The following is a 280,613-nucleotide window of genomic DNA, read 5'->3' as shown; positions in this document are numbered from 1 at the left end:
CTCGCTTTTGACACCATCTTCAAGTTCAAGGGTTTCCAAGACCACGCTCAGGTTCAATAACTCGCTAGAAGGATACATAGAACTCAGAAACCCATCACACTCCTGTTGATGGTTCATTACGGTGAGAAGATGCTGATTAAAATCAGCCAAGGGGAGAGGGAGGTGTCCAGGGAAGAATCCAGGGGAGGCCCAGGAGCGAGCTTCTGGTTGTCCTTTCCCAGCGAGGTCGCGCCAACAGTGCTCCCTCCTCCTGGCAACGACGGGTGACCACGTGCAGTCACACGCCACTTAACGACGGGCAAGTTCTGAGAAATTGCATCGTTAGGCGATTTCGTTGCTGTGTGAACATCACAGAGTGCATTTGCACCAACCTAGATGGTGCTGTGCACTGCACACCTAGGCTGCTGGTACAGCCTGCTGCTCCCAGGTGACAAGCCTGTACAGCGTGTTTCTGTACAAAACAGCACGAGATTAAATCAAGCACAAGAGAAAATGATGCCATCAAGAGACGCGTCGGGGGGAGGGGACACGAGACGTCTGAGGCTGCTGCTGTAACCCAACATGCGATTTTACAGCAAACTTTTTTTAATAAGTAGAAAGAGTACGCCTCTAAAATAATACCAAAATAGTATAGGATAGTAAATACACAAACCAGTAACGACGTCATTTATTTTTGTTATCAAGCGTTATGTACGGTACCTAATTGTATGAGCTTTACAGGCAGCTCTGAAGGTTTGTTTAACCAGCAGCAGCACAAACACCCGGGGAACGTGTTGCACCGTGATGTTATGATGGCTTTGACGTCACTAGGTGACAGGAATTTTTCAGCTCCGTTGTAATCCGATGGGATCACCCGAGGGTGTGCGTCCGTTTTGTTGACCCAAACGTTGCTATGCGGTGCCACAGGGAAGTTGCCCGTCAGGGAAGCTCACAGGAGCCTTGGTGTCCAGGGTTTTTACTGGGGGTCCGTCACAGAGGCATGGCTGACCGTCTGCTTGTCTGGCCTTTAGTCTCCAGCCCCTCCAGCGGTGGAGGTAATGCCACTGAGTTCAAGGCCACAAATCACATTGTTAGCACGGACTGCCTGGTGTGGCCCAAGGCCCCCAGGTAAACAGAGACACTGACCACGTGAAATATTCCAAGGGCTCAGAATTTACCTTCCAGGAGCAGGGGACAAAGGTCCAAATCTTTTTACAGGTGAGGTTAACCCTTTAACACACATGTGCCTGTTTTTCGGAAGACAAAATGGCATCTTGCGGTGGTTGAATGACTTGTCCAGTCGCAGAGCGACACCCAGGACCCCTCAGTCCCAGTCTGGGGCCCCACGCCTCTGTGCCCTTCCTGGTGGCTGTAATGCCTCTGTTGAGAGAGAAACTAACCCAGGAGATGAGCTTTCCCATCTCTCCATTTCTCCAGTTGTCCAATAAGTCGTGTCTAGAGTGTGTTTAATGTGAGATCTCAGTGGGCTCTAAGCCCGTAGGGAGGCCTGGGCTGGGCTCTGTCCGGGGAACTGTGTCCTATTCAACAAGATTCTATGACTGTGGCCACTTGTTGTTCCCGTGTGATTCCAGAAAACTCCAGTGTACTTGAAATAAAAGCATACTTGATACACATTTATCAGGTGTCTGTGGATACCAGGCCCGGGCAAGGTGCTGGGGTGCTGTGTGAGTAAGTTAGACACAGTGTATACCTTCTGTGGAGCTTATTACTTGTGTGTTAGGGGAGAAGGGAAATAGGCACGTCAGCAGGTCCTTACTACTTCCATCGCGCCCCACTCCTGGGCATGCTGGGATCCAGCCGTGGCCACTTACTGGACAAATGTTTACTGACAGCTACCGTGTGTCCGGTGCAGGTCAACGGAAGGGCCTTGAGAGTAGAGTCTGAGCAAGACAGACACAGCCCCTGCCCTTCCTGAGCTCATTTTCACTTGAGTGGGGCACAAACGGACGAGCGCTTATCTTTGCCCACATGGAGAAATGTGCAGGCACCTCGTGAACCACTAGAAATCATGATTTCCCACTGTGACGTGAGCCAGGAAGGAAATGAACACAGGGCCAGGGAAGAGAATAGGTGGGGGTGGCCCGGGGACCCCCAGAGGGGGTGACACTGAAGCTGAAGACCTGCTGGATGAAGAGGAGCCTGCCACGTGAAGAATGGGGAACAGTGTTTCAGGCGGGGGGAACAGTGTTTCAGGCGGAGGGAACAGAGGGGAGAAAAGACCAGCTTGGCTGGAGTGGGGTAATGGAAGAGGACAGAGAGGTAGGCAGGGCTGTGTGGGCTGTGGAAATACGTGTATTTTGTTCCAAAGGCAGCAGGAAGCCATTGAAGGTTCTGAGCTGGGACTGACATGATCTTCTTTACTAATTTTTTACCCACACCCGAGGATATGTTCACCGATTTTAGAGAGAGAGGAAGGGAGGCAGCGGGAGAGAGAGAGAAACATCGATGTGAGAGACAAACATTGATCTGTTGCCTACTGTATACGCCCCAACTGGGAATCAAACCCACAGCCTGGGTATGTGCTCTGACCAGGAATTGAACCAGCGACATTTTGGTGCATGGGGGCAACGCTCCAATCCACTGAGCCACCCAGCTGGGGCTTGTTTACTTTTCAGGATTCTTCTCGGCTGCTGTCTGGAGACTGGATTAGAGGTAGGGTCAGCAGGGGTGGGGTGGGTGTCACAGGACACTGCGTACTGCCTCCTACCTCTGGCCTGTGCTTAGGTTGTGTTCTCTGCCAGGAGTCTTCAGCTGAGCCACAAGCTCCGAGGACGCCCTGGCATGCCTCTGCTCCACTTTCATGCGTCAAGGGACTTGTAAACAAGTTTCTACCCAGGGCCTGTTCATATTTTTTTAAAACATTTTCTTTCTTTATTTTTTTAGAGAGAGTGGAAGGGAGGGAGAAAGAGAGGGAGAGAAACATCAATGTGAGGTTGCCTCTCATGTGGCCCTCACTGGGGACCTGGCCTGCAACTCAGGCATGTGCCCTGACTGGGAATCGAACTGGCGACCCGTTTATTTGAAGCTTATGCTCAATCCACTGAGCCACGCCAGCTAGGGTCCAATTCATATTTTTTAAAATGCCCTTGGCTGTCATGCATCTCTGCTCTGCAGATTCAGCCCAGAGCCCTCATTTTCTCCACTGACTCTCCTAGACAATGGACACTGTGTCCACAATGATGACCCTGAGTCCTGCCAGGGGTCAGGTGTCCCTGTTTTAGCAGCAGAAGAACATGGCATTGGGTTCAGTATTGATTCAGGGTCATGTGCATTCGAACATTTATTCGATTTCTCTGACACTCTAATTAGTTTGACATTGTGAAGAGCTGAAAAATAATGGTGGGGATCTTTAGGCGTCTGATCCTGGGCCCTGCGATCATACACAAGTCTTTTCATTTTCGGGTGACAGTAATTATCATCATAATAAGAACTGTCATCTTCAGGCACAGTCTTGGTGAAGAGCACACCGTACAGAGCAGTGTGTACATTAGCTCATTCACGTCTTACAACCACCCAGAGGGGTCTTTCCCATCACCACCACCACCACCATCATCAACCTACTACCAGCACCACCACCACCACCACCATCACCACCACCACCCTCACCACCACCACCACTACCACCACCACCACTCTCACCACCACCCTCACCATCACCATCACCACCACCACCCTCATCAACCTACCACCATCATCACCATCACCACCACCATCATTATCACTGCCATCATAAATCAATTCACAGAAAGAAACTGAAACTAAGCAACAGGTTCCCCCCCCCCCCGACAAAACAGGGGTGGGATTCAAACCCAGGCGCTCTGACTCACTCTTACCAGTAAGTCACTGCACTCCCTGTCTCCACCTGTAAAACACAGTAGTTGGATTTAAAGACATTTAAGACCCGGCTGCTCAAAATGTGGTCCCTGGACCAGCAGCCCCGGCACCACCTTGGAGCTGGTTAGAATTGCTGAATCTTGGACCTACAGCATCAGAATCTGTATTTTAAAAGGCTCCTGGAGGATCTGCAGGCCCACGAAGTTTGAGAAGCCATGCACTAGGACACTTCCCCCTGACATTCTGTGCACCGTGACCTCCGCATGGAGTGAAGGGTCCCTCTCAGTTGTGACAATAGGGCTCCTACGTGCCCCTCTTTACCATCCCACTGAAACAGGACTGGGAGGAGAAGCCCTTCGTTCCTTCTCAGGAGTATCTTGTTGGACAGACGAGGCCTAGTGCTTCTCAGACCACATGGCCCCTTGGGTCCCCGGGAGTCACATGGAGGGTTTGAGGCAGTTTCTGAGCAGAGTCCTGTGATTGCCAGGTAAGGGACAGCTGTTGGCTGGGCAGGGTCCCCCCCTGAGGAGAGATGCCCATGTGTGTACCTCACCGCAGGGCCTTTGCACTGTCTTTCCCTGCCTGGAAAGCTCCTCCCCCTTTTCTCACCGCTGGTTCCTTCCTGTCACTCAGATCTTTGCTCAAAGGCTCCCTCTCTGAGAAGTCGTCCTGACTCTGTCTCAGGTAGTCCCAAGCCACCCTGTCACGTCTTGTCTGTTTGCTTCTCACCCTTCATCACTCCTTGAAATGATCTTCCACGGCTGTTCACCTGCTTGTCGTCTGTGCTCCCTGCAGAAAGTAGCTCTGTGAAGATGAGGCCCAGCCGTTTCTGGTTTATTGCTCTCTCCCCAGAACCAAGAACACTGCCTGACACATAGTAGACACTCAACCAGTATTTGTTGAATGAACAAACAGCTTGAAACCCTAGAAGATGTGACTCTCTGGTGCTGGTATGCTCCAAAACCTAAACCACCCAGGAAAACATGGATGTGGGGTTAAAGGGGTGATTTTTACACATGTGAAGTGGGGGGGTCATCTCATGCTTGGTGGGGGAATTGCACACCTAAAACAGCAAAGAACAAACATACACACACAAATAAAAAACTAGGGAATAGTATCAGAATAGTATCACAGGGAACTTTCAGCCCTGGGCTTGCCAACAGAAAAAATGGGAAGGGGCGGGGTACTACCAGGTGATTACCTGGAACCTTCCAGAGGGAACAGGAGTAGAGAGATGTGCAAATTGCCTGCTTCTCTCTGTTTTCCATCCCAGGGAGGAGAACAGGTCCTTACGATTCCTCTTCTCTTTTGCACAGAAAGAGAGAAATTGAGGAGAGGGTCTTTCCGATTTCTCTCCGAGACTGGGAAAGTCTCCCGGAGTTGCTGGTCATTCTGGAAATCCACAAAGCACCTCCAGGGACTGGTGGGGCCTAAATCTGTCCTGCGAGAGTCAGCTGCCCGATGGCCAGCCAGCAGGTGACGTCCTGGGAGCAGCATTTATGTGTTAAAAGGCGGCTTTTCGAGGAGAAATGCTGCGGATACATTAAGCTGTCGCCTGTTCTTTGGAGAGCCGTTATTAATGGAAAACAATAGATTAATAGTTTTAAAACGCTTGTTCAATAAGTAATTTTTATGGCTCTGGATAGAGCCCATTAAACATTTCTGTGTGTTATTATAAAGAAGTTTTAAGCGTAAAATCATAAAGTCAATAATCAGAGAATTAGTCACAGCGGCCAGCCACAGGCCATTAGTTTTAGGCACTGTCAGCGACACCTGTGGCTTTCGCGGGCGAGTTTTCATTTCAGGCGGCAGCGCAGCAGCGCCAGGTGGGGACGGAGAAACGGCGGTGCCCGCTGCCTTCCATAAACTTGAGGGGACAGCAAGCAGGTGTGAGCAGCGGGACGCCAGGCAAATATTTACAAAGTGCAAACGTGAACGCAAAACTAAAACGATCCAGGTCAATTCGCACTGCAGGCGAAGACGCTTTATTTCCCCAGCGACCGCCTACCTTTCAGAGCGTCCCTGGGCCACAGGCCGGGCCTTGATCTCTTGCTAAAGATAGAGGAGGACGCGGCGCGTGTGTAGAAGGAAAGCGGACGCCAGGGACTGCCCCACCGAAAGGCTTCCAGAGCGGCTTTCTGAAAAGTGGCGTTTTCATCTCCCATCAACTCCGCAATGGAGTCAAAGATTTGCAAGTGAAACTGTGAGCTTTTAAAAATCACTTCTTATAAAGACTATACTCTCAGGGATCATTGCTATAGTCCGTTAAAAATCACTTCTATAAAATCGTGACAAGAGCAAGGCAACGAATACCAAATAATATTGACTATAAACTGTAATTTAAAATTTTTTAAAAATGAAATAAAAAGCAATACAAGATAATTATGGAAACTAGACAAAGTCCAAAGAAGATAATAAAAATTACCCATAATCTCTCTACCCAGACATGTTCCTTTTTCTATTTTACTCATTCAGAAAATGCCTACTGAGGCTGTTTCATGTCCGACACTGGACATGAAACAGTGCTGCTTTAGGCACTAGGGAGGCAGTGATGAACCAAACAGATGCTCCTGGCCCCAGGGGGCTGACATGTAGGTGGACAGACGCAGCAACAAATATAATAAGTAAATTAGAAAGCAGGTTAGAATGTAGTTAAGTGCTACAGCAGGCAGGGGATAGGACAAAGGAGGCAAGAGGGTGGGTCTCATTGAGAAGATGCCATTTGCATAAAGACTTGAAGGAGTTAGGAGAGTGAACCATGCAGGTATCTAAGGGAAGGGAGCTCTAAGCAGGGGGGCACAGCAGTTCAAAGGCCCTGGGGCAGGAGTGTGCCTGGCAGGCTTGAGAAATAGCCGTGGAGCTGGAGTACGGGGAAAGGGGTGAGGGAATGGAAGAGCAAAGGCTAAGGCAGGGAAGGGAGGGGAGGGAGGGTCCAAGTCAGTGGGGCTTGCAGGATTTTGGCTTCTAGGAGTGAAAAATGGAGAGGTTTGGGCAGAGGAGGAACGTGATCTGACCTAGCTTTGAAAAGGATTCCGCAGGCTGCTGTGTGGTGTGAGGGCAGGAACCAGGAGATGAGAGGAGGCAGCTGCAGAAACCCAGGCCAGGGACCAGAGTGGGGACAAGGGGTGGGACTCTAGGTCTATTCTGAAGGTGGAACTAAAGGGATTTCCTGCAAGTATAGACTTTTCCAGGTCTTTTCCAATTATTGCTCTTGTTACCTTCTCCAGGGAAGGTGCTTCTAGGCCCAGCAGCCTCAGTGATGTGTGGGTGTCTGAGGTTTCTGACCTCACAGAGAAGTGGCCTCAGCAGGTTCAGCTCACATTTCTGTCCTTCCTCTTTATGGGGGCCCCGAGGGCCCCTGACCACCTGGATGATGATTCTCCTCCTCCTCCTCCTTTTCCTTCTCCTTCTTCCTCTTCTTCCTCCTCCTCCTCCCCTCCTCCTCCTTCTTCTTCTCATTCTTCCTTCTTCCTTCTTCACTTCCTCTCCTTCTCCTTCTCTCTCCCAAATGTGACTACTTCTGCATTCTGACCCGGGTGATCATTGCATTTTCCAAACCTGACACTTGGCCTGCTTTGTGCAGAAGGAGGTAGGTTTGGGAAATAGTTCCTATAGGGACACTTATAATGTCTCTTGGGAAGCTTCCATCCTGGGAGACAAAAGGAGCTAAGCCTAAGCACAGATGTCAAGAAAGGAGACACTGCACCCTTATCCCTCTGCAGAAATGGAGCTGAGAGAGGCAAAGGGAGGGGTGAGACCCAGGATCTACCCTTTCAGAGTTACAGGGCATAGATCTCAAAAGACCACTAGGCATGTTAGTCCAGCTCGGATGCTGCCTCCTCCTCCAGGCAGTCTTCCTGAGAGCTGGTCTTCCTCCTCTGTGCACTGTACCTGCCTCTATCATTGCACCTGCCACCCTGATGCATAACATGTCTGCACACACAGCCATCTCCTGCTAGGTCTGGGAGCATGTGTGTTGGGGGGGCACATGCACAGTGTTTGCCTTAGGGCCTGGCACACAGTAGGTGCTTCATGAAGTGATTAAATGGTGCTGCCAGATTCCCAGAGGCTAACTGACTTTGGAGCTGATGGAGCATGAACTTCAGGGCCCCTCACTGGCACTCTGGCTCCTAATGGGGTCACAAGAACATAGGACTGTAAAATTAGCAAAAGTGAGATATTGTGTATGTGTGGGTTTTTTTTGTTGTTGTTGTTGTTGTTGTTTTTGAAGAGGCTATTCCCCCAAATTGCACGAGCTTCCGGTCCTACGCAACCGGGGAAGGCTCAGAGCCAGGGTTCGAGGGGTGGGATTATGTCCATCAGAGTGGGAGGTGATGCTTCTTTGGGGGCCGGGAGCACAGGGAACTGCCCTGATTTAGGCAGCGGCTCGTGGCCTGGGTCGGGGGGTCAGAGGGTTGTCATTCCCTGGGCACTCTTAAATTTCACTGCCCGGCTCCCGAGAGCGTGCAGGCTGCCCCACCGACACCTGGTATGTCCCCTTTTTCTGCCCTTTTCCTCCTCACCTGCATTTCCTCCTTCCTTCATTTCTTGGCTCCCTTCCCCAGCCAAGCCCAAGGCTCCCCTCGAGGGGGTTCTGTTCCACAGTGGGGGGAGAAATTTCAGGACTGTCCTGTCCCTTCTCTTTCTCCTCCTTTCTGCGGTCGCCCTCCTCCATGACACCCCACCCCCGCTGCGTCCATGCTTTGGCTTCGTCATCTACCAACCCTACCCCGAGTCTCAACTGTCTCATCTGTAAAATGGGGGTAAGAAAGCCTTCCTTATGAGACACCCGTGAGGGCCAAAGGAGACAAGGTGGTCGCATGCTTGCCAGCTATTGAGGGATGTTCGGGCACAAGCTCGTGTTCTGTCTGACCAGGGCTGACCTTCCTGAAATCCACAAATGTCCCCCAGCTTGGAGGGCTTCCCTGGTGGGGCGGAACCGCCGGATCCCAGAGGCCAGACCCAGGTTCCGAGTCCCAGACACCTCCGTGTTACCTCTCAGCCCTCTCCCAAGAGAGCTAACTGCTGGCTTCCCGTCAGTGGTGTTAACCATATTTGCTGTGAACAGTCACTGACCTCTAATTGTGGCTTATTAACTGCGTTTTCCCCTTTCATCTGCACACGTGAATTTTGCCCTGCTTCCAGAAAGCAAATTACAGGTTCAAAATCAGAATATTTCAAAGCGGGGTGAAGAGGTTGGAGAAGAATGACCGCTGCGTAACCAAGTGCCTGGTGTTAACGTCTAGGCTGGGCCAAGAGAGCATTCGCTGCTGACCCACGTTCACGCAGGTACAGGACTCGGGGCCTGGGGTGGGGCGGGGGGACACCCCAGGTCAGGCTTCTCTCCAGCAGCCATGGCTCCTGAGCCTCAAGGCGTGGCCGGGCAGAGCGGTGGCAGCTGGGGGTGTAGTGTGGCATCGTCCTCCTGCAGACAGTTGTCAGCACTGGCTGGGTGTCCGGTTCCCTTGGGCTTTTATCTGAGTGAGTTGGGAGGAGATGGGATTGGCGGGGAGTGGAGAGCTGATGGTCCGTGAACTGATATTCTCGACTTCCCATGGTGGTTGGCCCAGGGGATGGTGGGAGGTCAGGGACTGGCACCAAAGCTGCAAAATTGTACCCTTGTATTCTTTCCCTCTGGGTTGAAAAAAGTTTTTCATTTGCCCCGGGTAATGGGAAAAAATTATAGACTTTTGGCCATAAAAAAGACCTCAGATACAATGAGGTATAGTATCTGTATTCGAAAGGAAACAGAGGTTTCTCCCCAAATCCAGTGGTGAGCTCCTTCACAGCCCTGTGGGCTCCTTGAAGTCAGATTTCTCTCCAGCTCAGGGGGAGCCTCTGGGAGCTAAACAAGTCTTGGGTGGTAGTGGTGGTGGGTGGGGTAGGGGGGAGGTTACAAACTCGGTTGTGCACAGGGGCCAAACCCACAGCAGAAGTGACTGTGCCAGACTAAGGAAGCAGTCGAGAATTTTATCCACATCTTCATTTAGCAAATATCTTTATGCCACTTGCTCCCTTCCGAGCACTATTGTAACCGCTTTGTAAATATCACATATCAAAATGCAGTGGGTGCTAATATAATCCCCACTCTACGGACGAAAGAACTAAGCAGAGAGAGATTAGGCGACGTGCCCAAGGTCCCTCAGCGGTAAGTGGCAGAGCCGGGCTGTGAACCAGGCAGAACATGGGGCTGAGGAGCCAGCCCTGGACCCTGACCCCTGCAGAGGGGCGGTCTCCACTCCACGCCAGCCCCCTCTAGCCAGAGTTCCCAACTTTTCAAGAGAAACTAGAAATCCATAATTGTCTGTAAAATCTCCTGATTTTAAAAAGTTGGCTTTAATATTGTAAACACGGTGTGGCTCCAAGGACATGCTGAATTTGGCCAGGGCAGCCCCTGCTCGTACAAGGAAGATGGACCATGGACCAAGGAGAGGAAGAGGGAGCGGGAAGGGACAGAAGAGGAGAGGAGGAATGAAAGGAGTTTGGAGCAAAAAGCCTGTCTGTAACATCACTACTCATTCAACAAGCATTTATTAAATACCTACTGTATGCCAGGTGCCGATGCTAAGGGAACAGGTGGACCCTCGCCCCAGGAGGAGATTACAGCTGTGTTCTTTTCACCTGGTCTGAATTTTAAAACAAGTGTGCGGTTGCAGGAAGTATCTCCAGGACACGGCTCAGAGACCTGAGCCCCTCTAGCCCTGAGCCACGCTCGCTGCCATCTCTGTCAGATGGGGGACCCTCTGCTATTCCTTCACTCCCAGACCTTAAGGAGCAGGGGCTTAGTGGGCAGGGCCTTCTATACCCACTTGCCTTTTTAGTGGCACAAGTGACAGCTGCCAAGCCTGGTGTTGGTACTTCTAAGAATTGCAGGGCCCTGCTCGCCAGATCCCCAAGCTCAACACCAGGTTCTTGGACATTCAGTTGCTGGTCACCTCTCCCTCTGTCCTGGGCCTGTAATTCTGGGAGCTGCCGCCAGGGGGCCAGTGTTGCCGGTGTCACGCGACACCAGGCCGAGTTGCTGAGAAAGGCAGGATCCGCTCCAGCCCAGGCGCCTGCTTTGTCTCCAATGACCTGCCTCGGAGCATCCTTCCCCAAGGGAGGCGTGGGAGCCTGTAGTGTCCAACGTCCCTGAACACAGACGCAGCAGGGGTGGGCAGCATGCACGCGACGGAAGATAGGTCTTCGCCCCCCCAGCTCCCCTCCCCGCCACCCTCTTCCCCCACCTGAGAACCTCATCGAATTGGCTGATTCATTCCTGGTGACTTCTGCAGCCGCTGCTTCCGTATCTGCACCTTGAACTTGCATTAAGTTTTAATTAAAGCCGTTTCACTGGCCTTGCCCTTGGCTAAATGCGGCCGTGGGCACAGGGCACATAGATATTTAATAGTCTGCCTCTCCTCGCTGAAGGCGCAGGGTGCCCAAGGGTGTACCCGAGCCATGCCCGCTCGCAGCGATCTGCGCGCTCGCTTAAGTGTGCCCACAGGCCCCGAGCGGGGAGCCGTGCAATAACTATTCATTGCCCTGGGTTAAGTGTGCCCAGGGGCACCCATAAACTCAATGCAGTGATTAGCGATTGCTCCCAGTGAAGGCTGCCCGAGGTCCTGCAGAATGTCCTCCGCCCTAAATATAGCCTCCACGTGGGGCCTTAAAGGGCACGGCGTTTTTGCTGCACACTTGATAGCGTCTTCTTTTCCTTCTTTAAGCAGAATTGTTTCCCTCCTACTCAAAGCTCAGCCTCCAGGGGCTTCCCTGCCTCCCACCAGGGTGCAGCGGACTGACGGGAAGGGTGTGGGAACAGTGGGACGGCTTTGGTGGTGACAAGGGGAAATGCCGAATTCTCTCCGTCTTCTCACCAAACCGCAGGCATCCTCCGCATTCCTTCCTCTTGGCTCCCCAAGGTGCTGATTGCTTCCGTCCCCTCGCCAGCTGTGCCTAGGACCCCAGCTGCCCGCTTGGTAGGCGAGGGCAGCAGCTGAGGCAACGACATTTCCCTGGATCTGTTGACACTCGAGTCCCAGAACATAAATGATTTTCTTGTCTTAATGAGCAAACAACCCTGCCGCTCGGCTCTCTAGCCGGCCTCCTGCTGGGGTAATTGCCGGCGCTTATGTGCTCTGGCAGTAGTGTTTACTCACTCACCTTTGCTTACCACTTGCGGGGAGAGGTTGTTTCCTCTTTGTCCTGCAGGTCCCCCGTCCCTGCCCTGGGAAGCGCCAGTGGACAGGTGGGGCAGGAGCAACATTCTGGAAAATTCTGCCAGCAGGTGTTTGGGAACACTCAGAGGCAGGACTTTTATGACCCTTTGGGGAGTGTTGGTGGATGGTGCCAGCGCTCTTGGGCCCTTGTCTTAGCAGCCAGGGCTGGAAGCGTCCCCTCGTGCCCTCCAGCCAGAGGCCCCATCTGAGAGGAAACCCGAGGGCCTCTGCTTTGGGTGGGAAACTGGGCAGTGTGCCTCCGAGGCCCTTCCAGTGACGGGGACCTCATTCCTTTGCAAGGCCTGGCACAGCTCTTTCCCCAAACACTGCTTCTGCTGCTCCTGGTGGGTTCTCGGCAGCCTCCTGGAGAGAGGGGGTCCTTTGTCCATTTCACATCCCTCTGATTGTGTGAAGTCAGCTTTGCCCTCCCTGAGTCTTCTCTGGAATTCCTCCTTCCGGTCCTCCTAGAATAGGGCCTGGGGACCTCTTCCTGCCCCGCTCCCACCATCCAGACACCCCCCTTTATTCAAGGCCCCAATTGCCAATGTCCCGCTAAGCTGTGACAAGTGGAACCGAGGACTCTAGTTGTGCCTGGTCTGGGTGGCACGGCCAGTAGGGGTGACCATGCATTCATCCTTTCTGTCCCATAGGGCACCTACTATGTGCTGGGCCCTCCTACAAGGGGTCTGCTCCCTAATGGGTAAGGAGCCCCAGTGTTCTGTTTCCTTCCTCCCCAGTGGCCTGCTGCCCTGCCTCCTTGTCCCGCCATCCTCCCCTGGGCCCTGTCCCCTTCCTGAGTGTCCCCTCAAGTGTGCCTTCTCCTCAAGCCCCTGGTGACTGTCTCTTCTTGGCCAGACTGTTTGTGAGTATGTCCTGTGTCTCCAGAGCCCACGGCGGCTGTCCCTGCAGTGGGAGCTGCTTGCATCTCCAGAAGATGCCAGCCTCATGGGGTTGGATATCACCGTCAACACCACCATGATGGCCACTGTCAGAAGCAACACTTCCAGAGGCAGATCAGGGGTGGACGGCAGCCCTGCCAGGGGTTCCCCCGGAGGGCCTCCGGGCGTAGCACCCTCAAACTGGTGTCGAGAGCCACTATCAGGCCCTGAAGAGTAGTTTGCCGCCCCTACAGTGCTGGTTCAAATGTCCACCTGTGAGACCGGACAGATTTAGGCAGGCAGCTTTGAAAATTGGGCCCCATTAGCGTCGAGTGCTCGGTGCGGCAGATGAGGGGCTCCTGCAATCATGCACTCGGCGTCCTGATCGCCCCGATCCCTGATCGCGGTGGCAGGAGCGTAATTACCGTCTCTTTAAATAGCCCAAAGTTGCAGTGTGAGAGAAGACGGCTCACATGACATTTGCTCCCTGCTCGCTTCCTGCTAAAAATATCCCGGCTAAATAATATTTCCTGGTGGCACCGGAGCAACAGCTCCTGCCCTGGGCTCTGGAACACTTGGGGGTTTAGTCCAGAGGCTGGTCTGGAGGTGGGAGGGGGGCCTCTATGGAGGGACTCTGCTTTTGGAAGGAGCAGTTTCAGAGGCCACGGGGAGACATTCCTGCCTCGCCAGGTGCTGAACACCTCCCTGGAGCTCCTGCTGCTCCACTGGGAGGTGGGGACACCGCCTGCCCACCGCGGAAGACCCCGGAGAGCCCCTGATGCCCACCCTTCCCAGCATTGTTGCTCTCTCAGTCCCCTCTGTGGTCCTCTGTCTCCTGGGCACCTTATCCCCACGGGCGCACCCCAGCCCACCCCTACTCTTCTTAACCCCAGCCAGAGCCATGCATTTCTGAATGGCTTAGGACAAAGAGACCTTTGCCATCCCTGGCGGGCACGTGTGTTTGTGAAATATGGGTGGGGCGTGGGGTATTGGTGGAAAGTGCAATCATCTATTGAAGACCTCTAAACCGGGGTCTTCAAACTCCCGGGAGGTCCCAAGATGAACGCCAGGGGCTTGAGAACAGAGATGGGAGAGGGTCTGCAGCCCTCAGGCTCTGTGCTGTGGCAGTGGCTGGGACCCCTGATCTAGACCCCGGATGCGTGAACCCTTTGCTTCAGCATGGGGGGTAACACAGAGAGGCCTGGGATCTGGAAGACCACTTCCTACCTCCAGGGAATTTAAATTCTAAGGAACTCCGTATGCAAAGTTAGGTGGATCAAAGGCTTCAGCCTGTGTGGGTAGATCAGAGATGACTAAGACTTTACCTTATATAGAATTCATCATGGGCCAAATTTTTTGATCGGGGTTCTGGTGAGTTTAGGGCACTGGGGATGGTCTTGTCGAGCCCCCAGACCTCCTTTTCCTTGCTCAAGATGCTTGAAATCCCTTTATTTGGAGACAGATGCTTTCATTTAGCAACTGCAGAGCTGGCTTAAAACACCCCCATGAGAGGGCTGACACAGTGAAATTCTTGCTAAAGTGTAAACAACTGATACGAGCTTTATTTCTTAAGAGCAGCTTTGGTAATGGAAGGGCACTGGTCTGGGTCACCAAAGATAAAGACAGTCTTGGCAGAAGCATCCCTTCAGCATCTCAGGGGCAGCCCTGCCCCTGGCACCTGCATCCTTATGGGCCATCACACGTGGCAGGGTCCCCTGGGCGGCTGGGGTGGCCTTCGTCTCCTCTTCGTTCGTGCAGCCAGGTTCCAGCGCAGGCAGTGATGCCAAACACCAGGTACTGTCCTGCCACCAGCTTGGAAAGTGGGCCCTGGCTAAGGTGCTGCCATCACCCTTTTGTCCACACACCTGCGCAGCCTGCGTTTTTCTGTCACGGGTCCTTCTCCATTCCAGTGTCACCCCAGCCAGAGTCAGAGGTCTTGGCTCATAATCCTAAACAGAGACAAAAGAGGTTTCTGGTCAAAAGAGTTTTCTGCATCAAGGAAAACTTGAGCCTGAAATTCCCCGAGGCTTCCAGTCCAGAACCTTCACAGAGAAGGAAAACAAGAACTTTGGGGTGGTCAGCATCCTGGTGGCTGGGGTGCTCTGGGCCCAGGTCAGGGTCCCAACTTCAGCATCGGCTGGCCTGCCCCTTCTGGAGGCCCCTTCTCTTTTGGGCCACTGATACCACGGGGAGCCAGAGACCTGGAGAGCAGATCCATCGGTCTGGCTGAAATGGGACCTTTGCCATGTGTGTCCCTGAGGCCAGGGCACTCCGTGGGAGGATGGTCGCCGGGCACAGGGTGCACCTGCCACATGTGACCAAGTCTGCGTTGACCCGATGCCATGCCGGGTGGCCCAGGGAGCCCCAGGAAAGCAAGTTTCAATAGGATAGCCCTGAGCCTGGAATTTGCTGAGACAGTTGCCCCCATCCTTTGGACAGGAGAGAGCTTCTTTCAGTGGTTGGGTGGGTGGATCACCATGGGGTTGTGCCAGCTGGAAACAAGCATACCACACATGAGCCCTCTTTCCTGGCCTGTGGTTCTTTCTCCTGTGGCCTCCCTTCCAGGGCCTGACGGGTCCTGCATGCAGCCAGGTAGGTGATGGAGTCGGGTACAAGGGCTGGAACTGGCACGGGATCTAACTGGTGTTAACGTAAATATAAAAAGCCAAAGTGGGGGCAACAGGCATGTATCTCAGATAAAAAGAATTGCAATCGGGGGCATAGACGCAGAGACCCAAGTCACGTCCCGATTATTGGAGTGAAGGCAAGGGGTCTGATGAGAAAGGAAAGGGGAGGAGTCACACAAATAGAAGGAAGGCATCCCTTAGTGCCACCAGGCTACGTCATTCTTTAGCTACCCAGGGCTGTTTAATGAGTCTACAGAATTGTCCTCGATTATCGATTCCCGTGGGCAGGAGGTCTCCCCGTTGGCTTTCCAAATGGTTATTTGGAAGACAGTGTTGCTTTGGCCCAGTTCAACGCTTATTGTCCCCAGCCCTAACTCTCCATGATTTCAAGGAGCAGGACTCGTGAGGCCTTTCCTCTGGGATGGCGGCTCCGACTCTGTTTTGAAATGGTTCCCTTCACATCATTTTTCTCAGTGGTGACGTCACTAGCGTGGGAGTCAAACTGCCAGGGAGGGGGGAGTGGGGGGCACATCCGCTTGCCCAATAGCTGCAGGACCTGGGTGAGTCACTTGACCTCTGTGACCCTCAGTTTTCCATCTGCGAGGTGGGAACACAGGCACCTGTTGTGAGGACCAGAGATGATGGGGTGTAGAAACTTGGCTGAGTTCCCGGTACGAGGCCGAGGACGAGTCACTGTCACTCGGGCCCACCCAGCTCTCTGCGTGGGCTCCAGTTCCTCAGGTCACTTCCTGGACGCATCAGCTCCTTGGCAAAGGGGACTGTGCAACGCAACGTATTTTTTAACCCGAGACAAACCCTCTTCTCGATGCAGTGTGTGTCCTGAGTGCCCGGACGCTGGGCTTCGCGTCTGAAAAAGGGCCTGTCAGTGAAAGCCCGGCTACCAGACAACCTGCTATTCGCAAAACCACCAGGAGCAAAACCATTGAAATACAGCGCAAGGAAATACGCATAATTCACAAATGATGTCGATGACTTTCATCTTCGACTTCCTAACTGTCCTCAATAGAAGACAGACGCGGAGGAGATTTAACTCAGATGTTAACAGTGCAAGAATGCCCCGTTACCAGGATATGATGTTTCGGTGCTGCATAAAAATGTAATTATATTCAGAACTATATTTAAAGATTAAAAGGGGGACTGCCTACCACATCTAGCCCCAAATTCAGAATTAGAAACAAGGCAAAAGGCAGTGGCGGGGGGCAGGGGTGAGTTCTAACAGCCTGCTAAAAATGGAAATGTTTCTTGAAAGTTTTTACACATTTCGGCTGTTTTTATTTGAACAGTTTCCCGATTTTGAAAAGGGAGGGTTAGAATTTTATCCAGCGAATCCTCACTGAGCACTTGCTGTGTGCGGGGCCCCATACGAGGCTCGGGAGGGGACTGAGGCCACCGGATTCTTGTTCTCTCCTGGGGCCCATTCTGGAGCGGGGTAGAAGCGATGTCCAGAGATTTAAAAGGGAGAATGGGGGGCTGGGGGCAAGGGGAAACACCCAGGAGCAGGTGACCTTTGTCCTGGGCTTTGGAGAGAGGGTTGGTTCTTGACAGTAAATAAAATACCAAAATAATTCGGGCATAGCAATAAGAACAGTTTTGGGGAGACTTTTGGCCTCTCTGGAAAGATTGACATGGGGAAAGAATGTTCTCTTCCTCATTTAATTAATTCGATATTAGCAGCCAGAAGGAATCCCTCCCCTCTCTGGTTCCCAGCGCACCTTCCCTGTACGTCCCTGCAGCTTCTAGCTCTTTCTAGTCCTATTACAGTTATCGGTGCACGGTCCTGTCTCTCCCTCTGGTCTGTGAAGGGCTTGCAGTCGGGGGCTGCGTCTCATTTAGCATTTTACTCTTCATGGGCCTTATCAAGCTGCCTTGCCTTTGGTAAGCACTTAATACACGCTTGCTGCCCTGCGATCACACTAAGAATTCTTTCAAAACGTCTTAGGCAAAGAGCATTTCTCTGTGTAAATATGTGACTAATATGCTGGAATATTAATGCACCCGGATTGCCTAAGCGCTCAGTGGTTACAGATGTTTTCTCTTTTAATCTTCTTCTCCGCACCCTCCCCCCCCCAAAGTGGTTAGAACCTATAGGAGAAATTCTAATTATTTAAGATCAAAGATGTCAGGACCAGTGGAGGCAACGCACTGCCCAGCCTGGATAAGAGAAACCAAGAGGGCGTTTTAGCTGTAGCGGCTGCTCATTTTAGAGCAGGGGTGACTGACAAAACTGCCTCTAGGGGTCAGGCGGGAAGTCTGAATGAGGAGTGAGGGCGAGAAAACCCACTGCCCAAGTGTAGGAGGGTCAGGGCTGAAAAGCCTTGTGGGAGACAGTAGGGAGTGGTGGGGTCTTCGGTGAATTGGCAGCCACCAGACCTTCCCTTAGCCGGAGCAGATTCCTGTAGGGAGACAGGCCAGTGTGGCCAAATTGTCTGATTTTGCAGGAGGAGCTGGTTATAAAATTTTGTCTGCTAGTTAAAAAAATATTTAAAGCCTGGCCCTGGCTGGTGTAGCTCAGTGGATTGAGCACAGGCCTGCAAACCAAAGGATTGTCAGTTCAATTCCCAGTCAGGGCACATGTCTGGGTTGCTGGCCAGGTTCCCTCCCAATAGGGGATGCATGAGAGGTAACCACACATTGATGTTCCTCTCCCTCTCTCCCTCCCTTCCCTTCTCTCTAAAAATAAATAAATAAAATCATTTAAAAATATATTTAAAATCCTCTGCAGGGCAAACCAAACATGTGTAGGGGCTGCATTTGACCCGAGAGCCAGAATTTGCCAGCTCTGAGCTAGTGTTTCTCGACTGGAGGTGTGTTTTTGCCCCCTAGGGGACATTTAGCAATGGGAGACGTTATTGATTGTCACAACTCAGGGGATGCTACAGTGTCTGGTGGGCAAGCTCCCACCTCCTTTTTTCCCTGGGAAAAGCGGGGTCACCCGGACACGCCTACCTTCAGCTACACTGTTGTCAGGTCCATAGGACCTCCTCCTCCGCCACCTCTCTGGGGTCTGAACAATCTGAAGTGTCCCCGGTCTCAAGGCCATCTGTTATCTTCATTTATGGCCTAAGAGCTCTAAGGCCTGAGCAGGACCCAGCCCAGCCACCAGGATGTCCCCTTCTGCTGGGAGGGTTGTCACAGGGGGATGTGGCTGCAACTGAGCCCATGCAGAGGGGCCTGGCCAGGCCAGCAAGGAGATCTGGCCATTGAAGAGGTGTTGGGTTCCTTCAGAGAGCCCAGGAAGTACCCTCCATAATGGAGGCCATTGGGCCACACGGGAAAGGCTCCAGACGGTACCTGGACCTGCCATCCATCCCCAGAACCAAGTAAGGACATGGAGGGGCCAGGACTCACCCTCCTGCTGGGGATAGTCACTCCCCTAACAGTGACTACTTCCAAGGTGTGGTGGCAGCAGCCAGGCCCTAGTGCCGACCTGAGGGCCCCAGGACCTTGGCAGAGAGCCCAGCTGCCCTTGGGAGGGCCCAGCTGCCAGCCCAACCAGCCCCCTGGCACTCTTCAGGAGACCCCTCTAGCCTCCCCCTCCCAGAAGCCTCTAGCCTCATCTGTGGGAGGGTCTGAGAGAACCCGAGGCCTGGAGTCCACCTGCAGCCGGCTGGTGAAGAAGGCTGAGTGGGGGCCATACACACATCCAGCCAACTTGGAGCCTGTGGGCTCCCAGGTTCACTTCCCGGCCAGCCTGGCTGGGCCTGGAGACCCTTTCCCTGCTGGCCAGAGTACACCCAGTGTGAGCCGACAGAGCCCACGCTGGTGACCAGCCCTGAAAGTCACAGGCCCCCCTGAGCTTTTGCACATCTTGGAGGGGCTTCTGAGAGGCCCCTTGCCAGAGTGAGCGTGGAAGTGCCCCAAGGGACCCCAAGTTCAAAGGAGAGGGGTGGGCAGGGTTCAGGCATGTTCTCCACCTAGAGAGCGCATGCTGGCCCGTTCGCTGTTACGTGTGTGTGTGTGTGGGGGGGTGCGTGGGGCAGGGGAAAGGCCACAGGCTCTGCAGCCAGACGGGTTCAAGTCTCGGTCCTTTGCTCTTTAGCTGTGGGGCCTTGGGCAGGGCACGAATCTCTGTGCCTCAGTTTCCAGATCAGTCAAGTGGGGGATACTAATAGCCCCTCTCCAATGGGGTTGTTGAGGGGTAAGTGAGGGAATGGGGCAGTGCCAGCCCCACACACAGCGTGCACGCAGAACCCGTGAGCCCTTCTCCTGGTTATTGCTGCCGCCCAGAGTGGTTGAGCCATGGGCTCCTGGGCCCAGCAGAGGGCCCATTCATTCATTCCAGGAGAGCATGGAAAGCCTTTAGCCATAGCTCAGACCTCTCTGGGGAGAGGGGGTGGTGACAAGACCCTACGGTGTGAGGTGCCCCTCCCCTGGGCCTCTGGGGGCCCTGACCCCAGGTCTCTGAAGGACCCCATGGGAGGAGAATGGGAGTGTCCCCGCTGTGTTTCCCTGACTCGCCACCCCTTTGCTCCGGTTCCCATGGCAGCAGCTGGTACCCGATTGGCTTGGACAGCTCCAGGGACCCCATTGACCCCTGGGGGGATGCCAGCACTCTCAGATTCCCTGGCCCAGGAGCCTAGCGGGCCTGAGCCAGAGTGGCCCTGGAGTGCTTCCCTGGGAGGGTGGCACCCCCGCCCCCTCTGGGTCTGCGCATCGCTGGAAGTGGGACTTGAATCGCAGCCAAGGAGAGAGGCCTTCAGCAACGCCCGGACTGCGAAACAAATAAATAAATAAATAATCAGGGTTGTCTTGGCTGATAAACGGTCTATACCTCCAGGACGGCGGCTCCCCCTGCCAGCCCCCTCCCTCCCCTTCTCCAGGCAGATCCATCCCAGCAAAAGCTTAATAGCCCCATTTAAGGCTTTTCCTTTTCAGCACGGAATTGAGCAGCTCCTGCCATTACGAGGTTTTCAGCTTCTCCCTGAAATCAAATTACTGACTCCATTTAATTTTTTAAAAGCTCGGATGATTTCCCTTCTTGAGTCAGAGCCGTGACTCCAAGGCCAGCCCTCCCCCCTAGTCCCCTCCCCTGCCCCCCCCCAGCCCCAGCTAGGTAGGACCCTATGGGTGGCCGCTGCCCAGGGACAGCAGCCACCATGCCAGGGCAAGCCTGACACCTAGAGGGGAAGCCAGCAGGAGGCTCAAACCTGTGGCCGCTGCCCTGGACACCTGGCTGGTGGCCTGGGCTGGGGCAGAGAAGGCCTTGACCTTGACGCACACGCGGATGACTGCAGATGATGAACGCCTAGTGCTGTGGAAAGACCAGGCCCACAACTTGGGTGGGGGGTGTGGGCTGCTTTGGGGGTGCTGGTCAGGGTGCCCGTCTGAGGAGGTAAACCTGGAAACAGCTGGGGGGGGGTGCATCTAGGCATTGGGACAGCATGTGTGGGAGGGCTGGAGTGACAGAAGGCCCTTGGAGGTGGTGGCAGGGCCGAGCGGGCCTGCAGGGCCCGAAGGCCAAGGCAGGCGCCCAGATTTCATCTTGACTTTAAAATCCGTCTGGAAAGTGGATGTCAGAGGGACAAGAGCAGCAGCAAGGGGATGGGGTGGGTGTGTGGGGTGTGGTTCCTGAGTGAGACAGGCTGCCCCGCCCAGCCCCTCTGGAAGGAACGGCGACTCAAAGGGCCTGTCTCTGAGGGTTGGAGCCCCTCCTGTCCCTGCGTGCAGAAGGCCCGGTGGAGGTGGCTGCCAGTGATGTTCGAGAAGCATCCATCTTCCATCCGACAGTACGGGCCTGCGTCTCTGCCTGCCTGTCTCTCTCCTGCCCCTTTCCCTCTCCTCCCCTTTTCCAGCAGAGCCGCCCAGCTGTGCCACCTCCTAGACCAGGGCGCGCACACGGAGAAAGTACTGTAAACCAGGGCCGACCCTTTACCAAGTCATCCTCACGGTTAACCACCCCACGTTCTTGGAGATGAGACCGAGGGGACGGAGTTAATGAAATTGCCAGGCTTTACCTGGCATAAAAGGCTCTTCACCACCCCCCTACCCCCCACCAAGGCGGGCGGCGATTTGCAAGGCTGAGAGGGTCGGGCATTAACTGTTCTGGGCACTCTTCCCAGCTCCGCACGGCTGGAACAAACCACTTCTCTGCCTTTCCTCGATCCGCACCGACTCCAAACCAGGACAGCGTGTTTAATTAGAAGGTGCTTGCACTCCTTCTGTCCCTCCTCAAGATGGGACAGGGCTGTGACCACGGCTCCAGCTCCACCAGGGCCTGGGTGGCACCTGGGCCTGATCCTGGGGCTGCGTGTGCACCTGCGCCAGTGTTTCCCCTGCCTCGGGACCTGCAGCCAGGGCTTGCAGGGTTTTGTTCGTGGCTGACGGCTGAGTGTCTGCGATGAGATGTCCTCACAGGGAGTGGCTCTTCCCCTCCTGGTCAGCGCCCTGCTGGGCAGGCCTCAGACAACCTGGAATGGAGGGTGCTTAGACATCCATGGCTCCCCATCCTCAGCAGCTTGGATCCTCATCTCCCACCTCCCCCCCTGCCCCTGCCCGTGACTCTGGGTGTGAAGTCCTGGGTCTGCAATACGTTTACCATCTCTCCCACCCTTTACCCGCACCCGGAAGAGCCAGTGGGCCATTTCCCTTTTGGGTTTTCCCCCTTGAGCTCTGACCCATCCAGGCTCATGATTTTTCCCTTGTTGAAGTTCTTGAATTCCCAAATTTTAGATGCTGCCCACGGCGGATTTCTTCCATCACGACATGTTCTTTCTGCCTTCGCTGCAAGTCTCCAATGGGTATTTGAATATTACTTAAACTGAAATCAGAGCCGTCAATTTAGCAATCCTCCAAATTATCACATAAGCAGGGGGGCCATAGTGGGAAGAGCTTTCTTCTGGGTGTCCTGCCCAAGCTGTGTGACCTTGAGTAAGCCAGTTCGCTTCTCTGAGCCCCTCTTTCTGCACGGGGCAGTTTGGAAATGTCCAGGCCACCTCTGCTCTAGGATAACGTGGGGGTCCATCCTATGAAGATGGTAAATTGAGAGTCCCCAGTGTTGTGAGAACCCCTCACCCCTGGAGCGTCTATGGTCCCCAGCTCCGCCCACCTCCTGACACCTCTGCAGCTCTAGTCCCTGGGGGTGCGGGCTGCCTACGACATCAGGCCAAGCCACGGGGGCCAGGTGGGAAGATATGGACAGATGCTCGTTGCCATGGAGCCAGCTGGAGCCCACCCCAACCTGGCTCCACAGGTGACCGCCCACTAGCTCTCCTTCCTCTGCCAAAGTCCAGGATGGGCGCTCCCACACCCCCGATCTCAAAGCCCCAGAACAGTGGTTCTCAAAGGGGGGGCCCCAGACCAGCAGCGTAGGCATCACCTCCCAGGCTAGAAATGCAAATTCTTGAGCTGACCCTAGGCCTCCTAATCCAAAAACTCAGGGGGTGGGGCCCCACGATCTGGGCTGTAACAAGCCCTCCAGGTGAAAGTTGAAATTCTTGGAGACTCTGTGCCAGGGACAGCCCCACCCCTACCCCCACCCCACCCCCACCCCCCGTCTGAGAATTCCTCTGTCCCCATGACACTGGCAACACTTGACATCTTCCGAACACATTAAAAAATTTTATTTATGTATTTATTTTTTAGAGAGAAGGGAGGGGAGGGAGAAAGAGAGGGAGAGAGACATCAGTCAGTGGCCTTCCGCACGCTGCATGCGACCAACCCGGGCATGTGGCCTAATCAGGAACCGAACTGTCCTCGATTCGCTTAGCTTCGCAGGAGGATGCCCAACCGACGGAGCCACATGGGTCAGGGCACAGCCTCCAAGCACTCTCTACCTCCACTGCCCCCTGTGGCTAGTGCTATCCCCGAGGAAGAGAAGGATAGTTCTTCCCAATGTACAGACGAGGAAACTGAGGCGCAGGGCCTTGCCCAAGGTCGCACAGCGAAGATGGCAGAACCAGGCCTCGAGCGCTGGTCTCCTCATTCTAAGGCAGGGCTCTCTCCTGCCTACCTTGGGTGTCCCGGGCTCTTTAAACCAAAAGGACAAACACGCCTCCCTCAGCCAGAGAGGAAATTCCCCTTCCAGCTCTCTCTCCCCAATTTCCAGTTGCCATCCCGGGAGAGAGCATCCAGGAAACATAAATTCTGCCTGGTGGCTGAGTAAGAGCTCTGAAAGGAGTTACACGTCAGGGAGATGGGACTTTATTTCTCAATGAAATAGCCTTTTTATGGTTGGAATAAAAGTGCCAGCGGGAGCCTAATGCCAGGAAGTAGAGAGCACATTTGATAAACATCTTCAGCCAGGGGTGGGGCTGCCTTGGAGGGGGCGGCGGGAGAGCGGGCCCCACGTTTCCACACGCGTGTTTCTCTCCAGGTTAGACCCTGGAAGCTCCTGGGGTCCTGCTCATGGACCGCGCAGCGGAAGGAAGGCTGAACAAGGACCACAGGGCGCCTTCGCGGGGCCACCCGGCCCCAGGAGCAGGACTGCAGTGCGGAGAGTGGGCAGCAGGGGGCAGCATAATCCACCGTTCCTGCCCAGCCAGTGGGCGCTGCAGAGGGGCGTAGGGAAGGGGGGTGTTCTGGGGGCCTGGCAGAGGGGCTCTGAGACTCAGCCCTCAGACGGGACCAGCAGTAACCCACTCCCCAGGACCTTCTCCTCCGCCCTTGAGCCCTTCCCACCCCCAGCTGCTTCTCAGCAAAGCCAGTCTGTCATCCTCACTCTGGCTGCAGCCTCTGTGGGTCCAAATCTTAATGGGGGGGGGGGAGGAGTAGTGGAGAGGGGGCACTTCTCCATCTCCTTGCCTGCCTTCCGGCCAGTTTCTCCATCCAGGAACTCCTCTGGGCTTGGCTTCGGACCTACTGACCCTTGGCTTCCTTCCGAAGGGCCCCTCGAGGGGGCTGGGTGTATATGTGTGGGCGGTGGCTTTTATGGGTGGGGGGCCACAGCCTTCATGGTCACTGGGGGCAGGAGAAAGTCCTGAAGGACAAAGAGAAAGCGAGGAAAGCTCCTCATTTGAGAGTGTGGGTGATTGGCAGGTTTACGGCCTCGGGAAGGTGCGTGGTATTCTGCACAATCAAGTCATTTTTAAAAATAATCTCCCTGCTTAAGTCGTACACGCTGCTAATTGCATTTTAATAAGTCTCTTAAAATCTTGCCATATTTTTTAATATCCTAATATTAGGTAAGTGATTTCGGGGGACACTGGAGGGCACGGGGAGTCTATGTAAAGGGGGAAGGGCTGTGATGAAGCTGGGGATGGCGGTGGCCCCCGACCGGCCGGGGAGGTGTGTGGGTCTGTGGCTATGTGATGTGTGTGTTGGGGGTGGTGAGTGTGTATGATGTGTGTGCATGTGCATGCACGAGAGGCTGTAGGCTGGGCTTCCCCTCTGACCCAGCTCATCCTATGCTCTCTGTCCAAGGATGAGCCCAGAGAAGGGCTGTAACTGGCCCAAGGCCACACAGCAGGAGGGAGACCAATGGGGGACTCCAATCCCCGTCTTGTGACAGCAGGGGAAGAACGACCTTTGCACCGTCTGGGGCACAGTCTCCTTGCACACGCAGTGACCTGAGGAGGGAAACGGTGGGGAGCTTCCAATGTAGCCCCTCAGGGGTCCCACAGTGAGTAAGTGGCAGAGCTGGGATTTGAACCGCAGTCGGCTCCCGTGCCTGGGGAGGCTCTTAACTACAATGGACAGGAGGCTGAGCTGGGGTCCAAGCACTTCCCGAATCTCCAAGGGTCCAGAGCCAGTGAGGGCCCTGTCAGCAGCAGCAGGGGCGACTGGCAGAGGCCAGGAAGTAGAATGGTGGGTGGCTGTGGTCTCTTTTGTGCCCAGCCCCTCTGTGACTACATGGCAGGTCCCAAGGCCAAGGGCAACATGCCACCTTCTCCTCAGAGTCCTCGGAGGTCAGAGGTCTGGGAGGGCCACGGCTGAGGTTGTCCAGCCTTGGACCTTAGCGAGCTCTGGACTTCTGGAAGCCCCCTGAGGCCCCCACTGGCCATGGCCTCCCTCCCTCTGCCCCCTTCTCCTTGCTCCAAGCCACTAGCCCGGGTGGGAGGCACATGGTGAGCGAACTTCTGAACAGGAAGTCAGCATCCAGGTCGTCCCCAGCCCCTTTTCATGTGGTTTCTTTAATCCCCGGGGCTGGGTTTCAGAAGCATTTTACAGTTTCAGTTTTACAAAGCTACGCTCCCTTTAATGTTGGCGTTTTTCATGAGGTTGGGGGGAGCGGCTTCAGTCAAAACATGTGTGTTTTACATCAGCCAGCTGTGGACTGCGCAGCCAGGGAGGGGAGGTGGCAATGTGGCCTCCAGGCTCGGTGGGCTCCGGTGGATGCAGACGCCGGCCGGGTGAGCCCTTGAACTCCGCTTGCCTCTCTCCCTCTTCCCCAAGTCCCTGCCTGCTTCCCTCTCTCCTCTCCAGGCCTTGGCGGGATCTGCCTCAGCCAGTGGAGCCAGGGCACCCTGCTTCCAGGCCCCCGACCACCTGGGGCCCCTTCTAGTTGCTGTCACTCATGCTTCCCGGATGGATGTGGGCATGCTGGTGTGTCGTAGCCTCCAGCCACCTGTGTTGGACTTAATACGGTGCTTTTCCCTAAGCAAAAATACTTAGGAAATTGTGAGTTTGGTGTGCTGGTTACATCTATCCGTTCGGCTACACAAGAAAACCAACTAAACTGCTCAAATAGAAAGAAAAGGCTGTGTACCACCTAAGCTCACCCCGCAGAGTTCAGGACCCCCACATTCTGTGACCCCTTCCCTGGAAGAGAAGATGAAGGTCTGGAGGCGAGGTGACCTGCCCGAGGTCACAGTGTGGGTGGGATTCGGGCCCTGAGGCCTGTGCTCGAGGCCAGTGGCTGGAGCATCAGGCTCCAGGGCAGACTTCTTGGCCCTGGAGTTTCGTGCTCTGGAGGAGCCACCTGTGGCTGCTCTGAGCTCACCAAGGAGAGGGCTATGCTCCTGGGCAGTGTGGTCGAGCGGAAAGAACACAAACTTTGGAAGCAGTCACTCAGGCCTGTGTCCAAATTCCTCCCTCCTAGGAGTGTCAGTGGGAGAGCCTCGGTCTCCCCGTCTATGAAATGGGCCGACCCCAAGCGCGGGTCACACCTGGGACATACGTCTGCTCCTCTGCAAACCCAGGGGCCATCTGCAAGCACTTGGACCTGGTTCTTGCCCACTTGGCTCCCGTCCCCAGCCCTGACTCCTCCACCTCTCCTCCCTGACCCAGGAGAGGCAGCAAGATGTCCACGAGAGAGGACCAGGGGTGAGGGGCACGCCCTCCCGCCCCACACACTGAGCAGTGTGAGGGCAGAACAAGCAATAACAAGCAATGTGTGCTCAAGGACGAAGGTGGCTCTCCCTTAGCAGCGGGGTGGCTGGGAGACTCCAAAGCTGTTTGGGTAAGGGTTAGGGCGGAGGATGCCCGGTCCATGCTACCCCGGCCAACTGGGGTCTGGACTGCCAAGGCCACGCCCCTGGTCCAGCGGATGCCCTGACCCCCACGGGCCCCAAAGCTGTTCTGCTGCCCCAGGGCCTACAGCTGCTTGAGCAGGGGCTGCAGGCTCTGCAGGCCCACGTCAGGGGAGGGGTCTGCCAGGGTCCCACTTGTGGCTTTGCCTCCATTGTGTCCAGGGGGTCCCCAGAGCTTGTTACCTCTGGTTTTGGCTGCCATTCATGGGCCACAAAGGTCAGCGGTTGAGGTCAGTGGCCCTGCCTCCCGCCAGGCCAGAGGCTGCTCCCAGAGGACCCAGGAGAGAGGAGGAGCACAAGTCTCGCCCTGGGGGTGGGTGGTGGCCGGGGACGCATCCAGCAGTTGTCTCTCTTCCCTGGGTGCTCGGGAGTGGTGAGAGACCCAGCAGGCCTCCTCAGCAATGCCACTGATGGCGGACATGTTCCGAGCACTTGGGATGTGCTGGACGCCGTGCTGAGCACATTACACGCCTCATTTCATTCCACCAGCTCTGGAAGATGTTCTGGGAGGACACCTATAACAGTGCCGGGCACACAGTAGGCCCTCAATAACCACTTGTTGAATGAAAGAGGCTTAGCGAGGTGCAATGACTCATCTGCCTCTCAATCACCACGCTCTTACACTGTGCTGATTGATCCCTAAGGACTGCTGATGGCGGATGCTCGGACAGGGCAGAAGAGAGACTAGGGCAGCAGGTTCTTCCAAGTCCTACACACCCCACCTACTCCCTTTTCTTGAGAGAAGCTGTCATGGCCCCTTTTGGGGGCGTGTGTGGGAGGGCAGGTCCCCCAGGACGGAAGGTGCTTCCTCAGCTGATCCCTCGAGCCACCCAGGGGAGAAACACCCTTGGCCTGGGGCTTCGTCTGCTCCCTCTGGGGCAGCAAAGGGCTGGGCCTGGCCGGGTTGCAGCTGCGTGGGGCCCAGGGAGGAGGGAATCAAAGGCAGCCATGTGGGCCCCGCTTTCATCTCCCGGCTTCAAAGAGGTGCAAACAAACCCTGTCCCCGTGCCAGGCGGCAGCTCCCTCCTCAAGGCCCCAGCCTGCTTTCCCCTCCTCCCTCTTGCTCCTTCCCCAAAAGTCAGCAGCGCCTTGTCTCATCTCGGGGCCCCCCAGAGGGGCCCTGACTCCTGGCCTCGCTGGGGAGAGCCGAGGCTCTGCCAGGCCGAGGGTAGGAAGGGGCTGGGACCCTCCTCACACCTGTGCATGTTCCCGCCGCAGGCCGGGCTGGCAGCTGGAGGTTGATACAGCCCTGCCACCCGATCTCTACAAAGCCTTCCAGCCCGGAGCCCGCTGTCCCGTCCGGTGGCCACATGTGGCTACCCCACACCAGATAGGTGGCTAGTTCGAAGGGAGGTGTGCCTGAGGGGTTTTCTCAGATCCGGTATGAACAAAAGCATGTAAAATATCCCATTCATCATTTTTACACTGATTACATGCTGAAATGATAATATTTTGGAGTTATTGGCTTAAGAAGTATAGTATGTTGTTGAAATTAATTTCACCTGTTACCTTTTACTCCTTTCAATGTGGCCACTAGGAGGTTTGAAATTGCAGAGGCGGCCCGCTTTCTTTCATTCGGTGCTCTGCTGCAGACCCTATTCCCACTCGCAGACGCGGGCTCTTGGACTCAGAGGGGTTTGGCCACCTGAGCCCAAGTGGTACTCAGTAAAAGCTCTATGGAATGAGTGAAGGAAGGAATGAGTGAGTGTCTTGTAGTGGCTGTGTGGAGCCACAGATGACCCCTGTCCTCCCAGAGCTCCCGATGCAGAGTCTAGTCTAGCCGGAGGGAGGGGGAGTGCTGGAATCAGAGACCCCAGCTCTCCGGGGAACCCTGGGACCTCCGAAGGGCGGGGAGCTGAAGAGGCTCCTGGGCCCGATCCTGGCTTCACCACTTACCAGTTGTGAGGCTGAACTGCCTCGGCTTTCCCTTCTGTAAAGTGGGGGTGGTGATGAGAGTGGTAAGAGCTGCAGGTCCCTCGCGGAGCTGCCTGAGGACTAAAGGGCTTAGCGTGCTTGGCTAACGGTGGTGCAGCGTGTCCGCAATCAGCGACGATGTAGGACGGACTCCACGGGGCGCGCATCACGGCAGGCCTCGCGCTGGAGAGAGCTGCCCTCCCAGCTGATCTGAGTCCCCACCGCGGGAGGTGGGGTGGAGGGGGTGCTCTGACTTTCCCTCCCCATCACCTCTCTGGGTCCGCAGGGCTGGGTGCCGGGAGTGCCTGCTCTCTGGGGTCAATTTCTTGCCTCTCCTCCTGTCCCATCATCCCTTTGTACCCTGACGCCCCATCCCACCCTCTCCCAGCTCTGTCCCTGAGGTCCGGTGGTCCCTGGAGGTGGCTTTAGGACCTTTTTCTTTGGAGAGAACCTTCCTCCGGGTAAACACACATTCTCTTGCCCACTCTTTGCAAGGACCTTCCAGGGAAGGCCGGAAGTGGTAGAGAGCTCCCCAGGAGGTGAGGGGGACCAGGCTGAGAGGACAGTGGGTTCCTAGAGGTCTGGGCCAGACCTGGAAGGATGTGGGTGGGTGCTACCAGAGCCTGGGGCACCCCAGGCAGGGGGACGGCCAGAGTAACGGCCTGGAGGCAGTGAGATGACCCGTCACGTTCACAGTGGGGGTCAAGGGGAGAGCCACAACACTGTTGGGGTTGCCACTATGCAGGACTTGCTGAAGGCTGGGCGGGGGGCGGGGCCGGGGGCTGTTTCTTCCCACAGATGGGGGTGGGGTGCCCAGAGATGGTAGCAGGAAGTGAGATGATTGGAACCATACAGGGCCAATGCAAACCAGATGTGATCAGGGTCAGGGGCTCTAGCAGGAGGAGGGGGAAGAGAAGGGAGCTAAGCAATCTGTTCCCACCTTCCCCCACAGCCCAGGCCCTCAGGCCAGTGTGGTTCTGCAGCCTGCTAGTCACCAAAAGGTAATGAGAGCCACACTCGGGAGGTGATGTTCGTAACTGCTCCCACATTGGCCTGCAGCTGTCTGTGGGGAGTGGGCTGGGCAGGAGCTCAGCCGCCAGTCCGAGGAGACTTGGGGATCCAGAGACTGCTGCTACTGCTCAGCCTCGTACACTCCACACTCCTGCTTCAGCCACTTCTTCCAGGAAGCCCTCCCTGGTTCTCTGGTTGGATCAAGCACCTGTTCTGGGTTCTCAGAGTTCTCACTGTTGAGTGGATTGTGACTGCTTCTTCTAGTGAGCTACTTAAAGATCTGCCACTCCCTGTGCGCACATCTTTGGCATCCCCAGGTCTCTCGGGACCCCAGCCTCTCCTCTAGGGTCCCTTGAACTTTATATACATGTATATTTAAATTGGTTTTTTAAAAAATTATGTGAGTCATTCAAGAATAAGTGCTCATCGCAAAGATAACAAAACTCACGGAATTGTAGAGAGTAAAATGTGAAGGAGCCCCTTTACCCACACTCCCCCCAGCCACGCCCCTCCCATGACGACCGCCCTTAGGTTGGGTGTAGGGTCTTCTAAATTGTGTGTGTGTGTGAGATAAAAAATACAGGACACAAAAGGTATTATTGTAACCATTTTAAGTGCACAGTTCAGTGGCATTGAGTCACCCACACTGTTGTGCAGCCATCACCACCGTTCACTTCCAGAACTTTCCTTCTCAAACTGAAACTCTGTCCCCATTCAATGACAACTCCCTGTCCTCTGCCCCCAGCCCCGGCACCCACCATCCCGCTGTCCATTTCTATGAGTGTAATTCCTCCAGGGACCTCAGGTAAGTGGGGTCACAGAGTATTTGTCAGGGTCTTGGGGTGGAGAGGCAAAGTTGGAATTAATTGAGAATTGGCAGTTTGGTTTAAGGAGGGTCTCTCAGTGCGGGGGTTTAATTACAGTTGGGCTGAGAACACAATAAAAGAGTCCAGAATCGGGGGGGAGACAGCAAGGTAAGGATTTCTGAGGCAAGGGAGTCCAAGAATCTTAGGGGGCAAAAGCACTGTGTGGGTGCTTTCCAGTGGAGAACTAGTGGGTCTTCTGGGAAGTTCCACAATGAATAATCAAGTCACGTGCCTGGGCAAGGGTCTCCTGGAATAGCATGAAGACAAGGGGATAGTAAAGTCTTAGTAATAGTAATGGTGATAGCACAGTTCACGTGGACTGTAACTCGTGTGGGGGGAGAGAGTTTCAGTCTTCAGCGTTTACGCTGAGTGACAGTAGGTGACTTCGGTCCTCACTCTTCACTGTCAAGGAAAATATCGAACAGTGTTCATGCTGGAACCACACTTGCCAATTGCACCCCCAGGTGAGCCACGCATCCGAGCCTGGCCATGCCAACGAAAGCATCCTCTGGAACATAGGGAACCCGCAGCTCTGGGAAATGTATAATTTTATTATCGATAAGTTGTGTGCCATAGACTCAGCAACGTTGCAGGGAACGAGACCAACACACAAAAATCGGTTGTGTTTCTATAAAAGCAAGGAACAAGCTGGAAAGGAAATAAAGAAAACAATTCCATTTAAAATAGCACCCGAAGAAAAAGAAAAAAAAATAGCACCCGAAAGATGAAGCCACTTAGGAAAAACATCAAGAAAAAAACGCAAGGAGGTGAAAGACTTGCCCAGTAAAAACTACGAAATATTGCTGAACGAAACGAAAGACTTGATTTAATGGGAAGACACCCCATGTGCACAGGCTGGGGGACTCAATTTTCCACTAAGCAGCTGCACCGTGCTTTGCTCATTCATTTGCTTGCCGAGGAACATTTGGGTTCTTTCCAATTTTTGACAACAAATAGAGCTGCTGCAAACATTCACATACGGGCTTTTACGAGGACCTACATCTCAGTTTCTCTTCGCCAAATATCTAGGACTGGGTTTGGTGGGTCACATGCTAAGTAAATGTTTAAATTTATAAGAAACTGCCTAACAGGATTCCGAGGTGGCTGCACCATTTTGGGTTCCCACCAACAACAAACGCGAGTTCTAGTTGCTCCGCATCCTTGCTGGCATTTGCCTCGGTCAGTTTTTAAAATCTGAACCATCCCATCAGGTGTGTACTGGTGTCTCATTGTGGTTTTCATTTTCATTGTTAATGACTAAGGAGGCTGAATATTTTCTCATGAGCTTATTTTCCATCCATATATCGTCTTTGGTGAAGTGTCGGTTCAAATCTTTAGCCCATATTTTTAATGGGTTGTTTCTTTTCTTATCTTTTATGTATATTTTATTGATAACAGTTGCCCCATTTCCCCCCCTTTATTCCCCTCTGCCCTGCACCCCCGCCCCCTTAGTTCATGTCCCTGGGTTGTACATATAAGTTCTTTGGCTTCTCCATTTCCTATACTATTCTTAAGCCTCCCCCTGTCTATTTTCTACCTACCAATTATGCTACTTATTCTCTGTACCTTTCCCCCCTCTCTCCCCCTCTTACTCCCCTGCTGATAACCCTCCATGTGATCTCCATTTATGTGATTCTGTTCCTATTCTAGTTGTTTGCTTATTTTTTGTTTTTGTTTTTTAGGTTCAGTTGTTGATAGTTGTGAGTTTGTTGTCATTTTACTGCTCATAGTTGTGATCTTCTTCTTTTTCTTAGATAAGTCCCTTTAACATTTCATATAATAAGGGCTTGGTGATGATGAACTCCTTTAACTTGACCTTATCTGGGAAGCACTTTATCTGCCCTTCCATTCTAAATGATAGCTTTGCTGAATAAGAGTAATCTTGGATGTAGGTCCTTGTCTTTCAAGACTTTGAAAGCTTCTTTCCAGCCCCTCCTAGCCTATAAAGTTTGTTTTGAGAAATCAGCTGATAATCTTATGGGAACTCCTTTGTAGGTAACTATCTCCTTTTCTCTTGCTGCTTTTAAGATTCTCTCCTTATCTTTCATCTTGGATAATTTAATTATGATATGACTTCATGTGTTTCTTCTTGGATCCAACTTCTTTGGGACTCTCTGAGCTTCCTGGACTTGCATGTCTAGGTCCTTCGCCAGATTGGGGAAGTCTTCCTTCATTATTTTTTCAAATAAGTTTTCAATTTCTTGGTCTTCCTCTTCTCCTTCTGGCACCCCTATGATTCGGATGTTGGAAGGTTTAAAGTTGTCCTGGAGGTTCCTAAGCCTCTCCTCATTTTTTTTTGAATTTTTGTTTCTTCTTTCTGTTCCGGTTGGATGTTTATTTCTTCTTTTTTTTCCAAATCATTGATCTGAGTCCCCGTTTCCTTCCCTTCACTTTTGGTTTCCTGTATATTTTTCTTTATTTCACTTTGCATAGCCTTCACTTCTTCCTCTATTTTTGTGACCATACTCAGTCATTTCTGTGAGCATCCTGATTACCAGTGTTTTAAACTCTGCATCTGATAGGTTGTCTATCTCCTCATCGCTTAGTTTTTTTCTGGAGTTTTGATCTGTTCTTTTATTTGGGCCATATTTCTTTGTCTCAGCACACCTGTTATGTATAAGGGGCGGGGCCTTAGGTATTCGCCAGGGTGGGGCAACCCACGTGGCTGCCTTGTGGTGCTATATGTGGGGGAGGGGTCAAAGAGGGAACAATGCTACTTGCTTGCTCAGCTCCCACCAGCTTTCAGTCACTTTCCCCACTACCCACAAGCAAATTGGGCCCTTCTGGTGCTGATTCCCAGGCAGGTTGGTTTGTATACATTCTAGGACCCTGTGGGTCCCTCCAATGAACTCTCCTGTGAGGCTGGGAGTTTCTCCCACTGAAACCCCACAGGTTTTTACAGTCAGAGGTTTTGAGGCTTTATTTCCCTGCGCTGGAACCCTGGGTTGTGCGGTCTGTCTCGTGCCTCAGTTGTTCCTCCTGGTTTATCCATACCCAAATGTGGGACTGCCTGGTCCTCCAATGTAGCCTTGCTGCGCGTCCTTTCCACCCGGCTGCCCATCTCCACCCCTCCTATGAGCCTAGATGGATGTATCTTCTCTAACTCCATGGTTGTCTGACTCCCATACAGTTTTTTGATTTTCTGGCAGTTCTGGTTGTTTTTTGTTTTTAAATTGGTTGTTGTCTTTCTTTTGGTTGTGCGAGGAAGTGAGGCGTATCTACCTACGCCTCCATTTTGGCCGGAAGTCTCTTTTCTTATTTTTGAGTTTTGAGAGTTCTCTGTATATCTGGTTACTGGTCCTTTAACAGATATATGTTTCACAGATATGTTCTCCCTGCCTTTGGCTTGTCCTCTCGTTTTCTTGACAGTGTCTTCAAAGAGCAAACGTTTTTACAATTTTTTTTCTTTTTTGGTCTGTGCTTTTGTTCTAAGAAATCTTTGCCTAACCCACGGTATTAAATAATTTCTCATATGTTTGTTTTTTCTAGGAGTTTTATAATTTTAGATTTTATAGTTAGGTGTTTGCCTAATACCTTTTCATAATATCTTTCTGCTTAAATCAGAGTGGGTTCTGTTGTCTGCAACTGAGAACACAGGCTGGTGTGGAAATTATGGTGTTGGTGGTTATAGTGACGATGTCATGGTCTGGCTGGTGGGTCAGGGGGTGGCAGCAGCCATGATTTGGTGATAGTGTTGTTGCTGGTGCTGATAATGGAAATGAGGGTGTTGTTGGCCATTTCCTAAGTGAAATGCTACCTCGGGGTAAAACCCATGGCACCCCTGTCCACCCTGGGCAGAGTTTGTCACCAGCTTGTCCCTTCTCTTTATGATCCATGCACATTGCAGACTCCAGCTTGTCAATCTCAGGATGCCATTCCCGGGAAGGTCCTGTGGACACGCTTACGGATGTACTCACAGGCACTCATATAATGCTGGCCATTGTATCATCGTCTATTGCAGGATAAAAATGGAAATGACTTAAATGTCCATCAATAAAATGGCTTAAAACTGGTATACCCAGACTATGGAATAGTATGCAGCCTTCACATAGAATAATCTAGATCTTTACAGACTTCCATGGAAGGTTGGCCGTGTAATATCGCTAAGCGCAAGAAGCAATTACAGCGACCTATGCAATCCCAGTTTTTAACAGTATATTCAGCTGTGGGTTTGCACAGGCAAAGAAAATGTCTGGGAGCACACACGAGGACCAGTTAACAGTGGTACCTCCAGAAGAGACTTTTCACTAACAGGCTTCTGATCTGTTTGAATTCATTGCCTTGAGCAGTTACCACTTTAATCTAAAAAATAAAACACACACATTCACACAACCAAGATGAGGCGGGGCAAGATTATTCTTTTTATTTTAGAAACACGGGCATGGAGGCGTGGGGTGGGGGTGGCGGTACTGTCCTGACTTGCTTGAGTGGGTGGCCTTGGGAGCCAGAGGGAGGAACTCGCTAGACAGGAGTCCTCCTGTCTGGCTTTCCAGCCTCCGCCCCGCCCCGCCTTGCGTGGAAGCCACGAGTCCTGCCTCCTGGCCTGTCCCCAGGTGAAGCTGTCCCCTGAGCACTGCTCAGCACAGGGATGGGGACAGAAGGCCATGGCCTTGACTTGGGTCTCCCTCTGTGGTCTTTCTCATCTCCCCACGTGGGGGTCCTGGTGCTCTAGGGAACACAGGGCAGGGTGGGGTCCTAGAGCGGGTCCAGCAGCCCCGTGAGTAGTCCCCTGCTGTCTGGCAGGGTGGGGGGCAATGTTGTTTAGAGAGGTTAGCTGAGCAGGGGCTGGGGATGAGGGAGACAGAGGCGTGTTCCTTGACATATGGCCTGAGGGCCGCCTGTGTCAGCATCCCCTGGTAAGTATTGTATTAAGAACACTGAACTGGGTCCTGGTTCCACTCCAGAGCTGATGAATCCGAGCCCCGAGGAAGAATATCAAGGCCTGCATTTGACAGAGTTTGGCTACAGCAGATACAGTGCGATGACATCCGAGTCTCTGGGCTGGGACCTGGGCCTCGGGATTTTCTCAGACTGCACAGATGACTCCACTGTGCAGACGAGCTCGAGCACCGCCGGGGCGGAGCCTCGCCTCTCAAAGCGTGGTCCTTGGCCGGGCAGCCGCAGCATCACGGGGAGCCTGATAGAAACATGGAGTCTCAGCTCCAACCCACCAAGACCTGCTATCGGTCGGGATCCCTGGGTGATTGGTGTGTGTAGGACGGTTGGAGAAGTTCCAGGGGGCGTGGCTGAGCAGGGTGAACGAAGGTGGCGGTCCCCAATGTTAGGGTAACTGGGGACCTAAAAACAACCCCACTGTTCCAGCAGCACCCAGGCCAGTGCACCGCTGGGCACGAGTGGTTTGAACGGTCCCTGATGGGTCCAGTGGGCAGGCCTGAGAACACCACGTGGAGGGTTGGCTGTGTGGGGGCACGGGGGGAGGACAGTGTTTGAGGAGGTGGTCCCCCCTCCCCGGCCCCCCAGTTAAGGGCTCCTCTGGGGTCAGCCCAGACTTCATTCCACTTCCCTGTCCTGGCACCTGCAGCAAGGTGCTTCCCTCTGAGCCACAGCTTCCTGGTCTGTCCAATGGGGACACACAATCGCCTTCCTCCCAGGGTTGTCGGGGTGGAGTGGGGTCAACCAGGAGGCCTGGTTTTCGTCAGTGCATCATGTCGGCCCTGGTTTTGTAACTATTTGGCAGAATCTGCAAGTGTACTCAGTGGGGCACAGGAGGTTAATTGCCCCGTCTGCAGGCAAACCTACCATGAGGTGTGGGCCTCTCACTTACCTTCCCTGAGCCTCGCTTCCACACGAGCAAAACGTGATAACACTAATAGTACTCACCTTGGGATGCGCCACCTCCCACAGGTGTCTGAGCTCTCATCCTGGCCCGCTGTACTTCCCAAGTACACATGATCCCATAACATGTACTAAGAGACAGACGGTGTTTTATCGAAGAGTTCTTAGGGATTTGAGGAAAAGGGATTGCTGCCATGCCCCCAGCCACAGAAACTTTTCCACACCGGCCTCTGGAATTCTCTGGTCTTTCGCTCCAGCTGCCTCTGCCCTGCCGGTGACCCCTCTCCCCCCATTCTCACACAGCTCTGGAAACCCCTCCTACAGAACAACTCTGCAAAGCTGCACCTTGTTCTGCTCCCCCGGCAGAACAAGAGCTACCTGCCAGGCCCTGTCAGAGGGCCTTATGAGGAGAGTCTTATCCAGAGAGATCCACCCAGAGGTGGATCTACTTTTATGCCCATTTTACAGGTGAGAAGTGGAGGCAGCATCTCGGTAGGTCATAGGGCTTGTAAGTGTGAAGGTGCGGTTCTAACCCGGGCTCTGAGCCTGTCCCCTTAACCTCTCAGGTGTCTCACACGTTGTTGCTCTGAGTGGGGAAGGGGTCTCGCTCGGGCCCCCAGGGGTACACTGAGATGTCATTAGAGCTTATTTCTCACATTGCAGGCAGTTCACAAATATTTATTGAGCACCTACCACGTGCCAGAAGCCAGGGACATGGGAGTAAGCAAACAAGACGTGATCCCTGCAGTCACAGAAACAGTCCATGAAATTGTTTGAAGGGAAAAGAAAAAAGCCCCCGCCCCAACCAAGAGGGACACAGGCATTGTTTCCAGACACTCGAAGCCTTGCCGGGGCTGCCTGGCCCAGGCCTCGCCTTACCCCACAGTTCGCCCACAGAGTCCCAGGGGAGGCAAGCTCCCTTCTCCTGCTGACCCTGGACGCATCGGGGTTGGTCTCTGGTGACAGAGGAGCAAAGTGGGGTCACCTCCCAGCAGGACCTTGGCCCACAGGTGAGCTGCAGCCCCAGCCCAAACCTCTGGCAACTTCTCAGCCAGGATCTGGGCGCCCCCCTGAGACTCCTCCCCTCCCTCTCCTCCCCTCCCCCGCCCCCCTGCTCAAATACTGGTAATTGGTAGACAAAGAAGTTTCAGACAGTTGGGGACCTGCATCCTTTGAGTCCCTGAAAACATGCTATTATTAATTAAAGACTTTGGCTCTGGTGGGGCCCGGGCCTGCCTTTTTCTGGCTGGGCCTCAGACTTACGTCTCTCCAGTAGTCTCTTCGTGCTAAATTTTTCAGTGTTTTTAACATCAGACTGATGTTACGTATAATTACCAACTTTGCACCCAAATTATATTTGACATGGCTTGTGTGGGAAATTAGACCATTTCAGCGCCTACAAATTCACCTGGGGAAGCCAAGGCAGGCACGAGGGCGTGCTGAGGGGAAGTAATTTAAATATTACATGTGCCCTTGTGAAAATGCCAAAAGTCTTTAAACTGCCAAGAAGAATGCTGTCTCCCCCTCCACTTGCCCCCCCCCCCCACCCCAGCTCACTGAGAGTGCTGAGGGTCCGGAAGCAGGGCCCTGCAGACAGGGAGGGGGCTGTCCTGGGGTCTGCTCTATGGGGGTGCTGCCCTGATTGGTGGGGGGCGGGGCTGCCACCCTGTGCGGAGGGCCCCTTGCAGGGGTGTCTGGCTATCTGCTCTCCCTCTCCCCCTCCTGCCTCTGGCCCATCTGTTCCTATGCTGAAGGAGAGGAGGCACCTCTCCCTCACCTCTGCTCCACATACAGTGGGGTTTGGGGGTGAGAAGATGGTGGCCTCAGCATCCAAAAACTGGGACACTGGGGCTCCAAGGGCCAGGCTAAGGAATGGCCTAGTATGGAAGTCCCCTTTGGACCAGACAGGCCCTCAAGCGCATTGCTTTGTCATTTCAAGTCAATAAACACTGCCCTGCCTGGTGTAGCTCAGTGGATTGAGCACTGGCCTGTGAACCAAAAGGTTGCTGGTTCGATTCCCAGTCAGGGCACATGCCTGGGCTGAGGACAGGTTCCCCAGTAGGGGGCACATGAGAGGCAACCATATATTGATGTGTTTCTCACTCTCTCCCTACCTCCCCCTCTCTAAAAATAAGTAAAGAAAACCTATTAAAAAGAAAAGAAAACCATTTTTTTTAAAAAAAGCCAACAAATCTGAACACCTTCCATGAGGGATCCAGAGAAGAATAAAACCCATCCATCCATCCATCCATCCTTCATTCATTCATTCAACAATTAGGTACTTACACACCCATTATGTACCAAGCACAGTGATGAAAAAGATTCATTCATTTGTCCATTCAGCACATACTATAACTGAGCACCTAAGATGTGCCAGGCCCTGCACTGGGTCACAGAGGTGAAGCGGGCCACGTGTCAACCTTCAATCACTCAGAGTGACACTGGGGCCCCAGACTTCCGGTCAGACAATGAGTTTCTGGGTTTATCGGGCTGGAAGGCCAGAGCTGGCCCCAGTTGCTCCCTTGCTGATGGAGGCTGCCCAAATGGAGGGAGGGAAACCCTGCTGGCTCCTGATACCATCACCTGGACCTGTGAGTCTGCTGCCTGTGGTCTGGAGGCAAAAGACGTGAGGCCCAGCCAGCCTGGCAGGGTCTAGAGGAGAAGGCTCTTGTCTCTTGCCTTCCCTGACCCCTGTCTTAGACTACTGGGAGGACAGGTGAGGGTTAGCACCTGCAGCGGTGTGAGAGCAAGAAGAAGGGAATCACAGATGCCTCAGCTGCTGCTGTCTTCTCTTACCTGTGCCCAGGAGGATGCGGTACCTGAGAGGAGGAAGCCAAGAGGATACCCCCTCCCAGGCCTCAGAGGCATCAAAGGTTGTGGAGGGACCCTGGAACCCCAGTCTTGCATGGGCACAAGCAGGAGGGCTGGGCAGTGCCCCTGGTGGGCCACCTGGGAATTCCCAGTCCAGAAAATCAGTTGCTGATCTTGACTGGTGGCAGGACCCCCGTTATTTTCCGCCTTCTGTTCTCTCTATTCCCTGGCCTCCTTTTCTTCTTGTACTGGGGGTAGTCAGCCCCGTTAGCCCTGGGGGATCTGGGGAGCATGGCAGGCTAGGCAGTGGGCCAGATGTGCCTGGGGCTCAGGTGCCCTCCAGCCCTGGCCCACGATGACAGCCCAGGGGCTGTGCTCTCCCTCCATCCTTCCATTGACAGGTGGTTGGTACCTGTACCAGGTGCTGGGGACACCCCAGTGAACAAGACCAGCAAGGTCCTTGCCTTCTTGGGCTTATGTTCTAGCTTGGGGGAAATAGGCAATAAACAAGTAAATGAAAAGCAGAGAAATAAGACAAAAAGTGAGGGAGGAGCTAGTTTATTTTATTATTTTTTTAAGATTTTACTTATTTATTTTTAGAGAGAGAAGAAGAGAGGAAAAAAGAGAGAGAGAGAAACACTGATGCGGGAGAGAAACACCAATAGGCCGCCTCTCACATGCGCCCCAGCTGGGGACTCGGACCGCAACCCAGGCACCTGGGATTGAACCGGCGACCTTTTGCTTTGTGGGACAACACCCAACAGAGCCATGCCAGCCAGGGTGAGGGAGGATCTAGTTTGGATTGGGTGACCCAGGAGGACTTCTCAGAGGTGGAGGTATGTAACATAAAGGGCCAGACACGATTTTCCCGGCGGAGGAGGCAACAGGATCCAGACTGTGAGGCAGGAATGCATCTAGTGGGTGCGCGGAACACGGTGCTGGTCAGCGGATATGGTGTGGGTGAGAAAGAGGCAGTGGGTGGATGGGGAGAAGACAAAGGAGGTTGGGGCCAGGTAGAGGAGGCCCCTGCTGGGGTGCAGGCTGTCCCCTTGGTGGGAAGGACCCCGTCTGGAGGGTGTTAGCACAGGAGAGACGTGACTTGATTTGCATTTTGGAAGAGTACCCTTGATGTTGGAGAATGGATTACAGTGGCCGGGGCTATGAGAGAGAGACCACCCCAAGGGCCCAGGGGTCCAGAAGACCAGGGGATTCTGGAAACTGTTAAGCACCTGGGCATTGAATGGGGACTCTGGGACTCTGCCCTGGATTCTAGTCCCAACCACATCACTCACTGGTTGTGTGACCTGGAGTCAAAAGCTGTCCCTCTCTGAGCCTCAATGTCTTTATCTGCAAAAGAGGGGCCAGAACAGCTGCCCAAGCTCCATCCCTGGGATGCAGAGCAGTCAGGGTTGGGCAGCACAGGCTAAAGGTGTGGCTGGAAGGTGGCAGGTCCCTGAGCCTGGGGCTACTTTGGGGGGCAGATTTTTCCTGCGGGGAGCCGATGAGGGGGTGACACCGTGGTTGAAATCACCACTGGGGGGTCAAGCCCCTGCTCCTGCTCCGGGCTCCCTAAGTCCCCCAGGGCCTGGGGTCCCAGCTCAACTCTGATTCCCAGAGGCTGTCCACACCCCTCCCCCACCCTCTGTCCCTCGGTCTTTTTTCCTTGCCTCTTCTTTTTAAAATAAAAATGCCGGCCGCTCGCGGATTGCTGATGTTTATGTCTCAGTAATACATTATGTATTATTTTGTTTTAAGCACAGCTTTTGCATCCTGACAGTAACAATAAAATGTGACTATGGGATTGCTAATACAGACAGACTAATGTTTCCATCGCCCGCCTCTTTTTTTTGCGTCCTAAGCACTTTTGAAAAGGCTCCTTTTATATTCCTAATAAAATTATAGAAAAATACATCGATTTACTGGAAAAGAGTTTAGGGTCGGGGTGGAGTTTTTTCTCCCCCTCCCCCTGTGTGGGCTTCTTCCCTCCCCATGGCTGATAAATATTCTGAATCAAAGCTTCTAAGTGCTGTTTGACCCTTGACCCCAGGTTGCATCCCCTGGCCAGCTGCTCACCTGGCCCCCAGCCAGCTTCCAGGCGGGGATGGGCATGTGCCGCGTACTTGGGTGTCGGTAAGTGGGGTGTCCCCGCATCACGGCGTCTGTATGTGGGGGGCCGTGTGTGGAGACGACCATGGTATGCGTGCCAGCATGTGTGCCGGGGAGCACCTGTCCACGTGTTTGCATGCGCGCTGAATGTTTGCGTGTGGGGGCTGGGGGTCAGGATGAGTGTGCCTGTGTGTCCGGCCTGGGGTGCCAAGCCATGGCGTGTTTGTGGGTATATAAATGTGGGGGGCAGGAGTCTATTTGGAGGACACGGGGGTCACCGGCAGTCAGGCTCAGGTTTGTGGGACAGTGTGGGGTGGCTGTCAGCTTAAGTTGGGGACACTACGGGTACTTGGTTCTTTTCCCTGTGGCGAATGGATGTTGCCTGTTTCCAAAAAAGTGACTCCTGTATCTCCAGGAGTCACTTTTCATCTGAAAAACGGGGTCTCACCCTAGGCGGCCTCTGATCCCTGAGCTGTGTGTGGGTGAGCACACGTACACAGGGCTCTGTGAGGCCTATATGTGAATGAGACACAGCAAGCTGGTTCCGTGTGCAGGGGGACCACCACGCGCTAATGAAGCTGTTCTGGCCTGGGGAGGGGCTGAGCCACCAGGCAGGCAGCAGGTCTCTGGAAGGGTTGGGAGGGGCAGCCTTCCAGCTGCACGGGACCTCCTGGGCAGGAGCAGCAGGGGGGCAGCAGGCAGGGAAGGGCCCCGGGCCACACGAAGGAGAAGCTGTGGATGGAGAGAAGGAAAGGGGCCTAGGGAAGGTGAGGACCTGCCTGCACACTCATCACCTTTGCAGACGTCCTAGCGTCAAAGGTCCAGGCCGCTGGGTCTGGTGGGCGGAGCCGGGGGAGGGGCCAAAACTTTTTGCCCTGGGTAAGAATCTGGTGGCAGGACCCAGAGTCTGTGGGCGGAGGGCAAAGGCTCTCTTTCTAGCAACTCATGCCTTGGTTTCTTGGGGCCAGACCCCAAAACTTTCACCCTGCCCCCCGAATCAAAAGTCTGGGAAATAGAGACCCTCAGTCACAACACCAGATCCCCTGGGACCGCCCCCCCTCCCCCGCCCCTGCAAGCTTCCCACCCCACCCCCCAGTCAGAGAGGCTGCTTTCTGGGCGTGGGGCTCAGGGGAGGGCCCCACGAAACCCCGATGCCCAGTCCCCCAGCCTAGGCTGAGCTGGAGGCCCTCTGCCGCCTGCCTCTCCAGCTGAGCCTGCCTCCCTCCCCCACCCTCCTCGCCAGCCCTCCCCGGCGTGTGTGGATTTGCACGATTCAGAAACAGGGGGATAAAAAAAAGGGGATTGGGTTTTGTATACTAAGCACTTTTGAGGGCAATCTGGGGCCCCCTAATCCAGAGGTTTATAACCTCCCCGGCTAATGCTCCCTGACACTGTGTTTTGATATCATTACTACATTATACTCACAATTTTTGAGTGAAAAAATACAGTACTTAGAAAGTCGAAATTCATAAATAAATTCATGTCAAACCGCACTTAATATTGATTTTGTTAGTGTTCAGATTCAATAATAAGGTACTGCGTGCATGAATATTTAAATATAATCATCATTTCTGCATCTCCTAATGGCCTCTGCTCCTCTACACTCAATTTAAACACAATTTAAAAACTATAATGTATTGAAAAATACTAGGATTTAGCAATAAATCATCATCGGGAGATTCCAGGCCTCTTATAGGGTGGCTCAATATGGGTTTCTCCGGGGACCGTACAATTAGATTCATGTTTTTAAACTTCTCAATTATCCATATACCATAATTTTATGTGAAAGTTTGTTTCGCTCCCCCCCAGCCCGCTGCCGCCCCCCACCCCTCGCCGGCCCCCCCACCCGGCCTCTCTCTGTAGGAAGCGGTAGAATATCACTTAAGTGTCCTCTTAGCCAGAGTGGAGTGGGGTCAAAGGTGGCTGTCCTCAAACTGAATTAGAGGCCAGGCCTGCCAGAGGCAGCCGGCGCTGAGTCACTTAATCATATTATTTGGGAAAAATATAGGGGGGAAAGAGATAAAATGACTTAAAATGAACTTGCCAAGGAGGAAGTGGAGTTTTTTAGATTTATTTAAAAAGCAATCCTTGGCCTGATGAAATAGACACAGGGCTGGGCAGGATGTGGTAAGAGCCCAGGGAGGCGGGGGGCCGTGCTGTGGGAGGAAAGGGGCTTCCAGCCTGGTTCCTAGGCCCCAGACCTTCGTGAGGAGCCCCTGGGGGTGCAGAAGGCCCTCGGGTGAAGATAACCCTTGGGACCTGGGGTTGGCTGTTGGAGCGCACTCATCTGGGAGCCTGCCGGCAGACCGGAGCAGTCTGCTGGGAGGACAGGGTGTGGCAGAGCCCCGGGAGGGGGCATGTGGAGCCTTGCAGGGTGCCCCGATGGCGGCAGGCGGCAGCTGGCGCTGACAGATGGCCATGCGAGTGGCACAGCAGCATTGATTGATGACAGGAGGGGATAGGACCCAGGGACCTGGAGGGAAGGTGCCCATTGGCTCAGAGCATGGAACTGCACACCCGGTCTGTAGAATGGATCATGTCACTCATCCCACTTACCAAGCGCCTACTGTGTGTCTGGGGCTTTCCGTCCAAGTCATGTGAGCCCCAGTACCACCGCCTGATGCAAGGCATGGTCACGCCTGTCTTATCCAGGAGGAAGCTGGAGTTCAGGATGGTAAAGCAATTTACCCAGGGTCCCACAGCTGGGACAGTGGCAGGATTTGAACCCAGAGCACTCTCTCAGAGTAGTGTCCTTTCTGGCTTGGTGCTTCTCCTGGAAGGTGCAGTTGGTGGGTGGTGACAATGTGGGCCCTGAGCTCTGGCCTCTGGCATGCTCCAGAGGTGTGGCACAGCTGTTCGCACCCCAGGGAGACAGACCAACGTCTGCTCACGTGGGAAAGAGGCACATCTGGACTCTGGAAACCTGTCTGGTCGCTGGACTCAGGGCCAGGGGAGGGTTGCTTGGGTGGATCCAGAGCTGGACACCTGGTAGTGTTGCCTAGGAAACCAAGGCAGTGGACTGACAGCAAGGGGTGCCCTAGGACAGCGATGTTCCCGAGGCCACCCTGGCCCAGGTGGTCAGGCCACTGGTGGGAACGGACACCTGACATTCTAGGTGAGGCTTTCCACACTGGACATGAATGCCGGGATGGGAACTTGACCTGGGAAAGGGAGCCACAACAGGGGGGCACTGTGTTGCTCCCTGCGCCCCGGAAAAATGGACTATTGCTAGGGTCCAAGCCACTGCCAGGGATATTGTCAGGTGCACAGGCTTCAGTCCCCACCCCCCACCTCCCGCCCCTGAGTCTTACTTCCTAGCTGTGGAAGTGGGAGGAAGGTAGCACCTGCCTCAGTGGGCTGGCACGGGGAGGCGGTACCCACTTTGGCATGGTGCCCAGCCACAGTAGCTGCAGTTATACTGGCATATCTGGGGCCAGGCTGGGACTCCAGCCCCCTGCAGATGCTTTCCCCCTCTTCTGGTCTACATTGCCCGTGTCCCTTTCTGACAGTTTGGTTGCCAAGGGACCTGGTCTCTGATTGGCTAAGAGCCAGGCTCCCACCCCCACCAGCTGGCTTGGCCATGGGAACACCCAGAGGGCTGTGTCAGATCTAGGGCACAGGGGACAGAGGGAGGTCAGGAGAGAGGATTATCAAGGGCCTGAGTTCCTGGCCTTGTGACTCAGTCTCTCCAGCAACTCAAAGCTTCCAGGGTCTCCTGCTGAGGCCATTGAATTATTCATTCACTCATTCATTCACTCAAGCTTTCAGCACATGCCTACTATATATAACCCAGTCACTGTTCTAGGGACGGGGACACATCAGTGAACAAAGCAGCATTCAGAGCCCACTCTTCCTGCAAACCTCAGTTTGCTCATCTGGCAAGTGGGGCTGCTCAAGCAGAGCCCCTCCGGCAGGGCTGTGGGGAGAACCCCGTGAGACAGGGCACACCAAGAGCTTCATGGCCCCCAATGGGTACGGGACCCCTGAGAGCCCCGAGGCTGCTGACAGACCCCTGAGGAGAGACTCTGGCCTTGCTTTGGTCCTCAGGCCAGCAAAGGGCTGGTACCTCCCTCAGCCCTGTCACTCTGCATCCAAGACTCATTTTTTTCTCGAAAACAAGCGACATTCATCATGAGTGACAGCCAGGCCCTAATGCAATCTCAGCTGGAGCCATGAATTGCAAATGCGCCACAGTGAAGAGGCTGCTCCATTAGGTCCCCAGGGAGGTCATACACCAGGGCCCCAGGGGCGCTGGTCAGCATGGGGACACCTCTGAAGACCCATGGATCCCGCAGGACCCGGGGCTTCCCACTGTCACACTGGGCCAGGATCCAGCCACCTCAGGTCCTTGGGTCCTCAGAACAAGGCTCCAGAGTGGGTGGAAGCAGGGGCCAGTTCCTGGTGACTCAGAACCTGCCTTTGTCCCTCTGTGCAATTCACAGGGCAAAATAAATCACCCAAGCAATTAACTGGAGCAAGTCAGGTGAGCAGGGTGGGGTTGGTGGGCGGGGCACCTGCCTGGCAATCCGCAGGACCTCACCAGGGCCAGGTGCAATCATGTGACTGGGGGCGTCCTGGTGGCTGTGCCCCAGGGGCCTGGGCTCTGCCCCTCACCTCAGACGACCCCGCCCTCTGTCTCTTCCCCATCTGGTCTCCTTCCAGCTGCCCACATGGGAGCCCCCATCCTCCAGGAGTGAGCTGAACTCCACTCCCTGCCATGGGGTGCCACCCCCACACGTGTGTGCCTAGCACTTCCAGCTCTGCACACCATCTGGTTGCAGTTCTCCACTTACGTGTGTGTGCGCTGGCCCACACGTGCGTGCCCAGTTCGCTGCCAGCCTGGCACTGAGTCAAGGCGCACTGGCCTGCCTCTGGCACCCAGTGTAGACAGGTGGGTTTTTTTCCCTTGTGTGTTTTGGGTTCAGGAAAAAAAGAATTCCCCAAATGAGCTCCCCTGGGGCACTTTTCCCTTCATTTTTTCTGCCCAGGTGTCTCTAAAGGGAACTTCATTGTCTGTTTCAAATTCATTTGCACTTAACTCATCTAGAAGTTTTGCAAGAGTTGTTTGATGTCCAAGAAGCTTCTGAGCACCCCCACCACCTCCCACCCTGTAATGAGCCCTTTAACCCTTGGAGACCCAGAGCCCCCTTGGGGCCTGAGTCAAAGGCAGGGGGGAAAGAGCTCAGGGAGTAGAGGTCTGAGTGCATGGCACGGGTTGGGGGAGGCTCTGTCCAGCTTGCCCCCCACCCTTGCCTGGGCATCTCTCAGCACCCCTTATCCAATGGCCCCAGCCCTGCTGGGTGCAGAGCCCAGCTGTTGGGTTTTTGAACCTCCCTCAGTAATTAATGGGTGCCTGTGAGGGCTGACCTAATCAGGCACCCAAATTAATCTCAATTACAGCGATTTGGTAACTGCAGCGCTAGCCAGCCTGACTGAGCTGGCATTTCATCACCCGAGAATGGGGAACCGGGATAGCTCAGCCCCGATATTATCAGCGGGGGTGGAGCTGGGGGGGTGCTGGGTGGGGCTCAGGGGCCCCAGGCAACCCAGCCTTTATCAGCACTATCAGATTAGTTCATACCAGCTAATATTCACATTAACATCCTGGCCTGTCCTCCACCCCCCCCCCCCCCATCCTGAGGACACGGAGGAGGCTCCTGGAGAATCTTGGGCTGCCCTACTCTGTCCCCACTTCAGCCCCCCCCACCCCCCCACAGTCCATCAACTTGAAGCCTGGAGGGTGGGCTGATGCGCCACATGGGGCTCAGACATGTGTGGCTCTGGAGCTCCAAGCTGGGCAAAGCTCCAGGTTGGAGAACTCAGGGCCCAGCTGGGTTGCCTCCCTCTGGGTGTGAAGGTGCTGGGAGGCAGAAGTGGGCTGAGGACCTCTACCTGCTGGCAGCTCCTTGAAGTTTCCAAAGCCCTTCCCCATCCGGTAGCTCTGGTTTGCTCCCTGCAGCTTCCCACCGGAAAGGGCAGGGCAGGGCAGGGCAGGGCAGGGATTATTCAGTCCATTTTACAGAGGGAGAAATAGAGGCCCAGGGAGGAGACAGGTCTTACTGAGTGAGCCAGGACTCTACCCAGACTGCAGGACTCCTGGGCCAGTGCTCTCCCCACCTCCTAAGAGATTGTCCTTCTCCCCCACGACTCCAGCGCCCCTCACCTCTCACCACACGTCTGAACACCCAGGCCTCTTTCCTGAGCCTCTAGTTTACTCATTTAGTCATTAGTTCTGAGCCTCGGTGTTCTCATCTGTAAAACAGGGGTGAAGATAGCAATGTGTGCCACCCTGTCAACCTTACCTGCTAAAGTTCCGTGCACATGGAAGGTGTTCCCTGTGGTCTTTCTCGGCAGGCACAGTGGGAGTGGGGGGTGCATCAGAGCTGGCAGCTGCTCATCTGTTCCCCAGCAATGGGACATTTCCCTGTGACAACAGAGGAGCAGGGGAGGGCACCCTCCCCAGGGGTGGGGAGATGGCTCTCTAATGAGGAATCCGGGCAGCAGAGGCCATCCCAGAAGGTGCCTGGGGCTTTTCATTATCACCCAGCCCACCTCACCCCCTCAGCCGAGACTCCTGTATGGTAACAGTCAGCTCCCCTCCCTGAGGGCTGAGAAGGCTCCCAGGTCACCTCCCAGTCTGCCAGGGGTAGGGAAGTCTCCTGAACCCATGAATGAATGAATCAGGCCTGACTTCCCACTCCAGAGACACTTAGCAATTATGCTCACCCTCCTCCTCACCTCCCCCTACTCTGGCCTAGGGGGTGGGGTTTCCACCCCCCACCCCCCACCCAGCTGTCTGCCACCCTTGGCCATGTCCTGGGGTAACTCCCACCCACTCCACCCCCTCAGTGCAGGGCCTGGTTTGGCCAGCAGGGGAGGGGGTCGGAGCTGAGGATGGGGGTCTGATTGGGAGCTGCGGCAGGCCCCCATCATAGCTCACATGCCCTGCTCCCCGCCCCTGTGGGACTGTCACCCTGCAAGGGAGCGGGCGCCCTGTGAGCCCTCCGGCCCACCCCCCACTTCCCGAAAACGCAGTGGCAGGATGATTGATTTTGCGGGAAGAGCAGCCACGAGGGGCGGGGTAAGCCAGGGCGCCAGGGGGTCCTCACTCCATTTGCTTGTGGCTGTGAGTCAAAGCTGGGTCCCTCTGGGTGGAGTGTGAAGTGTCCCCTGCTGCTCAACTTGGCCCTGGGGGCCAGGGAGGGCCCTTTGGGGCCTCCATAGCCAGTTCAGGGCCCTGCGGAGACACAACAATATTGGGGGGGCCTGTGACCCCTCGGGCTCCTGGTCGGCCCCTAGAGGATATGGCTGGCTTGGCTCAGGGACCCCTTAGCCCAGGGGATGTGAATGTGTAGGGAAGGGTGGCCTCCTCAGCCCTCTTTTGCTTGGTCTGAGTTTTGCAGTGTGTCCCTGGGCTGGGCGTGGAGGAATGGGAGAGTGAGGTTGTGCCATGCTCCTGAGCAGACCCAGCCTGGCTGGGACCCCAACCCTCAGGGCCAGGCCTAGAGCTCCACCGGAGCCACTTGAATGCAGGGGTACCTGTGCCCAAGGACACCCACAAATCCACACACAGCGCCCAGGTTCACACTCACAGGCATGGGGTGTGGGCACTGATGTTCACAAAGTCAGACGCTGGGCCCCCGCCATCCTGCATGTCTTCCTAACTGCGTGTTCGCCCCTTCTTGTATTCCGGGGCACGTGCACACGCGTGCACACATACCAGGATTCACGGGACAGAGTCAGGTCCTGAAGGCATCACACCCACAGAAACGAGCATTTCACACGGGTGCACACTGTCACAGGAATGCACCCAGACAGCCCGGGGGCCCCACGGAAACCCACAGCAGCAGCGATTGCCCCACTACAGGCCAGTCACCCAGGCAGGTCTTCCATCATTAGAAATGGGGTTTCCCCCCTGTTTCCACTGGGGAGATGGGCAAACCGAAACCTCAGAAAGGTGATGACTCAGACTCTGGTGAGTCAGCAGGCAGCAAACCCCAGGAAGCTACCTGGATTCGGGATGCTTCAGAACAGCAGGCCAGGCGCCTGCCTCTCCACGTGCCACCTCGGGGTCTGCACTTCTGAGCCTGGCGTGAGTGTGTGTGTGGGAGAAGCAGTTCTTCCTGCCGATGCCTGAGAAGGGGATGACCTCTCTCTGGACTGAGAATCATGGGGGGGGCTTCATGGAGGAGGAGATGCACAGGGGGTCTTCAGAAAGGAGAGGAGCAGGAATCGGGGGGAGGGCCCTGTGGGAGTTTAGGTTAGCTGGGTGTTTTGACGTGGGTGAGGAAATTGAGGCAGCCTCTGGGAGCTGAGGGCAGCAGGGAGGGGCCTTGGAGCAGCTTCCTGATAGGGTATCTGCAGGGCTCATAGGATGCTGTGTTAGGCTGGGGAGCCCTCGAAGCCAGCCTCACTTGCAGAGACCTTGGACGTTATCTGGGAGGACAGATCACTTCTGTCATCTAAACACAATCGTGAAGTCATGGGGGCATTGACCACCACCCCTAATCAGACAACTCAGTCAATGCCCCAGGAGCTCAGGGGAGTGGGGCAGCCTCGGGCTTCCATGGGGAGGACGGCCCCAGGGACTAGATGGGTTGGGGTCAGTGCAGAGGAAGGGCATCCCAGGTGGACAGAGGCCTGAGGAAGGGACACCCAAAGAGGCAGACCCAGGCCCAGGCTCCATATCCTGACTAGGGAAGCCATAGCAGGTAAGGGTGGCACCCAAGTGCCCCCAGCCCCACTTCATACTCAGGGATTCATGGTAGCTTCTGTGCAGTACGGGGCTCTCTCTTACTGGCAGAGAGCTGTCTGGTACCCCAGCAAAGGCTCTGAGAAGTCCTGCAGGGTGGGATTGCCTGTCCCCCCTCTACCCTGCCATTGACAAACTTGCCTGGCCCCATGGACTCGCTATTCCAGCGATCGCCTGTTACCCTGCAGTGGAACTAGCTTTTGGAAAGCTGACCTAAATCTTTCAGATCCCCCTTTTCCTGATTACTCAAGCATTTCAGTTTCCATGTTCATTGTAAGAAGTCTGGAAAATATGAGGAAGAGAAACGATGGTTTAGACCTTTCAATACCTCATCACCCGGAAAGAACCACTGCTAACATTTTTGTTTATCTCTTTCCAATCTTTTTGTTTTTCCTATGAATGTGTTAGGTGTGGGGAGTATGTAAAAAGCATGCGCATCTAAATTGGGATCATAGAGTTTTGCATCTTGCTTTTTTTCTGCATTTTTATAAATCACTTAATACATATAAAAGACTCTAGGTACAGCTTAAAGAACAATAATAAAACAAACCATCATATATTCAGGACTCAATTTAAGAATCATATTCTACTTTTTCACTTTTCCATGCCATTAAATATTTTTTGAGAACTTGAGTTTTAATGGCCGCCTGGTATTTCTTCCAAGAGTATACCATATTTTATTTAACAAATCCCATCGCCTTAGAAATTTAGATGGGTTCCGAAAAACAGACTCTCGGACTTCCGGCCAAGATGGAGGCATAGGTAGACACACTGTGCCTCCTCGCACAACCAAAAGAAGGACAGCAACAATTTAAAAACAAAAAATAAGCAGAACTGACAGAAAATCGAACTGTATGGAAGTCCGACAACCAAGGAAATAAAGAAGAAACACTCACCCAGACCAGTAGGAGGGGCGGAGACAGGCAGCCAGGGTGGAGAGGACACACGGCAAGGCCACGGAGGTCGGACCCAGCGAGGTGGCAGATTATGGAGTGGGGAGGGCAAAGCTGCAGCTGGCTGGCGAGGCAGCAGCTGGTGGACCGGGTGACAGACCACACAACCCAGAGTTCCAGGACAGGGAAATAAAGCCTCAAACCACTGACTGAAAACACCCGTGGGGGATGAGAAGGCAGCAGGAGAAACTCCCAGCCTCACAGGAGAGTTCATTGGAGAGACCCACAGGGGCCTAGAGGGTGCACAAGGCCACCCACTCGGGAATCAGCACTAGAGGGGCCCAATTTGATTGTGGGTAGTGGAGGGAGTGACTGAAATCCAGCAGAGAGTGGAGTGGGTGCCATTGCTCCTTATTGGACCCCTCCCCCACATACAGCATCACTGCGCAGCGACCAGCGTTACCCCACCCTGGTGAACACCCAAGGCTCCACCCCTTTACGTAAGAGGCGCACCAAGACAAAAAAAAATGGCCCAAATGAAAGAACAAATCAAAGCTCCAGAAATAATTCAACTAATCAACCAAGAGATAGCCAACCTATCAGATGCGCAATTCAAAACACTGGTAATCAGGAAGCTCACAGAATTGGTTAAATTTGGTCGCAAATTAGATGAAAAAATGAAGGCTACGCTAAGAGAAACAAAGGAAAATGTACAGGGAACCAATAGTGATGCGAAGGAACCTGGAACTCAAATCAACCGTGTGGACCAGAAGGAAGAAAGAAACATCCAACCAGAAAAGAATGAAGAAAAAAGAATTCAAAAAAATAAGGAGAAGCTTAGGAACCTCCAGGACATTTTCAAACATTCCAACATCTGAATCATAGGGGAGCCAGAAGGAGAAGAGGAAGAACAAAAAATTGAAAACTTATTTGAACAAATAATGAAGGAGAACTTCCCCAATCTGGCAAACAAAATAGACTGCCAGGAAGTCCAGGAAGCTCAGAGAGTCCAGGAAGCTCAGAGGGACCCAAGGAGGAACACACCAAGGCACATCATCATTACATTACCCAAGATTAAACAGGAGAGAATCTTAGAAGCAGCAAGAGAAAAGGACACAGTTACCTACAAAGGAGTTCCCATAAGACTGTCAGCTGATTTCTCAAAAGAGACCTTACAGGCAAGAAGGGGCTGGAAAGAAGTATTCCAAGTCATGAAAGGTTAGGACCTACATCCAAGATTGCTCTATCCAGCAAAGCTTTCATTTAGAATGGAAGGGCAGATAAAGTGCTTCTCAGATAAGGTCAAGTTAAAGGAGTTCATCATCACCAAGCCCTTATTGTATGAAATGTTAAAGGGATTTATCTAAGAAAAAGACGATCAAAAATATGAACAGTAAAATGACAGCAAACTCACAGTTATTAACAACCACTCCTAAAACAAAAACAAAAGCAAACTAAGCAAACAACTAGAACAGGAACAGAACCACAGAAATGGAGATCACATGGAGGGTTATCAACAGGGGAGTGGGAGGGGGAGAGAGGGGAAAAAGGTACAGAGAATAAGTAGCATAAATGGTAGGTAGAAAATAGACAGGGGGACAGTAAGAATAGTATAGGAAATGTAGAAGCCAAAGAACTTATATGTATGACCCATGGACATGACCTATAGAGGGGGAATGTGGGAGGGAGGGGGTGTGCAAGGAGGAGTGGAGTGAAGGGGGAAAATGGAACAACTATAATAGCATAATCAATAAAATATATTAAAAAAAAGAAATTTAGATGGTTTCCAACTTTTTACTGTTAAAAGAACACTGTAGCGAACACTATCACACGTAAATCCTCACCCTTAATCAGAACGCTCTCTGACTATTTAAGTGGATAGAAGCGGTATTATAGGGTCAGTGTTTTCAAATAGTAACAGCCAATACATATCAAGCATTGCTTTGCCAGGCATTGTACAGAAAGCTTTGTGTGCATGAGTGAGCTCACTGAAATTCACAGCTCCACGTGGTAGGTACTATTCTCATTCCCATTGTACAGACGAACAAACTGAGGGTGAGAGAAGCTAAGCAAATTGCCCCAAATTACATGATGGTAAGTGGCCAAGCTGGTCTTTGAACACCAACAGCCTGGATCCAGAGCCCGAGTTCTTAGCCACTCTGCTATACTTTGGTTTGTTCATTTGACAAGACTTACTGAGCACCTACTATGGACCAGGCACTATTACAGATGATAGGTATATGGCAGTTAACCAGACAGACAAAAATCTCCACCCTGCATTCTAGTTGGGGAGACAGATAGTAAGCACATTAAATGAACTCTTTCCATTGCTGGAAGGTGGTAGACTCCTGGCAAAAATGCCATAGAGAGGGAATACAGAGATGGGGTGCGATTTAAAATAGGGAGGTCAGAGCAGGACTTACTGAGGAGATAGTAGAGCAATGTTTTGAAGGAGGTGAGCAAGGAAGCTTTGCTGAGATCCGAGCAGAGAGCACTCGGGACAGAGGGACCTGCCAATGCAAAGGCCCTGAGGTCTTTGTGAGCTGACTGTCCCAGGGACCGCCCTGTCCCAGGGAGGCCAGTGGAGCTGGATGGAGTGAGAGGAGGTGAGGTCAGAGAGATGATGGAGGAGGTGCAGATCTTGGGACTTTGAGGGCCCCTGGAAGGACTTTGGCTTTTCCTGAAGGAGGTGGGAGCCGCGGAGGGCTTTGAGTAGAGCGGCAATGGGATCCAGCTTACATTTAACAGGATCCCTCGGGCCACTGGGTGGAGACTCTGTGCTGGGGGTGAGGATGGCAGTGAGGAGGCCCCTGCGACAGTTATGCTGAAGATGCTGGGGGCTCAGACCAGGCTGGTAGTGTGGGATGGACAGCAGTGCTTTCCTTCTGGACATACGAGGTCTGTCCGGAGAAAGTCCCGCCGTTGTTAATAAAACAGGAACAGTTTGCGCGACATCGATGTGACCTGGCAGCCAAGGAGAGTGGACTGGAATGCGCATGTGTGAACAATGACAACTTCACTGTGCTAGTCAGGGGGGGCGGTAGATGCTGCTGAGTGAGCGTGTGCACTGTGTGGCTGTTGCATTCAAAATGAGCGAGTAGAGCAATGAATCTGCACCAAATCTTGCGTTAAGCTTGAACATTCCTCCGAGGAAACTGTTGGGATGACTCAGAAGGCCGCAGCTCTGGGCAACTGGTGATTGGCAGCTTCACCACGACAACGCACCCGCTCACGCATCACGTCTTGTGCAGAGTTTCTTGGCAAAACGTCAAATCGCCCAGGTGACTCAGCCCCCCTACAGCCCAGGTTTGATGCCCTGCGACTTCTGGCTTTTCCCAAAACTAAAATCACCTTTGAAAGGGAAGAGATTTCAGACTGTCGATGAGATTCAGGAAAATACGACAGGGCAGCTGATGGTGATTGGGAGAACTGTGTGTGAGGTTCCAAGGTGCCTACTTTGAAGGGGACTGAGGCATTCTTGTCCTACGTACAATGTTTCTTGTATCTTGTATCTTCTTCAATAAATGTGTCTACTTTCCATATTACAGTGGCTGGATACTTTCTGGACAGACCTCGTGTTTTGAAAAAGGAATTAACGGGATTTACAAATCACTTGGCTATGGGACATTAGAGAGGAATCAGGATATCTCTGAAGTCTGGAGCGTGAGCTTGGGGGAGGGGAAGACACATTTAGCACAGCTGAGAAAACGGGGGAGGGCAGGGGAGGGGGGATGTGGTTTAGACGTGTTAGGGTTGGGGTGCTGAGCAGACATCGCTGCTAGCTGACACCCTGCTCTCTTTTGCTGGGGGTATAGGACCACCTTAAAATTAGCTGGGGCCCTGGACAGGCTCTGGCCAAAGAGCTGTGGGTGGAAGTGACAGCTGTAACTGCTGGGCAAGGGCATTTAATCACCCCCCACTCCGTGGGTCCTCACGGAGGCTCTCTCAGGGGCCATGCCAACGGGAGCCTCCTCCAGCCGGGTCTCTGGAGCAATGCACACAGGAGAGCCCTTTGCCCACCTGGCCTAGACACGCATTCCCAGAAAGAAACGTTTGTTGTTCTAAGACGCGGACATCATGCTGTTGTTGATTATCACGGCGTATTTTTTCCGGCCCTGAATAACCAGGACACCTATTAGTAGGACCGCCAGGCACAGCTGCATAGGTCGTGCGCTGCCCGAAGGCGGCGTGACCACGGTGTGTGGCTCGTTCTGATCGCAGACTTGTCTGACTCAGAGCTTTTCAACCTTTTCACCACACGCCGCACATAAACGAACTACTGAAGTTCTGCAGCACGCCAAAAAATATATAGTGTTTGCCCATCAGACAAAAAATACATATAATTGTGATCGATTTTCAAAAAATAATAATAGCAATTACCTACCCTTTTTTCTCCAAAGTGGCATCCATTTATTTATTTGAATATATTGGGGTGACATTGGTTAATAAAATTATATAGGTTTCAGGGGTACAATTCTATAACACATCGTCTGTACTGTGTGTTCACCATCGAAGTCAAGTCTCCTTCCATCGCCTTTTATCCCCCTTTGCCCTCTTCTACCTCCCCCACCCCCTTTCCCTCTGGTCATCACCATGCTGTTGCCTGTCTATGAGGCTTTTCGTTTTTAGTTTTTGCTTAACCTCTTCACCCTTTTCACCCAGCCCCCAACCCCCCCTCTGACAGCTGTCAGTCTGATCTCTGTATCTATGAGTCCGTTTCTACGAGTCTGTTTCTACTTTGTTAGTTTATTTTGTTCACATACAACTGAAATCATATGGTACAATATTTGTCGTGTTTTGTAAGACTTATTTCACTTAGCATAATACTCTCCAAGTCCATCCATGCTGTCACAAAAGTTAAGATTTCCTTTTTTTTTTTATCGCTGAGTAGTATTCCGTTGTGCAAATGGACCACAGCTTTTTTATCCGCTCGTCTACTGATGGGCCCTTGGGCTGCTTCCAAATCTCGGCGATTGTAAATAATGCTGCAGTGAACATAAGGTGCATATATTCTTTTATATTAGTGTTTGGATTTCTTCAGATATATTCCCAGAAGTGAAACCGTTGGGTCATAGGGCAGACCCATTTTTAATTTGTTGAGGAAATTCCACACTGCTTCCCACAGCTGCTGCACCACTCTGCACTCCCACCAACAGTGCAAGAGGGTTCCCCTTTCTCCACGTCCTCACCAGCACTTGTTAGTTTATTGACAACAGCCATTCTGACAGGTGTCAGGTGATATCTCATTGTGGTTTTCCAAAGTGACCTTTAAAAAAATCAGGTGCCTATACTTGCATATAAGGATTTCAGGTACCAAGAATTAACCAACCCAATGCAAACTTATTACGCGAGGTGGCCAATAAAATGCAACCCTATTATATGACCTATGTATTTATGGTTCAAGCCAGAGCATTCACACTGGGCGGCTGTTGTTGTGCTGGCTGTTGTCATCTTTTTTAATTTGGCGATCTAAGGGAAAAGGGGTCAGTGTCCCTGATTAAATAGTCAGGTGTTGCCTGTTTTAAACATTCTTGTGGTGCACCGGCTGAAAATCACTGGTCTAACTTGTAGCTTCTTCACACGTGTGACGTCAGGCTCTCGGAGAGATGGCTCCTCTTGTTTCTCAGAGGCCTGATTCCCACTCCCCACCCTGCACCCGTCTCTAAACCTGCCACAGTCACCTGGCTGGGTGGGGTGGTGGGAAGAGAGTTCAGAGCATGACTCTTGCCTGATCGCCTGGGCAGAGTGAGCAAGGGTGGATCTGTGAGTATGTGCCTAGCCAGGCTGCCAGTCCCGGGAAAGCACCGCCTTGGCCGATCCAGGCTGAGCTGAGGGGTGAGGGACGGGGCCCCCAGCCACAGCCCAGCAGCAGCACCCCTGCTGCCTAACAGGATGCATATGTTCCGGCTGCAGATCAACAAGAAGTCTGATTTATGGAACTGCCATTCAGATGAATTTAAGCTGGATGCTACTGACTGAATCCCAGAGCCAGGACTTCCTCCCCTGCCCCTCCCCTCCCTGCCCCCAGTGCTGCTTTACACAATGGCCGGTCTGGGATTGCCTAGCACAGCCTGGAGCAGGCAGGCGCATCCTGCTTTCCCCTGGCCAGCCTGCCTACAGCAGGAAAGAGTAATATGTAGTACATAGTTTTTTAAAAAGTACTTATATTTTTATGGAGTGCACCCTCTCCTAACTTGCAAGGGGTGTTGGAGTGGGAGGCAGCCCTGCCTGTCCTCCAAGTGAAGACATCAAGTAGACAGATGTATAGACAAGCCTGGAGCTCTGGGGAGAGGTGAGCTACAGAGACAGAAATTGGGGGATTGTCAGCATGTACTGGTGTTTGAAGAGCCACAGCACTGGGGGACCCCAGAGGGAGGAGAGTTGGAATTCCGAGCCTCTGGTGCTGCAGAGGAGATGGGAAGGAGCAGCAGCCAGGGAGAAGGAAGAGAGGCGGCCGAGTGAGGAAAGGCTCTGAGGAGGATGGAGACCACCTGCATCCCGTGTGCTGAGGGGCCCAGTGAAGCGACTGCGGAGAACTGACCACTGGGTTTAACTACGTGGCGGCATCGGTGTCCTGGACTAGAGCTGTTGTGCGCAGCAAGCTCAAGAGAGGATGCGGAGAGAGGCGCTGCTTTCAAGGAATCCTACTGGGCCAGAGAGCGGAGAAGGTCGTTGGTGGGGAAGAGAGGTCAAGGGAGAAGTGACAGGCAGGGCAAAGAGGAGGCTGGTGAAGAAGAGCGGGAAGACAGGGCAAGTCCCTGTGGCCTGAAGTAGAGCTGGAATGCTGTCCAGGGGAAGGTGAGGGGCATGGCATCTGGTACCCTGGGGGCAGATGGTAGCTTTAGGGGGAGGAGCCATGCTGCCAAGTTGCCCATCAGAAAGTTCCTTATCCCAGACCCCCACCCACAGCAGCATTCGAGGATGGCGTGCCCCACACCCCACTGGACCACTTCATGTCCTTTGCAGCCACCTCTTTTTATGGGATTTCCAGTGCCCTCTCCAGCTTGGGTACTGACCCATGGGGGTCTCCTGCACAGGCAGGAATTAGGATGCAGACCTCCCTGAAGCTGCAGAAGGGGAAACAGGGGCCCAGAGAGGTTAAATAACTTCCCCAAGGTCACACAGCTAGTAAGTGGCAGAACTAGAGTTTGCTCATAATTCTGCCCAACACTCTCCTCCAAAGCCAAGGATAAGAAGCAGGGTCAAGAGGTCCTTGTCAAAGGTCCCTGTGGGCTTCTGAGGCTTTGCCTCCTGACTCACTTTGGTGTTTATTACTTCATCATAGGTGTGTAGGTGCCCCCCAACTGCCCATACCAGGATCCCCAAAAAGATGTGATTCAGGGAGTAGACCATTAAGGACTCACAGTCCACCTGGGGAGATCAATCCATGGTCCCCGTTAGACTGAGTCAGCTTTCCTTGGAGCTGTTGGAGGGATATACCCAGGAAGCGCAAATGTGGGCACCCAGCTAGGTCTGGGGGTCAGAAGGCTTCCCAAGGAATCTCCTTCGGAGCTGAGAGCCGAAGGATGAGCGGGGCTAAGCTTGGTGAGAAGTGATGGGGAGACAGGTGTCCCTGCAGAGGGCACAGCACATGCAAAGCTTAGAGGCTGGAGAAACTTCAGGAAATAGGGGAAACCAGCAGTTTGGAGAGGGCCATCGGGTAGAGTTGGGGTTTCTGAGGGGCCGCAGTCTGGCCCATGGGGTCAGATCCTGTATCCCTCTTGGCCCACAGCCTGCCCGCCCGCCACAGGGGCCGCCTTGGCGGAGCCAGCCTCACCACGCCCGCGCGGTGGTCGCGAGGCCGGCGGGGCACCTAATGGGCTGCCCGGCCCAGTTCCGGGGAGTGGTCCGGGGCCGTGCTAATGTGCGGTCACCCCGCCCGCTGGCAGCTGGTGCCCCCGCGTCGACCCCAGGCGACGATCGATACGCATCAGGCGGCGGGCGGCCGGGAGCGCCCCCTCCCCCGGGTGCCTCTGACGGTCGTTCCGGGGCCTCCCGCGCTGCGAGGGTGGGGGCTGGCTGGATGCGGAAAGGGGCGCCCGGCAGGGGGACCTCCGGTCTCGCGCCCGTCTGGTTCCTCTCCTACTCTCCACGCTCGCCCCTGGCTCGCTTCAATCTCTCTCTGCCCTTCTAACTGCCTCCGAGTCCCCCTCCGACCCATCTCTCCGCGGTCACGGTCTAGGTCTCTGTCTCTTTCTACGCGGGTCTTGGGGCGACAGGAGGCTGTTGGAGGAGGCCGTGACCTTGCAGCTTCCTCCAGCCCCCAGACTCCTCTTTCCTGCCCCTCCAGCCCCTTGGAGCCTGGGAGTCCCAGGGGACTCCTTTGGGGACAAGGCCAAGGTCAAGGGGCCGGACCATCGTGGTGTGAATGAGGCAGTTCAGTGCAAAACTAAAGGAATGCTACCCCCAAACCCTCTGAAATCAAGATAAATACTACTTCAATGCAATATTTTTAAAAAACAAACTTAAAACATTCTGGGGTGAACAAAACATTTTGAAGACGAGATCAGTAACTGCTGAGCTGAGCCATACTGGAGCCTGCAGGAAAGGAAAAGTCAGGGCCACGCACCACCGTTTTATTTAAAATGTGGATACCTTGTCCGTCACGACTGTTCGCCGTGGTTTTAAAGGACACTGGTGCAGAGGGAGCACCCGGATTGTGGCAGAGATTCCCCAGCCAGGACTATGACTAGTGAGAAAGCACCACATGCAAGCATCTCAATTATCTTCTTTAAAAACAGCTTGACTGCGATATAATTGACATGTGATACTATCCACCTGTTTAACGTGTTCAATACAATGGGTTTTAGTGTGTTCAGAGTCACGGAACCATCGCCACCATCAATTTTGGAGCGTTTTCATTACCCCTGAAAGAATCCCTGTGCCCACCCAGAGCGGCTCTCCGTGCCCCTCAATTTCCCCGGCCCTTGGCCCCCGCCAGTCTGTCTGTCCCTGTGGATTTGCCACCCCTGGTATTTCATATGAATGGATCCATACCACGTGTGGTCTCTCGTGTATGGCTTCTTCACTCCAGTATAATGTAGTCAAGGTTCATCCTCTCTGTAGCAGGTAGGAAAACTTTTTTTTATTCCTTTACACTGCCTCATAATATTCCATTGTGTGGACATCCCATATTTCCCTCCTCTGTTCGCCAGTTGGTGGAGATTTGGGTTGCTTCTGCATCTGGGCTATAATGAATCATGCTTTTATAAACACTCACGTACAAGATTTTATGCGGATGCATGTTTTTGTGTCTCTTGGGTGTATGTAGGGTAGACTTTCTGGGGCACACGGTACCGCCACGTTCCACCCGTTGAAGAACTGCCAGCCTGGTTTCGAAAGGGGCTGTTAAAATCCCACCAGCAATGTGTGAAGGCTCCACTTTCTTCACATCTTCTCCAGCACTTGCTCCTGTCTGTCTTTTTGATTAAAGCTTCCCTGGTGTGGGTGAAGTGCTGTCCCATTGTGGTTTTGATGTGCATTTTCCTATTTTGATGGCTAATGAGGTTGAACATTTTTTTCACATGCTGTTTGGGGGAACATTTCTATACCTTCTCTGGAGAAATGTCTGTTCAAACCCTTTGCCCATTTGACAAATATCTTAATTATCTTTGAAATAAATGGCATCAGACCACAGAGCATATTGTTCTGACTTGCTTCTCTGCACTTGAGAGTGGGCTTTGGAAATCTTTCCCTGATCTTTGTAGATCTACCTGTTTTTCTGTTGTTAGGTAGCTGTTCCAGGTTTCATAGTGTGGCTATGCTCTGGTCTGTGATTGGTGGACGCTTCCGGTTTCTCCTACAAAACAAGGTAATGAGCATCCTCAACACATCCTTGTACACTTTGGGGAAAGAAAGCCCTAGACATAGAATTGATGGGTCAGACAATTTTAATTTCAATAGATATCAATAAATTGTTCTAGAACCACTTATCCTCACCAGCATTGTAGTCGAGTGCCTGTTTAATTGCATCTTCACCAACACTTGATGTTATCCCCTGGCCCCACAGCTCAGCTATTCCCGGGTTCGATTCCCGGTCAGGGCTCACAAAGAAGCAACCAATAAGAGCGTAAATGAGTGGGGCCACAAATCATTTTTTCTTTCTCTTCCTCTCTTCCTCCCCTTCTCTCCAATAAAAAAAACAACACTTGAATTACAACCTCCTTAATTTTTGTCAATTTGTCAGGAAAAAAGTTATCCCAATGTTGTTTGAAGTTTTGTTTGCCTAATTACTGAGTGTGAACTTAAAAAATATAATTGGCCATTTTCATTTCATCTTTTGTGAAACATTCGCTTGTCCATTTTCCTAATGCACTATGTGTATATATTCTGAATGTGGGTCATTTTTCTCCCAGCCTGTTGCTGGTCTTTGGTCACAGAGAAATGTTAAATTTTCATGTCGTTCAAAGAGTACAACCCTTTTCCTTCTTGGCTCCTGTGGTTTGTGTCTTGTTTTTCCTACCCCATGTTTGTGAAAATAGTTTCCTCTAATATTCTCATATTACAAAATAAATGGATGGAGAAATAGATCTTGGATGTGATGACAATATTGAAATAAAATAAATTCTTGTTTAATTAATAAATCAAATGCAGTCTCAATGAAGTTCTCAATGTCCATTTTTATCAAACATGAGAGTCTACTCGTAGAGCTCATATAAAAAAGAAAACGCAAAATAATATTGAAAAATTTTCTTCAAAGGTGAAGAGCCCCAACAGTTGGCAAATATACTGTGGAGTCATATTAGTTAAAACAGTGTAGTATTGGAACGAGATTTGGTAGATCGATGAAAAGGAACAGGTCCATTGTTATGTGAAAGTTTAGCTTTTGATAAAGGTGACATTTCAGATACACGGAATTCAATAAAATGGCCTAGGTTCAAATGGCTATCCATTTGGTGGTGAATGTGTATTTAGCCACCAAATATTCCTGCATGCCGAATAAATGCCAGGCACCACGCACGCGGACCCCGGGGTGGAGCAGAGAACGACACGGACAAAAGGGTGGGAATTCCTGGCTCTGTGGAGCCGACGTTCCGATGGCCAAGGTAGTCGGCGAGTCAGTAGGTAAATCATACCATATATTAGAAATAAAGGAGGGGTAGGGGGGTGAGGAGAGAAATGGCCATTGGAAGTAGAAATCTCAGTAAAGTCTTCATTAAAAAGGTGACTTTTCAGCAAAAACTTGAAGGGGATGAGGGCATTGGCCTTGTGATATGTATAGGAAGGGCCACCTGGGACAAGGGGACAGAAAGTGCAAAGGCCCTGGGGCAGGAACTCGTTTGTCTGTTTTGTTAGATGGACTTGAACTTCCACCCCGAGGGACTTGGGAAGGACTGAGGGATTGTGAGCAGAGGTGTGGCAGGAGCCGATTTAAGCTGGACCACTCTGAAATCTGAGTGGACACAGACGGTTGTGGCAAAGGCAAGAGTGGACCCTGGAAGACCAGGGAGCAGGCGACTGCAGCTGTCCAGGTGAGAGGCGTTGGGGGCTTGGACCAGGTGGCAGCAGGGGAAGAAGGGGGAGGTGGTAGGTTCTGGATGTGTTTTGAAGATAGAACAGATGGAATGTGCTGACAGATTCGATGGGGGTGGGGATGGGGGGAGGAGCCAAGGGAGACTTCATGGGTTTTGAGCTGAGCCCTGGAAGGCTGGAACTGCCACCGGAAGGCTGTGGGTAGGACAGGTCTGTGGGGAAGGTCAGGAACTCAGCTTTGGGTGTTTGGAGTTCGAGATGCCTATTAGATGTCTAAATGGAGTCGCTGAGTGAGGGGAGAGCTGGGTTTGGCGTGTGGGTAGGAAGAGAGACCTGCGCTGCCCCACACAGCGGCCTTGAGCCACGTGTGGCTGCTGAGCACGTAACATGCCGCTGGCCCGACTGAGGTGGGCCCCAGGTGTGAAGGACACACTAGCTCTCAAAGGCTCAGGATGAAAAAAAGTAAAACAGCTCATTAATGATTTTTATATCATTAAGTTGAAATGATATTTTGGATATGTTCAGATAGATAAAATACAGTATTTAAATGAATTTCATTTAAAAATGAGGCTACCAAGAAAAATGCGTAATTGCCTAAGAGGCTTGAGTGATATTTCTACTGGACAGCGCCCGTATGGATGGTCATTGAGGATGCGAGAGGGTGAGGTCACTGTGTGGTCGAGGAGAGACCCGAGGCCGGGCCATGGGCCCCCAAGGTGAAGAGGGTGAGGAGGACTCACAGGAAGCGGAGAAAGAGCAGCTGGGGAGGCTGGAGGAGAAGCAGGAGCCCAGGGGCTGCCGAGGCAGGCAACCGAGAGCCCGTTGCAGGGTGGAGAGGGTGTCTGGTGGAAACACAGCTGATGGGCTGAGGGAAGGCTGAGAATTAACCACTGCAATTAGCAACGTGGTCACCGGATGCTGAGAGCATCTCATTCACACAAGTTGCTGGAGGTACTACAACGAGCAAAGCGGGCTGGTCCCCGCCTGCGTGGGGTTTACAGTGTACTGGAGGGGGTTGGGGGCGGGCGGGGAGTGTCCCTGTCTCCTGGAGGGAAGGTGAAGGAGAACAGTGTAGGAACCAGGAAAGGTTTGGAGGCCGTGTCCTGAAGACCCTGGAGAAATTCCTGCCCACGATTCCTGGGTCCAAAGCTCCCCACCTCGACCCCCAGCGTAGGCCCTGGGCTACGATAACATGTAGGGCTTTTCCCGTGGTAGAGAGCCCTCATAGCATTCCCATAAGGGGGGCAGGATTTGAACCCAGGGCTCTCTGGCTTCAAAGACTGTGTCCTCCATTACCTGCTCACTGCCCTGTTGTCCATGGGGACATGGGCAGTTACAGCAGGCTCTTCTTTTTGACAGCGGGAAGCTCGTGGGCTGCAGAGTCCCCGTCCTGGCTTTGCAGCCAGCCCCCAGCATTGTGGCACTTATCCATCCAGTTACTTTAGGTGAGTCCCTTCAGCCTTAGTTTGCTCATCTCTATAATGGAACCAATGATATGGAGCAACAGCACATTAGCGACCAACAAAACTCCCTATTGGGGCAGAGTTAGGCTGAGAGGCTGAAGCCAGACCACACAACTGCCTGGTGCTTTGGGAACTCACTCCCAGGGAGGGTGGACAGAGGAGCCAGCTCCAAGCTCACCCTCAGGGAGGGAGGGCACTGGGGTGGGCACGGCCTTCGAGTCCTCCATGGCCTATGTCCTCAACAGCTCTGAGCCCTGTTCTGGTGCCCCTGAAGGTCAGGTTCCCCCTCTGTCCCCCCACCACCTCCTCCTGCCTCCAACTGTCCCCTCTACTCTGGATAAACAGCACCTCCGCCCGCCTGCCTCCTCAATCCCTCACGCTTCACCAGAATTAAATTCATCATTCATTTTTTATGGTTTATACATGGTGTAATTTATGTTTTCAAATATATTGAGGTCACACTTTAGCAGAAAAAAAGTATTTCACATTGAAATTGAAGGCATGTGTGTTCCATTAAATGGGGATGTTTGGGATAATTTTAAAAGACTAAAAGTAGTAGAAAGTAACATTAAAATAAAATTTGAGAGATGTAATTACCCCTAATCGCACCATAAAATAATCAATACCGCATTCCATTATTTCTGACTTCCCTAGTTATAGCTTTTTTTGTTAAGCTCTTGAATATTGATGAGGTGAAAGGGTCGTGTCTTCTGGCGGAGGTCTGATGGAGGTGGAATTAAGGTGGTGTCCTCTCCGATTATCCCGCGGAGGCCGTTGGCGTGGCTCCTTCTCCGCTTGGACCCCTGAGAGGAGCACCAGGCTCCCAGCCCTTCCCACACAGGGCCCGGGGACGGGGGGAGGCCGTGTGGGGAGGCCGTGTTCATTCCTTTGGGTTACATTTGTGTGGCACTGATTGTGTACCAAGCTCTCTGCAAGACACGGGGATCCAGCAACTCATTTAACTCTTAAGATGACCATCTGCAGGGGGTGTTGGTAAGACTCCCCACTTTACAGATGGGCACACTGAGGCTCAATGGGGTAAAGTAAGTGACCACCAGTGGAGCTGGGATTTGCACTCACGTCTGCGCTCTCTCCACTGTCCATGCCACGCCCCAAGAAGGCCAGCCTCTGGCCGAGAGGGGCTGAGAGACGGAGATACCAGCAGGAGGAGGGTGCTGGGGTGCTGAACCCTGGGGTGAGGATAACTCAGTGCCAACTGAAGGACAATTGCCACTGGCCACAGTGGCATGGGTTTAGCCAGAGAACCTCTGGTTCCCTTTAGGGACACTTCTGTCCCTTCCCTACATTTTAGGCCATGGGTTCACATCTCTGAGCCTTCCTGTTCCCATCTGCAAATGGGAACAACATTGGAACACCCATCGCAAAGCATGTGGTGGGAGGGACCTCATGCTGGGCACGTAGGAAGTGCTAGTCAGTGGTAGCCATGAAGGCATTGGTGATGCTAATGAAGAGGTCATGTCTCTTCCTTGGCCTCAGTTTCCCCATCTTTAAAATTCCCTGGGCCGGGCACTTGAACTGGACCCTCTCTGACATTCTATGTCCTGGGGTCTACGTGCTGAGAGATTCTGCCCCATGACAGAGAGACTTCTGCCCATGTAATAGCCCACAAGGGGCCCCAAGAGGGTCATCTCGCTGGCCCCAGCCTCCCACAGGGTCACGTATGTGTCTGAGGGCTGCTCCCCAGCCCTTCTTCCCCAACCTCAAGGAACCCGCACCCTTTCAGGCTGCAGACAGTTCCCTGGGCTCAGGGCTGGGCCCTGTGGGAGCCCGCCTACCTAATGAGAACACCGAGGAGGTCCTCGGGGCCCCTGAGTGGGGGCGTGAGTTCTGGACACTCTCACATCCAGCATATGTGGATATCCTTCCATCTGCTGTCGGGATATCTGCTCACCAGAATCGAGACATCTCTCTACTCAGAATCCAGACAACAGCTCAAAATCTGGACACCTAATGTGTGTTCTCAGCAGCTGAAAGGTGGCACCAACCCAGAGGCCCATCGAAGGGTGGACAGGTAAGCAAAATGTGGTGTATCCATGCAAGGGAATATTATTCTGCCCCAAAATGGAACACACTGCGCATGGATGGACCTGAAAAACATGATGCCGAGTGAAAGAAGCCAGACACAAAAGGCCAGATGGCGCAAGATTCCATCTACGCGAGGTGCCAAGAATGGACAGATTCATTCACACAGAAGTGGAGTCATGGTTCCCAGCGGCTGCGAGCAGCAGGAAATGGGGAGTTAGCGTTGGGCGGGCACAGAGCGGGCAAACCCAGAACAGGCATGCATATCCGCAGAGGCTGAAGGTGGGTTAGTGGTTGGCAGAGGGACGGGAGAATGGGGAGTGACCACTTAATGGGTATGAGGTTTCTTTTGGGGGCGATGGAAAAGTTCTGAAACTCGTTAGCTGAATAATATTGGAAATGTACTCCTGGCCACTGACTTGCACGCTTTCGGTTGCTAACAATAGTACATTTCATGTTGTGTGTGAGTCGCACCACAGTCAGAAGTGTTTTTGTGAGTCTGGACACCCCAGGGCCCGGCCCGCGCCCCGAGCCCAGCTCACGCCCTGTGCGAGGCTGCGGGTCCCGGCTGCCCAACCCCAGCACATTAGAAGCCCAGGACAATAGGGAGTTGATGAGCAGCTCGCTCCCTCTGTCATTACCATTAATAATAAACAACAATAGAGTGTATTTTTAAAACTTTCCCTAATGGAGATTCCCAAGCAGCAACCCAAACACTCAAATTACCCACTGGTCCCCTAAAGATACCGACACACAAAAGCCGCGTGGGCTGAGGTAATGCTTCCTGACATCTGGGCAGAGCTCCCCCACCCCTGAGCTTTTCCCAGAGGTGCCAGGGACAAAGGCAAGGGAGGGGCTCTTCTGCATCCTTGGCCCCTTGACTCAGTTTCCTCCGCAGGTGCCCTTCCTCTGCCTGTCTCTCCGGAGGCTGTCCTTACCGGTGGAAGGGAAAGGAGTTGTCAGAGTGGCGTGGGCACCCTGCTGTCTCAGACTGGCCTGCAGGGACCGTCCGTGTCCTCTGACATCCTTCAGAGGGGACCCAAGGCATTGATGGCACCATGGAGGCGACATGCTCCAGGTCTCCCAGCACAAAAGTGGCAGAGCAGAAAGCAGAGCTCTAGGCGGAGGGTCCGGAGGGTCCGCTGTTTGGGTTTACATTTCACGCTGCTCAGCAAAGGCAGAGCAGTTCCAGCTCAGACTCTGGGGGCAGGGAGACCTCCCCGCAGGGAACTCCAGGCCAGGCAACTCACTGACTTCCCCAAGCACCCATTTCCGCATCCGTAAAGGCGAGGGGCAAGGACAGCACCCCCCTTATCGGCTGGGCAGAATTAGAGATGATGGGTGCCGTGTGGCAGCACTCTGCTGAGAAGCTGGTGACCACTGTCTCAAAGATGAGACCAAGCCGAGACCTGTACGGCCTCACTGTCTCCTAACATTTCAAGTCAGCCTGGTTGCCCGGCCTAGGACCCACGGGGCTCTGGTGGGATGAGCCTCGTCCTGATATCAGACACAGGTTACTGAGCACCCACTCATGCTTTGCGTGATCCTACCAGCAGCTCCGGCAGAGAGAGACCACTGTTTCACTTTACAGATGCGGAGACTGAGTCCCAGAGAGACAGAGAACCTGCTGGTTGTGGGATTCAAAAGTGGTGCCTCTGATTCGAGAACTGTAGCTTTTCAACACTATGCAATGACTGAATCGCAGTGGGGGCATCACCCTGGTGCAGAGCGGGGTCCCTGCGGCACTGCAGTCTCTGTGCACATGTTTCTGAAATGACGGCGTGCGGCTTATCAGTTCTCAAGAGATCAGAGGCAGGCCTTGGCCTTGGGCAAGTCACTTCCTCCCCTGTGCCTCAGTGTGCCCATTTTTCAAACAAGGGTTTCTACTGGAAAGATCTCTAAGATCCCTCCAAGCGCTGGCATTCTTGGAGCCTCCCACAGGATTCTGGCCTCTCTCCACCTCCCCCACCCCTCACTCCCCATGCTAGTCCTGGCCTCCCTGACACCGCCTTGCCAACAGCTACAGGCCCAGGCCAGCGACCACATCACGGGTGAGAAGTAAGCCCCACCTTGACCAGGATATGCCAGGGTGAAGGCAGCTGACACCCAAGAGCTCAGGGCTGGGCCTACTCTGTCTCCTGCTCCCCAACATCCCCTCGTCCAATTCTGCTTTGTGGTCAAGAAGGGCCCCAGGCAGACCCCGTCCAGAGGTCCCAGAGCCCGTCAGTGACCCCTGAGCTGGCCACAGCCTACCCCCTGGTGAGATTTAATTGGTTTCCATCGACAACCATAACAAGAAGGCTCTTTAAGGAAACTTCGGAAATGGAAGGGAGGCCATTAGGAAATTTACATTTGTGAATATGATGTTTAATTAGCAATACCAATAAATTAATAGGAGAATCTTGCGGCAGTTCTGGGTTCATAAAACACCAGCCTCAGTCGGCAGAAGGAGAATGTGGCAGTCCAAAGCCGCCCGAGGGGAGAGGATGGGACCACCGGCTCATCACGGGTGCCCTGTGCCAGCCGCCCCTACTCTCCCTGTGCCCCCAGCCCATCCCTCGGAGTAGGGGGCAGAGTGACGGCAGCGAGGACCATGGAGCTGGGAGGCTCTGAGTTCCTATCCTGGCTCAGCCACTTGTTCCTTGGAGAAGTCCCCACTTCTGAGACTCCCGGACCTTATCTGTCTAATGGGGATAATGATGATTCCCACCTCACAGGGCTGCTGCGAAGATTAAAGGGACTGATGTGGGTAAAAGTGCATAGAACAGAAAGAAGCTGGCGCAAAATAAGTGTTAGTTATTACTGCTGCTGATGCTCCTACTATTATTGTTATTAATGGGATAACGAAGAGGAAGCACCTGGCGTGGAGGAAGGACTGGGTAAACACTAGGTGTTATTGGCTTTTAACTTTCCTGAGCCTAACCTGCTCTTCTGGGCTCCTGGGATGGTCCCCTGATGGCACTTTCACCTCCTGATCTGGGCCCCGTGGAGTCACTGTCACTGCAGGGGCAGAGGCCAGGTCTTGCTTCCTACCATGTCCCCAGCCAACAGCAGGCCGTCACACACACTTGTAAACAAATGCAGGACACTCAGCTCTGACAGGTGCCTCCCCAGCTTGCCGATGACCTACGTCTACGGCTCCTGATTGATTTCAGGATTCCACTCTTGTTTCCCTTCAGTACTGCCCCCACGGCCCTGGGACCCAGCCACCTCATGGCTCACCTCCGGGACCTAGGGCTCCAGGCTCCTCCCCTTCCCCCAGTCATGCCCAGTTCCTCCTGCCTGCCCTGGGCCCCTGCACATGCAGGGCTTATCTTGGGGAGCCCTTCTCTGCTCATAACTTTCTGCTCCTTTGCCAGGACCTAGCCTACTAAGCCCCCTCTGGCTCTGAGCGAGAATTAGAGTCAGCCTGGGGGGCTGGGAACTGAGGACTGAGCCACCAGACCTCCTCCTGGTTGCCACCCCAGTTCCCAGTACCTGGAACAGGGACTTGCCATTCTGTCCCTTCAAAGAAGCTAGTGCTTGGCCCCTGAGCCTGTCCTCTGGAGGCTCCGATTTTTCACCTTCCATGGGTCCTGGAAGACCTGTTCCATGCTTCGTCCCCAAGAATACCTTTCCACCTCTCCTGGTTCATACCTCCACCACCATCTTTCCATTGCATTGTAATAATTTGGTCACCAGCTGTCTCTCCCTCTAGGTCTTGGCTCAAAACTGGGCCTTTCATCTCTTGCCTCTCCAGGAACAGAGCCTGCTCTGCTTGAACACACGAATAAACAAGTGAATAAATCAGGGAGTGGATGTAAATGGTGCCTGCCTCCTCCAGGGAGTCCTCCCTGATCATCCTAGCTCTGTTTGTATTCATGGCATCTATTTGTCGTCTGCCTTCCCCACCAGATTGTCAGCTCTTCAAAGGCAAAGACCTTCTTGTTTTGCCTACCGTGGCTTTCCTGGCACCTCTCCTGGAGCCTACATGGCTATGCTAATAAATATTTGCTGGATAGGTGAGTGAATGAATGGGTAAATTAATATCTGAATGACTGAGTGAATGAATCACTGACCGGAGAATGAATGAACAAATGAGTGAAAGAATGAATGGATGTGATCATGAATGACAGGTGGAAAGAGTGCATCCCTGGCTGGGGGCAGAGCCCAGCTTCTCCCCAGCTCCTCCCCAGCCCCGACCTACACCACGGGTCTTGTTTCCCCAACTGTTTATTAAGTTATGTAAACTGCATAGAAAACGTGACAATAATTAGAGCAGACACAACAACAAGTAATTGATTGCATTCCCAAAATTTGATCCATGCATATGAATGAATGGGAGGTCACAGACTCAGTCACAGAGGAGCCCCCACAACCCCCCTCCCTGCCCCACGATCTCCAGGGAACAGAGGTGGGGGAGGTCTTGGCAGGGCAGAGCTCTAAGAGGTCAGGCGGACATCCCTGAGGAGGCTGTCTCCTCTTCCTCACTCCCTTGGCTTAGGCCTGGCTCCCCAGGTTGGAGGGGAGTGGGGAAGAGCGACCAATGGAAGCTCACAGTGGGAGGAGGGAAGTCTCTGGTGGCCAATCCCCAAGGTGGGAGGAGGTGACTACTAGCTCAGCAGGGCATGCATCCCCAGCTCCAACTGGCCATATGAGGAGGTTCTGGGGGGCTTGTCCAAAAATGCAGAAGCTCACATCTTGACCTGAATATTGAGTCAAGAGGCCTGAATGGGACCCGGGTCCCTATATAAAACAAGCACCCCAGGTATTCTGGGAGCTTTGGGAGCTTCTTGCCCACTGACTGAACTAGGGCAGTCCCTCTGGTCCGAGGCCCAGGGCAAGTCTAGGTGAGAGGATGGCTGTTCTGGGGGCAGGACGGTGGGGGTGGAGGGCACGGCTGCTGGCCTAGCCCAGCGGTTCCGCACTAGTCACCACAGCCAGAAGGAGCTCTGGAGAGCGGGGAGAGCAGGGGGTGAGGTCCCTAGCACAGAGAACTGAGCACGTGGCTCTTGCTTCTGCTAAGAAAATGACCCCTTCTCCATGAAGCCTTCTCAGCCTCTGGCTACACTCTCTGACTCTGTGCCCCTGAGAAGGCAAAGAGACTGTCTCCAACCACAGGAACAAGCTTGGCCCCCTGTGACTCTCAACCAATGACAGATAGTAGACAAATACCCCAGTTCTGCCTCCCCCCACCCCACCCACATGCCTCGGGGACCATCCTGCAGTGGGCGCTAGTCTCTGCAGGAAGCGTGAGTCCTGGTCACCCAAAATAGAAACCTTCACCTGTTCCGTCCCCAGTCCCTATGGTTCTGTTTAGGGACCCATCTCCAACGACACATATCCAGGTCCTGGGTCTGATTTGGGGGAAATCAACTTGCTAACAAGAATTATCCTGGGGGCCCTGGGTTGCCTACGCAGCCCTGCCCACCCCTCATTGTCCCTGGCCCGTGCAGCCTAGTAACATGGCTTCAGCTCTCTTCCCCGCTCACAGACAAGGAAAAAGAGGTTCAGAGAGGCCAGGCTTCTCGGCTGAGGTGACAGAGCCGAGCACATGTCTGCTGGGGGCTGGAGCCTGGGCCTCATTTGAAGGAGCAAGATCCCAGGGTGAGGGTTGCTCATAGGTTATCATCGCCCTGAACTAGTATTTTCTTCAGACCAAAACTATGGGGAGGTCATATAGCTCCCACGTGTGGTGTTGCCAGTCTGGCCCCCAGGGCACTTGAGTTTACAGTCCTTTTGGGGGGACCCAGACTTAGGGCTGCCCCAATGAGGGGAGCCTGTGGCCCCAGCTCAAGGCTCAAGTCAGACCTCCTGGGCGTGGGGTCCCGGATACAAGAGGACCATCTGGGTGAAAGGGTGGAATTCCTTGTCCCCTCTCCAGGCCTCTTGGTTCATCCCAGCCTCAAGCTCTGCAGAGGGGGACACTGAGTTCACATCCGACCTGTGTGACCTTGGGCCATGACTGCGCTCTTGGAGCCTCTGTTTCCTGTCTGTACCTCGGGCCTCACCGTCCTAGTTTGCAGGGTGTTTCTGGGACTAGAGATCCCAACACGTGCCAATCACTCAGCAGGTGCTCAACAGATGGGCTAGAGACGCTTCCCAGAGGCCCCAGGTCCCGGCCTCTGAGACAGTCGCCCTGTCCCTTCTGGCTCATTAAGATGGAGCAGTGGGTCAGGCGACAGCAGGAGTGACTGGAGGAGCAGGTTGGGGGGTGGAGAGGGGAAGCTGTAATAGCTTCTCTTCTAGGTGAGGAGAAGCGGGGGGGCGAGGCCCAGCTCCCCAGGGGCCTGCTAACACAGCCGCTCCAGCACAGCCGAGACCTCTGCTTCCCATCCATTACCTGCTTGTTAAGGGGAGGCAGTGGCCTGGAGAACAGGTGGTCATTGCATCCATCTTGGGGACACTGCAGGCCTGGTGGGGGCTCCCTCTGCATTATCAGCCTCGACCTGTGTCCTCTGCCACCTGGTATCTCCAGGTGGCGGGCAGCCAAGACGGTCCATTCCTCCTAGAAAGGACCCCTACTCTAAAATGACTGGCACCTACGTACACATAGTGAGCTGTGTACACACAGAGTGTATTTTACCGTTTTTTGAAAAAAGTGTCTCAGTGTTCCACAGAAACTTGGAAACACTTGTGAAATTGTTTGTGCTATTTTTTGATAGCATTGACTTAATCAGGTAATTACATATTTAGATATTTACCGTGAGCTATAGAGACAAAAATGTCACCAAGTAAGTGGCACTCATTTTTACAAATGAAATCAATCCCGTTCTCTGCTCTCCTGCCTTCCAGTTGGCCCTTCCCCGAGGGCGAGGGCGCGCTCCTGGTCCAGCCCCGCCTCCTGCTGCAGAAGCCCTGGGGTGAGAGGGAGTGGGCTTCCCTGTCCCACCCCGGATCCCAAGAGGACACGCAGGCCTGCTCGGCTCTGGGCAGCCTGTGCCACCTCCCAAACTGGGTCGTCATTTTTGGGTGGGTGGAGACCGCTCCCCAGACGTGGCGGGAGGGAGGGAGGCTCGGGTTGGGAGGGAGGACAGGGCCGGGAAGTTTCATCCTTCAGCGGCTTCTGGCGGAAAAGGACACCTGCCGCGTCCACCTGGCCTGGGCTGGGTCCGCGAGCAGCGGGGCCCGGTCCCCGCGGAGCCCTCGGTCGCCGGTAGGGGGCGCCTTGGTCATGCATTATTCATCGCCGAGTCGCCCGCCCGCCCGAGCCGCCGCCGCCTCCCTCGCTTTCCCCGCGCGAGCTGCGGGCTGCGCCGCGGAGCGGGAGCGAGGAGCCTTCACAATATTGTGGCAGCTCCGCGAGTGATGGCTCAGGGGAGGCGGGGGTGCGCAGCCTTGGCAGCAGCCGGCGGGCGCTGCGGCTGGGAGGGGTCGCGAGTGGGGGGCGATGCAGGGTCGCAAGGCCCAAAAGGGGCTCGGGCAGGGAGGGGGTGTGGTCTAGCTAAGGGCTTAGTGTTTAACATCCGTCTGTCCATCCCTCCATCCTTCTGCCTATCCATCCATCCTCCCTTCCTTCCACCAATCAGCCAACACCTAGGGAGCATGTGCCCGGTGCGAGCTGTAGGGGCTATAATGGCGAACAAGGTAGGCACGGTCCCTGTCCTTATAAAACTTAATCTCCAAGTGGGGGGAAGACAGATAAATAGCATGTAAATGCATAATTAAGATAATTCCAGATAGTGGCAAGTGCTCTGCATAAAACAGAACCCGCGCGTGTGGTAGGGAGTGCGTGTTGGGGGCTGTTTAGGTGGTCAGGAGGGCTTCGGCAACAAGGTAACATTTGTGCAGAGACCTGGAGATTGGCAAGCATGAGCCTGACCTTGACTAGTCCCTGGGTGTCTGGGGGTGTTGTAAAGGTCAACTCCCCCAACGCACACCCCAAGAAGCCAGGAGGAGGGTGAGGCCCTCATGTGGGCGGAGGGGATCCCCACCCAGCCCTCTTCGGGGCTGCAGGCACCACGGGAGGCCAAGGCAGGAGGGCAGGGAGCCAGCCAGGCCTGGAGTGTGGGCGCGGATGTTGAAGGGAGCAGTTTCCAGGTGCCCCCTCCCCACCCCTGCCCCACCCGGGGATGGGGAGCTTGGGGTCCAGAGCCTCAGCTTCTCAGCCCGCGGTGGGGGCCTTGTCACCCCCCTCCCTCCAGTGACTTCCCAGGTCTTTGCTCTGGGCCGGCAGGGGGCACAGAGGGCGTGGGCTTGGGTCGTCACCAGCATCAGATTTCCTTTCACTTGTGTGAAGACTCGTTGACGCCTGAACACATCAATATCCTTAATGACAGGGAGAGGAGCTGGGACTCCAGACAGCCCATGGCCCCCTCCTCCTCCCCTTACCCCTCTTCTCCTCACTCACTCTTCCTTTTTTCTTTCCTCCCTTACTCCTTGCCTCCTCCCTCCATCTCTCTCCTCTCTCCCTCATGCCTGTCAGTCTCCTCTCTCCTTTCCTCTTTCTTCCTTCTCTGTCTTGCTATCTTTCCTGGCTTTTCCTTTTCCTTTCTCTCCATTTTCTCTCCCCTCCCCTCTCCCCCTCTTTTCTTTCTCTCCCAGGACCCCACAGCTCTTGTGCATTCACAAACTTTCACCCCAAAGCTGGAGTGGGTGCGGCTGGGCCAGTCCCTCTGTCTGTCCATCCCCAGCTGGGCCCCGTTGCCCTTCCTAGGAGGCAGCAAACACCGGAGACAGGGCCCACACAGTGGGGCCCAGAGACAGGCGTCTGAGCCTGCAACCACCGCCCAGAGGCACCCACGCAAGCTTTGAGCTTTTGCCTTTTGCCCAAAGGCACACGAGCATTTGCCTCCCACTGCCCCGCACCACGCTGGGAAATTAAAAAGCCAAGTTTGGGTGTGGGGTGCGGTGGGAGAGGGGAGAGTTTTGGGGAGGATTTTCTGTTTTGTATTTTTTATGGCCATCTATAATTTCGCATTTCTCCCCTCAGCCCCTGCCTCCTTGGCTCCCAGATGTGCCCCACATTGAAGAATTATCTCTCCTCCCTAGAGTGAAATAAATGCAATCAATATGAGTATTGCTCTCAGGGCCTTGAAATATTACATTAATGTTCCATGTGGTGACATTTTAGCTGGAATTTTCAAATACATTATGATGGTTCAAATTAATATTTATCAGATCAGCTTTTATATTTTGCAAAAGAGAGAGAGAGAGAGAGGGAGAGAGGGAGAGAGAGAAAAGGAAAGACAGAGAGAGAGCATTATTAAAATACAAAATGCAGATCAAGTCTAAAATCGATGGTCCATTTTCCCAGCACTTTCCAAGGGCTGTCTTTTGCTTTCTGGGTTTGTTTTTGAATTTATTGGTGTTTCAGGCAAATCTATTGGGCTCCCTGGGCCCCCTGGTCGGCCTCCCCTCCTCTCTCCCTCTCGTAGGGCACAGGCCCTTCCTTTTCTGTCTTCTCTCTTTATTATCCTGAAATGTAAATTACGACATTAGCCTGGTCCTTATTTTTTTTTAAACTCTCTGATGATTAAATCTGCTACACGACATCCTTGTCCTTTCTATAAATTAAATCATCTTGGCTTTGCACCTCCAGCTCAGGGCAGCCGTCGCCCGGGTGTGGAGGCATCAGGCAGCTGCGGCTGCCGGCTGGGGTCCTTGTCCCCCTCTGGAGCGGACATTGGGGGCCTTTGTGGGGGCAAGGAGGCCGCCTCCCAGGCTCCCGTTTTTCTGTAAATAAGAAATGTGGATTGGAGGGAGGAGGGTAGCAAGCAATCATACAATCCACTTTATTTCCGTCACTTCCAAACTGATTACTCTGTGAAGTGGAAAATCCAGGCAGATTAATGGTTTAATTCTCTTTCTCTTTTCTTTTGCTTTGTTTTCCCCTCTTCTTTCTCCCTCTTCTTTTCCCTTTTCAGAGTCGTATTCATAAAAAGACTCAGCCGCTGTGGCGAGGTGCCCGAGGAGCTGCAGCGTGGACAGAGAGCTGGAGATATCCGCCCTCCCCCCCACCAGCCACCCCAGCTCTGCTGGGGAGCCGCCAGGGTTAACAACACCCACCCAGCCCTGAACTTTTTCTCTTTGATGATTCTCTGTTCCCCCCGCTTAAGTTCTGTGTGAGAGTCTGAACTAGAACGTGCGTTCATTGTCATGTGCACAAAGGTATGCACTCACGCCCGCACACACACACACACACCCCAACACCCCCACCCAATCGCAGGTCGCAAGCATGCACACACAGGCACGCTCGTCAACACCGCTACACAGACACTCGGGATCCGCATAAAGGGACCTGCCCTCCCGATTTCTCTCTGCTGCTGATCCGGCCAAAAGAACGACAGGAAACTTAAAAAAGAAAAGGAGGAGGGATCGATTATTCGACCTGTACTTGAACCCGACTGAAAGAGATAAAGCGGAATTTTCAATAGGTCCCCTGCCCTTTTCACCAGGAGGGAAAGAGGAGAAGAAAAACAAGAGATATTTATATGACAGCAGCTGCTGAAAATAGCATTTCAGAGCCATAAAAAAAAAAGGCAAAAAAAAATCCAATGGTAGAAAAGGCAAGAAACTCCTCGTCTGTTCCCCAAAAGGCAAAGCAAGCAGCGAGTGTGCCGGCTGGAAATGCATGCCTGCCTGCTATAGATCTGTTTGAAATTATACTTGTCATTGAGGGGGAATTTATGCTTCTATTGATCTGCAAAAGGAAAATATTAAATGGTTTGGTTTTGATCTTTCGGTGACCCCAAGGTCAAGGGTAGTAGCGGATTAGTATTCATAGAATTCATCACGGAACTGCAGCCTGCACCCACTTTATGCAAACACACTCGAAACATGCCTGGTGAAGCAGGCAGCACACGGCCAATGACAAGGAAAAAGCCACCAGCACCCCCTCCTACGTGCTGGGGCTCGCCCCCTTCCCACCCCTGGGGCAGAAGAAGGAAGGAAGAGCCCGGGAGTGAGGGACTGGATGGCTGCAGCACCGTGGGACCCTCAGGGGCTGGCACAGAAAGCGGGGTTTGCAGACTGGGGCAAGGACACGAGTTCAGATCGCCAGAAACGGGGGTTAAGTGTGGGGTGAGGGACCCCGGAACACTGAGCTGTGTGTGTGGTGGGGGGCAAATGGGAAGGGAGAGGCACCACACCCGGAGCAGGACGTCGTCGGAAGGACAACCAGACACACACGCACACACGCACACTCCGCCAGCGGAAGCCTGGTCTTTCCTGAAGGGAGGAACGCGGAGCTCCGGTCAGCGGGCTGAGAGGGACGCTTCTCTCCACAGCTGACCCTGTTTTTTGGTTCTGCCCTGAGGAACGTCCTCAATGTGAGCATGGGGTGGGGGTGGGGGAGGGTCCCAGCTGGGGAGGAGAGAAAGGCCAGGCACGTGTGCCCCCCTAACCCACCCAGACCCTCCTGCTCCCCCTCTGTCCAAATGCGCGTGCACAAGGAACACACGTGCAGCCCCTGGGGACAGGCCGCGAACACCCCTCCCTACCCTGCGTTCAGCACACAAGTGCCCTCTTAGCAGAGTCTGTCCCCGGTGGTGGGAACATTTGGTCAGTAACAGTCACTTGCCAATGAACTAAAAATAGCCCACCCAGCATATCCCTGCAATGGCAGGAATTCTGGCTGACTGGCTGAACAGGGGCCAGTGGGGGGCACAGCTCCCAATTCTCCTTGAAGGGCCGACAGAGCAGACCTCCCAGGGTGACATAGCAATGCTCCCTATCTTTTATGGGGTGCAGGCTGCTCTGCACTTGACCTGCATTATTATCTCACATAACACCTGCAACCGGACAGGACTGGGATCGTTAGCATCCCATTGTACAGATGAGAAAACTGAGGCTCGGGGGGCTGAAGTCCCATGTGCTCCAGGTCCAGGTACTGTCCTGATGTCCAAGTCCACTCTCCGAACCGCTGTGCTCTATGGCCTGCCGCAGTTTGGGCAAATTCCGGCATGGGCCCACAGTTCGGGTTTGGGATGAGGACAGGGTCTTGGAGGCCTTGAGGGGGGGCCTGGGGACTGTGGGGAAGGAGAGGCAGAGTGGCCCCAGCCCTGCCCCCTGGTCTCCCTGAAGGAGGACAGCGTTCTGCCTATTAATCATGTTTCATTTATATTAGCTCGACTCGATCTACTGTATATTTGAAATGGATTTAATTTTAGATCACGCACTATGGAAGGGGGCCAGTTTGGTGTAAGGAGCATTATGAATATTTTCCATAAGCTGGATATACATTATCCAGGGACAGATATATGAGCAGAGGCCCTGGGCTCTTGGTTGGGGGAAGGGGCTGCTCTCTCCTTCATCCCCCCACCCCTGCTGGCCTCAGCCCCCTGCAGCCCAGGGTCACAGGGGCTTTGGAGGACCCCTCTCAGCCCCGCGTCCTGTGGGCAGGGATGGGGTGTCTTAGCCCCATCTTTCCCCCTCCCATGAGCTCATCCCTCTGACCTTGAAGCTGCTGTTTTACTCCATGGCTCCGGCCAGAGTGTAAGCCTTGGAGGTGTGTGCAAGGAGGAAGGAAGCCTGGTGGGCATAGGACCCCAGAGCTGTGGGAGGCACGGGGCCCAGCCTGTGGGGCCCAGCCTGACGTACAGGGGAGGGGGTGGCAGTGGAAGGCAGAAGGCCTCAGGGCTTCCACCCTCAGGCCAAAGCTCTGACGGAAGAGAAAACTCGGCTTCAGGCTGGTCTTCGGGCTGGTCAGCGGGCTGGTCAGCGGGCTGGTCAGCGGGTGGGTGGAGCATTCCTGCTCAGCCACACATGGGAGCAAGTCAGATCTGACCTTCTCCAGAGCAGCCTCGATCCCAAGTTGAGGCACCCCTTTCCTGGGGTTGTTCTCTCCAGGGACATCAGAGCTGGGAGTCCCCTCTCAGGAGAACTAAAGCTCGTGGTGGTGAGGAACACGCCCGTGGACACACTGCAGGCACCAAGCTGAGTAACAGCCTCTCATCCTGCAGTGTGGTAGGTGCATGGGGTGGGGGTCCTGCCCATCGTCGCCCACCCCTCGGCTCCTTCTGTTAGCCCCACCTGGACAAGGGGCATGAGAACACCTTGCATCTTCATGGCCGTGTCTGCCTTCCTCATGCCGTGCCCCCACCCCCAGGGGTCCTGCACCCGTTAGCTCCGCTTCGGCTTCTGCCCGTTGGGCCAGGCATCGCATAGTGTTTTACAGAGTGAGGAAACTGAGGCTAGGGAGGACATGACATGTGTATCCAAACCTGAGCCTTTTCTCTCCCTCCACCCTCATGCCTGCCCCCGCCTCACTTCCCCATCTAGGCTCCCAAACCACAGGTGCCCCAAGTCTCACCACCGCCCCTTCTCTGCCTCCCACCATCAACCCCACGTTCTCCCAAGGTGGTCCACCTCTCTCCATCATTCCTACCCTTCCAGTCCAAGTTGCCACTATCTCTCCTGGGGCACAGCATGGGCCTCCTGAAGGGTCCCCCACCCCCTGCCAACTCCAGTCTGTTGTGGGCACTGTGGCTGGAGAGCACGGTCATGTTGTTCGTCCCCTGCGACCCCCCCTCCACCCGTCACTACCCGGGCATCAAATCCCAAATCCAGATGCCGGCCAAGGAGGCTCATCAGTGCGGGCTCCTGCTGACTTCCCCAGGGTCACCCCCTTCTCCAGCTCCATCTCCTGCCTCCCCAGCCTTTCAGGCTCTTCACCTGCCATGTGCCTGGTCCCTCCACCACAGGACCTTGGCACAGGCGGGTCCCTCTGCCTGCATCGCTTCCCATTTCACCTGCTAGCTCCTCTTGCACACTCAAGCTCTACTTCCATCCCCAAGGAGATCCCCGAGCACACCCTCCCTCCCTCGGTCCAGTCTAAATCAAGCCCCACTTCTGTCTCTGGAAAACCCTGCAGACATCAGGGGATACTTGGGGTGTGACTATCCACACCCAGCAGGTGAGACGCTCTGGGCATGCACCTGGCCTGGGCCACGGGCAGGAACCCGCCGAACTCGTCCCCTCCGCCACCCGCACATCCTTCAGGTCCTCCATTGACACGAAGCATAATACTGCCGTCACCCACCCCAGCCCAGGCTGGCAGCCTTTCACAAGTGGCATGCCACGCTTCCCTTATTCACTCTTAATTTAAGGTTTGGTGAATTGTAATACTCCCCTATCCCCCAAATCACTGGGGATGGGACCTCCGTGTCAGCCCGGGACCCTGAGAGCTGAAAGGTAATTGCACTGAACGTATGCTAATGGGCGCCTGGAGAAGACAATGGCAACTTGGTAACGGGGCGGGGCCTCCCTACCCAGGGCTGGGCAGGGGAGCTGGAGCGGGGCTGGGGTCTGGGAGCTGTCTGGGGGCATCTGGGGGCCTGTGGGGTCCCTGGGCCACAGCAGAGGAGATGATGAGAGGGGCTAGGGGCCCAGTCTTGAGGGCTTGACTGGGGACAGATGCCCTGGAAAGGGGGGGAGCGGGTGGAAGCCTCTTCTTCCTCCATCTCCTCCTGCTCCTCCAGGAAACAGGCTGCTCCACTCTTTCCCAGGACCAGAGAGGCTGCCAAGAAGGTGGAGGACCTGGGAGAAGACGGTCCGGGAGGAGGCAGGGAGTCTCACTGTTCCTGCTTCTGCCCCCACAAACTGTGTGACAGAAAACAAGCCGCTTGACCTCTCTGAGCCTCAGTTTTCTCGTATTTAAAAGTCTGATTTTCCTGGCGTTGACCTCTGGGTTGTTATAGGTATTCGAAGGGATGATACATACAGGGAGATGGTAGGGTGCTTGGCACCTGTAGGCCTTCAACCAGTTAACTTATTTCTGAAGATTTTTTAAACTATGAATCTGCATGGGTGCGCCCACAGTCTGTGATGAGGGCCAGAGTGGGACTTCTGGCTTCCGACCTGCAGGGGCAGTGAAGGGGGGTCTTGAAGCTCCCGTGGCCCCCCTCAGGGAGGCCTTCAGCCACCTCCCCTCCCAGAAGGCTCCCTGCTAATCCCCATGGCAGCATGTTTTCGCCTCCTTCACGGAGCGTATCTCAGCGGGTAACTAAATATTTGTTTTCTGGCTTATTGTCTGTTCCTCTCCAGACTGGGTGTATCAGGGCACCTGGAACAGTGCCTGGCACATAATAGGTGTTCCGTGAATATTTACTGAGTGATCTAATGCAGCTCACACAGGGCAGTGGGAGCTAAAGGGTCTGTGGATGGTGAGGGACTCAGGCGGGATGGGGGGCAGTATGCTGGACCCATCTCACCTTTGTCCCGGGCCTTAGGAGCAGCCCCTGTCCTGCTCAGATTCGTCCCCTTCTGTCACTGGAATGGGTGTTCCCACCTCTGTGTGGATTCTGGTAAGAGGGACTGATTCAGAACCGGGTGCCCTCTAAACCTGGAATGTGGTGAAGGGCCCTTTCCAGGCTGGGTGTCCTCAGTGTCCCCTTCCAGGTTCTTCCCTCTTGGCCTGCTCCAGGCCATGCAGGGTGTATGGCGTCCCTCACTTCCTGGCAGCCTTGTCCTCTTGGACCCTGGGGCGGAAGCTTCCCCAGAGCAGCTCAGCTGTCCCTCTGCAGGATGGAAACAGAGGCCCGACATCCCTTCCCTGGGAGGCTGTAGGGCCAGGCTTTTCAGTGGGTTTGTCAGGGTGCTGGGCACTCCTGGGGAGCTGTGAGAGTGGCCAAGGATGGCAATGAAGAAACACTGGTAGCACCCCTCCCGTGGCCACAGCCCCACTGCCGTGGTCCACTGGGTGCAGTGTTACCCAGGTCTCCCACCTGAGGCCAGCAGCCCCTTTCCAGCTCATGCCAAGAGGTGTCTGAGCCAGACCAGCTTGTGTCTGGGGTGGGAGATGCGTGGTCCTCCATGGGGCGGGCTCTCCATGGGCCCCGGGGACCCTAGAGACCTCACAGAGCTGCCCACAGCCCGCCACAGAGCCCTCAGCAACGGCCAGGCTCAAGTGTGGCTCCTCTCTGAAATTCTGACTAGTGAGGCAGAGGGAGAAAATAGGTCTCCAATGGCCGCCGCCACTGGAGGTTGGGGCCTCCAGCTTACAGAGGTTGTGGGCTGGGTGGGCAAGGGTTGTGTGACAGACAGAGACACAGCATGAGGGAGTGGGGACAGACAGAGAGCCAGACATGGGGACAGAGAGACAGAGGGAGGAGGGAGAGACACAGGAGGAGACGTTTATCTAGAGAAAGGGATGGAGAAGGAGAGAGACAGAGAGCAAAGAGTGAGAACGAGGGAAACAGAAACAGACTCTGAGAGATGGCAGAGGAAGGGGAGGCAGAAGGAGAGAAGAGAGGTTATGAGTCATTGGAGACAGAGCCGCCCGTGCCGAGGGTCCTGAGGCAGACCGCCAGAGGGACAGGCTGGCAGTGAGCCTGGCTGTGCGCAGCCCGCAGAGGGACAGCCAGTGTCGGCCCAGCCCCTCAGTGCGCCTCAGCAGCTCTAGCACAGTCTGGGCACAGCGCTCGGCGTGGCGTGCCACTTGCTGAATTCAGTGGAAAATCGGGAGGTGGTAGGGGCAGGTGTTTTTGGTCCAGAAGAATGCGTGTGCTCCCTGTGTCTGTGGTCACATGTGCTGTGTGTGTGTGTGTGTGTAAGCATGTGACGGTGCCCAGGAGGGCAGGGCTCAGTTTCCCCTCAGCTGTCCTCACCCGCCCCCTCAGCCAGGACTTAGTGCGCACGCAGATGGCCCCGGCTGGTGGGCTGCAGGGCCAGGGTGGGTGGGCAGCCTGAACCAGGCCCTCACACGGGGAGCTGGGGGGAGGCCAGGGAGCTGTCAGCAGCCAAGGGCCGGGCAGGCAGCGAAAGTGAGCCGTAAAAGGGCCACTTCTCCCCGTCGCTGATCACTTGACACTCTCTACCCCAGAAGCCACCTGTTCAGTCATCAGTCACCCAAGGAAAACACAGCTTTCCTGAAACCGGGAATTGAACAGACAGTCCGGGGGGTGGGGGTGAGCATGGGGGAAATGCGCGCCCTCTGCCTCTGCCAGGGGTCTGCCAGGCCCACTCCTGGGAAGGACATGGACAAGTTAGAGGCTTGCATCCGGCCTCTGAGAGCCATAACCACCCCCAAACCCCCAAACACTCCCACTTTGGCACCAACATGGCACATTTTGGGGACTCAAGGAGGGTGGGGGCTCAGAAGTGCCCACCTTGGGGTCGTGAAAGAACAGCCCTTTCCAGGGTGGCAGAGCAAGTGCTGTGCCCTGGAGGAGTGGCCACGTGGGCTGTGTCTCCCCCAGTGGGGACAAGGCAAGGACGGGTGTGGGGTGGGGATGGCACTAAAGCCAGGCTGGGCCTTGGGTGGCGGGCAGGGTGGCTGGGGCAGGAGAGGGACGCGGCTGGGAGGCAGACTTGGGGCTGTGCCCAGCGGTGGCGCCCCGGCCAGCAGAGGCCCTGCAGTGCCCCGCCATGCCCCGCCTCGGGCCGCTTGTTAATTTCATCGTTTAGCCCGTTTATGGTGTTCCCAGTTGCTGTTGCTTTTATAAACAAGCATTTTGGTGACCTTCCCCTCCGGACATCAGCTCCGCAAGAATCCCGAGCCCTGAACATTTATAAATAAGCCTTCTCTCAAGTTCCACAACAGGTGTGACCTCCCCCCCGCCCCCCTCCTCTGTCCTGTCCGAAAACTGAACAGTTTCAACAAGCAAAGGGAAGCCGCCTGGGCTGTCTTAAAGGGGTCGAGTGGAGGCCACGGTACGCGTGGCTGCAAGGGGGCTGGCCCTCCTCCTCCTCCACCTCCCCCAGGCTGTGCCGCCCGGAGGAGAGGGCCAGGCTGGTGGGCGGCTGGACCCCTGACCCCACTGCCCCAAACACCCAGGCCTGGAGGCTCCAGTCTGAGAGGGCTCCGCAGCTGACAGAGTGCATCTGAGTCAGGCTCCCCCACTCCAGGGAAGTTTGACCAACCCCCGCCCCCATTCTCCTCCACAGCCTGCTCCCCATTTTCCTCTCTCTTGGGCCCCACCCTGAGGCATATAGAACATTTCCCCCTCTTCCTTCCTGCCCAAAGCTCTCTGATTCATGATTTGCAACATTTCATACATTTATGTAACAAGCATTCATTTATTCAACAAATATTCTTGAGCTCCTACTCTGAGCTGGCCTCTGGGCCCAGGACAGAAAGCTGAAGGACTCGGCCCTGCCCTGAGGCGCTCACCGTCTGTCTACTGGGGCGGAAGGAAGAGCAGCGAGACAAGCCAGGGCGGAGCCAAGGCTCATCACCTGCCAGCGCACTACAGGGTCTGGAAGCGAGGAGAGGTCTCCCAGCCCACACCTGAGGCTGGAACAGTTCCTGGAGGGGCTGGTTCTGAGGGGATCACCCTAGAGGTGTCAAGGGGAAAAACAGTCCAGGCAGAGGGAGCAGACAGGGCAGGGCGCAGAGGCAAACCAGAGCACAGCTCATGGAGGAGCTTGATGAGTTTGGTCTGGCTGGAGCTCGGGGGTGTCAGCAGGAGTGGCAGGGAAGGCAGGACAACGACCACACAGTTGTCCCCAACAGCAGGTGTTAGATTAGAAACCCCAGCGAGCAGGGGTCGGGCCTGTGACCATTGGTCCCCAGGGGGAGCAATGGGCTTTAAAAGCCTCCTTGTTTTGGTAACGTAGGGTGACAAGGTGGAGGCAGTAATGTAGTCTAACGATGACAAAGGCGGTGAAGATGACTAAGAAAGATGAGGAAGAAGGGGAGGGTGACAATGATGGTGAAATGAAGCTGGTGTGGTAGTTGGTGGTGTGGATGTTGATAAGGATAATAATGGTGATGGTGGTGGTGGTGGGTGTGGTTGCCATGGTGATTGTGGTGGTGGTGGTGGTGGGCGTGGTTGGTGCCTGTGATATGACTAGAGATGGTGGTAATGGTGGTGGTGACAGTGGTGACCACAGCAATCAGGGGCAGTGGTCCTGATGGGGACTGTCATGGTGACAGCTGCATCCCACCAAGACCAGCATGTCCCGCAGTATGGCCCAGGGCAGGAAGGTGGCAGACCCTAATAGTGCCTGTAAAGAGCCACCAAGGTCACATTTGGTTTTACAATGTCAAGTGAGCATCAGGGAAAGGGGGCAGGAAACGATGGCCTTGAACCAGGGGGACTGAGCGCTGGATAAAGGCGGGACTTAGTGGCACAGGGCTCCGGTCCAAGCCCCTCAACAGGGCGCCTGGGTGAGCATTTTCTTTTGCCCGGTGCCCGGCACGCATCCAGGGTGGTCTCTGTGACCGAGGGGACTCCTGCAGGGCCTCGGCCCACTGGGTAGACCCAGCAGGAGCAGTGTGTGTCCTGAGACTAGCCGAGGGACAGAGAAGGCCAGGGGTCTGACGGAGACACCTGGGGGCCTCGGACCCCTCTCTCTGTTAAGCGCCTACATAATACCTCCTCACACATGGCCTGTGATTAACAGTTTAAAAAGAAATGTCCCCTCCCTTTCCTCTTGTAAGACGCACGGCAGTGCTTGGAGCTGGACCCTTCGTTCGCTGTGCAGGTGAGGACAGAGTTTCGCCTGGGCCCCTCTCTGCTCCTCACGCCTTCGGTGACTCAGCTTGTCCTCTGGCCAGCACAGTGGGGCACCCCCTCCAGAAGCTTCCCTGACCAGCCTCCGTGGGCTCTACCACCTCCCCTGCAGCAGCCTGGGCATCTGTCTCCATACACAGGTGGGCCGACTGTGAGCCTGCCGAGGGCAGTGGCCTGCTTCTTACCTGCAGCCCCAGGCCACCCAGCACAGGGCCTGGCTCGGAGGGTGCGAAGAAAATGCTGGATTTACTGACCTTGGTCCCAGGCCGACGCAAGGCCCCTGTGGCTCCAGGAGCTCCTCATAGTTGGCACCCCGCTCTGCTCTCACGTGGGCACCGCCTGAGCCTCGGGAGAGGGGACAGAACGTGGGCGGGCCTGGCTCAGCTGCCAGCCTGGGGCCTGTGAGGGAGGATTTGGGGCTGGGAATGTGACAGCCGTGCGGCTCCTGTGAGCTGAGCCCCTTTTCATGTTCAGACTGTCTGTCCCGAGGGGCTGGCTAATGGCTGACTGGGCACCGTGACTTTGACAGCATCAGACCCAAACCAGCCGTGTCTGCCCTTGACTTGTCCCTTTCCCCAGGGGCTGGGGGCTGCTGAGGGGCCTGCCTTGGAAGAGTCAGCCAAGCTCTGGGGGCCTTGGGCTGGGTTTTAGCCAGCAGACCCAGGAAGCAGGTGAGGGGGGCTCCCCGGGGCCCTGGGGGTGGCTGGGGCAGATACTGCCGGGCCACTGGCCATGAGCCCCTGGGTGAGTCACCCGACCTCTCCAGGTCCCGGACGAACAGATTAGTGTCCTCCCTGCTTCCTAGCCCAGAACCCCGTGTCAGCGAGGATGGATTTATACTGTTCTCTTTATACCCTTTGAAAGGAAGTCTATGAAAATACAAGTTCGTAATATCATTGTTATTGGTGATAACAATAAAATCAGGCCCCTCACCTTTTGCGCTGTGCTGTAGATTCACAGAGAAGGAAGACTTTCACGCGCATCGTCACAGCCGGGCCTCCGAGCAATCGCGATGGCAGCTGGGTGGTGGTGATGGTGACGGTGACAGCACTGGTGCCCCGGCTGCGGCCCTGCCTGAAGCCAGGTGCTGCCGAGGCTTCGTCCCGACACATCAGGTCCGGACTCAGTCCCCTTCTTCCCCTTGGCAGGCCACCTGCTTGGTGGCTCTGAGGAGGTCACCCTGCCACCTCCCAGCCTCAGCTCACTGGGGCTGGCTCCTGCGTCCTGCATGAGAAGGGAAGGAGGACCATCCACCCCTTGTCCTGATGTGGAAACTGAGGCTCAGAGGAGTAGTGCGCAGCAGGGGACAGGACAGGGGTTTAAGCTCTGCTGTGCCTCAAAGTCCCTGTGAGACCCTCAGGGAGCCCCTCCCCGATGTGGCCATAGGTCCTCCACGTGTGAATGGGGGAAGGTGGGGTGCTGGGTGGAGCGATTGCGTCCTCGGTGCTGGGGGCAACGTGATGAATGGACCAGAGCAAGCACAGCCTTCGCGGGGCCATGGTCTGGCGGGAAGACCAGAGGCAGCGAGGACAGGGAAAGGTGGGGATAAGCCCTGTGAGCAGACAAGGAGCAGGAGCAGTAACAGGGGCTGAGGGACTCCGTGGGGGTGGGGCCAGGACTCCCTGGGAGGTGATGGTAGCCTGAATGACAGGAGCAGAGGAAGGACCCCACCTGAGGTAGCATCAGTCTCCGATTCTGACCATCTGGGTCACGTCCCCTGGAAGTGGCCGTGGTAAGACTCGAACCTGGGTTTTCTGGCTCCCAGCCCCCTCCACAGGGGAGCTGGCTGGGCACTGACCAGCAAGCAGGTCAGCGTACTGCTGGAGACTGAGGCTTGGTTTAGAATCACGGCTCGACCGCATACTTGTCTTCCCTTCCTCGAGCTGCAGCCTGGACACCTTCCAGGCAGTCCGCTGGGGCAGCCGTGGGGCCCGCCCCACGTCTGTCTTCCTTCTCTTGAGGATCACTGTCCAGTCAAAGGCTGTGAGCTGCCTAGGGTTCCCAGGGAATCAGAGACGTAGCCAGGGCTAGAACTCGGGGCTCAGGACTTCTGGCACAGTGCTCCTTGCTCTCCCCACCTCCCTATGGCGAATGGCTGGGAGTCCCTGTGCTGTGGGCCCAGCTGTGGAGAGTCCAAGGCCTTGTGGGACAGAGGTGATAGACACAGGACAGGAAGCCCAGGTCTCCGGCTTCACAGGACAGAGCTTCTCTCTCTTGCTGATGAAATGGTGGCCTGTAACCGAGCATCAGGACAATCCAGGCACATTCATTCCATGTGTCATCGTGAGTAAACGCCCCAGGCACGTGGTAGGGTGTCCTTTACGGCGCGATGAGGAAACCAAGACTCAGAGAGGTGGAGAAGCTGCCCCGAGTTCCGCAGCGAGAAAGGGACAGACTGAGCTGGAATTCGAACCCAGCTCTGCCTGATGTCACCCGCCTAGGGATTCACTGGATCAGTCAGGTGAGACACACACACGCACGTGTATTTTTTTTTCCACTAAGCACCTGCTGTGTGACAGGCAGGGACACAGGCAGTCTCTGTCCTCGAGAAGCTCAGTCTGGTCAGGGCAGCAGATGTCAGACCAGTGGCAAACCAACCTCTCGCTTGCTGCAAATGCCAAGTAGCTCGCTCTCGCCCTTTCCTTACGTTGCGACACAAAAGTCACCTTCTCAGTGGGACTTAACCTGCACCTTGTGGCTAAGGTTTCACCTGCCCTCCGCCCATTTTGCTTTGTTGTTGTTGTTTCTTCTTGGCACTCATTAGTACCTAAAATGCCATTTACTTAACGTATTTACCTTGGTGGATTCCCACCTCCCCCCCAGGTCAGTGGTCAGCAAACCACAGACCTTCAAGCCTGGCCCGCCGCCTGCTCGTGTGCGGCTGATGGGCTAAGAAAGGTTCTTACATTTTTAAATGGTTTTTAAAATAATCAAAAGAATAGTATTTTGTGACACGTGAAAACGATGTGAAATCCAGATTTCAATATTCATAAATGAAGCTGTGTTGGAAGACAGCCACGCTCTGCCATTTCTGTGCTGTCTGCGGCCGCTCCCACGCCGCAGTGGTGCAGCCGAGCTGTCGCGGCCGAGACAGCATGCGGCGCTGTCCTTGCGGGCTGCTGGGCGTCCTTCCGAAGGCACTGCTGTGGTTGTAACTTGATTTTGCCTCTTGACCCACAAAACCTAAATAGTTACTATTTGGCCTTTTCCAGAAGTTTGCTGACCCCCCACATTAGAATCCAAGCTTCGGGGTCAGGGGCTTTTTGTCCATTTGCCTATTACTGTGTCCCTGGTGCCCAGACACAGATTGGACTTCCGCTTTTGACATAATGGTGTACCAGCACTGGATGTACCTTCTCACCTGAGAATGCCAGAGCACTGGACTTTCTACGAGTCTGTGAAACCGTGGTTTACAACACTGGCCAACAGGCAGCGCGGGTGGGGATCCCTAAGGGAAGGGAACAGAGTGAGGTGAGCCCTGCGATCGTGCGCAGCTTAATGCCCAGAGAGAGGTATAAGGCCAGAGCACAGGGGTGGGTAAATGGAAGCCAAGGGTAGCCTGGGTGTCTCCCCAAATTGAGGCAGAATCTGAAGTTCAGGGAGGCCAAGTGACCAGGGTACGTGGGGCAAATACAGAAGAGGAAGGCTGCGCAGAGAATGCGTGCAGAGATGCAAGGAGAGCTCCCCTCTCAGAAAGACTCAACCTGGGGCATCAGGCAGAGTCCTGGGAAGGTCATTGCCTTAGCAGTGGAGCCGACTGAGCCCAGGCTAAGGCTGCTCTGAACTAATACTAACAAAACCATGAGCAAGTCATCCTTGACAGTATCAAAAGCAATTCCGTGTCACCTAGCAGCATCTTGGAACAAAGCCAGCAATATTTAAAGGAATACAACTGAATCCAGTCCTCAACAATGTAAACTTTAAAATGTTGGTTGAAGAAGTTAGTACATGGATGGTGGGTGGTGGGAACCAGATTTCTCATGGTTGGAAAGGGAGATTAAAGGTAAGCGAAGAGGGAAAGTTGGAATGAACGCTGTGGGTCAGACTCGGAAACATTTGTATGAATTCATGCTTAGTGTAATGTGGACACAGGTGGATGGATGCAGAGACAATTATAGATATGTTTGTATACATGGGTTATGTCTGCTGAGAGGGGCCAGGAGCAATGATCCTCTAGTAGAAACAAGCATACCCAGCCAGATCTTTATTTTTAATACTATTGTCCAGTAAAAGGGAAAACGGAAGATTGTGTGACCAGAGTAGGAACAACACAAAATGAGCCAGACTCCTCTGCAGCCCTGGAAAGTAAGGAACCGCTCCAAAACCAAAAGTATGGGGCATGTCAAGAGGATACAGGAACCAACCTGAAAGAGCTCCCAATAGCCAAAGATGGAACAATTTGTACAATAAAATAGTGTAGCACTGGGTTATAATTCAAAGTATAAAATAAATATATGACTCAATTCTGATATAAATATAAAATTGGATAAATAAATAAAGGGGGGGAGAACAGGTACATCTTTCTTACGGAAGGATTCCCAGTATTACGTGTAGGTACCTACAGGAGGTAAAACTTAATTCCCATCCCACAGAGTGTTGACTACACTTAGTGACCTGCTTCCGGAAGCTAAGTAGGGAAAGGAAAAAATAGGAAACCTGACGGACACCTCCTTAACCAAGTGACAAAGGCTGGCATCGCTGGTGTTGCCCTGTGGACACGACCTAACCCCCAGTACGGTGTGATGAGAAGGGCCCTTCGCCATGGTGGCACTTTTGCCCCAAACCCATAACTCTGATCTTAATGGGAAGACTGGTGAATGACAAATACAATAAGGAGTTTAGTTGATAATAATGTACCAACGGTAGTTTCTTAGATTTGACACGTGTACATGGTAATGCAAGATGTTGATGATAGAGAAACTGAGTACGGAGCACATGACACTCTCTGTACCACCTTTGCAACTTTTCTATACATCTAAAATTATTCCAAAATAAAACGTTTATTTAAAATGTCCGGGGTCCAATAAAAATTACCAAGCAAGGAACGATGGAGAACAATATGACCCATACCAAGAGAAAAATCAATCGATAGAGATAGACCTAGAAATGTCACAGAGGGTAGAATGTGCAGACAAGGACATTTCGAACAGTTGTCATTAATCCAGAGGCTCACGTTCAAGAATGTAGAGGAGCATGAAGACGGTAAGATGAATTAAAAACCAGAAGGAATCAAACTGCCAGAGATGAAAAAGTACAACATCTGCAATGAAAAATACATTGAAAAGGATTAACAGCAGGTTAGACACTGTTGACATAAATATCAGCGACATCAAAGCCATAGCACTAGAAAAGATCAACAATGAAGTACAGAGAGGAAGAAGAAGCCTGGGGGTGGGAGGACCTACCAGAGCCTTAGTGACCGGTGGGCTCTCGAGAGGTCCAACATACGTATAATTAAGTTCCAGAAGGAGATGGTGGGAAAAGATACTTGAAGAAGTGTTGGCTGAACATTTCCTAACTGCGTCGAAAACTTTATACCCACAAATCCCAAAAGTTTCACGAACCCCAAGAAGAAGACACCTGAAGAAAAGCACACCTAGGAATATCACGGTGCAATGGTGAAAACCAGTTCGTGATGAAGGACCTGTGCCTGGCCCAGAGAGTCTATCAATATTTGCCAAATTTTGAAATGAATGAAATGAACAAATACATAGAATGTCAAATTAAAGCTGCGGAGCATAATAAAACAGGATAAGGGGGAAAGGGTGTGCTGGACCCAGAGGAAGGAAGTTTTCCACAGGGCGATTCTAATAGCGTGAAGTGTGAGCACAGCCCGAAGTGGGCGTGGGCGGAAAGCAAGCCCAGGGAGAAGTGCAGCGTGTTCAAAGGCCCGACCAGAGGCCGTGCCTGGTGGGTTCGAGAGAGCGCAAGCCAGCCTGTGTGACTGCAGTGAGCGGAGAGAGGGTAGTAGGTGGGGGCAGTGAGGTTGGGTTCTGGGGACAACGTAGAGACCTTGACTTTCACACGGCTGAGGTGGGAGTCACCGGGCAGCCTCGAGAACAGTGGTGTGATCTGCCTATGGTTTTAGACGTCTCACTCTGGCCCTTGAAGGGCAAGATTGGAGGTAGGACGATGGCTTAGGAGCCCACCGCGCTGACCCGAGGGTCTCGGAATGACTCGGACTGGGCAGCGTCCATGGGAATGGTGAGAAGTAGTCAGAGGCTGCATACCTTCTGAAAGCAGACAGCAGGATTTGCCAAGAGCCTGGGTACAGGGTAGAGAGCAAAGGAAGACTGGGAAGCGTTTAGCCTGGGCGGTTAGTGGACTTGAGTTACCGTTCATAAGACGGGAAGGCTTCCTGAGGAGCAGGTTTGGGGTGGGGTGAGGATCAGAGAGAGCAACTATAGAGCCACCTCCCCCTGTCACAACGGCAGACAACGCTCATGGATGGCCCGCTCTTCCTCATTGACCTTAAATGCAGCCTCAGAATTCTGCTGGACCCGGAGCTCGAAGTAGGCGCCTAGCAGTTCACCTGGGAGGGAGCAGACGCAGTGGTTAAGAGTTGGAGCTTGGGGGCCTGATTCCCCGGGGTCACATCCTGGCTCCAGCACTAAGTAGCTTATGACTTGGGGCCAGTTACTTCATTACTGTGAGCCCCAGTTTCCCTCTTTGTTAAATGTTTCTGAATTCCCATTCCTGAATATATGAGATGGCTAGCCCTTGGCACGTACTGAGTTTTGCGGAGATTAAATGGATGGGAACGTGTGGAAAGCCGTTCACACAGTGCCTGGCACACAGGGAGGCCCCACGAGTGGTGTCTGGGACGGGCTCCCGCGATCACCTGTGGGCACCCCAGTACTTTGCCTGAGGACGGGCCCCAGGCGGAGGGGAGTGGGGGCTGAAGGAGCCCAGGGACAAGCGCTCAGGGCTGATCTCTGCCCTGTGAGCCCCTGTTGGACTTTCTGGGGAGCCCCACCGGGGCCCAGAGGAAAACTCCCCCATTTTTGGACGGAGTGAGCAGTCGTTGAAATACAAGAAGTCCCTGTTGAAAAATGTCCCTGCTGTGAGCACTGCTGGGCGGATTAGCTGGCATTCCTTCTCCTCCATTGAGCGGAGTCGCAAGCTAATAAATATTTCAGAATTGGCTGTATTCAATCCAGCCCTTGTCCCGTTTGACGTCTGTTCTCTCAGCTTTCAGAAGGAGACAGGTGCAGAAGGATGAAAAGGGATTTAATTACTAAACATCCCCAACTCCCGATATGCAAACACATGCTGTACTCTACACACACCTACTGCACACGGTCACGCACTCCCCATGCACTCGCACACGTGTCCCCATGGGGCCCCCAGCACGCCCAGGCCCAGCAGTCTGCCGGCGCCATGCTGTGTCATACATGCTCGCCTGCACACCGCACACAGGCAAACATACGTGTGGGCGAGTGTGTGTCCCAACATGGACGCGGCACTCATGGGGCATGACACACACATGTTTATAGTCAATATGGGAGGCTGTATATGCACACACACATTTATAACCTGTGCCCACACACGTGCACATATGAAAAATACAGCCATTCAGATGTACATGTTTGCACGCACAGACACATGTGCGATGCATTTCTGAGAAAAGGAAACTTCCAAGGCTCTATCATTGTCAAGCTGTATTGTTCGCTACAGGGGAAAACTAAGTCATTTGAGTGAAAAGACAAACAGAAGGGGGGCATATAGACCTTCCACGATGAAAACTTCTATTTTCCTTGACAGGCACACAACACACCTATGCACACCTGTGCCCACACACCTGCAGGCGCACACACATTCCACACCCAAGGTGCACCTCTTCTCCCCTGTACAGCCACCGTCATGCTCACCTGAGGTAGTGAGCGTGCCTTTGGGCATGCACACCCGTGTGTGTCTGCACCGACACACACGCACACACACATTCTCCCCTTTGCTGGGAATCTCAGTCCGTTCCTGCTCTCTGAGAGCTCGCCTGTCTCTTGCTGCCTGTCCTCTGGGCACTGGGAGACTCAGAGGCCTGGGTGAACAGAGAGTGTTTCCAAAAACGCATGACCAGATGTCTGGCCCTGATGTGGAGGGAGGAGGTCATGCTTCTGGAGCCCATCCTAATGGTGAGGGCTGGGGGCAGGAAGGGAGGGATATTGGGGGAAAGGAGGCAAAGTTGGAGACAGGACCCTGACTAGCTGCCCTCAGATTCCCTGACATCCACCCTCAGGGCTGGCCACATGGCTGAGGGGGCCTGGCCCCACCTCAGAGGTTCTGAGGACCCCGTTGCTAAGACCCCACCTGAGAAGCATGGGGAACTGGCCCCCGCTTTGCCCCATTCACAACTTTGCTCGATCATTGATGGAATAGCTAGTGAGCACATCCTGGGTGCCGGGTGAGACCAGAGGACTGTTATTTGGTCCATGCTGGTGAGCAATCCCTAAGGGGCCTGTTTCTCAGCGAGCACACGCAGTCCCACCCAGCCCAGGCCTGGGGGCTAGCTAGCCTTGGCCCTTACCCAACCATGATTTTTCCAGGCAAGGCCATTGCAGGCAGACAGGGGTTGGGAGGGACTGGGGGCTTTCAAAGAACCAATCAGTGGGCCTTATGGAAATATATGCAAATAAAAGATGCAAAGCAGCTCTGAGTCTTTTTGCATCTGCAACCAGCCCAACTGCCCTAGGTGAGCACTTCCTTCCCCTTGACAGGAAGCTTGGGAGCTCCAGTCCCAGTAGGAAACAGGCCTCTGGCTAGAGGCTCACTCTCCCGCCTGCTGGTCTGGGTACCACCTTCCCAGTCCCCTCAGCACTGCTAGGCCCAGGTTGCTCCTCTGCTTGAGAACAGGGTCCCTCGTCTGCCCCTGCCTCAGGTGGCCCCATCCATACTCAGTCACACTCTCACACTCACTTTTGGTCCAACACAAACTTACCCAGGCACCAACACACACTAATGCACATACATCTGTACTCATCGCATGCTCATTTATGCAATCATTTGTGTCACTGATCCACATATATAGAACACACTCAGCTTTGCACACTCTCACTCGTACACACATAGTCACATACACACATACCCATTTGTATCTCTGTGTTTGCACATTTGTATGCACTTGCATTGTAGGGTACTCTTTCACACACCCGCACACATGCCTGCTCACACCTGTCCGTGACCTCGTGGGAGCCTGTGGACCTGGGTCCCGTCTAGGCCCAGAGACCAGGGTCCTGGGGGAGGCAGGTTGGTGGGGCCATGGGATGGCTGAGTACCCTCCTGCGGGCTTCCCTGAGTCGGCGGGGACCCCTACCACTAACGCCCCCAGCAGCCTCTGGGACACACAGCAGGGCGGGCCCCCTGGGATGACAATGCCTCCTCAGGAAGCGGTAATTGAGGGGTAGAGAATTGGAAAATCAGCACCGCCAGGAAGTGGGGACGTGCCTGCATTGTCTTTGTTCCTAGAATGAGCAAGTGGGAGATGGGTGGGAAGGAGCTGAGCCAAGCCGGGGGGTGGAGGGTGGCTGGAAGGGGGACTGGGGTGCCCTTGTCCTCATACGCTACCTGGGGGTGCCGCCACTGGGAGTAAGGCAGCACTGTCAGGCCCTGGGCCCACCAGTGGAACATCCTTGGGGAGCCAGCTGGGCCTTGGAGGGACCTGGGAGCACCTTATCGCACCCAGTCCCCACCCCTGGTTTCCCCTGGGCCTTCCTCTCCCTCGCTGCGCACCGGAGGGCCCGGGAACAAGGTGGATCTATGTCATACTTATTAGCTGTGTAACCTTGGGAAGTCCTAACTCTTCAAGCCTCAGCTGTGTCCCGTGGCCTGTCCTGCAGGTGCGGCGCTCTTTCCCGGCTCACTGAGCACTAATGAGAGTTCCCAGGCCATGTGCACGGTGGGGCCTGGAGTACAATCTCAGCAAGTCCTCGGAGCAACTCCACGAGGCTAGTTCTTATTTTACAGATGAGGATACAGAGGCAAGGGAGGCCAGATGAATGTCTGAGGTCATACCCTAGGAAGTGGCAGAGCCTGGAACACAGGTCTCTACACATGAGGACCCACAGGTTCTACCTCCAACAGGCCACTGCCCCTTGTCTGCCTGTGGCCCCCTCCTAGTCCAGGGAAGAGGCCCACAGTTTTCTTGACACCCCTCAGAGAAGACTGTGCTTGAAGAGGATCACCCAAGGAAACGAGGCAGTCCCAGTAGGGTTCACACCTTTTCCAGCCTCTCCCTGACTCCCATCTGCATCCCCGACAGGTGTACCGCCATTGGCCTCCGTGCCTCCTGCATGCATCCAACACACCTGTGGCCCACCCCTGTGTGCGAGGTATGAGCAGCTGGGCGGTCCCCTTGGGAGACATTTCCCACTTGATCTCTGAGGCTGCCCTTTCCTGGCCTTGGATGAAGGGAGTACCCTCCACTCCCGCAGCGGCTGCTACTTTATACTCCTTCCAGTCCCAGCCCCATTGCACAGATGCAATCATCGAGGTCAGGGATGGGAGGAGGCTTTTCCAAAGGCCTTCTCTGGGCCTTGGCTTCTCCTTCTGCAGGTAATGTGAGAGGTTGGACTCTCCCTCATCCTTTTTCAGACCCTCCTGCCTCCATCGCCACGGGTGCCTGGTGCTTCAAAGCCACGCTGAGTGAGGAAGGAGGTTTTCCAAACTTTGCTTGTCTGGTACCAAACGGACAGAGTACCAGAGCGGGGTCCCAGACCAGTTGCCTTCTGCCTGTACCACTGCTCGCTTCTGCCCTGGGGTGGGCGAGGTGGGCGAGCTCGGCACCCAGCACCCGGCACCCAGAACCCGGGGCACGCCTTACCTCCTGCCTTTGTCAAGCCTCAGCGTCCCCACCTGCCCTTGTCAAGCCTCAGTGTCCACACTCAGAAAGCGAGGAAGTCACGGCTGCCCTTCAGGAGCTCAGGCGACAGGTAGACAAACACCCCGGCACAGAGTGCGGTAAGTGCCACCGTCAGCCCCGCTGCAGTGCGTGGCTCACGGCCTAGACTGCAGGCTGCGCCCTGCTCACGGTGCTTCGCCCGCGTCCCCTCCTCCAGCCCCACAGAAATCCTGCAGGCGGGTACTCTTATCCACCCGCCGTGCCCTCTGCCTGGGATGCTTCTCCTCCAGAGCTGCCTGGCTGGCTCCAGGCCTTTCGGGGGACTGACCTCTTGTCTCAAGGTGTAACCTCCTCTCGTGCTTCCACTATGTCCCTCCTCGCCCTGCTCAGTGTTTAATTCCCTTATCCTGACTGCTGTCTCTCTCACACTGGACGTGGGTTCCAGGGAGCAGGGACGTGCTTCTCTTTGGCGCACTGCTGCTTCTCCTGTGCCGGCGGCAGTGCCCACAGCACAGCAGTTCTCAGTGTGGGTTTAGTGGCCGGCGTCCATTTTGCAGATGAGGAAACTGAGGCTCAGAGAGGTTCTGTGAGCTGCTCCAGTGGTGGTAGGGCCAGAGTCCAGCCTTCCCAGGATTCCCCAGGCCTATGAGAAGCCCTCAGCAACCCTCCCCCTGCACCCCCTGACTCCCTCCCCACCCCTGCCCCATCAGCTCAGTCCTGGCTTGGGGCCTGTCTCCCCTCTACCCTGCTCTAGGTGGCAGTGGTGGTGGGCAGACAGTACCCCCCCAACCCTGTCCCTCTCACTGTCCTCCAGGACCAGAGGCTGGGAGGGGCTGCTGGGGGTGGGGAGGAGCCTGACCCCCTCCCCTTGTCCCTCCGGGGCCGTCCCCCTCCCAACCCCAGACTGGAAATCCGACACCCTCAGCCCATCTGCTGCCCTCCTGTCCTCCCGCCCCTGGAGGCCGATGGGCCTGCGGCTGCAGAGCAGTGATTGTTTGGGACTGAATGGGCAGGCCTGGCGCCCACGCCAGGTGCACCATTGTGAGAGCTCCGACACCTGCCTGGCGAGGCGCAGGCCCTGCCTGCATGGACCCTCTTTGGGCTGAGAGGAGCCACCCACTGGCCTCTTGGGACGGGCTAGGGATCGGGCTCCTGCGGCTCCCCCCAAGGTAGAGCACCCGCAAACACCCAACTCCCTGCCAGCCCCTCTACTCCCCCACCTCCGTGTTCCTCCCTTTGCCTCTCCGCCCTCGAGTGTGCGAGTGTGCGAGTCCTGGGGGTCAGGGATGCGGCCCCTCACTGGCTGTAATGGGCAAGAGACACACGCTCTCTGAGCCTCGGTTTCTCATCTATAGAATGGGGGTAATCATAGCACCACCCACAGAGGAGCGGTAAGAAGACTATCAGCGATAGTCTCCGGGCCATGCTTAACACAAAGTGGGTGACAGAGAAGAGCAATCATCATTGTTAAGACCTGGCAGTGTGCAGACGGGAACCCGGGGGAGCCAGTCCCAGCCCGCAGCAGGCCCAGCCCTGGGAGCCCCCAGCCTGCCTCCCTGCCTGCCTCCCCTTGCCCGGCCTCCCGCCCGTTCTATGAAAATTTAATGCCGGGTAATGACAGTCTGGGCTAATGAAAGAGGCTTCTCTTCTGGCAAAAAGAGAAAAACAAACAAAAATCAACAACCTGCAAGGGGGCATTAAGTTTTCATGAGATGCTCTTCCCCACTGACACCCGCCCCCTGCCCTGGCTCACCCGGGCAGCGCCAAGCCCCTCCCTCCTTCCTTCCTTCCCTCCTGGAGCTGGGCTGGGCAGCCTGGGGTGGGGGTGGGGAAAGGTCGTGAGGGCCTGGCTCTTTGAGGAGCATCTTCCTGGGGCTCCCCCACAAGGCGCCAGCCAGTCCTGGGGAGGGAGGGAAGCCCTTGGAGTGCTCTGGGGTGGGGCTCCAGCCCACAGTCATCTCTGGGCAGTGCGTGGGGGTGGGGGGAGCAAACCCAGAGTGAGTGGGAGAGGAGAGGAAGGGCTCAGGGCCCCCTCCATCTGCCAGCAGCCTCCTGTGGGGCTCGGCTCGAGGCCTCACCAGCTTGGCTGTCTGCTGCCAGCCGGGCTGGACGCGGTTAGAGAAAAGGGCACAGAGCCTCTCCAGCTCTCTTTCCCTCTCTTTGTGGTGTGCTGGAGAGCCATTGGCTGTTGCCTGTGATACCCTGAGAGATGCGACAATTAATTTTCTTTTAATCAAGGTCGGATGAAGTAAATTGGTGCGGTTCTGCAGCCCTTCATTTTCTGTTTTTGCAGTGATGCAAAACAAATATGATCAAATTATGCTCCTTCTCACCTTATTGAATTAGGAAGCATGACTGATCAGAGGGAGTGGAAATGTTCTAGACCATGTAGCACCCCCGGCTGCCCCCTCCCCGGATTCAGAGTACGGTCCCCTCCCCCAGGGACCCCAGGGTGTTGGCGAATGACACCTGACGTGGTCGGTGCTCAGGGAATGAGGAACTGAATGAATGAATGAATGAGCCAGTGACAGATGCAGCCAATCGTTAGATAGAGCCGGGTGGGGCCGAGAGAAGGACTCGCTCTGGTAAAGACCAGAGGCTCGTCTGCTCAGGCTCTCTCTAGAACCATCCTCTTGTTGACTTCTCCATGGGGTTTACCACCGTCTGAACCTCCCTTGCTCACATGTCTCTCAGCACATGCAATGTCTGTCTGTTCCTCTCAGACATGCGCTCTGTGAGTGCAGGGCTATGTCTGCCCTGTTCACCACAAGTCCTGGCACATAGTAGGTGCTCATTAAATGCCAGTTCACTAGGTGAATGATTCTAATTCATCCTGATCAAGTGGCTGGGCTTCTGGTCCAGCAAGGGTGACAGACATTGACAGTCCTACGTCCACGTGCTGAGTGCCCCACGGAGATCTGAACTCCTGGCGGCCAGCACTGGCCCTGTGTGTGTGTGGGGTGGGGAGACATGCCTGAGGAGGTGGGAGCTGGGTCTGATGAGGTAAGTAGGAGTTGGACCCAGGGACAAACAGGGGAAGAGCCTTCAGGCAGGGGAACCACACATGCAAAAGTTAGTGGTCAGCAATGCCAGGGCGGGCGGGTTGGGACAGAGGGTGACTAGCTTGGCTGGCAGGAGAGGCCGCCACACATAGGACAGTGTTGCCTGGGGGCCGGGCATGTGCCCTGGGCTCAGATCCCAGTGTCCTTCTGGGACGTTTCAGATTTTTTTCCGTCTTCCTCTCCACAGCGAGGGTAACTATTGCCATCCCACCTCCCGGTCATCTGAGGAATGAATGAGGTGACAAGCATGTCAGGTGTCCTCACGGCAGGCACTCAATGAATGCCAACCACCAGCATCACCACTGGTTTTTATTTCTATTATGAAAGGCCGGTTGGGGCTAGATTGGGAAAGGTTTTGAATGCCACAGGGCAGAGGTGGACAGAGCAGACAGGTACATGGGCTCCTCAGCCCGCCGGGGGACGCAGCCTGCTGCGCTCAGAGCAGGACAGGCAAACTGGATCTCCGTAAAGAGACCCATTTTGCAGCTGGCTGTCTGAGGAACGGCACCCAACATCCTTCTTGGAAGCAAAGACTTTCTGTGAAGTGAATGATCCACACTTGGGCTTCGGGTTAGTAAGGCAACAGGGTGACCGTGAGGCCGACCGGATCTAAGATTCCCAGGAGTGGCTAGAACGCTCCGACCCACCATGGCGGATAGGCCTGTCCTAGGTAGTGGAGGCGGGGCAGTGGGGCAGCGGAGAGGGAGGGCGTTGATGGCACGGCGACCGCTCTTGGAGCCTCGCTGGGAGACAAGATATGCATGCGTGGTGATGACCGCCATTGGTTCATAACCAGTGGGAAACACACGCATCCACACACACTGAGGAGAGAGAAAAAGCAGACCGGAGAAATCGCCCTGCTCCCAGCAGCCAGGCTGCTGACTCTGGGGCATTAGGACAGAGAGCCAGGCGACCCAGGGAGGCACTGTGGAGCAGAGAGGCCACCGGGAGGGGGCCAGGGAGCTTTAAACAGGGGTGTAATGGGAGTGCGGAGTGCGGGACCAGGCGTTCCCAGAGGAAGGACAGGTGTTTGGGGAGGCTCAGGTATGGGGCAAGTCCCCCAGCACACGTGGATGAGCGAGGTTATTCATCTCTCACTCCTGAGGGCAAGGCTGCTATAAGAACACCCCATGAAGCTGGTCCTCAGGAGACTCAGTGGGAGTCCCCCCCCCCCGAGCACCCAGGTCCCCAGAGCAGCTGCTATAGAACATTGCACAATTTTGGCTTTTCAGGATTCCAGAGTTTGAGGCTCACGCCAGTGCTGTCTTCAGCCAGGCCCTGGGCAGCCTGCTGTTGTGGGCAGGCTTTGGGCTTCCTGGCTGTATCATGGCTGAGCTGTGTGACCTTTTGCAAGTGGCATGACCTCTCTGGGTGTGAATGGGATGAACCTCCCAGGACTTGTTGTGTGGACCCAGCAAATCCCTTGATCTCAAGGGAGTCCCCTAGCTACTCTGGGTCCTCAGACTGGGTTGGGGTGTAAAGAAGTAGGTGGGTGCCTGAGCCATGGAGCAGATGGATGACGGAACATGGCTACACAGGCCACCCCAGCGTGTGCCTGCCATACCTATGGGCCTGGGCCACAGCCTGTAGGACCAGTCTCTGGGTGGGGACTCCTCCTCAGCTGAGTCATCACTCCTGGGGTGCAGCTGGTGACCCAGATAGGGCAAGATCATGACATGTCTTTATCTCTGACATCTCTCCAGTGCCTCCCCTTCCCCTTCCTCTTCCTGTTCTCATCCCCTCATCCAGTCATCGGGTGGGCCAGACGGACTGTGTGACTCCTCAGCCCCAAAGCTCGCCTGTGCTAGATAAGGTCTGTGGTCCTCCTAAGCCTTCTGTCTCTGTCTCTTCTTCTCTAATTCAACAACAACAGTAACAACTGCCATTCATTGAGCACTTACCAATTATGCACTGCTTTGCATACATTACATCTAATCTCCCTGCCAGGCGAAGCTGGTACTATTATGATTCCCATTTTACAGATGATGAAAAGGAGGCGCCAAGAAGTTGCCCAAGGTCACAGAGCCAGGCGTGGCAGGGCCAGGAACTTAACTGGGTTGCTCTGACGCTACAGCTCACGACCATCCCACGATGGTTCGCGCAGTTTGTCTTCATTGTGTCCCCCTAACTCTCTAGTGGTCTTCCCTCCTGTCAGGCCCCACCCCCACCCCAGGCACCTCCCAACAGGTTCCCATCAAACGGGCTTGTCCCTGCTCCCAGTCCATCAGGCCTCTGTTCCCCCAGTGGCTAATCCATTCATGTCACCCACCCAGTTTATTTATTTTTTTAATATGTTTATTGATTTCAGAGAGAGAGGAAGGGAGAGAGAGAAACATCAGTTGGTTGCCTCCCATATGTGCCCCATCCAGGGATCGAACACACAACCTAGGTATGTGCCCTGACTGCGGATCGAACCCACAACCTTTTGGTGTATGGGATGATGCTCCAACCAACTGAGCTACCCAGCCAGGGCCACCCACCCAGTTTTATGTGCTGCCTCCCTCCAGGAACTTGTTCACGCTGTCAGAGGAGGCTCCCAGAGATGCTGCCTGACTCCAAAGGCACGAGGCCAGTGTAGGTGGTGTCTCCAGCAGGACCCTCAGTCTGCTCTAGGGCAGTGAATGGAATGGGGAGCCCTGGGGTCATGCCCCCACACAGAGCCTGGGATGCAGGTGGGGAGGTGATGAGAGGGAAGGGGCGGCGCCAGGAGAGGGGGGGCGCCCAGCTGGTGAGCGGTGATCCTTCCTTATCCCAGCATCAGCGCTGCTGCTTTTCCAGGCTGGAGTTTCAGATCTCGTTTCCACTTTGGCCTCTGATCACACCCAGAGGGGGTGGCGGGTGGGCCAGGGAGCGGGGGTGGGAGCCTTGAGGGGCTCGGGGGAGAGTGGGTTCCAAGGAGACACCCCTCCCCCACCACTCACAACTCTCTGCTGTCAGAAGTGATGCTGTGGGGACAAATGACAAGGGTGGCCTGGGGCCTGTGCTTCCAGGACAAGGCTCCCACCCGGGCATCGCCTCTGTCCCCTCTTTTTTTTTCCCCAAATGAAAATAGCTTTGCTGTCCTCCACCCCCCACACGATTATTAAAGTCATGTGTGTTCATTGTGTAAGAGTCAGAGAGCGAGGAAGAGAAGTGCCCAGACCTTCCCTCCCCACTGCTCACAGGGGCAGGGATGAGGTGGCTGTTCCGGTGCACACACCCGCAGAGATCTCTCCCCGCAGGGAGAACGGAACGCTCGGCCTCCGACTACTCTGACGCCTGATTTTTCACTCGCAATGTGTTTTGAACATTCATCCATGTCGGTACATTTACACTGCATTCGATGACCACACACAATTCCTTACTCTGTGTATTTAACCAATTCCCTCTTGCTGGACATTGAAACTGTTTCCCATTTTGGCCCTCCCTGGAAAGGCGGTCAGTGGCTGTCTCCTGCTTTTCTCTCGGGCTGCTCCTACCAGGGTGGCTCAGCATCCCTGCTTCCTGGTCTCCTCCAGCTTTGTCCACTGTCCACTGGGAAGGGTCTTAGCTCACAAGGGCCTGAGCTGGTCCAGGGGCTGGGCAGTGCAAGGACCATGGCCATGAATTCGAGAGACCTGGACTCAAGCATCACCTTGCCATATACAAACCAAGAGGACTTGAATAAGCTCTTTACTTCTGTGAACCTCTGCTTTCCAACCTAAAAATGGGGGAAGTAACAAACTCACTTCGAGGGGCAGCCACGAGGCATTCAGGACTTGTGGGTGGGAAGGTGCTTAGTCCTGGGCTTGGTCATGGGGTGGGAGCTCAGCCTGGTTGAAATAAAGAGGCGGGGTGTGGGGGAGGGGATCTGTCCAGGGGAGACAGGGCAGCCTGAGCAAAGGTGTGGGGGGAACCTTGACATCCTCCGTTCCTTCACCCTCACACCCACCCACCTTCCCATTGTCCCTCCTCACTGAGAGAAGTGACACGCGGGCTCGCTGTGGAGAAATCAGGAAGCACACAAGGGTTCTAAGGAGCCAGTGTAATTCCCTGGCGATCGGACCCCTGCGAATTAACTCCTGTGACCATTTGCTGGTCATGGATTTGCAAGGCAGAGCTTTCTCATTCCCAGAGGGCCCTCCACTACACAACCAGGAGGTCTGGACTTGGTCCTAAGTAAGCGGGATTCAGGGTAGATTTGGGAGGGACTATCCCAGCCTAGAGGGTCGGCATCCCAGGGTCAGAGGCTGGAGGAGAACTGGTGCTTCCGGGCCGGACGCTGGGGTTGCCTTTGGCTGGGGTCCTCCAGAGGTGGCAGCTTCAGGGCCACTGAAACGAGAGGGTGGAAGAGTAACACCAGGCGGCATTTTGGAGGAGATGGCTCTTAGAGAGGGGAGAACTGGGGAGGGGACAGGAAAGGGACAGGGAGGGACCGGACCGTTTGCAGCCAGAAGCCTGCGTCTGTGAGGGGCTGGCGGGATGAAGGATGGTGGGCTCGGAAAATGCGTGTGTCAGCAGTGGGCAGACCACGCCAACACTCAGAGCTGCCAGGCTGGGAGGCACTTTCAGGGCGAGTGGAGAAAGGGCCAAAGAGCTGGGTCGAGCTATAAATCTCTGGCAGGACCGGCAAACACCCCAAGCACCCCACCTTCTCCAGCCACCTCCAGGGGGCCAGGTGTCTGGGGGGGTCCTTCCATCACTCTTCATCATCCCCTTGCCATTGCCGTCTCCCCGGGAACGTCCTTCATCTGGCCCGCAGGGTTCGTGTCACCCCGCGGAGCGCGGGCTCCGTGCCACTGTACACTTCGGAGAATCATTAGCAGAAATCATTAGCTAGAATACAGCCTCCCCCATAAATCTCCCTTGCACCTGGATCGTTTGTCCGTGCCTAATTTCCATCTCCCGAACTTTATGATTTGTCCCTCATTTGATGAGCGCTTCTCCCATCAATTGTGCCGTAAGTGCTTGCAGAGAAAGACCCCCCGCACTGACCCCATCTCAGACAGACCGGCTTGGGCTCCTTGCCCTGCACGCTGGGCGGAGGCCCCCTCCCCAGCCCCCTCCTCTGCTCGTCCCTCAAAGGGCAGCTTAAAGACGCTGTGCCCGCAGCCTGTCGCAGAGCTGGACCCAGAGCATGGCTGGGACAAGGAGGAGAAGGGGGGAAGGGCCCAGGGCTGGCTGGGTGGCGTGGTGGGAGCAGAGTCCTCCGGCAGGGGTCCAGGAGCTTGGGTTTTTATCTCTGCCCTCAACTCTCTCTGTGACCTCAGGCATGTTGCTTTTCCTCTCTGAGCCTTGATTTCCTCCCCACCTGATGCATGAGAATGATGCTGCCCATCTTTCGTGGTTCTGGTGAGGGCTGAGGTTCATTCATTTGCTGATTCATTCACCCATTAGTGCCTTCACACATTTAAAAACTGCTCACTAAGTTCCTCCACTCAGTACATATTCATTAGACACCTGCTATGGACCAGGCTGTTCTGGGCTCAGCCAGAGTCAGCAAGAGACTCGAACACAGGCAGAGCTCGAAGGACTCTTGGCGGTTGAGAGCCAGGGCCTTCATGCCCAGAGGATGTGGGCTGTGATCCTGGCTCTATCGCTGACTAGCTGTGTGACCTTGGGCAAGTCATCTGATCTCTTGGGTCTCAGTTCCTTCATCTGCAAAATGGGGGTGAAACAAGCGACTATGGAGAACACCCAACACAGCACATCCACTTGACACAGGACACCCGTTGCCTTTGCAGTTTTGCCACCAACGGCATGCAGAGACAGACAGTGGCTTTCCTAAGGCACGTAGGGACTGAAAAATGTGAATGAGAGTATTTAGCAAAATGTCAACAGGGGACAGGGCCGAGGGCTTCTGCCCTAGGAGGCAGGATTTCAAACCTTGCCTCTCCCCAACTGAAGCGTGTGGAAATGTCGAAGAACCCCAGGAAAGTGGCTGAGAGGAAGTTAGAGCAGAACTCAGACTTCCGGATTTCTGTACCCTACAGAAGAAGCATGTCCCCAGGGCCTGTCCTCAGGGGGCCTTGGGGCCCCAAGGAGGCACCACTCTGCAGCTGGTGGAAAACCCATGGCAGGCTCTGGATCTGCCCGGCGGAAGACCTTTAGATCTAGAAGTCTCCCTGGCTGCGACTCAAGTACCTCTGGGTTTTGGGACACAGAGTTCAGGCCTATCTGCCCACGGGAAGGTGCTGGGAGGAGCCCGGGAGGAGCTGGGGGCCATGGCTGGGGAGGATGCTGTGAGTTCCCTCAGTACCCTGGTAGGGGTGGGTGCCCCAGAGAGGAAGCAGGGAAGGAACAACAGGACTGGCCTCTCCCTGGAGGGCAGGAGAGGGGCTCAGCCAGCACTGTGGTCATTGTGACCGGCATTTGCAGAGGTCATCAATTCCCACTGTGGGTGGCCAGGGAGCCTGGTAGTTGGCTGTGTATAAGCCCTGTGGCCTCAGGCCAGTTACTGGAGCCCCAGTTTCCTCTTTTTAAAAAAGGGATAATGATCCCACAGACTTCGTAAGGTTGTTGGGAAAATTAACCATAAACCTCTTAGTTCGGTGCCAGGCACATAGTAGGCACTCAATACATCAGGGTAATCGTCATCATCCTAAGAACTGTGTTTGCTATGACATGGGGGTTTTTTTGGTTTTGGTGCTTTTTTTTTTTTGGCTTTATTACCTTCTTACAAACTTAAGGGCAGGCTTTTTATGCCCATTTTAAAGGTAGAGAAACTGAGGCCTAAGGTGGCTCAGAGTGTACACGATTTTAAGTAGCCAGCCGGTGGTGAAGTTGGAATTAGAACCCAGGCCTCCTGATTCCCATCTTTCTGGGGTGTCTGCCTCCAGTGTGTGAATTCCCAGGAGCTGCAAACAAAGAGCTGGGACTCAGATTCATCAACACACTCCCACGGGGGTGACTCACCTGCCAGAGCGAGAGAGCGGGGATCTGTCCCAGCACATTCCCGCCCCCTGGCCTGGCAGCAGCCGCCCTGCTGACCCGAGGGCCAGGAAAGGGGGTGCAGAGGAGGAGGGAAGGAGGGGGCTATCTCCCAGCCCGAGGGTCCCTGGTGCCATAAGGGCCTGAACCCTTAGGTTGCCCAGGGTAGTGTCCTTGGCCAGGGGGCAGGAGAGTGAAGCCTGGGGTGGGAGTGGGGCGTGGGGCCCTGGCGGGCGCCACAGGCTGAGAAGCAGCTTGCAGATTTTACAGGTCACATTATCTTTTATGGGCATCCTAAAAAGAATGTCAGGCACTAGAGGGTTTTTTTCCCCTTTTCTCTCTCCCTCCCTCTCTCTCCGTCCTTTTTTTTTTTTTTTTGACTCTGATCACTGCGGTGACCACCGCCTGGTCCTGAGGAGCTGGGCAGTCCCACTGGTACCAGCTGAGCACCCTGATCCTGGGGACACTCGGCCATTTCTTCCTGGGGTGGGGTGGAGTGTCGTGGCTGGTGGTGACAGCATGCTCCCTCCCCTTTCAGACAGGAGAGGACCCCTGTCGCCCCCACCTAGCTAGGACAGTCTTCCCCCACCTGCCCCTCCACGTGTCTCTGCCCACAGAATTCCATCCACAGTGGGGACTGATTCACTCCCGGCGCCGCTCTCTGGCCCTGCTTATCCCAGACTGCGGGGAGGCCCGTGGGCACCGTGAAGACCCTGGCTGTCCGTCCTCTCTCTTCCTCAGAGGCTCTATTTTCCTTCAGTCCCATCTTCAGCTGACCTCACTGCCAGAAAGAGGCCTGGACCTGCGGGTCCCCACAACTTGGCTTTTGGGTCCAGAAGTCCTGGCTGAGCAGCCTCACCTCTAACATGGGTCAGATCCTTCAGCTCTCTTTCCAAGGTCATTGTATTTGGGGCTTTGGCTCCTTAACTTTAAGGAAAACACCATTCTGGAAGGGACAGGGAGTGACCTGGAAGACAAGGGTGTGTGAGTGTGTGTGTGAGTGTGTCCGTGAAAGGATGCATTAGCCAGGAGGACACTCAAAGACTCTTTGAGTCCATATGGCACTGTGGTTGGTGGCATTGATTTTGGGTCCCAACTCTACCACACCCTACCTCTGATCCTCAATTTCCTTGTCTGTAAAATGGGGGTGATGATAATGGTCCTTTGGCATAAGGATGTTGGGGGAAGTCACTGGGTTCACAAGGCCTGGCACATAGTAAGTGCTCAATAAATGCTAATGATCATAATTAGTATAATTATTAATCAAGTCTGGGTATGTCTGAGCTGTTTCTCTACATCCCTGGAGACTCCAAGAGAAGGGGATGTGGGCTGACGTGGCAGCAAGAACCACTGAGGTGACACATCAGGAAGAACCCCAGGCCATGATACCAGTGACAAGGGGGACGGGAGTGTGACAGCTCTTTCCTCTGAAATGGTTAAGAAATAGGGGAGACCAGCCAAGAAAGCAAGTGCTGCCCAGGAAAATTAGGCAGCGGGCCTAATGAAAACTAGGCAGCGGGCCAAGTGAGAAATGTGACCTTCCTTCTGCCTCTCTTTTTTCTTCCTTCTGAGCCTGAGATGGGTGGGGCAGGGTGTTTGCCTTCAGCTGGGTGTCAGGCAGGAGGTACCAGTAGGGTGGAGGTTGGGGGGTGGGGATGGAGAAGGGGGAGAGGGAAGACCATGGGAGAGGGTCTGGGAGGTGGTGTGGAAGTGGACGAAGCTGGTCAACCTAGTCTGGCCTTAGAGTTAGGCAGGTTTTAGGGGCTGCTGGGATCCTAGAGAATCTCTAATGCAAGCCAGTCTTTTTGCCTGCAAGATAAGGAAGACCCAGAGATTCGAGGTGACTTGCCTAGCAGGCAGGATCAGAGTCCTGACTGGACCCTGGGCTGCTGGCTGGGATACCTCCTGAGCTCCCCGGCTCTGGGCTTGGCCCGAGGAACTTGGTCCCAGTCCTTTGGACACCTGGCTTTCTCAGGCTGGGACAGCTCGATCTCTGGGGCCCAAGGTCTCAAACCTTCTCCCCGGAAGTGCCTCTGAGAGTGGCCTGAGCTGGGGTGGCCTAATGTTGGAGGCCTGGGGGGTGGGGGCCGGCTTAGTCTGTATCTCTCTTCAGTTTATACAGTGGGATGTGCTGTCCCGTACTGGATCTGGGTCACTCAAATGGAAAATAATGCTAACCGCACCCCCCATCTTCATCTCCCCAACAAGATCTCAGCCAGGAGGACAGCTTCGCCCGCTAGAGAAGCTCAGGGTTCAAAGGTCCACTCTGGATGTCAGCCTCTGGAGGACAGAGGTTTCTTCAGTCCGATGCACTGCTGTGTGGCCAGCTCCCAGAGCCCAGCTTGGCCTGTGGGAGGTTCTCGGTAAACATGGGATGAATGAATGAATGAATGAATGAATGATGGATAGAATAGAGGAAGTTGTCTGGGAAGGTCTGGCTGAGGAAGTGACGCTCCAGCTGAAGTCTAAAGAATGGGGAGGTGGAGATTGAAAGACAAGCTCTCCAGCCAGAGGGAACAGAATGTAAAGGTCTTGGGGCAAGAAGAGCTCAGAGCGTTAGCAGAGCTGAAATAAGGCAAACGTGACTGCAGAGCGTTGAGTGGGACACAGTGAGCTCGAGGCCATTAAGCCCAGTTCCTTTCCTTTCTAGCTGTGTGACCTTGGCCAAGTTATTGGTCCTTTCTGAGCCTCTGTTCCCTGGTCTGTCCAATGGAGTAATAAAAGGACCTACCACATCCGGCGTTGGGGGGGCCCCAGGGATCAATGCACAAGGCCAGCCCATGGCCAACACCTAATACCCAGTGGCTCTAATAACAATAATAATAAAATAATAATAATAATCTGTAATAATTATTGTTATTCCAACTGCCACAAAGAAGCCACTTTTTCACTTCCCACCACACCCCAGGTCTCCATGCCCCATTTCAGGCCCAGCCCACGTTGCAGCCTAGGGGTGCCCCTTCCTGTCCTGCCCCTCCTGAAGGTCGGGCCTCCCCAAGGTTATCTCTGTTTTTCTCTGGATTCTGTGAAGTCGCACAGGTCACACTCTGGGGCTGAAAAGTGTTGCTTTTTATAGCCTTCCCTGATGGCAAGGAATGCTTGTGGGGCCCGTCCTGGGAGTCCTGTCCCCTGGGCAGAGATTCCTCCGGGGGCTGGGGGCCCCACAGCCACGCCAGCCAGACACCCCAGCAGCCTGGGCCCATCTAGGCCAGGCACCCCTCCGATCCCGCCAGGTGTCAAAGGGGCAGGGAGGCTGGCTGAGAGGCGGAAGTGCCCTGGACAGAGACCTATGACTCGCCCATTCCAGCTCTGGTTTTGGGTGAGCCACTGTTCCTCTCTAGGTTTCAGTTTCCCCACCTGTAAAATGGGACTGTGGGCTCTTGCCTGCCTCCCAAGGTGGTGGAGAGTTGAAAGGCTTTGGAGAGAATGAGGCAGAGGCCCAGGCCCCACAAAGGCAGGGAGGAAAGGGAAAGGGACCTGGGAAAAGGCAGGCAAAAGAGCGGGGAGCCTCAGCTACTGTTTGAAGGGTCGGGCAGGAGGAGGGAGGTGTGAATCTATGTGGCCGGCAGTCTGCCTCCTTCACATCATTTAATCCTTGCCCTGAGCCTTGGAGCAGACGCAGTCAGGGCTTACAGATGGGGAAACCAAGGACAGCAGAACTGAAGTCATTTGCCCAAGGTCACCTGGCTTGTAAGTGTCAGAGCTTGGATTCTGGGACTTTGTTTAGGTCACTTTAGCGGGCAGGCTCCTTTCATGGCTGGCAGCAGTGATCGTCACATGGGTGGCTGTGTCCCTGGGCAGGAGACCTCAGCCAGCAAAGCCCCTGCTCCATGCGGTACCAGGCAGGTACCCCGCAGCTCACTGTCCAGTCCCTGCAGCCCCTACCTTGCCCAGGGCTCCCTGGGAAGAGGCTTGACTAAGGGGTCCTGGCGAGGCCCTAGCTGAGGGCTTGCTCAGCAAGACCAGCACTGCACTTTGCTTCTCCCTCACCTGCTCACCCCAACTCTGCTGCTTCCTCCCTCCTTTTAATCTGGTTCTTATCAAGGATAATAACATTCAGCACTAATAAAGCTCGAGTCCACTTTCTAACAGCTGATTGCCCCCACGCCCTGATTCAGTGATACAGAAGCCCAGGTCCTGTGCTGGCCCGAGGAGTCTGCCATGCAGCCACCCCAGGCCCAACCCTGGGTCTGTCTATGGGAACCATCATCACCCCTGTCCCTGGCAGATCCTCTGGGGAGCCTCTGGGGAGCAGATGCTCTGCAAGTATCTCAAAGCTGCTTCCTTTTTGCCAAAAGGACCCAAGGGAGGGGCAAGGGACAGGGATCAAGATCAACCTTTGGTGTCCATCTATCTATCCTCTCTCCAAATAACAGCAAGCAGCAGCCACCATTTATTGAGCACCTACTTTACGCTAGTGTTCTCAGGCATTTTTCTCAATGAATCATCAATAACAGGTACTATTCTTAACCCCACTTCATTCAGAGATGAGGAAACTGAAGCCCAGAGACGTCAAGTCACTTGCCCAAGGTCACACAGCTAGCGGGGTCAGGATTTGAACTCAAGACTCATGGAGTCAGGGTCCAGACTCTCAAGTGCCCTCTCTCCTGCCTCCTGCTTGTGTCCTGCCAGGTGGAGAGCACCTGCCCAGCAGCATCTGTCCTCACACCACTTGAGAGGTCCTGCCACAAGAGAGACAGACTCGGAACCCTGCTCCTCCCCTCCCTGTCCGAGGTCTGAGGTGGTGGGGCTGAGTGGGGCTGCCTGCTACTGTCCAAGCCTAGGCCGTCTGCCAGGGCTCAGCTGGGGTGTCTGCACCCCATGAGGACCTTTGTCCCTTTAATAGGTCCTCCTTGGTACAGGACGTCCCAGGGCGGAGGGCATGGCCTGAGTGCCAGACCTGGGCAAGCCCTGCCCAGGGCACTCCCCATGCTCTGGAGCTGGGGGAGGGGCACCCCGTCTTTGTCTTTGGCCTCCCTGCCAACAGAAACTGGGGCTCCCAGTCACCCCCAGCTAAAGCAGGACTTAAGGGGTCCTAAGATCTTTCCTAAATGGTATTTACCCCATCCTCCCCCAACCAGTTTTCAACTTCACACTTCTTGCTCCTTCTACCTCCACCCTACCCACTCCCCCATTCCTGGAAACCCTAACCCTAACCCTTTACCCATCCACCCTCCTCCCCTGCCAACTTTTGAGCCTCTCCAGTCTGCAAGGCCCTGCCCCTGGCACCTGCCCCAGGAAGCCCGCCCTGGCGGCTGCAGCCCACCGCAGTTTCCCTGCTGGGAACCCACAATACCCTGCTGCAGGACACTGCCTCGTCCTCCAGTCCAAACTCACCAGGCCCCTCCTGTGTGCCAAGCCCCGTGCTGTGCTCTATAGGGTAGGGAGCGAGGACAAACTATGGACTCATGGTCCCAGCCTGGTGGGTGCTCTCAGGGCCGAGGGGAGGCACGTCACTTTTACATTCCCATAGCACTTTTCTAAATAGCATGAGCCCTTGACCAGCCATGCCCCTCCGGTCCCCGGGACTCCAGGCCCCAGTGATGCAGTCAACCCAGGCTCTGCCCTGGCAGCAGAGTTATAGTAGGTGCTCAGTAAACACTTGTTGCATGGAGAATGAATTGAATGAATTAGTACCTGTGGGTTTCCTCTCCTGGACTCTAAGCTCCTTAGGGACAGGGATGAGGTGGGCTCAGGAAAAGCAGGAGTCCCTGGGAGCTTAGAGGAGGGACATGCAACCAAGATGAAGACGGGCGGCCAGGGAAGTGCTGTCCCACTTGAGACCTGGCAAAGGAGGGGTAGGAGCAGGAAGCAGGCGGGCAAAGCATTCTGGGAATGCCATACCATGAGCACATGGCACTTCTGGACAGAGAAGAAGGCCAGTGTGGGAGCGGGGAGGGCTGAAGACAAGAGGACAGGATGGCAGGGCCACACCAGGTGGGACCTTGTGAGTCTTGTGAAGGAGTCTGGACCAGATCCTACAGGCTCTGGGAACCCCTGACGGGCTTTGACAGGGGAGAGATGGCTCATACTCACTGCTGGGGGCCCAGCAGGTGGGCAGGACCATCCTGGGGCTGCTGCCTCGTTAGGAGGTGCCTGCAGAAATCCAGGGGCCTCAGGGTGGCCCAATTTACTGCTTCTCCTTCCTCAGCTCAGATATAGACTAGGCTCCCAGGTCTTAGCCTCTGGGGGCCCTTGGGCTTATTCTGTCTTGTCTTCTGTTTCCAGATGGGAGCCCAGAGCCCAAAGTGGGGGACATCCTTGCCCAACAGGCTGGCGTGAGATGCCAGGCCCCAGGCCCGGAGCAGGGAAGGATGGTGGGCCCCTGTGAAGGCAGGGGTCCACCAGGAGGCCCCTGCGCAGGCCATAGGCAGACAGTCTTGCTGGTCCTGGCAAGGCCTGAGCGTTCGGAATTCCAGACCTGGGGGCTGAGGACGAAACAGTCCTTCCAAGCAGTGGGGGTGGGGAACCACAGGGGGACCTGGCTCAGATGAGACATGGAATCCCAAGCCGACTGTGCCCCCAGCCCTGGGGGCCCCCTGCCAGTTGGTTTCTAAGAGGCCACCTGAGTCATAAAGTAGTAGTGTTATTACCACAGGTGGTGACGGCAAAGGCCACCCTCTGTCAAGCACCTCCATGCACCCGGTGCCATGTTGCTGAGCCCACACGATGACCCTGCGAGGAGACTGGGTCATTGCCCTAGCTCACAGATGAAGAAACAGAGGCACAGCCCAGTGACAGAATTTATGTCACAGCTGTGAGTGAGAGTCAGGATTTGCATCCAAGAGGCCCGACCCCAGAGCCATCTCCTAGCACTTGGGGGCCGGCACAGGGGTGCCACATTAGGAGATGGGCAGGTCCGGGCCCCATCTCTCCCATGAACGGCCCTGAGTCAGTGTTTCCGCCTCTCTGAGGCTCAGTTCCTTCCCTCCCCTCCCAGAACATGAGGGTGAATGGGTTTCTGTAAAGATGCGAGAGGGGCTGCTTTTAAAGTCCCGGGCGGGGCGCGGAGGGGCCTCCAGGAGCACCCGCCCAGCAGCCCACTTGGCCTTCCCCGGCCTCTGTACCTGGCTTGCCCCCGCACACTCTGTCTCTGCCCCACGCCCATTTGCATGCCCAGCTGCGAGCACCGAGCACCGGCAGGTGAGCCAACCCGCCTCCTGCCCTCCCCCTCCTGCGCGTGGTGGGGGAGAGGGCCGGAGCCCTGGTGCTGTCCTCGCAGGCATGGGCACGGGCACCGTGGGCAGCCCTCCTCTCTGAGGGCCTGAGAGTTCTGGAAAAAGGAGCAGAGCGCTCCTCCTCTCATTCTTCCAGCCCACTTCCTCAGCCCTCGATAAAGGTATTTAATGAGCAAACACATGCTTGGAGAGAAGGCCCATGCTGGGGGAACTCTGGCTCTCCTGAGATGCCAAACAGCGATTCCCGCTCTCACGCCCCTGGATGGGCTTCGGTTTTGATGTTGGCTCCAGAGACTGCTCTGAGCCTCGACTTCCTCATCTGGGAAACAGGGGTGAGACTGCCTTCCAGAGCGGCTGGGCAGCTTCCAGGAGAGCGCCCTGGGTAATAGCTATTTGAACTCAGCTAAAGTTCTCTGGCCTTGCTCGGGTCTCCTCTGTGTGACACTTCCCCCCTGTGGAGCACCTGGGGAGACTGAGGACCTGCCCCCAAGCTCCTGGGGAACCAGGAGGGGAACAGAAGCTGGGTGTCCCAATTCCTGCCCCTGCCGTCTTTGAGGTGGCGGCGCCAAGATAGCATCGCCCCTCCTGAGAGCCCAGAGGAATTTGGACAGCAAAGAAAAACAAGCCCCAGCTTAGTGTTTTTCATTTTTGTCTTGAACAACGCCGTTTCTGGGCTGATTGTTAAGCAAATATTGCAGGAGGCGGTGACGCAGACTGGGGATATTATCAGAGCTACAGCCCCAGGGCCTGGGGCTCTGCCACCCCCAGATTCTGCCTAGGACACCAGCTGGCGGTTGGCCCTTCCCCAGTCTCACACCTTTGGGGAGGGGGCTTTAGGGCCGGGTTGCAGGGACTCCTGACCCGGAGAAGCAGTTCTGCCCAACCACAGTAGGCATCCGCTGGCCCCCGCTCCCCCATCCCCTTTTGGGATAACAGGGAGGCTGAGGACTGTTTCAGTTTGCTCTGGACCGTGGGGTTTCCGGGGACGGGGCTTTCAGTGCTAAACCTGGGACAGTCTGAGTGACCCAGGGTAATGGGTCGGTCACCCTGCAGGTTCAAAGAATTGAGAGTCCAGTGGGAAGATTCCGTAGCCACTCCTGCTACTGCAAACAGCTACAACAACCACAGATATTCAGGGAGCGACCCCTACATGCAGGGCAGCCCCTCTCCACAGTGCTTTATGGGCATCACCTCACTTATCCCCCCAACAGGCCTGTGGAGACACAGGAGTTCCATTTCACAGCTGAGAAAACTGAGGCTCAGAAACTGACTTGCCTGAGGTCGGGCCACAGGGAGGTGGCAGAGCAGGGAGTCAGACAGCGGGATTTCAAAGCTCCAGCTTTCGATGACCATCTGCCCCTTCTGGGAGATTGACCTTGGCCAGGCACACATGGTAAAACCAAGGTCAGGAGAGGTGGAGAGAGCTCAGCCCCAAGCCAGGACTCCCTCAGTGAAGCAGGCTTCAGGATGCCCCACCTGCCCACGTTGGGAGGACTGGTTGCACCTCGGCCCAGGCCCTAAAAGACACATTCCAGCTTATTTGGGGGGAAATGCTTTCACATTGTCTAAGGGGCCCCAGCAACTGCCCCAGATATGGGGGGGTCAGTGTGGCCCCTGGATTCTTGCCTTCCCTGGAGAGCCTGTTGCAAAGTCAGACACACCCAGGCTTCCTCATCATGTGACAGTCACATCCAGAGCCCTGGTTGGGGCAGGTCCTAAAACTCCAGCCCCCACAGGTTTCCGAGGACTGGATGGCAGGGTCAGAGCTGGTCTGGACCCTGCTTCTCATAGGAGGCCGGTCCTGGGGCTTCTGTCTGGCCCCTCCTCGCTGTCTCCGCTTGGCTGGTGCCTTGGCCTCCACGGCAGGGTGGGCGCCAGCGCTGGCTCTGGGGGTCTGTGCGAGGTTCCCTCCAGCAGCTGTGGCAGCAGGTACAGCTCACTAATTAATTAGCGCTTAAGTACTTAGCATCCTCCTGCATCATGTCAAACGAGGATTTCAGTCTTAATTCCCTGTGTAGGTGGCAGTGGGAATGTGTCGGGGAGAGCGGTCAGGACTTGGAGGAAACCGTCTCCCTGGCTTGAATGTGGGCTAAGGACCCTGGTGCAGCAGAGACCCTCGGGGACAAAGGTTCCGGACCCTCAGACCCTCCTCCATCCTCCTTCCAGTCACTTCCCCACCGTGACGTACAGGAGTGCAAACACAGGCTTTGCAGCCAGAGCGTCTGGGGTCAGCTCCCAGCTGCACCGCCTGCCACCTGCCCATGAGCCCCCAAGGGAGTCACTTCATCTCCTGAGTCTTGGTCTCGGGCGTGGAGGTGATGATGGGGGCCTACCCTAAGCATTGCTGCAGAGATGAAACAAACGCATAGCCGTTCCATAGAACACGCCTGGCACGTGGCAGGCCCCCCGATTCGCAGGGGCTATTGTCTTTCATTTAGTCACTCTCTCAGTCATCGTTTTATTTATCCAAAAAACATTTCTCAAGCTTCTGCTGTGTACCTGCTGGACACAGGCCCAGGTGCTGGGGCCACAGAGGTGAGTAAGTCGTTGGACCTCTCTAAGTCTGACCATCTGTGACACAGGGTGACAAAGGCTCTGTCTGTGAGGCTCATATGAGATGCCGGAGGTCAAAGCCCGCAGGCCCAGGTCAGCCACAGGCTGAGCCCCACTGAACCCTGGCTGTTGGTGGGAGAAGGAGGAACAGTGGCTCCAGCAGAACTGGGCTGGGGGCTGCAGGGCAGGCAGCATGGCCCTACCTCCATCGCTCCGGGCCCAGCATCGCTCAGAGCCCACCTGGAAAGGTGGCTGCATTCCTTGGTGGCCGGGGTGGAGCCAGTCTGCGGGCAGGGCTGCAGGGGACCACTGCGGAGGGCTCCCCACTCAGTGCCAGGACTCAGGGACATTGGCAAGTGATCGAGCCAGCGTTCAAATCCAGGTCAGGTGCATTTGACACCCAGTGCCAAGACTTAGGGCGGTGGGCCAGGGTGGGGCGGGGGCTGCCCAGGGCAGGTAAGGCCAAATCTGACCTTCTTTTCCTAGCACTTTTGACTTGTTCATTCTCCCTCAGCATCCCCTGGAAATGCTGGGTCCCAAGGGTGCCCAGCTGCCACTGTGCTGTAACAGAAGTGGCATTGGTGGGGTCCCCAGCATAATCCCCTGTCCCCGTGGTAGTGTGTCTTCACGGCATCAGCTCAGTCCTACAGAGAGCCAGTGGACCATTCAAGGTGCTGGACAGGGTTGCAGGCCACACCTGTGGGAATGAAAGGTACCGTCAAAAGTTGGGGAGTGGGAGCCGGGGCATAAAGCAGAGGAGGGGAGGGGTAGAGGAAGGTGCTAGAACCTGAGTCCGAGGTTCTTAGGTTTTGGCTCCATTGCTGTGCTCCGTGACCTGCAGAAAAGTCACACAGCCTCTCTGAGCCTTGGTTTCTGTCATGTGACATGAAGACAGCAATCCTGTAGGAGACAGTGTCTCCCGCCGAGTGCTCTGTAAACAGATAACATGTCATAAAACTTCAGGGACTGTGTTACTTAGGAACCAAAACTGGCCAGTGGTCCTACAGGACCCTTGGCCACTACAGGCAGACACTCAAATTCAGCTGCTCCCCCATGTCCCTAAGACTCAGTTTTGCCCGTAAAAAAAAAAAAAAAGTGCCTCTTAGGCAGGGTCTGCTAAATGCCAGGCACTGTGCTAAGCGCTGGGCATCCCTTTCCCAGGAACTCCTGACAACTGACCGGCACGCTGGGCCCTCTTGCTCCTTCTCACAGATAAGCCAGCCCAGGCTCAGAGTGGCAAAGTCTCTTGCCCAAGTTCTTCCAGCTGGTAAGGGACGGAGCCGAGAAGCAAATCCAGGTCAGCTGTTCTTGACCCTCTGTAAATGTTTGTGAGTGAATAAAGGAACACATGCGTGGGTGATTACAAGAAAATCATTGGTTTGGGGAGAATGAGTAGGATCTTCCTTTCTACGGAAGCTCCAAAGGCAGGGGCAGCGAGCAAAGAGTGGCCCGTGGCTTTTGTCAGTCTTGAACTATTCCCTATTACAATTTGGGTATTCACTGGCATCTATGAAGCTGCTGCTACCTCCCAGGCACTGGGATGGGAACTAGGGATACGACCTTGGACAGAATGGACAATGTCCCACCTCGTGGTGCCTATGGTGACTGGCAATGGGGCTGAACTGGAGGCATGGGGGCCGTGTGGAAGGTAACGCATCTGGGGCAGCAGGTCAGGTGCTTGGAGCCAACTAGACCTTGCCCCCTTTCCACACCTACCCTCCTCTGGGAAACGAAGAGCTGGAGAACTCGAGTGTTGTCTAATCGCGTTGCCTTGCTTACATAGTCAGACCCAGGCCCTGAAAGAGATTAGATGGAGACAAAAGAAAAAGTAGGGTGTTGTAGGAATGAAAGCCATAATAAAGCCCACCCTCCGTTCCCTGACCAAAACAATAGCTCACAACTGCAAGCACCTACTATGGGCCAGGCACTGAGCTGAGACCCTCACGTAGTTTATCTCCCTCAGCCCTGGCAGCAGGTCCACCTGACAGTCGAAAAACTGAGGCTTCCAGAGGTCACCTTGCCCAAGGTCAAACTGCTGGTTAGCAGTGGCAGAGCTGAGGTTCAGAGCCCAGGGCGTCCGACTATAGAATGGTCAGTGTGCCGTCTGCTGCTCTGGAATCTATTCTTTGGCTTGAAAAAGCTCCCTGCGGTCTCATGTCCCACGGAGCGGCAGCACGGGGAGAGGGGGGGGACAGCTCCCGGGCTGGTAGCTGGTGTTCGATCTGCAAGGCTGCTTTAGCACACACAGTCCCAGCCTGGAGGCAAATGGAAAAACGGAGAACCCTGAAAATGAAAAGCTCGAGAAACTCCACGGGCTCTGAGTTAAGGAGCAGCTTGGAAAACCTTCCTGAAGTTTCCTGGCCATGCCCCCGTGGGAGCCAGATCATGTATTTTAAGAAAAAAAAATTATTAAAGAAGTTAAGATTATGGAGAGGCCGTAAATGTAACATACTGATGGTTCGACAGTGTATCCCTCATAGCCACAAGCAGGGTTCATCTTGAAAAGCCAGAGCCCCGTCCAAGAAATCAATCATTTTGTTTTCCTCAGATGGCTCCCCTGAATCTTCCCAAACGTCCGCTCCAAAGTTTTCACGTGCCCAGCTAGCATGGGATCCACAAAAACCATGGCTGCACCTAGCTCGGAAAGGACAAAGTGCTGGCAGAATTGTGGAGGGAGCTGGGCCCCGGTTGGTAGCCACTGCCACTTCCGGAATGGGTGCCCATGAGCCCCAATTTTCCAGACCATCCCCAAGTCCTCCCTCACCTTGGTTGCAGCAGCCATAACCATAAGCCAAAAGCACTCAGCTTACTGAACGTCCCAGGGAGGGGGGTCTGGTACTTAGTACCTTTGAGGCACTCCTGGGTGCTTGTTGGTAGGGGGACCAAATAAACGGTTTGGGCTGTAGACGAGGCACCTGCTTGTCCCCTCTGTCTGATTAGTGTCTTGTTCTCGTTCAGCTGTCAAAGCAAAGAAGATGGTAGAACCCAGACAATCTTCCATTCTCCTCCCTGCTTCCTTTGGCGAGCCCTAGAGGGAATCAGGAGGGAGGGAACTGAAAGGTGTTGGGGACCCCTGTCTCCACCCTGCCAGCTCAGATGAGATCAAAGTTGGCTGCAGCCCAAACCTGGACTGGGTGCTGAGACAGGGTCAGAGGCTGAAGGGAGAAATTCCAAAGTCCAGTCCTAGCTCCTAGCCCCCATGTCCAGGGTGACTTCCCACAAACTAGCTGGTCCCTCCCCACCACAGCTGGGAGACAGGGAGGGTGACATTGAGCGCCTGCTCTGGGGCGTCCTAAGGGTTAACTAATTAATGGTCGAAAAGTGCTTTGAAAAAATAAAGTGCTGGATAATGGGAAGGGCAATTATGTTGGGAGAAACTCCTAATTTGGCTGGAATTGATGTTAATGATAAAGTATCTGAAACATGTAGCAAGCAAGCGTGATTGTATTTTATATGACAGAGAGAGACACTCACACGCAGGGGACAAGGAGAGCAGTTAATTTGGTTAAATAAAGTGAAAGATAAAAGGAACGCGGACACCACAGCACTTGCTGTTTATCTGGACTTGGTGTAACGCTTTGCAATTGGATCGGGCCTTTCGACTCTTATTTATTTGTCTGTGATTGAAGTAAATGAGGAAGTGCCGGGTTTAGGGCTCAAAAAGAGACCTAAGGAAGCCAGCTGTGATTAGGACACCAGAGCAGGTACAGGCTGCGTTCTGGGGAAGACGGGAAGGTCTCGAGAAAGTCGAGGTGGGTGAGGCTATCCCCTCCGCACCCCACCCCAGAGGCTGAATCCTCACCCACCAGAGCTGGGGGCAACTTCTATGGCAACCAGTACAGCTCTCTCACCTTCCAGGGGGAGAAATTGGGACCCAGAATAGGGCTGGGGACAGGGGGTATTAATCACTGTAGGAGCCAACAATTACGGCAAACTCCTGTTTGTCAGGCCTTGTGATAAGATGTGATCCCACTTCATCCTCACAGCAACCTAGGAGGTGGGCAGCATTTTCACCTCCATTTTACAGAGGACTACCGGGAAGCTCAGAGAGGTAAAGTGACGTGCTCAAGGTCACACAGCCAGGAAGCCATGGAGCAGGGGGTGGGGCTCAGGCAGCCTGACTCTAGATATAAAACTACGATCGTGACTTTTGGACTAATCAAGTGTTCTTGACATTCACAGCTCTGTTCTCCTTGACTAGTTTTGCCAAAGTAGGGAACCAGGACAAGGAAATGGGGAGACTTCTGTCCCTGTCCAGGGATGACTGAGTGTCAGCACCCCCTGGCCTGGGTCTCTCTTGGGGAGGTTTGAGCCGTAGTTTGGGGCCCAAGGAGGCAGAGCGAAATTGCCCCCCGGGAAGAGCAGGAGCCTTGGCTTCTGGAAGGTCTGGGAGGTCCCCGCAGGTCCAGATTAGTATTCAGTATTTATAATATTTCCATAATGGTAAAACAAAAGAAAACAAGCAGAGAGAATGCATTTTTAATCACCAATCATTTCTCTTTGTTTGTTGTGAATGAACAGTGAGGTGAAATAGTATTTCATAATCACCCCATTCGAATTTTCCTCCCCACAAAGCACCGAGAAATCTCTAAATAAAATAAATAAACAAGCCAAGACCTTAAAATAAATTCTGGAGGGCAGAGAGTTACGTGTGGGTTATCACAGCCGCAGGAAGGCAGGGGCTGGGAGGTGGGGAACAGAGGACAAAGGGACAGGGGCCTTGCCAGTTAGCAGAATAAAGAGACCCAGGCCTAGGGCACCCCCAGGCAGGAGAAGAAAAACAGAACAATGGTTTGAAGAGCCAGAGAGGAGGGCAGACTCCCCACCCTTCATTCCTCTTCCTCATTCTTCCAGAATCTCTGGTCCTCACTGTTTCTCTATAAACCAAGGGGAACTCCTGTCCCCTGTCCCCATGGAGCTTCACAATCTCCCACTCCAAAGGCCACCCATCCAGGGAATGTTCTCTGTCTAGTGTTCACCTGCCCCGACAAGCCAGTCCAACCTCTCAGTTGACAGAGGAAGAAAACACAGCAAAGAGAGAATGGAAGGGACATATATCTAGGACCTCCCATCAAGCGAGTGACAGAGCTGGAACTAGAACTCCAGGGGCGGGATGCCCTGTCAGGCCACCACCGCTCATCTACCTGTACTTGGCTGTAGGTGTCATCGAGAACCCTGCTATGTCACTGATTTTCTTCACTGGCTGTTCTTGATATTTTGTTCCGTGCATCTCAGCACCTCCAGCCTCTCAGGTGCCTGGTACATGGGAGCATACACCAGATGTTAGGCTGAAATGTGGACGGGCGGATGGGTGGATAGATGGGTGGAAGTTTGGATGGGGGGATGAATGACTGGATGGATAGATAGAGGGAGAGATGAATGATTGGATAGATGACTGGACGGATGAATGACTGGGTGGGTGGGTGCAGGGATGGATGGGTGGATGAGAGGCTACAGCTGACTTGGTTCCCTCACTCTCCATTAGCCATGACTGGATAATGGCATTCACAGTTAACATCTACTTACCATCTGGGGGCCTGGTGCCTTGAAACGATGTCTCCAACAGTCCCCTGAAGGACTCTGGAAAAGATCACCGTCTAGCAAATCAGACCCCTTCCAAGTAGAAATTTGAGGCCAAAGCTCTCGGGCCAGGCAGCCCCCCATTTCCACGTGGGTCACGTGGTGGTGACAGGCACTGGCCTGGGGTCAGAGGACCTGGGCCCCGCTTCCACTGGGCCACCAACTCGCTGCGTGGTCACAGGCGAGTAAGTGGCTTCCTCTCTCTGAGCCTCAGTTTCCCACTCTGAGTGTTCTCTGTCAAATGTCGTAGGCCCCGGGTCTGGCCCCTTTGATGTGATCAGCTCACATCGAAGAGGTGGAAGAACTCACTCTCTGCAGCTCCTGTTCTGTAGCCTGGGCGGCCCTGTCCCTCTGCACCTGGCCCCTGCCATGGTCAGGGTCATCTTTCAGCCCTCGCAGCCTTTTCCCTGGTCGGACACTTGCAATGGGGGGTAACCCACAGCATCGGGATATTCTCAGAGCTAGGCTGGACGTCCTGGCCATGGCCAGGGCCCACACTCTCTCTGAATCCTATTGAAAAATCATAAAAAGGTAATTACTTTGTCATTACTGAACACTGGTTTGTCTTTTTTTTCTCCTTCTAAGCCATGACCATAAATAACCAGCCCATTACCCTTCAGAGTGGACACACATCTGTGCAGGACCTGCCTCCTCGGATAGGCTGGTTCGCCCCTCACACCATCAGGCCCGGGTACATGCTACGCACCCACAGCCATGCGTACACCAAACACAGAGACACTGCCCATTCACCTGGCCATTTCTAAGCATTCTGCTCGATGCTGGAAATAATAATAACAACGGCTATTATTTGTGAATTCAGACTAAGTGCTTTGCATGAATCATCTCAATTAATTCTTCTGACAAGGCTGTGAGGCAGATACTGAATTTGTCGCCATTTGAACAATGGGAACACTGAGGCCGAGGGAGGTCAGGAACTTGCTCAAGTTCATACTGTGAATAAGTGGCAGAGCAGGGATTTGTACCCGTGTGATCCAGTTCAGAATCCGTGCTCCAATATACCAATTATATAAACCTAGATTTAAAAGTTGCACCCCTGCATAGTCTACTTGGAGGAAATAATTCTAATACAGTGTGATAAGTGCTGTGGGAGGCCAGGGAAGGCATCTAACCCAGTTTTCGGCAGGGGGACATCAGGGAAGGCTCCCTGGAGGAGGTTATGCCTGCTTTGATCTTAATGGGTGAGTGAGAGAAAGGCAAGTGAAGAAGGGGAGGAGAGGCCTTCAGGGCAGAGGGCACTGCCTGCACAAAGGCCTGGACGTGAGACCCGGGAGGGTGCTTGGGGAGCTCTCAGCAGCGCCGAGTGGCCGGAGCAGAGGGTGTGTGATTGCATGACAGAGACGGTGTTGAGAGGTGAGGCCGGAGAGGCGGGCCATCGCTCACATCCGGGCCAGGCTGGCACAGCAGGGCAGCCCTGCCCCACCCACACTCAGCTACCTGGCACTCCTGTCCGTGTGACACAGGGCACCTCATCAGCAAAACAGCCCTTTCCTGCCTCCCCGGCCAGCCCCGCCCTCTGGGAGACACAGTGCCCTGGGCGGCGGCTGGCACCTGCACAGGTGCCCGTCGGGAGGAAGCCTGGCTACTTCCGGAGTGTCACAGCAGGTGCCTTTGGCCCGCGTCCTGGCCACACCAACCCTCTGGAGGGGTTCACCCCAGCACAGAAAGCAGCACGGCCATGACTAGTCCGTGTTGCTTCTGTTCCCAGAGGCCCATGCGGGTTCCAGATCTAGAAGAGGCAGGGAGGAAGGAGGGCGGCCAGGGCTTGAGATAGGGGCCCACATGCTCTGTGGCAAGCACCACAGGGCCCCGGGAGTGTGGCTTTTGCTCTGAGGACAGGTGGTCCCTTTGACTTCTCCCTCATTCAGTTTCCCTTGTTCGACAGGGCCTTGGCGCCAGGCCTGCCCCTCCCTGGGGCATGGAGGGGGTAGGTGTCGCCCATGGATCTTTTCATAACAGGTGATGTCAGCGGGCAGTCCTGCCCTTCACTCGGCTGTAGTTCTCCATATTCAGGTGTCTGTGGACGGCATGAACATAACCTCCCAGTGTGCAAACAGAGCACCACCATACCCTCATCGGCCCAAACCCTCCTTTAAAGGGGCACGTGGTCTCGCTCATGTGTACGCACACACTCTCCCACACAGATAAAATCACGCACCCCACCACTCGGCATGGCAGACACTCCTACCCACACACACCCTCAAATTGCGTAGGCAGACTGCTGGGTGGGTTCAAAAAGCTGTACCTGGTGGGTCTCATTTAAATTCATTCTTTTAATTTTTGAGTGCAATTCATCCTCATACATGGCTCTTAGATTGTGGGTGTTTTTTGTTTTCTGCATTATATTTACATTTGTATTTCTCTGTTTTTCCTGAACTGTTAGTAGTGCATGCAAGCTACCTTTTTTTTTTTTTTTTTAAGTTAGATGATTAAGAGGATATTCAAGCTGGAAGAGGGTTAGAGGGACTCTGGGACTAGGGAAATTTTCTAAAAGGAAAAAATTAGTCACCTGCCATTATTCGCGTTACCAGGGAGGGATAAACATAAATACCAAAAAAGTAAATTAATTAGAACAAACTAGAAAAGGAAAAGGTTGAGACGGAGAGCAAAACAGCCTGCCCCTTGACTGGAGCTGAGTGAGCTCAAACAGGGAGCATGCAAACAGGTGCAGAGTACGGGTCCTGAGCTCAGAAAACAGGTAGTATTTATGGCATAGAAATCCCTAAGGCTTTTCTGTCTAGAGAGGTTTCTGGAAGGTGTGGGTGGAGAGGTAGGAGGAATCAGGAGCTCATCTCTGTTGAGGCTGAAAGACTGAGATAAACCCCACCCCTCCACCCCCAAGGATTGAGCAGGTGCCCAAGAAGCCTGAGCTCAGGCAGAGACTCTGGAAGCCCCGAGAGCCTGTGAAAGGGCTGTTCTCAGCACCAGCTCCCCGGCTCCTAGGCGTCTGCCCTTCTCATCTCTGCCCGCGAAGAGAAGGCCACTCAAACCTTGAAACAGCCCCTGCTTGTGGCCAGCACAGTTCTAATAAGGATTCATTACTAGAATCACAGATTCTTTCACCCATTAAATTAACAGGGGTTGAGAGAGAGAGAGAGAGAGCACCAAAGGTTTCAGAGCTATAGAGAGTTGGGCTCCAGGTGGGAGGGCAAATTCACGCAGCCTTCTGGGAGGGGCGGTTCGGCATTGGGAATAAAATGTGTGCATGCTCTTTAACTCCACAGTTCCACTTTAAGGCACACTCACGATTATTCGTGGACAAGGATATTCATCTGAGTTATTTATAATAATGAAAAAAATTGGAAACGAGTTCGACGTCCAAAATTTTCAATAATGAGGACTGGTTAAGTAAATTATGATCAAACTCTCTAACACAGCCATTAAAAATCATATTGTAGAAGACTATTTAATAACGTGAGAAAGTGTTCATGCTACGTATACATGACAGATGAAGGAGAAAGTTAGGTTCTGCGTGATGCAGATTTTATAAAACAAAACAAAGTGGAAAAAAAACCAAACAAAAAAAAATCTAGACCGGCAGGAAATACATACACCAAAGTCAACAGAGATTATTCCTGGCTGGTGGTATTAGGGATGATTTAAATTTTCTCCTTCCTGTTAATCTGTATTTTGTGAATTTTCTACAATAAACACGTGTTATGTATCTAGTCAAAAACAAGTAATCATATATCTTGCAAAAAAGAGTGAGGGAATTTGGGGGAGGAAGGACTGGTCACATTGATGGACTTGAATGGGATTCGGGAGGCCAGCTTAGTCCACTCCGGCTCTTCCTTCCCGGGACTCCAGAGAGGGAGACCTTCGTAAAGGAAAGAAAAGCACTCAGCTTTTTTTATTTTTAATTACAACTTGCTCAGTAATCACCACAATCACTTCTCTCAAGCATTTGTGCGTTTATTGTCACTAAGCACCTCCTGAGTACCTATGGAGATGCTAGGTCCAGTGAACCCCCCAAAACACAGGCCTGGCCCAAGGAGGACCTCAAAACCAGAGGTAGCTGAGGAAAAAGGCAAACAGGCATGCAATCTGTAATGTTTTCATCAAAAGACAGTGATTCTTGGTCACTGTTGATGGAATGCTTACTGGGTACAAAGTCTGGTGGTTGGTCTTTGGTTCCTTCTGCCTTTCCCTAGATTAAAAAAGGATTTACAGGTAAAGGACTGATGTGTTCTACCTCCTCCCTCCTCCACTCCCAACACACCATGAGTTTCATCGCTTTGTGAAACTCAGAGTAAAGGTAAAAAATGCTTGTTGCACTGGAGTAAGTTGGGGAGGGAGGTGTTTGTCCCCCTAGCCCCACCTTCCCCCCACGCCCCCCAGACCAAGTAGCTGGTGGGGACTGGGGTGGTGAAAAGCGTTGGCTGTGGAGTCAGGCTGCCAGCTCAGCCTTGGGAAAGTCACTTCTCTGTGCCTTGGTTTCCCCATCTGTATAACGAGTATATTCTTTACAGCAACCACCTCACGCAGTTGCTGTGAGGGTCTAGTAAAAGAAGTGCCCAGCTGGGTGCCCGGCACACAACCGCTCAGTAAACACTGCTGAGCGATTAGGTCGTGCTTCCCCTCACTGCAGGGAAGAGAATTCAACAAACTGCCCTGGCTGGTGTGACTCAGGTAGTTGGAGTAGACCGGAAGTTCAAGGGTTTGATTCCTGGTCGGGGAAACGATGTTTCTCTCTTCCTCTCTTTCCCTCTCTCCCCCACTCTCTCCCTCCCTTGCTCACTCTCTCTCTACCAGGAGGTGAAATGGGACTACTTTCAGAGTTTCCCAAATACACAAACAGAGAGATGTAAATTTACTTGTTCACCCATCGACCTCCGAGAGCCTCTGGGGCGCCCGGCACTGGGCTTGGCTCCTTGGCTTCTGCCATAAAGTCACAGACCCTGCCCTCAGGAAGCTCGTTGTCTGTGGAGGCAGAGGGTCCTCCTTGGACACTTAGAAAGGGGAAAGGTGCTGGGTCACTTGCAGCCCACCTGGAGGCAGGGGGCTAGATAGGTGACCTCGATAGAGTCCTTAGTGGACCCCTCTTCCCCTGCTGCCTGTGCTGGGGAACAGCCTCCTCTGCTGGGGGACAGTTCACCAGAGCCAGGTATTTCCCCACTGTCCCCCCTTAGGCAGAGGCCAGAGAGTAGAAAACTCGGCAAAGCCACTGTGCCAACCCGGCAACTCCTCCCTCCCCCAGACTTTGTCCTAGCTTTCTGGTTATTCTCCTACAGTATAGGCCCTGCCAGGGCGGGGGCCATGGAGGCTTACCTTGATTCAGTGCCTGACTCACAGATGGTGAGGGCCTACTATGTGCCAGACACTCTTTGAGGAGCTGAGGACATGAAGGGACACAGAACCAAGTCCCTGCCTCTGAGGAGTTCCCAACTAGCAGGGGCAGCGGGACAGGAAATGCGGGAACACGTAAATAAGCACAGTCATTGCAGACATGTAGACACCCTGTAGACAGGGTGAAGTGATGGAGAAAGGCTGGGGAGCGACTTTACGGAGCAGAACCTGAATGATGCCGAAGAGGCAGCCGCCAAAGGGCACGGTGGCAGGCAGAGGGAGCAAGTGCAAAGGCTCTGAGGTAGGGACAGGCTCGCTGTTTTCCAGGACGGCCAGAAGCTAGCATGTTGAGAATAATGGGACCCAGGGGAGGGTGGAGGGAGGTAAGGTCCAGAGGTTTGTATTATTTTAGGGAAAGCTCAGGAAATGCTAAACTGAAGCAAATGAGGAAAAGAACATCTGATTTCAGTCCCTGAGAGGGGAGTGGGAGAGGCGCACAGGCACTGAGAGGCTTGAGAGACCTGCGGCTCCTGTCTGGAGGTGGTGCTCTCTCCTAGCCCCTCGCTTTGGTATTATTATTGTTGGTGGTGGATGGGAGAATTGCAAAGTATCTGCAAAAAATGGAGGGGAGAATAGATGTTTTAATAAAAGTTTGGTGGGTGAGATGTGGCTGTCCGGGGAGGGGCGGGGGAGGCTTAGAGAGGGAGTGTGGGGAGGAGATTGACTAGCACGCTCCTCAGCCAGCTGCTCAAAGGCCTGGCCTGCCTGGTTCATTTTCAGCTCCCCAGCCCTGGGAAGGGTCTGCTCTTCACTGGGGCTTGGAAAATGCCTGCTGAATGAATGAATGGGAGCAAGCTGTTGCTGGAAGGGGGAAAATAAAAGGACAGAGGAGAAGAAGGAAGGGAGAGAGGACAGGAAGCAATGAGACGTAGAGGGAGCACTGGATGTCCCAAGGAGCAATGACAATTACTGGCATTTATCGATCACCATCTTGGCTCAGGCACTTTTCCTGCATTAACTCATTTTAGCCTCTCAACAATCCCAGGCAGGAAGTACTATTATCACCCCCATTTTACTGTTGAGGCAACTGAGGCACAGACGGGTCAGACGCCTTCCTCAAAGTCACTCCTCTGGTGGGTCGCTGCCGTGTGACCCCCAAAGCCCAAGTCGTTAACTCACTTCTTCCTACTGCCTGGGAGTGGAACAAGTCCCGAATCAAAACTTAGAAGGCCTTCCTTGCCCTTACTTGGGTCACCACCTCTCGCTGTGCCTCAGTTTCTCCTTCTGCAGAATGTCGGGATTGGGTCTGAGATCTCTGGGGCTGTGCATTCCGATGAGTCACCCAGCACCAGAGACTTAGAGGCCAGCAGCCAACTCCAGGGAACTGAGGGTGCCTTTGATGGGGGTGGGGGTGGCAATGGAGAGTAATGGGTCAGTGGTCAGTGGGGACTGTTAATTATTAATGTGTTGCTGCTTCCTGTTAATTATGGGGCTAAGGAGTGGAGAAAGCTAAATGGGCCCGAGGGGTGTGTCTCGCCCCCAAACCTGGCCTTCCTGTGCAGGCAAACCCTGAACCAATCCTAGACCCGTGCCAGGCAGTAAGGAGGTGTGCTCTGTTTTCAAGCTGATTTCACCCCAGCCAGTCTAAAACAAGCCGAAGCCACTCAGCCTCTAAAGAGCACGGGATGGATGAGCCTCCTCCCTCAAATCTGGAGGATTTTTAGGGGACAAGGCAAATCTCGGCCAGCTCAGGGCCAGAGAGCCATAGAGCCCCCGGTCTCTATCCATTTACCAATTAACTTCCAGTTTAAGGCAGGGCACGGAAGGCATCCCAGCAGGTGTCTCTCTTGGACAATTACCATACAGGGCTTCTGGTCACTCCCAGTCCTGAGAAGCTTTGCTGAAACCTTGCAGATTAGGCCCAAAGCCTCCCAGCGAGCAACAATGGTTATCAGCCTGTGACATTCTGGTCTTATTTAATGCGTTCCGTTGAACACTTCTCAAACCTGTAGGTCCTGCTTTGAATTTTTTTTTCATTTATTCTACAAATCGTGTAGCTATTTGGTTTACTATTGTGGTCAGTTTCTCACTTGTCTCTCCATCTGAGCGTTCCCCCCTTTCTTTCAGAGCTGGTGTTATTTGCATCTTATTCTTGTTCAGAAGCAAAAACAGGTACAGTGACTAGCTCAGTCCGGAGATGGGGGTGGCCTGGCCAAAAAAGGCAGGACCAGAGCTATTGGGCAGAGGACTGCTGCTGACCTCCAGCCTCAACCTGGTGTGGCCACCTCAAACCAACTGGAAGGTGGCAGGGTGGGCCAAGGGGGAGAAAAGGTCGTTTCTCCAATGCAGTGTGAAGGTTCCCCCTTATGGAGGCCCTCCTCTTTCACCTGGAGACCAGGGAAGTTAGTTCTCCCAAGACATTCTTTATCCTACTGCCTTGTTTTATTTTCTTCACGGATCTTTTCACTCTCTGAAATAATATTATTCATGTACTTTAATGTTCATTGTCTGCACATACACACCCTTTTCATTCTTTACGGCCTACCTTCCTCACTTAAGGACTTATTTATTTCTTGCACAACGGAATGAATGAAACCCCCCCTTGCGAAGAATAGGTAAGTGCAAAGCAGATATGGAACAGTGAGAACATCACGTTCCTAACATCTTAACTTGCAGAAAAGAGCTAGTTCTTCAGGAAAAGTGGCAAGCCCACTGGCTCTCTGGGGTTCAGAACAGGTGAAGAGTAACCCACTCTGATCCCTTCTCTCATCTATACCAGCCTCAGCTCCACTCAGTTGGGGGCTGTGGGAAGCTCCTCCAGACGCAAAAGGTTACCGTGAGCTTAGATGCTCCTCGGCAGGCCGCGCCTCGGGGCGCGCCCAAGACGAGCTCAGCCGGGGCGGTGGGTGGGAAGAAACCAGACGGGGAAGGTCTGGGGGTGCGAGGGCGGAGCGGAGCCCGGCCCTGCGATCCGTCCCGGGTTTTGCATGCCACCCAGTCGCCCGCTCGGCCGCGGAGAATTCCATAATCACAGCGGGCGAGAGCGGAGACTGGGAGCGAAAAATCCGGGATCCGGCAACTTTGGGTAGCGCATGCGCGCCCGAGGCGCTCCATCCCAAACACACACACACATTTTTCCCCCGGACTTGGAAAGTCACCCAAAGCCGCCCCAAGTGCAGGTAAGAGACTCGGCGCTCCCTCCGCTGCGGCCCCCCCACACCCCTCAGCTTCGCGAGCCTCCCAAGGTGCTTCCGCGTCTCGCCCTCTGTCCGGGTGCAGCCCCCCAACCGCGGGGCTGCTGCTTGCTCGCTGGGAGCGGGCGAGCGAGCGAGCGAGAGAGCCAGCCAGCCAGCCAGCGCGCGGCGGCTGCCACCCAACTCCGGCCGTGCGGGAGGCAGGGGGCACGGAGGGCTGGCACCCGGGCGCAGGGCGGCGCGTCGCCGGCCGTGGCCAGGGGAATGCCCAGCGCGCGGCTCCGAGTTAGGGGAGGGCTGCTCCTCCTGGGGGTCACTTACTCCAACTGAGGGGGCGGCGGGGTAGGGGAGAAGAGGGGGAGGTGCTAGGCGCGAGTGCAGGACTTTGCAAATAGGGTGGGGGCGCCCCCCGTGCTGCGGGCTCCGGCGGGGGGGGGGCAGGTGCTCGCCAATACCGTGTAATCACTCCTTTCCCCTACGCTCCCCCACCCCCAGTTGCAGGGGTTCACGCGCTCTCCAGGGCAGAGAAGGAGGCAGGGGTGAGGGGCTCCCGAGGTGACTTTGCAAGACTTTGCCCAGGGGAAGGGGTGGGTGGGGAAAGCCCTCCAGCCGACTCTTGTGCCCCACTACCAGGGTGTAGGTGCTACCGGCAGAGGTAGGCAGTGTTCACTTAGGTGCAGAGTGTGGAGGGGTGCCTCCGGGTGGGAAAACGCAGGCCATGGGTTGTTTCGATGGGGGGAGCGGCGTCCCCTTTTTCATTTGTGCCTTGGAAGTTTGTCTCAAGTGCGCTGCTCCGGGCGCGGCTAGTGGCTCTTCTCACTCCCCCCACCCCCACCCCAGTCTCCCCGGGCACAGAGCTGCCAGTGCTGGGCACAGGGAGCCGGGGCACCGGCTCAGAGCCGTGCGGCCGTCTGCCGGAGCCCACCTGGGTCCGGGGAAAAGTTCGGGGGAGTTGCCGCAGTTGTGTGCGCTGGGAGAGAAGTTGCGCCCGGGGACGTGGGACGCTGGGCGGGCGGGCCGGCGGACGGGTGGAGCGGTGTGCTCCCAGGGGGCTCTGCCGCGGTGGGAGAGGGTCTGGCGAAGTCTGTGCCCCGCTAGTGGGTTGAGGGTAACCAGGGGGCTTAGCATTTGGGGAAGAGGAACCCCGAATCCAGGGGCCCGCGGCTGAAATAGGCACCAGGTAGAGGACCAAGAGAAGAATAGCTTGTGGGGCGCGGGGAGGGGGGGCACCAAATGGAAGAGGTCCTGGCCACCTGGTCGCTTGGGGTCGAGCTTCAGGGCAAAGGAGCGCGTGGTGGCTGGCAGAGAAGTGTAGGGGAGCGGGGCTCCAGGGGGCGCGCGGGAATGGGGGATAGGGCCCAACCAACAGTCACGGAGCTTCTGGGGCAGGGGGCCGAGTCTTGCGTCGGGGGTGAGCCGGCCGGGCGGAGCGGAGGCCGGTTTATTTTTACTCGGTGGCATTTGCAGAATGTGCAGCTGATGGCCGTCGGCCGCCAGGAAGTTTTGCTTTCTGTTCTTTCTCTCTTTCCGAAGCCAGCGCGGCCGGGAGCGGGCGGGCGGGGGAACCGGGCCTAGGAGGGGAGGGGGCGACCGCTGCGGTGGCAAGGTGTGGGGCAGGGGGCGCTGGGGTGGCGGGCAGGGGCTGGCCGGCCGAGGGCGGCGGGCTGGCGCTGGGCCGCTGCGGAGCATTTGGGTGAACGTCCGTCCCCAGCGTTGAAAGCTCCTCGGCGAGGGGAACAGGTGTATGCGCCGTCAATCACGGCAGAAGGGACACTGGGGGCGTAGATTAAAATAATAATAATAGATTTTTTTCTAGGGGGTGGGTGCAGATTCTTCTTCCAAGTCATCCCCAACCCGAGTCCAGAGTTGGGGGAGGAGAAGAATGTCGAGGGAGGCAAGGGGCCGCTTCTCCCTACACTCAAGTTCCTCTTGACCCAGCCTCAGCTTGGGAAGCCGGCCCAGCGTGCGGCGAGGACCTCCTTCCAGTCACGCTGGGGAGGATGCCGGTGCGGGTGCGGGTGTGTATGAGTATGATTTGTTCCACAGGGAAACAGCTAAACACCCCTCCAATGAGCCTGGAGCTCCCCCAAACCCGTCCGGATCAAGGGGTGATTGGGGGGACTATGCGTCGCTGCCCCAGTGGAGTCTGGAAGCACGACCCTCTCAGAGTGCGTGGCTGTCCTGCCAACACCCCTTACATTCATAGAGGTGGGGGGCAGCGAGGGGGAAAGGCGAGGTCAGTCGATTGGCAAAGTTGGTAAATTTAGGAGGTCACAAAGCTGGTACAGGCGCGGTGAGAGATTGAGAAGGGACTGGAAAACAGATCGCTGGGTAAATTGGTGCGCCCACCCCCACCCCCACCCCCTCCCACCCTTTGGCGCGCGCGCGGACACACACACACACACACACACACACACACACACACTCACTCACTCACACTACACACACACACACACACCACGCACGTCGCCTTCCTAAAGGGAGCTGTCCGAGCTGAGCAGGAGCAGCTGCGCGAGGCGTGGTGAGGGGGGTAGTTGGTCCCCCGGGGCTGCGCCCGGGCTGCGCTCCACGTGCCCAGAGGGGGCGCTGGGCTGTTCGGCGCCCGAGCGCAAAGCTCCGGGTTTGCGCCGAGGTGGCGGTGAGGCGGTGTGGCGGTGAGTCCCGGGCGGGCGGCCGGCGCGTCCCGCGCCTTCTTCCGCGACTCGCGCTGCCTCCCCCGACGCTCAGCCGCTTTCCCACTTCCCAAACTTCGCTTTATGATCTGCGTTCCCTCGAGTTCTCAAACCCTCTAAAGGGCAGGGTGGGGAACTTCTCCCTTCGGGCAGCGGCCACCGTTTCTCTACCCCGAACCCGGCGAATTGGAGAGATAGCACCCCCCCTTCCCATCTTGTTAGCCACCTTAGAGGCGGTTAACGAGAGTTTATGGGGAATATTGTTGAACTTCAGTAATCAGGTTTCCAGCGATCTTATGCCTCCTGTTTAATTTATTAGACTAGTTATTTATTCTGTTGATGATAATCTGTTGCTGGTTTCTATGGAGATGTTAAACTGATCTCTTTCAGAAATCAAACTCCATATGCACTAAAACGTTTAAAGGGGCAGTGCTTCCCTCTCTCTCTCTCTCTCTCTTTTTTTTTAGACTTTGCACCTTGCAGAGACTTCGCGTCTTGCTGAGTCTCAGTGCATTTTATTTCCTTCTTACCGAGCAGAGGAGCCCGGAGACTCACGCTTTGTGGCAAGTACAGCTTATTATGGCTGGAAGAAAGCGAAGGCTTTGATCCCTAAGTTGCATCATCATTTAAAACAGATCACTTCACCACCACCCCCTTCTCCCCCATCATATAAGAGCAAAATTCTTTCAAGATCAAAGAGTCCAATCTAAAAAAAAAAAACACCCAACTATTGTTTAAAAAAATAGGAAGTCAGTCAAATGTGAACCTCTCCTTTATATCTGCTCCCCTTGTGTTTAAAGAATTTTTCGAATAAGAAAAACAAAACTTGTAAGCTCAGCTAATTTTTCATACTTATTAATAGTTTATCTTGCCCCCCCTTAATTTAAAAAGAAGTTCAAAGTTAGATTTCTCTGCCTGTGGGGGTTGAGGTATACTTGCTTCTCTTTTAGATCCTGACCATCTGTTTTTGGAAAATTAGCCTCTGGGAAGAGGGAAGAGTTTTTTACTCAAACTTAATAGAGTGCTTTAATTTTTTTAAATACTCACCCAAATATTTTAAACTCCCTTCTTCCCTCCTTTTTAGGAGAATATCAGTAAACTCTGTCTGGCGTGTGAGAACACACCAACTTTTTCTCCTTCTCTCCTCTCCTCTGGTGGTTCTCTGTGGATTTGTGACTTTGCAGGGGGTGGGTGCGGTGAATTAAGAAAGTAAGGCAGAAGAAAATTGTCTTGGTTTGTGACACTCTGAAAAATTGCAAACCTCCTCTGAACGCCAGTGTTTATCACGCTGCCAGATATGATACAAAGCGATTGCATTTCCTGACGATCCTTTGGGACTAAGTTGTAGGTAAAACCATTCAATACATTTTTAATATTAAAGTAAGGCCTGGGTTCCATTTTCCTGGAGGTGGGGCAAGTGGATGTCCTTCTCTAGAGTAGATGCTTTTTGAGTGTACTTTCCTTTTCCCAACGTGAGCCCCCCACCTCCACCCTTGCCCATTTCCATTCACTTTGGGGAGGGGTGAGCCACACACAGGGCATTCGGCGTTCATAAATAAATTTATATCTGGCAGAAGGTCCGATGCTAAATAAGAGCAGTTATTTTAAAAAAGAAAAGAAAAGAAAAGAAACAAAACAAGCCTCAGACTCCACCCCTGCTATAGGAAAGAAAAAAGAGGTAATTCTTGACTTTTTTTTTTCTTCTGCCATTTTGCTTCTCTTTTATATTATTTTATTTTGAAAGGGGGTGGAATGGGTGTTGCTTCTCAGGCCAAAGGAGAGAGGAGTCATTTCTGTTATTTCCCCCCTTTGCTATATTTTTAAAAATTTGTTTGATTTGGATTGCAAACAGAACAGAAGCTTAAGCCTGGAAAAGAGCACTGTAGCTTTAAACTCAGGAGTTTGCATATTCTCCTTGTATCTTTCCCCTTTGCTAATTATTGTGTTGTTTTCAGAGCAAATATGTCATATCCATGGCGACCGGGCAGGTTTATTGTCTTTCTGAAGCAATAGCTCACATAAGTAATTAATGACTTTCTTTTTTTTCCCCTGGCTTAGGTTAAACAGATCATTCAAGGAAAGTCATATCTCTCTCTCTTCTCTCTCTTCTCTCTCTCTCTTTTTTAGCCCAGTGACATAAGAACATGAGTTAGAACAAGAAAATACTTTAACCAAGAAGTCAACAGCTTATTTTCCTCCATTTCTTTTAAAAGCTGAAGTGTCAGCTTTCAGACATGCGAGGCTGTCATCCTTGCATCTGGGAGCAGTGCGGCCCCTGCCTGGGTTGGAAATCCATTTGAAGGCTGTGCAGCCCGGGAAGTGTCGGCGTGGGGGGAGTGACCTGGAGGAATTTGCTTTTGAGGTGGGGGGAAGCACTCCAAAATGAGTATTTCTCCTGTATTTAGCAGCATTTAATTAAATTGTTTACAAGAAAGAATTAATGAGTTGGTAGTAATGCTCCCCCCCACCCCCCCGCCGCACCCCTTCTTCTCAGTCTAGTTAATTGGAAAGACAAAGTTTTTCTTTTTGATTCAGCTCAAGCTTCAACTTTCTCTAGCCTTTGCCTCAAGTGCTTTTTTTTTTTTCCTGGAAAAGTACCTTTTGGAATCCCCTCTGGTTAGTATTTTCAGAACTACAGTGGGGTTTTGTCTTCGTTTTTTTCCCTTAGACCCACAACTTGAAGCAGATTTCTGCCTCTCAGGAATTAATTCTGCTATGATGACTTGGATTTCATAAACTTCCTTTTGGGGGTGGGGGGGGCAGTTTTCAAAGACATAAAATGATATAGGTAGCATATGTCCCTTCTGTATCTAGTGACAGTATTGGAGAAGGTAGAAGCAATATTTTCCTTTAAAAAAATATCGCCACTTACGTTCCACCCTTTTCAAATGGATCTTTCGCTAATAAGAAGCCTTATGATGTCACCCCGTAACTTTAGAAATACACTAGATCTCCAGCTGATGTTCTCCAGCAGCTCCTCTGCCCCCCAACAAACATGCATTAATGAAGCACATTTGTACTCTGTCCCCATCTCTTTGGAATTTCACATTAGCCAACGTTTTGTGTGTGTCCTTAAGGGGAATGAGATGAACAGAAAAGCATGTATATTATATTTATACTCTAACTCAATTAAAAAGGATATTTCCCCCCCATGTGAAGTAAGTTAAAAAAAATGCGGTGAGTCGACTGAATGAATCTTCCGGCTTTTGGCTTCAAAAATAAAAATACCAAGCAGAAGAGAGATTTATTCGGTATCTGGTTTCTGAAGAGGAGAAGAGAAGGCCAGGCAAGTCTGATGCTGAGACTCCAGCGGAGTTGTAATTGAGCCTGTAACCTCTTGATGTCTATATCAGAAAAACAGACATGAGCAGAGGGAGCCGAGGAGAGGCAAACAAGCCTTGTAGAGCAGGGAGCTCGGGGAGATTCAGAGAGAGAGCGAGCGAGAGAGAGACAGAGAGAGAGGGAGAGAGAGGAAGAAAGATTTAATTTATAGACATTTTAAGAACCGTAATTTCATTAGGATCTGCTCTTCCCCTTCTCTGAAGGGCAGCGCGGCGGACCGATAAGGCCGGTCCCCCTGCCGGATGCATGGTGTGGCTTGGTGGGCGCGAACTTGGGCATCCTTGCCAGCTCTGAGGGTTTGTTTTCGCTCTGCTCACTTTCTGCTGGCTTCCTTATTTTGAAATTAAAAAGTCCCAGAGAGCTGAAAGTTAGCCGTGGTTTCTGGCTGCCTGACGACCTCCCCTGTGGGTACCACACCGATCGGCGACCGGGTCTGTCTCCTGCCTGGCCTTTGGCATCTGTGTGTTCCGCTGTCGACAGGCCGCCGTGGTTCCAGCCACCGGAGGCCACGGGCGGGGGGAGGCCCCCTCAAGTTCACCAACTTAAGTTACTGTGGTTCTGAGGCCAGTGTTGTTGGGGGGGGGCAGCCAAAGTATGTCGTAAATTCTGCAAAAATTAATCAACTGTTTCAGAGCTGCCCACTAACGAGGTTGCGCAGACAAGCCAGGCCTTTCTCCTGCTCCCCTGTTCAAAGTCCAGCGGAGTGAGGGGTGGCCTGAGTGGTGGGAAGGGAGGGGGGAGTTGTTTCTTTTTTTAAAATTAGAATAATTGAGAACAACTAAGGAGAGGGAAGAAGAGAGGGATTTATTGAATATAAATCCTCAAGTGCCCTTGTCCCATATTGCTGGAATTTCTTTTCCCTTCTGGTCTGGATTTGTCCTGTGTGTCTTTGGTGGAAAAGACACGTAGAAAGAGAGCAAAGGGAAGGGGTGGGGGAGAAGGAGGGAAGGATTGGGGGGAGAGAGAGGGAGACATGTGGCTCCTTCGGAACTCATTATCATTCTTAATAAGTCTTAAGGAATAAAGAAGAGCATTGAGTGTAAATGCTGGGTAATCCTAACACTTCTCAAGGTGAGAGGAGTCTTTAGGACACAGAGAAAAGAGAGAGCAGAGGAGGGGGCTGGGAGGTCGGGGCCCAAGTGGCCCTAGAGGAGTGGCAGGCCCAGGGTTTGGGAGGCTCTGCAGGAGGCCTGGAGGCTGGGGTGGGGGGACCCAGAGGAGCCCAGAGCAAGCGGTTGTCTGAGATGACGCTGGGGACCTCCAGGAGGGGGACTTGCTGGTGCCGGGAGCAGGGGTGCTGGGAGCAGGGGTGCCAGGAATGCGTGCCCTGGGGTGGCCCTGCCTTGGGTTGTTCCTCTAGGCTCCTCAGCCAGCTCAGCCAGTCCCCTGGGCTCCGGTTGGGTTCCTGCGGGGCTGCCCCGCATTGTCCTCTCGGGGAAGGCAGAGAGACAGAGCTCCGGACACTAGGTGGCTTAGAGGGTCTGCGAGGTTTTCCAAGAGGAGCGCTGGCAATGTCTCTCCTTCCTGCTGGTGGGCTCCCCCCATGCCTGGCTTCTGCTGTCTGTGGGCCTGCCAGGGCAACCCGGCCCAGGGGCATGGCTCAGCTCCCAGGCCCAGACTCCCAGTGACCAGCTTCCAGGCAAAGAGAAGATGAGCTGGGTGCAGCTCCCTTGGTGGGGCGGGAGGCAGCCGTCACTGGCACGAGGGATACTTGTAGGAGGGACAGTTGGAGCCTGGCCCTGTGTTCTCTGACACCTCAGCTCAAGGCGTGAGACATTGCTGAGCCCGTGGTGGTGGTGGTGGTGGGGGGTGTCTCTGCTTCTTCCTCTTTTGAGTTCATGTGCCCCCTGTGAGAATCCTCTTAATAAAAAAACAATCTCATAAGCATAAATACCGCTTATACTTTAAGGGGTTTCACACATCTTATAAACCCAGCTAAGGACCCTCTAGAGTCCCTTGCTCTGGTGGGCTTCTTTCCAGTTCTCCAGGACCATAGGGGGGGAGTGGGGAGCGTGAGAAGGTAAAATCGGTTATGGCCACCACTCCCACCCCAGCCTGCCTCAGTACAAGGAGGGCTGCGTTGAACTGTGTGACACAGGCCCCCCCAGGGGGATCGGGGCCACCTGCAGGTTCCCCTCTGAGGGACGGTACCTGCTCAGGTACATGCCCCACTCTGGGCCAAAGGCAGCCTTCCCTTCCTCCAGCTCGCATTCTCTAGGACTCCGAGGATGTTTGCGGAAGGGGCTTAGCCAAGGTCATGTCCGAACCATGGATCATTTCCTCTGGGGACAGGGGGACACAATTCAGGTTCAACTTACTGCAGTCATGTTCTACATTTTTTAACTGTATGTTTCTTTTGGAAAGCAACTTCGGGGAGCATGCAAAAGGGGGTGCGTGGGAGTTAGAGATGAAGGCTGGCGCCTGAGCTGGTGGGAAGCCCGGAGGGAGAGCAGGATGGGTTAATGGCGGGTGGATTCTGCTCTTCTGTTGTTTAAAAGCAGTAATAACCAAATTGCATGCCCTGCGTGTGCCTTGCTGACGAGATTTACCGAAAGGAAGCCGCGCTCTCTCTCTCTGCTGCTGGTCTCCGGGTGGGTGAGCGTGTGTGTGTGTGTGTGTGTGTGTGTGTGTGTAAATGAGAAGAAGGGGTGGGGGATTAGCTCTGCCAGGCTGGCACCCTTCCCCAGCACTAATTGCTGGCAGAGTACCCACAGGGGCTGTGCCACTGTCTTCAGCTCCACCCGCACCCCTTGCCCGCGGGGAGCTCAGCTGCGCAGCTTGCTGTACGAGGGCCGTTTCCGGGCCCACTAGTCCCAGAGGCTCCTTGGGGAATTTCAGGGAAATCAGATCCTTAGGGGAGGCTGAGATGGGGGGAGACTTGGGTGGTCCAGAGCCCCTCTGAGACCTAGTCACAGGCATCAGGAGACCCCATTCCAGTTCTAGCTCTGCAGCAAATCACTGTGTGGCCTTGGGCAAGTCATTTGACCTCTCTGAGCCTCAGTTTCCTCTCTCATCAAATCACCTCTGACCCTACCACCTTCACAGGGTTGCCCTGAGGTCCAGCTGGCCCTGTAGCTTGAAAGGCCTTCGAAGTAATGAAGCACAATGAAGAATTTGTCAAGGCCGCCTTGTGGGGTGCCCTCAGTGTCAGATATGCTGGTTTTATGTAAAACGGTCTCCGTCTCAGAGGGGGCCCCTGAGACCTCCACCCCAGAAAGCCCTGGGCCTGGATGTAGTGTGTGATTTCGGGGCTGCATTTTTACATCAAGTGGCAGGTTAGTTCTCTTATCGCCGGGAGCTTGGGCTAAGTAGGGGGACTGCTTTTAGGCAATATGGGGGATCCCACTGAGGATGTGGGGTGTCCTTAGCTGTTTTGATCCATGGGCTCCCGAGGAGATGTATATATTGTAGATTGTGCATTCTGGAGCCAGTTACCTGGAGATCAAACCTGTGGCCATATATCAGTTAATTAGCCTGTGCCTTGGTTTTCTCATCTGTAAAATGGGCAGAGCAGTGCCTACCTTTCAGGGTTAGACAAGCTAAGACATGTGAAGGATACAGAACAAGCCTGGCACCTGTGTGGGGCTGAGTGTGGACGCACTTGCTGCCCACCAGGGAGTACTGTGGGAGGGAGAGTGGAGAGAGCTCACCCTCTGTGTGTCGGGGGGTTGGACCCTGCTGGGTGTGGGGTGCTGTGGTGTTGGTTAGAAATTATGGGTTTTGTGTTTTTCCTCTCAGGGCTGCCTTGGGGTCCCCCTGGTATTTTTGGTGATGAGTCAGAAGCGGACAAGAAGCAAGACAGTACTCACTTTTGGCATCAGACCCCCGAACAGGCAGGGGCTGTTGGTTTCTCTTCCCCACTGTGGTCAGACTGATGTTCCTGGAGCTTGGGGTCGGAGGGGAGGCCAGAGGGTGGGGTGGGGCAGACCCTGGCTACACGTGCCGCGTCGGTGGCCTGGGCCTGCGTTTGCACAGCCTGAGAGCTTCAGTCTGAGTGCCGGCGCTCCCAAGGCCCCCGAGGCCTGCATGCTGGGCTCTGCTCTGCTGGAGACCAAGTGGCCGGTGGAGGTCCGGAGCGAGCTTGTGGAGTTAGGCTGAGCCCCACGGGAATCGTGTTTCTCCCAGTCAGGCAGATGGACCCCTCTCATCCTTTGTCTCCACATCTGTAAAGTGGGGCTTGGAATTCCTGTCTTTCGAGAATTAAGTAGAGGACGGGCATCACAGCTGACATTTGCCGAGGTTCGACTTGGAGCATTATTTCATGGGACGTGCTAAACCTGCACAGCAGGGGCTGTAGGATGAGGGTAATAGGCCAGCCTTGGGCCCAAAGCTGGGTCCCTGGGTGACTGGAGCCAACTGCGGAGGGATATGTGGAGCTGGGGTTCCCCCTCACCCCTCATCTTTTAGTGATCCTGCCCCAGGGTGCACTTCCCAGGCTGGGTGGAGGTTGGAGAGGAGGGCCAGGAGAAGAGGCAGAGGTGACCTCGAGGCAGCGACCTAAGGAGGCAAGGGCAGGGGGGCTGTGAAGCGGGGGGCACTGGAGGGGCAAGGGGCACTTATGGAAGATGAGGTGTATGAAACTCCATCGGCCTCTCCCATTTCACTGTGCTGTGCCCAAACACCCCGGTTCCTGTTTCACTATCTGAGATCTGGGAGCAGGTTAATTTCCATGACGAACTCCAGGCCACATGCTCAGAGGATTTATCTAATTAAACTGATGCTTTTTTTCTAAGAAAGAGAGAGAGAGAGAGGAAAGGAAGGGAGGAAGGACGGGAGGAAAGAGAGAGAAAGAAAGAAAAAACAGGAGAAAGAGAAAGGAAGACAGGGAGGAAGGAGGAAGGAAGGAAAGAGGAAGGAAGGAGGACGGAAGGAAGGAAAGAAGAGCGGAAGGAAGGAAGGAAGGAAGAGAGGAGAGAAGAAAGGAGGGGGGGAGGGAGACAGAGAAGCTGGGGTCAGGCCAGAGGGTTTGAAGGGCCCTGATGGAGCGGGTGATGCTGGTGCTGAGGTGGAGGCCTTCCTGGTGGGCCGTGCTCCCATCTTCTGATGCTTTCAGTTTATTTCCAAAACACCTCTTGGGCTTCAAGGGAAAGGGGTAGCTGGAGGCGTCCCGGATATGTGCTGCCCAATACACGAGCCACTAGCCCACGTGACAATTTAAATGAAATGAAATGACAATTTCAGTTCTTCCACTAACCAGACACATTTTGAGTGCCCGGCAGCCACATGCGGCTGGTGGCCCCTAACCTGGGCAGCAGGGGTGTCTGAGGGGCACTTCCGTCAGAGCCCGGGCTAAAGGGATGAGCCCCTGGAACAGTGATAGAGGTGGGGGGCTGGCCAGCAGGGACACACCCACGTGTCCAAGAGGGTCCCTACCTGGTGCCAAGGCCTCTGCGGTGCTGGGGCTGCCTTCTCTTTAGATTCCACTGCGGGTCGCTTCTCTCCTGGGGTAGGGCAATGTGGTGGGTGTAGAGTTAAGGCAGAACAGAGCTCAAATCTTTCTCCCACTTATGGTCTTTGTGACCTTGGGCAGGGGTTCTGAACACTCGTGGAATTGGGCTGACAGGGAGCAGTAGCTGCCTCATTGGTCCTTGTGGTCAGTAGGCGAGCTGATGGGCGCAAGCATTTAGTAGAGCGCTGGGCACTGGTGAGCACTCGACAACTGGGGGCCACCGTGATTACAATAATTATAATAATTGTTGATATCATTTCCATAATGATTGTTGAAGAGCTTTTGTGGCTGCCAAGTGCTTCAGGGACACTCCTGACCAAATTCTGATTTCTCCATAATCCACACTTTCCAGAATTAGCTTAAATGAGCCTCCTCCTCCCAATCCCTTTCTTCTGGGAACTTACTTTGGGTCCCTTCTCCCCATCCTCCCTTTCTTTGGACATAAGGAAGAGCTGGAACTTCCCTGAAATGAACTCCTGCAGGTCCTTCTACTTGTGAGTTAGAGCCCCTACCCCGCCCAGCACGTGTGCCCACATGCATGTGCCCACACGCATGTGCACACACGCACTGGCCAAGCTACATTTGAAAACACCCTGCAATGTAAAGTAGGGGAGCCCAGATGTGGCGCTGGCAGGGCTGGCGGGTTGTTTGGGGTGGGGGTGGAGTCGGGCCTCTGGGGGACGTGTGTGCGTTCCCGGACATTGCCCAGTGCCCTGTGTGCTAATGTGGAGCTGCAAAGCCCGTCGCATTGTGCAGGCCCCTTTCCCCGTGAAAAGGCAATTGAGTCAGTGAGTTCCAAACGGATTGGAGCTGACAGTGAATGAGAATTTGGCAGTGGGTAGAAAACAAGCTCCCCCTCCCGCCCCCCACCGAACACAGACTCACTCATCCCTCCCTAAACGACGGGTGGCCGTTTGGATTTTAGAGGGGTTTTGAAAAGAACGCTGATTTCTTTTTATAGGTATCAACGTTATCAGCCTACCCCAGCCTACCCCGGACCCCAGGTATGCCCTCCCCCTTCCCCCAGGTTGCTGCAAACCCCTCCCTGTCGCCTCCGTGGCTCCGCCAGCGATCTCGAACGAGTTAAGGGCTGAATCAACTCTAGACCCAGCTGTGCATTTTGCTCTGGGTTCCTGAATGAAGCGATGTGCTGTGCTCAGCACGATCGGAGACTGTCTGCCCCCGGTGGCCTGCCCGGCCCCCCACCCTGGCCCCCAACCCTGCGGGGCTCCACCGGCTTTCATGGGACCTGCTGCTGGCAACCGGGGAGCTGGTGGCCCAAGATGTGGGGACCATGTTGGGCACCCCCCCCAACAACCAGCCTCCCATCAGAGACCTAGTTTAGTGTTAAAAGAAGGGGCACACCGTTTCAAGCTGGTATCATCCCTGGTTTGCAATCTTGAGGGGTTTTGTAGGCCAAGGGCCCTGCACCCCTCCGTAGTTCTCTCTCCCCGTCCAAACCAGTAAATCCGTCAATAGCTATTTACTTGTACCTGGCCCTTGCCAACGGCCCCATGGCCCCAGACCTCCCCACTTAAACGTTCTCAGGAGAGCCAGGAAGGGGGGCCCTGGCACCTGGCAGATGCTCCTCCGGCCACCCCACATTCATAACCCGGCATCTCTTTAGCCTTACCGTCCTCCCTCTCGGTGGAGGTGTTGAGTCTCTCCTCTCTCTGGGGGCGGGGGGGGGGGGGGCTGGTAAGAGGCAAGGAGAAGCACTCCTTTTGGCCACATTACATACAGCCTCCTTTTGGGGGTTCACGCGTCCCCTGTGGCTGGGATGCCTGTTGGGAGTGCCCTCTGGGAAAGGCCTGGTGGAGGGTGGTGGCTTCCGGAGCTAAGCTGGGCGAGTGGCCCTGTGCAGAGGCACCGTAGTGAAGTGGTTCCGTGCAGGGGTCCAAATCCTCGCTTCTGCATTTGTCAGTGCCGTGACCTTGGGCACCCCGACCCCTTGGGAGCCTCAGTTTCCTCATTGGTGAAAGAGGAGTGGTAATAGTGTCTGTCGCCTGGGGCTTCTGTGAAGATGAAGGGAGATGATGTTGCTAAGGGACCTGACCCATGGTGACAAGGGTACCTATCATTGCTACTATTGCTGTTCGTACTCCTTCCTCCCCATCTGCCATCAGGAAGGCTGGAAGGGGGGCGGCTCCTGCCTGTCCCTGTGCTCAGGCTGCAGGAAGGCCGGCCTGGAGCCCCTGCCCAGCGGCTGTGTCCACCAGAATTCCATAAGCAGAACAGCTGAACCAGCAAAGCAAACATGTGGGTCCAGCGCAGAGCCCTGGAGGGAGCAGGGAGAAGGCTTGTGAGCCCAGGGCTGGGCTTGGGTCCCCGAGGTGACAGCCCCAGTACTGGCCAGCCCGCCCGGCCCAGGGTGGAGTCGGCTCCCAGATGCTGGCGCCATCTTGGTTTTCCTTGGCTTTTCCTCAGCAGTCGGGAGTGGCCCTTGCCCTCCCCCGGGAGCAGGTGGCCTTTGCAGCCTGGCACCTGTTCCTGAGGGTGACTGCCAGGAAGGTGCAGACCTGGGCATCGCCCTGCGTGTCCTCCGAGTCTTTCCACGAGGCCTGCTTGCTGCCTGGAAGGGCTGGTCCGGGCCTGTCCTGGTGGAGGAGGTCACAGTGGGGTCTGTCTCTCATCCCAGGGCCCCGCTTGTCACCCTCCAGGTGAGTCGCAGGAGAGCCAGGACCAGGATCCCGAGGCCTGGGGTGGGCTGGGGGGGGCGCCCAGGGGTGGGTGCAGGAGGAGATGGGGTAAGCGGATGTGCATGAAACCGGAGAGGGTACAGGTGAAACGTCTTACTTTTGTCCCCATGGGCAGCGAGCCAGCCAGCCGAGTTGGTTTTACATTTTCATTTCAGTGAAAGAGAAAGGAAACAGACATTTACCAAGCACCGACTAGGTGTCAGACGCTGTGCTGTGACTTTCTGTGGGATTGAAGGGCACAAGACAGGCAGAGGTTCAGTTCCCGCTGCACCAGCCGGGAAGTAATGCTCAGAGAGGTTAAGTAATTCACCCGCGTTCCCGCGATAGGAGAGCCGGGGTTTGGAGGCAGGAGGGTCTGACTCTGGAGCGCAGGCTTCTTCCCACGCACGGGGAAAACAGAGCCGTGTTTTAACCGTTTTTGAAAATAGAGATAAGGGGGAAAAATCGCCAATAATGTAACTGAGGTAACAGCACCTGGTTTAGCATTTAGTGTATTTACTTCCTTCTGGTGTCTTTTTCCTTTGGTGACTGGATGTTTTTACAACTATGCATTTTACATAATTATAATCATAGGAGAATATGGTCTTGGTGGAGACCCAGGATGGGGTGGGAGGGTCTCCTGAGCTGGGGCCACTGGGGAGTGATTGATTCACAGCAAAGTGGAAACCTGGTCTTGGGCCCAAGCCATCTTTTCCCTAATGAGGCTCCTGAAGTTGCATTGGAAAAAGCAAACTGGGTGAACGGGGAGGCGGAAAAGACCCTTGCAGTCTCTCTTGGGTTGGTTTTGCGCCGTTAAGTGGTAGAATTTTCCTTTTAACTCACTTCCTTCTGGCTTTTGACGAATGGGAATATTTGTACCATTTTCCCAAATGACCTCCTCTCCTTGGGGTAATGAGAAAATGAAAGTCTTTGCTAAGTGCTTTGAGATATTCAGATGTAAAAAAGGAGAGCAGCGTGTTGTCATGGGCCTTTTGCAGCCAGGGCGCTTTATAAAGAGGAAGTGCGGCTCGCAGGGGTGAAGGTCAGCGCGAGGATCAAGCCAGCGTCGTCTCTGGGCACCAGGGCAGGGGTGTTCGTGGTCCGCTAGGAGATGGGCAGGGCTTTGGTGGCACGTCGGCCTGTCCTCCAGGCACACACTCCAAGGCCAAGGTGATCCGAATCACTCAGGCAAAGCCCCACCTTGGCCAGAATCGTGTGCGTTAATGATTCAGTCCCGGCAAGGTCTCCCCCCGGCCCCCTTCTCCCACTCTTACTTCATAGCGTCAGCCCAAGAACAGCACAGCAGAAGAAATACTGTGTGACCTCCACCAGTAGTAATCCTGAAGATGGTTTCAAAACATAGAAAAATGTTTATTGTGTGAGTGGAAAAAAAACATCCCGAAGGCCAAGTGTTGTGAACACCGTGACAGAAACTATCTAGAAATCACAACCGCGTGGGGACAAATCTTGAAAGGCGATCCTCCAAGACGAAAATTACAGCGTTAGAAGTGATGGCACGGTGGCGATTTGTTTTTTATTTCACAACGTTTTCTTTAAATTCTCCCCTGTGATTAAAAACCAACAATGCCCATGTGTCGGCCCAGGAGGGAGCCCCGGGGAGGGGGAGGCGGCGGGGCAGCACCCGGCGAGAGGACGCCTGCGCCCACGGCCCCCGCAGGGCGCTGAGCTCACCGGCTGTGCCAGCCGCAGAGACCTATGAGATCTCCAGAAGCCGAGGCGTATTGGTGACTCAGACCTCCGTGTTGTGCTGTTCAACAATAGCTTTTGTCCTTTGCCCAAAACCCTAGGCCAGCGTGGTAAAAAAAAAAATAAAATAAAATTAAGAGATAGTTTGTACTTTCCTTACCAGTCTGTGCCAGCTTTAGGTGCTTTATTTATTCAAGGTGGAGAGGCAGGGAAGGAGGGGTGGGGGTGGGGGTGGGGGTGGGGGACAGACAGAAAGGAAAAGAAAAACAAGGTAGAACTCGGACAAGGCCCAAGAAACGTTTGAGCCTCAACAACAAACTTTCTTTTGTTTCTCCATCGGGGAGGGGAAAAGGAGAAAAAAAAATGCAGAGGACCAGCCTGAACCAAATAAAACGCCTTACGTTTGCACATGGGGTTGCTTCTTGCAGTGGGTTTTGCCTTTTGTTTGTGGAATATGGAAGCTATTTCCTGACGTTCACCTCTGGGCTAGAATGTGACAGGGTGGCGTGGAGGGGCCCAAGGCGAAAGGGCCGGAGCAAGGACGGCGAGGTTGGGCTCCTGTGAACACAGATATTTCACGCGGCGGTTCTGGCCAATGATGCGCAATGGCCTACAGCTTTTGCCCTCACTTCCAGCCGGGTTTAGAGAAGATCCCTGCCTGCTGGCGTCCCAGAAGTGGCTCCGTTCTAGTGGCACTCGGAATTCCTCATGATCAGGCGTGAGGACAAGTTAGTGTTGCACCAGTTTGGACTAGAACATTCTTCCTGGTGTCCACTGGACATCTTACGAATAAGACTGAGGAAGAAAAAGACCTTAGGAGAGGAGAGTCAGGGACAGGGGTGTGGGTGGCAGTGTGTGAGATTGTACGAGGGACTGTGTGTAAGATTGAGTGGTTATAAATGTGATTGTGTGTGGTTGTGTGTGTACATGTCTCCCCTTTCGTCTTAATCACTTCTTTCCTGGTTGTAATAGCCAGGGAAATAGTAACACTCATGGAGGCCGGACGTCTGTTGTTTCCTGTACCTTCTTGTCCCCCTGCCCCAAAGCAGCTCTCCTAGTGAACCCGTGAGGCAGCCCAGGCCCTGGCTGATCCGCGACTCTTTCTTCAAAATTAGTTCAAGAGATTTGGTAGGACTAATTAATCCAGGACCTTGGCAGTGGTTGGACCGGTAAGAGAAAGGAAGCTTGTGAGTTAGAGGCAAAGATTGCCCGGAGGCCCCCGGGGGCCTGGCCCACAATTCAGACGCCCACGTCCGCAGCCTGATGAGGATCCCTTTTGCTGGTGCTCCCCTGTCCCCGTGCTGAGGCCATCTTGGGGACGGGTCCCCTGTTGAGCTGCAGAGCTCTGTGGGCTTTGAGGTGCCTTCTTGATCTCTTAGTCCCTGTGACCCTTCATTCCTGAGCAGGCAGCCCAAGGGTATTGTGCCTGTTTCAGACAAAGCAATGGGCCCAGCGAGGGGTGGTCACTTGTCCGAGGTCACACAGCTAGTCAGTGACAGATCTGGAACCAGGACAGAATCTTTGGGCCACTTGCAAACAGAGTCATCTCCCCCGGTGGCTCAGGGCAGGGATGACCTGTCCTGGACAGGGAATTCTGCTTCCCTCCACTTCCTGGAGACAAAGGGACTCTCCTGGAGGATCAGGTGTTTTGTGGCCATGGTTGGGGGGGATCCTCGCGTTTTAGGGACACTCCCTGTTGAGGAAAGAGCACCCACCTCTGTCACCTGCAAACAGTCCCTTCCCAAGACCTCAGCTTTGCTGTCTGTGGATGGAATAAGAGGCTGCCCTCGGTGGCTCCTTGTCCCTCCCCACTTCAGGGTGGCTGAGCTTCCTGCGGTGACCCAGAGTCCCCAGCGGGCCGTGCAGCAAACCCTCTCCCACAACCTGTCAAACCAGAGATGCCAGTTTCTCAGGGCGCCCAGGAGCTCCCTGCCAGGGAGAGCCTTTCCAGGCTGGCCCAGCATGGCCCCCGGCCCGTGCCCCCTGTACCTGCCTGTTGGTAACTGCGTGTCTAAATGAGCCTCGTGCAGAGCCCTTTGGCTAGAATTTGCCGAGTACTGAGAGGCTGAGCTGTGAGGAAAGGACGAGCAGGGGAGAGAAGGGGTACCTGTGACAAGAGGCAGCTGTGGAGAGAGGGGTAGGCACCGTGCCCGGGGTGCGTGCCGTCTGGGCAGGAGGTCTGCCTTCCAGCTGTGGGGGCTGTGGAAGGGCAGAGCCTGGCAGGAATGAAGCCACTACTATGGAGATTAAGGGGATGAGAATGTAAATCTCAAGTAAAAAGGTAATTGAATGTAATAGCAAACACTGCTTGCTCTATGTTAATTTTAGCTCTTCCCCTGGATACAAGGCGCTGTATTAGTGTTTTATTACCATTTTGTTTGCACTAATAAAATAGTAAAATTTATTTCAAGGAAGTTGAAGGATGGTTTTACAATGCAAATTTGAAGAAATTGGACTTTTCATTTATGCCTCTGCTATTTTAAACCCTGACGGGTGTAAATTAGCTACAGGGACCGAGCAGACCCCACTGATGGGGACTTGAGAGGCGGGAGCCCTGGCAGAAGTTCCAGACTAGCTCAGGGCAGAAGGCAGAGAAGGCTCCACAGAGAGCATGGGGGTGGGGGGGGGGATGGGGTTGCTGATCGGGTGGGATGGGGTGATGGGTAAGGACGTGTCAGGCATGAGTGACTCTGGTTGTGGGCAGGCATGTTACGCGCCAAGCCTGCGGGGAAACATGTGGCCACAGACCTCAGGGCTGTGTCTTTCCTCTCTGCCCTTTGGCCTCCTCCCTGTCTTGACATTGAGCTTCGATAAACCTGCTGAATCCCCAAGGGGAACTGAGCAACCTCTCTCCTCTGCTCCTAGAAAGAAGGGGTCGACCAGATGTACTATTCACTCATCCCCTTTAAAATGGGCTGTAGTAGTTTGAGGGCAATGATGGGAGCCTGGAGGAAAGGCCCTGAGCCTAAAGTGAGCCCAGGAAAGAGACCCAGGCCAGACACTAGCCCGGTGGAGGTTCGCAGGCCTATCCACGTTCCTCTTCCCCGTTTTACCCTCTGCCCAGGGCATACTTGAGAAACTCAGAGTGGGACGTTTCCAATAAGCGACCTCCTCACCCATCACCCCTTCATGCTGGCCCAAATGGTCCCGGGTTTGGTAGTGTCCGTGAGCAAAAAGGCTAGAGGACTGAATTTTTTAAACCCAGTTGTCGGAATTCAGGGACCCGGCTGATGGCATAGGAAGGTGGAGGAGGGACGGAAAGGGGCGACTGGAGAGTTTCATTTTGAGTTTTGGGAGAAGATTTCAGGTTGGTTCTTGTTTTATCCAAACCGGTTTGTTTATCTCTGAAAAATTAGCAGCAGCAATGGCCCGAAGCGATGCACTGGGGGACCAGCTTCCAAAGGTAGGGACCCGAACAAGTGTTCTAATGTCTGGCGAGGCCAGTAGCATGTACTGCCCAGGGTTCTCTGGCCGCCTGCCTGGTGCGGGGGAAATGATGAGCAGGTGACACCGGTTTCCAGTCCCAACCCTGGGTCCTGTGGGGTTTTTCTCAGTGTGTTCTCTCGCCCTCGTTCGGGAGTGGTTTGTGTGTGTGTGTGTTCAATGTAAAGATTCAAACTGTTGATACTGGCAAGGCCAGAGGTGAGGAACTGGAGGAGTGATTCTGCGAGAGACACCGGCGTAGAAATGGTGGCAGCAGACACTCAGGACTCGGGTGACTGCAGCAGGTAGAGAAGCCCTGGGTGTTAGCCCTCTGCTTGGGGGCGGGAAGGAACGCGGCACTGAGGCAGAGGAGGGTGGGCACAGGCTCCCGGCCTCCCTTGGTGGCTCCTCGAGTGGCTGCAGGGTCACTTGGGTGGTGAGAAGCATACAAGAGTCGGGCGGGCCTCCAGCTGGAGGGGCCAGTGCCCCGTGTGGCTGTTGTTGGAGCCAGAAGTTTCTCCATCTGGGCCTCCTGGCTTCCTTTCCGATCAAGGGGCCGCGGATGAGACTTCTTGGGATTGTTGTGTTTGGGGAACGTACAGAAGGCAAGGGACTCCCAGCCTAGGCCTGTGACAGGACAGGAACCTCCTTTCAGCTGCTGGGAACCCAGGAGACCCCAGTGGCTCTGGGCCCCTAGCTAAGGGGGCGGAAGGGAGGACTTGAGCTGCTGGACGTGGTCAAGTTCAGGCAGCTTTGCGAGTGCTGCTGAAACAAGCCAGAGATGAGACCACGGAAAAGCGGTAGGTCTTTTAGCTCCTGAGACGGTCTGCAACCCTCCGAGAGTGCGGATGTGCACCCCGGTGCACCCACGGACTCAGAGAGCGCACCAGACCCGGGGGTTACACTCCGGGTGCGTGTCAGCCCAAAACTGTAATTAGATCAGGGAGCAGACGCGCGGAAACGGGAAAAGAGGATTAGCGCTGTGGCCCGCTTGGGCCTGGTGGTGGAGGTGGCACCAGGCCTGCCTCTGGGGCTTGACCTCTGTGCCGGGATCACAGCTGAGGGGTCCGCCCCCAAACGACCAGGACCCCAGGTGCCCCTCTTGCTACTTGTCTACTCTTAACGCCCCCCAAGTCACCTCCTGGGGAGTTGCGGCCCCTCTGAGAAGCTGCCCCCCACCCTCCCTGCTGCTTCTCCATGCTGGTCGTCACGTGTCTGCTTCAGCCTGGGGTAGAAGGATGCTATGCCAGTGATGGATTTGACTTGCTTTTTGGCATGGGGTCTAGGTGTGTGAGTTGGGGAGAGGGTGACCCTAAAGGACACCAGCGGATTGCTCTCATAAGTGGCCACAGGAAGCCCTGGAAGCTGGCTACCCCACTGCTGGTTTGCCCTGTTTGATATTCGGGGAGGAGGGGCACATGGCCTGGTCTATAGCACCTCCTCATTGCCCCTTTTAATTAGGAGAAAAGGTGACCGGGACTCCTAGGTCTTTGGCCCATAAGCCTCTGACTCTTCATCCCATCCCACCCAGCCCCCTGGGGTGCGACGGCATCCACAAGTATCCCGAGCCCCCTGCTCAGCTTACCTGTCCCTTCCCCCTGCCCCCCTTCCCTGCACCTGTCAGCTGTTTCATTGACTGTCTGGCTTGGCTGCCACCCGCCCTACCCTCCCAGGCCGGCTCCTCCCCCACCCCTCCCCCCAGGCCCACACTCCCTCCCTTCCTGTCTCTGCCCACGTCTGTCTCTACCTGCCCGTCGCCGGCACACCTGAGGATCCGAGGCTGCCTAACGGAGTGCGGGGATGGCTCAGGGTGTTTACCAGACAGCCGGGATCAGGTATTAAATCCTGTTGCTGTCTTCCCAGGGCCAGCTTCCTCAGATGGTTTTCCAAATTCCTAATCTCAGTGCCCACATCCCTGCCCAGCCCATGTTTGATGGGAGCTTTCCTTTCCGATTGAAGCTGAAACCCAGCAGGATCTGTCATGGGCTTGGGTATGGGCTCCCACCGGTGCGTGATGATGTGGAGGTCCGGTCCCTTCCTCCCTGGTTCTTCCTTCCTCTCCTCCTTCCTTTCTTGGGGAATCTTAGTGAGTGGGGGGCCAGGATTCCGCCACCAGGTGTTCCAGAGCCTTCTTGAGTGCCCCCACCCCCTGCTGCCGGTGAGGTCACTAAGCCACCTGCTGTAACGTAGGGGAGGGGGCCCGAGGTTGCTGTCAGTGTGAGAGGTGAAGGGGGCCCAGCTTGAAGGTGGTCTGCGGTGGGAGTGAGCAAGTGAACGAGAGCCCTGCCCGAGCCCACCGTTATGATCCTTCCCACTCAGAATAAAAAGGCTGCCGTGGGGTTTGCTCGGGGTGCCAGATCCCCTGGCCTTGGCCCAGGGGAGTCCATAAAGCAAGCCTGTTCGCCGCAGTGTCTCGGCATTGGTTTTGGAGATGACAGCACTGGGGGGGCGTGTCCCTGTCCAGGGCCCTGGGTGGACACCTGTCCTCTTTAAGATGGCCTAGTCTCTGGGGTGACAGGAGGGGCTCGGGTGCTCCCCAGTGAACAGGGACATGGAGGCTCCCAGTGGTGTCCACTCTTGATGTGGGGAAGAGACAGCTCCTCGGTGTTTCCCTTCTGAAGGACATCGGGGCTTGCCTGCCCGTCCTGGACAGCAGGACTGGACACAGAGCAGGGAGCTCTGCCCTGCCCTCAGCCTTCTCTCCCAGAAGCTAGGCTAAAGGAGGCAAATTAGCTTCCTTCCCTGCCCCACCCCACGCCCTGAGCTGGGAACTTCCCGTGAGGGAAGAACAGGACTCTACCAATGGTGGCAGGTTGGTCAGCCTTGGTAGCCTGGATCTACTACCTCTTTGGGGTACCTGGGACCGATGAATGTAGCCTTTCTTGGAGCTGCCACGTGACCTGGACCAACCCTTCTGATCTCAGCCTCTCTTTCCCCGGGTACAGGCTCCCTCCACTTTCCTTCTCTGTGCCCCTTCTCCTCCTTCCCCCAGGCAACCAGAGGTCTCTTGGGCTTCACAACACCAGAGCTTCTCCCCTCTCCAGGTCTCCAAACCTCGATCCTCCTCCTCTGGCTCCTGGTGTCCCATGTCTCCACCCTGTCACCATTGCCTTGGCAGTCAGCGCGGCCCTGGGCTTTCCTCTCTCCCTTCCTGAGCTCAGAGCGCTCACAGCAGCAGGGGCATCTCCAGGACCCAGCGGAGAGGGCATAGGCATAGGGCAAAAAGGGCAGCCGCCAACTTCACGCTGAGTCCTCCGCCGGGACCCTCCCGGTTGAGGCTTCTCTAGTGACACAAGCCTGGGCTCCTACAGGGGCCCTGGGGGCCAGGGTTCCCGATTTTATTTGGGGCCTTCTTTTGCAAATGTGTATTAGGCAAGGAATACAAGGTGAGAGGGGAAAAGAGGGCAGCGAAAATCTGGAAGACGACAGTTGGGCCGGTGAGGAGGAGGAAGAGGGAAGAGGTGACATTAATTTATTAGGAAAACTTGTTTACTGGTTTTGCTTAGGCGCCTCCATTTTAAAAGTCTACGTTGACAATAAGTCGCTAATTAAAATACAAAATTAAGCAACAGCTATGTTTTTTTTTCCCTTACACTTTAATTGCATGATTTTTTGTGATGTAATTTCTGGAAACACCCAGCATACCTCACAGGGCTGATTGTTTGATAAACTAGAAGCACCTGAAACCAACTCCAAAAATAAATATATAAATCCAAGGGGAACTTAAGGTAGCTTGGAAATGACAGAGAACTGCAGACAGCAGGGAACCAAAATCCATCATCATCATCACCATCATCATCATCATCACCATCATCATCAAAAATTAAGTAAGGACATTTATTTATCCTGCTTACCCCGAGACCAGAACAATCTGTGCACCTCGGGGGGAAAAAGCTGAAATGGAAACCAGCCCAAGTAGGGGCACCACCCCCTCTCCCCTACATCCCAGCTGGCACTATGGCTAAAAAGCAGAAACTACGTGGAATCTTCCCTGATTCCACTGCTAGCTGGGCCCAGTATTCGCTGGGGCATCTTCATTTGTCACAGACCTTTGAAAAGGGTCCTCCCCGCTTCCTTGCTCTGAACCTCCATGCAGTCCCAAGAAGGAGGGGCAGCGACCGCTCTCCTGGGGAAAGCCAGCCTCTCTGTGCCCACAGAGGGCAGACAGCGTGTCCCGGGCTTGGGCAGCTGGCCCAGAGCTCCTGGCCCTACAAGAAGGTGGTGAGAAAGGGTAATCCATGGTGGGAATGGTGTGTGCTGGCTTTGCCAGCGGCCCTGTGGCCTGCTGCCTTTTCAAAGGTACAGGCCTGGATGGTTGCAAAACCGCTGAGAAACCTGTCAGGAACTGACTCCAGGGTGGGGCTGGGAGGCAGCTGGATCCCACTGGAAGCCGGCTGCTGGGGAATCCTAGGCCCAGCATCCTCTGTGGGCCCCGGGCCTTCTGTGTGCTGGGCGTGTGGGCAGGGTGGGCATGGGGGAAAGGGGGACCTGTGACGACACCGCCTTCTCCTTTCCCATCCAAAAGCTGGAGGCCCAGGTGGCCAGGGGCCCCATTAACCTCTCCATCTACTCTTCTCCTGGGGAAATAAAAGATTTGCCTCCTTTTAGGGTCTCTTAATAAAAAAACATTTTCTCCCTGACTGTAACTTATGCATATGGCTCATTGGAAAATACAAAGAAGTGTGAAGGAAATAATTTTAAAATATATACCGTAATTGTTAAAAGTATGGGTTGGGGGAAAGAGAGCTCTGGCTGGGTTCGCGCCCCAGCTTTGCCCACCCAGCGGTGCGACTTCATGCAAATCACTTAATATTGCTGCGCCTCGGTTCCCTCATCTGTGAAGTGGGGCCAGTGATCTTGGAGGGGGGTGGGGATGCGGTGCGATGACCCAAATAAAACCCTGATCACACCCTGAGCCTGGCACACGGTGCCCGTACACTTTAGCTGTGTCTGTGATTGTAGTTAGTACTGACCATTCCACTGCCTTGAGATAACAGGCTTTAAGACGTTTATTAAGAAACTTTTTTATATCGTTGAAATTCTCTCTCTCATCCTGAGCTGTCCAATATAAGTAGGCTAAAGTCACATGTGGCTATTTAAACTTAAAGTAGCTAAAATTAAATAAAATTAAAAATCCGGTTCCACAGTCACACCCGCCACATTTCAAGTGCTCAATGGCCACATGTGGCCGGTGGCGGCTGTACTGGACAGCACTGAGAGGTCTGTGGGGCGGCATTCCAAACCGTGGAGTCATGTGGGTTTTTTCACTTCAGTTTCCTACTTTCCGTGAATGTTTGTCGGTGGCTGCATAGTGGTCCGTGCGGTGGCTGAATCTCACTTCTCATTGGTTTGAGTTATTTGTTGCTGGACTATTGGAGCATCCTATGGGCTCTGATTGGACACCAGGGTTACCTGTCCCAGCGCTGGTGCCGGGATGCTTCCTGATTGGTGCCAGGAAGCAAGGGATTCTAAGAGGAACTGATTGGCTTTGAGTGGCAGTGCCAGGGGCAGGGGCGGAGCTCTGCTTTCCCCTAGTTGGCCCTGGAAGCATAATAAGGGGCTGCTCCCCCCAGCCAGCCCCCAGTGCACCCCCTCAGGCTGGCTCATCCACACGCTCCCCCTCACAGGGAGGACACTAGGAAGAAGACGGACATGCTTAAGGTAGCAAAAAGGAGCTATAGTGACCTTCCCTCCACTGAGCGCCCCCAGGTGGCCTTTGTTGGTGGGGGGTGAATGCCATGGTGGGGTGCTGGCCTGACTCCCAAGGCCTGTGCAGATCTCCAGATCCCAAGGAGGGTCTCCAGGCTTCCAGAAGGCCCCTGACTGAAGACGGTTGTGGGATTCCAGGGTGGAAGTGCTGGGGTCCCAAGTTAGGGGGCAGCTCCAGGAAGACCTTGCAATGAATGGCAGGTGACCGTCCTGTGACTCGGGTTGGTAGAGTGGAGTGTCCGGGTGCTGGGGCAATGCCAGCGTGGTGGCCCGAGCCTCGTCCCCAGCTGGGCAGTCCACACCCTCCTCACCCAGCGAAGGGCAGAGCTCTGGGTGGGGGGCTGTGGGCAGGACCAGCCAGGAAAGCAGTCCCCGGGGCAGTGGGCAAGACAGATAGGGAGAGCCGAAACTGGACCTGCTGATGTGGCCCTTTCTGCTCGCAGCGGATCATAAAATATGGCTCAGATTTTCATTACGGGCTCTATCGATTATCTTCTGGGATGGATGAATTATAGAGAACATTAAATTTTTTTAAAAAAGCAAGTGAGAGAGGAAATATCTGAATGAGTTGGGGTGGTCGATGGCAGAAAGGGCTGAGCTACCAAGCCCGTGTGGCCCCCATCTCCCAGCAGGGCAAGGACCAGACCACCAGGGCAGGTGGCCTCTGGCCCCAGCTCCCAGCCTCACGGGCCGCCCTCGGCCGCTCCGGGCCTGGCCTTGCAGAAGCGGAGACCATAGCTCCCCTTTGCTCCCCTCTCCCCATCCCCTCCACGGAACTGCCTAGGCTCTGGGGAGGTGCACAATTGGGCTGTGCGCAGGGTTCTGAGCCAGAAGTAGGACATTTCCCAAGCATTAGGCCTCTGGGGCTGGAGGTGGGCCACCGACTCAGCTGTTTCCTCTCCAGGGACCTCCTGATCCTGGAGATGCTCCCTGGGCAGGGGGAAGGGGCAGAGGGCATCGTTGGTCTCCTGGGGTCAGGACTGGGACAGGAGCTCCTGAGGAATGGGGCCACCTGGGCCTGTTGGCCACCTCAGCTTTTCCCACTTCTCGTTCCTTGCATCCCTTGTCACCGGTGCGGAGGATTTCCATTTTCCTTTGTAAGCTTGGGGAGAATGTGCTCGGGTCCCGCTGCTGTGCATGGAAGTCGGGAAAGAGAACCTCCTGAAAGCCCATGCGTCCCTCGCCTTCGCCCCACCCCACCCCACCCGCTCCCTCTGCTTGCCAACCAGCATAGTGCCTAGTGTCACATAGGCCTGGGCTCAAATCACTGTTGAGGTTGGGACCTTGTGGGTCGCATCCCTTTCTGAGTCTTAGTTCCTTACCTGTCCAGCTGAGATAATACCCAACTCATCTGATCCTTGTGATGATTATATATGTTAATGTATTAAAATCCTTAGTACTGAATAAACATCATTCACTCCCCCAGTGCTCTGGCAGACTCTGGGAGCCTTTCCCCCCTTCTGCTCACTTAGCCTTTAGGATTGATTATTATCTTCATTTTACAGATGAGGAGACTGAGGCACAGAGAGGTGAAAGTCATTTGCCAAGGGTCACCCGGTGTGTAAAATGACAGAGCCAGGGTTCATAGCTGGCAGTACGGGGGCCCACAGGCTGTGCTGTCCTGGAGATCCTGGTGGGGTGGCATTTGTGAGTATGCGCCTGCGCGGGCGGGTGGCCCTGCGCGTGCTGACAGCCCTGTCCTCCCATGGGTCTTGGGCTGACCCCACTTCCGACCCTCCACACTGTGTGTGGCTACCTCCAGTTCAGTGACCCCAGCATTTTCTAGGCCCCTGTTGTGGGTGGAGCATACCTCCCACCTCCACGCCATCCCCCTCACCCTGGCTTCACCTAGGCTGCCATGAAAAGGTGGTGGTTTCCATGGATATCCGTCTCCCTCTGGCGACACGCCCTTTTTTGAATAACTCTGTTCCCTCCGAGTTGATTGTTTTTGGCTCCCAGCTCTGTAAACTCATCCAACAATTAAAAGGGGGGAGGGGTGGAACAAAAGGGAGACAGATAGTAACTGCGGGGTGAGCGACACGCAGGAGGGGCTCTGGGCCGTGGGTCCCCTCTCTGTCCCCAGCTGGCAGCAGGACAGCACCTTCTGTACAGAAAGGCCACCTAACCAGCTGGCCCGGAGTATCGTTTGCAGAGTTCTGAGAATTCAGAACTTCCATTTGAGCTGTGTTCTTGCCCCATTTATTTCTCCGTCAAAAATCTAAAGGGGCCCATTCGCCGAGCCAGCCTAGCCGCCTCCGGAGGCCAGCCGAAGCCAGGAGATGCCAGCGTGGGCCCATCTGCGTATCTGCTGCCCTTGTTTTGGTTAATTGTGTATGTGTTTGCTCTGTTTGTGTACCTGCCATCAAACCCGCGCTGCGCTGGGCGTGCCCGTCGGAGGCCGTGTGAGATCACAGATGAAAAATGCAGTGAAAAACACTTTCGTGCCACAACACATCGTGGAGGATTTTTGTATTAAGATGTGGATTTTTTTATTGGTTTTTTTTCCCTTTTCCACACAGCCCTGGAGTTGGGCAATGTGCACGTCTGTGTTTTTGTTTTCACTCCGGGCGGTTTGTGAAATCTGCTCATTAGGGCTCTGTCCTTCCCCCCCCCCCCCCCCGCCCGCTCTCCCTCCCCTTTGTCCTCCCCATGTAGGTCTCTTCCCGCCCCCTCCCTGTGTCTTCTCTTCTTTGGGGAGGTGATGGGCACCCCCTCAACACACATTCACGCAGGTGGCAGTGGGGTTCCTGCGGCCTCATTCCCCATCCGTGTCTCCAAGGCAGGTGCTCCTGGCAGTAGGAGGTCCCGATGGTGGGGGGAGGTGGGAGCATCTCTGTCCCCTCACCCCCACCCCAGGAAAAAACCCCTTGCCCGCCCTGTGTCTGGAGAGAAGTGGAAGTTGTCGGTCTCGCCCCACAGAACCTTTCCTCTCAGAGTGGCCCTCTCCCGGGTGGCCTTCTCGTCCCCATCATGTCAGACGACAGGTAGCAATGGGCGGCTCAGCCCTTTCCCCATCCAGAAGGCCATCCCCACAGCTGGGACCCCATTTGCCAGGCAGGACTGGGGGCGCTCCTCACCAGGTGCCTTGACGCAGGACCCGCCTTCCCCTGCTTGGAGCCCAACCAGGAGGAAGTGCCTAAGTGCAGCCTTTGCCTTCCCTCTGGTCGTGATCCAGGTGCTTTCTGGTGGCTCTGGGGTTTGGTGGGGGCTTGTCTGGGGGGCAGAACTGAGATTCAGGAGGGGAACCAACTGTAGGTGTGAGTGGGTGCCCAGGTCCAGGAGGGGCCGAAGAGGAGCTTCTAAGGGAGTCCAGGCCTGGCTGCAACACTAGCGAGCTGTGACCTTTGGCACGTCACTTTGTATCTCTGTGCCTGCCCTTCCTAATCTGTCCACAGGGACCTTAATCCTTGCTTCGTGTTGTAAGGATTCAGTGAGACCACTTAGCATGGCACTTGGCAAATCGGAGGCACCCAATTAGTTAATGTGCTTCGTTCCCACACAGGCCTGTCGGCTGAGGGCGGAAAACACTCCTCCACGTGGGCCCTCCATTCCCAGGGTGCTCCCTGGCACATAGTAGGTGCTCAGTCAATTCTTATCGGAATCAAGTGGAAGAGGATCAAGTAACCAAGCAGTCCCCTTGACCCTGAAAGTTGTTAATCCTGCTGCTAATGAAGGAGGGGCAGGGACCAAGGTGCAGGCCAGGGCTTAGGCCACTGAACGGGAAGGAGCACGAAAGGCAAGTGGCAATGATGTACTTGGTCGTCGGAGAGGGATGGAGCTGCGCAGGCCCAACCGATGCTGGCGTGAGCTTGTGAGTTCAGCTCCACGAATGCTCACGCTGCCCACGGTGGGGACACGCGTGCGGACAATGGGGATCTGTCTCTGCCCGTGAGGAGGTAAAATCCCAGGGGTGGAGACAGACTCGTGAACAAATGACTGTAGCCGAGTGTGGATTTCAGTGCCACCAGGAAGGAGGCCTGAGGAGCAGCGTAGAGGGGCGCACGGGCCTGCTTGGGGTAGGTTTTGCAGGGGCCCCTTGTAGAGACTGGAAGAAGAGGGCGGGACGTTTCCGGAGCACCCGTAACACCTTTGCCATCTCTTGTGGACCCCCCCACCGCCCCCAGCTGCGAGGTAGCGGGAGGAAGGCGCAGTCTCCCCTCAGCAGTGAGGAAACTGGGCCCTAGGGGAGTGAGACGGCTTGTCCAAGAGCCCACAGCGACGTCAGCGGCAGAGCTGGGACTCGGAGCCACGGCTTTGGATCCTCGGCCCAGTGTTGTTTGTGCCCCTGCATGTGGCTCCCACGCCTCCCCCCCCGGGGCTGCTGGCCAGGGAGCTCTGTCCTCTGGGCTCTGCACCTCCTGACCGGGTGCCGGCTGCTGCCACGGCCCCAGGGCCTGTGCCGTGGGAGGGCCCCGTCCGTGGCAGGCCCCAGGGCCTGTGCCCTGGTTTGGTAAGTGGGTCAGGCCACTTGGTTGGGGACAGTCCCTGAGTGAGGCCGCACCCTGGCAGGACTGGAGGATGGCAGGAATGGGGAAGACTGAGGAGGAGGAGGAGGAGGAGAAGGCGGCCGGGCCACACCCTTTGTTCAGTTGCTCTTGCCGCCCTGGGCTTGCATGTCCCTCAGCTGGAGGAGGCCGGACAGGGGCTCGCCGGGGCCTGTGAGACCCTTTTCCCTGTCCCCAGAACCCCTCTTCTCAGCCAGGACACAGGACTCTGGCGTTGCTCATGTTCACCATTCATGTATGCTCAGATCCCAGTCTCTTGAGCCCCTTGCCAAGGGTCAGGGAGGTGAGAGTGTTTCCCTGACCCTTTCTTTCTCTGGGGAAACGTGTGTGCCTGGGGGCAGGGGGAGGGCTGCGGGGTAGCAGCCGCCTAAGACGTTGGCTGTCAGGTGGGGCAGGGGTCATTCTGATGGGTGTTAGGGTAGAGCCCTCCCCCGCACCCCCCAGCAGATGAGTGTTCTGGGCATGGGGAGCTGTAGATGGGCTGAGACACCCCTTCCTTTAGCTCAAAGGTGTTTGGTTGCTGGGTGGGCTGCCCAGGACTTTGGGGAGTCTGGACCAGCAAGCCCGGGAGTGTCAGAGCCCAGAGGAGTGAGTCTCCCAGTGGCCCTGAAGTTCCCATTAAAGTGTTTTTTCCTCTTTTTTAAAGAAAAAAATATTCCCAAACTGGAAAACAAAGGAAATCCACTTCCCCCAAATCACACGAAACTCACATTAGGGGCCTGGCGGGAATCCATGGAAACCAGGAAACCCGCTGTTAACCCTGTGCGCTGCCGCAGGGTGGGGTGGGAGCCAGCCGATCCGAGCCCCAGACCACTGCTGCCCGCCTCCCCTTGGCTCCCCCCGGGAGCTGGTGGCGTTGCCCTGCAGCAGAGGTGGGGTAGAGCTGGGAGCTCTTGCCTTCAAAGCACCAACTCCACCTTCCACTTATGGCCCAACCTTGGGAGGCAGAAGAGGAGGGGTTCGTGTACTCCAGGGAGGCCCTGGGGGATCCAAGGGCTGGGCCAAGTTGGAGAACCTGCCGGGCAGCTGCCCACACCATGCCACACTGCGGAGTCAGGGCCGAGCCCACTCACACGCAGCAGGAACACACAGGCGCTGTGGATGCTGCAATCCCCAGGCGAGGGGGAGGGCAGGACCAGAATTCCAGCCCCCTCCCTCCCTGATGCCAGCCCCGTAGGCAGGATAGGTGTGAGAGCAGACAGAGGGTCCCCCTGGGCTCCTGCCCCCCGGCTCTCACGTCCAGGCAGCCGGGTCACCAAGCCTGGGAGGCCGAGCGCCGAGGCCAGCAGCGCCTGTGTGTTTGCACACACAAGGGCTCGTTTTTCTGAAAAGGCTGACAATATTTACAGGTTTGAAGTTGAAACACAAACAGGAAAAGCCCTTTAAAAAGTGAGTGGAGTGGATAGTCAAAACAGGAATTGCCATGGAAACACCACAATATTTTCGTACATCCATACAAAGGTTGCCGGTAGCAGGGCACCAACTCCTTTGGGCCACGTTTTGGCCCCATCCCTACAACAAATGCACCTCTACAGCCCCCTTTTGGGTGTGTGTGCACGCCCTCTCTTCTTCCCCGTGAGGGAAAACGGCCCAGCGGAGAGGGGACAGCAACAGAGAAGAAACCAAGCGCCCGCTCCATCGGGGTAGCGGCAGAGACACCTGTTGATGCCATTTTTAGAAGCTCCCATAAGGCCCCTGGGGGTCATGGGAGCTGCCGGGCGGTGGCCGAGGGAACGTCTGGAGGCAGCAGGAGGTCGGGGAGCCCAAGGGTCGGGTCGGTTGCCTAGGTCCGGGTCTGATCTGGTTTCCAGTGTTGGCTGGCTCCACTGCCAGGCTGACCTTTCACCCCCGGTGCCAAGCCTTGGGTGTGATCACTTTGTTGTTGCCTGGGGTGACACCTGACCAGTCTATTCTTACTTCTACCTGTTTGATTTTTTTTTTTGTCGTTAGGTGTGACAACTAGCAGTCAGCTACTAATTGTGCAGAAGGTGCATTGGTCACAGGGTCAGGCCAGGCGCTCACCACAGCCATGCGGCCTGCTGACTGGCGGGCAGGTGGGCGAGACTCTCTTGACTTGCTGGCCTGCCGCTGTGCAAGTGTCGGAACTGTACCCTCCATCACCCTTCTCTCTGGAGTAGCTTTGTGGGGCTCACCTGTAGCCTAATAATCCATTTTCCTTTCTTATCTCGGTAGGTAAACGGACCTCGCTGAGTGAAGGCAAAGACGTCTCCAGCCCACCTGCCTTTGCAGCCGCCTCTGCTGTCCCCTCCTGCAGAAGGGGTCCTGCAGTTTGCTGGGGTGCTTTGGAATGGACTTCGGACCCCGGCGCCTTGGCACGCAAAGGTAGCTTCTCTTGACTCCCAACACATCACTGGGAATTATGCGTAGGGACTGTGGTTGACCTGTTTTGGGGACTTGGGGGAGGGACTGCCTAGGCCTTTCCCAGTGGGTTCTGACCCGGGTGGTGGTAGCTCAGGCACCCGAGGTGAAAGCGAGAGAATGCAGGATTGAGAAAAGAGCCCAGGACACCTGCCAGCAGGCCCTAGCTTGGCCGCCCACTCACTGCTCTCCCCCCTCTGGAGCTCGGCCCCCCGCCCATAGCATAAAGAGATCAGAAGAACCGACCTTCGAGAATCCTGCTGGCCACACCACTGCATGCCACTGAGTGGTGTGGGCAGGGTTCAGGGATTCCAGGTGAGGCCTGGGCTCCAGCAAGCAGACCCCACTCCCAGAGCTAAGCACATGGCCATTCCTCGCTGTCACCTCTGAGGATGGTAGGCCCAGCCCATCTGCGTGGCCAGAGGCTGTGCTCTGCTCTGAGCTCACATGTGGCTTGTAGGACCTCCCTCAGGGGGGCCTCCAGCCCAGGCAGGACCCGCCTTAGAGAAGCCACAGGTGTCTTTTTGTACGGGCTTGGAAATCGCCCCTTGCCTAAGGAAGGTCATGGATGCCGGGGACGGGAAGTCCACGGGGCTGACACTGTCAGATACTTACCCACTCACCTGCAGGGATCAGACGTGGGTTTTGGGATGGGGGCTGACACACATTGGTGATTTACCCCATATTGGTCATTATTCAGTGTTCTCTTAGGATCCTGAGGGAACCAGCGTAGGGCAGTTACGTGTTGGTAAAACTGATAGGCACAGCCTTGGGGCGGGGCTGGGGCAGAGGGCCTAGAGAACAGCTGGGAGGGCAAGGCTGGAGGCCGCTCCTCTGGTGGGTGCCAGACGGCAGTCAGCAGCCCCGGGTCACCCTCCTGCACTCTCCTTCCCCGTGGGCACTTCAGGCAGGTGTGTCCTGCCCCTCCCTCCGTGGCCAGGCTCTGCACCTCTGGACTTTGGAACTGCAAGGAGGAAGCACTTGCAGAGATGGCGCCCTGGTGTCCACTGGGTTTGAGAGGTTCCCAAAGCCCTGAGCCAGCTTTATTTCAGGCCATGCCACCTCGGGGACTAACAGCAGCCTCAGCTACAGCCCAGGGATTTGCAAATCAAATGCAAATGCGGCCTTTGGGTACCTCGGTGGAGCAGCCCTGTGGCTGAGACTTCGTCCTGGCGTCCAGCATGTGTTGGTCTGTCTGCACTTAGGCTGTGCCGCTGTTGGGGGGGGGGCAGGAATGGGGAGGGGCAGGGAGCTGTGGAGACTCTCGGTTGCCATCCTGCTGGGTTTCGGCCCCAGAACTGCATGTGTCCACGTTCCTGGGCTCTTCTTGCCTGACTCCGATTCCTCGACAAGCAGGGGTCCTGGGACCGCAGGCGGGCCGTGCCTTCGAGCCCTGGGTGGGCTCCACGCTTGTGCCCTGAATGTGAGCAGGCTGCCCAAGTGCCTGTGGCCACCCGTCGAGGGGGCACATTTGCCCATGCTGTTCTCAGTGGCAGGCCTTTTGTTTTCTTTGTTCCCTTGGCAAAACATGCCCATTCGTTGTTTCCTCTCCGAAGTTTCCACTCTGCGCTGACTCCCGGGGCCGTGCCAGCTGGGATTTGCACCCGGCATAGGGCATGGGCTCCATGAGTGGGACTCTTGCACTCTGGGAACTCCGAGGGCTCCAAAAGGGACTGTTGTGACCAAGCCCTTCCCAGGTGCTGGGTTCTCTGTGGCAGGGGGGCCGAGCCATGGTCTCAGAGGTGTCCTGCCTGACCACACTGGAGTGTGAGGGAGTCCGTGCCTGGGCCTGGTCCATGGGTCTAATCCTCAGATTCTCCCGTGTCGCGCTCCACCACAGTCGATCGGGTTCTATTTATTCATCAGTTACCGAGGGCCTGGGGTCTGCCGACTACTGGGGACAGAGCGGACGAGACAGCCCTGGTTCTCGCGGCGCGTGGGCACGTGGACAATAACCAAATGCACAAAAGAAGACGGAAACCACAACTGCAGAGTGGACATGGGATGAGGCAGTGGGAGGTGACTGGGCAGATGACCACTGAAATCGAAGGGTAGGAAGGGGACCACCGCCTGAAGGATGGGTCGAAGAATATCCACAAGGAGAACAGGACTAGTCCTGAGGTGGGATGAGCTCAGGATGTTTGGAGAGCAGAAAGGAGGCATCAGTGCCCGGTGGTGGACAGGTGGGGCCGGGGACATAGGGCTTAGGTGCACCAGGGAAATTTGCGGTTTTACTCTTTGGGTGATAGAAAGTTGCTGGAAGGTTTTTAAACAGGGAGGTAAAGTGATGTGATTTTTATCTTAAAAAGGTGGCTGGATGGGAGGTTGACGAGGGGAGGAATGGGAGGCCGAAGGGGAGGCTGCTGCGGCCACCGAGCCTCTAGGCGGACATGGAGACGGGGCAGAGTCCGCGTGCTCAGAGGGAGCTCTGACAGGGCCTGCCGGTGCACTGGAGAGACCCCAGGCTACTCCAGCGTTCCAGACGACCCGACGGGTGGCCCCTCCTTTCCTCCTCATGTCTGGCAGTGCCAAGAAGGACCTGTGGCTCTCAGAGGTTAATGTCCTGTGGACTTAAGGGGAGAAGCACCCTCCTGGGCGCTAAGAAAGCTTGTTTCAGTGGGTTAGGCATCTCTGGGCAGCACCAGGCACGGCAGGGAGACCTGGGGCCTGGTGGTCTCCAACACTGTTTTCAGCAGGGTTCCCAAGCTCACTGTCCTTTCGGCCCTGACACGCTGCACAGAAGCCTGTTTGTGCCTTTGCGCCATGGGTTCTGTGTGGGATCTGAGGCTGGGCCTGGAAGCTCAGGTAGCCCCTCTCACCATGGCTTTGGATGTGACCGCTGTTCTCAAGGGCCGCGCTTCTGCGTCATCTTCTCCCATGCACCAGGGCACACAGAACCGAGCGGTGCTTCTAAGACCTCCTTGTTTCCGCGGGCCCAGCGCAGCCTCCAGCCTCAGCTCCTGGGCAGGGACCTCAGCAGTCTCTCCACATGGCAAGTCTTTGCACAGTTCACAGTATGACTTGCCACAGGTACCCCATCAGAAATGACCTGGGCCACTGTCCCTTTTTCCAGTGTCTCTGCTATGAGGCTCCACTCTCCTGGGTCTTGGTGTCCTCTGCCTGGGCCGGGATGCAGCAGGCAATCCCAGAAATGATGCTGTAGCAGCAGAGTGATCCCCGAGGCCCTGGGCAGGCGCTGCACAGCCCAAACAGCAGGCCAGACGCCTGGGCTGGCTGGAGCAAGCATGAGGCTGTCGCAGCCAGCTACGGGGGGCCCAGTGAGCGCTTGCCTGTGCCAGCAACATATGGGCCAGGTCAGCCCTCCAGGGGGAGTGACAACAAGGAGGAGGCCAGTGACGTCTTGTAGGGGGTGACAGGGATGTCCTAAGTAGGTAGTTGGTGCCTCCGCCTGGCTCCAAGGGTGTGTCTGCTGGCATCAAAACACTGGGCTGAGCCCCGGGGAGGGTGTGTCTGGGTGGGGGGGCATGTGTGTCTGTGCCTGCATGGGAGGCTCCTCGCTCGATGCCTTTGTGGCCTGCACTAGATCTGTGCCCTTCACTCGTAACTGGACTGGACAGTTCTAACTCCATCCTCCAGGGCTTTGATCTCATGTGGGGCTGGCTGCTCCAGAGCACACAGCTGGGGTGGGGGTGCGGAGGGCTGGGATCGGGGGAGGGAGGTGCTGGCCAAGGGGAATGGGAGCCCAGGTCCTCTGCCACCCCCGGGTGATGCCGCGCTTGGGATGAGTGGGCCCCACGCTCGTAGTCCCTTTGGGGTAGGCAGAGACGTGATGAAGATATGCTTCGGGAAGAGTTACTGATCCTCCTCATTTCTAATCTGTGAGAATTCTGCCCAATGTTTCCATCACCCCCGCCCTGGGCCTCCCTTCTCAGCTCTCCTTTTTGCCTCCTGCCTTCTTGGCAGAGTCAGGAAGCCCCTGGGTTCCACCAGGCACAGACCCAAAGGGGCAGGAGCTGGGAGGGGCCAGAAGCACTTGCCCTGCCTGAAACTACCCAGGGGCCTCTTCTCATCCGTGACTTGGTTGCCCCAAAGGGAACAATGGCCCGTGGCTTTGGGAGGATTAACATCTTGTGGATGAGGGGAGAGGCATGTCTGCCCTGCTTCCATCCCCATGACCTTGGGCCCTCCACAGGGAGAACTTGGCAGCATGGGAGAGGTTTTGCACAGGAGAGGAGCCCTGGGGGCTGTGAACGCATCTTCTCTTGCAGATATTCAGGCTACCCCTATTTTGTCTTCTTCCAGCTTTCTAGAATCTACCCAGGTATAGACCACCTGGTCCAGGTGCAAGTCTTTCCTTCCGCCCAGAGGACGGCACACTGAGGCGTGAGGCCGTCACTGGGAGGTTCCTCAGAGCCCTGCCTTCAGTAGGGCCCTTGGATGGCCCCCACCTGGGCTGCCCACCCTCTTCACTGCCTGTGCTCTGGCAAATCAGCCCTGCGCAGGCTCCTTACCTCCCACTCACCACCCAGGTCCTCTGCCTGGTTCAGTGTCTTGACCCGTCAGGATCAGGGGCCTTTTCGGACCCTGGGCCCCTTTCGGTGGCCTGGGGTTGTTGGAGCCCCTGTGATTGGGGCAGGTGAGAGGAGGGAAGATATAATTAATCACTAGTTTCTCCTCCAGAAATGCTAATCGGGAAAAGCAATTAAAAGCAACTTTTTTCCCTTAGTAATCTGTGTTAAGAGCTGGTAATGAAATTTAGGGCCGTTGTGACTCAATATTTCAGCTTCACCGACTCAAGTCAAAACAATGCAAGCCCAGGAGTTTGCTGGCAGCCGAGCTGGGCCCGGTGGCAGCTGGGAGCCCTGGTGCTCCCTCCGCTCATCGGCGTCCCACCTCGTGCTGCTTCCAGAGAAAGCTGCAGTCCTAGCTGATGGGGGCAGGGGTTTAGGGGGCCCCGAGATGGGTCCCCCAGGACATCCTTCCAGAGACCCTGAGCCTGGAAATGCATCTTAGGGGGCATGCTAGGAAGGACTGGGGTGTGACTAGCGCCTGGTGTGGGGGCAGAAAGGCACAGGGGTGGGATCTGTAGGGTTAGGGGGAGGAGACAGGTTCCTGGGGAGCCCACTGGACCGGGCTGGGGCCCAGACACCTGGGCCACCAGAGCCAGTAGAGGCGGTGGTCCCAGTCCTGACCTCTGACCTCTGACCTCTGACCATTCATGCTTTGTTTTCATTCACTCCTGGAGCATTATTGAGAGGCGCTGAGAACTGGGACTGCATGTAGCAGTGAGTAAACAAGGCAAGAATTCCTGTCCTTGTGCAGCTCGCATTGGAGTTGGGGGGCTGGTGAAAGGTGAGGTGAACATCACGTTCACCCATGTCAGGCGGGGACGTGCGCCCCACAGGAAAATAAAGCAGGTTTGGAGACTAGCAAAGGGGAGTTTGCTAGTGTGGCAGGGAGCGGGCGTGGGTGGGAGGTTTGTCATTTTAGGTGTGGTATCTGGGGAAGGCATCGCTGACGTGGTGACTTTTGGGTAAGGGCAGGAGTGGGTGAGGGAGCGGGCAGCCCTGATTCACATTTGGGAGGAGAGTGTTCCTGCCAGGGGGAACACGAGCCCCCAGAGGCAGGAGCCCCCTGGCGTGTTGGAGGGCAGCAGCGATGGGAGAAAAGCAAGGGGGGAGATGCTGTGTGAGGTCAGGGGGGTCCAGGTGGCGGGCCCCCCAGATCCGGAAGGCCAAGGAGCCATTGTGAGAACTCTGGCTTTTACCCTGAGTGGAATAAGAGGCTTTTTGAAGAGTTTGGAATGACTACGTGATCTGATTAAGCACAAGCTCTTTATTAAAAAGCAAGACCCAACTGTCGCCGACTCTTCCTCTGATGGGTCCCAAATCTAGGTCCCTCTGCAGCCACCTCCCCGTCCCAAGTGCTCTCAAGCAGGCAAGAGTAGTGCGGGGGGGGTTCTGCTGGAAATCGCCCTGCTCTAGCCTCTGCCCGCTCCCCTGCCCGCTCCCCCGCCCGCTCCCCTGTTTCCACCTCAGGGAGCAACTCAGAAGCAGGGTCTTGTCACTTTAAGCAGCCCCCCGCCCGCCTTCCCTGGCCTGCTTTATCTGAAGTCCAAACGCATGTTGTTCCAGGACCGATCCGCTTTAGCTAATTAATAATCTGACAGGAGCCACCCAGGGGATTAGCGTCTGAGCTGAGCTCCACCAAGCCCCAGCCAATGAGCCCGGTACTCCTCGGGGACATGGAGGTGACTTTGGGGGGTGCAGGGAGAGGGGACCCCCATAGGTGAGCCATGGTGTTGGGCAGTGCAGAAGTGACCAGTGAAGGGAGAGGGCAGGTGGGAAGGAGACTGCCGTTCTGAGATGGGCGGGGACCCCCGCTCTCCCTCACTGTCCCGAGCTGTCCTGCTCACCCACCAGAAACCCTCCCACCTGCCCCGTGTTACCTGCCACGGAGCAGGGTAGGGGTGCCAGGTTAGTAAATAAAAACACAGGACACACAGTAAAATAGGAATTCCAGGTAAACCGCAAAAAAAGAATTTTAGTGTAACTATATCCCATGGAGTGAGTGCTTGGACATACTTAACCCAAATAAAAAAGTACCCGCAGTTCGCCTGAAATTCAAATTTCACCAGTTGTCTTGCATTTTCTGACAACCCTGAGCAAGGAGGCCAGAGGTTGTGAGCTCCCTCCCGGGAATAGCGTGGAGGTCCCTTGGGAAGAGGCAGCCCCCTTCAGGAGCTGCTTGGGGACTTGGCAGGCAGGACAAGGTGGGGGCACTGTGACCTCCACTGGCACGGGACAGGGAGAGGAGAAAGGAGCAAAGGTCAGCCACTTGCCAGGGTCTCCAATCTGCATTTGGGCCCAGGTGGCCCTTGGGTGAATAGAGTCCAAGTCTCCTCCGAAATGTCTGTGGCGGTCGGGCTGGGGAACAAGCCCTAGGGCCACTCCCCCAGTTGAGGCTGGTGTCCAGGAACAGTCCGGGGCCTCTCCTGAGGGCAGGGCCTGAGGTTCCTGGGGAAGTGTGAGTTAGGTGGCCATCCACTTAGACAACGGCTCTGAGCTCAGGTGAGGCAAGCAGGGGTGGCCCGCTGTGTGGGAGGGGCTGGCCAGGTCAGGCACAAGGTCCGAGGTGGCCCGCTGTGCAGGGCCACCTTCATATCGTAAGGCCTCTGGGCACCAAACAGAAATACCTGTCTGTTGACCTCTCCACGCGCATCCCCAGGCCTCTTGCCCAAATAGCCCCGTGCCAGCTTCTTGGGAAGGGTGTGCCATCCAGTGGGACAAGGCTGCCTGAAATGTCATTCCAGGGGTGGGGAGGATGGTCTTTATTGGAAAACTTGAGGGGGCCCTTATGGCTCCCTCTCGGGACCCCTCTTACCCCAGCTCCATTCCCAGTGGTCAGGGAGCTCAGGGCAACAAGAGGGGCCTGCCGCCAGCTGGTGCTGGTCCAGCCTCTTGCAGCCAAGGGGCCCGATGCCAGACGGGCACTGCCCCGGAGGTGGGAGCTCTCACTCCAGCTCTGTTCCCCAGGAGTTAACAGCATCCTGGGCCCTGGGAGGCCTCCTCTCCCCCAGCCCCGTTCACCCTCCACCCAGCCTTTCCCGGCACGGCCAGCTGGGGCGTCTTGTGGTGCAGCAGAGTGGGGCTGGGGGTGCCGAGCTGGTGGGAACCTCTTCCGCTTCCAGAGCTCTCAGCCTCTTCCCCAGCGTGCCCGGCGGTTTGGCCCTGTTTCGTGAGCCGTCTGCTGCCCGTGCTGCCTCTGACCGACATCGTTAGCGTGGGTATTTATATTTCATTAACGACATTAAGCCCAAATGGCATTAAAAGCAAAGCTGGTGATAAATAGCTTATTAATAAACAGGGAGTGCTCCATGCTGCCTGGCCTCTCCCAGCCCCGCATTAACCCTTGCTGCCCTAGATAAATATGCTTCACCCCGAAGCCCATTCCCCCCAAGATGGGCCTGGAAGAGCCAGGCACGTGGCCTCAATCTCCTGGCTACTCTGAGGCCAGTGCCTTTTGGATCACACGCGGGTCAGTTCTGGGTCACTCAGGCTCACAAAACCTGGCCAGACCCCGCATAGCTTCCAATTAAGTCTTCACCACCCTCTCCTCACTATTTTTGATTCTGGGCATAAAGAATTTAAGAAATGTGGCTTTTTTTTTTTTTAGGCTGGAAGCGTCAGATCTTCCCCATTACTTTGTAGTTCTGTCTGAAAGGAGGCTCACAGAATGCTCGGAATCAAAAGGAGCGATGCTCGTGGAAATGACGGCAGCGGTTATCACTGCTGAGGCTTGCGGAGCACTGGCTGTGTGCGGGCCTTCTGCCGAGCACTCTGGGTGTGGCCGCTCTGGCATGCTCCCGGGGACCCCAGGAGCATCCAGCGCAAGCTCGTTTTTTTTAGTGGGAAACCGATGCCTAGAAAAGTGAGGCAGATCCACCCACATCACACAGGTGCTGGCACCACGGCACCGTGCCGCCTCCCTCGGAACAGGACCTGTAGCAGAGGGCACCGTCCTTGGTTCCCGGGCCTCAGGCCTCCCCAGGCTTCTCAGCTCGTCTTGCTTGACCCATGCTCCTCGCCTTCGGGACCCCACCACTCTCTTACCTGATGCCCCTGCCTGAGCGACTTTGCCTCTACAGGCTGGCCACTCGGAGGGCACAGTCATGCACCCCACCCAGGACCCGGAGGAGCTGGCAGAGAGCCGTGAGGGTGCTGCTGTTGCCCCAATAAGCTTCTGCTTCTAGCTGGTGCAGCTTCTATGTGGTGTCCCTCTGGGATGGGGGCACCAGCCAGGCCTTGGTTGTTTGCAGTGATAAGTTAGTGTTTCTTGAAGGTAGGGCTGTCTCTTAACACTTCCAAGAAATGGGGGTAGACTCAGCCCTAGGTCTCCCCCACCATAACCCCCTCCCCAAATTATCCAAAAGCAAAGAGAGAAAGTGGAGCTTTGCCTAAACTTCGGGCCTCGGTGGAATTCTCCCCCTGTCCATTTGGGGCTGTCTGGCCTCGTGCCTGGCTAAGGGGGACAGGGGCTCTTGGGGTCTTACGACACAGAAGGAGGAGCTGGTGTGGCAGCGTAAGGGGAAGGTGCCGTGTGGTTCCAAGGGGGGTGGAGAGGGCGCGTGGCTGGGACCATCTGGCTGTGTCTGGTGAGCACTTGGGCAAGACAGAGAGCTAATTAATTAGCAGGACTCCTGATTCCTCTGCCAGGGGCGCGGATAACCCATCCCCACACCGGGAAAGACGTCGGGAGAGCAGCCGCAGGGCTCCCTGTGCAAGAGGAGTTCCACTGTCATCCTCTGCAGGGGAAGCCAGGCGGGAGGGGAGCCCGCAGGGAGGCCCCACCTGACCCGTGTGCGGATGTGGGGGCGGCCTTGCAGGTGGGGTTCACGCCAGCTTCTCCTCCGGGGAAGCTCTTGCAGGTTGCAGGGACCCTGCAGACCTTGGGCGTCACGGCGGGGCGTGGTGGGCGGCTGGGAACGGAGTCGTGCTCGTTGGCCGCATTAAACACTTTGGGTGTACAGGGCACAGGCGTGAAACCGGTGATGGTGACCAGAGAACCCAGTGCAGGAGCACACAGGGGAAGGGGCCAGCCAGGCCTGCCCTGCCGAGCTCTAGTGGTCAGACGGGAGAAAGGCCCAGTGGAGAGAGGCAGACTCGGGAGCCAGGCCAGCCTAGCTGCAGCCAGCCTGCCATTTTGTGGAGGCCTGGCTGTCACTGGACCTCGCTGGGCCGCAGCGCCCTCCTTTGTGAAATGGGCACAGTCAGACCTCCCTCACGGGGACGTGCTCTCTGAGTGCCTGCGACAGGGTGCTGCCCTTTGGACCTGCACCCAGTCTGCGGATGCTCGATGCTCTGGCGGAAGAAAGGGGTGTCGGGGGGGCGGGGGGAATGGGTACAGAGCGCAGTGTGCCCGCAGGGCTCGGCCTGGGCGCTGCCGGGGGGGCAGTTAGAGCGGCAGGCAAGACAGGCTGGGCCGTTTCGTTGGGTGTCTGGAGCACGTCCCCCTATACTAACTAGGCTCGGAAGAGTCCCCGAGCAGAGCAGAGCCTTTGAAAAGGGGCACAGCGCACCCCTCTCCCAGCGAGTGTGAGTGCTGGAAGGGAGGCCAAGTGTGGGTGACAACTCTGGTTGCAGGTGGCTGCAGTGGCCATGGGGAGCGGGACAGGGGTCTTCAGCGTGCTGCCTGTGATGTTGGCTGTGGCAAGGCAGGGTCTTCCTGCCCCTTGCTGGGTTGTGAGCCCACCTCACGTCCCCTCCATCTGCAAAGGCAGGGACGGGGCTGGCAGCCGCTGCTCACAACCTGACCCGGGCTGGGGTGTATTCTATTCCTGGGCTCCCCCCAGCCCACCCCGCCCCCACCCCGATGTCTGGATGCATGCCTCTCTTTTGCCATTGGGACCTGGCCGTTGTATGACATCGATCGAGGCCATTGCTTCTGCCACGGTCTGGCGCGTGCGGGTCTTGGCACCTAGCGAGACCCCCGCTGTGGGATTTGGTTGGCCGGCAGGGTTGTGTCTGTTTATAGGAGAGGTGGAGAGTATGAAACCCCGCCCTTGTACACCCCCACCTTCCCCAGGACCGCATCCCCTTTTCCCCCCAGTCCCACCCTTTGTTAAAGTCACAGGTCCCCTGTGCTCTCAAGGGCCAGAGGCTGGGCTTGGAAGGGGGCTATGGCGTGACCGATGCCACCTGGGGGGAGGGGTCTGTGTGTGCTTCCCTTGCCTGGGCGGGGGGCAGGGGCACAGACAACCGGAAGACCTCCTCACATGCCCCTGTCACCCCGAGGACTTCTGCGTGTTCACTCCTACTCAAGAGGGACCACGCAGGGAGAAGCCTTGGGGCACCTGCTTTGATCCCAGGACCTCAGAGGCCCCCCGCACCACGTGGGTGCGGGAGAAGGGCCTAGGGTCTCAGCCTGGAGACAGCCCCAGGGAGTGGGAGAGGTGCTGTGTGGTAGATGGGTCAGTGGCCAAGGAGCTGGTTCACCTTCCTGGACGGGCAGATCTTCCAGTGGATTAGAGGCCACTCTGGACCCAAAGCTCTTGGCTTTCCTTGCTCCCTCACCTCCAGGGCTGGTAGCAATAGCCCCCCTTCCCCTCGGCCCGTGGTTCCCCAATGCCACAGGCTGGGAGGAGGGCCTGGAGGAAGGCTGGCCCTCAGGTGGGTCTGCTGCGAAGGGCCGTCTTGGCTCCGTGCCTGCCCCAAGAGGGGCAGTGCCAGCCTGTCAGCAAGCACTCTCGGTACCTGCCACAGGGAGGGGTCCCCTTCATCGAAAGCCCCCCGACTTGGGAAGGGGTAAGAGACCACATGCATCCTCCCTCCTCAGGGAGCCTTCCCCTACTTTCATTTTCTTTTTGCCACTATTTTCTCTTGGGGTCTAATTAAAGAGTTGGAGCCGTTTACAGCCTGTGGTTGGCTTTTTATTTGGGTCCTTGGCAATTACCTCCTGCCCTAAAATTTAAGTTTCGATGGAACAGGGCTGGATTTTTCTTTTTCTTTTCGCCAAGTTCTCAGCCTCAGTTCCACCGCACGCGCTCATGTGTGTATGTGTGTGTTTCTTCTTTGTGCGATGCGGCCTTTCCTGCCTCCCTTTTCCAAATCCTGCCTCCTCCTCCTCACTGTCCCCATCTCCAGTGTCCCGTGGCCAAGGGGGAGCCTGGATAGCAGGAACCGAAGGTCCTCAGCCTCGCCCTGCTGGGAGGCAGCTCTGTGACAGCAGGCAGGTCATTGGTTGACCCGGCCCCCATCTTCACCTGTGATTGGTGCCAGCAGGCTGGGCATGCCAGCGCCGCGCCTCCTGCACCGCTTCGGAGCAGACCTCTGGCCACAGTGGAGCAGGGCATCACTGGGGCCAAAGAAGCCCCCTGTAGCATGAAGAGGCCTCACTTTGTGCTATGTGATCGTGGTCCCAAAGCTCTTTCCTGCTTTACTCCTCCTCCCGGTTCTCCCGGCCACCCGGAGCTGAGCGCAGATATGGTCGCCCCACTTGATAGACGAAGCTCCCTGCAGCCAGAGATAATTAATGGCTTTTCTGATGCCACTTGGCTTATGGGGGACAGAGCCTTGGGATTCGAACCCAGGTCCTCTGATCCTCCAAAGCCCACACCAGCTGTGTGATCTGTGGGTCCAGTGCAGAAGAAAGGCGTGGGGCCCCTTGTTCAAAATATCAAGAATTTCACGAAGGTGACGGCAGGACATCGAACCAAGCCGGTGCCCTTCTGAGCCCCTCGGGAGCCCGCCCCACCCACACCTCCTTGGGCCCCCTTCTCCTGTTTGCCTCTGTTCCCACCTGCAGGGTGAGGCGCAGGTAAGTTAAACAGGGCCACCGTGCTCTGGGTCCCTGGCTGCTGTGGCCTTCTCCTGCAGATGGAGGGGGCTCTGGGTTCTCCTGACTTTTGGTCAGTCCTGCCTTACCCCATCTTATAAAGTAGTATGTGGGCTTTCTGGAGTTCCCTGAGCCTCTTGGGGTCCTCTAGGCCTTTTGAAGACCGCCTGGGACTTTAAGGGGGAGGCAATGAAAAGAAAGGACAAAGAGGGTTTGGGAAGAACTTCGTTCCCTTGGGGCAGAGGGTGAAGGCTCTGGGGGTCTGGTCCTCCCGGGCCCATTCAGAAGCTCTCCCAGATCTCTGCCAGGCCAAAGCATGTGCTGACCTGCGGAAGGACCCAGGTCGGACTGCGCGCCCACTGCTGTGCTCAGGGCAGCCGGCCAGGTGGCCGTTCCGCGGGCCAATCTGGAAACTTCCTAGCTGGTTGTTGGGGACTTGAAATGGCCGTGGCAGCTTGTGGGGCTCACAGATGAATTGATGGAGCACGTGATCGGGTCTGTGTCCACGTGTCCATTGGGGTCTGTCTGCGTCCCAGTGGGGACACAGCTCTCTGTGTGCCGGGCAGCTACTTAAATAAAAGCTGTCGGGATGAATGGCTCTTGCTGGCTTCCTCCAGCGGCACAGCCTCTGCCTGCCCCCCTGGGGCCACACTCCCTTGTCAGCACCCACCCGCCCTCGGAGCCCTTTCCCTCTCTCGCTAATGCGCCCTCCCCAAGAAGTCTGGGCACCGAACCCAGGACCCAACCCCGGCTCCCTCTGTTGTACCACCTGCTCCCTAGAAAACCTTCTACGGTCTGCACCGTGGACGACCTTCAGGATGAAATGGGCCTGGAGAGCCCCGGCGGCGTTTTTGTTGTTGTTGTTTTTGTGAATAGGGACAACTCCATCTAAAATCAGCTGACAGGGAGAGGGCGGGACCCCCACAGGCGTGAGGTCTGGAGCGGTCTGGCTCTAGGAGGGGAGAGGGCCCGAGCTTCCAAGGACTGATTAGACGGCACGCCAAGTGTGTTAAATTTTGCAGACATTTTAACAGCAATATGCCAGATAGTTGGGTGTCCCCTGAGGCGGCTGGATTTTTTATATCCTTCACAGAAGGTCGGAACCTGCCTCCCCCTCCGCCCGGTGCTCTGTTCTCTCTCTCTCTCTCTCTCTCTCTCTCTCTCTCTCGCTCGCTCGCTCTCTCTTGCGCTGTCTCTCAGGCAATTTTCCTTGCTTCCTGCTCTCTGCTCATAGAAAACCTAGAGGACACCTCTGGTCTCTGCCTGGCAGAGGGCATTTTGTCTCTCTGGCCCCCTCATCAGGAGATCGGGGGTCTCCAGGGTGGGGGATGGGTACACATGGGGGGCTGGAGAGCTTTTTTCTCCTCACCCCCCCCCCCATTTTAGAGACTGTTGTAGAGCTACTGCCTCCCTCCTTATTTTTGTAGAAAAAAAAAAGGCAGGAAAAGAATCCATCTGGTATATGAATAATTGAAATGGCTCAACTCTGTTCCTGTTGCTGCTGTTTGTTCTCGGCTCCCCTGGCCCCTAGCCCACCCCCCTGAGGATGGGTCTCTAGGTGGGCATTCTTAGAAGGCCCTCGGCAGAGGCCCAGGGCCCTCCTTAATCTTGGACCCGCTCTCCCTGTGAATCTGTAGGTGGCTGTGGGGGCGTTTGGGGATGTGGTGTGTTTCCTCCCCGCCATCCGTGCTGGAAGAGTCTCCAGATACCACTCAAACTCGAATGGTTCCTTTGGCTCTTGGGCCTCAGGGGACAGCTTCCCCTGACCCTGATGTCCCCCAGGGTCCCCTGGGATTCTCTGTTTCACACCCAATCTCCTCTTTTCCCCCAGCCTCTCCCACCCTGTCCTCAGCTTCAGGGGCTCAGGGACTCCTGTTCGGGGAAATGTGGCCTTTCCAGTCCTCGACGGTGTGCTCGTTTAGCACTGCCCAGGGGCTGCTGCCAGCCTCCACCCCAGGGGCCGACCCAGGCACCTTGCTCAGAGGTCTTCAGTCCTTGCCACCCAGCCCTCTTCCTCTTCCGCCACCCCGCCCCCATCTTGCCCAGCCAAGGGCGTTCACGGTCTTCACTCCTGCATAGCATAGCCTTTTCGATGGGAACCGTGGAAGGCCAATATTTGAAACTTTCTTTCCACCTCGACAAGTTGGAGGGAAACGCAGTGGCAGGGGGCTGGGGCTGGGGCTGGGGCTGGGGCTGGGGCTGGGGCTGGGGAGGATAATGGACTCAGGCCTCGCTGGAGTGGGCTGCCTATTCACTTCCCGGAGCCCGGGCCAGCTGCACCCCGAGCCCTCACCTCCGGGCCGAGAATTCACTGCCTCTTTAAAACCATTTAGAGGAAAAACAAAAGAACTTTAGTGCATTAATTCTAGATGAAGATGGGTCTCCAGATGACAGGCTGATCCACGTTATTCCCCACAAGACAACTTCCCCTCTCTCCTTCTCCGCCTCTCTTTCGGCCCCCTCTGCCCAGCAACATGGTTCGTGGAAAGCTGGCACGGGGTTGCTATGAGCACAATCGTGTGCTTTGTGTTTGAAAAGTCAACACTTGTGTTTGTCCTTTTGGGACATCATGTTTGTGTCACACGCGAGGCATCGGCTTGCAGCTGTGGGTCCTGTGGTTGTAAAGTGCTGCGAGCTAGTATGTGTTTCAGAACCACCGTGGGGTGGGGACACGTGTCCCTCCAAAAGTGGTCCCTTTACCCACAGCTTTCTGGGTCAGGCACATGAGGTGTCAGAAAATGCCCCCGCAGAAAGCGGGTGTGAGCAGCACCAAAACAGTCTGGCTCTTTTCTGGGTCCGTAAAAAAACTGCCCAGCGCCCTGGCCGAGGAGCTCAGTTCGTTAGAGCATCGCCCCGGTACACCGGGGTTGCGGGCTCCATCCCTGGCCAGGGCCTGTGCGAGAATCAACCACCGAATGCAGAAATCAGTGGAGCAACAAATCAATGTTTCTCTCTCTCTCCCCTCTTTCCTCTCTCTCTCAAATCAATAAAATAAAAAAGTATTTTTGTAAAAACTGCTCAGTGAGCAAAAAATAATTCAGATAAAATTCAAATCAGGTTTGTTAATATATGACTATGTATCTGTCGTTTGTAAAGACTCCTACACATGTTATAAAAGCTGCAAAATGTCTAGCATTCCGGGGCCTGGTGTGAATAATTAGATATTTACATCCAATAAAACTGGTTGGATGGGGAAATCGTCTCCCTCCGTGTAGACTCTCAGTGGAGGACAAGTTTCGGCGGTTGGGTCTCTGTTTTCCCTGACAATAAAACCAGGGGTTGGCACCAACGGCGGTATTTTCCGTAAATACCTGCTCTCTTTTTTCCACTGTGGGCTCTGCCGGCTGGGCCGTCCTGCCAGCCCAGCTCGGCTCTCCTGTCCTGCCTTTTTGCTGTTGCTGGAGAAATGTTTGCGGCAGCCCCTCCCTGCACCTCACTCCCGAGCTCCGGGCTCCAGTGCAGTGTGGGCGCTCCTGCACCCCATGTCTGCGACAGGTCCCCAGCCTCCAGCCTGACTCAGCCTCAGGACCACTGCCAGTGGGTCGCCTCGTGGCTCTTTTTCCACTGGAGACCCCCCTGGAATGGGGCTTCTGCCCTCACTGTCCCTTAAGCCCCATCTAAGTATTTGCCTGATTTCCTTAAGCTCCTCCTACCACCAGTTTTCATTCTTTCTTTTTAATTTATTTTTTACTGGATTTTCCCATTACCATTTAGCCCCCCTCCCCCCGAAGTCACCACACTGTTGTCCGTGTTCATAGGTCCTTTGTCTTTTTTCCTCTATCCCTCCACCTCCTACCCCCAACTTTCCATTTCTCTTCTACCTCCCACCCCGCTTCCCAAGCTCACCTTGACCTTCTGGCTCATAGCCCTCAGGGCCTCTACCACAGTGCAGGGTGGCCCTGGGGAGCCAGGCTGCCTCCCTTTGAAGCTTGGGGAGACCCCCACCCCCACCCTTGTTTCTCTTCCATCTGTTACACTGTGGGAAACAGATGGAACCAAGAAGGAGCCTGAGGTGACTGGGACCTCCCTCTCCCATTATACAGATGGGGAGCTGAAGCCCAGAGTGGGCAGATGGGGTCCCTAACTGGGACAGGGCAGAGTTGTGCAGGAAGTGTGGCCCCTTCGCTGGTCCTGGGAGTGTGGGAGACGCCCAGGCCTCGCTCTGCCACTTGGCAACAGTTTCTGTGAGACTCGGGCAAGTGGCATCACCTCTCTGAGCCTTGCTTTTTGCTATTTGTGGTTTTTATTTTATTTATTTTTAGAGAGAGGGGAAGGGAGGGAGAATGAGAGGGAGAGGAACATCAGTGTGTGGTTGCCTCTTGCACACCCCTATCTGGGGACCTGGACCACAACCCAGGCATGGGCCCTGACTGGGAAATGAACTGGTGACCCTTTGGTTCACAGGCCAGCACTCAGTCCACTGAGCCACACCAGCCAGGGCTACCATTGGTCATTCTTATGCAACAGGATCGCTGAGAGGAGGAAAGGAACCAACCCATGACAGTTTCCAGCCTGGGTGGGCGGTGGTAATCGGTATTCACACATGGTGACCCAGGACCGAGGCCTTGCCCACCAAGGGTGCCAGCCACCTGGCAGGACACTTTCATCCCTTTCTCCCTGATGGCTGAGTGTCACCCTTTCAGGAGGGACCCTCTAGGATCAGAGCCCCGTGAAGCCTCCCAGAGGTCAGGCCCTGGCTAACTTCGGCCGGAAGGAGGAGCCGGGAACAGTAGAGGAGTCGGCAGAATGCATGTGCTGGTGGCGTCATCCAGGTCTAATCAGGGACTGGGCGCCCCGGGAGAGGGCCCAGCGACACGGGAAGCTGAGCCGTAGCAGCTGCTTGGGGGCTGCTGGCAGCCCGTGGTTTCGACACAGGCCTTTCGGGTCAAAGATCTGAGGTCTCCTGAAGGTTCTGTGGAAAGATGAAGTGGCGAGAAAGACTGGGAGAAGGGGGAATGAGCCTGATGTGGGGGGGGGGTCTGGAAAAGGTCTGTTAGCCCAACTGGGAGAGGCCAGGTTTAATTACAGAGCAGCGATTGGAGTGAAAATAGCCCTTGATGTGTTGCTGGGGCTGTGAGCTGTGCACAGGCCACACCCCCGGGCCCTTGCCCTGCTCTCTTGCCCCGTCCCCCCTCACCAAGGGCCCTGCCCACCCCCCCCTCCCCAGGCGTCTCGGGTGGGTGAGGGCCCGTGGTTTGGGGCCTGGGACGATGTTCTCGCCACCAAGAGGCATGCACTGAGTGGCACTCGGAGCTCTGTCTGCACCCGCCCGGGGGGGGGGGCAGGACTGACCAGCGCACAACCACACCCCACGCGTGCCTCCGGGGGCTGTGGGTATGATAACACACTTTGTGTGTCGGAGCTGGGCCCTGGCCTGCGACTGGAAGCTGCCCTTCAAAGGCTCTTGCGTGTCCTGTTTTTTGTTGTTTTTCTTTCTTACTTTTCTCCCACCTCTCCAAATTTTAAAAAAAGAAGAAGAAAAATGCAACAAGAAGCAGAGCGCAATCTTCCTGTGACTGGCTCCCAGAGAAGCCAGTCAAATCTCCGCTTGTTGAGAACATTTTGACAGCATAAAATTGCTGCCGGAATGTGACTTTAGCGAAAAGTAAAAAAAAAAAAAAAAAAAAAAAATCTTCCTTCATGCATATGGAGTTTTTTGGAAAAAAAAATGGTATTTTAATGCTTTCTATTAAATTGGGACTAAAAGTGGTGTCTTAATTTGCATGCATTAGCATATTTGCATATAGATCACTGAAATGGTGGAAGAGAGAAGAGCCTTTAAATGAAAATTCTTTTAAAGACATAGGCCTGCCTCCCGTCTCTCCCCCTCTCCCTCTGGGATCACTGCGCCATCTCTTCCTCTCCCCTCCCACCCCACCTTGGGTCATTGTGAATGAGCAGGAGGGTCAAGGTTGTGCAGTCTAGGGGCTGGAGACAGCCCTGGCCCTTGGTCACCCCCTGGCCTTGCAGCCTGCTCAGGCCTGCTGGCCTCCCTCTGTCCTGGCGCTGGCTCTGGAGGCGGGGCCTACATTCACAGCCACCAGGCAGGTGGCCTCACACCCCTGGTCCTCTGCCAGCCACCATCCTTTCTCCTCTCTGCTCTGCAAGCCTTTGGAGAGGCACCCGTCCTCCCAGCCACTGGCCTGAGCCTTCGGCCACCTGGCACCAAAGGAGGGGGTGGGTGAGGTGCCTCTTCTGTCACTTCCTGCTGTGGCAGCTCCTTGGGACTGAGTCCTTCCCCACCCTCCTCACCCGGGGGGCCCAGGTTGCCTTGTGCACTTTATCCTTTCAGGTCACTGGTTCAAATGTCGCCTTCTCAGAGGTTGCCAGAGTGGCTCCACTGCTCTCCTCTGTCACTCTCTGCCATGTTCCTTGTTCTCTTGTCCTCTAGAACGCGTTGGTTGTCTGTGTGGTTGTTTCCCTGTTCCCACTCCCAGCCCCGCCAAGGCCAAGTCCCTTGAAGGCAGGGATCTGGGTCTGTCTTGGTCACGGCTGGGACTCCTGGGACAAGGTCCAGCACATCCTGGTGTTTAGTAACTATTAATCAAGTGAACGAGATGGTCCCAGCCCCTGTCCAGGATGGGACTGCCCCAGGAGTCACAGTGCCCCCGGGAGCCGAGCCCCAGCCTGCCTGAGGTGCCCTCCACTGGGTACGAGGAGCCGGGGCTGGGAGTGGGCCATCTCCTCTGCACTGATCAGCACCCCCACCCCCACAGAGAGCTCAGCAGCCCACTCCAGTTCCTTGGGGCGGTAGGTTGGCACCAGGCCTGGCCCTGGAGGTCAGGAGGCCAGGATGGCCAGTGTGCAACGTCCAGCTCAGGTGAATGGAGCCAGGGATCCCCTTGTGGCAGCTCAAGGAGCCCCAACCCCACAGTCACAGAACCCCCCTCGGGTTCCTTATCTCCAGGAGTGGTCAATGGAGGCCCCCAGAAATTCAGGGTGAGCAAACGAGAGCCTGGCTTTGTGAACTAGATCACGCTTGCTGGCCGCCCCTGGTGTGGGTGGCAGGGTCCTAGGGAGCCCCTGCCCCTCATTGGAGCCCAGAAGCCGGCCAGGGAAGCCAGGTCTGGCTGCTGAGCTCTGTACCTCCCCGCTTCATCACCCTGGTGGGCTAGGCTCCCTGAAAGGCCCCTCCAGGCTGACGGCAGCCTCGGGCTCCACGCCCAGCCTGGGAGGAGGGCCCAGGAGGGTGAGGGGGACGCCCAGGCTTGGAGCAGGGCTGTGCCTCCACCACTAATGAAAATCGGAAACCAATTGAGCAGGACAAGGTGCCCAGCCAGCAGGTTGTGGGAACGAGGGGCCTAATGGATGTGGCTGGGGGGAGCGGATGCCTCATCGATCGCCCAGGGGCTATATTTATCCACCTCGGGCCTGTGGCCCCAGCAGCTGGATGGCGCAGGGATAAATAAATGGCCACTGAAATATTCATGAGCTGCACATGCACGTCCGTGGTCAGGGGGACCGCCAACGGCCTTCTCTTCCTTCCTTCGCCCCATCTCTCTGCAGAAGCCTTTCAGGAAATCCCTCCCCCTGGGCCAGGTGAAGTGCAGCACGGCCCCCTGGGTGCTCAGCTCAGCCCAGGGACCTCCAGGGAGCGCCTCCTACCCTGGGCTGGCCCCACCTTCCCTTTGCCCCCTCCACTGCCCCTGTGCCCCCGTTGTCCTGTCATGAGCGATTGGACACGTTCAGCTGCGGCTGTTCGCCTGATGCTGTGTAGCCCCATTAGACCATGTCCTGGTCAAGGACAAGCTTGTGGTCCATTGGTCCCTGTATTCCCATGAGGCCGGGCACAGTGCCTGACACAGCCTTGAGAGCGGGCATTACATGGGATGGGGTGGCTGTGCATATCAACCCTGCCTTGTCTTCGAAGTCACTTAACCTCGCTAGGACTCAGTTTCCGCATCTGCAAAATGGGATCATTAACAGTGTTGCTGGTGCTTCCTAGTGTGGGCCTGGGACCACCTACTGGAGCGGGTTAAAAACGCAGATTTGGTCCCTCCAGGTCCAGAATCCGACTCTCAGGAGCAAGGGCCTGAGGACTCTGCAGATTTAATGAGCTTCTCTGGTGATATCGCCTCAAGATCCCCTTGCCCAGGCGATAGTGGGGCTTTCATCTGTGGGCAGAGAGTGCTACTTTGTGTCCTCCAGACTCCAGAGCTGGGGCCAGGGGCGGGAGGCGAGAGGGACTGTTCTGAAGCACCTATTAGCGGGGCCTTCTGGGGAGGCCATCTCGTCTGGGGGTTCCCAGAGGCCAAGCTGAATGGGGCACAGGACTGTTCAGTGCTGCCCAGCAGCAGCAGGTGGGTGGGACCCGGGTGTGGGCACTTGGGGGCACCACCCACTTCCCAGCAGCGCCTCCTTCTGTATGCCCACAACTTGGACAGCGTATTGCTAGGCAGAGGCCCAGGAGAGATGGACACAGTGGTCTCTGGGGTCCCTTCTGCCTTGTGCTCTCTGCGGTTCTTCGCCCATTTCAGGAAGGCAGGGTCAAACTGGGCAGGATGAAGGAACATCAGTAGTATAGTTGCCTGAGCAGAGCCGGCTGGCAAAGCACAGTCTGCGGCAGATGCTCCTGCCAGTGCTCGTGGTCAGAAGCTGCTGCCTCTGCATCCCCTGAGCACCTACAACGCACGCTGCCCTCTCGGCGTGGCCCCAGCCAAGTGCTCTTAGCCTGTCGGTGGCACAGGGCCTGCCTCCTGGCAGACAGATGCCCGTGATTTGGAAGCCATTTGACCCCATTTAACTGCAGAGAGCGAGGTTAAGCCCACCATCTGCAGCGGGTCCTCTGAGGGCTCAGGGCACAGAAACTGGGAAAGCCATTTGGGATGGGTGAAAGGAGAATTTCTGTCCCTGGCGCTCAGCTAAACAGCATCGGCGTCCCTCCTTCTTGCCCGCCCACCCCCTCCCCCAGCCAAAGTTTGATCCAAACAGAAGCAAACTTTGGGGACAGCCCTGGCGCTGCGTGGTGGAGCCGACTGAGCCTGCAAGTGGCAGCGGGAGCAGAGGGAGGCAGCCCCGGCAGCCCTGGCGCCTGACTCCGCCGGTCCCAGGTCCCCTCCAAGGGCTCCCCATCCGCGCCCGCGTTTGCAAGCGCCTCTCTCGTCAGCTCAGAATGCAGCTTGGGGCCCGTGGCGGCTCAACCTTTCCCTCTCCCAGAGCCCCGGTCTAATCAACCCCTATAATTTATGCAGAAAATATGATTTATATTTAATTTCACCACACTTGCATTGTTAATTTGAGATGTAATTAACCCGTCGCCATGACAACTAATTTTGTGATGCCGTAAATTACCGCCGTCTTTTCATCAAAATTCAGTTACTTTGGCTCCTGTGTGCAATGTACTGATGCAATTAGGTTGCTAAGGGCAACTCAAAAGTGTTCAATTTCTTTTGTGCAACTGCAGTGGGGTAGAAGCTCCCTTGCGTCCTCCCAGGGTTCCGTTGGCCGTGGGGCAGGGAGTTGGGGGCACGCGGCCCGCCCTAGAGGAATGCCGTTGGAAAGCCGGATGGCACCTGCTGCCCCCACTTCTCCTCCTCCCACCCCCTTCTCTCCACTAGTTATTTTTAACCAGGGGCCTCCAGACCCATTCGCCCCGTGCCTCTCACAGGAGCCCAGGACAAGTAAAGGGATTCCCCTCCAGGGCCGGGACCCTCTTCCTGCGCCAGGCATTTAGGTGCTCCAGTTAGAGAAAGAGAGAAAAGCACCTCATCTTTCTTTTTTCCTGGTGTCTAACTTGTTTATATAGATCTTCCCTTCTCCCTCTCTCTCTCTCTCTTTTTTTCTTTATTTAAAACAAAAACCCTCTGTGTTGCTTTTGTCACGTTAATTCCCATTTTGCCAACACCAGGGGCCCAGGCAGACGAGTTACCAAGGAACACAAAATTTTAATTAGTGTATTTTAATCATTCAGGCTTTCCGAGCTAATCCACATGCCCTAGAGAATTCCCCGAGATGCAGCTCTGCCCTGCTTTACCATTTATTGTTGAGTCTATTATAATTACTGTTAGCAGGTGGGGACTGGGAGATGTTTATTATGAGTTTTTCATCTTTAGTATAATTACCGAAAAAAAACAAAATAAAAAGGTGTCGTTGTATTTTGTTTGCTAGAATTTTTTTTTTCCAGGGGAGGGCATGGTCGTGGGATTTTTCTCCCCTGCTCCTTCCTAGCCAGGTGACGTGGAGTTTCCGTGCTGGCGAATGCGCACCTTCAGGTCAGCCCTGAGTCACGCTTAATACTGCTCAGACCCAGGAGAGGCGGACAGCCACCACCTTTACCCGCTGTCTTCTAGACAGGCCTAGGGGCCGTCCCTTCTCACCCCGATGTGCCTGATGTGTGGAGAGGGTTGGGTCAGAGGCCAACGGGGCCAGGGGTCTCTCCGTGCTCCTGATTCGGTCCGGCAGCTCTGCCTGGTGTGGGCCAGGACCTGTCAGGGGTGAGAACAGGGCCTTGCGTGGTTATAAATACAGCAGTTGACATTTATTGAGTGTGTCTAGTATACGCTGAGCCTTGTGTCATGCTCTTTACCTGCATTATTTCACTGAGTCCCTCAGCCACCCTGTGAGGCAGGTACTAATATCATCTGTGGTTTATAGAGGAGGGGCCAAGGCTTGAGATCACCAAGCTGAATGGTAGGATTCACACCCAAGCCTGTTCCGGAGCCCATGTGCCTATTGCCTGTGATGCACTGTGTCTTCTGAACAGGTCCCCCGCCTGCCACCTCCTCCCCCAAACCGTCCCGGATCGCCTGATGCGGACTTAGGGTTCTAGCTCCATGTTCCCACAGCGCTGCAGCCGGAGCACTTGGGAACTGAGCAGCAGTGGCCCCGCTCCTTGTCAGAGAACAGCGACCTGGGAGGGTGGAGGGGCTTCCTGCCGTTGTCCCTGGGGGACCTAGCGTGGGGAGGGGCAGCCTGTGGGCTGGATGAGCCCGCAGATGTGTCTGAAAGGGGCTGCACCCGGAGCCTCTGCCCAGGGTATCAGGTGTTCGGGGCGCTAGACACAGACTTTGGCTGGTTGGACGTCCAGAGCCCCCCGCTCAGCTGCCGCTCTCAGCAGAAGCCACGGGGCCTGGGGGTTCCTGAACTTCAAATCACTGGAGGCAGGTTGACCTGAGGCCCTAGGTCAGGTTGGGTGCTGTCCTGGCGACTTCGGGTGTGAGATGAACACTGGTAGCTTGGCCTTGGCCATCCCCGGTCCCCTGCATGCTAGGCATCCTGGGAAACCCGGCCTGCCTCTTCTTTTCTGTCTTCTTGTCAAGATCAGCTTTCAAATATCTTCCCCTTTCAGTGGTGATTTGAAGTTTTCCTGGAAAATTCCACATGTGTGCACTAGAGCCGAGCTTGGAGCCGAGGACCACTGGTTTTCCCAGGCAGAACAGAGCAAGGTGAGCTGGAGCTGGCCTTTGCTCATTTCCAGCCTGGTTACCCAGGGGGACCCAAGGGGGAAGGTAATTAACGTGTCCCTGCGAAGGGGCCCAGGGCATCTGTGAATTGCACAGTGGTGGCAAGAATCCCTGTTCTGCTCTACATTCTTGGGCACCCCTCCACAAGCTCTGCATTCTGGTGGGGCAGTGGGGTGCATGGCTGTGTTAGCGACCCTGCATCCCCAGCTGCCACCCCCCCGGGCCAGCCCCTGCTCCAGCCCCCTCTCCCTCTCCCTCTGCTCACTCAGGGTCCCTGGGTGGTTCTTTGAATACTTGCCAGCACCGTCTCACCCCGCCATAGCCTTTGCCCTCCCAGGCCACTGCGCTGCCCAAGGTTGTATCTCTCACTGCAGATGCGATGTGTAATTTTCCTCAAATGTCCTGGCAGTGCTGGTGAGGCAGCCCTTCACCAAGTCCAAGGCCAGCTGTGGGGGCAGAGAATCATCCCTGCCAAGCCCCACCCCACTAAACCTGACAATGTGTACCCTCTTGCCTGGCCAGCGTAGCTCAGTTGGTTGGAGTACCCTCCCACAGCCTAAGGGTCGTGGGTTCCATCTCTGGTCCCAGAGCGTGAAGCGATTCCCAGTCTGGGCGTGTCTGGGAGGCAGCCAATTGATGCTTCTCTCTCACATCAATGTTTCTCTCCCTTCTTCTCTCTCTTAAAAGCAATGAAAAAATGTCCTTGGGTGAAGATTTATATATATATATCTTCTTTTCCTCTGTTCCAGCTGTCCTAAGCCAGGGGTTCTCAAACGCTTTGGTCTCAGCACCCCTTTGCCCTCTGAAAAAGTATTCGGGACCCCAGCGTGCTTAAGCCTATGTGGTTACGTCTACTGATATTTACCGTATTAGAAATTAAAACTGAGAATTTTTTAATAAAACATATTTACTAATTCCTTTAACAACCGGGATGAACCCATTACCTGTTAGCATGAAGAACAGATTTTTATGAAACTGTATATTCCAAAACAAAATCGTAGTGAGAACAGGAGCATCGCTTTGCATTTTTGCAAGTTCCTATAGCGTCTGCCTGAACGGACGGGACTCTCCCGCCTGCCTCTGCGTCCGGTGCACTGGTGTGTTGCTGTGGTTGGCCTCTGGAGGAAATGCAGCCTCCCCCAGGGGTGGAGCAGGGGAAGGGGCGGCTTTTTATAGCCCTTGCGGATAACTGCGGTTGTAGCTCTTTGATACTACACTAAAACTCGGCAGGTGGAAGTTTCTCTAAGGCTCGCCACGATGTGGGATCCGAGACCACATGGGTGAAGTTTGCGTACTCTGCCCCGCTGGGTCCGTCTTGCGCTCTGAGCGCATCGCTCCCCGCTGTGTGGGTCTGCGACCTGGCACATGCATCCCCTGGGAAATGCTGGTTCACGGAGGAATGCAGGTCTTCCTGCTGTTGGCACATTTCACTACACGGTATTTGTACAAACGACATTCGTGAAAACACCACGGGCCTCATCAGAAAAGCCGTTATGTTTTAGGACGCTGTCTAACTCACGGTGACAGATATTTTTCCAAAAGTCTGATTTTCACTTGAAAGCTCAGATGTTATCACTTGCGACAAATATCGTCAGTTTCTTTTTCCCCCTCAGAGCGACAGTTTTTGTTCACTTTTGAGTAAATGTCTGCCAAACACTCAAATCTGAAAAAAATCACAGTATGTCTGTCAGTTGCTCTTTCAAGTAAAAATGGCTGGTTTTTCCGTGAAAAGAAAAAAGCGACTGGTTCGGTCTCGGCTCAGCCACACGCGTGCATTTCCTCACGACAGGCACTGGGCTTCGGTCCGCAGCTCAAGTGCTTTCCACGTACTTCCTTTCTCGTCCCTCAGAATATTAAAGAGACGTGTGTTCAAGGGTCAAGATTTCGTAAGAATTGGCCGTTTTTATAGCTTCATCAAGGACATTCTTAAGCGAATATGGCTTTTTCTAAACTGAAAGTGCGTGGCAACGAGGCAGAGACTGCTGTGCACGGCTGGGGTTCGTGCTGGGGCCCTACCCACCGGGGCCTTTGCGCCATCAATGCCAATGTCACTGCTGCAAAAAGGCAAGTGGCATCTTAGTGTTATTTTGAAAGGGCCTCGGTACCCCCCAAGGCCTGCAAAGCTCACGTGGAGAACCGCTACCCCACCTTCTCTGCCTCCACGTCTCTGTCCCGTCTCTCCCTCTGCCTCTCTGTATGGTTCTCTCCACTCAGGGCTGAAGGAGAGTGTTTGGCTGTGGCACTTGCCTTCCGCCCTCTGAAAGGGCTAGGTTCTCCTCCCGATCCGGCGCCTGCTCCTGGCTCCCCTGGCCTCTGCTCAGGGGTGGGGCCGTCTGGGGCACCCGTGGGGAGAGCAGAGGGGTCCTCGTGAGCTGCCTGCAGGGAGGGACAGGAGCGTCCTGCGGCCAGCACCTGTGGAGGCCAGCCTTCTCCTGGCCCCTCTTACATCCCCCAGAAAACCCACCGCAGCCCTCTGGCTGCCTGTCAGGGCGCAGGCCTATCCTGAGCCTGGGCTCTCAGTGTCCCCCACCCTGCGGTGGCCCAGTTTCCCATCCGCCACCTGCCTTCATGCTGAGGGCCGAGGTGGGGGCGGGAGCCACAGGCTCCCCTTCCCCCAGCTGCCTCCCAGCCACCTCCCCCAGCATGGCAGCCTGTCAGAGACACTGGGTTTTGTCCCCTCCATAGGGGCATCCTGAGAGGGAGAGAAAATAGCTGTCGGTGAGCGGTGGGGGTAGGCCTCTTGTTTTCCCCTCTCAGTGGCTGGGTTTCCCAACTTTCCCATCCCAGCTCCCTAGGAACAAAGGGCCCGCGGCCCCGTGTGCCGGCCGGGCCCAGCGAGGGGACTTCCCAGCAACTCTTTATTGAGTCTTCAGGCGCTGGCCAGGCACTCCATTAAAAAGCCATTCCCCTTTGTGCCGCCCGGCCCCCAGCTGTCCCCCCTCTCATGTGACGGTCGGTCACAGTTGTAAAACAACAACACACAGAGTTGGCAACTAAGGAGGCTTTTTTTCAAGCCAGGGTCTCCATGGCAACCCCCGTCAATCACCCCTCAGGAGCGCTTTAACCTGACCAAGAGGGGGAAATAAAAAATAAAATAATAATAATAAAAAAAAGAAAGCCAAGGGAAGAAAGACTTGGAGAGAGAGTGAGAGGCCAGCAGACAACTGGGGAGGGAAACAATTCAGAAAGTTTCTGGGGTTTGCTCCCTCAGTTGGAACACAAATGAAAATTTAATCAGTTGGACGGGATTGCCCCAGTGATCGGAGGGGAAGGACACTCGTTTTCAATTTTTACCCAGAGTGTGTATGTTGCAACTCACTTTGCAGAGGCTTCTGGCATTTTCCCGTGTCTATAAAATGATGATGGGACACGGTTGTCCCATCATTTGGGCAGAGTGGGAAGAGTGGACGGAGTGGGAGGGAGGGCAGCCCTGGGTCACCACAGTAGATGGATGGGACCATGGGCCCAAACCCAGAGATGCCCAGCTGATGGCCTCCAGCCAGTGGAGAGAGCCACTGGGAGGCTGGCTGGAGTCCAGCTGAGTGTCTGAGTCCTCCCATGTGCGGCCCGGTGCCAGTGGGGATGGCCCACGGTGTGGGGTGGGCATGGCGCCAAGGGGACATTTGAGGTCCCCATGCTCAGTGCCATTCGAGGAAGGAGCAGACCTACCCTGCGATGTGTCAGGGGAAGCCCGCAGTGACAGGCAGTGGTAGGACCCCTCGCTGGCCACACGATGCCGTGCCAGCAGATGCCCACTCTCTGGGCACGTGGCCTCCCGCCAGGGGTGAGTTCAGCCTTCCACGTGTTGGCGTGGTGCCGGGGGCACGGATCCTCCCCCACCTTGCCCCTGACACTCATACGTGCTGTCTGGCCGCTGGCCAGGGGCTCCATGGTTCCAAGGCCTGTACTGCCTGGGCACAGGCGTGGTCTGGGCACGGGCAGCAGGCGGCCCTGGCAGCAGCCGCCTGGCCCTTCTGAGAACTCTGATCAGCAAGGAGGCGAAGGCTAGCTTCACATCCGAGCCTTCACTTCTCGGGGCCGCGGGCACCCCGTCACCGAGAACTCAGGCCACTTTTCACTGTGGAAGTGGACAGAGGACAGAAGCTCCTGTCCTGTTTCCTGGCACATTGTGGGGGGAGTTTCTCACTTGTAGAGTCTAGGAATCTGATGTGGGGCCTGAGGGGAAGCAAGGAAGGAGGCCCTGGAGGGCAGAACCTTCCAGAGAGTGGGCCTCGGCTTGGTATCCGCTTGGACACCATAGGGCCATGACGAATCCCCAGGGCCCTGGGGACACGGGGGCTGGGATTCTTGAGTGTGAGTTTCTAGGAGGCTAGATCTGTTCTGGACTTCCAAGACCCTGCACCAACCAGGAACAGTTGTGAATGAATGGACGGACGGATGACCTGGGCAGAGCATGGGGTCCCAGAGCCACTTCGGGTACTGAGGGCTGCGGACTAGGCTTGAGGGACATGGGCCTTGTAGCTCTGCAGTTGCTACTCCTGACACCTTAGTCTCCAGCCTCACTCAGGCCCAGGATGGCCCAGGGCCCTTCTTACCTGGTATGCATCGCTGTCTCGCTTCCCCTGTCCATGGTGCCCTCCCTGACAGGCCGCGGGCTTGACCTTGGCTTCCAGGCTCCCTTCTCTGCCTTCACTTCAGTCCTCAGTCCCTCTCACTCACCTGCTCTGGGGCTCCGTTCACTTCCAACGTGAGCACACCAAAGCCTTTCTTGTCGCCCTCCCTGCCCCCTACCAGCCATCAGCTCTCTCTGTTGCCTTAGCTTGGACGGTAGGAAGCAGGCCCGAGGCCCCATACTATTTACATGACATCTCAGTGGGTTTGGCAGGGGCTGACTCACCCCCTGAACTACTTTCAAGATGAGGGAAGACACCCTGGTTTCGGGGCAGCTGCTGTCCGGCCTCCCTTCAGAGCCCAGGGGGGCCTGCTGGAGTGAGGACCCCCCAGGGACTGGAGCAGCCTTGGCTGGGGCCCCGTCTTTGCATCTCCTTTCCTGGGAGCCCTGGGAAGCTCCTACAGGAAAGGAATGCCAACAATCTGCTGGTGTAGTAAGCTGGCACGGCACCCAGGCAGGGGCCGCTCGGTGCCAGAGCCTAGTAAAGACGCTGGCGAGGGCCGCGCTCCCCATGCCCGGAGTTTCCTCCGTCCGGATTGGCACGCGGCCTTCCGCCGAGCCCCAGGCAGCGCCGGGAAGAAATGCGGCCCAGGCAGGCCCCGGCCTGAGGGCCACACCTCCCCGCCACCTCTCTCCAGCTCCAGCAGAAGGACCAGTGATAAATAGCATGGAGCATTTTGTGAAAGGGGAAACGAGGTGTGGGGTGAGCAAGAGAAAAGTGGGGAGCCAGAGCTGCGGCCCTTGGTCCGTCGCTGCCCAACAGGGGAGACCTGACTTCACATCTCGGACCCTCGTTTCTGCCTGGGTAAAATGTGGGTGTGACTAGCATATCTCCCTTCGAGGGTTTCTGTGGCCATTGAGTGAGGTGGTAGATGCAGGGAAGGGGCTTTGCGCTGCCCCAGAGGACTGGGGAAGCCCTCCGTAAATACTACTAATTAGTAGTAGCGGTGGTGGTGGTGGTGGTTGGTAGTAATAGTGATAGTAGCTACCCCATAGGTGGTGGTGAGGAGTCAGGGAAATGACGTATGCAAAGCCTTTAAGACGTTGTCTGACATGTAGTCGGCGCTCAGCAAATGTTAGCTGTCGTCATTATTATTACTATCATCATTATTGTTTCCTGGTGCACTGAGGTGGAGCGTCTCGCACGCACGCCGTGAGCCCCGCTCTTGCTGCTGAGGGGCCCTGGGCATGCTGCCCCCTGCCGAGTCTAGTGGGTCCTTCTAAAATGTTCTGTGCACCCCCACATTTACTCTGACACCTGCCTTGCTGTCTTACGGGTTCCCCGCCATCCCCTCTGGTCCCATTGTCACTCTGTCACTCACCGGTCCAGGATTCCCGGGGCAGCACGCCTCTGGGGTTTCCTGGCGGAAAGGGCTCCCCAGCACCCTGCTTCTGCCTCCCACCCCAGCCGGGCCTCCCCCAGGCCTGGGATCTGACTGGGTATTGTAACATAGTAGCTGAATGAACTCCGGTTTCAAAGGTTAATATCAAAATCTGGAGTGGATTACCTAAAAATTACTTACAACACCATTAAAATTCTGAACTCTTTTTGTTGTGGCTGTAAATTAATTTAAAATGTCAGGTTTTTTGAGAAATCCAATAAGAAATTGAGCCAACAGAGCAATCTGCAAACTGTCTGGCAAAGAGGAAAGTGTGTCTCTTCAATCGACAAGGAAAAATATGGAGCTTAACTGGAACCATATGGCTTAGTACTTGAGAGAAATCTGCTGGAGAGGGAGGGCGGGAGGGGAAGGGGGGAGGTGGGGGCTCAGCTGACAGCCACACACATGCAGTGGGAGGCCAGAGGGGAGCGGGGCCAGCACAGTGGTGTTGGCGCGGCCGAGGGGCCCGGCAGGCGCCTGGCACCGGGCCTACTTGGCTGCCCCCTGTCCACGGTCACTAGGCTGCCCCAGGCGGCGACTTGGTCAGTCCAAGGTCTTAATATGTTCCCTCAGTGTCCATCCAGGGCTCCCTGGCCAGCACAGGAGTCCTACCCCCACCGTAGGGGAGCCCGGGCCCCCTCCTTCCAGGGAGCGAGGGCATCCAGAGTGCCCGTCTGGGACGGCCACCTGCGTGCTTTGCGCGCGCTGCCTCCACTCAGCCCTCTGTGGGCTTCCTCCCAGCCCACATGTGGTCCCCATTACTCCTGAATTCCCCCAGATTTACAACACATTAAGTAATTTGTAGGTTATTTCAACTTCAATCTGCTAAAGTTGAGAAAATCAAAATTAAATTCAAACCACAAGGGAACTTCAAAGAAAGAGGAAGAAGAAGAAACTTGAGTGTGTTTTCTGCCTCAGGTCCCCGTATGTCCCCCGTATGTCAGCCTCTGGGGGCCCCCCACCGCCCGCCTTCCTCTGTGCTTCCCCTCTCCCAACCAGGGCCCCCCTGGATAAGGCACAGTGCGCCCTTCCCACCCCTCCTCTGAGCAAGGAGGCAGAATCCCAGGGCCTCATGGGGGCTTGTGCTGCGCACACCCGGTGGTTTGGGGGGGGGGGAGAAGTGCCTCTAACTTGGAACACTCTCTTTGCCCCACTGCCGGGGCCCCACCCCTGCTGGCTGGGCTACCCCGGAGCTCCCAGGCCTGTCTGCTCGCTTTTCCGACCCATTCTGCAGAATCTCCCCCAGCGCTGTTCCAGAGCCCGGTGTGCCTGGGACAGCTGACAGCTGGGAGGTGCCACCTGGCCCCACGGTTTCATAGCTCAGGTTACCTTATTTTGCTTTCTACCCTTTAAAACAGCCTCGTAAATAAGCAAACACTCGGTGCCAAGCACCTTCGGCACTTCGCCAGGCTGGTAAATATTTTAGTAGTGACTTGGTAACAGTTGTGCTCACTTTGATTTCCTCAGAAAGGTTCTTGGTGCTGGGGAGGGGGCCGAGGCTGCAGGAATCCGTTTGCCGGCTACTGACAGTCCAGCCCTGGCCACGTGGCCTTGGCTCTACCCCTGCGGTTGTACGCCGGGGTGTTTTTAAAGCTGGTGCGGTGTTAACTGTGTACCCCTTTCAGCAAGGGACTCTTCCTTCTCTCTGAAAGTGCCCCGTGCTGTAAGAGCCTGGATTGGGGGAACTTTCTAGACTCGTCCCCACCAAGCATCTGAATGACCTCGGAGACATGGGCAGAAGCTGGGGATGGGAGTGGATTTGGGGTTGACCCGTGCTGACATGGTTTGGACTTGGGAAGAACCCTAAGGTCCAGGGCAAGGAGGGCTTTGGGGTTGGGGTTCACACAGCTAAGGCAGTGTGGAGTTGGGGCGGCCACCTGAGGTGGCCAGAGGAAGCTGACTGCACGAGTAGCCAGGCTGCAGGCAGGAATTAGGGGGAAACCAACACTTGGACAAGTTGTTGTTCAGACATCTTGTCCAAGATCTCCTCTGGAGAGCACGCGGCATGAGGAAAAGAAAGGGGGAGACAGGGCCTGGGGAAGGCTGAGGGAGAGAGGGGGCCCGTAGTTCGGTGCCCAGGGGTCCTGCCTTCCCTCTGAGCCATGAAAATGGCACCTGCAAAGCGCAGGGCCTCTCCGCCCAGTGGCCGGAGCTGGTCTAGCCTGACCTGACCTTGCTCATCACACCTTCCATGCGGAGGACTGCCACGTCCGTCTGGTGGGGCATGTTGTGCCCCCAGGCTGGGCACCAGGGTGGGGCAGGGATGGGGGGTAGGCATCCGGCTTTAATAGACCGCCCAGAACCACAGCCACTCACTCCTCTGTTTTACTGGAGGTTTTAACACACAGATGGGTTGGTTTTAAAGGGGCTCGAAGTCACGGCACAGCGGGACCACATGGGCGTTTCCTGAACCCCAGCGCCCCACCGGCTGTGCCAGGAGCGCCTGCAGGGTGGGCACGAGCTAAGGAGGAGCAAGGCCTCTCCTTCGGCTGAGGGTGGCAGGCAGGGCCAGGGAAAAGTGGGTGCTTTGGGGCTAGGACAGGCCCAGTGTTGGATGAGGACCCTTCATCTCGTCCCACACAGGTGGGTGGGGCCTTCAAACCTCAGTTTACAGCCAGAGCCCCATTCAGCTGACCGGCCAACTGCTGCCACGCCCCAGCCACCCACCTTCCCCTTTTGGCTCCTGGCGCCGCGATGCGCCTCCCGTCTGCGCCCACGCTCACCCCATTGGTGCCCGGCCGCCGTGGGCGCGCGTCAGGTGAGCAGCAGACAGAGCGGCAGACCCAGCTCACCTCCTTCCCGGCGGGACGGGTGCCAGGACTGCACTCTTCCCGGAAGGCTTCCAAGCTCCCCCGCATGGCATCCTGTTGAGCCTGTTCCTAGGGTGCGGGGGCAGGCCTCTGGGGGGAGAGTGTCTGCCCCATGCTGTCCCGGCGCCAGCTCTTCCTGAGGCCCCTAGTGGAGTTGCCGGAGGGAGGCAGCTGCACCAGGGCAGGGGACGGGGATGGCTGAGACGGGAGTCACCCTGGGATGCATCTGCCTGCCTTCCACCACCACACCCCACTAGGGGTAGCCCTGCAGCCCTGGGCCGACTTAAGTTGGTGCCTGCTGACCCTCTGTGTCTGGGGCTCCACCGTAATGTCTGGAGGGTGCAGAGCCCCTCCCTGTGCCCTTGGCTGGACCCTGCACCCATGGAGGGGCTCAGGGACCCCTGTGGTTCTTTGGCATTGCCCACTCTGCTTGCCAACCCCCAGTCCTCAATGTCCTTAGAAACCAGGGGAGCTCTAGGGAGGACACAGGAAGGTAGAAGAGGCCTTTCTTGATTACCCCCAAATATTTGCGTCCCAGTGGTAAGAGATGAGCCTTCCAGGCTACTGGGTCTGTGCCCTGGAGCCTTGTCTGCGGGCCCCTGGCTGGGAAGGAAGCCTGCTTTAGCACACCTCCTTCTGCTCCTTGGCCTTGAACAGGGGACTGCGTGGCACCGAGCACCCTCTTCTCCTTTACCCAGTATCTTGAGCAAAACATGTCTCTTCCCATTTCCCCTTGGCTTTTGGGAGCCTGTCAGCCCTCGCTCCCCCGCTGCTCTCCCGAAATGAAGCCTCGTGGTCCCCCTGAGGGGTCTGAGTGGCTCAGGGGAGATGCGGCTGTGACAGCTGACCCGCCCACTTCAGTCTGGTGCCTCGGGTCGGGGTTAACATGCAATTGTCCGCCTAGCTGCATTGGGTGCCTGGTAACCCTCAAACGTGCCCATAGACTCCTGTTTCACCTTAAGGAGAGGATGCCATGCCTCAGTTTCCCTGAGTGGCTTCTCTCACAGTGCCCTGAGGACCTCGTGGCGTAAGATACGGCGTGAAAGGCAAGAGCAGAGAGCAGGGTAAAGTGTGGTAAGCGAGCGGACCCAGGGAGGCTCCCTCTCCTGCCCCTGAACAGGGGCAGGCCTTTGCTTCCTCATGGGCAGGGCTGGTGACCAAAAATCACTTGTGCCGCTGCAAGGCGGGAGCCTGTCACATCCAAGGAAGCTGGGCCTCCCTCCTCTGGTCTGTGGGCCAGCGCCTGCGTGGCCAAGTGTGGCATGGGCAGGCAGATGGGCTGGCAAACTTCTGTAGGAGGTTGGCGACGAGCCCCATGGGACTGGGACCAGTGGGACCCTCCAGCCTCCCTGCCCCCGATGTGGGTCTGGTGGGGAGGGACCGACAGGTAGCCGGGTGCCCTGTTTCTCCTTGATGCCTGCGTGGATGCGTCCTGGTTTGAGCTCCCTGAGAGCCGGGAATGGAGGAGATCCTATGAAAATGATGATATGTGACAATCAGTCACAGCAATTAGTGTTTTGGTTAACAGGCCTTTTTTGTTTTCTCTCACCCAGACAGAATGTCACAAATAAATCCTCTCCTGCATTTGCATATTAATTGGATCGGAGACGTCAAGCATCTTTCATTAAAGAAAATGATCTGCATATTTGGAGACATAAAATAGTTATTTTGATGGGGTTTTTTTCCTAAGATCAGGGGGTGGGGGAGGTAGGTGATGGGAGCAAGTAGAAATTGAGGTAGAGTGAAGGCAAAGCCAGCCAGTCCCCCCCATCTGGAGTTAACCCTGTGCAGTCTGGAGTTGATGGGCCAAGTCTGGGCAGAAGCTCATTAACAGGTAAATAAGTCCAGGAGTCCAGGGGCCCCAGGCACTGAGCAGTGGCCCGAGGCCCAGGAGCCCAGCCTGGCCCCTGTGCAGCGTAGCTGTGGGTAGGAAGGCAGGCTGCAGGCCCGATTGCTGTCCCGCTGGGCGCATCTCCCCAGGGCAGCAGGCAGTGGGCAGTTTGAGCCCTGGCTTGCCTTGCACAGCTCTCTGTCCTCGCTCGCTCACCTTGGCCCCTGGGTCGGCCCGCCCCTCCAGCCTCCTGCCCTTCCCTTCCCCTCGGCCTACCCAGCTGTGCCCACTTACTGCATACTTTCTGACCTTGGGCCTCCCTGTGCCCTTCCCCTTCCTTGCCAGCCATCCTCCCCCTCCCCAGATGGAAAGTTTTCTGGAGGCAGCAGAAGCAAAGCCTGGAGTCATTATCACACACACTCGAAATAACCCAGAAAGCTGCTGGGCCCATATTAGGGCATGAGTCCCGGCGCAAAGCCCAGTGAATGTACAGTTTTTGATAGGCGAGTCATCCCGGTTCCCCCTGCGGCCTTACATCCTAGGTCCTGGTTGGCTCTGTCAGCCGGTTCTCTGGGCAGGCACCAGGGACCGCCTCCTCCAGACATTTCTGAGCTCCCCCAGCCTCCTGCGGGAGCCTAGCAGGGAGGCTGGTCAGCGACATCCTACTTGGCTTCCCAGTCTCTGTGCTGTCAGCAGCCCCGAAGTCTCGATCCCTCTTGCTGGATCCTGGCTACAGAGGTGCTTAGGTGGTGGTGATGTTGGTGGTAATGATGGTAACGAGGACTGCCACCGCGTTTTGCATGTAGAAACAGTGTAGACACTTCACTAAGAGCTGTGCACTCACGGTCTCCCCGAATCCTGACCACAAGCCTCTGAGGCAGGCCCTATCACTGCTCACATTTGGTAGATAAGGAAACGCAACCTCCGAGAGGCCAGATTAGATGCCCAGTGTGCCCGTCGAGGTCAGAGCTTGCAGCCAGAGCCCAGCTCCTCATGCCAGGCTGCAGGGCCTCCAGGCGGGGCGGTGGGGACCCGAGGGGGCCCGGCTCCCGGTGTGGTGGCTGCTGGTGGTAGTTCTTCGAAGTCGGAGGACTGGTATTGAGACTCTGTCTCCCTGCGCCACTGCACCCTCTCTCCCCAAGAAGTCCTGCCCATGTTCACAAGACTTGCCTCCCCCTGAGGGGTGAAGAGCTGCCTCACAGGGTAGGGGGCCTTGAACCCTGGAGGTGCCCCTCCTGGCCCTACCGGGATCCCCTGTGCTCTTCGTGTGCGGCTTCACTTAGAATTTTGAACTGCCTGGTCCCTCTCTGCCCTGCCGGCTCTGACCTCACTGTGCCACAGACTCCTGGACTCCCAGGGACCGGGCCGAACTCGAGGGCAGGGCCTGGCACCCCCTGCACGCTGCACCCTTCAGGTGGTCCAGCCTCTCCTCGCACCCTGAGCACCTGTGGAAACCTGTCGGTTTGGTGCTGCCTGTCCCACCATGCTGTCTCCCAAGGATCCCTTCTTCCCAGCGCCCAGATTCTAAACATTTGGTATCCGCAGCCTCGGCCCGTTGCCTTGAACCTTGGGACCTTTCTCTTCTCCACCGTCTTCCACAGGAGCAGTGACTCGAAGGGGTAGGCAGTGCGGCGTGGTCGGAAGGCTTTCTGTTCTGCGCAAGGCAGTTTAAGCTCGGGCCTGGCTGTGTTTACGAGTGTGCGCCTCCCTTCTCTGAGCCTCGCTTGCTCCCTAGCAAAAAGGGGGCACTGGTTCCTCCTTTGGGCCCCAGGGGTCAGAGGGGTAGCTTGGCTCACCTACGCTGAGTGCCCAGTCGCAGGCCTGGGATGGTGTAGGCCCCGAAAATGCCAGCTGGGAGGCGGTGCTGGGGTCAGCTCTCCTCCCAGGGTGGGGGGCAGGACTCTGGGGCAGTGGTGGCGTTGTCTAACGTGCTGGGTGGCTCTGCCCCTGTTTGACCCATTCCCACCGACTGCTCCTCAGTGACTTTGGCTGCGTGTGCCCCTGGCAGGGCAGGTGGGGGCCCAGTGGCCCGCAGACCTGGGGTTCTGGGAGAAAGGGCCTCAGGTGCCCTCCTTGGGGAGCAGGTGGACCGGCTGGGTGTTTTATGGAGTCTGGGGGCATCCCGCAGCAGCTGTATCTGTTAAATGCCAAGAAGCCAAGTGGGTTTAATATGATTGTAGCTGCTGCTTTGATAAATCAAAATAATTAAAAATAATAAATTTGATTCCTCAACCAACAGGCTGTGTGTGGGCACAGGGCCCGGGCTGCCAAGTCGGGGCTGGGGAGGTGGGAGAGGCCCCGAGACACAGGAAGGCCTGTCTGCGTGGGGTCGTGGCGGGGAGGTGGGCAGGTGCTCGGCCTGGGGGTAAACCCTGCCGCTCAGTCAGGGAAGAGGGGCTTTCCCTTGGCAGGGCTGTTGGCCAGCTTGGGCCGAACTCGGTTTCTTCATCTGTCAGATGGGGTGGTAGTTCCATCCCCTCACAGTGTAAGGCGCCAGGCCTGTGCTGAGCCCAAGGTCAAGGCTGATGTGAACCATGGTCAACCTCTCGGTCCTGCCCTACCGCCCCGCTTTGGCACGGCTGCGGCGGAGGTGACCAGGCAAGTTCACAGCCACTGGGCAGCCTGGAAGGCCCCGCAGCCTACCGGGGGCTCTTCCTCCAGCTGCCGGCTGTTGTCCTAACACAGGGCTGTCCTGTTTGTGAGGACGTCCCCTGCTGCGGGACGCGCCTATTGATAGCTCTCTCCCGGTTCCAGGGGAGTGGGGGCAGGATGCACATGCCACTCCCTGTGGACCCGAGTCCTTGGTCGGGGTGCCAGCGGCATGGGTGGGTGGGAGTTGGAGAGGGCCACCAGGCCCCGCCCCTCTCCCCTCGCCCCCTTCACACCCTGGGCAGCCGTATTTGGTGTCATATTTGGTGTCGGATCCAGAAGCCCCTGAGTAGCTGGAAATCTGAACTGAGTGGAGGGAGCAGGGGCTGGTGGGGAGGGAGGGACAGGGTGTCTGTCTCTTTAAATGCACTTTGTGTCAGTGTGATAAGGAATTTGATGGCTTTATCAGAAATACCAAAGCTTTATTTAGCAGGGTGAGGCTCACACCACTCAGCTCCACACAATCTGCTGATAAATTGCAAAAAAGAAAAAAACCAACAACTCACCAACACCCAGCACAGCAAGGGAGGAAAGGTGAGGCAGACGGAAGGGCAGAGACGCCAAGTTGGAGGTTTCGGGACGTGGCGTTGCAGGGGGCGGGATGGAGGGTGGGGATGGTGGGAACTGCAGGGGTTTTCTCCAAAAATACTGACACGCAGGCGATTCTTCCCTTCCCCAGGAGGCCTCTGTAGGATTTTCTGGTATTAAGTAAAAAATACTATAATTATTTTTATTCTCCCAGAGAAAGGGCTAGTTAAAGAGACATGAAGTCCTCCTCAGTAGCTTTTCTCTCCTCCTGTGCCTATCCCTCCCCCAGCCCCTCAAGTCTCCAGGTGAACCCTTCCGGCTGCCTGGGCTGTGTGCGCAGGTGCAGGCAGGACCCGCCATGGGTGGGGGGTGTCGGAAGAATGCAGGAGAGACTATCAGGGAGTGGGGCGTTGTCCATCATTGCAATTCTGAGAAAGGGTGTCCCCACTCCTCACACGTGGCCAAGGGACCTGGGAAGGGGAGGGCTTGTGCCGGTGTAGGATGGGACCCCATGCCCAGGTCACAGGGGGAACCTGGGGAGCAGTGGCAGGGCCCTGCCTACCTGTGGCATTCCAGGACTTGCCAGCTCCCTGCCAGTAAGGTGGCTCTTGGCAACCCCCACCTCCTGGCCACTCTGTATTTCTTGTGTCTCCTGGAGGGTCAGCAAAAGGGTAGAATGATATTTCCTCTCTGTTTCTTCCTCCTGGAGGCTCCTCTTTGCCCCGGTAATGTGCCTTCCCACCCTGCTTTCTCGGGGGAAAGCCCTGGCTCCTCACCCAGTCTTCTGGTTAGTGTCCCGGCTCACATGCAGCAGCACCTGACACCCTCTTGACCATCCATCCTCCCCGTTGGCCTTCTGCTCCCCGTGAAGCTTTCAATGTGAGCAAACGAGATTTGGCCGTGGTCCCCAGCCACGCCTCTTTGAGCGTAAAGGTTTGGCCTCTTCCAGCCGGCTTGTACACCTGACTTCCTCTGGAAACTGAAGCAGGTATCGGCGCTCTGGGTCCTTACACGCCATGTAGAAGGGGAGGGAGTTGGGTGTGGGGGTCGTGGAGAAAGAGGCACCTCTGCTCCTCCAGCATCCTGGGGGGCTCTCCGCCGTCTGGCTGTGCAGGGCACTCCTCCTGGGCAAGCTGTCCAGCTCCTGGGCCCCTCAGCCCTTTCTAATGGCCACAGTCTGGCAGAGCCAAGGGCTTGGGGTCCTCACTGTGGGCCCCGCCTGTCCCATCCAGGTTCAGGGCTGCTTCTGCTGTCCTCCACCCATGTTCTGCTCGCTGCCTTGAAGGGTTGGTTGAGCAGGGGAGGTCTCTGCCCACAGGTGTGTCCCCAAACATGCCCACGAGCTGACCCCTCAAAGAGGAGGGAGGCTGGGCGAGGCTAAAGGATGCTTCAGGGACAGTTACGGGGAGCACAGAGTCAGACTGACGGAAGGTGAAGAGAAGCTCAGTTTGAGAACAACTCTGCTCTGAGCACCAGCCCCCTGGGACAAGGGAGGGGCTGAGCCTGTGGGCTCCCTCAGGGCGTGAACCAGAGGGAGCCCAGGGGGCCAAGGTGAGGCCAACAGGCGGAGGCCTAGCCGCAGGTCCTTCTCAGGAATTCCACTGCTACTGTAGATAGTGGGGCAACAGGATTAGTACAGCTGCGTAGAGAGGGGAAATGCTGGGCGGAGAAACAGGGGAGCTTGGAGGAGAGGGAGGGCTGAGCTGGCCAGAGAAGGGCAGAGGGGGGAGGAAGCTGCAGAAAGGCTGCAGCCGGGAGACAGACAGGAGGAGTAAGTGGAAGTGACAGGGTCAGGCCAGACCTTTGTCCTGCAGCCTGATTAGAGAGTCTGCCCTGGATTTCTGAAACTTTGGGATGTTGTCGGACAAACTGGAGCTTAATTCTGTCAGAGCGCTGGGGAGATTAGAATTGACATCCTGGGAGCACATTCCTGGCTGGGCAGAAATCCAGACCCTGCTGGGAAAAACCTGTGAGAGCGGGCCGGCCCAGCAGTGGTGGCAGGGGGTGGCTGTCGGCCCTAGTGGCCACTCCGGCCTGCAGGCTGGAGCCAGGAGCCTCCGGAAGTCCAGGCTGCGTTGCCGCGAGGCTTGGGCCTGGCGGAAGGACTGGGGACACAGCCGAACCCCTCCGAGTGTAAATCCTGGCTCTGTCCCTTTCCCTGGCTGTGCCACCCCGAAGGAAGGCCCCAGCTCAGAGGCAGCGGAAGGCTCCTGCCCCTGCACCAAGTGGGTCCTTTCCAGCAGCCGTGAGGAGCCAGCGGTAATCCCTAGGGATGGCCACATCCCAGGAATCCCTTGCTCAGACTAAGTGAGCCCGGACGAGCAACGTGGGCCTGCCCTCCAGGAGATTCCAGTCTAGACGGCTCCCCTCGGACTGAGGGGTGGGGTGGGAGGACTGGAGTGAGGGCCAGCACCCGTAGCCCCCCACCCAGCCATTTCTACAAGGACTGAGTACCCCCGCCCCACTTCCCTCCTGATTCTAATGACTTCTAAATATTGGTAAATATTTTGGCTAATGCAGGCTCTCGTGGCAGAGAGCAAAGCCATCTGAGTGCAGGGCCTGCAAATTATTTATTAAAGATCTGAGCTGCGGCGCAATTACGTGGCAAGAACCCCAAAAATGAAATAAATAAGTAACAAAATAAATAAATAACAGCCACGCTGGCCTCTGGAAGGCTTGGGGAGCTGCAGAGATGATTGCCGTCTTGATGAAATCCCCCCAGATGTAATGAGCTGATTTTCTGCTGTTAATATTGCATCTGCTGATGAAGGATTCGTTAGGATAATGGAACGAAGCTAAAATATAAATGACTCCCTGTCAAGAAGCAGCTTTTGTTTGTCGATCTCCTGACAGTTCCCGGGGCCAAGGCAAGGGTTTCTGTGTGCACAGCATTCAGGAGCAGGCGGGGGTGGGGGCGCACTGAGGGTTGGGGGGCTGCCCCCAAGGCCTGGCTCTGGTTATCCTGGGCTTTCCCTGCAAGGTGGGGTTCCCCAGACTTGGGGATCCCTAGGGTCCTGGGGGTGGAAAGTCACTGGCTCAGGCCCTCTTCCTCCATCCAAAAGGCGGCTTGTCGCCTAAGCTGCTGGGCAGCAGCAGAAGTTCCCTGGGAGCCCGGCAGAGACACAGATGGGCTGGGCCGCGCATGTTGGGACCCACTCGTGAGAGGAGACTCAGTGAGTGCATGTGTAGGGGACCAGCAGCACTGGGGATGCGGAATCATGGGCACGTGAGTGACGTGTCCTGGGGGAGGCCCGTCACGGGAGCCAGCCTAGCCTTCCTCTGTCGTCTTTTCCCTCAAAGGTCTGGCTCAGGCGCAGGCACGCCCGTCAGGCAGTGGCGGTCCACGCCGTCCTGGGAAACGAGGGCAAGGGGACCCACCTGAGACAGTGGATTCACGTTCCTGCCACCTTGCTTGACTTTTCTAACACGCGAGCTGGGCTGCCACGTGGGAGTATCCGCCTCTTCTCGCTGCTGGTTCTGCTTCTGCGTCTTCATTTTACTCACTGCAGTAAAACGCACGTAACGAAACGTACCATTGTGACCATTTGAAAGTGTGCGATTCATTGGCGTTAAGTAGTTACAATGCTGTGCAGCCACCACCAGCACCCCGTGGCAGAACTTTCCTGTCGCCCCAGACAGAAACTCCAGGCCCAGTGGCAGTGCCCCACACGCCCGCTCCCGCAGCCTCTGACAACCACTCATCTGCCTTCTGTCCCTGTGAGTTTGCTCATTCTGGACATTTCATAGAAACGGAACCACACGGCATGGGGTCTTCCGTGTCTGGCTTCTCTCCCCGAGCATACATGTTCCAAGGTCCATCCTCGGCGTAGCATAGAGGAGAATTTCATTCTTTTCCTGGCCGAATGAGATTCCATTGTGTGGTTGGGCCACATGTGTATCCGGTCATCTGTGGATGGACAGATGTTTGGTGCGTGTCCACCTTTCGGCTAGCATGAATAGAGCTGCTATAAACATAGTATTGGGTTGAGTCCCTCTTCTCCATTCTCTTGGGTACATACCTAGGAGCGGAATCGCTCCATCTCTCTCTGGCTTCTTAAGGGCAGTGCCCCAGAAGCTAATAACAGATCTTGTTTATTGAGCACTTCCTGTGTGCCAGACTGCAGGGCTGAGCACTGTTGCGTGGGTGGGTCTTCATAATGGTGTGAGCACGGAAGCTCCGTGAGGGCTGTCCTTGCTACACTCTGTTCTCGGGGTCTAGGACAGCATCTGGCATAAAGTAGGTGCCCGAGGAATAGGTACCGAATGAACTACCCTCGAGGCCGGGACTCTTGCATCCCCACTTTTCATTGGAGAGAAGTGAAGCAGCCTGCCCTCTCAGGTCACATGGCAGTGAGGGGCAGAGGCGGACGTCCAGCCCGGGGCTCGCTGACTCGCCCTTCCTCTCACATGCCTTACGTTCTGTCTTGCCCCCGCCTCGCCCAGTGTCCTGTGCTCAATCAGTGCCTGACGATCCCAGTGGAACAGGGATGGGGAGACACCTTGGGTCGGCCTACCTGGCAGAGGGCTGGGCAGGGCCTGGAGCGGTGTTGTCTGTCTGTGCCTCTGTCTGCAGAAGGCACCTGTCTGTCCAGGGAGGCACTGCCTCATCTGAATGGAGCTGGCAAAGGCAGATCGGACAGTGCTGGGCACCCCTCTCAGCACCCTGGGGAAACTTTGCTGACTACCTTGGCCAGAACCACTGCTAACCTTGATTTTCAAGGCCCTTAGACAGAGGGAGAACAAACCCAGCCACAGAACTGGACCCCCCTTCCCAGGGAGAGGATGGGTCCTGCCAGGCGGATCTGAAGCACCCCTGCCTTCTGGGAAATGGGAGCGTTTCTTCCCCTTGTGGGGGTCTCAGTAGGGGTGAGGAGGCTGGCTCCTCTCCTGGAGGGAGCCCTGAGAGAGGAAGGCAGGGTCACCCATCCCGTCCAAGTCAGGCCAGGTCTGTCTCAGTTTCTGAGATGGGAGAAGAAAGAGGGCAAGCTGGCATGGGGACCACGCAGGGCAGCAGCAGCCAAGGAACTGAGGGCCCGGGCCACCAGGTCTGAGATGGGGAGGAAGGAGAGCGTGAGGCCCTAGGCTGGTGTGGAACCAGCAAAGGCTCTCCTCTGCAGCGCGGGGGTCCCCTGGGCACCCCCCAGCTCACTTATTTATTCATTAAAAATGCTCCCGGAGCCAGGGCTGGACAGAACAGGGTGGGAAAGCCCCTTTCCTGTCCCCAAACAACTAGGGCCGCCCTCTTGACCCTGGACAGATTTTTCAGGACTCTGGCCAAATTCTAGCCAAGACTGTGTTTGGAAACTCCCAGAGCCGATCCAGAGACCTGCTTGACTCCAGAGGCTGGCGGCCACCCCCACCTGCCGCCTGCCTGCCTGGGGGGGCTGGTTCCTTTCCCCAGGCCGAGGCAGGCAACCCACCCTGGCTGCTGCCCCGTCCAGCTCCGGTGGCACCTGCTGGATTGTGCGGGGCCCTCAGCTCCTCGTTGTCCTGCTAACCACTGGGTAAAGGTTTCAGACTCCCTGTGACCTTTCCGTTTTGCCTGGTTATGCCGCGGCTGTCCCACTGACACGCATCCCCTGGCGTCGGTGCCGGGGTAGCTGCTTGGCCCCTGCCCATGGCCTATCTCCCCGGCGCTTCTCCCCCGGTCCCATTCCTATTCTCTCCTTCTTTTCCCTCTCTTACTCTCCCTCTCCCTTTTTTCACTCTTTTAACATGGTTTTCCTAAAAAGTTTTTTAATCAATCAAATTTGAGGCAGAAAATAGGTTTTGTCACGCCTGGTCCCGGGGTGGTGTGGCTCTCACTCAGACTCCTGACAGCTCCTCAATGCAGGAAGGAGGCCAAACAGAATATTTCTTGGGGAAAGTGCCCGTTTCCATGACACTGCCCCTTGTTGTCTGCGCTGCCCCCCTCCTCAAGCTGCCGGCTGACATGGCCCAGCCCCTGTGAAAGGCCTGGCCAGGGGGAGGGTGTGTGTGAGGATGGGGGAAGGGGGCAGGGGACAGCATGGGGGGGTAGATGGGTGGCGGACAGCTGCCCTGAGCCTCCGTGGCCTGAGGAGCAGGTAGGGGTGGCGGCGCGGAAGAGGAGCCTGGCCTGGTGCTGCATAATCAGCTGGGTCTCATAAATATGGAGCCTGGGAGCCAGGGCAAGACTCTCGGAAGCCAAGTCCTGGAGAGTTGGTGGCTCCAGCCAGAGGGGACGGCAGATGGGTGAGACCTCTTCAGGTCCTGGTATGCTGGTCCCGGCAGCTTCTTCCCCCTTCCCTCAGGCCCCTTTCCCTCCTCTCCTGGGCTTCCCTCCTCCCCCAGGTAGAGGCAGGCCCCTCTCCACCCTCTTTGCCTTCCTTCCTGCCCTCCTTCCACTCCAGCCCCTCTTGTGCAGGGGAAGCCTCTGGTGCCTCCCAGCTCCCAGGCCCACGACCCCCACTCCCAGTGCCCAGCAAGCTCCCTGGGTCTCCCGTGTCTGCCCCACTTTCCCTCTTTCTCCTTCCCATCTCCATCTTTCGTCCTTTCCTCTCTCTTCTTGCTCCCTCTTTTATAATTAATGATTAGTTTTAATTGGTTTGCTTAGGCAGCCTAATAGCAAATTAACAGAAGCCAGCCCAGGGCTTCCAGGCTCGGGTGAGAGACCACTGTGCTTCAGGCCTGGCAGGGGGGAAGGCACGGGCAAGGCTGGGCTGTGGAGTCTGCCTTGGCCCCTGGGCTGCCTGGGCCAGCTCTCAGCGGGAGGGCCCAGCCACACCTGGACAGGTGCAGCAGCCAATGGGAAGAAGGCAACAGGATCTCCACCTCGCTCCCGTTTGTCAGCTCTCTCTGTGTTCTTATTCTCCCCCTTTCCGTGTTCCTGTCCATATGCAGGACGCTTGAGATGAAGGCCAGGTACAAGGAGGGCGGGGTCCGGCCTTACCCTGAGGCAGGGCTGGATTTCAATCCCACCCTGCTCGCTCCTGCCCTGAGTGGAGGAGGTTCGCAGCCTGACACCAGGGAGGTGGACATCCTGCTTTTTCTCTTGTTCAGGAGGGAGCAGCCACAGGCTGTTGTCAGCCCAGCTGCCTGCCCGTAGTCAGCCACCACAGCCTGGAAGGGCCAGGGCTGGGTTCTGGTTCTGGTTTGCCGGGTACCTCTGCAAAGAACTCAACCTAGTGGTCCTCAGTTTTCTGGTCAGTGTACTTAGGATAGAGCAGGTTGCGGGGACGGGCAAGCTGGCGGAGAGCGGATACCGCAGTCATGATTCCTGACCATGTTACTTCTCTGTCTCAGCCAGTAAGGGTGTGCTTAACTTCAGCCTTCCTACGTGTAGGGGTGTCTGCTCTCCTCTGTGTTTTCCTGCTCCGTACCTTTCCCCCAGCCTTACAGAATCCTTCCGGAACTACAGCAGCTTTCTGATTCTCCGCTGGGCCCTGGGTGTGCCCCGTCCCTCAGTCACACAGGCCAGAACCAGACGCCAGGGACAGTGAGAGGCAGAGACAGACAGGAGAAGATGCCCGGTCAAGAATACAGAGATGAAGTTGAACTTCCCAGGTCCCCACTGGGGTTCTGGAACCCACTCAGTGTCCCAAATTCCACCCACATACACATCTCTGCCCCTCCCTCTCCCTCCTCCACCCCGACCAGCTCCTGGAAAGTTTCCTCCCCGATTGTTCGGTGTGATCAGATCTGCAAGTTGCTCTCTAAGCTTCTTGTCACATTTTGACTTAATGAAGTGCAACTGCTGAGGGACTTGGGTTCAGCGCTCCGGTCTCCCGCGCTCCCTTGTTGTCAGAAAACAGGGTTGGTTGGGGACGGCAACGCTGCGCTGCAAGTCGTTATCATTCCGGTCAGTCTGTTTAACACAAAATTAAACAAAGAACTAATTAGTGCCTCATGAATTAATAAATGCACAGTTGCCGGGGAGGATGGGAGGGGAGAAAAAAGGTGGTGGAAGGGAGATACTGGAGTTGTGGAGTTGGGGGGCTTTGGGGGTTCAGGGGAGGCTGGCCAGGACGCCTGGAGAGATCTCAGGCGGACCGGTGTGGGATGGACAGGGCCCGGCCAGGTCCCTGGGCAGGCGGGCTGGTGGGCCAGTGGACTGGCTGGGACATGAGCTGGGACAGCCCAGTCTGCCCAGTGCCTCTCAGTGGCGCCCCGGGTTCTCCGTCCCTTGCCCCGTGGCCCAACCGTGCTTGGCTTCCACTTCCTTCGCCTGTCCTCCCCCAATTCTCCCCTTTCCCACTCCTCCGACCTCTGCCCCCACTTCCGCCTTGGCACGGCTCCCCCTTCCTCTCTGCTGCCCCCTATCCCAGTCTGCCCAGCTCTCTGCCGACCCCCAGCTTCTCACCACCTGGGCCAGATGGGCAGGTGTCAGAGGCCCACGGGGCGGCCCTCCCCAAATACTCGATGCTCACCAGAGCCCTGTGTCCCGCGGGGTGGGCTCTGTCCGGGTGGGCACCCCTGCCAAGGCAGCCCAGCAAAGGCAGCAAGTCTGGCAGAGGACCCAGCCCTCCTGAGGAGGACGTGTCAAGCACAATTAATGCTGTCTGTCTAAATATGTCCTGAGAAGGGCGGGTGGGCGGCAGGATTGGGTGGCACTCTGGGAGCCCCGTACAAGGTCACCTCACCTCTCGCAATCCCCCAATCTGATTTGGGGATTACACAGCCTAAGGAAACTGGTGTTATTCCTCTTGCATCATTGATAAGCCACAGACAAGGAGTGGGGAAGCAAACACGCAATAAAGAGAAAACCCTTTCCTACCGTGGGTAGAGTGCTGAGGCCGGGGGTGGGGGTGGAGCTGGGAGAGGCAGGGTCTGGCTTAGGCAAGGGCTGGGCACCAGGTCAGCAGGCAGAGGGCTCCTTGGCTTTTTCATCCACAGAGGGAGTCTGTCCATTTGACCTTGGCTCCCCAAACTTGCTCTGAGGAGGGGGGCCTGAGCCGGGTGGGCCGGGCAGTGAGGTGACCGAAGACCCACACTGTCTCACTGTTCACTCTCTCCTTACGTGGGCCCCACCCAGCACTGAGTGACTCACGGCGAGGACCCCGGGGTGGAAGGCGCCCTCAGCAGCCTGTTCCTGGGAGTTGAAGCCCCTCAATGCCATGGCCCTGGTCCACCCCAACCCTCTGTCACCCACTTGCTATAGTGAACAGCTTGGCATCTGTCATTTTATTTCCAGGGGCTGGGGAAGAGACTAAAGGAGTGGGTACTGTTGGATCCTGTCGTTGTCCCCAGGCCCCGATGCTTGGCTTGCAGCTCATGGGGGCACCTCCCCGCCGCACGCTCCCATCCCGTGTCTCTGATCTCTGGCTAAGGGGCGCCCTGAGGACGGTATTTCCACAGTGATCAGCCCCTACTGCTTTCTGAAGTTTTTCATATTTTGGTCGGCATAGACTTAAACAGGACAAAATCAGTACCTTTCAGTGTGTCTAAATTTTTGACCCGCTTGGCCGGCCCTGGAGCATCAGCCCCTTGGCCTGGAGGTGGCAGGGAGCCCAGGGGCACCCAGCAGGGTGGTGGGCGTCCTGGCCCGAAAAGCTAACGGGGCTCCTCTCTCTCCCTCCTCAGGATGAAGTGACGCCCCTACTGCAAAAGAGGAACCTCTAGGACCTGCTGCAAGGTAAGGCCTGAGCCCCTCCCTGACCCAGTGTCCCCTCCCCTACCAGTGAACCCTGGCCTACTTACTGCAGGTGTCCCCTGGGCTGGGGCTGGTCATGCTGAGCATCCAGGAAGGGTTGGGAAGATGGAGCCCGAGAATGGGGGCCGCCTTACCCATTTGAACCCGGTGGGAAAGATGGCCTCAGTAGGGATGAGGCCAGATTGGCTCTTAAGCTGGAAACAGCTGGGGACACCTGGATTGCAGTCTTTGGGCACAGAATGTGTTCGAGGTGGCTCAGGGTAGAGGGGCACCTATGGTGCCAGGGCTGCCTGCCCGGTTGCACAACGCACAGGCCTCTGCAGCCCCTCGTGCCCACTGTGGGGGCTGCCGCCAGCTCTCCCTGGAAGGTCTGCTGTAGCTCGTGCATGGGGCACCTCACTGACTTGAAAGCCCTGTCTTGGAGGATGCTGCCTGCCCCCCAGGGGCCTCCCCCTTCCTCCACGTGAGGCTGGCAGGGAGGAGGCCTCAGGCCCGGAGCCCAGAGCAGGCCGCTGTCTTGAGCTTCCCCAGCCCTTGGGCTCCCCAGGCGTGGCTGGGCCTTCACAGGCACTGTCAGACCCCGAGTGGCTCCAGGAACCTGGGGGCCACCGGGCCGAGGCCCCAGGCAGCGCCGTGTCAGAGGTGACCGGTGGAACGCCAGTGTTATGTAAATAGCGGGGCCTGCCCGGCAGGCGAGCTGACTGGCTGTGGCCATCCATCATGCTCGCTCCGCGGGGCGGGGGACAGACAGGGCACCGTGCGCCTGGCTCCAAACCTGTTTGTTTTCCCTTTGTCTCTCACGTTTTGGGCCGGCTGCGACTGGCTCCGGGTTTTGTCCTGATGGCCCCCTCCCGCCGGAGGACGGGGCGGAGGGAGGAGATTTGAGAGGCTCCCACCGCGGCATCTCTTTCGGACTTCAAAGGCTCCCCCAGCATTGTCTGTGCCGGCGGGCAGTGGCCCTGAAAAACGTGATCAGAGGCGGCCGGTGTAGGGCAGGCCCGGCCCGCGCCCTGCGCTCTCGCTGGGGCCCGTAGATTCCTCCCTTTGCCACCAGCACCACCCTGGTTACAGCTCTGCTCCCCGGGCCTCTCCCCTCGCCTTCCTCTCCCCTGGTGTCCCTGCCGGCCAGCCCAGCCCGCTGCCCCACTCCAGGCCTCACTCCTCTCTCACTTAGCCGCAGCCTCACTCCCCTCTCACTTAGCCGCAGCCTCACTCCCCTCTCTTGGCATGGAGACTGCTGGGATCTGCAAGGCTCCACCCCTTCACCTCATCCGCACAGTGAAGGGATTCTTAGGATGGGGGATCAGGACAGACGGGTGCTGGACATCTGTTCCCCATGCCTGCCATGTGCTTCTTCCCTTCTTTTTCTCCATCCTCTGTCCATCCCTTCCCTCCGCATCTTGGCAAGGTCCAGACTGGATACTTCTGTCCCCCGGACACTGGGACGGAGCCTGGCATCCCTGGTCCTGAAAGTCAGCCCTAGACGCTTCCGTTCTCTGGAGCAAGACTTGGCAAAAGCCCATGGGCCAACTGTGGCCCACTGCTGTTTTGTAAATAAAGTTTTATTGGGACACAGCCACGCCCACTCATTTTCCTATTGGCTGTGGCTGCTTTCACCCTACAGTGGCAGAGTTTGGTAGCTACCGCCGAGGATGTTTGCCTGCAAAGCCTAAAATATTTACCATCTGGGCCTTGACAGAAAAAATGTGCTGGTCCTGCCTTCTGCTCTCTCTCTCTCTCTTTTTTAAGTGGTAATACACAAAACATGAAATTTAACATTGTAACCATTTCTAAGAGGACAGTTCCCTGGCACTAGGAACTTGACAATGTTCCTAATGTGCAGCCATCATTCCACCCTGTGCTAATTGCTCTGAGGGGCCCAGGCAACAGCCGAGAGCCCTGTCCTGGGCTGTTTGCAGCCTTATCTGTGGGGGCCGCTCTCTCCCTCCTCCCTGGGGGGCCTCAGCGTCTGCTCAGTCCCACCTCCCTAGAAGTCCCTGCAACAGCGTCTGCGTCCTCAGACCTCTTGCTCCCGGCATCCCTATTAGTCTTTAGCAAATTCTTAGATCCACCATTTCCTCTTCGGTAAGGTGAGCAGAATACCTACTCTGCAGGATTATTGGGACAAGTGAGCGAGTTTATGTAGCCACAGGTGTCTAGCCTGGGGCCTAACTGGTACCCCTGTTCCTTCCTTCTCTCCAGCCTCCCCTGCTCTTCCCCCTGGGCAGGTTCCACAGAGTTCTCCACCTCTGTCCCAAGACCTCTGAGTCTGACTTCTCAAGAAGGTGAGGCTCGCTCCTCCTCCTGGGTAGTGGGCTAGGAGCTGTTGGAGATCTTGGGTCGGTCCTGGGTCCTCCATGTCTGCTGCCGGGGCCTGGGGCACTGCATAACCAGTTTCTCCATCTGTGAAAGGGGTCCTGACCACGACGCCCCCCACGTAACAGGCGTGTTGCAAGTAGGGGCTAGGGTGCCCGGGGTGCCGGGGGAAAGCTGTGAAGGTTGTGCTGGGGTGCTGCCGCCGACAGGGAGGCAGGAGGCTGCGTGGTGGCACTTGCTCTGCGCAGGGGCAGGGACCACAGCCACTCTGACACATCACTGCGCTGTGAGCTACTGTGGGAGCCGGGCTCCAAGCCCCGGAGGAAGGGCTGGCGGGAAGGGAGGGTGAGGGGCGGGGAAGGAAATGAAGCTGTGCAGCAGTCAGAGGTCTGCGACCGGAGCTGTGTGCTGGCACCCGCCGCTGGCCGCCCGCTCCCGCTGCTGCTGCTGCTGCTGCTGCTGTCTTCCTCCCTGTCCTCTTTTCATGGCTCCAGGCCTCTCATACACCTCTCCTCTCCACTGCCCCCACCAGCTTTCTCTCTGCATCCCACCCATTTCTCTCCCTCCTCTCCTTCCCACCATCCACACTGCTACACCCCAACTCCACACTGGTGCGCTCTCTCTCTCTCTCTCTCTCTCTCTCTCTCTCTCTCTCCCCTTTTCATCTACTCCGAAGGCTTTACTTTACTTCCTTGTCACCCTAATTGATTGCATTAACCTTTCAGCGTATTGGATTTCCTCGGCATCGTGCAGAGAGCCCTGCGCAATATGCTTATAATCTGAGCCATAATGGACAGTTTGCAGTCAACAAGCCCCTTCTCCCATCCCTGCCACCGGTTGACATCTCTTTTGCCCAGGCCATTGTGGCCACCTCCCCCCACCGGCAGAGACAGGGACTAGGGCTGGAAGGAGGCAGACACAGCTTGACCCCATCCTGGATTTCCCTGCCTCTTCCCTCCTGGCTTCCCACCTCCCCCCACCACCCCCTGCTTCTCCAAGCCCCCTGCCCAGGTCTTTGCCAGGCTTCTGGTCTTTGTGAGTCCTCTGAGCTCAGCACTCTGCTTCTGGGACTCTGCCTAATGAGTGGCTGATGGGCCCAGCTTGGATTTGGGGAATAAGAGTCCCTAGGGTTCCACCAAATGGCTCTTAGAGCAAACCTTCACTCCTTCACATGGGGGAAATGATGATCGGGAGGTGGAGGGTGGCGGAGAAGAGGGGTGTGAGCTCCCTGGGCTCGCCTGGCCCCTGAGCCAATGGGAGGCCTCTGTGGACCTTCTGGAAGCTGGACCCGCTCCTGGAAAGGGTGTGGGAGCACAGGGGAGACAGAAAGAAGGGGATGTGCGGAAGCCCACGGAAGAGAGACACACTCTGTAGGGGCTGGCCATGGGTGCAGGCTGCTGCTGCCTCTCCCAGGGGGCAAGGGGGCAGGCACGCGGACTCCCTGTTGGGGCGCTGTGCCCCACACGGGTCCTGGGATTGTGACTGGGGTGTGCGATGGGATGTCTCAGGGGCTCTGTTTCCCATCTGACTTGGGAGCAGTTTGTTCAGACCCACACCTGCCTTCATCAAGGGAAGAGAGGCGTGACATCAGCAACAGAGCCATCGGCTGGAGAGAATTCTCCGCAGGGCAGGATGCTCGGCCTGACAGGAGACTGGCAGGGGGGAGGCAGGAAAGAATGAGAGCTGGCTTCTCGGCTTGGTAGGAATGAGCTCCCTCTGGTCAGTTCCCTGATGGGCACCCGCCCGTCTAGCAGAAGGCTAAGGAGCCAGCCCAGGCCAGCAGCCTGCTCCTGGGAGCTCAGCGAGTCCTGGCCCTTAGATCCTGGCTGGGCTGCCGGCCCTGAGACATGCAGCCTGGCCTGCCGAGTCTTCATTCACAACAGGATGGATGCTGCGTTGAATACATTAGTGTCAGGCCGGAGGAGCAGGACGGAAGGTCCCCTAGCCCCGGCACTTCCTCTCTCCCACACTGGTCTCTACGCCCCACGCCCCACGCCCCTGCCCATCATCTTCTCCTTCTGACCAACTCCCCCCACCCCACCATCAGTCCATCACTCCGAAGGGCAAGCTTTGGCTAGAGGAGGCCAGACTAGGTCCTTCCCATCCTCTCCCAGGGATTTTGGGGGTGGGCAGAGGGCGCAGCAGGGAGAAGACAAGCAGTGAGTTAAAGTTTGGTGATTGTCAGTGTCAGGAGAAGCTAAATAACCCTGTAACTAGTATGAAGGTGAATTCACGGTCTGCTGCACATGGAAAATATGAGCGCTCTGTGAGACGGAGAGAGTGAGCGGCGATCTGCCTGCCACGCTGGGCAGCCTTCTCTCCAGGGACCCGGGCAGGGAGGCAGGAGGAGGGCCACGCGCTCTCCCATCCCTGCCAGGGAGCGGCCGCCCGGGAGCCCCGAACAAGTATGGGGGCAGCTCAGCTGCTTGACAACCTACTGGCTGGGCACCAGGGACCCAGGTAGGCGTTTGTAAGCACCCGGCAATACGTTCATGGCCACCAGCCCAGGCCCTCGGCCAAACCGGCCGCCCCGTCCACATTCATCATGAACCCCTCATGGAGCGCTCACTCCGCGCCAGGCTCTGCACCGTGCCCCTGATACAACTCTGTGCCATGCACGCTTTTGCCATTCCCCCTTTTGCCCCCACTTTTCAAATAACCACTTTGCTGAGATATCATGTCCATGCAAGCGTACAATTCACAAGGTTGTGCAACCGTCAACACTGTCCAGTTTTAGAATAGTCTCTTCGCCTGGAGAGAAACCCTGTGCTCATTAGCAGTCACTCCCGTTCCCCTAGATGCTGGCCCTGGGCAGCCACTGATTACCATTCCTTCCGACACTGAGAATGTGGAGGCTCAGAGAGGGTCAGTGACTTGATTAAGGTTGCACAGCCAGTGAGAGATGGAGCTGGGATTTGAATGAAGGTAGTGGGTCTACAGGGCCACAGCTCCGTGAGGGACTGCCCGATGTCCTGGCTGCCCCCCCCACAAGGCGCATGCTATGACACATGTTTCCAACAGTATGGGCTCAGGCGTGTATGAGCACCATCCGAACATGTAGGCCCGGGTGGCGACATGCATCTCTCTCCCCAGGTACACTTGCGATTCCATACAGAAAAATCTCACAGCCCTCAGAAGGACAGCCAGGCTCCCCTCCTCTTGAATCTCTTCTTCCCCAGCCGAGCTTCTGGAAGGGAAGGTGGCCACAGGAACCTGTAGCAACAGGGGAGCTAAAGGAGCCAGCGAGGGCTGGGTGGTTTCAGAATTTTAAACTGAGAAATCCCCATACCTCCTGATAGCCGATGATTGTAAATGCCAACGCGACATTCCAGAACAGGTCCCTGCCCAGGCTGGGGCCACAGGCTGGGCTGCGCCTGCAGGGGCGCCGCTGCCAGCTTCAAGTCCCTGCCTTGCAGGCTCTCTGTCTTTCCTTGTCTGCCACTCTCTCCTTCCCTCTGTCCTGCTCCTCCTCACCTTTTCTTCCCCCCTGCCTCTTTCTTATTCACACTCGGATGTTCCCACCCCAAAACTTAAAAAAAAAAAAAAGAAAGAAAAAGAAAAAGAAGAAAAGAAAAGAAAGAGGCTTTTGACCATACTCTTGCACTTGCAAAATTTGGGAATTAATGTGAAACTTACTGCCTCTGATAAGAGAGAAATACAAGGGCGAGAGAGACAAAGGGAAAGGTAGACACGAGAGAATAAGTGTCTGTTGGAGTTGGCGTGGGGTTTTTTTCCTCCTTCTTCTCTCTCCCTCCAAAGCGGAGGATCCGGCCGGGCCAGTTTGGATATTTATTAAGAAAAAGCCAAAGATAATTAACTTTTTTGTTTTTGTTTTGTTTGCGGGTGCCTCCCCTGCTGGCGCTCCTGACTGCCTGGCAAATTAAACCTGCTCCCTGGGTGCTGGGCTGCCGCAACTCTACTGCTGGCTGCCCCCAACTGCCGGGCCGCCAGCGGCCCACCCAGCCACCCACCTTGGGTTTCAGACCTGGGGTCCCTTTACGCCACCCCTGATGCCACCGCCCCAGGCTCTTCTGACTTGCAGAGCAGCCTTTAGAGCAGGGTAAGTGGTCTGGGTGGGGGAGGGGTGAGAGAGGAGGGGCTCCCCCATGGAGCAGGGGCACATCTTCTGGCCAGTTCAGGGCTGCCAGCTTCCCAGAGAGAATGAGCTGGAAGGGCAGGGAGAGGCCAGATTGGGACCGTGCTGACTTTGAGCTCTTCTCTCAGGATCTGGGTGCTCTGCCAGGACCTGTGCCCTCGGGAATGCTCTGGAGGAGACTTGGAGGGGTGGAACCACGTCAGGATATCTGTCCACCCTTGACCCCAGGCTCTGTTCCCTCCCACCTCTGACCCAGCCCAGGCCACCTGAGGGCCGGCAGGATGGTTAGAGAGCTGGTGCTTGGGTAAGAAGCTAGCCACCTCTGGTCTGCTGCCCTAGAATCCTGCAGAACCCTGAGGCCACGCTGTGACCTGAGCCTGAGCCCTGTGCCAGGGCCAAGAAGGTAGCAGTTATAGGCTTCTTGGTTGGGGACAGAGGGAAGGGCTTCTCAGGAGTCAGGACAGCCAGGAAGGAAGGCAGGTCCTCTCCAGGGGCCAGCCCTGCCCCACTCCGAAGGGGTTTGGTGTGGTTTGCCCCTCTGCTAAATTAATATGCTTCGGCCCTTCCCCCGAATGGGCCCGATCCTCTGTCCCACGCTGGCTTTGTCCCCAGCTGGGCAAGTAGGCCGCCGTGTGAGGTCCCTCCAGGTGGGGAACCTGCTTTGGAGCTGGGCACAGAGAGGAGGACATTTTTCAAGGATTTTGCTGGCCCTCTTTTTTTTTTCTATGAAATATAAGGATGTGCAATTTTTTTGGTTTCAATTTAGCATTGGAGAATTTTATAATTTAGTAATTAAAATCTCTGATAGGCTTTAGAAATTGCAGCTAATTGAATTTAATGGGAAGATGATTTTCAATTTTATTTGATTACCGGGACCCCTGGCATCGGTATTTATGGGAAAAAAATGGGAAATGTGCTGTGTGGGCTAAGATGGCATAATTGAATTAGGGATAATCGGATTTCTCCGTCATGAATTTCACTATAATTTTCCTATAATTTTCCATTAGATATCTAGTTTACAAATATTCACAAAGAAATGAAGCTCTTTCGGAATGGAGATTGCTGGCTAACAGGATTACAGGGCCAAGCGCGTGGCCGTGCCAGCCCCTGTACCGCCGTAATGCAGTCCCTGTATCTGCCTTGCACTGAGCTCCAGCCTGGCCTCAGACCCCCCCCCCCCCCCCGCTCCGCCCCCCCGCTTTGCCGCTCCTCTCCGCCCTTTGTTTCCTCTGTGCCTGCGTATCCCCTGCCCTGACACCCACCGTTCTGTGGTCCGCCACCTCTCGTGCCCTGGCAGACTGTCCTGTCCCTGTGCCAGGGGGTCTGGGCTCTGCCCTCGGTCCCCCCCCCCCTACGCTTCCTGTCCACAGTTTGCTCACTCGCTCTTTGCTCTCCCTGACACCCTCCCTCCACCAGTCTAGGGAGTACGCTCACACGCAAACACACGGACTCCCTCGCAGGTGCGAACACGCTTGTTCCCATGCGCACACAGTCCTTTGGCCAAGGCTTCTGTGCCCTGGCCCAGTCGCCTCAGAGGGAACCAGTTTATTGGGATCCTGGGGTGGGGTGCAGGAACAAAAGGATCTTTGTTCAAGTTCATGTGAAAGTTACAAATTCAAAATGAGAGCAGATAAAGCATGAGATGCCTGGCGTGTAAACAGGCCGGTGAGTGAGAAGGCCCCAGGCTCGGGAGGGAGAGAGAATGAGTGGGCAAACTGGGGGTGCAGGGAGCTGGGAGCCAGCGACTGAAGCTGGCCTGGGGAGAGCCGCCAGTTTCCCCCAGACTCGTGTGGGGGGCCCGGGGGTGGGATTGCTGTGCAGGTCTTCACTATTTCTCTTGGAGGTGAGGCCCATAAGGAGGAGCTGGTGGCTCTGGGCCCAGGGCCCTGAGACCAGGAGGAATTGTGGCATTGGGCCTTCTGTCCCCCACGTTCCAGGCACAGATGTCCTCACTGTGGCTTGGCCTCAGGGTCTAAGGAGGTGTCACCACATCAGGATCCTCAAGTCAGACATGGGTCATAGATGCCAGAGTTCTGGGCCTCTCCCCTTTGTATGAGCACACGCCCTAAGAGAGACAGAGAGAAATCTGGGACCCCCCCATTATGTTGGTCTCTGACTCACACCCAGGACCCCAATGCTTCAGCCTTTTTCTCAGACCTTCTCAAATCAGAACACACCAAGAGGGCCTCACCTTCTGTGCCCCTGGGCCTGTCCTCCACGGAGGCCCCTCGCCCTTGGGCAGGACCTCTTGTAGTATCTGCTGGTGGCCATCATCTTGGCAGAGCAGAGGCTCGGGGGCGCCCCACCTCCCTCCAACTGCTAGCCGCACTTGGCAGCTCCCTCTGGCTGGCTCTGCCTTCCTTCCAGCTCGCTTAGTTCTGTCCCTTCAGCCATTCCTCTCCGGTCTTCATCCACCAGAGGCCTCAAAGTTATCACGCAGCCAATCTCGTTGGCCTTGCCTCAGTAACTGGAAGGCATGTCCTTCCATGCCCTGACCACCAGCAGCAGCAGCCCAGAAGGACTTGTGGGTCACAAGTGCAGGGAGCTCCCTGTCCTTGCAGACACCTTCAGATGCACCAGGAAGTCACCCTTCTGCCCCTGTGTCGTCAGGCTTCCTTCTGCATTCCAGATGCCCAGACGGGGAAACAGACACTCGGGATGCGGGTTTGGGATTGACTGTTGTTACAACCCAAAGCTGCAGACCTTGCTTTGGGGAGCCATGGGTGGTAGGACGCGTGTACCCCAGAGCAGCCCTGGACGCAGAGATGCCCTGTCTGAGATCCTCTGTGGGGAACGGGAGCTCATGACCCCTCTGTCTGGCTGCCCTGTGCCAGCAGTTGTACCAGCTTCTCGGTAGCACGTGGCTTGGTGTGTTCAGGGAGTCTTGCTCCATTATTCAGAGTTTTAGGGCCAGGGGACACTCAGTAAGCTTCTGGGCCTCCACCTACCATTCCCGCATAGGGATGGGGCAGGCCTAAAGGCCAGAGGGCTTTGCGACCACCAGGAACGCCAGGAAGGCATCAGGGAAGGCAGTGAAGTAGGTGAGGGATGCTAACCTCCTTGTGAGGCCATTTGAAACTAAAGAGTGATCCAAGAAGAAAGAAAGGGAAAGTGGGAGAAAGAGTAGATTGTTAACTCCCTGACTTCTTTGCCCCAAGGCCTCCTTGGGCCCCTCTCTTTGCAAAATAGAAGTATTGCAAAAATAGGCTAGCGCCATTTTGCTGAATGTGGCCCAAAGACCAGAGAAAGACCTCCTCTTATTGAAGGCAGTGTGGCATCCCCTGAAACAAGAGAGGGAAGGAAGACAGCAGGGTGGACACAGAAGGCACAGAGGGAGAGCTAGTGACAGTGAGATCCGGGTACTTCACTCGAACAACTGCCCACATTCCTGCTTGCCTGGCTCCCTCCTTCTTGGAGACCCTGCCAGGCCCAATGAGGAACTTGGGTCGCTAAAATGTAAGGAACCTCAACTTGTCTGGGCCCCAGCAGGGACATTTGGGGGCCATAGAAGGGAGGCCCACCAAAGTACCTTCTCCAAGAGGAAAGGAGAAGGGGCGAAGAGTAGACGGAGGCGCAGGTGGTAGGACGCTGGCTCCTGGTTGGGGGGTGCCTGTGCCCTGTCTGCCAGGGCCTTTCACGGGGCACGGAGGCGGAGGCGAGAGGGTGGGAAGGAAGCCCAAGTGATCGCGCTCGGAGAAGAGATAAGTTTCTGCCCTGGCGGTGTGAGAGAGGAAGGAGGTGCTGCTCCTCGATTCCCAGCTGCAGGGCTAGAGACTGAACTTCGGGGCAGGAGGAGATGGCCTGAGAGCAGGACTGTGCAGCGGCCCGGGGCCCCGGGTGGGGAGGGAGCCGGGAAACCGAGGCGGCAGAAACCCGGGGATCCCCGCACTCCTGCAGCCTGCGAGCTGTGCGAGGCCGACGCGCGTGTTTCCCAACACACCCAGCCCCGCCGCCCCGGAGTCTTTTCTTCTTCGAACTAAAAAAAGCAACTCCACCAACAACATGTGGTTCCAGTACGAGGGGGAAACAAAACCCCTGGTACCCTGGCACCCAGAGTCCTCAGAGTGCGCGAAGGGGAGCGCGAGAGCGCGCGGCTCTGCGGCGCGAGCCCGCTGCGCTCACACCTGCGCACGCCCGCGAGGAAAAGTTTGCGCGGCCGCGCACGCCGCGAGCTCCGGGCCGACCGACGCCTGGGAGTGAGTCCGCGCGCCGCCGCCGCGGAGTCGCGCTCCCGAGGTCGGAGCGCAGAGGGGGGCGTGCGAGCGCGCGCCCGCCCGCCAGCCCGCGTCCGGCCGGAGTTGGTGCGGGGGCACGAACCTCAGCCAACGAGCGCCCGCCTCCCTCCCGCCGAGTCCCACCTCCCATCCCGCGAAGTCCGAGGTTTAGAGAATCACTGAACCAATAAGGCCGGCCGCTAGAGCCGGTGCGCTGAGGCCTCGCGCGCACGCGAGGGAGTCGGCGCGTGTGAGGGAGGGAGCGAGCGCTGGGCGCGGGCGCGCGAGAGGCAGCGGGCGCGGCGCGGGCGAGCGCGAGCCCATTCACTCCGGCCTCCGGCTGGCGGGTGCGCGCGCGGGCGGGCTGTGCTCTGCTCTTTCACCTGCCGGGGCGGCGCGGGCCGGGCCCGGAGGAGGCGGTGCCCCGTCCGCCCTGCCAATCACCTCGGCGCCTGGCAGCGCCCCCGGCCGCTCCCGCCCACCGGCTCCCTCCTGCCAAACTGTTACCCTGAGTGTTACCGTCAGGAGCAATGACATCAGGGCTTTAAAACAACTTGTTATTCGGGGAGTAATCAGTTGCAATTAGGCATTAATTAAGTATTATGAAAGTTGATTATTTAAGTGAATTCGGCTTTCGACTCTCCGACTATGGTGAGTACCCGAGTGGGGCGGGGGAGGGCCGGGGGCGCGCCGCGGGGCTCCGACCCCTGCGCCGGGCGGGGGGGCGCGGGCAGGGCGGGAGCGGCGCGAGCCCTGCCGGACGGGCGGGCGGGGGCGCCCCTCGGCCTTGCGGGCCGGCCGGACCCCCCGACCCGTGCCACGTCTATAAATAGTTTCTCTTTTAGTTTGATAAACTCGAGAGCAGAGCGGAGCTGCTCTGCGTGTGCAATGCCGGAGCGTGAGAGCGAGAGGGGAGGGAGGGAAAGTTTCGCTCTCTCTCCCCGGGCCCCCTTCGCATTTCTCCCCCAGTCCCGGGGACTTCTCTGCCCCTCGATGGGGGGCGCGGCGAGCGGAGGGGGCGGAGGGGATGTGGAGCGGGGAACACTGCGAGAGACTAAACAGATTTTTTTTCCTTCCCTCTTCTTTTTTCTGCGATCTTCGAAGAGTTTGGGACCAAGGAGAGGAGAATGGATCTTGGTACAGGTACTGGCCGGTGGGAACCGGGGGAGGCTCTTTCACTTTTCTTTCGGTTCTTTTACGGAAGTTATTATTTTTAGCCCAATGAGGTAGCAGCTGGGCGGGGGGCGGGGGCTGGCCAAAAGAGGGTCCGGTGCCGCCGCGCTTCTCGCCCTGGTTTCTGGATTGCGAGTCTTCGGATGATATTATTGTTATTATTTGTTACTTGCTTGGTGACTATGACTAATTTGATGCTTGTCATTATGAAAGAACGGAGGGCAGACGGAGCTGGGGGGCACCCAGAGAGAGGATTTAGGGGGTTTTTGTGGGGGTTTTTGTTCTCCATGTTTTTTTGAATGGCTCCGTGTGTTTTCTGTGTTTTTTAATCCCTGCAAAGATCTCTGTGTGTCTGGCTGTGGGGTGTGTGTTTTTATTTTTTTAGTGGGGGGTGGTTTAGTTTTTGAAAGCAGCGTCCTGTTGGGAAAGGTGGTTAGTCTGGTTTCGGGGCGACTGTCTCAAGGTAAAGGAATTTAATTTATTTGGGACAAGGCTGTGTCGGATGATCAAACTGCTTATTATGGCTAATGAGTATTTTTCACCTGAGAATCCGTGGGATGAGGCGGCTGTTATCAGTTCAAAGTGCTGGGCCCAGGACTCTCTCCCATCCCCCTTTCTAGCCCCCACCCTGGGATTTCGTAGACCAAACAAACTACCACATTTGGACGTCTGGGTTTTGCGGGGGCTAGTATGGCGCCTAGGCCAGGGTTCCAGATAGCATGGTGCTGGCCTGAGGCAGAATGTATCCAGAGATTTGGGTGTTTTACTGGCTTTAATCTGGTTTTGCTCCGTATTTCTCTTCTCTTCCCATCTGGGGTTCCAACCTAAGTCCAGAGTGAGGTTGACGGCAGCTCCTTGAGCTGTCACTCTCTGTTGAAACCAAATTTTGAACAGGACCCTTAGATCCTCGGCTGACAAAAGCAGCTGGCTTCTTCCTAAATGTTTTTAAAAGAAGGCAGCCGTGAACAGGCTGGTGATTCATTGTGACCGGTCTCAGCCCTCCTGTGCCACTGCTAGACGGATAAGTGCTCCTGGCGGCTGTTAGAGTTGTTGTTTATAATGGGCCCAACTTCATAGCATTGTCCCTGGGGACCCATGAGCTGACATTTGACCTTCTGAGGTCAAAGGGGATTGGGCAGAGAAGACAAGAAGACAGCACCGAGGGCCCAGGGAGGGCGACCTGGTGGTCGGCTTTGGGAAGGCGATGTGTGGAGGGGGGAGGGTTGTTTGCAAAGTGTTAAGACTATGACCCAGCCAGATGTGATCTTGGTGTATCTGATGTGGAGGTCCTGAGGACCTTTGTGCCCAGGAAGGGTGTGACACCCCCTGCTGGGCAAAGTGGTGAAGGCGTCTGAGGCCTCTGCTGCCACCCTGCCCCTCCCTGCCCCTCCCTGCCCTCCACTCCCACAGGGAAGCAGCCCGCCCCCACCTCTAATCAGGTGTCTCATCACCTCCCTCTCAGGCCCCACCCCCTTTCTTCGGAAATGGGGCCCCCACCCATCCTTACAAGAAGCGCACCTTACAGATGGGCCAGGTAATGCACCACCCCCTACCTGGGGCAGGCCACGCCTCTGCTTGTGGGCAGGCACACGGGACCCCTGCATTACTCAGCTGGAAGGCGGGGCCCTCTTTGTGTTCTGCCTTCTAACCTGGGTGCCAGCTGGAGCAGGCGCCCATCCTCCTGCCCTGCGCCAACCGGTCCCTCCCAGCAGACTCCAGAGCCCTTCTGTAGGGTGTCCCGACTAGGGAGTAGGCCTCCTGGGCTTGTGAGGGGCAGAACCTCTTGTAGCACCTCTCCTGGGCCTCATGGAGACTCGGTTCTCCCAGCACTCTAGGGACAGCCTTTGGGAACTTTTCCTAGAAGCTAGAAGGGCCCCTGAGGTCAGCTGGTCCCTCTCGCAGCCAGAGCAGGGCACTCCCAGCACAGCCCAGGCCTGGACTCTGGCCACCATTGAGGGGAGGTCCAAAGTGTCAAAGTTCTGACTGTTTCTGGGAGGAGTCATCTGGTGATACCATCTCAGCCTTTTCTTTGAACTTGAAAGTTTCACTTAATCTCAGAACTTCAGAAGAAAAGCACTTTTTCCCCTCTTCACTAAAAAAGGGAAGCAGGTGGGAACTCTGAGATCCCCTCTGAACCAACTCTGGCTAACTCTGTGGTCGCCTTCTCTCCACCTCAGGGATATACCCCTGGACACAGCCAGGGCCAGGGACCTCGTTTGTGGCCCAGGCTCGTTGTTGGTGTGGTAAGGGGCCATCTTATTCTGTGGGACTCTGGGCAGCTGCCACCCAGGGCCTCTCTAGCACAGTAGAAGGCTGGAGGCACAGGCCCCACAAGGCTGCCGGCACCAGGGACCCAATAGGCATCGGATCAGGGGCTAACATCGCCGCCAGCCCGGGACAGCTCTGGGCCCCAGAGCGCGCCAGCTACAAGTGATTCGGTAGTGGGAGAACCAAGGCTTCTCAGGAGGGGACAGCAGGATCTCAAGACCCTCAGGGGCCATGTGGACCCCTTTTCCCCCACCATAGTTCAGCCAAGGGCTGGATCAATCTGGACGTCTTTAGCAATAAAAAATGCCGATGTCGTCCTAATTCACCAGGCCCCGAGATGACAGCAAATTTACATTTTTTAATTAAACTAGCAGCCAGTTTTTATGAGAGGGGGTTGGGTTATGCAAATCAAATGGTTGTGTACGGAAGATTAGGAGAGTTTGGGAATAAATTCCACAAATGCTAATAAAAAAAAGGAAAGAGAAAGAGAGAGAGGGAGGGAGGGAAGAGAGAGGAAGAGAGGAGGACATGGTTCCATTAGGCCCTTTTAGAGTGATTTCCCGGGGGGAGGGAGTCGGGAGGGGAGGAGAGGCAGGAGGAAGCTTTCAGATGCAGGTAAGCCCGTCCTGCAGTTGGGAAGCTCCTCTGGAGTAGGCCCCACTAGGCCAATTCCTAGGTCCTGGGCAAAACTGGAGGCCAGGTGACAGTGGCTGTGAAGTCGCAGTAAAGCTTTGAAAGGGAACTTGCCTTTGATTTCCTAGGATCTAGTTATAATTGCTCCACTCTCTCTAAGGGGAACTCGAGAAAAAGGGGAAGGGCTGTTGAGAGTTAGAGCTGCCCATCAGAGGATTCAAGTTAGGCTCTGCCAGGCAAAGGTCCAAACAGGCAAGTTCACAGGGATGGCCAGGGACCGCAGGGGGAGCTGCCGTGGGGCTGCACTGCCACTTGGCACCAAGTCTGCAGCAACCATGTTGCCAAGGCGAGTGGGTGGGACGAAGCGGTGCTGGGACTCCAGGCTGAGTCCCCCTTGCATTGCACGCAGATATCCCCCATGGCATCCTGGCGCTGGCCTCAGCTGTGCAGGAGGCCAGGAAGGATGGGGTCAAGGGAGCTGAGCCAGGTTGGCGCAGCAGCTTGGTTCTTGGAGTGGAATTTCCTAGTAGCCGCGTGCTTCGAGGGCACACAGTCTCGAGGTAGGAAAAGAAAGGCTGCAGGCTTCTTCCAGGTGGTGTCTGATCCCAGGGGGCGAAGAGCTTGGCTTTCCCAGCCCAGCCTCTGTGCGTGTACTGCTCAGGCTCACCTCCAGGCTCTTAGGACTTCGGTGAGCCTCCCATTCAAGGCCAGCACCTGCCTGGAGTGGAGGTTTCTAGGAACCTTGCTGGCTCTGGTTACACCTTGGACCCGGTGTGTGCTGGGGATGGGGAAGGTTGTTGTGCTGATTCTGCAGGAAGAGATTCCATGCCGGGCTTGGGGCAGAGCAGGTCGCCCTCGATCTGCCTTCCTCAAGCCTTTGCTTGGCCAGATACACCCACTCGACCAGTCTAAGCTGGGGCCGATCCCTGCGGTGAGGTTGGGCACCGGTTTTGCCAGTCTGCTGCAAGGGGTAGGTGCTTTAGTGCCATCTTGGCAAGAAGGAGCAGGCAGAGCCAAGCACAGAAGAGGCCCTCTTGGAAATGGTGAGTTTCCTGGTGTTGTTCAGACAGAGGCTGGCTGTGGTGTTTGGAGGGACCTGAGCATCGGGTGGCATTCAGGGTCTCTGGCCCTCCGACTCCCAGCTTGATTTCACCGGGAGGATTCAAGGATTCAATGGGCCGATCTTGTGGGGGGCGTTGAGTGGGTGAGGTGAGAAGCGTATCGTTTGGACCTTTTCTCTGGAAGGAAGCATTTGGGACGCGCAGCCCTGGGCCGGGAAGCGGCCTCTTCCCGGCCCTGCCCGAGTCGTAGGACATCAGAGCAAACCTAAGATGAAAGACCTGGCAGAGCCGCATCCCTCCAATGGCGGGTAGAGGCAGCGAGGGCAGGTCTGGAAGGATCCCTACCACCTCCCCCCACCGCCCCGCCAGGCTCTTTCTCCCTGTAGGGACCAGCCAGGGAACCCCATTACCTCTCCTCTCCCAGAAGGGCACTGGGGCCAATGTTAGTCAGACCTCTCTGCAGGCCTCGCTGTGACTCCTGGGTCCCCCCACCCCCCATGGCCAGGGAGTCTGGCTGAGTTGCAGCTTGGGTTTTTATGATGGAAAAATGAAATAAATGGAGGCACCTTAGGAAGGCTGAGTCACGGCAGCAACATCTCCTCATTAAAGCTGCTGCCCTGGCTCAAGTCCCCTGGCAGGGGATTGGGTGGAGCCCGGGAAGGCTCCCAGCCCTGACTCCTCCCCTTCCTAGACCCTGCCAGGTTCTTGATGCTCCTGCCCCTTCAATCAGCCTTCGCTGGCTGGCCCACCATTCTTAGAAGGAGAGGGCTGTTTCTCCCACCCCAGCCCAAGGCTTCCTCTGTCACACTGCCCTCCCTGCCACTAGTTTTAAACCTTGACCTCCCTGACTGAGGCCACTCCTCATCCCCCTCCTCCTCCTCCTCCTCCTCCTCCTCCTCTCCCTCCTGCTCCCCCTCCTCCTCCCCGCTTCTCCTTCTCCTCCTCCTCATCTTCAGGGGGAAGGAAGTTGCTCTGTAGTAATTACAGCCTGTGGGTCCCCAAGGCAAGCAGCATCTGTTCCGGGATAGCTAGGCCAGGGTACAGCAGGAGGAGGAAGGAGCTAGGGAGAAGGAGGAGGAGGAAGAGGTGGAGGAGGAAGAGGAGGGCTAGTGACCCCAGTGTGCAGAGGAGAAGGGACTGCTTCACTTGGATTGATCGTGAAAGGTGGCACCACTTGGTGGTCCAGCATTCACCCGCAGCAGAGCATCCTCGCACCCCAGATTCACCGGGATATCTCGTGCCCTGTGGGGGGAGAGCCCCCATTCAGGTAGTGAGGTCTGCAATTCAGCCCCAGTGTCGGGGAACACCCTCCGCAGGAGCTACAGGAATGAAGACCACCTGGTGGAGGGAGACAGGTGTGTTCATCTGTCACGCCAGGCGGAGGAGCACAGGGGCAGCGAGCCCTGGGAGCTCTGGGACCAAGTGGCCTTTGGACCCTATAAAGGATGGGCAGTGTGGGGACTGACGGAGATAGGCAGACGATTTTCACCTTCCAGACTCCCACCGGGCCTCTCCTCTCCCTTGTCCTGTACCCCTCCCCCGCCCTGGGGGCATAGCCCTCGCTTCCCACTGTACAGCCCCAGTTTTCTGTTCCTCCTGCCCAGGCTGCCCAGCTCCCTAAAGCCAGGCGCTCCTGCCTACCTTTCTCGCTCCCTGCCCCTTTGCAGCCTCACACCCAGCAGGCCCTGGGAAGAGACAAGAGCCTGGCTGGGGGCCTGCTCCGCTGAGGAGCTGGCCATGCCAATGACACCGAGGTGTCAGGGCAGCACTCAGACTTCTAGACCCTGGCCCCGGGAGGCCAAGGTCGGGGACCCCGCGTTCTTCTGTTACTGTTGTTTCTAGTAACAACCATTAGAGTTAGCTCCACGCCCACATCTCCCACCGCCCGGCACAGAGCTGGTCTTGCGCCTTCCCACAGTCAGTGCTGGTGGAAGTGGCCGATCGACGCGCCTCTTCTCCACATGCCCCCCGGCTTCTTATGGGGGCAGAAGGAGGCAGGCAGGAAACCTGGGCCAGTCCCCTTGGCGCTGGGTTTTAGCTCCTCCAGAGCTTTCCACAGCCTGATGCACAGGAAGGGGTGGGGCCGGGATTAGGGGTGGCATGAAGGGGCAAGGGGGCGTAAAGAGAAAGACAGACAGTGAGTGGTCAGATGGGGACCCCGAATCATCTATGAACCATAACCATGGCTTGGGGCCGGAGGGTCTAGGGCGTGAGGTCAGACTTGGCGCGTGAAGCCTGTTGCCTGTGGGAGGCGGGAGGGCAGTACGCAGCAGGTGGTCTGGACTCTCCGCTACCTCTTCCCTTGGCCCTCTGCATCTGCCCCCAGGCCGACTTCACTGCCGCACGTCCAGTCCCAGGACCCCTCCAGTTAGGTAGACCCAGTGCCAGCCCACATGGCCAGCGCAGAGGTCCCTGGCGTGGTGTTTTGCTTCTCCTGAGCCGGCTGTGGGGGCTGTTCTTCAGGCTGCCCACAGGCTGCCTCCTGAGGCTCTTCTGGCCCCACAGTATCAGTGAGCGCTGCCGGGACCCTTCCTAATGTCAGGAGGGCTCTCTCTTGGCAGAGCGCACTGCCTGGCTTTGGGGGAGAAGGACGGAGCAGGGGAACAGGCAAGCTCTGCATCTCCAAAGACCTGGGGTTTGCAGAGGAAACCTTCCTGAATCGAGCTTTGGCCAGTGTTGGCCCTTCCTTACAGCGCTTTCTCCATGTACAAGGGCAGGGAGGGAAGGTGCTGCATGAGCCTGAGAGACGCCCTAGGTCCCAGAACGCCAGCAGAGCAGGAGAGCAGGGGGAATCCAGGAAGCCAGCGGGGAGAGAATTCTGAAACTTTGTGCCGATCTCCTTGACTCTGATTTTTCAGTTCCCTCTAGTTCAGGGCCTCCTTCCCCGCCATTCTTTCAGCCCAGGAGCCCAAGGCCACAGCCAGCCTGGAGGGCTGCCTGGGGGACAGGGGAGCCCGGGGGGGGGGGGGGGGGGGGGGGGGGAGATTGGCCAGGTGCCCCTCTGCCCAGCAGGGGGCGCCCCACTGCACCTGCCCCAATTCTAGGGATAGGGCCACTGGTCCTGGGTCTGGTCCAAGCCTTCTGGCCAGGGGTGGGGGGAAGGGAAGCCTACCTTCCCCACCCCCAGAGGTTCCTTGGCGGAGTTTGTTTTGCCAGGGTGACCTGTTTAATCATCTCATTTTCTGGTGGCCGTTTATTCCTCGTTTCCACGGTTACGGCCCCATTAAGGGGAGAAGCAATAAGGCAGCGAGTCAAACAGGTAATAAAAACATTAAAGCCCATGTGCACAGAGGGAGGGCAGACGGTGGGAAGGGGCTCCGCGAGGTGAGACGGCCTGGGGAGGCCGCCCGGCCTCACCCTGCATAGCCCACCGAGTGGGCTCCCAGCTGGACATGGCGGAGGACCACTCCCCAGGGCCCTGCTTCTGGGCTGGGCCCTTTGGGGGCCAAGACTTAGAACCAGCTCTGCACCATCCCCAGCCCTTGGTCCCCTGGCAACTGGGTTAGGAAGTAAAACAGAAAGGAGAAAAGTGAGAGTGACAAAAGCCTCCCCCAGGACACTGGCCTGCTGCCTGGGTGACCTGTGTGTGGGGCCCCACCGCACTCTCTCTTGGTGGGGGAGGGGAGTGGTTTCTGACATTGTTTTGAGTCTAGAACTTTTTCCTGCCAACTTTATCAGAAAGCATGTTTGTGGTGAGCGTTGCTGACAGGACCAGTCTGGTGAGTAAGTGTTCCTGGTGTGGACAGCTCTGCGACCTTGAGGGGGAGCATGGCAGGGGGGCCAGGTGGCCCCTGGGCCAGGGAGGCCTTCCTAAGATGGGGGATGGAGCCAAGGCATTGGGCTTGTCCCCGGCAGGCTCCCCCCAGCAGCGTGGCCCGTGGCACGCTTGAGTGACACTTCTCTGGGGCTGGGCTGTATGACTTTCTCACTGTGGGGCTGGGCCAAAGGCGTCGCTGGCAGGTTCTCCCATGGGCTCCGTAGAGACGCTGCCCTCCTTTCCTCTCGGAAATGGAAGCCAAAAGGAACGTCAGCCTCTTGCCGGCCCCTCTGCGCCCTGGGGCATGTGCCTCCCTCCCAGTGTCCTCTCTCTGGGGGCCTCCTGAGTGTCCCTCAGGGTTGACAAGTGCTCGGTCGGGGTCAGTGGGGCTGACCAGAGGGGAGGGGGGGAGGCTGAGTCGCCCATTAGCCAGGGAAGCAAAGTGGAGGTCAGGGCAGAATGGCAGGGCCCCGGGTCGCTGAGCCAGCCAGCCCCTCAGTGGCTCAGAGGGGAAGGCAGGGGTCCGCTCGGGGGCTCCTCTTGATGAAGAGACGACTTTCTCCTTCTCTCCAGTGCTCTGATCCTTTGCAAACTCACGGGGGTCTGTGTTCCCAATTATTCATTTCAAAGTCGATTTCTGACTAGAGAGGCAGAAAGAGAGGAAGGTCTGGGAAATGGGGGAAACCCTTTGGCTGGGAAGTGTGTCTCGGGAATGGGCCTAGATGAGTTAATATTCTGATCAAACAATTAAAAATAGAAAATGCTCCCGCGGCACCAGCTGCTGAGGCTTTTCAACAACTGTCACCAGCAAGTTCATGGGCAGGTGGTACTCGAAAGGAGTTTTTCCACAAACAGCAAATATCAGAGATTACTGTGTACCCCCCACTTCCCTCCCAGGGCCCAGGACAGGTGCTTAGGGCCCCCCGGTTCTCCTTGTACTCCCCTCGGGGACCTGGAGCCGGGGGTCTGTGCAGCTTCAGGACCGCCCTGCTCCCCCCCAGGGCCCGGCCGCCACGGTGAAATCATCACCAGATGCCTTGGTAATTGCTTTAAGGATCTAACTTAAACTAAGATGAAAACTTAAATTCCTGGGTGAGGAGTAATTTTCCATCCAATAGTAAATTAATGAAAGGATTATACTAGGGGCCTGGCTGGGAGGCTGTGCTCCCCTGATAAGTCCAAGTGACTCAGACAGACGGTCCTAGACCAGGGGACTCCCCCCAGATCTCAGGCTGGGCCCGTTCCTGGCCCCTATAGGGCCCCACCAGGGCCTGCTGAGTCAGAGGGACATGTTCCATGTATGCTCGGGGTCCCTCTCAATAACAGGGACCAGCTTTCCAGAACCCCCAGGTGAGACAGACTAAATAAAGCAGCACCTGTCTCGGGCATGACCAGGTCCCGAGTCGTCGGTTTGCTCGGGAGACGGACACTGCTCTTGAAAGCCAAGAAGGAGGGGCTTCGGGAGCACTTTGCAACTGTCACACCACGCACGTAGTCAGCAACGCGGCGACCAAGCACCCAGGTTCGCCCAGAACTGGAAAGACCCATATCCCCTGACCACCCCCCTCCCCGCCCCCAGTCTTGGAGACAGGAGGGCGGGCTGACTGATATGCCCTCCCTCGGGGTCCTGGAAGCCCAGGCACTGCGTGAGCTACAACAGTTTCTGGCCAGAAAGGGCTGCTTACAACTGGCTCCACCCAAAACCGTCCGGCACCAGCCAAGGCACGCGCTGTGGACTGTTGCGTCCACGAGACACATGTGAACTCAGGTGGGCGTGCACACGCGCCTCCCCGGGCACGACGGGGCCTTCCTGAGAACCTCCGCCGGGCACAGAAAGGACTTGCAGCTGCGACCCCACCTCCTCCTCACACCCCAACGTTGGACCCCCTCCCCCACGTAGAGGACGCAGTATCCCATGCAGATGAGTGACGACAGACCCCCACGAGTTTACCTAGGGCTTCCTCCGAAAGATTCAGGGTGTGCCGTGTCTCATATCCTGGCCCCCATCAGCTCCCTCGGAGAAAGACACGGGCAGTTGTCCTGTTTCGCAGGTGGGGCGACAGGAGGCCCACAGACACCGACAGGCTTGCTCCCAACTGCAGGCAGACAGGTGCGGAGTAGGGCCCCTTTCCACTCGGAAGAGGGACTTTCCCGGGAAATGGCGGCTCTCCTGTGTGGCCCGCTCCAAGTCTCTGGGCCCCATGTGTGTCCGTCCCGCCTGAACAGGCGGCGCATCCCTGGGCCTTCCCTGCAAGATGAAGTGCAGTCGCTGACGCAAATGCATTTGGAGCTTTTTGGAGGATGCCCCCTCTGAAGGCCTCCATTACTGCCTGCTCCCTGGGTGGGGGGAGCTCCCGTCTGCGTGCAGGGAAGGTCGAAGGGCAATCGGAAACACTCCGACGTGTCCCTGGTGAAGGGGAAGGGAGCAGACCAGACTCGGGGCTCTTCAGGAAGAGGCCTGAGTGAACGGGTGTTTGAGGAGACTTCTCCGCAGATGCACGTTTTTGCGTGTTTCTGTGTACGCGTGGAATGTGCCGGAAGGGAAGATCGGGACGTTGCCCCTGGCTTTCTAGGAGACCCTTGGAGCTGAGCTCGCCACTGGCCTTCCGTGCTGCCAGAAGGAACGGGGCTGCCTTGGGAACCGCACACGGTCCACTTGCGGCTTGGCAGACAGCTGTCCCTGCGTGGGGGCGGGGCCTGGGGGCTGCACAGAGTCTGCGCAGGTGTGATCTGAGTGAGGACCCAGCTCTTCCTGGAGGTGACGGCACTGTGCCTGCAGAGGTTGGGGCAGCCAGGTATTCTTGGGAAGGCTTGAGCTGCTTCAGTGGCCTGTCCCGCCGTGCCACCCCACAGCTACCCCCAGCCCAGAGGACAGAATTATGGGGCAGTAGGACTGAGAATTCCTAGTCTAAACAACCCAGCAAAGCATGCTCGGAGGGAGAGCCAAGCCAGAACCACAGATGGCGTGATCGGGACTGTAACTGGAAGGATGGCGGCTTTGAACGGTGCATGTTATGCGGCAGTTGCTGCTTAGGCAGCCAGATCAGTGGATTCCAGGCCACGGGGATCCGAGTGGGCCCTCCTCTGTTTATCGTCTCTTACCCCTAGGGTCGGGGATGGAAGCTGGACTAGACAGAAAGGACAGACCGCCCTGGAAAGACAGACAGGAGCAGCAGGAGACAGGCAGTCAGCCAGGAAACACCTGGCCCCTCCAAGCACACCGTCCCCAGTGGGGGTCACAGCCCCTTGCTAGGGTCACATGGGTCCCTTTCCCTGATAGGAAAAGAGTTGCTTTGGGGCTCCTGGGAGGCCTTCAGGTGGATGGTGAATGGAACTCCCCCTAAAGACGCCAAGGAAGGGCCCAGGGAAGGGCACAGGGATGTTTTCTGTTTCCGGGACCCTTGGGGGCCCAGGGACAGATTGAGACAGGCTCCTCGCAGGGAAGGTGTTAACAAACAGCAGGTGATTAAACATGACAAGCGGTGACATTTCTGTGCAGGGTTCTCAGTCCCGGCAATGCCAAGAATGAAGCTATAAACTCTGACATTTTGTGTTATGCACTGAGAGGTTTTTAATAGACCTCTCTCCGTCTTCCCCGGTCAACTTCTCTTCCTTTCTTCAGCTCCCCGCCCCCATTGCGTCCGCTGCCCCCTGTAAAGCTCCAGCCCCCCCAGTTAGCCCGGCCTCCAGGAGCCTTCCTGGGCCCCCGGCTCCCTGGTGTCTGCACAGGTCTCTGGCCTCTCCCTCCCCTCATCCCCAGAGCCTCTCCCCTGCATGGCCAGGTGTGAGTCTCTCCTCTCCCTTCTCTGTGATCTTTCCCGTGGCCCTTGCTCTCTGTCCCAACACCCCCCCCCCCACCATCCTTCACTCCCTCACCTCCTTTTTTTGGGCCCTGATCTCACAGCCTCGCCCTTTGCTGCGGCTGTCCCAGTTGTCTGCAGTGGCAGGTGGCTGTCCCTGTGCCCTCTTTGTGTTACTAACATTTTCAGACAGATTTGATAGCGGGTGTAGGGAGATTGTGGGGCTTGGGATGGCATTTTCCCCATCTTTTTTTTTTTTTTTTTCAATTTCCTTTTCTCCTTTTTGGGACAGAGACAGGGGTGGGGAAAGAGAGTTGCACCGAACTGCAAACAGTTGCTGGATTTGTTCAGAAAGGGCCTGGCAGCCCACAGTTGTTCCTCTCCCGGAGAAAGGCCAGGACAACTGGGACCTCTTTTGTTCTCCTGGCAGAGTCTGGAGAAGGGCGTTTGGAGGTGAGCGTGAAGCTCGGAGGGTCAGAGACCCAGGAGTCGGGGCTTCAGCCAGGGAGTCCCCACCCTTGCAGACAGGAAGCGTTCCTGGAGCGCCACAGAAGTCGGGTCACACACCACACCCCTCTTGTCCGCCCCCCTCCCCGGGCCCAGCTCTTCCCCTAATGAACGTGAGAAGCACTTAGTTTTCTGTACTCCTTCCGTAAATATTTATTGGGTCGGGCGCTGTGCTAGCACCATGGGCCCGTCCCACAGATCCCGCAGTCTAGGGAGATGGAGGGCTGATTAAGCAAGTTGCTACAGAAGCGCTACCACCCAGAGCCTGGCGGAGTAGGGGCGATGGGTGGGCGGAGGGAGGAAGGGGGCCCTGCAGAGTGCGGTCGCATCAGGGAGCGCCCTGGAGGAAGCAGAATCTCCACAGACCGGACCTCTGAAGGATGCACGAGAGGGAGGGGCAGCCGGCCCTGAGTTGAAGAGGCAGGTGCCTCTTGTCCCCACAGGTGCCGGCTGGCAGTCCAGAGATAGACGGCGAGTTGTGCCACCTCACTGTAGCCGTGCCCCTGAGAGCTCTGGGTGCCTGGCCCAGAACTTGCTCTCCCGGCCACCCTTCTACCAACTTAACCCATCTGTGCGTGCAAGGGGACAGAGAGCGGCCAGGAAGTCAGTACATGTCACTGTGGACTGGGGCTGCTTCTGCCTTTTCTGCCACCTAGTCCCCTCTGCTGATGACTTAATGATCAGGGGACAGGAGAGAGGATGTGGACCTGCCTGGAAGAACAGTCGGCAGCATGTCTGTGCATCTGCTTGCCACCCTCCCCGTCTGGTGCACCAGCCAGGCCTGGACTCCAGGAAGCCTTCCTGCCACTCACAGCCGGCTTCCCTGCTGGGCACTCAGTGGCGCGGGGCACCCTCTGCTGCGGCTGTGGCTTTCCCATTAGACCTGAGCTCCCTGACCCCTGAGACTGCTCTCCTTGGTCTCTAGGGCACAGGTGGCAAACACATGGTTTGCGGGCCGAGTCCGGCCCTCCACCTCGTTTTATCTGGCCTGGCACCTTGTTTCTACCTGGCGGCAGCACCGAGCTCCTTGCCCCTAGTTAAGGAATAGTTACATTTATACAGTCCTAAAGTTACATCCGACCCTTTGAAGGCAACTGCGAGGCTGATATGCCCCCTGGTGAAAATGAGTTTCACGCCCCTGCTGTAGGGCCAGTGGGGCAGTGTTAGCTGGTGTGTGGGATGTATCTGAGACACTCACTGGCCTAGAAACAAGAGGACTTGCGTTACCCTTGGGAGCAAGACCAGTGAGGGGCCTGCTGACCGGCCCATGGGCCCTCGTGTCCAGGAAGACAGACTCCAGATGTGCAGGCTCAGCCTCCTTGCCTGACCCCAGAGCTGGCCTCGAATCTCAGCATCATTCAGCCAGAGCGATGGGGCAGCTGCCAGGCCCAAACGTCACACCCAGGACACCCTACCTCCATACCAGTTCTCTGGGAAGGGGGACCAGGTCAGCTTCCTGTCCCCTTAAAGGATCTGGGGCAGGTTTCAGTCTTAACTTCCCTTCCCCACCCCAACCTTGGTCTTGCCTTTCTGCCAAGACTCGGCCTGGGGCCCATCATGCTAGCCCTTGTCATCCACTTCCCAGAGCCCAGTGAAGACCCCTTGAAGGGCCCAGAGGCGTAGCCCTCCTAGGCAGAGGGAGGGGGTATGCCAAAAGGGGAAGGGAGGGGAGTCCCAGAGACAGGACTTGGCCCTCTGCCCCTGTAGATCCGGAGCCAGGTTTTACTATAATCCTTACATCCTGTTACAGATCCTTTATCAGCTGGTGCCCAGGTTGGGCTGGACCCCGTGGTGACACTCAGGGCTGTAGCATGGAAAACCTGAAGTGGAGCTTCCGGAGTTGGGTCTGGGGGCTGTGAGGACCAGGCAGGTGGAAGGGGAGGAGAAGGGAGCCAGTTTGAGCACAGGATGTGGACAGAGCCCAGGCCCACCACCCACCTTGCCCAGACCGGGGGTGGAGGAGCAGCTGTTGCAGGCTGGGAACCAGGGATGTGGGGGGATGCAAGGAGGGGACCCAGGGAACACCAGAGTCTGGGGGGAGGGGAGCTGCACTGCCTGTCAGCCCCATCGAAACAGCGGGCCCTGGCATCCCTCTGATAGTGAGCAAGGACACCGGTCGGGAAACGGCAGAACTGGTCCTAAAGGTCTATGCTGACCGGGGCCAAAGTCCAAAGCCGGAAGGGTGCCTGCCCTGCTGGGAGCTCTGCTGTCTGAGGGGGGATGAAGCAGAGGGCCCAGGGGAACTGTGTGCCCCAGGGCTGGGCAGCCGGGCCGGGCTCTGTCAGGGGCCCCTTAGCCGGGAAGCAGGACCCCAGAAAAGGCCATGCCTTCGGCCAGATCCGCAATCCCCGCGTGCATCATGGGGAGCGTTGGGGGCAGAGTGGACCCCTCCCGGACCTCGACTCCTTCAGCACAAGGAGCAGTGGTGGAGAGAACGGGGGAATGGGCAGGCCAGGGACCGCCGTGGAGCGGAAGCCAGGAGTGGGCTGGCGGGCAGCGGGCGGGCAGACGGGCGTCTGTCCTGCCAGGGGCCCAGGCTGGCTGTGCAGACAGCCTCTTTTCTATATGGAAATGAAGAATTTAGGCTAATGGAGCTCAACCATCTCTAATTTTGCGATGGCAGGAGGATTTTGATTGAAAGTAATTAAGCAAGCTAGCTGTAAAATTAATTAAAGCAAAAGGGGGGGATTTTTTATTGGATTGGATAGCGATATAGCGTCTGTCAGGCGGGGGACGGATGGGGGTGACCTGAATCCTCTGCCCTCCCCCCTCCCACTCGGGACGTTTATGTCACTTTAATCTCCTTACAGCGGCTGCTGTGCATTTGTTTGAAATAATCAAGGAAATATGGTCAGAAATTGTCAGCTTTCAGATCTAATTTACCTGACGGCCCCTGCGCGAGCCGGCCTGGCCAAGGGAGTGAGCACGCGTGAGCGGGTGGGGGAGCCCGAGTGGGCACAGAGGGCGTGGGCTCTGCGGGCCCTCCCAGGGCCAGGGAAGGTGCTTCCCGGGCTGGTGGGTGCCTCCCCGACACAGGCCCCCCCCTCCCCCCCGGTCCTACCCACCTGCTGCCTCCCCCACATGCTGTAACCCGCTTTGGGTTTAGGGACTACAGGATCAGGGAGGTGACGGTAATTCCTTACTCCAGATGGCTGACAACTGCTAAACCCTCATCCAGGGCCACAGCTTTAAAAATACTCCTCAGTGAGTCCCCTCATGTCCCCGTTGTTGGCCTCAGCAAGGGGACAGCGGAGATGGGCTGTGGGGAGGGTGGTTTGGCCGCTCATCCGTAGCCCCCTTTGCCACCTGCTGCCAGCCCCACCGTCTCCCCTGGCCTTCCCCTTCTCCCAGAATGCTGCCTCCCCTGCTTCCTCCTCATGGCACACCTCACAGGTGTCTGCTAGAGGAAGGCCCCTCCAGGGGCCCAGCTCTCTTGGCCACCCGCTTGTCCCGCCCATTCAGTGGGCGGGGCGGAGCGCAGAGAGCCAGACTGCTCATGCTTTTCTTGGAGAGTCAAGGAGCCTGGATTCCAGGCCCTGCACCCCAGAGGTGCTGGTTCAGAGCTCACTGGGGTCTCTGCCCAGGTGGGCTGGAGGAAGGCTTGCAGCCCGCCCAGCAGAGAGCCCTCACGGTGTTCCGGGGCCCTGCAGCAGTCTGCAGAGGCTTCGGAAAGCCCTCCTTTAAAACATAGATACGTAGCAGTTGGTCATGAGAGGGTGCAGGGTAGGGCCTGGGTCTCTGGGTCTGACCGGTACTGATGAGGGAGTGGGCGGTCTGGGCTTCCGATGAGCCTCTCAGCCTCTCGGGCCTCAGGCCCCTTCCTGTTCTAAGGTTCTGTGCCCGTCTAGCACAGCCTTTGCCACGATGGCTACCACCCTGGGGAGCTCTTTGCCAGAGCTCCTTGCCATGCCCCCAGGCCAGGGGAGAAGGTTGGGGGTTCTAGAAACAGCAGATCAGGAGGCTCAGGCCACCTGTTCCCAGTTAGCCCAGCGTGGTGGGTACCTGTCAGAAGGCGTCCGTCCCTATCAGCCCTTCACGGAGCCACCACGCCTCCCGCCAGCCCTTCTCCTAACCCGGAGTGAGCCCTCCATGCCCCACCCCCCCAGCCCCGTCAGCTTTGTGCTGGGTGACTCTGGTTGGCTTCCAACAGCAGTGAGGGAGTTTGGGGGCCGGTCGTTCCTTCCAGCCTGGCTCCCCGGCAAAGCAGCTGCCTTCCCCTTTGTTGATCCCTCTTCCTCGACCCTCCAGTTTTTCCTCACTAGTCACTCATCTTGGGGCAGGGAGTGGAGCCCCAAAGAACTGTGCCCTGCGGAGAAGGGGAGGAAAGCTGCTGGTTCCTATTCACGTCCTTAGGGCAAAGCCCTTCATGCCCAGAACCCGGTGGCACTGAGGTCCTTGGGGCTCCGTACTCCCCTCACTGGCTGGGTCTGCCAGGGCCTCAGTGAGAGGCCGTGGCATGGCCAGGCACCATGGGGACCCAGCCAGGGCCAGAGTCCATGCCCTTTGTGACTGCCAGCTGCCCAGGAGCCAGATCTCAGGAGACACAAGGTTAGAAAGCGTCTCTCGCCTCAGCCCAGCCTCTCACCCCCGCGGGTGGCTCATAGCGGCTCACATCAGCAATGAGGCTGCGATGGGGGGAACCAGCATGCGAGCCGGTGCCAGGGACCCCGCGGAACTTCTTGCCCTGGGCCAGGGACTCATTTCCGGGTTTGATGCTCATCCAGGCTGCCGAAGGCAGGTGCCAGGGTGGACAGAGGCCCCGGCAGGCCCGGCACATCCAGCAGGTCAGCACACGATGGCACAGAGGGAGGCGGAAAAGGCCAGGAAGGTGGAGAGTATTCCCGTGGTCCTCTTGGTGTCCCCAGCTCAACCCTTTGCTCTGCCTTGTGGGAATAACTTGAGTTGGGGACACTGTACTGAAAAAGCACTTTGGAAATTAGTGCTTTGTGTCAAGGAGAGAACTTTGATTCAATAATGGCTCTCCTTAGGGGACAGCAGGCATGGGCGGTGGGCAGGCGAGGGCGGCACAACTGGGCTCTGGGGATTGTAAGGTCAAAGGACCGCCATGGAACACCACCCTTCCCCCAAGGTAGACAGGGCCCAGGGAAAGAGAAGGGAGAGGACAGCATGTGGGGCTGGTAAGTCCAGGGCCAGCCCAGCAGTACTCGGGGTCTAGTACCTGACTAGCGAGAGAGAACACGTACGCACTGTGGCCCCCAGGGGCTCCTGCTGCCCCTCTTCCCTGGCGCCCATCCTCTCAGTGACTCCTCCCTAGCCCTCTGCCACCCTCTGCCCCCACCCCAGCCACCCAGCCTGGTGTCTGAGCCTCTAGGTGGAACCTGGGCAGGGAGAACAGGAGAGGCAGAAGGAGGGCTGGCTGGGCTGCCGCCCCAGGGGTGTCCTGGCCATAGGCCAGCCCCCCCAAGCCCATTGCCCCGAGCACCTTTGCGGATGAGGACCCCCACCAGTGGGGGCCCACCTGGCTCAGCTAGCCAGATGCTTCCTCCCTCTACGTGCAGCCCTGGTGGGCTGGCTGGTCGCCCCCTCCCAGAGGGCAGAGAGAAAGGCCTTTCCTGAGTCCTCACGCAGGCCCAGTAGAGGCCGGGGGCTTCAGCAGAGCTCACGGGTATGTGCCGCGCCGCCTGGCCACAGGAGCTGGGAGAGGCACCTGGCCGACTGGGAGAGCAGCCCGGAGTGGCTGGGGGCCAGCCCCAGGAATCATTAATGTGGGGTCTGATGATGCCGCCGCACCTGACACCTCCCCCAGCCAGGTTCGCACTGGACTTGGCTGGATGTGGCCGAGGCACCAGGCTCCCGGAAGTGCCTGGGGCCAGGCTAGGCCCTGGCATCTCAAAGCTTCTGCCACCCGGCTCAGTAGCCTTCCTGCGGGTGTCAGACCCTCCTGCTCACCGCACCGTCCCCACCCCACTCCTCCAGATCCCCGTGGGGCTGGCGGCCTCTCAGAGCCCCCCATGAACCGCCTGGATCCCGTCCCCCTCCTTCCAGTCCAGCCTTAGCTTCTCGCCCTTTAGGCCCGAAGTCTCACTGGCCCAACCCCGGCCCAGTGCTGGCCCAGTCCTCCGTCCCCCCTGGCTTCACAGTCGCATTTTGCTGCCAGCGCAGGGCACTGAAAAACTGCTGGCACTGCCAAAAACCCTGTGTGCTATGACTCCCCAAACATCCCTTTATTTTTATTGTTCTGTTAATTACTGTTTAAACTTTAATAAGTCACTTCGTCAGGAGGGGGGACCTGCCGTGAGCTTTTCTGTGCAAACATGGGCCCAGGAGTGACTCGGGTGTAATATAACCCTTTATGCGATGTGGGAATGTTTAGATTGTAACAGAAACTTGTTATTTTAATGACAGTTGGGGGGGCCTGAGCACAGGAGACAAGGAGGTAGGCACACTAGAGTCCCCACTGAGGGCTGGGGTGGCCTGGCCACACCAGGGTGCCCCCTTCTTGGGCTGCCCACAGCCAGGCTCAGCCCACAGGAGGGGTGCCTCCCGAGAGATGCTCGGACACCCAGGGTAAGAGGGTCCTTGGGCCTCGATGGCCTGGGCAGGCGAGGGCCTAACAAGAAAGTTGGGGTTCGAGAGTTTGAGGAAGCGGAGGACACAGGGCCGCTGGAGCCCTGGGCAAAGGCGGGGCCACGCAGGGCTGGACTGTCCCTGACTGTGTGAGCCCCAGGGGGCAGGGCGGGGTGGGGGAAGAAACAGCCCTTCCCACTCCGGAGGCGGGCACCCTGCTCATAGCCACCATCCAGTAGAGTGGCAGGCACCAGGCACTGCGCGGCTCCAGGCCAGACATGTCACCCGTGTCACCCCTGCAGCGTCCCGCTGCACACGAGAACACTGGGCCCAGGGCAGAGCCTGTGAGGGCAAGCTTTGTGAGGGGTTGAGCTTCAGTGTCGCTGTGTGTTGTTTGGAAGCAGCCGGAGTCCAGGCACTGGAGTGTGGTCCCCAAGGCCCAGGCGCTGTCCGCAGTGGCAGTGGGAAAGGCTCCAGGAATCAGGATCCTCCCTCTCAGTCCTTGGGCAGGGCCCCCCTCAGGCCCCTCCTCCTGCTCCCCATCAGGGGGAGGGGCTGCAAGGTGAAAGGGACACAGAGGTGAGGGCTGTCCCCAAGACTGGGCATGGGCTACTTGTTCTCTCTCTCACAAGGCCTGGCTCCATCACAGGGACTTAGGGGCTCGGGGCCAGGACAGGGGTGAGGGTGGCCGGGGCATGCCCACTTGTTCTGGTTACCCCCACCCTCCACACCCAGAGGCCCTCCTGCCCTGACCTGCTTGCTTCCAGAGTGACAGCTGGGTGGGGGCGGGGGGGGGGGGGCACTTTCTGCTGCAGGGGTGGGTCTCCTGAAGGGACCTCAGGACATCTGGGCCTGGTTTCTAACTTTGTCTGCACTCAGTCCGTCTGTCTGTCCGTCCACGCACAGAGCCGAGCTCCTGCTCTGTGTCAGCACTGGGTGGCAGAAACGAAGAGCCCACCCACTGTGGGGCTGGGTGAGGCTGGGTGTCAGGAGCATGGCCAAGGCGAAGACCCTTGCACCGGCTTGTCTGCTCCCCCCTCTCCCTCTGCGGCTGCCTCTCACTGGGGCTCCTCCTGCCCTCTGCCTGCCTGCCTGCCTGGGCCCGTGGTTCGGGCCGGCGCCCTGGCGCAGGAGGCAAGAGCCCCCCAGATGGCAGCAGCGTGGGCCGCGAATCGCTGAGGTTTTCCTTTTCCGAGCAGCGCGTTTCCCTAAATTGTCTTTGACTGCGTGCATGGGTAATGAAAGTTTATGCCCTTGTTAGAAGGACAGCCGGCCAGTTCCAGTTAGAACTGGGGCTGCGTCCCTGCCAGCCCCGCGGCCCCCACCCCAGCAGGAGAGCGAGCGTGCGCCCACACACCCCCCTCCCCGGTGGGCAAGAAGGCTGTTAGGGGGAGGGAGAGGGGACTGAAAAAAAGAAAAAAAAATTCCATATTTGTGTAAGTTGCTTTAAAAGCATTTTATCATGTCATAAAAAAGGGAGAGTACTCTCAGAAATTGATCCTCTCCGCCAGCCCATTGGACAGAAGGACGTTGGGATGCTAATGGCCGTCCTGCTCCAGGGTGGCTTATTAAAAAATTTATACATAAATGCTTAAAATTGCATAAATTATTTAAAAAAAACCAACAAAGTAAGCAATTTGAATTCCCCCTTTTCCTCCCCTTCACCCAGCCCCGCTTCGGCATCTCCCCTTTCCTAGCCCCTCGCCATGGCCCTCCACCCCAGGCCGTCCCCTCCCAGGCTTTCCCCCTTCTCTGCACTTCCCACCGAACCCCCGGCCCGGGCTGCCCTGCCCTCCTCTGGGTTTCCCTGCCTCACCCACAAATTAACCCAACAGCCAGCCCACTACCCAACACTCACATGCTCACGCACTAATAAAAACACCACTAATAATGCCCCAAATCGCGAAATTAAATATTAAGGGCCAGAGGAGGCGGACGTGCAGCGGGGCTGCCGCCACCGTAGCCGAACTTGGAGCTGATGAGTGTGTCTCTCGCAGGCGTGGAATGTCACCCACACATCCTGGAGACTGGAGTGGGGAGTTTTATGATGGTTTTTCATTGATTTGTTTCCCCAGCGCAGCTGCCGACCTCTATTGAGGGACAAACATAATCAGCACTGACGCAAATTAGATGGTTATTCGTTTTGAAAATTGACAGAAAAACAATAAAAAAGATGAAATGCTCCCAAATCAATAGATATAATGAAATTCAAATAATCCGAGAGATGAGGTCTCCATGGCAACTGATAATGTGGAAAAGAAAACAATTTAATAAAGGACAGACACACTTTGAAAACAGATTGGGCCCGGGGAGGGGGCGGGCGGGCGGGCGGGGGCTGGAGCGCGGCTGGCGAGTGAAGGATCACTGTCCGTCCCAAGGACACCCGCCGTCATTAAGCGAGGCTTTCGGCCCCAGAAAGTGCAGATTCAGGTTTTAATACACAAAATTATTTCAGGAGCAGTGAATCGGAAAGTCGTTTGTAATGACCTTCCTGAGAGGCCCGGGCGCGGGGCATGTTGGAGGCTGGGCGGCCTGGCCGGCTGAGTTATGGCGTATTTGTGTTTTTATAGTGCGGAGGGGAGGGGGCGGGGGGGAGGGGGAGAGAAGGTTAAACAGTATTTACAGCTCAGTTGTTTTCAGAGGAAAGAGAAATAGAGTTCACGGGAGATGCAGCGGGCAGGCGGCGGGCGAGCCGGGGAGGCCTCTGGGGCAAGGTGGGAGAGGAGGTGGGCCTGGGGGTCTTCCCACCTCAGGCTGCCTTGCCTTGCCTTGGGGACCCAGAAGGGGTGCCAGGCGAGGCCGAGGGGTGCCCGGGAGTGGCCCCCGACTCTGGCTCCCAGTGGGGTCTGCTAGGTCTGGGGCCTCTCAGGGGTGAGGCGGGGGCCTGTGTCCCAGCCCTGTGCTCCCCCGCCCCACGGACAGGCTGCTGCTGGCGCTGCCTCTCCTCGGCTCTCTCCAGTTCTCCGCACAGCAGTGGCCCACTCCTCTGGACGGTGCTGTGCTTGTTGGGTCCTCGCCGTATCGAGGGTTCGCCCAGCCTTGGGCAGGTGGGCCTCAAGACCTGGGACGACGGCACGCCCCACGGCGGTGGCCTGCAGCCCACAGCCTCCTGCCCCTTTCCTTGACCTCATCTGTCCACGCCGAGTGCTTACCTTGGGCACCTAGAAGGGGAAAACTTGTCCCTTTGGGCTTGGCAGAACAGGGGTTACGGAGAGGGACAGGGGCCGAGCAGGGCCCCTCCCTCCATAGCCATTCAGAGCCACTTGCCTGGGCAGGGCAGCTTGGGCACTGAGAGCCAGTCCCCGGGGAGCCCCCCGCCCCGGGGCTGCAGAGCCGCGCCTGGGCCCTGTTACGGTGCCCACACGCAGCACTGCCAGTTTCCAGGTGGCTCTACGTGGGCACGTGTGCCTCTAGTGTGCTTGTACACACGCAGAGGGGAGCGAGTGCACGCACGTGTGGCCTGTGCGCACGCCGTGTGTGTGTGTGTGTGTGTGTGTGTGTGTGTGTTAAATCTCCCCTGGGTGGCAACTCTGTTTCTCTCCCCTTCCTGTTGGGCTGTGACCTGGGGGAGATTGATAGCCAGCCGTGCGGTGGATGCTAGCAGTTCCCCTGATTTATAGAGTTACTTACGCTAAGTGAGGCCACTTAGACGCGTCTGGATAGTAAACCTTTTAACTGGACTAAAAAATCATAATAAATAAATAAACAAAGGGGGCCAAGTAGGGCCCAGCAGCACCCCCTGCCCAGCTTGGAGCTGTTGGGGACCAGGGGACCTGACTGAGAGCCCTGGGGAGCACTGACCACGCCTCCCTCCCGTGGAAGCGGGTGGCCCTCCTGTTCCGAGCTGGGGATGGGATTGGGCCCCAGAGGGAGGGACACCCTCCCTGGGAGGGACAGGTCCTGTCTGGGAGAGTGGCTGCCACTGGAGCAGGTAGGGGAGGGAACTGTTGGGATGGAGATGGGCTGTGTGCTGGGGACAGGAGAGAGGTGGGCAGGATGGTGGAGCCACCCGGGGAGCTTGTGGGGAAGTGGGGACCAAAGCCAGGAACCCTCCCTTGCCTTCCGTGCTCCTCACTCCTGCGGCACCTGAGCTTGTCACGGTGGTGATGTTGCTCACTGTGATTTGAATGTCTGCCCCTCGTCTTGGTGAGCGCTCCATGCTGCAGGGACAGGCCAGGCCGTCCTGCTCACGCTGTGACGCAGGGCTCTGCCGGGGCCTGGCCTGTGGCAGGAGCTCAGAAGGCGTGCTCCGTGAGTGCAGGCACAGCACCCAACACCTGAGCCGTGGCCTGTCAAGGTCAAGTTCTTAGAGGTGGCAGGGGGAGACTCTGACATCGCTGCCACCTGGGTGGGAGTCTGTGGGAGGTGTTGGGGGCGGGATCTCAGATCAGGACCTCGGATGTCTGGGTCCAGCGGTAGTGACCCGGCTCCTGCACCAGCGCTGAGAGACCGTGGGCAGTGGCCGACCTCACTGGACCCTGCTTCTTCACCTGGACACGAGGACAGGACAGTGGCCATGTGGGGACGCTGGGGATTGCTGAGGGGACATGTCCCTCGCACCAGGGTGGTGCCCAGAGGGGTTCAGCCGCTGCATCGCTCAGGGCGCCAGGGGCCGGGTCGCCAGCAGAGTGCCCCTGCCGTGCCTGTGCTTCCCGAGCTGCCCGGCAGCGGGCGGGTGGGCCCTGGACCACCCACACCCCAGGGACAGGGGCCTGGCCCTGCCTCACCACCTCCTGATGTACGGCGGGCATTAGGCTGCCCAAAGGGGACACTGCATGCTTAGGAAGAAATATGTGCTCGTTTTTCTTAAACACCGTTTCCACTGAGTGAAATGTTTGGAAGGGACGCGCAGGGAGAACTTTATTTCCTACCAGGGAGTTCAGAGCCACCAGGCAGAGCCCATAAAGCACCCAGAGCCTGGTGGCTGACAGGCCGCCCAGCCTCGCAACACATTACTCATGGATGGGGAGGGGCTGCCAGGCCTGCCCAGCCCCTGGGGACTGGTCCCCCAGCCTGCCCACCCCCCCACTGCCAGGCAGGACAAGCAAATCTGAGACCTGAGCCGTGGGCGCCGGAGCCTTGGTCCCCTGAGCCCAGGGCAGGGGAAGGCCTCGCCCTGACCAGGCGAGGAGGGGGAGCCATTGGAGCGCCCTAACATCTAGTCCCCAGAGTTGGGGGTGAGGGGCCCAAGTGCGGCTGCAGGAGCCCCCGCCTCCCAGAACTGGCAGGAGCCTGGCCTTCCCCGGCCTTCCCCAGCCTTCGGAGGGAGAGACGAGATTCCTGCCAGAGCGGGCCCTTCTCCTGAGACCCTCCCTTCATTCGATTTCTGAAGCTGGCTGATTTGAATATTTATAAATATCAGTAAATTATTTATTGTAGCAATCTGCTGCACCATTTTACCCATCGCAGTTAACACTTTAGGGGGCTCCGTGTTAGGGGAACCGGGGGTGGGGGCGAGGAGGAGATGAACATGGAGGCTGGGGCTTCCTCCAGCCCACCCAGCAGCCTTCACCATAGGGGCATCTCGGCGGCCCGGGCACCGGGCTGAGCCCTGGCCCGCGGGACTCCGGCTGCGGGGTCAGTTTCCTCCCCTTTCAGGTGCGACAGTGACAGCACCTGCTATGCTGGCTCACCACGATGTGAGATAGGGCCTGAGAGGGGCACACGGCCCCGCCTCACCGCCCTGTTCCCGCCCTGAGCAGGGTCCACTCAGTCGGAGACGAGAGCTGCCTGTTGGGGGCTTGTTGGGTAGAAGCCCTGGGAGGGAAGGGTCAGACCTAGGGAGCCGGGGAGGAGCCACTGGTGACTGAGGGCGGCCCATGCCCCCAGTCCAGCCCTCTCTCCCTCTGCCCTGCCTCCTCCGGCCAGGTGAGGTTTCCTGGCCTGAGGATCCTGTGCCCAGGTTTGGCACCACACTGGCCTGTCTGTCCCCTCCTAGGATTCAGCTGCCTTTCCCCCAGGCCCTCGCCAGGCCCTGTGCTTGGCACAAACAGGCACCCTCTCACCTTACAGTCCTGCAGCCCTGTCGCGGACAGAAAGCTTACCCAGGGTCTGGAGCTAGCAAGGGGCGAGCCAAGCTGGGAACTCAACGACTGTCGGACCCCAAGGCCAGGCCATAACCATGGCGCCGCGCCACCTCCCAGGTGCCCCCAGCCATCCCAGAGCCTCTGGGCCAGAGAGGGGAGCCCCAGGCTCACCCTTGTGTGCGGGCACTGGCCCTGCTGCTGTTCCCAGGCCTGTCCAGGCCCCCATAGCTGCCTGCCCCCTACCTCAGGGGGATGCCCATCCCTGGGTAAGCAGCACGGGAGTACCCCCCACACCCCGCCTTCCACCCTCCAGCCCAGGCCGGCCTCCCGGGCAGTATTGTTCCCAGAGGAAGTGTCCAGTGTAAATAGAGCCGCAGGCAGGCTGGCGGTGGGAAAGAGATGAAAGGGGCGGTGACAGGGCCGGGGACGGATGGCTTCCTCCCATTGAGGCCCGGCCTCGGCGTTTATATTTTAGGGAAGAAAGTAGGGGAGTGTTTACATGGCCGGGAGCCTGGGGTCAGACCACAGGGGGGTAGTCTGCAGGTCCCAGGGCCCTGCTGGACAAGGGCAGGGTGGGGGGCGGGGAAAGGCCCCACGGGGTGGGTGGGCAGGCAACTTGGACCTCAGCTCTGACACCTCCACCCCCATCGGCTGCCCCAGCCTCGCACGCGTTCCCACTTACTGAGGAAGGCCACCCTCTGCCTTCTGCCCTGCGCTCTGGGCCCACACGCCTCCTCCACCCCTGCCGCTGGGACCCACAGTAGAGTCAGAGGGAGGGCAACATCTGGAAGGCAGGTGGCCTGGGGCAGAGCTGCAGCTGGAGGGCAGGTGGAGGGGGTGGAGGTGGAGCAAAGGGGCCTGCAGGCTGGGGGTGGGCCCTGGGTGCACAGCTGCACTGCAGCTGGTGGGGGCCCAGGAGGGACCAAGTCAGGCACACAGCTGAGATCAGAGAGGGTGGGCTGGACGGGGTGGGCCCAAGTGCCGGGAGGCTCCAGGATGGGTGGGGGCCCAGGGAGGGGGTGTCATCAGCAGCAAGTGCGGCCCTGGGAGCTTCTGCTTCCCTCTTCCCCGGGATAAATATTTATAGATTCACTTGCCGTCTGCCATACACACTTGGCTGCTTACCTCCCAGTAAAAATAGAGCAGGCTTCCCCACGCCCACCCTTCCCTTCCCCACCAGGGCAAGGGAACGAAGGGGACCAGGTGAGGCCCGTTCTGTTCTCACAGGCCAGCTGGAGGGGACTTGGTGTCACGGATCCCGGCGGCTGGCCTGGAGGTTGGGTGAGGTGTGTGTTTAGGGGCTCGTCACTGAGCTCTGAGAAGGAGTCTGCGCCGGCGCTCAGAGACCTGGGTGTGGGCGGCGTGGACTCGGAGATTCGGACACACATGGGCAGAGTGGGCATCCGGCTTGGGCAAGGGTGGGGTCCCGGAGGCAGGGCCCTAGGACTGGGAGGACTGGAGTGAGCCGAGCCGACCCTTCCCTGACGCTGGGTCCTTCTGGGCCCAGTGAGGCCATCCACGGCAGCTGGCTTCGAGGGAAGGAGCCGGGGTCACTGGGCTTTGTCTGTGTCGGGGGACAACCGTCCGTGTGTACGAGCCAAGTCTGCCATGGGCGGGCACAGGTGTGGCCCCCCTGTCTGGTTGTGACCGTTGGTGGGCTTTCAGGCATGGGGGGGCTTTAGGGTGTCGATCCGTTACGGTGAAGCCTCCTCAAACTGCGGACCAGGGAGCAGAGCGCCTCCCCTCACTTAGCCTTTTGACCTATGTGGAGACTGGGACCTGCCCACCCCAGCCAGGGGACACGTGAGGGAGGGCAGACGTCGAGAAGCTCCGCTGGGGCTCTGGCTGCAGTCAGTGTGAGCTGAGAGTGGGCGTGTCGTGGCCACCACCGGGACGCACAGCAGGAGTGGCTCCCTCAGTGGGTGGATGGACAGACGGATGGGCAGGCACACAGCTGCTCCCGTAAACATGTGTGTGTGTGTGTGTCTGCCCTCCTTGGCCTGTATGGCAGGTCCCAGGCTGTACGGTGAGCCTGGGCGGCCTGCTCAGCACTCAGGAAGCCTCCTTAGAGCGGTGGGTGTCTGCCCTCGGCTGCCGTGTTCAGGGACTCGGAGCAGCAACTGCAGCCTCTCAGGGCTGGGAAGTGGGCCTCTCTGACCTGGCTGGGGCCTCAGGGCTGCAGGCAGAGAGGGCAGAGTGAGGGTCTCGGGCAGGGATGCAATTGCCCTCGGAGGGGTTGTGAGGAGCTCTGCCCTCGGGCCACCCTACCTGAGGCCTGGACACAGGGAGGGGATAGGGAGTGGCCAGAGGAGACAGGAAAGAACCTGCGAGGGGCCAGGAGGACCCTGCCAAGGAAGGCTGCAGAAAAGGAGGCCTTCAGGCTCTCCAGGGAGCAGAAGCTGGAGTCAGGCAGGGCCCAGGGAGTGGGCGGGCCAGGCAGAGGAGCAGCCACCAAGCACTGCTGGGACAGCGGGGCAGGAAGTTGGCACGCTGCTGCCTGGCTCCGAGCTGCCCCCTCCCCCTTCCCCAGTGGGCCATGGGGCAGCGTCAGGCTGTTTTCACTTGCCAGCTTTGCCCCACGGCCTGCTCCTGAGCCCACGTGCCCCCTTTACCCCGACTGGCACCTGGCCGGCCTCTCAGAGCAGGCACACAGGGCCACACAAAAGTAGGAAATGTTTCCAGGAACCAGGTGCTGGGAAGAAGACCGCTCCTTGTGTTTGAATAGTCCTGTATCCATTCATTCATTCATTCATTTACAAAATACTCCTCGAACCAGCTGACGTGTGCCTGGCTTGGTGGCAGGCTCTGGGGTAGAGCGATGGGGGAGCTCGGCCCCCCGAGCTCACAGTCCCGTGAGGGGTCCTGATGTGCACCGGGCAGTCTCAGGGCAGTGTGCCGGAATCGTGACGGGGACGACCTCTGGCCTGGGGGTCGTGGAGGGGGGCGGCCAGGCCTGCCCCACCCCGCCACAGGCTCTGACCTCTCCCTCCTTCTCCGCAGCTGAAGGCGCCCGGTGCACCGACCCGCCCACAGGCAAGCCCGCGATGGCGGCCAAGCGCAAAGGCGGCCTGAAACTCAACGCCATCTGCGCCAAGCTGAGCCGCCAGGTGGTGGTGGAGAAGGGGGCAGAGCCTGGCACCCACACCCAGGGCAGCCCACGGAGGCCCCAGGACAAAGAGCGCGGAGGCGCTGAGTCAGGGGCAGCCCGGGCCCCCCACAGCGAAGAAGACAAGAGGCGGGCGGTGATCGAAAAGTGGGTCAACGGGGAGTACAGTGAGGAGCCGGCACCCACTCCCGTGTTGGGGCGGACTGCCCGCGAGGGCCTGGAGCTGCCACCCGAGGGCGTTTACATGGTGCAGCCACAGGGCTGTAGCGACGAGGAGGACCACAGCGAGGAGCCCCCCAAGGACGGCAGCGCAGCCGGAGAAAAGGACACAGACAGGGCGGCCTCCAAGGACGACAGTGGCCCCAGCACCAAACAGGCGTCAGGTGGGTGTCCGGAACCCCCGACGGGACATAAGCTGGTGGGGAGCCCAACGGCGAAGGAGCGGTGTGTCCACAGAGCAGGCCCGCCTCCTGCACTGTTGTGGCAAATACGGGCCCTTCGTTCCGACCCAGGTGGACTCCTGAGGAGGGTGGGCTGAGGCCACGCCAATGCCTAGAATGGGGAGACGAGGTAGGCAGGGGTGGGGGCGAAGCCCCCGGGTGAGAAGGGCAGCACCTGAGCAGGCATCTGCCCAAGTGTGAGAACAGGGCTGGGGTGGGGGCTGGCTAACACGCAGTGGGTCTGCAGGAAGCAACAGATGGGGGGACAGATGAGGGGTCGGTGGGTAGACAGGCGGATGGATGGACGGACAGTGTGTGGGCAGACCACCACACTCTCATGTGGGAGGAGCCTGTTGGAGGACATAGTGCCCGGCGAGCTTCTGGGACACAGCAGTCAGAGTGCCATGGGCCACGAGAGCTGGCTGCCTGCAGTCTGTCTCCGAGTGCCCGAGGACAGGCCCAGTCTCCCGCTCTCCCACTGTCTCTCTGCCTGCCGCCTCCTCCGCAAGGATCCCAGCTGTCCCCGGCAGGACCTCTCCGGCCCGGCACAGGGCCACAGGATGGCCCGGCCCAAATATCCCATTACCCTCTCCTGCCCCGGACACGCTACTCTGGCTGACCTCTTTTCCACGAGGTGGCCAAGGCCCGGCCTTAGAGCGGCCCTGAGCTCCTTCTGCTGGGTTGGGGGTAGGGAGGGAAGCCTGGGGTCCCAGGTGGGAAGGGGTCACCCCTGGACCCAGAACCCCGGGATTTGGGGTCTTTTCTCAGCTCCCCAGCCCCCTTGCCAGTCTGGTGCCTGGTGCCCAGGCCTCCCCTGCCCACTCCCCTGTCCTCTTCCCCCTGCTTTGAGGGGCGCATCTCCTCCCTGCGCGGGGAGCCCTGCGCAGCCACATAATTATGCATATAAGATATAAACAGAGCTGTTTAATTATCCTTCGCCACATCAGTGACAGAGTAATTAACAAACATTGCAAGATCAATGAGGAGAAGTGTGACCTTCAGTTTCCTCTCATAGGAAAAGCCCTTGCCATCCCAGACACAAGGTGATCGCACTGGGCCTGAGGACAGGGGAGGGGCGGGGACAAGGGCCACTGTCCCTTCAGTGACTGGCCTCTCCCTCGCCCTGCTCTGCCCTGGACTCCTACCTCCAGCCTCCTCCCTTCTGGGGGTGGGGAACTGGGATGACCAGAGGCAGGGCTGAAAATACCCCGGCCCCTTGGCCCCAGACCTCACTCCTCTGGCTGGAGGCCCCGTGGGACAGCAGTGTGTCACCTGGGCCAGCTTGCTTAGCCCTGGGCCCTAGAGAGAACTAGCCGGAGCCCTAGCTATCCACCATGGGCTTGGCCCCAGGCCACCTTCCCTGGGCTCTGGGACTAGGGGATACAGGCCCGTGGGCCGCCCTCAGGACCCCTGCCTGGCCCCCTCCCTGCTCTGAGCCGCCTGCCCTTCAAAGCCTACTGTTTCTCTGCCATATATAGTGAGGGCTCAGCTGCCTCCAGCTATTTTTAGCCCCTTTTCCTGGTTCCTGAGCCACTGAATCTAACAGCAAGAGCCCACTCCTCCCAGGTTGGGCCTCAACCCCACACGCTTAAGGTCAGGACAGCAGCCTCCAGGACACTGCCCCACCCCCCACCCCAAGGGAACAGCTGTCTGTCTGCTCTGTGAGTGGCTCTGCCACCTCAGGGGCCAGGTGCTGCCCAGGACTGTCCTCTCCTCACCTCCTGGGGTCCCAGCCCTCCCAGGACGTCTCTCCCCGACCCCCAGGAGCTCAGAGCCTCTCTTTCCGCATCCTGCCCAAGCCTCGTCTTGCTCTGTGAGACCACCTCCAGGTGTGGTCTGAGAACTCTAGACCTGGCAGGTTGGGGTGGGGATTGGGAGGAGACCCCCCCCCACCTGCTCCCCTTCCTGAGTCCTGCACCTCTCCCTCCTTCAGCCACACCTTCCCCTGAGTGTGCTGGTAAGACCCCAGCATGGGCATGCCAGCTCTGGCACCAGGGGAGAGGACATGTACACCTCCTGTGGCCCCGGTGGGGCTCGCCCTCCTGTGCACACCCATCCCGGATTCAGGGCGGAGCACAGAGTGGGTGTGCAGCCGGCGTTCAGTGCAGGAAGCAGTGCCCCGTGCGTGCTGAGGGCTCACTTGCCTGCTGGGGTGGACGGTCGTGTATGGAAGGCGGGGAGTGTTGGGTCGTCCTGCCTCCCGCCACCCTGAGACGAGTCTTGGGGAGCTGGGTGTGGGTCTGGGTGGGGCGTGTGCGTGTGTGTCTGTGAAGTTGCGGAGGTAGCGGAAGGTGAGCTTGGCGGTGAGTGTGAGCACGTGTGTGCACTCGGGCAGGCAGGAGGCTGGCTGGACTCTTCGGCCCTGACTCCGCAGGGTGGCCCATTGAGCATGAGCAACCAGAGGGCAACAGGAGGGCTGAAGGCCTGTAGATCTGGGCTGGGGTGGGGGTCCTGAGCCAGTCCAGGCAAGCACGGTGGCAGGATCTCTGCCCCCTCGGCCTGCTGTCTGGGGCCGTTAGTGACCTGGGGCCCTGGGGCCAGAGGACAGGGCCTCCCAGGAATAAGGCACCTCTGTGTCATTTGTGGGGACCGGGGAGGGCCCGCCAGGCAGGCGCAGCCAGGCCTCCAGCCCCACCCACAGCAGCTCTCTCACCCTGGGCTCCCGAGTGCCCGCCCAGCCACAGGCCCAGCGTCTCTACCTGTCCCCAGCCCCGGCGTCACCCCACCCCTAGAGGCAGGTTGGAATCTGGCCTTCCTTCCAGTAAAACGACTTCTCTTTCATATTAGGCCAAAGCGAGAGAGCGGAGACATTTATGAAACTTTGTTTAATGTACTGAAAAGCCATCGGCCAGAACATTTAGGAAATTGATTTTCCTGGCATTGATGAACTCGTTTTATTTTACCCCAGTATTAATTACTTTTTTTTTAAACAAATTAATTTAAGAGTCGTAAAACCTAACAAGTGAGCCAAATGTCCATAGATCATGTCCCACTCCGCCCCTCCCTGCATGGGCCCCCTCGTCCCTCTGTAGTGGGGGCTCACGGCTCACGTACTTGGGGGGCTCTCCTGCCCCTCCCAGAAGTGACTGCCTACTCTCCCTGCCCTAGGAGAGGCCTCCTCCCTGCGGGACTACGCGGCCACCACCATGACCGAGTTCCTCGGCATGTTTGGCTACGATGACCAGAACACGAGAGACGAGCTAGCCAGGAAGATCAGCTTCGAGAAGCTGCGTGGGGGCCCCACCCCCGAGGCGGCCACCTCCTCCACGCTGCCCACCGCGGAGGATGCCCTCAGCAAGCGGGCGCGTTTCTCCAAGTACGAGGAGTACATCCGGAAGCTGAAGGCCGGCGAGCAGCTCTCCTGGCCGGCCCACGGCACGAAGGCCGAGGATCGGGCTGGCAAGGAGGCGGTGGGCCCCCTGCCCGGCCTGCGGCTGCCCAGCAACACGGCACACCTGGAGACCAAGGCCACCATCCTGCCACTGCCCTCGCACGGCGGTGTCCCCATGCAGGGCCTCGTGGCCCGAGCCTCCAAGTATGACTTCTTCATCCAGAAACTGAAGACGGGCGAGAACCTGCGGCCCCAGAACGGGAGCACCTACAAGAAGCCATCCAAGTACGACCTGGAGAACGTTAAGTACCTGCACCTCTTCAAACCTGGTGAGGGCAGCCCCGACATGGGCGGGGCCATTGCCTTCAAGACAGGCAAGGTGGGCCGCCCCTCCAAATACGATGTCCGGGCCATCCAGAAGCCAGGCCCCGCCAAGGTTCCACCCACTCCCAGCCTGGCGCCTGCTCCCCTCGCCAGCGGGCCCAGTGCCCCCAGCGCCGCCGGCCCAGGGCCTGAGCCACCCACCTCCCTGCCCTTCAGCACTCCTGAGTACCTGAAGTCGGCTTTCTCCAAAACAGACTCCATCACCACGGGGACCGTCTCCACTGTCAAGTAAGGCCCGGCCCGCACCCCCTACCCCCAGCTCAGGCCCTGCCTTCAAAGCTCATGTTTGTGGACACACACTCACACCTTATGCACATCTGCACACACCCACACATGCTCGGGTTCTCACGGGTGGGCTTCCACTCACGTGTGTGCCCATGCACACCCAGCCTTGTCCCTCTGCCTACGTGACCTCTCACACCCAGTTGGCCTTGCACACTACGCATCTGCCACACACACACACTCGCACACTCTGGGTACGTCCGTGAGCGTGCTCACAGGCTAAGACACATGCCACGGACCGCTGTCACCCCGTCTGCCTGTGACAGGCTTTCCCTGCCTGCCGCCTCCAGGGCCAGGGCCAGGACCAGGCTACGGGTGGCTGGGAAAGCCCTACTCTGGGCTGGGGGTTCAGGAATCCAAGCCAGTGGCCATGGCTCCCAGGTCCAGCACCTGGGCTGTGGGGAAGGCAGCAAGAGAAAGTAGAGGCCGGGGTGGGGGTGGGCCACTCAGCATGAACCCCTAGGCCAATGATTCTCAGTTGGTGTGCCCCAGGAAATTTTAAAACATGCAATGCCTGACTACTTAGTCAGGGGCACTGACCTCTTTTCCCCTAGAGTGTCAAATAAAAAAAAAATGTCAATAGCCAACACAGCAATAGCCATCCGGTGTGAGTGAATTAAAACTATACCTATTTTTTTCTCAGATCAGCAAAAAATACGTATTTTTGGTGTGCCACAGAGTTTTAGTAATCAGTTTGTATGTGCCGTGGGGTGAAAATGGTTGAAAATTGCTGCCCTGGGCGGTGGTAAAACGGTTGTTTCACAGATCTTGTGGGGCCGAATGAGACCCTCCCCCCAAAACCCGGAGACCAGCCACCAACACGGGGGGCAGGGGCAGACCCAGGGAGCCGCCCTCTGCGTGCAGGAGGCTTTTCTGAGCGCCCACCTGCACTTGCTTGGTGCTGCCCTTGCCCCTCCCCCAGGCTCTTCCCAGTGATACCTGGTACCCCTCCTCAGCCAGCAGCTTCCTGGCTCCCAGTGTGCGAGGGAGATCAGGCCCTAGCTCCCCAGACCAGTCAGCCCGGGCCGGGCCCATGCCCAGGTGCCAGCCCTGCCAGCTGGAGATCCTTGCTGGAGCTGAGCTCATGGAGCCTGTGCCAGACATCAGCCAGAGGACTTGCCCCCAAACACCGCTGGGCCAGGGAAAGAAGGGCCGGGGCCCCAGGGCAGGGGGCTGCCCCCCAGACGCCCCTGTCTGCTGATCGGCTGTGCCCTGTGTCTCTCGCCAGGAACGGATTGCCCACAGATAAACCAGCTGTCACCGAAGATGTAAACATTTACCAGAAATATATTGCCAGGTAGGCCCCGGGGGAGGAGCCTGCCGTGGAGAGAGGTGGGGGGCGCTCCAGGAATGCCTGGGGGCCGTGGGACCCTACGTCCGTCCGACCACCCATGCCAAGGTGCCTGCCGCCCCCCCCCCCCCACACACACACTCCTGCCCCAAACTGCACTGAGGGCCAATCCTCTCCCTCACCTCCAAGGCCACGGCCCCTTGCTGTGTCCTAGGCAGCTTGTAGTCCAGGCAGGACAGGGACCTGCAGGGGCCCAGAGGCAGGGTGGGTGTGGGCTGTTGTGGAACTGGCCAGAATGAGAAGGGGAGGTGGCTTCCAGGGCCCCGGGGCCAGGCTTTGACCTTCTGCACCTGACTCCAGACCTGCCCCTTTGCATCCCTAAGGCAGCGGGATGGGCAGGTGAAGGACCTTCACCTCAACAGACTCCCCCACATCGGGTCCCCAGCTGCCGGTGCCTAGCAGGGCGGCACGTGGCGGGGGTCGCGCCCTGGCAGCTGGCTTTCTGCTGATCCTCCTGGTTCTTCCGTCCCTCTCTGGGTCTCCGCCTCCCCTGTCCTCCTCTGTCTTTCCAGTTTCGCTCTGCTCTCTTTAGTATTATTATTGTCATTATTATTAGTGCCTCAGCAGATGGCCTTTTTGGCAGCTTCAGCTTAAATATTTATTTGCAAGTGGCTCTCCCCCTTACAAGGGGGTTTCTTGTAAGGGGGTTTTTCTTACTCTGCCCCCTAGCCCCACACCTTCCTCGCCAGGCAGACGGGCTGCACCCAGTACCTTCTTCACAGTTGTCATGGCAGGCCCTCCCCGGGGGACTGTCCCGAGGCCCTGAGAACTGTGCCCCACAGCATCGGGGCCTGGGGAAGGTGAGGGTTTTCTGGGAGGTGGGCAGCGGCCAGGCAGCTGGAGCTCCTGGCTGCGGAGTTGGCTGGAGAGTGAACTCCCTGCCTCAGGAAACCAAACAGATGCTGTGCTTTAAAAATTCATAACTCTGCACTGTTTCACGTGTCAGGAAAGCCCAGGACAGAGGGAGCCCTCTGACATCGCTCGGAAACAGAGCCCTGGACCTGGCCCAGTGCTGGGCAGGCGGGCGGCACCTACACAGAAGGCGGTTGGGCCACCTTGGGGCTCCTGCCTTCACCGTCTCCACCCATCCCATCTCGGTCTCTTCCCCGCCTCTGCTCCGACTTTTGGCCGGCCCCAGCTTCTCCCCCCAATGTTGGGGCCTGGCCCTGCACCTTACCTGGCACTCAGCCCCAGGGCAGGTGCGCTCCCAGGACAGATGTGATGGGTCTGCAGCTCACTGGGCTCAGTCACTTGTCCTGGCCTTCTCAGGCCTCGACCTCGTCACCCAGGCACACCACCTCTGCCCCCACACATCCCCCCTTTCCCTGCACAGGGCCCGGAGCCCTTCTCTGGGGCGTAGGCATAGACCCTTCTCAGCTGCTTGGGCAAGGCCCTTGGAGAGTCCTCCCTGGGACTGGCACGCAGCAAGGTCTGAGCCTGCCCCCGTCCGCAGGTTCTCCGGCAGTCAGCACTGCGGCCACATCCACTGTGCCTACCAGTACCGCGAGCACTACCACTGCCTCGACCCCGAGTGCAACTACCAGGTAAGGTCTCTCCCGAGCATGGCCGCCGAGGGGCCTCCCAGAAGTGGGATGTGTGCTCCACTCCGCTTCGACCACGTGAACTGAACTCGGGGAAACTACCAGCCTGTCCACGCTCCCAGATTCCTGCCCACAAGGCACCTAGTAGGGATTGGAGCCACCTGCATCCTGGTGGTACTAATTCAAGTTCCCGTCCCTTGAGTCCGCCACGCACCCAGGGCTGTGCCAGGCAGCCCAGGCACCTTGTCCCACCCGTCTTCCCAGTGTCCGCAGGAGGCCAGCAGCACCGCCCCGCTGCGTAGAGATGACATAACGAGGGACTTGCATTGTCACTCATGTTCGAAGCCGCCCGCTGGCAAGTGCGGGGCTCGTGGAAGTGATGGCAGTGAGGCAGTCCGCACAGGGGCCACTCCCTGTCTTGCCAGGGAGCCCAGCTGGCATAGCCCACAGGTGGCAGGAGGCTAAAGGCAGGGTCACCATCAGAGTCCCCTCAAAGGCTCAGTTCAGTTCATCCTCTCTGCTCCTGGGCAGGGCAGTTGGGAGCCTGGGGGGAGCTCAGGGAAGAGTCTGTGTTTCTGGAACCTTTGGAATTGTTCCCTCCACGGTCCAGTGTGCTGGCCCTGAGGCAATCCCAGCTGCCCGGACCCCCAGCAGGATTATTCATAGGGAGACCGGAGGGCCCCGGGGGGCAGCTGGCCCGGCGCGCTTGGCCCAGGGGCAGGCCAGGCTGCTGCCAACCCGGCCCTCTCCCGGCAGCGGTTCACGAGCAAGCAGGACGTGATCCGGCACTACAACATGCACAAGAAGCGGGACAACTCGCTGCAGCACGGCTTCATGCGCTTCAGCCCGCTGGACGACTGCAGCGTCTACTACCACGGCTGCCACCTCAACGGGAAGAGCACCCACTACCACTGCATGCAGGTGCCCCGCCCACCCGCCCCGCCCGCCCTTCCCCAGCGGCGGGGCTGCCCTCCCGACCCAGACTGGGGGCCTCCCTTTCTCTCGGCCCAGGACGGGGAGGACCAAGGCACGTGCAGAGCCCCGGGGGCTCGGACTCGGGCAGTGGCTGGGGGTCCGGGGCGGGGCCTACCCCATGGCCATACTTGGTGCGGGTGAAGCTCAGCGGGCTGTTTACACAGACCGACATTTTTCAGGCTTTAACACCAAGAGCAGCATTGCAAATGGTTCCTGAGGAGGTTTTTGTTTAATTCTTTGTTTTAATGCCACGCGGAGTCTGGGCTTTTTCAAGGTGTCAGGTCCAGGGGGAGCGACTTCGGGTTGCAAACAGCAGCCGCCGTGCCTCCCCCGGTATTTGTCGGGGTTGTTATGGGCTCCGTGGGACAACCTGGGCCGGGTGGAGAGGGGGGCTCGCTCTGCGGGCTCTGAGATGGTGCAGACGCTGGCACGGCCCAGCCTGGGCGCACGCTCGGGTTCTGCTGGTTTTTACTCAATATGGCCACGTTGCCTGCCTGGGCCCTGCTGGGGTGGGGTGCAGGGGGCCTGGTGCCAGGAGCCATCCACTAAGCGAGTCCCTGGGCTAAAGGTGACCGCCAGGCCCCAGGGTCCAGCCCTGCCCACCCCTGGAGGCTTTAGGGGTAGAGCCACAGATTGGGAGTCCAAAGCCACCTCCTGTGGGGCAGGGCTGCCATGTGTTTGTAGGGGGCTGTTCTGGGTCCCTGAGGACCCTCAGCACAGGCAGGACCAGGCCCTGGCGGTTGTTAGAGGTTTCCTCCGATGACTCCTAGTGAAGCATCTTGGTCCCCCCGGCTGGGTGGCCACAGGTGCAGGAGCCGCCCCGAGCAGGGAGGTCAGTGGTCTGAACCCCTGAGCCCCAGCTGCATCCGGCAGGACAGCCTCGCTGACCTTGGTCCAGGTGGGCCTGGCCCCAGTCCCCCTGACTGCCACCCTGGCCCCTGCAGGTGGGCTGTAACAAGGTGTATACGAGCACGTCAGACGTGATGACGCACGAGAACTTCCACAAGAAGAACACCCAGCTCATCAACGACGGCTTCCAGCGCTTCCGAGCCACCGAGGACTGCGGCACGGCCGACTGCCAGTTCTACGGGCAGAAGACCACCCACTTCCACTGCAGGTAACGGGGGCCGGCCGGGGAGGCTCACTGGCCTGGGGGGGACAGGAGGCCAGGAACCAGGCCCAGGGGATGGCTCAGGCCCCGCACCCGCAAGGGAGCAGGGACAGGAGTGGAGGGCTGCTCAGAGGCCCCGTCTCCGTGTCCTGCTGCATCTTCCATGGGAGGCCCAGACCTCCTGCGCCCTGGTGGGAGCGAGGCAGGGCCTCCTCCTGGCCCCATAAGGCCCCGTGACAGGCTTCCGGTGTCTTATCCAGGCGCCCTGGCTGCACATTCACCTTCAAGAACAAGTGTGACATCGAGAAGCACAAGAGCTACCACATCAAGGATGATGCCTACGCCAAGGACGGCTTCAAGAAGTTCTACAAGTACGAGGAGTGCAAGTACGAGGGCTGCGTGTACAGCAAGGCCACCAACCACTTCCACTGCATCCGCGCCGGCTGCGGCTTCACCTTCACCTCCACCAGCCAGATGACCTCGCACAAACGCAAGCACGAGCGCCGGCACATCCGCTCCTCGGGCGTGCTGGGGCTGCCGCCCTCACTGCTGGGCGCCAAGGACACCGAGCACGAGGAGTCCAGCAACGACGACCTGGTGGACTTCTCTGCCCTGAGCAGCAAGAACTCCAGCCTCAGCGCCTCCCCCACCAGCCAGCAGTCCTCTGCCTCCCTGGCTGCTGCCACAGCCACCGCCGAGGCCGTGCCCAGCGCCACCAAGCCTCCCAACAGCAAGATCTCGGGGCTGCTGTCCCAGGGCCTGCCTGGCTCCATCCCCCTGGCACTGGCCCTCTCCAACTCAGGCCTGCCCACCACGGCACCATACTTCCCCACTCTTCCGGGCCGCGGGAGCGCCTCCCTGCCTGTGGGTACCCCCGGCCTCATGGGTGCCATGTCCTCAGGGGCGGTGGCCTCGGCGACCCCTGACACACCCACTCTGGCTGCCTCCGGAGCTGGTGACTCAGCCCCCACCGCTGCCACCTGTGTCTCGGTGCCCCCCGCCTCCATCATGGAGAGGATCTCCGCGAGCAAGGGCCTCATCTCGCCCATGATGGCCAGGCTGGCCGCAGCTGCACTCAAGCCCTCTGCCGCCTTTGATCCAGGTGAGCAGGCTGGGCCCTGCCCAGGAAGCAAGCACCTTACAGACCCCAGGTGCTCCCTGGCCTTGGGGTGCAGGGCAGAGTGGGGGGAGTGTTTTGCAGAGGCCTCTTCCTACTCCCTGCACCCCAGTCCTTTGCTCCTCCAACTCCCCGCTCTGCCTTGGCTCTGCCTCCCTCCTGTTTATTTCCTGTTGGGGCTCCTCATTCTGACCTGCCCACCCCAGGCAGCGCTTGCTTCTGCCTCCTCATCTGTGAAGTGGGGGTGATAGTCCTGACCTCATGGCGTGCTGTGCATGCCCGCACCCCGGTCTTCTCACCCTGCCAAGTCAGAGTCGCAAGCCCAGCCCCTGATGGGGGCAGTCCCAGAGCCCCAGTTTTCCCTGGGGCTTCCTCCAGGTGACATGGGGGGTCCAGAAGTCCAGCCCAGGGGCAGGTGGAGACACTTCAGGAGCACTCAGGGAGATTTGTGCCTGGACAGCCCCTCAGGGCTGGGGATGCCTTTCCGGGCTCGGCCTCTCGGCCCGTCCTGTCCAGCAGAACGCAGCAGCAGAACTCCGCAGCAACGGACACGTTCTGGCCTGCGCTGTCCAGCCTGGCAGCCACGAGTCCCCTGCGTCTTTGGGGGGTTAAATATGACAAGCGTAACCAAGGAGCTGGGCGCAATTGGAATTTCTTTCATTTCATCCCCACCAGCGGCTCCCGCATGGGAGCTGTGGAGTTGGTCACATCTCTGTCCTCCGCTGGCTCCCCGTGAGGGGCAGTCCTCCTTTTTCTCATGTTTTCTGCTCTTTTAAAATTGTTCCTGCTTTTTTCCTCTGAGGGGTTTTTTTTTTTTTGGCTTTTCAGTTCACCTCGCTCCTCTGGTCCCCGCGCCCGCCCCCCCCTCCAAGTAATTAGCATATAGATAGGTCCTCAGGTCTGGGACCTGGCTCGCTTCATTCATTCGTTCATTCATTCATCCATTCAACACCCACCAGTCTTGCTGAGGACCAGGTGCCCAGAGGGTGCGGGGGCATGGCGGGCAAGAGGACAGACGAAAGTCCCGCCTTGCGGAGCTGATGGAGCAGTGTGGGGATAGTCTGTTTCCCGGCACACAGCTAGAAGGTGGCAAAGCAGTGACCCGGACCTCAGCAGTCTGGGCCCCTGCACCCGGCTTCCCCACGAGACATCTTGAGACTGGCCATGACTGAGGGTCATGGTGGCCCAGACCTCCCAGAGAGCTGCCAGGGCTTGGCAGGGCGGCCGGCTCCTCTTTCCCTGGGGACCTCGGGCGATGACTTTGGGGAGCTGCCGGAATGGGGACGCTCTGAATTCTGAAGACTGTTTTGTCCTCACTGGGCCGCGCCTATCAGCTGGCAGCTTGGAGACACCCACCTTCCATTCCTCAGAGGGACCTCGGGGATGGCCTGGGGTCACGCCCCTCTGGCCAGGTGCCTGCAGGCGGGAGTGAGGCCCCTCCCAGGCCACACTGGGCTCAGTGGCCAGACTGCCAAGTACTTCCTTTTCAATAGAAAAATCTTCTTTCCCCAAAAGAAAGGTCAAGCAAAGAGGAAGAGGGCTCGTTTTCCTGTATTTTTTAATAAAATGCCACTTGCTGTCCCTGAAGCAGCTCTGTCAGCTGCAGCGCCCAGGGGCCGATTAATATTTTAGTCACTTGGGGATTATGGAGAAAGGCTGGGTGGGCATGTTCCTGTCAGCGACTTCTTTGGCCCGACTGCTTGGCCTCCCGAGTCCTCTGCCTGTCCTGCTCCAGCCTTTCCCCCACACCCATGGCCCGACGGCTCCTACCCGATCCCCCATCCAGCCCAGCCTCAGATCCCTGCCCTGGACAGCTTGACGGGCGAGGTCACATAGTTTGAACCGCTCTGATTGGCTGTCAGCTTCCATAGCCCTGACCCAGCAGATGCCCCTCCTAGGCATGCTCAGTGGAAGGCAGGGCCGTCGCCCCGGCAACAGTGAGATGGGGACCCACAGAGGGGGCGCAGCTCCCAGTCTAGATCTGCCACTTTCCCTCAGTGTTAACAGAGTCTTTAATAAAAGCCTAAGCGGCAGCCCCACAAATGGACTGTGACAGTCGGTGGGGAAAATGAAGGGCCCCCACGCCTGGCCCAGCCCCCTCCCCAGCCTCCCGCCCTTCTAATCCAAGAGGCCCTGAGCCTGGACAACTTTGACATAATTTTGCAATAATTATCACTTGAAGAATTGCCACACAGGGGTGAGCGTCACAGGCGATCATGTCAGTGGGGAGAGTCGCTGACCAGCAGCCAGGGCTCCCCAGGGGCCCAGCCCACCCGGCCCGCTGCCCTACCTCCAGGAGATTCCATCCTGCGCCCAGCACGAAGCCCTTGGCCCCTCTAACAGCATCTTCCCTCCCCTCCCCTGTAGGAAATGGGCAGCAGGCCAGTCCTGCCAGGTTTGCCCCGGCCCCGCTGAAGCAGGAGCCCGGGGACAGCGCTGGCGCCCCAGGGCCCCTCGAGGCCTCCCAGGACCGCAGTGTGGACCTGACAGTGAAGGAGGCCAGGTGAGGCTGGGCGGGGCCTCCCTGCCCCGCCCCCCTGCCGAGGGCTCCCGGCACAGCACCCTCAGCAGCCAGACCCCATGGGGGGGCAGGGGCCATGCTCTCCTGGCAAGGGGTCACCCCTGCCGGGGCAGGTGCAGCAGGCTGGCCAGAGCCCCAGGGCCGGGCCAGGAGGGACGAGGCTCTGGGCTCCGTCCCTCGCGCGTCTGAGCGAGAGCCCCTTGGTTTGTGTGTTCCAGCAATGAATCAAATGGCCACGCAGTCCCAGCAAATTCATCTCTTTTATCCTCGCTTATGAATAAGGTAAGAATCATCCATCACACGCCTCCTGTTCCCCCACCCAGAGAAATTAAAGTCGTGCTGGGGGGTGGGGAGGATGTGTTTGTTTTTTAATGTTTTGCCTCTAATAAGATGAGTTTGTACCATTTAAATTTTGAGGCCATTTTTCATCGGATATAATTTCAGAGCCACTGCTTACAAATTAATTTAATGAACTGGCTGAAGAAATATATCCCAGCCTCTGACACCCTTTCTTCCTTTCAGACGGAGGGCTCCAGAAGCTCTTCCGGAGCCCTCGAACTTCTTTCCCTGTTAGTTATTAATGTTATTTACTTATTTGTTTTATATATGTATATTTTTGTTTTAAAAGGGATGGGGGAGGGGGGGCCAAAGTGGGGGCAAAGCATCCATTTCCACTTTTCAGGTTGAGTAATGGTCTCGGACGCCTTCTGCAGAGGTCGCTCTGGAATATTTATTTTAAATAATGCAGGGTCTTTGTGAATTATACATCATCTCAAATATATTTCCCCCCTCACATGATCAATTTGACTACAGCAAGATTAATTTGGTTACTGAACACAAGTGACGGTTGAGGAGGGAGCTGGGCCTGGGCCGGACACCGTGGGGCAGGGGCCTGGCAGGGAAGGAGCCCCCCGCTGCCCTCTGCCCTCTGCCCCAAGCCCCGCGCCCTGCACCTGGTCCCAGTTACTTCCCTCTCCCTCTTGCTGGTGGCGTGCTCTCCTTGCTTCTTCTTAGGTCCTGCCCCTGGGCCCCCTCTCCCCTTCCTGTGGAAGCCTTGGTCCGGCCACCACCCAGACCCCCGTCCCACCCCCCCACCCAGCAGCTCCCAGCTGTCTCTGTCTGACCCCAGGAGCCTCCCTCCCTCCCCCGACCCCTGATCCTCCTTTGTATGCCTTCTCTTGTTCTCAAGGAATTCACGGGGGGCCCCCCACCTCTCCTCCTCCTGCACTTCTTTTGAAAACCTGGCAGGAAAATAACCAGGGAGCCGTGAAGTCTGGGGAAAGCTGGGCTGGAGGGTGCCCCGAGTCTCAGCCTCAGCCTCAGCCTGAGTGCCGGCTCCTAGCAGCGCTGGGTTTGTGATCCAGTGCCTCGGCAGTGGCACGGGGCCGGGCGGCGTCCTCATGGATGGGGCTCTTCCACACCAGAGCCTCACAGAGCCTGGCCTCCTGTCCTCCCTGCCGTGGGCACTGCTGTGCTCTGGTCGGTTGGGAGAGGCCCAAGTGGCCCAGAGCTGCAGCCGCTCCCCGGGTGGCTGAGTCTGTGTCCTGAGGTACCCCAGCCCTAAGCATGGCCCCTGTCCTCCCCACAGATGTCTCAGGGCAACCCCAATCATGGCAGCCTGTTGAACATCAAGATGGAAGTGGAGGGGAGCCCCGCCATGGAGTCCTCACCCTTCCCGGGCAAGGCCTCGAAGGCGCTGGTGCAGGAGAAGCTGTCAGAGCCATGGAAGGTGTACCTACGCAGGTGAAGGGCTGGCAGGGAGAGCGGGGAGGAGGGGGGCGGAGCTCTGCCCATCCTGTTGGTTGCCCCACACCACCCTGGCCTTGCCAGAGCCCTGGCGTCTCCTCTGACCAGCTGACTCCTCCGGCCAGGTTTGGTACCAAGGACTTCTGTGATGCCCAGTGCGACTTTCTTCACAAGGCCCACTTCCACTGCGTGGTAGAGGAGTGTGGCGCGCTTTTCAGCACCCTGGACGGGGCCATCAAGCATGCCAAGTGAGTTGGGGTCCTCGGAAGGAGCCATTAAACCCAGCCCCATTTATCCATGTCAGCTCCGGGCTGGGTGGGGCTGGAGCTGCACAGGCCGCTCCCTGCCTTCCACGCGAGACCCGTGCTCATTTCCCCCAGAAATGAACCCAGAAGCTGAGCTGGCTTCTCAGAAGGTGCTGCCCAGGCACAGGTGGGCCTCTGGGTCCTCCCTCCTGCTCAGCCTGCAGCAGACCCAATGAGTGCTCCCTGGCCGGGTGGCCCCAGCCCCTCCACCGTGCTCCCGGCAGAGACCCAGCTCTGGCCGTGGCAGGGACCCTTGGTGAAGGCCTTGGCAAGCCAAAACATTGCGTGTGTTGATTCTCTGTGACCTAAAAATAAGGACATTTGTAAACCCCTTGAGCTGAAAAGCAGCAGGCCCAGCCCCTGTTGGAACTGAACTCAGACATTAGAAGCATTTGAAGTGGGTCTCCGCTGGTCCTGAGCCCCGGGTCAGGCTTCCTGCCGGGCAGCCCGGCTGCTAGTCTGCAGGGGAGTCAGCTTCCAGGCACTGCCACCAGCCTTTACATTTCAAAGCAGGCTCTGGAAGGATGGGCTTTGTCAGTCAGGGCCTGCTGTCCCCCGGCCCCCTCAGAGTAGGTAGGAGCTAGGGACAGACACATCAGGAAGGTCACAAGTAGTAAGGAGTAGTTAGGACTGAACCAGGAGCCAAGTTCAGGACCAGAGGACACTGTTCTGTCTCAGCCCTTTGCTGCTGGTGGGCACTGGCCCTGAGGGTGAGGCGGAGACACTGGGTCCCTGGACTTCTGAGGCAGGGCAGGGCCGACCAGGTCCCCTCTACTCCCCACCTGAGACACCCCATTCTGCCTCCTGCAGCTTCCACTTCCGGACGGAGGGAGGAGCCGTGAAAGGAAACTCGGAGGCTTCCTTCCCAGCCTCGGCTGCTGAGACCAAACCTTCCTTGGCCCCCTCATCCCCTCCGGCGCCTCCCGTCACCACGGCCACAGTTTCCTCTATGGAGGGGCCGACTCCCAGCCTGGCCGCGGTGCCCTCCACTCCCACCCTGCTCGCCTGGAAGCAGCTGGCTTCCACCATCCCCCAGATGCCTCAGATTCCAGCGTCCGTGCCTCACCTGCCCACTTCGCCCTTGGCAACGACCTCTCTAGAGAACGCCAAGCCCCAGGTCAAACCCGGATTCCTCCAGTTCCAGGAGAAGTGAGTCCCTCGATGAGCCGGGAGTCTTGTGTCCCCTGCGCGTCTCGGGAGTAGGTGCTAGCCAGGAGCGCCGAGGAGTCGCTGCTCCCCAGCCCACGGTTAGCCCTGGCCGTCCGTAGCGTCTCTGGGACACGGTCATCAGGCCATGTCCTGCTAGCCAAAGATGCTGCTGCTCTGACCTCACTGCCAGTCCCCAGAGCGGGTGGCCCGGGTTGGGGGGGAGACTGTGGTGGTAATCGCCTCTGTTACAGAGGGCCAGTGGTGAAGCTGCAAGGACCGACGAGGTGGGCCGGGAGTGGGGGTCCTTGCCTGCAGGCCTGCAAGGAAGGCTGCGTCTCCCCCCAGGCCACCTTGTTGGTCTCCTCCGGGGCTCACGCACGTTGCTGAGTCTCTGCAGGGCAAGCCAAGTCAGGGGGAGGGGGGAGGCCCCCTCCAGGCCCACATCCACCTGCACAGTGGCCTGAGCTCTCAGGGGTGGAAGGGACCTTCATCACTCCGTGGCGGTGGCTACTTGCGGCGAGAACGGTGACTCTGTATCATGTGTGCGGCTTCCTGGTCTCAATAAAAGTAATAAATTGGATGTGAACACACACCTCCTGAGTGGCAGCTGTCCTCCCTCTCCGAGCACCTGGGGCGGGGCCCACAGACGGGAGGGACCTGCATTCCTCCACCCCTCCCCCGCCGCCCTTCCCATACCCACCGCCCCAGAGTGGCAGCCCTCTTAGTTTGCCAGACCCCGTCACAGCTCCCACCAGGTCGGATGTGGGGGGCAGCCATGTGCAGCCAGGGCAGGCGGCTGGAGAACCTCACCCTGCGTGCCTGTCTGCAGCCCTGGGGGGCCGGGTTCTGGGGCCGGGGCTAGGCCCAGCTTTCCTCCCGCCCCACCAGCCCCACCACTCAGCTGACTTGTGGGGTTCTGTGAGTGGGTGGGTACCCCAAGCCCCGAGATGGCCCTGGAAGCCCCAGCAGTTGTGACCTCAGCAGGACCTGACACCAGGCACACATTCCCACTGGCCCAGGCCCCGGGGGTAGCCAAGCCCCCTGGTAGAACTTCCCACCCACCTGCACCCCATCAGTCAGCCATATCCAGGGCCATCCCGCCACACCAGCCGGGCCTCGCTGGCGTCCCGCCAGGGCTGGCAGCACCATTCCTCATTTTCATATCCAAGAAGTTACTGCAGGCATCCTTATCTACAATCCTGAGGTGTGGCCGTGGAAACTACGTGTCCCAGCATGCAATGCTCTGGGCAGCCTGCACACTGTAGTCCCTTGTGCACTATCTGAGCTCCAAAAAGAAGGCAGGAATGCACGCTGGGATCTGTAGTCTCCTCGGGCTGAATCATCCTGTGGAGCAGGAGGGCAGCCCAGAGAGCATTCCTCTTGATTCCCCCGCCAAGGCCTTGGGGAGCAGAACCCGACAGGAGCAAATGTTGGGATGTCGGCGGGGAGGGCGCCGGGAATGCCAATGACCTTCTGGGCTGTGGTTTCATTGCAGCGACCCTTGCCTGGCGACGGACTGCAAGTACGCCAACAAGTTCCACTTCCACTGTCTCTTCGGGAACTGCAAGTACGTCTGCAAAACCTCCGGCAAGGCCGAGTCCCACTGCCTGGACCACATCAACCCCAACAACAACCTGGTGAACGTGCGAGACCAGTTCGCCTACTACTCCCTGCAGTGTCTCTGTCCCAACCAGGTCAGCCCCCGGGCGAGCAGGGGCAGGGGTGCGGTGGGGGAGCAGGGGCAGGGAGGGGAGAGACAGAGTTTCTTATGCCCGCTGGAAGTCAGCCTTCTCCAGACTCTGGGAGGGACACTGTCTGCCCCTGGAGAGCTGGGGCAGGGGTTCGGGTCGATGCTCAGTGGGTGAACTCTGTCATTTCATCCGAACCCTCCCTGGTGACTCCAGGCTGGGCAGCCGCTGTGCCCTTGGCATTGTTCCACCTCCTGGAACTTGCAAGGCTCCCTTTCCCCAAAGGCCTAGATTTTAAAATAGGCACATTGGACACATAGAGAGATTGAGCTGTCTGCGCCCCGGACAGGAAGGGCAGCTCGGATTCACCAAAAGGCCTACCCTGCTTTGTGGTGAGCACGCTGAGGGATCTGGACCTAGGCCTGGGCACACAGAGAAGAGCTAGGATAGATTAGTGATGTCTGCTCTGGGTATGGGCACACAGAGAAGAGCTAGGATAGATTAGTGATGTCTGCTCTGGGTATGGACACACAGAGAATAGCTAGGATGGATTAGTGATGTCTGCTCTGGGTATGGCTTAGCGGTGAATGGCAGTAATACCAGGTAGGATGTTGTGATCAAGTGACAAAAGGGACATACTGCCTTTTAACATGAGAAAGGTCTTCACCTGACTGTGTTTTCTGGTTCTGAGCATAGAAGAACACATACGCCAGGGGCCCGCCGCAGCCCGGAGGCCTGGGGCAGGTGGGAGCTCCCAGAATCTGTCTGTGGTCCTGACCCCCCTGCCCCGCTGGGTCCCCTGTCCCCACAGCACTGCGAGTTCCGGATGCGCGGGCACTACCACTGTCTCCGGACCAGCTGCTACTTTGTGACCAACATCACCACCAAGCTGCCATGGCACATAAAGAAGCATGAGAAGGCCGAGCGGCGGGCAGCCAACGGATTCAAGTACTTCACCAAGCGTGAGGAGTGCGGCCGGCTAGGTACCGGAGGCCAGGGCCGGGGGCAGGGACTTGCGGCAGGCGGCAGGGCTGTGGCTCTGGCCCCTGGAGCCCCGGTGGCCTGGGTCACTCTACCTCCTGCCCCCGCCCAGCAGGTGCATGTTTGGTTAGAAGTGTCACAGGCCCTGCATTGTCAAACTGGGAAAACAGTCAAAGCCCGAGAGCCCATGGAAAGGGGTGCGTGTGACTCAGAGCGCTGCGCCCACCCCGGGGAGAAGGCCTGCAGAGTGTCCAGGCCTGGACTTGGTTCTCTTTCCTCTTCTTTTCAAGAGGGCTCTCCAGGCAGTGTCAGGAGCCCCTGAGCTCCCTGTCCTGGGACCCTTGCCTGTGGCTTTCCCGTCTTATCTCGAGTGCACCAGGGCTGTCCGCTGGTGCGTTCGTGCCCTTGGCAGGCGTTTACGGAGGGACAGGCGCGTGCAGAGCTACTGCTGCGGGGGCGGCGGGGGTGGTAGCGGTGGCAACTAAGGTGTTTTCTTTTATCTGCTGTGGACAGCACTGTGCTCAGCGCCGGGGACTTTGTGGGACAAGCAGGTTCATGGCGGGCTAAGCCCAGAGCATCTCTGACTTGGGGCAACCCAGAAGGAAGGGGCTGGGGGGCCGGATGGGAGCAGCCGCAGCAGGTGCCTCGAGTTGACTCTGCTGGGGAGAGTCGGGCCCCCTCCCTCAGGGAGGGGCTCCAGGACCGGTGGGCAGGGGTGCCAGCACGCCTCAGGATGGAGCCTCCTGTTCACAGGCCTGCCAACGTGGGGCACGAGTCTGCCCAAGAGGGGCAAGCTGGGCGGAGACCCCAACCCTGTAGACGAGCCCAGCAGTGACTCGGGTGGTCACAGCAGCAGGGTCTTCGGGGAGCACTGTGGAGGGGCCACTGCCTGCTGCCCACCGGCCCTTCCACTGGGGAAGGCTGAGATACCCAAAGCCAACTGGCAATTCAAAAAGAATTCATGACTTGAGAGAGAGAGAGAGAGAGAGGGAGGGAGGGTTGGTAACCATGGCAACAGATGTCAACACGGTGGCCTGTGCTGTTTCTGGGCTCAGTTTACAGGTGTCAGGGTATTCTGTGGTTGCTGTTATTTGCTCACCTTTGGGTGTTCTGGGTGCTAGCTGGGGCTAGACAAAGCTTGGGGATGATACCAGACACCTGGCCAGCTCAGGCGCCATGGCAACAGACAGGCCTTCACCTGCCCTTCCCTGATACTGTTCCAATCCTGCCCGTGCTGTTTGTTCTCAGCCAGAGCACAGCCAAGGTGGAGGTGGGAGGGGGCAGGGCGGAGGGCCTGCAGCCCCCCAGGGGAGATGTGGAGACAGGCTGTGTGCTGGGAGGTGGCTTACCCAGGGGACAGGTCATTAAGGTCCCTTGCCCTGGATCCCATGGACCTCTTAGTGTTTGGGGCAGGGGATGGGGGTCAACCTGCCGTCGTCAGGTGGCCCTCTGCTGGGCTGGAGAGCTGGCATATGAGCCCTCCTCGTAGGATTGCCACCATGGGAGGAGAGCCCTTTCCCCAGAGCCATCTGCCTTGTGGCCCCACTCCCCCAAGCCCAGAACAGTGCCTGACACACGGTAGGCGTCCTGAGCCTGGACCAGCGGGGCTCATGGCCGAGCGGGCTGTGTCCACAGGCTGCAAGTACAACCAGGTGAACAGCCACTTCCACTGCATCCGCGAGGGCTGCCAGTTCTCCTTCCTGCTCAAGCACCAGATGACCTCCCACGCCCGGAAGCACATGAGGCGGATGCTGGGGAAAAACTTCGACCGGGTGCCCCCCTCCCAGGTGAGAGCTCGGCCCACCCAGGGCCCCACTCCCGCTTCCCGATGGTGGGCCACGCCACCCAGATCAATAGCCTGCCACCCTCCCGTGGGCAGCCCAGCCACCAGCCCAGCCTCCTCAGGCCCCCTGCCTCCTTTCAGGGCCCCCCGAGCCTGATGGACACAGAGACGGATGAGTACATGGATTACACCGGCTGCAGCCCAGGCGCCGTGTCCTCTGAGTCTTCCACCATGGACCGGAGCTGCTCCAGCACCCCTGTGGGCAACGAGAGCACCGCAGCAGGTGAGTGGGCAGCCAGGGGGCCGGGCTAGGGGCAGACCAGGAAGGGGCAGGGGGGCCCGGAAACTTCTAGCAGGGCTAGGCCCTTCCTCCCAAGGCCAGCACTGCTGAGCCCATTTTGGGTCAGGAGGTTCATGGTCAAGTGGCCTCAAAGGAAGTCAGGCCAGTGTGCAGCAGAGCCAGCTGGTCTGGGACATAGGTCACAGAGGCCACCTCCTGCACCCTGCCCACCTCCCCAGCGCTCTGCCCTCGGTTTTAGCTTCCGGGAGAGCCCCCAGCCAGCGAGCGGGGCCTATGAATGCCCAGGGGCCGAGGCATGTGCCCGCCCCACCCAGCCCTGGCACCTCTTCTGGTCCTTCTGCCATCGTCCCCATCAGGGTCCCACCCAGGCAGGGCTCTGCCACAGGCCCTTGCCAAGCCCGTGACCTCTCCACGCACCGCCTTCCCTCTCGTTCTGTCTCCTGCCACCTTCCCCTCTCTTCTCTGTGGCACCTCTCTGCTCCTCATCTGTCCACGTATTTTCATGTCATACTTGCTCCTACCATTGGGTTTCTCATTTTGGTTCTTTTTTGTTTGTTTCCTCTTTGTTTTGTTTTGTTTTGTTTCTGCTTTTTTCCACCCTCTCCAGGCTGCCCGGCTCCTCCTCCTCCTCCTCTTCCTCCTCCTGCTGCCGCCGGTGACCAGGCTGCCTGTGTGGCTCCACCGCCCCCCCTCACCCCGCCCTTCTCCCCGGCTGTGCTCCGGGCGCCCCTCCCCGCCCTCCCATGCCTCTTCTCTCCACCCTGTCTCTCATACTCTCTGCTCAGTGCCGCTCTTGGAGCCGCCCGGGGCCTGGCCCGCCCCATCAGCAGCCCGCCCAGCTTCCCGCCCATCACTGCCACTCCAACTCCAGTAAAAAGTGACGTCCCCCTAGTTCAGGACGCTGCAGGTAACGCACACGTGCCTTCTCTCCAGTGTCTGTCACCCGAGCCAGCCCCTGAGGCCAGGGTCCAGGACCTGACCTTTTCCTGTGGCCTGCGGGGCCAAGGACAGGACCGCCCTCTGCACCCTCAAGCCCGGAGAGCCTGGCCTCTCACCTGGGGTCTGCTCCTCTCCATGGCTGCCCCGTGTGGGCCAGCCAGAGCATCACCGCCATGGGTCCCTGGGCGTTGCCCCATCTCAGAAACTGCCCACACCCCTGAGGTGGCTGTGCCGGCCCCACCCCGAGATTCCTGCGGCCAGGCAGAGCCTGGGACCTGGCACAAGGGAGGCAGACAGTGGTCTTGGGAGGTTGCTGGTGCCTGGGACGGGCTGGCATTCAGAGGGTCCTGACACCAGCCAGAAGCCCCAGCCCTGGAGCCAAGCAGGAAGAGGCAGAGTTGTGGCCCAGGCCCTGCCATGCTCAGTGGCAGAGGCGCCTCCCAGGCCACACTGTGTCTGCTGCTCCACATGGATGGGACCTGCCCTCTCTGTCCCCTTGTGTGGTCGTCACCCGGCTCTGCCTCTCCCTCCACTCATTCTTGCCTCACAGTCTGCCCAAGTGCCAGGCACTGTGCCAGGCCCAGGGGCATGGCAGAGAGCAGAGCAGGGGGTCCCTGTGTGGGATGAAGCCCGTAGAAAGCTCTGTTGCTGGTATAACCAGATGGAGCCCTCTGACCTCCGGCCCAAAGTAGCCACTCCTCCATCTCCAGTAGCCACCTGCATCTCCAGGCCCCAGGCCCTCCTGCCGCGCCCCCCCCCCCCCCATTGCTGTCCCTGGTTTCTCTTCACCTGCTAAGGGTGGGTGACGGGCCCCAAATGGACAGGGCAGCAGAGGGTTACCATGGACGCTGGCCCCCCCCTGGGTAGGGCTAGGCCTGAGAGCTTGTCCGTGTTTCTGGGAAGTTGGAGGAGTGCCAGGTCTGGTGCCCCTTCCCTCTGACTGTGCAGCCCCGGGGCTGTTCTCCCCTCCCCACCCCCAACTCCAAGGGTCCCCTCACCCAGGGACAGGGTGGCAGAAGCACAACCACAGTTGAGTGGACAGCCCTGGCCACAGGGCATCCTGGGTCCTGGGTAGTAGTTGGGGCAGGAGGGTGGGCACAGATGGGCTCCCACCTGCTGCCTGAGCCCCTGCTCCAGTCCCAGCCCCTCCTCAGAACCGCCTCTCCCCGCTCAGTGGGGGCGGAAAACCCCAACAAGACCTTAAAGAAACTTCTGGTACCAAGGAGAAGTCAGTGCTCCTCAGGGCAAGGAGTCACAGCCCCAAACAGCCCCGCGGCCCCTTTTGTGAGTAGGCTGGTCCCCCATGAAGATAGGCGGCCCCAGGGAAGCTGGTTAGCAGGCAGGAGAAGGAGCCGGACTGTCTCTCATTAGGGGCCAGCATGTGAGGGTGTCCTGGGCCAGTGTGTGAGGGTGTCCTGGCCCCTGTCCAACTTGGGTAATTACACTCCACCGACCTAGGTCCCCCTTCAGCTTCAACCAGCACCGGGACGTGCCCTCACTCCCCACCCAGACTGGCCAGGAAGCAGCAGCCACATCCCCCAGAGCTGCTGGCTCCGCCACCAGGGCAGACGCCCCTGTGGTCATCCTGCAGACATGGATAACGCATGGGGAACCCCGGGCTCCCTGGCTGCTCTGGGTGGGGGGTGTAGTGGGAGAGACCCCCCCTCCCCAGCCATGGAAAGAGGAGTTGCTGCTGAGTGCTGTGCTTTGCCTACTGTGCCAGATTCGGGGGGGGGGGGGGCCCTGCCTGGGTGGGACCCTGGGAATGGTACCAGCAGGGGCGCTGACCTCCACTCCCCTCCCCAGGGAACACCATCTCCATGCCCACAGCCTCAGGGGCCAAAAAGCGCTTCTGGATCATTGAGGACATGTCACCTTTTGGGAAGCGGCGCAAGACAGCCTCCTCGCGCAAGATGCTGGACGAGGGCATGATGCTGGAGGGCTTCCGGCGCTTCGACCTCTACGAGGACTGCAAGGACGCCGCCTGCCAGTTCTCGCTCAAGGTCACTCACTACCACTGCACGCGTGAGAACTGCGGCTACAAGTTCTGTGGGCGCACACACATGTACAAGCACGCGCAGCACCACGACCGTGTGGACAACCTTGTGCTGGACGACTTCAAGCGCTTCAAGGCCTCGCTCAGCTGTCACTTCACCGACTGCCCCTTCTCGGGCACCAGCACGCACTTCCACTGCCTGCGTTGCCGCTTCCGCTGCACCGACAGCACCAAGGTCACGGCGCACCGCAAGCACCACGGCAAGCAGGACGTGATCAGCGCGGCCGGCTTCTGCCAGTTCAGCTCGAGCGCCGACTGCGCCGTGCCGGACTGCAAGTACAAGCTCAAGTGCTCGCACTTCCACTGCACGTACCCAGGCTGCCGCCACACGGTCGTGGGCATGTCACAGATGGACTCGCACAAGCGCAAGCACGAGAAGCAGGAGCGAGGCGAGACGGGCTCCGAGGGCCCCACGCCCGGCCCGGCCGGTGGCCTGGACAGCTCGCTGTCGCTGGGCACCGAGCCTGGGGGCTCCCTGCTCTTCTTGCAGACGGCTGCCGCCGGCCTGGGCCTGGGGCTGGGCGACTCGGGCGAACCCGCCCCGCCCGACGGCCTAGGGCCCCGCGAAGGCCCTGCCGCGCCAGCGCCCGCGCCAGGCCCCAGCCCCCCGGCTGGAGAGTCGTCGCAGGAAGAGGAGGAGGAGGAGCTGGAGCTGAACGAGGAGGAGGCAGACGACGACGAGGATGACGAGGAGGAGGACGAGGACGACGAGGAGGAGGACGAAGACGACGATGAAGAGGACGACGAGGACCTGCGCACCGACTCGGAGGAGTCGCTGCCCGAGGCCGCGCCGGGCGCGCGGAGCCCAGAGCGGGCGGCCCTCAGCGCCCCCGCAGTCCCCGCGCCCCCCGCGCCTGCCGCGCCCTCCGCTGCCGCCTCGCCCTAGCCGCTGGGCCGAGCGGGGACGGCCACCCGCTTGAGGGCTTGCCCCTTTGTTTATTATTATTGTTATTAATTTTGTAAGAAATGGTATTTATATGTCAAGCTTTCCTCTGTACAGAGCTAGATGTTCGTTGTGGTTCCCGTGTGAGGGGTGGGGCGCTCCGGCTCCGGGCTCAGCCCCCCTGCCGCCCCGCCGGTGCTTCCGGACCCCGAGTCCGTCTCAGGGCAGAGGCGGGGCCCCCTCTGGTGCTCCGGGGCCGCCCCCGCGCCCGCTGCCCGTGCAGCATCGCGGCTGGAAGGACAGGCTGCCGAGCACACCTTTCTAGCTGCAGCTCGGGGATCTTCTTCAGGGAAATAGAAGGTGCTCTTGTCCGGGGTGGGAGAGGGGAGCAGGGGTCCCCGAGGGCAAGGCGGGTGCAGACTCTCCCGCAGCTGCCCCCAGCGATCCTCTCCGAGGCCGGATCCCGGGCCCCACACCCACTCCAGTGGGATTCCTCATTGCTCAGGACGGGGACGGGCACGGGGGGTCCCTGGGACCCCCACCCCTAACCACCAGAGGCGGGTCGGCACCTGTGGCATCTGGCAGGGCCCCGGTCACACAACTGACGACCTCCCTCCTTGCCGTGGGGGCACGTGGGGCAAAGGGGGCCTCACAGTGACACTACAGGGACCGTGAACCTCGTGGAATGAGCAGGGCCTGCCCCGGTATCTGCTCCCGAGGGCTGGGGAACGGAAGGGGTGCCCCGCGCCTGCGTGCCCCCCACAAACGGAAGAGCCGGGCTGGGGTGTGGGCCCACCTGGGTCTCAGCGCCCCAGGTGGTGGGAACAGGAAAGATGTGCCTGTTTGGGGCTTTACTATTGAAAATGGAAAAAATGCGAGAAAGTTGTACAGTATTTTTCCCGCCGAGATTATTACTCTACACAGAACAAAAAGGAAGCAAAGCAAGCAGGAGGTGAGGACGGGCCCATCTGCCCCCGGCCCTGAGCTGCAGGGCGGTGTCAAGCACCGTGCCTCGAGGTCGGAGGTCTGCACTAGCACCGCTGGGGGCCGCGGGGTTCCAACTCCTAACTTGAATTTTGTAGAGGCCAGAGAAAAGGACTTTCACTGTTGATACAAGTTTGTAGTTAATTTAACATTTGAATTTTTCTCTATTGGTTATGCGTGTGGCTTTATAGGGCTGTTCCCCCCACCGCCCCTCCCCCACCCCGTGTTTCATTTTGTTTGGGGTGCTTCATTGTTGGTGCACCCCACCCAGATTTGGTTCCCTTTTCAAAACCTCCCCGCTCCTGGAGACAATTAGGTCATCAAGCCCAGAGCGGCCCACCTGACAGGCACACACACCTGGCCAGTGGCTATGAGGGTGACAGGGACGCAGGGCTGGCAGCCCAGGGCCCCGCCTGTTCACCTTCTCTGCACTCCAGGCCACCAGCTGGTCTCAGGTTGGACCCTGAGACTCTGGCCACAGGGAGAGAGCAAGGCCCAGTCTTGGGAAGGGCCTGTCACCCAGAGCCACCTCCCTACAGGTCTCTAAGGGGAGCCCTACCCAACTGGGGGGCAGTGGTGTCCTTTTTCACCCCTTTTTCTTTCCCTTTTTTTCTTTTCTTTTTTGTTTTTGTTTTTGCTTGTCTTCTTGGCTGCCCACAGCCAGAAAGCCAGGACCATCGGGACTGCAGAGGGAGCAGGGAGGGAGGAGGGGTCAGGTGGAGTGTACCTGATTCAACAGAAAACACCCTTTCTAAAGCAGCCCCCGCCAGGGCCTGCTGAATTGCGTGGGCACCCCGCGCTGCTGCTGAGCGTTCGCCCAGACTTTGTGCCCGACCACAGACCCCGTGAGTCCGTGGAAGGAGTTTTGTAAAGGAAAAAAAAAACCATTTTTCAATGTAGCAAAATCAAACAAAAAAAAAAGAAAGAAAAAAAGAAGATGCCGACAGTGCGAAGTCTAGCCTTTTGTAACCTTCATATTGCACACTAGGACTATAAGCCATTGCTAGCTCATTTTGAATTTTAATGTGTAATTTTTGTTTCATTTTCTTTCTGTGGGGAAAACGATGCTTGATCCACCAATGCTCTTTTTAATGTTTTATAACTATGTATGTGTATATATATAAATATAAAATAATACGTATGCACATGTGTGTATATATCTATATGTATATACATATATAGATAGAGAGAGATATATAGAGAGGTTTTGAGACTCGAATGCAGAACGTGAGAACCGAACTGAACAGCGTGTGCTCTGATTACTTGAATCTGGTCTCCTCGGCACCTGGTTATTAAGAACTGAATATTTTTCCACTTGAATTTAGTGCTATTAGAAATTTAATATATGTGTTTTATTTATTTGATTTTTTTTTTTTGCATGACTGATGCAAGGTTTGACATTTTCACTCAATAAAAACTGGAAAAAAAATCTTTTAAGTTACCTTTTATTTTTAAAATTAGCCCCAAGCAGCTGGTGGTGACCGAGCTGTGCAGGGCAGGAGGGCCCACCTCCACGGCAGAGCTGGGGGGGCGGTGGCGTGCGGTAACCTTCAACCCTGGCGGGGAAGGGGGATGGCCAGTTTCACCCCTGGAATCAGGCCAAGTTCTCCCAGCTGGCTGGGGGCAGATGGTGGGGGGCTTGGGCCATGCACAGCTGAAGGGTGGCCTCCTCCCTCGGACCTGCCTGAAGGCCCCACCTGAGACTTAGGAGCCACCTGCGGGCAGAGGCGATTGGCATGGAAGCCTCGCTCTCTGGCAAAGGCTTCCCGAGCTCCCCAGGCCCCCTCCCCCGCACCCCGCCAGCCCCCTCCTCTGTCAGCCAGGGCGACTAGGCAGGCGCTTGGCAGGGTCACGCAGATGCCTCCTCCCCTGGCTCCTTCCTCCTTCCTGCAGGGACCTGCCCGGGCCGGGAACGGCGTGTACCCGGATCCGATCCGGATGCTGGCTCGGCTCCTGCCTGGAGCGCACGGGGGCAGAGCCAGAGGGGCACTGTGGCTGGGGCTCCCCCAGAGGCCTGGGTGGTGGGGGCGTCCCCGGGGGCCTTGCCCGGAGTGCAGGCCTCACGCCTCACGCCTCGTTGACCCTGACGCTTCTGCATGGTGACCCGCTTCTCATTACACCCCATCATCTGCACCACCTTGCCAGCCTCGCCCTGAGCTGACCTCCTTCCAAGTGGCCAGACGTCCCAGGGCCTTGGGGAGGGGGCGCATGGGGGGCCCTCCGCCTTCCTGCACTTTGAGGACGTCTCACTGGATGTGGCACCCCTGCCATGGCCACACCACTGTCCTGAGGAGGGGACCGGGGCGGGCCCCTCAGGCCCACACCCGCCCATTCTCGCCCAGCCGCACACACAGGGCCCTTCCCTTTCTTCTCTCCTCCTGGAACGCGGCCCACAAGCTATTTACATAAATATGTTTGTAACAGACGTGAAAATATATACTTTTTTCTGTCTTATTAAAATGTTCAAGTTGGAACTCGCCTATTGTTTGTGGGTATCTCGATTCTGTTAAATAAAACAGTGACTAATTTATGGGATAAAACACAAGTTCAACAAATTAAAACCATTATTGGAGCTTCTCGGGCCCTGGTGGGCCGAGCAGCCCTCCTGTGGGGCCTGAGGGAAGGCAGGGAGCCAGGCCTGGGCCTCTCAGCTGGGTGGGTGGTGGGACCGCAGGGCTCCCCCTGGGTGCTGCAGTAGCGGGGGTGGGGGCAGCAGGGCAGGGCCCACAGAGGCTTTGGGGGCAGCTCCCAGGGGCTCCAACTTCAGCTGCCTCTCAGGCACTCCTAGGGCCCTCTCAGGGGAGGGGAAGTGGGCACTCAGGACAGACCCCCCCAAAACTGCCCTCTCCTCAGCTGCCCCGGTGGACCTTGGCAGAGCCACACATGGTGGATGGGCAGGGCCCAGGCCCCCCAATCATCAGGGCCCACCGTCTCAACTCCCAGGCACTGCCCCAGACAAAAAGCGTCCACCCATCAGGGGGGCTTGTGCCCAGAGCCTGTGTCACCCACCGGGAGGGAGGGGCCTGCAGCTGGGATGGTGCCCCCCCCCCCACAGGGGCTCCCACTGCACTCCCTGGGGCTCGTTGGACTCAGTAGGAGATGCGGTAAAGCACGTTTTCATTCTGGGATTTAAGTAGCTGTGATGCTCCTACACCCAAACTGGGGCAAATTCAAGACTTCTGAAACTTCTTGGAAAGAGCCAGGCCCAGCTGCATAGGCTCAAGCTGAGCCACCCACGGGAGCCTTGCTCTATCCCACCCACCTGGACCAGTGGCTGGGGAGCCAGCACACCTGGGCCACCTGGGCAAAGGGAGCTGGTCCATCCCCCCGCGAGAGAGGCGGCCCTGGCCCACAGCTGCCTTGGCCCAAGACCAGGGTACAGGGCATGATGGACGAAGTGCTGCTGCCCCAAGGTCAGTGTCATGTCTTTTAGGGAGCAGAGTGGTCAGCAGTCCTGGGGATCTTGCCGGGGACAACCAGGGGCCAGGCCTGTGCCACCCTGCAAGGGAGGAGGCACCACCAACTCTGGGACAGGCCTGCAACCAGCACAGGGGTAGAAGGCACTGGAGCAAGCAGCCCAACCCTCCTGCCTCTCCTGCTGTGCACCCGAAACCCTGAAACCTCAGCCGCTGGGGGAGATCCCCCCAGCCTGGGGAGGTTTGGGCTCTGTCCATAGCCTCCGAGGCCCGGCAGCCGCACTGGGGTCTGGGTGCCCGAGCTTCCAAGGTGCGTTGAGAACTGCAGAGAAGAGGCTTTCAGCACTTGCCAGGGAGAGGCTTTGGGTGTTCTCCGTATCAAATTCTAAAACCTCTCTCTCCTCCTAGAAGGGTCACACTTCTAAGTGCTCAATGAAAGTAAACTGTTCACGGTTCAGGTGGAAGGTGCCCCACAGTGCTGGAGATTTCGAATCTGCCCCGTGACAGAGCCGGGGGGCGGGGGCTGGAGTGTGGTGGGGGCAGCGCCAGCTCGCGCGTGAAGGTGGCGGTCACACATCAGCACTAACTGTCCAGTCACTGCCCTTGGCAGGAGGAAGAGCAGGGGCCAGAGTCGGCCAGAGCAAGGAGGGGTCAGCCAGGACTCAGGCTGACCCCCAGGCGAGCATGACACCCCAGCCTGGAGTCACCCCACCTGCGTGCTTGCTCTGTCTGGGCCTCCAGACCCTCTCTGGGTGTCTTGGCAGAAATGATTTTAAACAAACAGACCAAGAAACACTAAGGGTTAAGTAAACTCCTGAGGATGACTGTCAGGCCTGCAGAAAATGTCTCCTGCCTCCCCTTCCTCCTTGGGCTCTGGCACAGGGCTGGGGCAGGGCAGGGCTGGGGCCGGGCCAGGCTGGGGCAGGGGCAGGGGCAGTCATCAGTGGAGAGGGAGGGTCTGGGTCCAGGCCACAGGACCAGCACTGCATTGTCCTGACTGGACACTGAGGGCCAGGAGGAGCCTTTAGGGAACCTGCCACTCCCACCTAGTGTGAGTCCCCAAGGACACAGGACACACTTTCACTGAGATAAGCAGGTCACACGATACTGAAGAGTTTCCCGTCTTTATTTAAAAAAAGAGAGAGAGACAGTGGGCTCACCTGTGAGCTCACCTGTACCCAGGGAACGGCCTGGGCAGTGCAAGGAGGGCTTTACTCTGTTCCCTTAAACATCTGACTGGGCGTCCACTGCAGAACAGCACCCGCCCCCAGGCTGGGCGCTCCCCTTCCCAGGACCCCCCCGTGCAGAGGGAGGCGGGCCGCAGAGATGCTCGCTGGTGCCCCACCTGCCAGGGGCACCACAAACCCAGGAGTGCCAGGCTGGCCGTGGGGACCGGGCCAGGAGGGTGCCCTGCAGCCTCCAGCTCCCGGCGCAGGGCGAGTGCGTTCCTGAGAAGCTTTACAAAAATGCATTGTAATTGAGTCTAATAATCTCCCCCTTCCAGAAAGGGCCTGACAGGCGCTGCCTGCTGCTCACTTCTGCCCCTTTCCAAATATTTTTACCTTATTTGGATGAAATGCATTATTTTTCTAATGAAAGGCTTTTTTTTCAAAGGGCTGTTTCCCTCTGTCCAGCGCTGCCTTTATTAGGCAGCGCTCACGCCGTTTTGGGGAGGGGTGTTTCCTCCCTGACAGCGGGCCAGGCATTCTGTCCTCAAAAGCCAACATCCCGTGCTCAGGACCCGTGGGGCCAAAGGCCTTGGGCCCAGGTTTCTCCACGCACACCCCAGGGCCCCACAAGCCCGCTGAGCCCCATCTGCAGCCCTGCCCCCGAGAAGGCAAGGCCCCGGGGCAGCCTCTGGCCTCTGGGGGGGCTCCTGGCTGCTGTTTCCACCCCAAGTCACCTGCCTCCTGGTCACTGTGTCTGGTCCGCCTGCCGGGCGAATCTCTGGAAAGTTAGAGATGACGATAAATGGTCAGGAAGCCCAAGGGGGAGACCCCACGGCCGCCCGTTCAGGACTAGGGGTTGGAGGGTGGAACCTCTCACCCTGAAGCCTGTCCCCGTGGAGGCGAGGGTGCTTCAGACCAGCCTCCAGCCCTGTGCCCGTGTGTCTCAGGTCTGCTGCCCTGGCTCCTGGACCCTGGGGAGTCCTTGCCCACCACAGGCTGGTAGCCCAGGGGATCGAGAACCCTGACTTCTTTGGGGACAGCAGAGAGGCAGCAGTGGCTCAATATGGGCTCTGCTTGTCCCCAGGAGGCACGTGGTGGGAAAACAGAGTGCAGGGACGTCACACCACGTGAGGCTGTGGGCATCAAAAGACAAAACCTGAGGGACAAAGCAGGGAGTGGGGGCTGGTGGGGAACACCTCTCAGGTCAGGGAGTGGCCCAGGTCACCATGACTTGGCACATCTGTGGTGGCCTGGGGCCACAGTCAGGAAGGGGTCTGCTGCCTGGGGAGGGGATTGTGCCTGGAGTCCCCAAGAGGGGCCTCAGCAGGAGGTGAACTGTCTCTGGGACAAAACAGCCCCAATGCCAAGTCACTCAGCCCCCCGCCCCTGGCTTCCTCCCTCACCGGGGCGGGGCCGGGGCGGGGCTGGGCGGTGGTGGCCCGAGGCCCAGGAGGCCAGCAAGGTGCGCCCTCAGAGGGCGTGTACCCCTGCAGGGCTCCACCCCCACGGCCGCCAGTGGGTCCCTGCACTGTTTCCGAAGGCTCTGCGTCTGCACAAGACACCCGGATGTGACGGCAGGTCCCCACACTCGGCCTGTGGGCAGCGGGGTTCGG

The 280,613-nt window shown here is 56.8% G+C and overlaps 1 protein-coding gene and 1 long non-coding RNA gene across 9 annotated transcripts; one reads left to right on the top strand and one right to left on the bottom strand.

The window, feature by feature from the left end:
* The first annotated feature begins 129,905 nt into the window (after positions 1–129,905).
* Positions 129,906–275,834, top strand: CASZ1 (castor zinc finger 1). Of its 8 annotated transcripts, none has more exons than XM_053920974.1 (22): positions 129,906–130,044; positions 161,738–161,887; positions 208,993–209,044; positions 211,265–211,347; positions 220,793–220,831; positions 248,442–248,930; positions 252,096–252,930; positions 254,213–254,281; positions 255,789–255,879; positions 256,633–256,797; positions 257,796–257,968; positions 258,223–259,064; positions 261,447–261,582; positions 261,819–261,882; positions 263,189–263,343; positions 263,472–263,594; positions 264,462–264,800; positions 266,296–266,494; positions 267,300–267,471; positions 269,105–269,256; positions 269,394–269,535; positions 272,299–275,834. In XM_053920974.1, the coding sequence occupies exons 5-22, from the start codon at positions 220,816–220,818 to the stop codon at positions 273,432–273,434; spliced, it is 5,298 nt and encodes a 1,765-aa protein (XP_053776949.1). In that variant the 5' UTR covers positions 129,906–130,044; positions 161,738–161,887; positions 208,993–209,044; positions 211,265–211,347; positions 220,793–220,815; the 3' UTR covers positions 273,435–275,834. The 8 variants fall into 8 exon arrangements, with proteins under 8 accessions (XP_053776949.1, XP_053776944.1, XP_053776946.1 ...); XM_053920971.2 differs by lacking the exon at positions 211,265–211,347 and adding an exon at positions 142,484–142,526 and having other exon boundaries at positions 129,910–130,044; XM_053920969.1 differs by lacking the exon at positions 211,265–211,347.
* Positions 199,233–202,595, bottom strand: LOC123479110 (uncharacterized). The gene is made up of 3 exons (XR_006654619.2): positions 200,229–202,595; positions 200,015–200,104; positions 199,233–199,622 (listed from the first exon to the last, which is right to left on the bottom strand). It is a non-coding gene; the product is annotated as an uncharacterized lncRNA (long non-coding RNA).
* Positions 275,835–280,613: the final 4,779 nt, after the last annotated feature.

Source organism: Desmodus rotundus, chromosome 3 (assembly GCF_022682495.2).
Source record: "Desmodus rotundus isolate HL8 chromosome 3, HLdesRot8A.1, whole genome shotgun sequence".
In the NCBI taxonomy this organism is placed as follows: domain Eukaryota; kingdom Metazoa; phylum Chordata; class Mammalia; order Chiroptera; family Phyllostomidae; genus Desmodus; species Desmodus rotundus.
The sequence above is the reverse complement of the archived record's forward strand: the minus strand, read 5'-3'. Positions and strand labels throughout refer to the sequence as shown.

Excerpts from the sequence above, each read along its gene's own strand:
- CASZ1 (XM_053920967.1), top strand. The coding sequence starts at position 224,181 with ATGGCATCCTGGCGCTGGCCTCAGCTGTGCAGGAGGCCAGGAAGGATG. Across the intron at positions 256,798-257,795 it reads CCCACTACCACTGCATGCAG|GTGGGCTGTAACAAGGTGTA; the intron begins GTGCCCCGCCCA and ends TGGCCCCTGCAG. Across the intron at positions 257,969-258,222 it reads ACCACCCACTTCCACTGCAG|GCGCCCTGGCTGCACATTCA; the intron begins GTAACGGGGGCC and ends TGTCTTATCCAG.